Raw genomic sequence first — 251,587 nt, 5'->3', positions numbered from 1 at the left:
CTCCCCATAGCCTCAAGTCCATTCTCTAGTAGGTCTGTGTCTTTATTCCTGTTTTACCCCTAGGTTCTTCATGACATTTTTTTTCTTAAATTCCATATATATGTGTTGGCATATGGTATTTGTCTCTCTCTTTCTGACTTACTTCACTCTGTATGACAAACTCTAGGTCTATCCACCTCATTACAAATAGCTCAATTTCGTTTCTTTTTATGGCTGAGTAATATTCCATTGTATATATGTGCCACATCTTCTTTATCCATTCATCCGATGATGGACACTTAGGTTGTTTCCATCTCTGGGCTATTATAAATAGAGCTGCAATGAACATTGTGGCACATGACTCTTTTTGAATTATGGTTTTCTCAGGGTATATGCCCAGTAGTGGGATTGCTGTGTCATATGGTAGTTCTATTTGCAGTCATTTAAGGAACCTCCATACTGTTCTCCACAGTGGCTGTATCAATTTACAATCCCACCAACAGTGCAAGAGTGTTCCCTTTTCTCCACACCCTCTCCAGCATTTATTGTTTCTAGATTTTTTGATGATGGCCATTCTGACTGGTGTGAGAAGATATCTCATTGTAGTTTTGATTTGCATTTCTCTAATGATTAGTGATGTTGAGCATTCTTTCATGTGTTTGTTGGCAGTCTGTATATCTTCTTTGGAGAAATGTCTATTTAGGTCTTCTGCCCATTTTTGGATTGGGTTGTTTGTTTTTTTGTTATTAAGCTGCATGCGCTGCTTATAAATTTTGGAGATTAATCCTTTGTCAGTTGCTTCATTTGCAAATATTTTCTCTCATTCTGTGGGTTGTCTTTTGGTCTTGTTTATGGTTTCCTTTGCTGTGCAAAATTTTTGAAGTTTCATTAGGTCCCATTTGTTTATTTTTGTTTTTATTTCCATTTCTCTAGGAGGTGGGTCAAAAAGGATCTTGCTGTGATTTATGTCATAGAGTGTCCTACCTATGATTTCCTCTAAGAGTTTGACAGTGTCTGGCCTTACATTTAGGTCTTTAATCCATTTTGAGCTTATTTTTGTGTATGGTGTTAGGGAGTGATCTAATCTCATACTTTTACATGTACCTGTCCAGTTTTCCCAGCACCACTTATTGAAGAGGCTGCCCTTTCTCCACTGTACATTCCTGCCTCCTTTATCAAAGATAAGGTGACCATATGTGCGTGGGTTTATCTCTGGGCTTCTTAACCTGTTCCATTGATCTATCTTTCTGTTTTTGTGCCAGTACCATACTGTCTTGATTACTGTAGCTTTGTAGTATAGTCTGAAGTAAGGGAGCCTGATTCCTCCAGTTCTGTTTTTCATTCTCAAGATTGCTTTGGCCTTTTGGGATCTTTTGTGCTTCCATACAAATTGTGAAATTTTTTGTTCTAGTTCTGTGAAAAATGCCAGTGGTAGTTTGATAGGGATTGCATTGAATCTGTAGATTGCTTTGGGTAGTAGAGTCATTTTCACAATGTTGATTCTTCCAATACAAGAACATGGTATATCTCTCCATCTATTTGTATCACTTTTAATTTCTTTCATCAGTGTATTATAGTTTTCTGCATACAGGCCTTTTGTCTCCTTAGGTAGGTTTATTCCTAGATATTTTATTCTTTTTGTTGCAATGGTAAATGGGGGTGTTTTCTTGATTTCACTTTCAGATTTTTCATCATTAGTGTATAGGAACGCCAGAGATTTCTGTGCATTAATTTTGTATCCTTCTACTTTACCAAATTCATTGATTAGCTCTAGTAGTTTTCTGGTAGCATCTTTAGGACTCTCTATGTATTCTCATGTCATCTGCAAACAGTGACAGCTTTACTTCTTCTTTTCCGATTTGGATTCCTTTTATTTCCTTTTCTTCTCTGATTGCTGTGGCTAAAACTTCCAAAACTATGCTGAATAAGAGTGGTGAGAGTGGGCAACCTTGTCTTGTTCCTGATCTTAGTGGAAATGCTTTCAGTTTTTCACCATTGAGGACGATGTTGGCTGTGGGTTTGTCATATATGGCCTTTATTATGTTGAGGAAAGTTCCTCTATGCCTACTTTCTGCAGGGTTTTTATCATAAATGGGTGTTGAATTTTGTCAAAAGCTTTCTCTGCATCTATTGAGATGATCATATGGTTTTTCTCCTTCAATTTCTTAATATGGTGTATCGTGTTGATTGATTTGCGTATATTGAAGAATCCTTGCATTCCTGGAATAAACCCCACTTGATCATGGTGTATGATCCGTTTAATGTGCTGTTTGATTCTGTTTGCTAGTATTTTGTTGAGGATATTTGCATCTATGTTCTTCAGTGATATTGGCCTGTAGTTTTCTTTCTTTGTGACATCCTTGTCTGGTTTTGGTATCAGGGTGATGGTGGCCTTGTAGAATGAGTTTGGGAGTGTTCCTCCCTCTGCTATATTTTGGAAGAGTTTGAGAAGGATAGGTGTTAGCTCTTCTCGAAATGTTTGATAGAATTCACCTGTGAAGCCATCTGGTCCTGGGCTTTTGTTTGTTGGAAGACTTTTAATCACAGTTTCAATTTCAGTGCTTGTGATTGGTCTGTTCATATTTTCTATTTCTTCCTGATTCAGTCTTGGCAGCTTGTGCCTTTCTAAGAATTTGCCCATTTCTTCCAGGTTGTCCAATTTATTGGCATAGAGTTGCTTGTAGTAATCTCTCATGATCTTTTGTATTTCTGCAGTGTCAGTTGTTACTTCTCCTTTTTCATTTCTAATTCTATTGATCTGAGTCTTCTCCCTTTTTTTCTGGATGAGTCTGGCTAATGGTTTATCAATTTTGTTTATCTTCTCAAAGAACCACTTTTAGTTTTATTGATCTTTGCTATCGTTTCCTTCATTTCTTTTTCATTTATTTCTGATCTGATTTTTATGATTTCTTTCCTTCTGCTAACTTTGGGGGTTTTTTGTTCTTCTTTCTCTAATTGCTTTAGGTGCAAGGTTAGGTTGTTTATTTGAGATGTTTCCTGTTTCTTAAGGTAGGATTGCATTGCTATAAACTTCCCTCTTAGAACTGCTTTTGCTGCATTCCATAGATTTTGGGTCATTGTGTCTCCATTGTCATTTGTTTCTAGGTATTTTTTTATTTCCTCTTTGATTTCTTCACTGATCACTTCGTTATTAAGTAGTGTATTGTTTAGCCTCCATGTGTTTGTATTTTTTACAGATTTTTTCCTGTAACTGATATCTAGTCTCATAGCATTGTGGTCGGAAAAGACACTTGACACAATTTCAATTTTCTTAAATTTACCAAGGCTTGATTTGTGACCCAAGATATGATCTATCCTGGAGAATGTTCCATGAGCACTAGAGAAAAATGTGTATTCTGTTGTTTTTGGATGGAATGTCCTATAAATATCAATTAAGTCCATCTTCTTTAATGTATCATTTAAAGCTTGTGTTTCCTTATTTATTTTTATTTTGGATGATCTGTCCATTGGTGACAGTGGGGTGTTAAAGTCCCCTACTATGAATGTGTTACTGTCAATTTCCCCTTTTATGGCTGTTAGTATTTGCCTTATGTATTGAGGTGCTCCTATGTTGGGTGTATAAATATTTACAATTGTTATATCTTCTTGGATTGATCCCTTGATCATTATATAGTGTCCTTCTTTGTCTCTTCTAATAGTCTTTATTTTAAAGTCTATTTTGTCTGATATGAGAATTGCTACTCCAGCTTTCTTTTGGTTTCCATTTGCATGAAATATCTTTTTCCATCCCCTTACTTTCAGTCTGTATGTGTCTCTAGGTCTGAAGTGGGTCTCTTGTAGACAGCAAATATATGGGTCTTGTTTTTGTATCCATTCAGCCAATCTGTGTCTTTTGGTGGCAATATTTAGCCCATCTACATTTAAGGTAATTATAGATATGTATGTTCCTATTCCCAATTTCTTAATTGTTTTGGGTTCATTATTGTAGGTCTTTTCCTTCTCTTGTGTTTCTTACCTTGAGAAGTTCCTTTAGCAGTTGTTTTAGAGCTAGTTTGGTGGTGCTGAAGTCTCTCAGCTTTTGCTTGTCTGTAAAGGTTTTAATTTCTCCATCAAATCTGAATGAGATCCTTGCTGGGTAGAGTAATCTTGGTTGCAGGTTTTTCTCCTTCATCACTTTCAATATGTCCTGCCAGTCCCTTCTGGCTTGCAGAGTTTCTGCTGAAAGATCAGCTGTTAACCTTATGGGGATTCTCTTGTGTGTTATTTGTTGTTTTTCCCTTGCTGCTTTTAATATGTTTTCTTTGTATTTAATTTTTGACAGTTTGATTAATATGTGTCTTGGCGTATTTCTCCTTGGATTTATCCTGTATGGGACTCTCTGTGCTTCCTGGACTTGATTAACTATTTCCTTTCCCATATTAGGGAAGTTTTCAACTATAATCTCTTCAAATATTTTCTCAGTCCCTTTCTTTTTCTCTTCTTCTTCTGGAACCCCTATAATTCGAATGTTGGTGTGTTTAATGTTGTCCCAGAGGTCTCTGAGACTGTCCTCAGTTCTCTTCATTCTTTTTTCTTTATTCTGCTCTGCAGTAGTTATTTCCACTATTTTATCTTCCAGGTCACTTATCCGTTCTTCTGCCTCAGTTATTCTGCTCTTGATCCCATCTAGAGTATTTTTCATTTCATTTATTGTGTTGTTCATCATTGCTTGTTTCACCTTTAGTTCTTCTAGGTCCTTGTTAAATGTTTCTTGCATTTTGTCTATTCTATTTCCAAGATTTTGGATCAACCTTACTATCATTATTCTGAATTCTTTTTCAGGTAGACTGCCTATTTCCTCTTCATTTGTTAGGTCTGGTGGGTTTTTATCTTGCTCCTTCATCTGCTGTGTGTTTTTCTGTCTTCTCATTTTGCTTATCTTACTGTGTTTGTGGTCTCCTTTGTGCAGGCTGCAGGTTCGTAGTTCCCGTTGTTTTTGGTGTCTGTCCCCAGTGGCTAAGGTTGGTTCAGTGGGTTGTGTAGGCTTCCTGGTGGAGGGGACTAGTGCCTGTGTTCTGGTGGATGAGGCTGGATCTTGTCTTTCTGGTGGGCAGGTCCACGTCTGGTGGTGTGTTTTGGGGTGTCTGTGGCCTTATTATGATTTTAGGCAACTTCTCTGCTAACGGGTGGGGTTGTGTTCCTGTCTTGCTAGTTGTTTGGCATAGGATGTCCAGCACTGTAGTTTGCTGGTTGTTGAGTGAAGCTGGGTGCTGGTGTTGAGATGGAGATCTCTGGGAGATTTTCGTCGTTTGATATTATGTGGAGCTGGGAGGTCTCTTGTGGACCAGTGTCCTGAAGTTGACTCTCCCACCTCAGAGGCACAGCACTAACTCCTGGCTGCAGCACCAAGAGCCTTTCATCCACACAGTTCAGAAGAAAAGGGAGAAAAAGTAGAAAGAAAGAATTAGTAGAAGTAGAAAGAAAGAAAGGAGGGAGGGAGGAAGGAAGGAGGGAAGGAAGGAAAAAAAGAAAGAAAGAAGATAAAGTAAAATAAAATAAGATAAAATATAATAAAGTTATTAAAATAAAAAATAATTATTACGAGAAAAAAAAACGGACGGATAGAACCCTGGGACAAATGGTGGAAGCAAAGCTATACAGACAAAATCTCACACAGACGCATACACATACACACTCACAAAAAGAGGAAAAGGGGAAAAAATCATAAATCTTGCTCTCAAAGTCCACCTCCTCAAAATGGGATGATTCGTTGTCTATTCATGTATTCCACAGATGCAGGGTACATCAAATTGATTGTGGAGCTTTAATCCGCTGCTTCTGAGGCTGCTGGGAGAGATTTCCCTTTCTCTTCTTTGTTCTCACAGCTCCCAGGGGCTCAGCTTCGGATTTGGCCCCGCCTGTGCGTGTAGGTCGCTGGAGGGCGTCTGTTCTTCGCTCAGACAGGACGGGGTTAAAGGAGCCGCTGATTCGGGGGCTCTGGCTCACTCAGGCCGGGGGTAGGGAGGGGCACAGAGTGCAGGGCGAGCCTGCGGCGGCAGGGGCCAGTGTGACGTTGCACCAGCCTGAGGCGCGCCGTGCGTTCTTCCAGGGGAGTTGTCCCTGGATCCCGGAACCCTGGCAGTGGCGGGCTGCACAGGCTCCCCGGAAGGGGGGTGTGGATAGTGACCGGTGCTCGCACACAGGCTTCTTGGTGGCGGCAGCAGCAGCCTTAGCGTCTCATGCCTGTCTCTGGGGTCTGCGCTTTTAGACGCGGCTTGCGCCCATCTCTGGAGCTCATTTAAGCAGCGTTCTTAATCCCCTCTCCTCGCGCACCAGGAAACAAAGAGGGAAGAAAAAGTCTCTTGCCTCTTCAGCAGGTCCAGACATTTCCCTGGACTCCCTCCCGGCCAGCCGTGGCGCACTAACCCCCTCAGGCTGTGTTCACGCTGCCAACCCCAGTCCTCTCCCTGCGCTCCGACCGAAGCCCAAGCCTCAACTCCCAGCCCCGCCCCCCCTCCCCCCCCCCCCCCCGGCGGGTGAGCAGACAAGCCTCTCGGGCTGGTGAGTGCTGGTCGGCCCCGATCCTCTGTGCGGGAATCTCTCCGCTTTGCCCCCCCGCACCCCTGTTGCTGTGCTCTCCTCCGCGGCTCCGAAGCTTTCCCCCTCCGCCACCTGCAGTCTCCGCCCGCGAAGGGGCTTCTAGTGTGTGGAAACCTTTCCTCCTTCACAGCTCCCTCCCACTGGTGTAGGTCTCGTCCCTATCCTTTTGTCTGTGTTTTTTCTTTTTTCTTTTGCCCTACCCAGTTACGTGGGGGGTTTCTTGCCTTTTGGGAGGTCTGAGGTCTTCTGCCAGCGTTCAGTAGGTGTTCTGTAGGAGTTGTTCCACGTGTAGATGTATTTCTGGTGTATCTGTGGGGAGGAACGTGATCTCCACGTCTTACTCTTCCGCCATCTTCCCGGAAGTCGGGTTGTGAATATTAAATAATACAGTTCATGTTAAGTGCCTAGCATTATATTTGGTGCATAGTAAATGCCCAAAAAAGTTTAGGATTTTTGTAATCACTTTTATATGGAGGTATGATGGTTTGTCTTACTTGGCTAGGCTATGCTATTTATTCAGTCAAACATTAATGTAAGTATTGCTGCAGTGGTATTTTATAGATGTGGTTAACATCTACAATCAGTTGGCTTTAAGTAAAGGAGATGATCTTGATAATGTGAATAGCCCTCATCTAATAAGTTGAAGAACTTAATAGCAAAAACTGAGATTTCTTGGAGAAGAAATTGTCTCAAGTATGTAGCATAAAATCATGCTTGAGTTTTTAGTCTTCCAGTCTGCCCTGCCAGATTTCACATTAGCCAATCCCCACAATCACATGAGCCAATTCCTTAAAATAAAGGAATTGTGTGTGTGTGTGTATTCTATTGGTTCTGTTTCTCTGGAGGACACTGACTGATACATGGGTTATACTATGGGCACAGATCAACACAAGAGGCTTAGAAAATCCAGTTGAGAGAGTGGAAAGAAGGAGAGAGGGCAAGAGAGGTTACAAGAAAAATAGTATCCTCTAAACAGCTCCATAAACCCAATTAGAATTTCCACAGGAAGTGGGAGTCCCTCAACTAGTGTGCAACCCAAAGTGGCTGCACAAAGCTGGGCCTGGTCCCCCCAGAGGAACTGCTACTCGCTCTTACTGAGGATCTTCTTCCACTCTGAGTTGCTTGCTCAACCACACCCCTTCCTCTGTGGTCCTGTGGGATTCACTGGGAGGAGCGGTCAGAGGTGCTTCTTTCCTCCTGGCTCAGGGACTGAGGACTGAAAGATGCTGTACCACAGTCATTGCAGGAACACTGGCCCTCTCAGCCTCCTATTCCTTAGTGGCTCTGGAGAAAGTCAGATGGGAACAAAAATCTCCTCCAACCCCTAAGGATTCCAAGGATGGACTCTCTCCTGCTGTGTGTCACTTACTGTTATATGTTTCCAAAAATACTACAGATATAACATAGTGATTGGAATCAGAGTTGGAAATTCCTCTCTTAGAGTCCCAAAGGGCACCCAGCTATTAATTAGAACTCAGATAAAATAACTGCTGCTTCTGGGCAATGAAGCAGTTAATTAAGCAGAATTTGTTTAGATAATACTCATATTAAAGATTCAGATTTTTAAAATTCAACTTGTCAAATGACTCAAGAACCACTCACTTTATACTCTGCTTAAAATTACTTAAAAATCAAGGCATTACTATGCTTTGAAGACCATCTGAATAAAGGGAAACCTAAGAGGCACAGTACCAGTGTGGACTGTCTCAGTGAGAAGCTTTTCTTTGTATTACAAACATCAAATGCTTAGCTGATCAAACATGGCCAATTATACACACTCTTTTGTCTCGCTTAAGTTTCTTGCACCATGGGTAACTTTCTAACTTATCATTAGCATCTTCTACCTCCATCTATTCTCCCTACTTCCATTGTTTCACCTTTCTGAAATTCCAGCTTTATCAGATCATGATTAATAATGAGCTTCCTCTGATTTAAACCTGGGTACATAAAACAGTAATATCTATATTTTCTAATTAAAATTCTATAAGACTTTCTTCCCTTGTAAAAAGTGTTTCCAAAGATAGATCAAGATCATTACAATATCAGTGGATGTTTATTGGAAATTATGTCATTGTTTGGACAAACTAATTTTGAAAAAGTTTGAGCTGAGTTAGGAACTAATTACGTCCCATCAGGTGTTCATATGTTTCCCAGGTCCTACTCAAGGGTAGGGAAAAAGGGTCTGTGGACAAGATTAAGCATGGAAAGATGTGATCCTTAGGATACTCAAGAATTTTCTAAGCCAAAAAGCACAAAAGAAAGTGATAAGGAAGGAGAAATTAATCAACGTGAAAACTGTTGATAAAATCTTGGGTGACTAACCTGAGGAATCAAATTGAAGGGCCAGAATGGGTAGACAGTGAAACTGATGTCCATGAAACTGAAAGACCAGAATGAAGAGGCAAGTATTGAGTAGATATTGATAAAATTTTGTATTGGTAGAAATATGTTTCATCCTATTTTCCATGAAAGAAATAATTTGAGGAAGAATGAAGCTGTAAAATCATAGAGAAAATGCTGTTCATTTGACCAAAATCTGAGTTTTGATTTCATTTGTATCTCTGTCTACTCTGTGTCTACATCCAGGTGGCTCAGTGTGTTTGAGGTAAAAGCACAACCATACTGACTGCTCTCATTTTAAATTTGTGACTATGCACATCAAGTGGGCCATTGATGATGCCTGGCAATCATATTATATTTCTCTAGTGAATTTATTTTTTCACTCTCCTAGACAACTATTTCATACTTTCCTATTAGCTACATCTTCCACTTCTTCTTCTCCTTCTTCTTCCCCTTCTTCTTCTTCTCCTCCTCCTCTTTCTTCTTCTTCTCTTTCCCCTTCCCCTTCTTCTTCTTCTTCTTCTCCTTCCCGTTTTAATGGATGCTTCACAAATTTGCATATAATCCTTGCACAGGGGCTATGCTAATCCTCTCTGTATTGTTCCAATTTTAGTATATGTGCTGCCAAAGCAAGCATTCTCTTAGCTTAGAGAAGATGACTTCTCCTCTTGTTTCACTGAGAAATAAGCACAATCAGAAAAGAATGTCCATAAATTCCCAGCATCTCTACCCAACTAAACACTTTTGTGTACAGATACCCTGCCTTTTCTCTTGTAACAATGGATGAACTGCCCATGATTCCATCTGAGGCTAACTCTTCCACGCCAGCACCTTACTCTGTGTTATTGTTTCAGTAATTCTCTCCTTTCTCTCCTGCACCCTCAATTTCCCCTTTCTGATAGATCTTTCCCATTAGCATCCAAACAAGATGTTATTTATCTCACTTTAAAAGCAAACAAAAAACACTTTCTTACAACTACTCCTCCATTCTTCACCTTTCCTTTACAGCAAAGGTCTTTCAAAGGTTTGTCTGTTTCTCTGATTCCATTTTCTTTCCTCTTATTTTTTTCTTGGTCCCACTCCAGTCAGGCTTTTGCCTACACTGTTCCATGGAAACATCTCATGGTCACCAATCATTTCCATTTTGCTAAATCAAATGGTCATTTCTCTTTACCCATCAATAGCAATTGACTAAGTATTCTTTAAATACTTTTTTCTCTTGGCTTCCCAGAGACTATACACTCTCCTTGTTTCCCTTCCACTTCACTGGCTGCTCTATCCCAGTCTCTTTGGTTAGTTCCTCTTCTCTTCAACCTTTCTAATTGTGCCCTAGGTAAGACTCAGTCTTTGAACCTCTTCTTTTTTCCATCTATACTCACTCAGTTCAATCTTATGGCTTTCCACGTATCGTATCAGTAACTATGATCCCATTTTTATAAATTAACCAACTATAGGTATTCATTTACTCAGAAATGAGACAGAAAGGAAAGAGACCAAAAAAGTCAAGGATGATTATCATTCGATGATGAGATTACAAGTGATTTTAATCTCTGTAATCACATTTTATACAATTAACATGTTTCTGTAATCAGATTTTAAAAAAAGAAGGAGGGATGCAGAAAGATTTACCCCAAAAAACTTTCAAACATTCTTTTCCCAACCTAAGCATCAGAACGCTTTGGAAATAATGAGAGGCATGCAGATTTGAAGCAATTCTTTAAGAGTGGGAGAAAAGAAGCCTTGGTCAGCAAAAACTATGCCAACTTGCTTGCATTGTCCAGGACGGGACCTGTTTATATTTCCCAAGCTCTGAATGACTGAGAGTCACAGTCATTTTCCTGGGGAAGGACAATGGGAAAGTCTGAAGGCTTGAGGATCCCAGTCCTTGAGTACTTAGGCTCCAGAATTTTCTCTGATGTAGAAAAAAAAATTCACTGAATATTTTGTTCCCTACAAATAGAATTTTAATAGTATTACTTCTTGTTTACTAAATCAGAGTTTTCCTCTTTAAAATTGTTTTGGTATGTAATATTTCCTCAAAAAAAGGATATCTGTGTGTAATGAAACTCAGCAACAAAACAGATGGCCTTGAACAACCCAGAAATTTACCTGGTCCCTATACATCACCAATACCTTTGCATGTACCTGGGCCACTCCTTTCCTATCCTATTCCCCTACCTCTCTCCCCAGAAGAAAATACCACTAACCTGATGTCGTTGCCATTTTCATATCTATTTTAATAGTTTTTTTGGGTATGTATACTTTCTTAAACAATGTATTATTTAGTTCTTTTTAGAACTTCCTAAAAATAGTATCATATCTTATGAGGCTTTCTGCAAGGTGCTTTTGCAACTTAATATTATGTTTCTAAAGTTCATCTACACTGTTGTGTGGAGCTGTAGTTCATTCATTTTCACTGTTACATAATATCCCATTGTGTTAATATTCCATACACATTCACCTGTCAATGGATATTTGGTTTGTTTTTAATTTTTTCTATTACTAGCAATGCTGCTATGAACTTTCTTGAAACTAATATACATGTGTAAGCGTTTTTCTAGGCCAATAGCTTTCAGGCGTTTTTCACTGCAACCCAAGCAATAAGTATATTTTACTTTGCAGTTCAGTACACCTATATGGCACAGATGATTAGGGGTTCATACATTTCCATAGTGTAGAGTTATTGCTGGAAAACAGAAGTTATTTAGAAGTGTATTTTCAAATATTGAGATCTCTAGGGATTAAAATTGATTTATCTGGGCTTCCCTGGTGGTGCAGTGGTTGAGAGTCCGCCTGCCGATGCAGGGGACATGAGTTTGTGCCCCGGTCTGGGATGATCCCACATGCTGCGGAGCGGCTGGGCCCGTGAGCCATGCCGCTGAGCCTGCGCGTTCGGAGCCTGTGCTCCGCAACGGCAGAGGCCACAACAGTGAGAGGCCCGCGTACCACAAAAAAAAAAAAAAAAAAAAAAAAAAAAATTGATTTATCTATCTTCTTATCTTTAAGATAGAAAGGTAAATAGATAAAGTTTTTGCTGGTGACTTCTAATTTAGTTGCATTTTGGTCAGAGAAAATATTCCATATGATACCAGTTGCTTGAAATTTGTTGAGACTTGCTTTATTGTCTGAAAAGTGGTCAATGTTTAGAAATGTTCCATGTCAATTTTTAGAAATGTTCAGTGTGTGCTTGAGACAGATGAGTATTCTCAAATTATTGGAGACAGGTTTCTATTTTTCCATAATAAGTCAAGGTTAATTACTTTTTAAAAAATTTTAATTTATTTTTTTTGGTGGCGCCTTGAGGCATGTGGGATCTTAGTTCCCCGACCAGGGATGGAACCTGCGCCCCCTGCAGTGCAAGTGCGGAGTCTGAACCACTGCACTGCCAAGGTTAAGATTTTTTAAGACTGTTTAAAACAATGTTTACAGATGAAATGATTTGCTGCAAGAATTTGCTTTAGGGGCTTTTCTGGTAGTCCAGTGGTTAAGAATCCACCTTCCAATGCAGGGGACGCGAGTTCCATCCCTGGTTGGGGAACTAAGATCCCACATGCCATGGGGCAACTAAGCCTGTGCCACAACTACTGAGCATGTGGGCCACAACTAGAGAGCCCACATGCTGCAACTAAGACCCGATGTAGCCTAAAATAAATATTTTAATTGCACACAATACAAAGTTAAAAAAAGTTTGTTTTAAAATACTCCAGTTCCTCTTACTCCCTCAGAAAAAAATTGCAGAGATATCTTAAACAAGATCCCCAAAATGGGGAATTCCCTGGTGATCCAGTGGTTAGGACCCAGCGCTTTCACTGCGGTGGCCCCTGCAAGCCGCGCAGTGCGGGCAAAAAAAAAAAAAAATTGCCCAAATGGTTTAGTACTTAGAGGTTCATTACATCATACCAAGGTTCCACAAAGCGTGGTCTTCCAGCCAGTAGCATCAACACTACCTGGAAACCTGCTATAAATTGGTCTCACCCTTTACCTACCGAATTAGAAACTGGGGATGGAACACAGCAATCTGTCTCCAGGTGCTTCTGATGCACACTAAAGTTTGAGATTTTACCACAGCTGCCTTTAGTTGATATTTGCCTGACTTCTTTTTCTAGTTGAAATTCTATTAAGATAATTGTCCATTTATACACAGTTGTAAGAAATAATACACGGAAAGTTCTTGTATAGTTTGCCCAGTTTCTCCTACATTTTGCAAAACTATGGTATATCATCACCAGGTTACAGATACTGATGATTTGTCTTTTTTCTATCTCTTTAAACCTTTCTATATTCTTATGTTTTAGGTATGTCTCTTGTAAATAGTTGGGTTTCATTTATTCTTTAATCCAATCTACTTTAACAGGCTAGTTCATTCCATTTACATTTATTAAATTACTAACATTTCTACTTGTTTCCACTTTCTATTTATTCTTTTTTCCTGTTTTTTTCTTCATGAGCCTTTGTTTTTTCATATTAAGGTTTAAAAATTATTGTTATCTAGTATGTTATCATATTCTATTTTCTCCCTTCTACTAACTTGGAAATTGCATATTCTATTTTTGTTCTTTTAGTGGTCACCCTTGAAGCATTCGTAACAATATCCCAAGTTAATTCTTCCCTCCGAAACAATATAAGGACCTTTGAACTCTTTAACTTTGGTCATCCACCTTACCAACCTAAATGCTATTTTTTCCAGTTTTTGTTTTACCCTTTTCTTTAATCTTTCAAATTAGCAATATTTATTGTTATACAGATATTTGTTTAGATTTGACTACCTGCTTACCTATATCTTTGCTCAGTAGTTCATCTCCCACCTTTTAGCTAGGATTATTTTCCTTCTTTCTTTTCCTACTCCTGGTCTGAGACCAGCAACATTGGCATCACCTGGGCAATTATGAGAAATGCAGACTCTTAGGCTCCTCCTCAAGATCTACTGAATCAGTATCTGCATTTAATACAATCCCTGGGTGATTTGTATACATGTTAAAGTTTGAGAAGCATTGTCCCAAAGAATTCCCTTTCAAAATTCTGTTAGTGCAAGTCTCTTATGGTAAACATTCTCAGTTCCTATTTATCCAAAAAGATCTTCATTTCACCATTCTTCTTGAATGGGAGCACAATTCTTCATTAACAATTATTTTCTCTTAGCATTTTTAATGACCTCATTTCTCTGTCTTCTAAATTATTTGCTTTTAAACTTGCTGTTTATCTAATTACCATTCATTTCTCTCTGGCCGCTACTGAGATATTTTCTTTGACACTATTCTGTTTCACTACAATGTTTTCAGCTTTGGATAGATTAGGAGTTTTCCTTGTGGTATAGATTTGGGAATATCTAAGATAAAAATCTAGAGTGAACAGTTATATTAAAAAAAAAATAAGTGGATAGAGCTCATGGAGTAACAGGTGATAGTTTTACAAATGATTGATAATTTCTTGGCTACATATAGATGGTAATAAATCAGACCTGATTGTCATTCAGGCAAAATACACAATAGAAGTGAATTACATTGTGTTTTTCTTATTGCTGAATTAGATATTATTTGAGACTCACAGAGCTACAGTTTTGCCTTTTTTATACTTAAGTATACTTAATTATTACAAAAACTTTATGGATCATAACTAAACGGGAGTTAAGCCCTTTAAAAGAAAATATGATGGAGAAAATAGAATTCTGTGCCATTGTTTCAGGTCTACCTCAAGAGATTAAAGTCTTAAAATTTGAACTCAGCTATAAAAAAAAGAAATATTGCCATTTGCAGCAACATGGATGGACCTAGAGAATACCGTACTAAGTGAAGTAAGTCAGACAGAGAAATATAAATGTTATATGACATCACATATGTGGAATCTAAAAAATAATACAAATGAATTTATATATGAAACAGAAACAGACTCACAGACATAGAAAACAAACTTATGTTTACCAAAGGGGAAAGGCAGGGGGAGAGGGATAAATTAGGAATATGGCATTAACAAATACAAACTACTATACATAAAATAGATAAGCAACAGTAAATAAGGATTTATTGTGTAGCACAGGGAACTATAGCCAACATCTTGTAATAACCTATAATGTAAAACAATCTGAAAAAAATATATGTATATATAATTGAATCACTTTGCTGTATGCCTGAAACTAACACAATATTGCAAATCAACTATATTTCAATAAAAGAAAAAAATATTAAATGCTGAAATGAGCACAAGTTAGGATCCAAGACTAGTAAATTGTATGTTGCCCATAACTTATACTTAATTACAAACAAAGATAAAATATTCTTTTTCATCCTCCCCAGTTTTTACAGAATGAGTAGTGTTGGGGCAGGGAAACCACTTTCAGCTTTCCGGGAAACAATAAATAAGTAAGGTTCACAAATTGAATAGATTTTAGTTCTAATTTTTATTATTATCTTTAAAATTTAAAAAAAAATTATTTTTGGCCTCACAGCTTGTGGGATCTTAGTTCCCTGACCAGGGATTGAACCCTAGCCCTGGGCAGTGAAAGCGTGGAGTCCTAACCACTGGATCACTGGGGAATTCCCAGTTCTAATTTTTTTTTTTTTGTTTTTTTTGCGGTACGCGGGCCTCTCACTGCTGTGGCCTCTCCTGCCGCGGAGCACAGGCTCCGGATGCACAGGCCCAGCGGCCGTGGCTCACGGGCCCAGCTGCCTCGCGGCATGTGGGATCTTCCCGGGCCAGGGCACAAACCTGCGTCCCTTGCATCTGCAGGCGGACTCCCAACCACTGCGCCACCAGGGAAGCCCTCTAATTATGTTTATATTGGTCTAATTTAAATGAGGTACTTACAGCTTTTATTTGTGAATACAATATTTATTATAGTTATTTCATGTGTGTTTAATTGCTCATTTTCAATATGTGTTCCAAAATATCTAGGGTTTTGTCTATTTTGTTCATTATTGTATTCCTAGTACTTAACCTTGCCTGGCATGAAACAGGTGTTGAATAAACATTTGCTGATTGAATGAATGAGTGAACATAGTGATGCCATACAACAATTCTCCAAGTATTACATGTCACCATCTAAAAGATAAAATGAAGCTGGTGTGGAGCAGAGCCTGCCATGGAAGGAAACGTAAGTGGAAAATAAATCTCTGTTGGTGTAAGTTGCCAAAATTTGGGGGACTTTTGTTACTCAAGATTTGGAGGTTTTTGTTACTGCATAACTCAGCAAAAGCCTGATGATACAGCATATACAATAATATGCACATATAGAATACAGCCCAATAGATGAGATTCCAAAGAAAGTGAGCTCAATAAGCATTGACTAAATACATCTACACCCTCTTCAGTTACCTAACAGAACAGCACTTTTGTTCACTAAGATCTGCCTCAAATATCACTTACTTTGTGGAAACTTTTCAGACTACCTCAGTATTAGTCAGGACTCTTGACTGCACATGACAAAAACCCGACTCTAACTTATTCTCCACCACCACTCACGCTGCTCATCCTTCAGTCTTCCCTGTCTTGTAAATGGCAACTCCATCCTTCTGTTGCCCGGCCCCCAAATCTTGGAGTCATCTTTGATTTCTCTCTCTTTTTTCCCATAGCCAATCTGAAGACAAATCATGTTGACTGAAAATACATCCACGTTGATCACTCCTCACCCTCTTGCACTTCCTACTCTGGTCCAAGCACTCACTTTTCTCAATAGCTTCTGACTCGTCTCCCCGTTTCTACCTTTCCCTAGAGTCAATTCACTGCACAGCAGCCAGCTGATGATTTTAAACGTAAAAAATGGATCAGATCACGTCACTCTGCATATCCATCCCACTTAGAGTAAAAGCCAAAGTCCTAAAGATGTCAGGGTCCCCTATGTATTCTGGTTCCATTTTCTCTCTGATTTCATATCCTAGCATCTTCTATATTGCTCTTCCCATTCTAACTACACCAAAGCCTCCTTGCTGTTCCTTGGATATACCAGGCACATTCCTGCCTCAGAGCCTTTGTACTTGCTTTTCTCTCTGCCTGAAATGCTCTTTGCCAGACCTCTTGCTCTCTTACCACCTTATTTGTGAGGTCTTCCCTGACTATTCTATTTAAAATTGTAATAACCCTCCCCCACACCCCTTCGCTTCTGTTTGTTTTCTCCATATACTTACACCATCTCATATACTATATATTTTGGGGGGTGGTTATTTATGTGTTCAATTTATTATTTCAACTAAGTCAAATCAAGATTCTCTTTCTCGGGCTTCCCTGGTGGTGCAGTGGTTAAGAATCCACCCGCCAATGCAGGGGACACAGGTTCGAGCCCTGGTCCGGGAAGATCCCACATGCCGCGGAGCAACTAAGCCCGTGCTCCACAACTACTGAGCCTGCGCTCTAGAGCCTGCAAGCCACAACTACTGAGCCCACGTGCCATAACTACTGAAGCCTGCGTGCCTAGAGCCTGTGCTCCGCAACCACAGAAGCCACTGCAATGAGAAGCCCGAGCACTGCAACAAAGAGCAGCCCTCGCTCACCACAACAAGAGGAAGCCCACGCACAGCAAAGAAGACCCAATGCAGCTAAATTAATTAATTAATTAAATTAAATCAAAAAAGAAAGAAAGGAAGTATGTGTACATTATTTTTTAAAAAATAAAGAAACTCTGTACCCATTTTGCACTAACTCTCCATGTCCCCCTCCCCTGGACACTAGTAACCTCTATTCTACTTTCTGTCTCTGTGAGTACCTAGATATCTCATACAAGTGAAATCAAACAATATTTGTTCTTTTTGTATCTGGCTTATTTCACTTAGCATAATATTTTCAAGCTTTATCCATCTTGTATGTATCAGAACTTCATTGCCTTTTACAGCTGAATAATATTCCATTGTATGGATATACCATATTTTGTTTATCCATTCATTTGTTGATAGACACTTGGGTTGTTTCCCTTTTTGGCTATTGTAGATAATGCTGCTATGAACATTGGTGTATATGTTTGAATTCTTGTTTTGAATTCCTTTAAATAGCTTGATGTAGAATTGCAGGGTCATATGGTGATTCCATTTAACTTTCTGAGGAACTGCCAATTGTTTTCCACAGTGGCTGCATCAGTTTACATTTCCATCAGCAATGTATAAGGGTTCCAATTTCTCCAATGTCCTCAGCAACATTTGTAATTTTCTGTTTTTTTCTTGATAGCCATCATAGTGAGTGTGAAGTGGTATTTCATTGTGGTTTTCATTTGCGTTTTCCTAATGACTAATAATATTATACATCATTTTGTGTGCTATTGTATATCTTTTTTGGGGAAATGTCTGATCAAGTTCTTTTCCCATTTTTTTATTGGCTTATTTGTGTTTTGTTTTTAAATTGTAGCAGTTCTTTATATAGTTTAGATATTATTCTTGATCAAATATATGGTTTGAAAATATTTTCTCTCATTCCATGAGTTATTTTTTAACTCTTTTGTTAGTGTCCTTTGATGCAGACACATTTTTAAAAATACATTTATTTATTTATTTATTTTTGGCTGCGTTGGGTCTTCGTTGCTGTGCGTGGGCTTTTCTCTAGTTGCAGTGAGCAGGGGCTACTCTTCCTTGTGGTGCATGTGCTTCTCATTGAGGTGGCTTCTCTTGTTGAAGAGCATGGGCTCTAGGTGCACGGGCCTCAGCAGTTGTGGCTCACGGTCTCCAGAGCGCAGGCTCAGCCGTTGTGGCACATGGGCCCAGCTGCTCTGCGGCATGTGGAATCCTCCCGAACCAGGGCTTGAACCCGTGTCCCCTGCAGTGGCAGACAGACTCCTAACCACTGTGCCAGTAGGGAAGTCCAGACACATTTTTAATTTTGATGAAATCCAATTTATGTATTTTTTCTTTTGTTGCCTGTGTTTTTGGTGTCATATTTAAGAAATCCAATGTCATAAACATTTTCCCGTTTTTAAAAATTATTTATTTATTTATTTATTTTGGCTGATCTGGGTCTTAGTTGCGGCATGCATGTGAGATCTAGTTCCCCCACCAGGGATCGAATGTGGGCCCCCTGCAATGGGAGCGCAGTCTTACCCACTGGACTACCGGGGAAATCCTATATTTGTTCTTAATAGAGCTGCTCACACATAGTAGCTGGCTTCCCCCAAAGCATGCAATCTAACAGAAAAGGGGAAAACTACAGTGTCCTAATGACTTAGTCTCAGAGGTTATACTCTATCATTTTTGCCATATTTTATAGATCACACAGTCCAGCCCTTACTCAGTGTGGAAGGGACTATACAAGGACATGAAGAACAGGCAGCAAGGATCACTGGGGGTCAAATTAGAGGACGGCTACCATGTGTATCTATCCCCAGTACCTAGAACAGTGCCTAGAATAATAACCTGGTAAAATAAGTAGTATATTATATATAAGCAGTATACTATATATAAGCAGAAAATACTTGATGATGAATGAGTCACTTGGAGGTTCTTGGTGAGGTCACAGCATTAAAGAAAAATCAGAGTGACAATCATCGACAGAAAGACATTGTAACTCACTATAAAAGATACCCCACATCCAAAGACAAAGAAGAAGCCACAATGAGACGGTAGGAGGGGTGCAATCACAATAAAATCAAATCCCATAACTGCTGCGTGGGTGACTCACAAACTGGAGAACACTTGTACCACAGAAGTCTACCCACTGGAGTGAAGGTTCTGAGCCCCACGTCAGGCTTCCAAACCTGGGAGTCCAGCAATGGGAGGAGGAATTCCTAGAGAATCAGACTTTGAAGGCTAGCGGGATTTGATTGCAGGACTTCGACAGGACTGGGGGAAACAGAGACTCCACTCTTGGAGGGCACAAACAAAGTAGTATGCTCATCGGGACCCAGAGGAAGGAGCAGTGACCCCACAGAGACTGAACCAGACTGAACTAGACTGAACCTGCTAGTGTTGGAGGGTCTCCTGCAGAGGCGGGGCTGGCTGTGTCTCACCGTGAGGACAAGGACACTGGCAGCAGAAGTTCTGGGAAGTACTCCTTGGCATGAGCCCTCCCAGAGTCGTCCATTAGCCCCACCAAAGAGCCCAGGTAGGCTCCAGTGTTGGGTCGCCTCAGGCCAAACAACCAACAGGGCGGAGACCCAGCCCCACTCATCAGCAGACAAGCAGATTAAAGTTTTACTGAGCTATGCCCACCAGAGCAACAGCCAGCTCTACCCACCACAAGTCCCTCCCATCAGGAAACTTCTACAAGCCTCTTAGATAGCCTCATCCACCAGAGGGCAGACAGCAGAAGCAAGAAGAACTACACTCCTGCAGCCTGTGGAACAAAAACCACATTCACAGAAAGATAGACAAGATGAAAAGGCAGAGGGCTATGTACCAGATGAAGGTACAAGATAAAACCCCAGAAAAACAACTAAATGAAGGGAGAGAGGCAACCTTCCAGAAAAAGAATTCAGAATAATGATAGTGAAGATGATCCAGGACCTCAGAAAAAGGATGGAGGCAAAGATTGAGAAGATGCAAGAAATGTTCAACAAAGATCTAGAAGAATTAAAGAACAAACAAACAGAGATGAACAATACAATAACTTAAATGAAAAATATACTAGAAGGAATCAATAGCAGAATAACTGAGGCAGAAGAATGGATAAGTGACCTGGAAGACGGAATAGTGGAATTCACTGCTGCGGAAAAGAATAAAGACCAAAGAATGAAAAAAAATGAAGACAGCCTAAGAGACTTCTGGGACAGCATTAAATGCAACAACATTCACATTATAGGGGTCCCAGAGGGAGAAGAGAGAGAGAAAGGACCCGAGAAAATATTTGAAGAGATTATAGCCGAAAACTTCCCTAACATGGGAAAGGAAATAGCCACCCAAGTCCAGGAAGCACAGAGAGTCCCATACAGGATAAACCCAAGGAGAAACACACTGAGACACATAGTAATCAAATTGGCAAAAATTAAAGACAAAGAAAAATTATTCAAAGCAGCAAGGAAAAAATGACAACATACAAGGGAACTCCCATAAGGTTAACAGCTGATTTCTCAGCAGAAACTCTACAAGCCAGAAGGGAGTGGCATGATATATTTAAAGTGATGAAAGGGACGAACCTACAACCATGACTGCTCTACCCAGCAGGGATCTGATTCAGATTCCATGGAGAAATCAAAAACTTTGCAGACAAGCAAAAGCTAAGACAATTCAGCACCACCAAACCAGCTCTACAACAAATGCTAAAGGAACTTCTCTAAGTGGGACACACAAGAAAAGAAAAGGACCTACAAAAACAAACCCAAAGGGACTTCCCTGGTGGTGCAGTGGTTAAGAATCTGCCTGCCAACACAGGGGACACGGGTTTGATCCCTTGTCCGGGAAGATCCCACATGCTGTGGAGCAACTAAGCCCATGCTCCACAACTACTGAGCCTGTGCTCTAGAGCCCACGAGCCACAACTACTGAGCCCGCATGCTACAACTACAGAAGCCTGCTCACTTAGAGCCCATGCTCCACAACAAGAAAAGCTACCACAACCAGAAGCCCATGCACAGCAATGAAGAGTAGTCCCTGCTCCCCGAAACTAGAGAAACTACGTGCGCAGCAAAAAAGACCCAACACAGCAAAAATAAATAAATTTACTAAAAAACAAAAAAAAGAACAATTAAGAAAATGATAATAGGAACATACATATCAATAATTACCTTAAACATGAATGGATTAAATGCTCCAACCAAAAGACACAGGCTTGCTGAATGGATACAAAAATAAGACCCATCTATATGCTGTCTACAAGAGACCCACTTCAGGCCTAGGGACACATACAGACTGAAAGTGAGGGGATGGAAAAACATATTCCATGCAAATGGAAATCAAAAGAAAGCTGGAGTAGTAATACTCATATCAGATAAAATAGACTTTAAAATAAAGAATGTTACAAGAGACAAAGAAGGACACTACATAATGATCAAGGGATCAATCCAAGAAGAAGATATAACAATTATAAATATATATGCACCCAACATAGGAGCACCTCAATACATAAGGCAACTGCTAACAGCTATAAAAGACGAAATTGACAGTAACACAATAATAGTGGGGGACTTTAACACCTCACTTACACCAATGGACAGGTAATCCAAACAGAAAATTAATAAGGAAACACAAGCTTTAGATGACACAATAGACCAGATAGATTTAGTTGATATTTACAGGACATTCCATCCAAAAAATAGCAGATTACACTTTCTTCTCAAGTGCGCATGGAACATTCTCCAGGATAGATCACATCTTGGGTCACAAATCAAGCCTCAGTAAATTTAGAAAAATTGAAATCAAATTAAGCATCTTTTCTGACCACAATGCTATGAGATTAGAAATCAATTACAGGAAAAAAACTGTAAAAAACACAAACACATAGAGGCTAAACAATACATTACTAAATAACAAAGAGATCACTGAAGAAATCAAAGAGGAAATCAAAAAATACCTAGAGACAATTGACAATGAAAACACGATGATCCAAAACCTATGGGATGCAGCACAAGGAGTTCTAAGAGGGAAGTTTATAGCTATACAAGCCTACATCAAGAAACAAGAAAAATCTCAAATAAACAATCTAACCTTACACCTAAAGGAACTAGAGAAAGAAGAGCAAACAAAACCTAAAGTTAGCAGAAGGAAAGAAATCATAAAAATCAGATCAGAAATAAATGAAATAGAAACAAAGAAAACAATAGCAAAGATCAATAAAACTAAAACCTGGTTCTTTGAGAAGATAAACAAAATTAATAAACCATTAGCCAGACTCATCAAGAAAAAGAGGGAAAGGACTCAAATCAATAAAGTTAGAAATGAAAAAGGAGAAGTTACAACAGACACTGCAGAAATACAAAGCATCCTTAAGAGACTACTATAAGCAACTCTATGCCAATAAAATGGACAACCTGGAAGAAATGGACAAATTCTTAGAAAAGTATAACCTTCCAAGACTGAACCAGGAAGAAATAGAAAATATGAACAGACCAATCACAAGTAATGAAATTGAAACTGTGATTAAAAATCTTCCAACAAATATAAGTCCAGGACCAGATGGCTTCACAGGTGAATTCTATCAAACATTTAGGAAGAGCTAACACCCATCCTTCTCAAACTCTGTCAAAAAAATTGCAGAGGAAGGAACACTCCCAAACTCATTCTATGAGGCCACCATCACCCTGATACCAAAACCAGACAAAGATACTACAAAAAAAGAAAATTACAGACCAATATCACTGATGAATATAGATGCAAAAATCCTCAACAAAATACTAGCAAACAGAAACCAACAACACATTAAAAGGATCATACACCATGATCAGGTGGGATTTATCCCAGGGATGCAAGAGTTCTTCAATATATGCAAATCAATCAGTGTGATACACCGTATTAACTAATTGAAGAACAAAAACCATATGACCATCTCAATAGATGCAGAAAAAGCTTTTGACAAAATTCAACACCCATTTATGATAAAAACTCTCCAGAAAGTGGGCATAGAGTGAAACTACCTCAACATAATAAAGGCCATATATGACAAACCCACAGCAAACATCATTCTCAATGGTGAAAAACTGAAAACATTTCCTCTAAGATTAGGAACAAGACAAGGATGCCCACTCTCACCACTATTATTCAAAATAGTTTTGGAAGTCCTAGCCATGGCAATCAGAGAAGAAAAAGAAATAAAAGGAATACAAATTGGAAAAGGAGAAGTAATACTGTCACTGTTTGCAGATGACATGATACTATACATAGAGAATCCTAAAGATGTCACCAGAAAACTACTAGAGCTAATCAATGAATTTGGTAAAGTAGCAGGATACAAAATTAATGCACAGAAATCTCTTACATTCCTATACACTAATGATGAAAAATCTGAAAGAGAAATTAAGGAAATACTCCCATTTACCACTGCAAGAAAAAGAATAATATACCTAGGAATAAACCTACCTAGGGAGACAAAAGACCTGTATGCAGAAAACTATAAGATACTGATGAAAGAAATTAAGGATGATACCAACAGATGGAGAGATATACCATGTTCTTGGATTGGAAGAATCAATATTGTGAAAATGACTATACTACCAAAAGCAATCTACAGATTCTATTGAATCCCTATCAAATTACTAATGGCATTTTTTACAGAACTAGAACAAAAAATCTTAAAATTTGTATGGAGACACAAAAGACCCTGAATAGCCAAAGCGGTCTTGTGGGAAAAACACAGAGCTGGAGGAATCAGACTCCCTGACTTCAGACTATACTACAAAGCTACAGGAATCAAGACAATATGGCACAAAAACAGAAATATAGATCAATGGAACAGGATAGAAAGCCCAGAGATAAACCCATGCACTTATGGTCAACTAGTCTATGACAAAGGAGGCAAGGATATACAATGGAGAAAAGATAGTCTCTTCTATAAGTGGCGCTGGGAAAACTGGACAGCTACATGTAAAAGAATGAAATTAGAACACGCCCTAACACCATACACAATAATAAACTCAAAATGGATTCGAGACCTAAATGTAAGACCAGACACTATAAAACCCTTAGAGGAAAACATAGGAAGAACACTCTTTGACATAAATCACAGCAAGATCTTTTTTGATCCACTTCCTAGAGTAATGGAAATAAAAACAAAAATAAACAAATGGGACCTAATGAAACTTAAAAGCTTTTGCACAGTAAAGGAAACCATAAACAAGACGAAAAGGCAACCCTCAAAATGGGAGAAAATATTTGCAAACGAATCAATGGACAAAGGATTAATCTCCAAAATATGTAAACAGCTCATGCAACTCAATATTAAAAAAACAAACAACCCAATCCAAAAATGGGCAGAAGACCTGAATAGACATTTCTCCAAAGAAGACATACAGATGGCCAAGAAGCATACGAAAAGCTGCTCAATATCACTAATTATTAGAGAAATGCAAATCAAAACTACAATGAGGTATCACCTCACACCAGTTAGAATGGGCATCATCAGAAAATCTACAAACAACAAATACTGGAGAGGGTGTAGAGAAAAGGGAATCCTCTTGCACTGTTGGTGGGAATGTAAATTGATACAGCCACTATGGAGAACAGTATGGAGGGTCCTTAAAAAACTAAAAATAGAACTACCATATGACCCAGCAATCCCACTACTGGGCATATACCCTGAGAAAACCATAATTCAAAAAGAGTCATGTACCACAATGTTCATTGCAGCACTATTTACAATAGCCAGGTCATGGAAGCAACATAAATGCCCATCGACAGATGAATGGATAAAGAAGATGTGGTACATATATACAATGGAATATTACTCAGCCATAAAAAGAAACGAAATTGGGTCATTTGTGGAGACATGGATGGATCTAGAGACTGTCATACAGAGTGAAGTAAGTCAGAAAGAGAAAAACAAATATCGTATATTGACGCATATATGTGGAACCTAGGAAAATAATACAGATGAACCGGTTTGCAGGGCAGAAATTGAGACACAGATGCAGAGAACAAACCTATGGACACCAAGGGGGGAAAGCGGTGGGGGGGTGGTGTTGTGATGAATTGGGAGATTAGGATTGACATGTATACACTGACGTGTATAAAATGGATGACTAATAAGAACCTGCTGTATAAAAAAGTAAATAAAATAAAATTCAAAAAGAAAACCCAAAACAGGCCAGGCATTAAAGCAAAAAAGATTTAGAAGGGGGAAAAAAAGAAAAAGAAAAATCAGAGCAATAGAGGCTTAGGAAAGGCAGGATTGACTGGAGCCAGGGATTGTATATCTTCAGGATGCTCTCCATTTCATTTTTAGTTTTCTGAGAATAGCCAGGATCTCTGGGTTCAAATCCCTAGAGCTTCATAATGAGAGGGCAAAGGGACTTTACTTTTGCAGCTCTGGTTTGAAAAATTCTAGGTGAGGACTCTCCCAGTCTTACCTCCTTGACCCAGTTGCTATGGTCAGAGGGTTAAGGTAATGTGATTGGTTTAGCTTGTGTCAGGTGCCTATAATTGTTCATAGAAGATGGAAGGGGATGTGGACAAATAAAAATTGTACAACTCCCTGGCCAGGTTAGGTAACCCCCATACCGTATGTTCCCGCCATACTATATGTCCATATAATAGAACATATCAGTATTGTCCATTTATTTGTTCACATGTCTATCTTCTACTTCAGACCATACATTCTTAAACTAAAGTCTGAACACAGGTACTACATTTTGTAACTCCAGATGACACAGGTTTTGTAGTGAAGACAGAGTTATGCTTGTATTTTTGCTTTTCATTTTTCTGTCACTGTGACTTTGGACCAGCCAGAGCTTCCTCAACTTTTAAATGGGTCTAATGATGGCTGCCTCATTTAGAAGCACATTATATTATTGCTGACATGTTGTAGGAGCTGAGAATGTTAGTTATTATCCTTCCTGTTAGGGAAGTGCCTGACACAATTGTATGTCCTTAATACCTTTATGAATGAATGATTGAATGAATAAATAAATGAAGCATTCTTAGTGATTTGCTTGGGTTCACTTGTAAATGAGGACAATAATAGGGTTATGGTGAAGATTAAGTGAGATGATAGATAAAAAGTGCTTCCATAGCCCAGTTCACGGAGAATGGAGTATCTGCATTTAGATTTCTCTCACAAAGTGCATCACTTGCCTTTGTATTTCATAGAAACTCTCAATTAATAGTCCTGAATAACACAAATGCAATACCCATTAATAGAACACAAAAGCCTGCAGTATTCCAAAACCTCAGTTAAAGAGTTAAAAAAAAACCCAAAAGGGTAAGTTCTACCAAGTTAGTAATTTTGTCTAATGTCAAATTCAAGTGCTGAAACCACCTAATATATAGAAGCTTCTAACTAATGCCTCAGACTGGGCACCCCCAAACACAGTAACAATTAGTATACAATTGTCATTCTGAGACCAATCAATTCATTGAAGGAAGGAAAGTGAAAGAAAGAAAAGGGAGGGATGGAGGAATAAAAGAAGGAAAGGTGGAAGAAAAACAAAATCAATTAGCACTCATGCCCAGAAAGCTTTGTTTATTGCATTCCTAGTCCTCCACATTCTCAGCTTCCCCTAAGGATACTACCTAGCAAATGTACAGGGTGGAACTGAAAGGGTGTTAAGTGGGTGGATCCCCGTGGCAATGTCTTGTAAACACTCCCTATGAGTCAGCTATAAATTCAATTCAAATCCCCAGTCTCCCTGTCTTTGCTTATCATGGTTACCACCAAAATGACTTCTGCCTTTAGAAACCCTAGTAGGAAACAGGTAAATGTCTAACAATGTTCGATTTTACATTAAAACTTATAAAAATGTAGTTACTGTGCAGAAGATATTTTGTTACCGAGTTAGGGTTAATATACCTTCCTTAATCTTCAAATCACAGGAACAGCTGTGAACATTTCAGTTTTATTTTGAGAATGTTATCTCATTGTATTGCGGCCATTTGAGTGAGGAACAAAAATTTATGAAGGGTTAGGTTTAATTCCACACCTGTAAGAAAGATTATTTTAGTAAGTGCCTTTTGTAATTCAATACCATTTCTCTCCTTGCTGTAATTGGCAGCTGGTTATCTTTTTTGAATGTGCTTTCTCAGAGGAGACAATGTGTCTGTGTGGGTTTCAAATTTCTCACGTGGAGAAAAAGATTAGCTGAGGAAAATGCTGGTTACCAGCATTTGGTCCTAATGTTGATGGCTGTATGGCCTTTCAGTAATGACTTCAGCAGTGGTTGTTTCCCAGTCCTGTTTAGGAGCACAGGACATAATAAAAACTAAATTAATTTTACCATAAAGTAACACCTTCCTAATGTAGTTTCCCAATTTCCTTTTGGGTACAGGTGGGGACAGAGTACTAATTAAATTAGCTAAAGTTTGTACTTTACTGTTATTAGACAATTTTCACATGAAATAACACATCTATTGTTGGCAACTCTTATCCTTATTTGTCTGATGAAGAAACTGAAGCTTACAGAGGTCAAAGGCCAAACAATTAGCAGGTGGTAGAGTCAGGAGTTTTCTACTTAAGAGTCTCTTTAAAATCTATTTAAAATTTTTTGCATGTTGGTGCTTTGTGGCTTTGGATAATAGCAATTACCATTCGTTGAATGCTTATTTTGTGCCTTGCATATATTATTTCATTTAATTCAACAGTTACATAGATACTTTTATTATATCCAGTTTATAGACAAGAAGATTGGAGCTCAGTGAGGTTAAACACACTTTTGGCAAGCACACTTGAAATTTTAGGTCACAATCTAGTCACATGCATTAATTTGGAGGTTACTAGTTCCCAGATAATTGGATAGATTAGAATTGCTACTATACTTGCACTAAATTTTGTCTTGTGGTAAAACAGATATTTCAGACAGTCAAGAAAAGAATAGACTTCTCCTCTGGTGGGTGAGGTGGAAATTAGCACTCTACTGATGTCCCATTTTGGTGGCACAATTTCAAAAGCTGTTGTTGGGTCGATAATGTGAATGTCTGATATCACACGTAGAAATGATGTCCAACCTCTAGAGCCCGAGAGCAGGTTCTTTACCACAACTGTGGCAGATATTGTCCCTACCTGCGCACAAACGCCAAGAGATGGTAATAGAGTTGTGTTCCTCTTAACAAACAATGTTCTTTCCTAAGATAATGTGTCTTGCAAACAACAGAATGCAGTGGAGGTGAAGTGGTGACGTTAAAGCCATTCTTATAAACTCGGTATAAGGAGAGGCCACAGTTTTTGCACTTGAGTGGCTTTTGGATTTGTGCTGTGGAAAGCATTGAGCCGAGTGAAATAAGCTTTCACTATTTCGTTGTGAGCCTTCAGTTTTCAAGGCAAAAAAAATCTGAATATTAGCTGGAGGTCACAATGGAGTGTTGTTTCTCCTTTTCCTAGAATAGTTCTGCCAAGAGAACTTTCTGATGGATGGACATGGTCTAGGTGTGCTGCCCTAGTAACAAGCAGCCACATGTGGCTATTATTAAGCACTTGAAAGGTGTGAGCGCGACTGAGAAACTGAAATTTTAATTTAAGTTTAAATGTAAATAGTCACATGTGACCAGTGGCTGATGTATTGGACAGTGCAATCCTAGAATGTAACTGAGATGCCCTGGTTCTCTCTGGAAGCTCCAGATGCCAGCTGCTCAAAGTGAGAGTGGGCAGTGAGTTTGACTCCACTGGTGAGTTCCTTTTCTGTACTCTGGGTAGTTTTTGCCTCTCAGGGGAATGCCTCCCTTGCCTTTCCTTTCTGTGAGCAATGAGGCTCACATGGCTGACTTATAAAACACTTCTGGCAGTTGAGAGCACTGTGTTCTGATACTTAACCCTTGCCTGGTTTAGAGGGGATTAGAGCTCGGACCCTCCTTCTGTTCCCCTCCTGGACAGTGAAACAAATCAATGATAAGAGTGTGTGGTATTAGAACATAGGGAATCTTGAATTGCTAACTGAATTTGCCTCATACTCAACTGTCTCTGAGGAGGGTGCCCCTGCCCACTGCCCCCATACTTCCTCTATCTTCTACTCTAGTTTCAGGGTGTGAACAGCCGAGGGCAGAAAGCTGGAGCAGAGGCAGTGTTGGTGTGGAATTCACACAGTGGGATTTCACTTACGCGAGTGCTCAAGCACTTGGGAGAAGTTAGAATTAGCTATTTCTCTAGTTAGAATTAGCTTTAATGTTAATTTTATTATTTATTTATACAAATTTTATTTATTAAAAATAAAAATATTGATTTTAATTTTTCAGTAAAATAAATGTGCAAGCTCTTTCATCAAATAAATTGGAAAGTCAGAGCTAATGGTAGAAGCTTCTCTCCTCAGGCCCATGACCTCATTAGAGATAGTACATCTCAGGCACTTAGCACAATGGTACTGATTATTTAGAATATTTTTTGTATATATGTACAATTTGTACGAATTAAAAATGTGTAATTTGTACCAATAAAATTAACACCAAGCTTGTTCTTTATCATTCATTCAAAATACATTGAACAGCTACTATGCAAAGTGCTGGGGCAACTGAATAGTCTAAGACAAAATATGATTTCAGTTATTGCAAAGCTCTTTATCTAGTGGGTAAGTAATATAAACCACTTCTGACATTAGACGGACTGATTTCAAAGGCCTGCCCCACCATTTTCCATTTGTATAAATGGGGGTAAGTTACATGGTATTTACTAAGTGTCAATTTTCTCATATGCAAGGGGGTTATAATGATATCTGCCTCATGAGGATAGAATGAGGCTTAAAAGAAATTATGTATGTATAGCCCTTAGCCAATACTCACACAGAGAGTGCTCAACCGTGTGTTAGCTTATTTGTTTTAAAATGAAGTATAATTGACTCAGGATATTATATTAGTTTCAGGTGTACAGCATAGCGATTTGATATTTTTATACGTTATGAAATGATCACCACAATAAGTCTAGTTACAGTCTGTCACCAAAGTTATCACAACATTATTGACTATATTCTCTACATTACATTCCCATGACTTATCTATTTTATAACTGGACATTTTTACCTCTTAATCCCCTTAACCTATTTTACCCAATCCTCCACCCCCTTGGTGACCACCAGTTTGTTCTCTGTATCTTTGAGTCTGTTTCTATTTTGTTATTTGTTTGTTTTGTTTTTCAGAGTCCACATGTAAGAGAAAACATATGATATTTGTTTTTCTCTGCCTGACTTATTTTACTTAGCATACATACCCTCTAGGTACTTCCATGTTGTTGCAAATGGCAAGATTTCATTCTTTTTTATGCCTAATATTCCATTGTGTATATATACACCATATCTTTATCCGTTCACCTTCTGATGAACTCTTAGGTTGCTTCCGTATCTTGGCTATTATAAATAATCCTGCAGTGAACTTTGGGGTACACATATCTTTTTTACCTTTTTTTTTTTTGGCCGTGCCGCAAGGCTTGCAGGATCTTAGTTCCCCGACCAGGGATCGAACCCATGCTCCCTGCAGTGGAAGCACGGAGTCCTAACCACTGGACCGCCAGGGAATTCCCTGCACATATCTTTTAAAATTAGTGTTTTCATTTTCTTCAGATAAATACCCAGAAGTGAAATTGCTAGGTTGTATGTAGTTCTATTTTCAATTTTTTGAGGAATCTCCATACGATTTTCCATATGGCTGCACCAATTTACATTCCCACCAATAGTGTGCTACTGATTTGAGTACTTGAACTCTCTAATCAATAGAAATTGATAAGAGGCCAGACAAGAAATTCAGGCAAGTTACTGGGGCTCCTGGTGCAGCATGAGGGAGCAAAAACAAGTAACAGGTGCTCTTACTCACTCCTAGGGGTCAGGGGGCAAGCTGGTTCCCTTGGGCAGGAGGCATAACTTAGGTGGTCTGTCCACCCACTTGGTGGTGCTATGTGCAGGGGTCCTGCATAGTACCCTGCTTCTGCTCCTGGCATCTCAGAAACAGCAGTTCGTTTGTGGCCTTTTTGTATTGTGTCCTAACTGCCCCAACTGCACATGTGCACAGTTATTTTTAGTCCCTTATAGTTTCTTTGTATTCTGTTGCTCAAGGAAACATTTGTGCAGGTGCAAGCACTTTAGTAAAGGGTCCCAGGTCCCAGCCTAGCTCAAGTGCGGGAGGGTTTTATGACCCAGAAATTTCTCTCATACACCTTCCCAGCCAATTTCTGGCCAGAGGCAACCAGTTACAATTTTTTTTTCGTAGAATTTCAAATAAATAGAATCATAGAGTATGCACTCTTTCGTGTCATTTATTTATTTTCAAGTAGGTAATACATTCACATGGCTTTAAGTTAAGAAGATATACAAAAGGGCAGGCAGTCTCCTTCCCAGCCCTGACTCCCAATCATTCAATCTTCCTCCCTTGAAGCAAAAATTATTATTAGATTCATGTGGGCCCATCCCATAGCTATCATTATTAATTCAGGGCTTTACACAGGTACTTTGAGAACTCAGTTTTAAAGGTTACCCAAAGGATCTTCTGACAGCCCAGCTAAAACAATATAAAATCAGTTTAAAAATAACTGGAGTTCTTTTTAGACTCTGATTCCGAATGTCAGATTGTGACATTTTACCTATCTATGACTTAGGTAACCTTCAAGCCATATCTAGTTCAAGTTCTGGCATCCTATAATTCTCATTTATTGATGAAACAAAAAAATATTGAACAAATATGGAAATACAACCATGAACCAAAGAAAACCAAGCTCCAGGCCTTATTGATCTAATTAGTCCAGTGGGGGAGGGGAAACAAAAATTCACCAAAATAATCATATAATTACAGTCTCAGTGTCATGTGATAGGAATGGACCAAGATAGGGAAGTGTGAAGATGCTTCTCAGAGGTAGAGACTAGAGGTATGGTTAGAAGGATGAGGATTGGAAGAGCCTTCCAGGCACAAAGGAAAGCATATGCAGGTCTGTGGAGGGAGAAAACTGAGGAATTGGAAGAGGCCAGTCTGGCTGGAACAGAGAAAGGATGGAATGTGGTCTGAGCAGTGAGAAGAGGTGGAGAGGTGGGCAGGCCACCAGACCATGCAGGTTAGTTAAGAGGTTTTGTCTAAGGAAGTGGGAGGCCATTGAAGTGGTACATGCTGGGAAGATAAAAGATCACACAGCCATTTGTGTGGAGAAGAGATTAGAGAGGGGCTAGAGGACATGAGGGTAAACCAATTAGAGACTAAATTTGTAGCCCTCCCAGGCCCCTGGCCCTCCCAGACAAAGGGAGTTTGGACTAGGGTGGTGATGCAGGAGATGGTAGAGGACAGATTCAAGGAAATTTTGGGACGTAAAATCTATAGAATTTGCTGATAGATGGAATATAGGAAGGAAAGGTAGATTAACAAAATGTCTCTTAGCTTCCTATACAAGATGGATTCGGTTGCAATGAAACTGATAGTTGAAATTACTTTAAATAATGGCATAATCTGAAGTTATGCAAAATTTTGCCTCAGATGCAATTTCAAGTTTTTAGCTGGGTGGAGAGCATGGCTCTACTTCCTATTTTCTGGTATTTCTTAATCTTGTTTTTTAAAAAAATAGAGGATTTTTCTTTTTCTGAAATACTTATTACAGTGGAACCCCTTCTGGAGATTATAAATTTAAATTAGGTAATAACCAGGACTATCTAATTTCTAGGCAATTTTTTTTGTGCTAATTACTATCATTTTGTCACTTCTAAATGTATAATGAAAGTAATTTACATTGCCTTTGTTATTATTATTGTTATTTTTTGCCTGTTTTTCCTGGGATTAGACCGGAATTAGTAGGTTGTTTCTGTTCTTAAGTACTTTCCTTCTAAGAATTTCTTCGTTGATATTGGATGACTGCCCGGCTGGACCTCACATATTTGTGCCCATGTCCCTGCCGGACTCCGCATAAATCCAATGTGTCGAGACGACTGATGGTAGAGTGATTTGCAATCACAAGTGCCATTTACACGTTAATTATTGTTTTTGGGAGTGACCAGGTCACCTCTCGAGGAAGCACGGACGGCCTTTCGAAGGTTGCGCGTCTGCATCCCGTGGCCGCGACCTGGCGACATGCGCATAAGCAGTGCAGCAATGCGAGGCCCGCAGCCTTAAGCGCGGGGTCGCTTCGGGGCGGGGGTAGTGTCTGGTGCAGCTCTTACAGGCAAGGGGCGGTTCCAGAGACTGGGGAAGTCAGCAATTTGTGGGTCCGACCGCTGGAACTTTGAAAGAGAGGCGGAGGAACAAGCGGGAGTTCCCCGCCCCCGTTCCCCACGGTCCAATCCCTTAGGCTTGTTTTCTCAGCCGGCCCGCCCGTCCCCTAACCTGCTCGAACCCATTAAGCGCTAGGGCGGCCCGGTCTCTTTAAGGCCCTGCCGCGCCTGCGCCTTGAGCCTTCCTGACGCGGCCGGGCCGGACCCGGGAGGAGCCGGCGGCGAGCACAGTAGGGGTTGGGTGGTAGTTGAAACCGCGGCGGTGCGGGGGGAGTGGGTCAGCGTCTGAGGCGGCCCCGAGCTCCTGAGTGAGCGCGGCGCTCAAGAGGGGGCGCGGACGGCGGACGGCGGAGCCGGGAGAGAGGCCGAGGCGCTGAGACGCGGCGGCGCGGCTGCCGGCTGGATGGGAAGTTAATGTTTACGGCGGAGTCCACCCAGCGTTTCCAAGGTGAGGGGCGCCGCGCCAGGCCGGGCGGGCCGCGAGCCCGGGTTCCGCGGGGCGCACAGCCGGGCCGAGGCGCGGCGAGTGGGGGCCGCCAACCAAACTTGCGGCGCGAGCGGGGCGGGCGCGCCCAGACCCCCGGGGCCTAAGTTCCCTGTGGTCGCTGCGACCCTCCTGCCGTGGGCGCTGGGGAAGAAACTCTTCCGCGGGACTTCCAGTGGAGTCCCGGGGAGGTGGAGGGACTAGGCAGCTTCGGGAGCGCTTCCTCGTAAATTCTGTGGGGGAATACTGACTCTTCACCCCCGCCCTCGAGGCCAGGAGTCTGTTCCTTCTGGGTGACCTGATGGGGCGAGACCGTCCGCGCCTCTTGCAAAGTTGGCGTCTTTATTTGGCCTCTGGGATTCTGCGCAAAGCCGTGTCTCCAGGCAGGTGATGGGCGAGCCAGGTGTGCTAGATGACGCCCAAGGATGCACTTGGGGAGCGTTTGTAGCCATCACTGAATCACCTTATGACTAGCGGGGCAAGCCTCAAATTAACCACAGCATTTCCGGTAGGTTGGATTGTGGTGTTGGTGTTTGCTTTAGAGTTGCTGTGATTTCTTTGTGGCTTCATTTTTGTCTTTTGGGCTACACAAATCAACTCAGCTGGCATTCTCTCACCGAAGAGTTAACCAAAACTTTTGGAATGGTTTCTTCACTTTCCTATCTGTTGTTGTTAGAGGTGATTTCAAAAAGTAGCATTTTCTTGCAAAGATTTCTTTGGGTTACAGTGTAGAATAACAGACTCCTTTTATTGCTGAAAGATATCCGGTGCTTCGTGAAGATCAAGAAAAGTTATCTGTTCATAGTTTTTACCTTTGTTCTGGGTTGAAATGTGTTAGCAGCTTTTTTTGTTTTGTTTTTGAAAAAAGTTTTATTAATAAACTTTCGGCTGTTTACCAGAAGCTCCTTTTCTATTCTAAAATGCTAGTGTTAATGTCTCTGAGAAATTTGTGTCAAAGAAATCTTAGAAAACTTATTGTAGTATAATATATTTTAAAAAGTGCACAATCTTGAGTATGCAGGTAAAGAATTTTTACTAAGTATACTATCACAGATCAAGAAACAGAACATTGCTAGGTTGAGGTTTATGTCTAGGAGTGGAACTCTTGGTTTATGAGGTATGTAAATGATAAAACTTTAGCATTAGATACAGTTGAACATTTTCCCAGTGTTCTACCAATTATCAGGGAATGGTATTCCATTTACCTCATATCCTTGCTAATGCTTGTCAGTTTTAAAAATTTTTGCTATTTTGGTAAAAGTGTAGTAATATATGTGTGGTCTTATTTACATTTTTCTGATGATTGTGGTTGGGTATCTTTTGTTGGCCATTTATATGTCGTCTTTTGTGAAGTGCCTGTTAAGTCTCACTATTATTTTTTTTAATTGGTCTGTAATTCTTTATTCCGGATATGAGTTCTGTGTGTGTGTGTGTGTGTGTGTGTGTGTGTATACACATCTGTCTTCCATGAGTCCTTTCTGGACTTAATCTTTTTCCACTCTGTATGTTGCCTTTTCACTCTTTTAATGGCCTTTTTTTGATGAATGGAAATTGTTATTTTTTTCTTTTTTTTTTGCGGTACGTGGGCCTCTCACTGTTGTGGCCTCTCCCGTTGCGGAGCACAGGCTCCAGACGCGCAGGCTCAGCGGCCATGGCTCACGGGCCCAGCCGCTCCGCGGCACGTGGGATCTTCCCCGACCGGGGCACGAACCCATGGCCCTGCATCGGCAGGCGGACTCTCAACCACTGCGCCACCAGGGAAGCCCGGAAATTGTTAATTGTAATGAAATATACTTAATCCTTCCCTTTATGATTACTGCTTTTTGTGCCCTTATTTAAGAAATCTTTGCCTAGCCTAAGAATATGGAGATATTTCCCCATGTTACTGTACAGAAGTTTTATTTTGTTTTACTTTTCGTATTTAAGATGTACAATTTACAGTAAATTCCAGATGGATTGTAGGGGTCCAGCTTCACTTTATACCATATGGGTATCTATTTGACCCAGCACCATTTACTGAATATACCATCGTTGCCCTTCTGCACTGTGTGACACTTTTTCATAAATCAGGTGACTGTATAAGTGTGGATCTGTTTCTGGACAGTATTCTGTTTCATTGGTCTATTTGTTATCCTTGCACCAATATCACTATCAACTGATGTAACTTTATAATAAGCTCTGATATCTGTTGTTCGTATATATATATATATATATTTTTTTGGCTATGCTGGGTGTTAGTTTCCTCACGCGGGCTCCTCGCTGTGGGCTTCTCTCTAGGTGCGGCGCGTGGGTTTAGTTGCCCTGTGGCCATGTGGGATCTTAGTTCCCCCATCAGGGATCGAACCCGCATCCCCTGCATCGGAAGGTGGATTCTTAACCACTGGACCACCAGGGAAGTCCCGATGGTTGTTCCTATTTTGTTCTTTAAGATTGTCTGGGCAGTTCTTGGTTCTTAGAGTTTCCACATAAATTTCAGAATCTTGTCCATTGCTACAAATTTTGGAAATAGAGAATTGACATCTTAACAATATTGAGTTTTCCAGTTTATGAACATGGTATATTTCTCCACTTATTTATGTCTTTTAAAATTTCTCTAATATTTTGTAGTTTTCTGTATAAAAGTCTTCCACATCTTTTTTTAAAATTATTTATTTTTGGCTGTGTTGGGTCTTCATTGCTGCACATGGGCTTTCACTAGTTGCTGTGAGCAGGGGCTACTCTACGTTGCGGTGTGCAGTCTTCTCATTGAGGTGGCTTCTCTTGTTGCGGAGCACAGGCTCTAGGCGTGCGGGCTCAGTAGTTGTGGCTCATGGGCTCTAGAGCGCAGGCTCAGTAGTTGTGCGCACGGGCTTAGTTGCTCCGCAGCATGAGTGATCTTCCCGGACCAGGGCTCGAACCCGTGTCCCCTGCGTTGGCAGGTGGATTCTTAAGCACTGTGCCACCAGGGAAGTCCCACATCTTTTCTTATTTATTCTTAGGTATTTGTTTTTTTAAATATTATTGTAAGTGATATTTTAAAACATTTGTGGCCAGTATATAGAAATACAGCTGATTTTGGGGGGTGGGGAGAGTGGCTCTGGGATTATTTTAAAACAAATCCCAGACGTCATTTCATCAATAAATCCTAAATCTTTAATGTCCCTTCAAGACCTAGTCCAAATTACACCTTGTATGCTCTAGTTTTCCAAGGTTTTAAAATCTCTTGTATGTTATCTCCAGTGTCTGGGACCAATTAAAGACTTATAGAGTGTTTAACATGGAGTGTAACTGTGTTAGGCTCTGGGGATATGAAGCTGATTAAGATGCTGCCCCTGCCTTTAAGAAGTTGAGAGTCTAAGAGGAGTTGTAGAAATTCAGAAGACCTTTATCCTCCACTAGGAGAAGTGCTGTGATGAAAATTGGTTTGGCTGCATGCAAAAGGGGCATTTAAATCCAAGTGTGGGGCACGTACTGTGCCTGGCTCCCAGTGTTCTGAGAGCTGCACGGAGGAATTGGGCTGTGGGTGAGGGCTGCTATTACCGCGCATACTTCTGCATTATTCCTTGGCTTTCAGCCGTGAGCCTCGCTCCACTCTTCTTGAGTCTGGAGTCTCTCCAAGTCGCTGTTTCCAGAGAATAAATTTATGAGAGGATGTGAATAGTGGAGGAGGGAAACTGGAGGTCCATGTACAGACTTTACCAGACTTTAAACCACTGACCTGCTCTTCAGCCCCATACTTCTTCCCCACTGACGATATCCCTCGAGACTCTCAAGGGCTGAGCCTTCTGGGGCTCTGTGAGCGAGGCACATCAGCCCGTTGACCATATTCCCTTGTGCAGGCCTGTAGGTTTAGTTTCCCATCCTCTACTCAGTTACTTATTCCTCAGTTACTTACGGCATCTATGAAACAAGAAAAAGTCTCTTTTCTTGTTTCATAGATGCCATATCTCTCTTACCTACCTGAGATTGTTAAAGGCAGTTTCTTTAAGCTTTCTTTTTCCTTGCATAGCTTGTTTCCTCCAAGTTACTTTTTTTCTGTTTGGTATAGTCTCAGCAGTAGAGGCCCTCTTCAGAGGTCTGATAATCCTCCTTGGTTGTTTGCTTGTGACTGAGGGACCAAATACGTCAGGTAGCAGTACTTTTTAAAAATTTAAGTGTGATTGCACACAGTAAAATATATAGATTTTAAGTGTATAGTTTGATGATTTTGCTGTGTGTACACCTGTGTAATGAACACAAGGTACAGAGCATTGTGAAACCCCTAGAAAATTCCTTCATATCCCTTCTATCTTCCCCACTCCTTGCCCAGAGGCAACCACTATTCTGATTTCTGTCTGCATAGATTAGCACCAGTATTTTCTAAAGTTGCCCAGGTGATTCCAGTGTGTGGTCAGGATTGAAATCATTGGTTTGGGTGGGCTGTTTGAGGCTCTCTCCAGTGTCTGTCTTTCCATTTGGCCTGGTCAGATTTCCCAGAGAGTATCCCAGTTTTCTGCTTGGAGGCCAGAGGTCTAGTTGCCGGTGGTCTGGGAACTCAGGAAAAGAGGGCTGGGTAATGAGCCATAGAGCATTTAATATGAAGGGACATACAATTTGCCTCTTTATGTTAGGATACCTTCATCCTCCACCATGTGTGATTTACTCTTTTTAGAGAATAAATCTCTAACCTGCTGCCTCATTGAGCTTGGGTCACTCAGCAACTCGGGAGAGGCATGGGCTCTAGGTTTCTAACTGTTCAAACAGCTTTCACCTGATCCTTTCTTTCTTTAGTCTCCCTTCCCCCTCTGTGTTCTGGCAGTTCCTGAACCCTTTGAGGATTCTGTAGCGCAAAGTGGGTTTGTTCTTCGTTGTCAGCACTGCTGTCTTATAATTTGTCTTTGACCAAATCAGTTATCACTCATCCATCTTTCCAGCTTCCAAAATTTTGTTGCTGTTGTTTCTTCCATTCTCTCAATGCTTATGGTTTGTGTCCTAAAAACAGAACAAAACAACAGCAACATTTTCTTTATCTTGTTTTAGTAGGGTTTCGTGAGAGAGCAAAATTAGATGTGTGGGTTCAGTCTGCAGTCTTAACGTGCAAGTCCCTCATCTGCTTTCCATTCATCATACAAAAATGTGCTGCCATCTGCCCACCACTGTTTTCTCCTCCCTGTGGGGTTGTAGCTGTTAAAATTTCTTTACTGTTATCTACATAGAATGTTAGGAGGGAGAGCACTTAAATGTTGGATCAAACTGTAATTTCTCTAGAAACCTCTAAATTCTTTTGAGAAGTTTACATTGTCCCAGAATCTTATAATCTCAGGATTGGAAATGATTTTAAAGATAAGCCAGCTTAGTGAGCTATTTGATACTTTCTGTAGTGGGAAACTTGCTATAAAGAGAGAAATGACTGGAGAAACAGAGTGGGCTGTGGATCTCTGCAGTGGGTCTGGAAATCAATATGTGCGTTAAACATTTAATATTGAAAGAACAAATAATAGATCTTGCATATTTGTAACATACAGGAATTATCAAAAAGTCGTGGTGGTTTTGTTATTTTAATCAATAATTCTTAAATCCAGCTACTGTCATGGGTGGGAGGTAATACTTAGAATTTTTTTTGTTTTTTGTTTTTAGCTGAGTTCTCTGAATACTTATTACAACGGGTCATCAGCAGTAATAGGGGTACGGGAGAGAGATAGGAGATGCATTTGCCCCTCAGGTAGATCTTGGGGGTCTGCCAGCCTGTGGGGGTTTCCTTCAGGCCCGCCTTCCACCAGATGCGCTTCAGGTCTCTCTTGAACTTGATTTGCTGCCGTTTCAGGCGTCCTTCCTTGACTTTCCGCAGTAGGTACTGGGTCCTCTTGACCAGCTTGCGGTACTTGCGATGATTCATCTTGTACTGGCAGATCTTGAGTGTGTTTTTGCACTGCATCTGGGGTGCATCCCAGACCTCCTTACCCCACTGCTCGACCCATTCCCCCACCTGGCTGGGTGGACACTCAGAGTTGGGCTGGAGACACAGTCCCTGGGACCCCAGCATCCAGTCTGGGCAGGAGGTAGCCAGCTCTCAAGGTCAGCCAGCTCTCCAGGTCAGCCAGCTCTCCAGGGGGCTGATGGATATATTCCTGCACAGCAGCATCTCCTCAAGCTCCAGATGGACCCGTCTGCCAGGGAGGGAGGCAGCACCACTTGGGCCTGTTGGTTGCGTGCTGTAGCGAGGCCTGCAGGCATGCCTGCCCAGCACCCCTGAGACAGGCCAGGACCCACTGCAGCCTACCCGGGAACAGCCCTGAGCAGCTGGGAAGTGAGGCGCACCAGGAACAAGGTCTGTGTGTGGCGGCGGCCCCAGGTGCTCAGTGGAGCCTCCGTGAGCCTCAGCTTCACCCCGAGGTGCCCACTGCGTGGGTGGTGTGGACTCTCAAGTCCCAGGTCCCCAGCCCAGCCGGCAGCAGCCGCCTCCGCTGTCCCTGGAGCCCGCGGCCTCATGCTGACCCTACCCAGACACTGCTGGGAGACTGACCATTCTGCTGCCCAGTATTTTTTGTTTTGAGAAAAAGATTATATTCCAGAAAAAATTGAAAAGTATTGCTAAAGTTGTAGAAATCTTATAGTTAACGTAAACTGGTAAATTAATTAGAACCACCCATTAAAGCCTCTCTGTTAAGCTCCTCTGATAACTTTGTTATGCTTTGCACTCCTTTTTTCTTTAAAACACTAAGTATGTTTCCAAATGCTCTTTGAGATAAGAGTTTTTTATCATAAAGTTCATGATGAAATGAAAATATTATTCTCAATATAATTTGTTTTTTCTTAGGCTAAATTTATAAAATTTTATGTGTTTAACTTTATATTGTGTCCATCCTTTTCTGTGTTACAGTATCCTTTTACATTTGAGATTTATGCTAGATAGTGGTGGGTTTTTTTGTTATTTTCTGTAATGCCCTTATTTAGCCCTTTGTTTCTCTTCAAATTAATTTTGGACAAGTTACATAAAATATAAAAGTCTGCTTATCACTGCACACAGTTTTATATGTTTGCATATAAAATTCAAGCTATCAATTAAAGATAACATTGGCAATTATTACTATCTGTTTTGGCGGTATGATAGTCCTTCCTCATTGGAAACATGTAGGTTAATTAATGTGTGTTTTGTGGCTAGAAGCTGTTGACTGTGGCCTCATATGTTTGCTCAGAAAGGGTCATCCAATTTCTCATAATTGTAAGTTGCCTGGCGTGTTTATTTGTTGCCATTCCCAGATGTTTATTACTGTCTCTGTACTTCATGAGAGCATTCCCTGCCTGTGCTGTTGGCAGTTTATTGTTTAAGTGGCCAGACAATGTGGGTTTAGTGCTTGTTAATTGTTCTTTGTACTAATCCAACTGCTCACAATTGTACTTTGAAAAATGTTCCCTAAAGCTGGTTAAACTGGCTATTATCTGGGTCTTCATTGTTGGTTTTGCTATTCATTGTCTTTTGGGTTCATGATTAGGGCTCTCTCCTTAAGGAACTACTAGCTCCTGTGTTCTTGGAAGGAACATTGATAGAGAGAGGAGCAGAATGGTTTTATTATGGATCATTGCTCTTTTTGTTTTTCATAAGAAAGTGTAAGCACTGATAGGGAAGTGAAGATGGGGATTTTGTCTTACCTTTGAATTGGTATTCAAATGATTAGTTGCTGTATTTGGCTTGATACAGATCTTTTGCTATGTTAAAAATGAATCCGGCATTCTCATAAATTATGCTAGTAAGTTTGTTAGAACAATGTTAACAGATACTGGATAGGAACTTCCCTGGTGGTCCAGAGGTTAAGACTCTATGCTCCCAGTGCAGGGGCCTGGGTTTGATCCCTGGTCAGGAAACTAGATCCCACATGCCACAACTAAAGATCCCGCACATGGCAATGAAGATCCTGCGTGCTGCAGCTAAGACCCGACGCAGCCAAATAAATAAATAAATATTAGAAAAAAAGATACTGGATAAAAGTTTCACTTGAATGAACCACTGTATAATATGATATTTGAATGAGGTACATAAGAGAAAGAAGAAAAATTTAATATCTTCAAGTATACCAGAATCAGGATAGTTTAGAAGACTGAGCCAGAATTTGCTGGTGAGGAGGTAGACCTTGAAGTAAATTGAGAACGAATCTTAGGGAATAATCTCATGAAAAGTGTAATGCCTTTAAACATTTAATTTAAAATACATGTAAGAGAGGAGCACAAAGACTCAACTTGGCTGCGTTTTTGAAAATGTGGAGAAGCTTCTTTTCTGCTGCTGGATGAACAAGGTTATAAATGTTGTCAAGCATTTAACACACGAGATCAGAAAACTGAGTCAGTAAATGATCTAGAAATTTAATGAAGTTATGAACATTGTCAGTAAGTCAGTAAGAACCACCAAAGGTAACACATATATAGCATCTCCTATGTGTCAAGCATAATGATAGGTACTGGGAAGACAACGGTGATCAATACTACATAGACAAAAATCTTTGCTTTCACAAAATTTATAAACCAGGGGAACACACAGTTGGTATAGTCTTGTTTCTTTACTTTTTTTTTTTCTGGCCATGCTGTGCAGCTTGTGGGATCTAAGTTCCCTGACCAGGGATTGAACCTGGCTCCGGCAGTGAAAGCACTGAGTCCTAACCACTGGACCACCAGGGACTACTGCAGACCAGGGTAGTTAAGTGATTAATTTGTCTTAAATCTTGAGGTTTTTTTTTTTTTTTGTTTAAATTGAAGTATAATTGATTTTCAATGTGTCAGTTTCAGGTGTACAGCGAAGTGATTCAGTTATGCTGAATCTATTCTTTTTCTTTATAGGTTATTACAAGATATTGAATATAGTCCCCTGTGCTCTACAGTAGGTCTTTATTGTTTATCTGTTTTATATACAGTAGTGTGTATCTGTTAATCCCAAACTCCTATTTATCACTCCCCCCACTTCCCTCTATGTCTGTAAGTCTGTTTCTGTTTTGTAAATAAGTTCATTTGTATCATTTTTTTGATTCCACATGTAAGTGATATTATATGATATTTGTCTTTCCTTGTCTGATTTTACTTCACTTATTATGATTATCTCTAGGTCCATCCATGTTGCTGCAAGTTATTTTATTCTTTTTTATGGCTAATATTCCTTTGTATGTGTGTATACCACATCTTTATCCATCCATTTGTTGATGGACATTTAGTTTGCTTCCATATCTTGGTTATTGTAAATAGTGCTGCTGTGAACATTGGGGTGCATGTATCTTTTCAAATTAGAGTTTTCGTCTTGTCTGAATATATGCCCAGAAGTGGGATTGCTGGATCATATGGTAATTTTTTTTTAAATTAAATTTTTATTTATTCATTTGGTTGTGCCGGGTCTTAGTTGCAGCTCGCTGGCTCCTTAGTTGTGGCTTGCCAGCTCCTTAGTTGTGGCATGCAAACTCTTATTTGTGGCATACATATGGGATTTAGTTCCCTGACCAGGGATGGAACCTGGGCCCTCTGCATAGGGAGCATGGAGTCTTAACCACTGTGCCACCACGGAAGTCCCTCATATGATAATTCTATTTCAGTTTTTTAAGGAACCTCCATACTGTTCTCCATAGTGGCTGTACCAATTTACATTCCCACCAACAGTATAGGAGTGTTCTCTTTTCTCCACACCCTCTCCAGCATGTTATTTGTAGACTTTTTGGTGATGGCCATTCTGACAGGTGTGAGGCTTTTTAAATAATTAGTATGGAAAAATGCTGAGTGAAGTAAGAGTTTTAAATTTTAATATTTGCTTTAAAAAATTTTGAGGTAAAGATTACGTATAGTGAAATGAACTTAACTCTACAATTGAATGAATTTTGTCGAATGTGTACTCCTGTGTTAATCTCTCCCTCCCCAGTAATCCCACATGGTTCCTTTAGTCAGTTCCTGTTCTGCTGTCTTTTACCACAGATTCGTTTTTCATGTTCTTGAACTTCACCTAATAGAATAGAATTAGTGTGTATTCTTTTCTGGCTGGCTTCTTTTGTTCAACATAATGTTTTGAAATTCATCCATGTTAATGCTCCTTTCAGTAGTTCTTTTTAACTGGTGTATAGTAATAACATTGTATGACAATAACAGTTTGTTTATCCCTTTTCCCATTAGGCTATTATGAAAGCTGTTATGAACACATAGCTATTAGTCTTCTTATAGACATACATTTTTGTTTCTCTTGGATAAATAACTAGTGGTGGACTTACTGGTTCATAGAGCGGATGTATGTTTAACTTTAGAAGACATTGCCAAACAGTTTTCCCAAGGGAATATATCATGTTACATTGCAACCAGCAGTCTGTGAAAGGTCTGCTTGAGTGACAAATCAGAATTGAGTTTCAGAAAGACTGTGCTGGTACAGTGGGGTATGAGACTTGAGATAGGGAACACACACAGTTAAGTAATACAATTGAAAATTGATGTATTCTTGTTCTAAGGAATTGATAGGGAGGGAGAGACTTACAGATTCTGGAGCCTGTGGTATGTGGGGTGAGGATAGGGCAGGGGTCAGGTGATCCCCATGCATCTGCCATAGGCTGTTGGATATTGGTGTGTCAGTCATTAACAGAGAGAATACAGTGGAGGAGTAGATTTTAGAGGGAAGAGGGAGAAGTAAATCTGTTATGTTTGTAAGTAGTAATAAAAGGAAGTAGATTAAATAACTGTGTATAGTGAGGAGAAGGCCCAGGATGGAATTGGAATTTTGGGGAACATTGACATATAAGAAATGAGCTGATGACGAGAAGTCTGCAAAGGAGCAGAAGGAGTGAGTAGCCACCACAGAAGGGAAACCAGGGAAGTGATTTAACAAACTGAAAGAACAGAACTTCGAAAAAGGAGGGAGGGGCTTGAATGTTGTTAATGTGAGTAAAAAATAAGTGTAGCCTTTCTGGAGGTTAACTTTTTTTTATTATTTGACCCAATAGTTGCACTTTGTGGAATAACTTCTAGAGAAACAGACAAATGTGGAAAGGTATCACACACACATACACAGAGTATTATATAGTTTTCTATTGCTGCTGTAACAAATTAGTACAAACTTAGTGGCTTAAAACAAAAATATAGTCTCTTACAGTTATGCAGGCCAGAAGTCTCAAATGTTTCACTGGGCTAAAGTCAAGGTATTGACCCAGCTGGTTCCTGGGGTAGAATCTATTTCCTTGCCTTTTCCAGTTGCATTCCTTGTATTCCTTGCATTGCATTCCTTGATCCCTTCCTCCATTTTCAAAGTCAACTACATAGCATCTTCCGATGGGCCCAAACCAGATAGTTCAGGATAATCTCCTCATCACAAAATCCTTCCCTTAATCACCTCTGCCAAGTCCCTTTTACAATTTAAGGTAACATTCACAGGTTCTGTGTTTTATGATGTGCTCTTTAGGAGGCCGTTAATTAGTCTACCACATAATACTAACAAGGACAGAAGATCAAAGTACATTGAATTAAATTCTCAAAAATGTATAGTATGATCTGATTTTTTTTGGCTGCACCAGGCAGGGCATGCGGGATCTTAATTCCCTGACCGGGGATTGAACCTGTGCCCCCTGCTGTGGAAGCATGGAGTCTTAACTGCTGGACCACCAGGAAAGTCCCCAAGTATGATCTAATTTTTGTGAACTTAAATACATATACTTGTATATTACCATATGTATAGAAATCTTAATATATACTGTACAGCTAACAGTGGCTGTCTTTGAGAGTGGGATTACAGAGTACTCAAACTTTTCCATTTTTTTCTGTGGTATTTCAATTCTTAACATGTATTTGCTAATCAGAAAAATAAAAAATAAATAACAGGAAAAGTACTGTATGGGTCACATGTTACAGAGAGGTCTGTAAGTAAGATAAGGACTATGAAGCATTTACTGGATTTAGCACAAAGAGGCTGTTGGTGAGTGACCTTGGTAAGTGTGGTTTTAGTAAAATGGTATGGTAGAAGCCACATTGCAGTGAAAAAGTGGGAGGTGAAGAAGGGAAGAATGAAAGCTAAAGCTATCTGTCCAGTTGCTTAGCTATGGGGGAGGGACGATACTGTGAGACAGGGGGTACTTAGTGGGATGTAAGGTCCAGCGAGAGCGCTAAATATGGCAGAGCAGCCTGTTTAAAAGTTGAGAGCAGAAACTGGGAAGAAGAGAGAGACCACCTGAGTTCCAGGATAATTCACAGAGCGTGAGGCCTGTCTTCTGACTTCAGACCCACTTACCTGTGGCAGGTGAGACTAGAGAGGTGTGGATATGGGCAGTAGTTAAGTTTATAACATTTTCGTTTTCTTTAATATTATCAGATTAAAAAAAAAAAACACAAACTCTTGTAGTCCTAAATGCTTCTTTGGCATTTTGTTAAAGTCCAAAGTTATTGTGTACCTGTGTTAATTTAGTCTTGCTAATGTACTCTCATTTTGTTGGTTTCTGATTATTGCTGTAGCCTCATAGTATATGAGTATATGAGGTTCAGGGAATGAGACCTTAGTTTTCTAGTGCAACGTTTTGCGGACTCCTCCCCCCCCTGTTATTATTGAAACTAATCATTGTATAAAAATCTGCTTATATGAGTTTATCAATTTTCTCTTGACTCTACAGTGTCACAACAGGAAAACATTAGAGGTACCATTCACTCCAACCTTTTATTAAGTTCCTGACAAGGAAACAAGGTTTAAAAAATTTAAATAACTTGTGAAGGCCTTACGCACCCTGTCAAAAGAACATGGTACTTTACCTTGCTGAGATGCTGAGGACCTTTCAAAAAATTATTATTTCATTGATACTATATTTCTGCCAGGATTTCCTGAGTTTTCATGTGTCCTTCTATCCAATTCCAATTAACATACATTTTCCACCTCTTAATTTCATCACTCTTCTTTCACCAGTATCAGTGTAATTAAATTAATTAAAATGACAATTTAAAATACAGTTTTTAAGGCCTTGCCATGATCTGTGCATTATTTACCTATTTGGAGAATTATGTTGAAGATTCCTATTGACATTTTAGGATTTTTCAGAACTGTGGCAGTTCATTTTGTTTGTTTGTTTGTTTTTGTTTTTGTTTTTGCAGTACGCGGGCCTCTCACTGTTGTGGCCTCTCCCGTTGCGGAGCACAGGCTCCGGACACGCAAGCTCAGCAGCCATGGCTCACGGGCCCAGCCGCTCCGCGGCATGTGGGATCTTCCCAGACCGGGGCACGAACCTGTGTCCCCTGTATCGGCAGGCGGGACTCTCAACCACTGCGCCACCAGGGAAGCCTGGCAGTTCATTTTTATTTCACACTGGGTATGGGTTGATGGTGCTTAACACACTTCTTGACACAGTGCTTGATGTATTATGTGTATTAAATAAAAAATTTGCATAATATGTGATATATTTTAAGAGGTACTTGTTCAGAATTTGTGCTTTTTTTGGACTAGATTAAGACCTAAGGAAACAGGTATTTTAGTACTCTTGCTGCTGCCAGGAAAAAAATTGTGTAGATATGCCTTTTTTTTTTTAAAAAATAATTTTGTCTTTGTAACAGTGGAAGGTTGACGTCAGGGGACAGGCTTATTAGCTCCTTATTCATGAACTTGAACACCTTGGCTATAGCAATTTTAGGTGCAGCTCAAATTATCAAATTTTTTAATAAATTTATTTATTTACTTATTTTTGGCTGTGTTGGGTCTTCGTTGCTGCATGGGGGCTTTCTTTAGTTGCGGCGAGCGGGGGCTACTCTTCTTTGTGGTGCGTGGGTTTCTCATTGCAGTGGCTTCTCCTGTGGTGGAGCACGGGCTATAGGCGTGTGGGCTTCAGTAGTTGTGGCTCTTGGGCTCAAGAGCTCAGGCTCAGTAGTTGTGGCGCACGGGCTTAGTTGCTCCACGGCATGTAGGATCTTCCTGGACCAGGGATCGAACTCGTGTCCCCTGCATTGGCAGTTAGATTCTTAACCACTGCGTCACCAGGGAAGTCCTTCATTTTCAAATATGATTTTCATCTCATTATTTTAGTTAATTGAATTGCTTAAGTAGGTAATCAGATTGGTTTCTGTCAGAATCCTTAGAGTCATGACATGTTCTGACGTTCTGTGTTTTTACTTTTGTGTTCTTCTGTTTTAGCTCACCTTCCTATCAATGATTTATACTTGTCAGGATGTTTTTGTTTTAGGGCTTAATGTTTAGTATCCTGGTTCCATCGTTTATTAGCTAATGGATTCTTGGGCAAGTTGTTTAACCTCTATAAACTTCAGTAAAATCTGTCTCAGGATTATTGTGAGGATTAAATAAGGTAATGAATGTAAGTGTTGTCGAAGTGCCTGGTACATAGGAAAACTTACAGTAGATGATGGTGGTAGCAGCAGCAATAGTATATCACTGTGTACAAAGTTTTCCTTTTCTTTCTTTTTTTTTTTAAAATTAAAGTGTAGTTTATTTACAATGTTGTGTTAGTTGCAAGTTTTCCTTTTCTGAAATTTTGTTCTAGAATTTTGTTCTAGGAAGGATCAGAGAGAGATGAATATATGCTGTATGCCTACAGAAAATAAATTAACTCAGAGAAATTTGTTGTATAGACATCTAAAGGAAGAAGACTTGTCAGCAGTGTTACCCTTATTTCCTGTTTTTTTCCCTTTCAGTGTAATTCCTGTTTGCTGTTTTTTCTGTTCCTGTTGAAGCCAGTGCTCTGTATCTTTCTCTTCTTCCATCTGACAACTGTTAACTTAAAAAGTGAAAGACAGGGCTTCCCTGGTGGCGCAGTGGTTGAGAGTGGTTGAGTGGCAGGCGGCACGGGTTCATGCCCCGGTCCAGGAGGATCCCACATGCCGCGGAGTGGCTAGGCCTGTGAACCATGGCCGCTGAGCCTGCGCGTCCAGAGCCTGTGCTCCGCAACGGGAGAGGCCACAACAGTGAGAGGCCTGTGTAACGGAAAAAAAAAAAAAAAAAAAAAAGTGAAAGACATAATTTGCAGTTCTTCTTTGAGGATATTTATAGACTGTATTTTAAAATCTGTACTCCATATTTATTGATAATACTCAAAACATGCAAGACACTGCTATTTATATAATAATGTTGTTTATTCCCATGTTTGCAGAGTTGGAATAACACTTCCTTATAACCTGCTTAAAAGATTGAAGATAGATATTACATTTGCCCCAAGCTTAAATCCTACTGGGACAACGTTGAGTATAAATAATTTTTTTTTTTTTTTTTGCTTTCTACATATTTATTCAGTTGTATACCAAGATTTTTATGGGTTCAAAATTTCCAACACCTTGAAGAATGTTGAAGTAATGGTGTGTACAGATAATTATTTTTTATATTTATATTGGCATAGACCATTTTGAAATTTGATCATATATTTTAGATATACTTCTAAGTTTGATACGTTTGCTATTTATTTTGGAAGCAAATAAGAAAAGATCTCTCTGGACCCATTTGGCATTACAAACACTTAGGCAAATAGCCACTAAAAAAGTATGATGCTGTAAGTTGGTGAGTTTTCTGGGCTTGTAATCTTGTGTAATCAGTCAGAGTTTTAGTTTAAATAATGGTACCAGAGATACAATTTCCTGTCACTCATCTACTGGCCAATTTCCCCATAAATTTATGGGTTCATATAAAATTCCTGTGAAACTTGAGATGCTCCTAATAATCTGTTTCAGACTAAGTATAAACAGTTAAAAAAAACATGATGTAGTTGTAAGAACTCAGATACCTATAGAATTATCCATCTGTTTTTTTCAGCCAACTTTTGTTGTTGAGTTTCTAGAATACACTGGGTTCTGTGCTAGGCATTAAGGAGGGCAAAGTAATACCTTCTCTTTGGTCAGAACAAAAAGAAGATGCTGTTTGAGGCTATAACTCTGCTCCCTTCTCAGTATTGCTCCTAACCTGCAATCCTGACCTTAGTAATGATTTGTTAATATGTTACTTAAGCATTGTTGCTTTCTCCCTTTTATTTCCTTCTTGTATATTTTTCAGATTAGAACATATGAAGTCTGTCATGATGAAGGACTCCAAAATTTGGAAAAATCAGAAGTATAAATAATTTAAAAAACCATAAAGTTGGGACTTCCCCGGCAGTCCGGTGGTTAAGACTCTGTGCTTCCACTGCAGGGGGCATGGGTTTGATCCCTGGTGGGGGAACCAAGATCCCACATGCTGCGTGGAAAACCCATGAAGTTAATGTCTTATATTCTGTTCTATTGTGGTAATTGCTGTTGGCAGCTTCTGTTGCTGTTTTTTTTTATAGTCCTTTTCTGGCTTTCCAGCCAGAGCAAACTATTAAAAGTCTATTTGGCATTTGTATGCCGGTGTTCATAGCAGCATTATTCACAGCCAAAAGTTGGAAACAACCCAAAATGTCCATCAACAGATGAATGGATAAACATCAGATGAGTAGAGTTCTTCCTTCCTTCTTTTTTTCCTTTCTGTCTTCCAGCCTTAAATATACCAAGTTTTTCATGGGCTCAGAGTTTCTAGCACCTTGAAGAATGTGAGAAGTATATGTATATAATAGAATCTTATTTAGCCTTAAAAAGGAGTGAAGTTCTGATACATGGTGCAGTGTGGATGAACATTGAAAACATTATGCTGAATGAAATAAGCCATGACACAAAAAGACAAATATTGTATGTATGATTCTACTTATAAATCTAGAATAGGTAAGTTCATAAAAATCAGAAAGTAGTTTAGAGGTTACCTGAGGCTGTGGAGAAAGGAATGGATACAAAGTTTCTGTTTGGGGTGATGAAAATGTTTTGGAAATAGACAGTGGTGATGGTTGTACATCACTGTGAATGTAATTAATTCCAACGAATTGTACACTTAAAAATTGTTACAATGGCATGTTTTTATGTTCTATATATTTTACCCCAATTAGGAAACAGGCTGTTTGGAACCTGCAAGAGGCTTGTGGCTAGTTCACAGTTTTACTTCTAAGTGAGGCTGAGGTCTTGCTCATTCATGCTTCCCTTGTTCATGCTCCATTGTTTATGAAAAAAAAAGACCAGCACTGATTGAGTGGTGTTTCTGGATGATTCATTTTTCTTCATGATTTTCTTTTTTCTTTCCTTTTTTCCATAAATATGGATCACTTATAAGGAAAATATCCATAAATAAGACTTATTTTAAGAACAAAATCAGGGGACTTCCCTGGTGGCACAGTGGTTAAGGATCCTCCTGCCAGTGCAGGGGACACAGATTCGATCCGTTGTCTGGGAAGATCCCACATGGTGTGGAGCAGCTAAGCCCGTGCGCCACAACTACTGAGCCTGCGCTCCAGAGCCCGTGAACCACAACTACTGAAGCCTGCGCGCCTAGAGCCTGTGCTCCGCCACAAGAGAAGCCACTGCAATGAGAAGCACGTGCACTGCTACGAAGAGTAGCCCTTGCTTGCCACAACTAGAGAAAGCCTGCATGCAGCAGCGAAGACCCAATGCAGCCAATAAATGAATGAATGAATGAATGAATAAATAAAAACAAAATCAAGTCAGAAAATACTTATCTTCTTTGGCTCACTATATAGTATTCTTTTCTTTCTCTTATCCTTTATCTCTTCTTGATCATCTTTCACTTTTTTTGCATGTATGTATCATTCCTTAATTTTACAGTTTTTAATATAACCAAATTGGAGATAATTGGAAAAAGAAGGGATTCTTCCCATCCCCAAATTCACTACTATAACACTGAGTTTCTTGGTTTTTAATTTTAATGTATTTTTTCTATTCTCTTCTTGCTTATATCTTTGTTCTAATAAGAATTTATATATAATTTGAGTTTTTTTCATTTTTTGCTGCATTAGCCTTCTGCATGTGGTCTGCCTTATTATCTTCCTAACCATCTTTTTAAAACAAAGTTACAACTTCCAGTTTCTAGTCCAACATGGAAGTTGCCACTTCCTGTTAACAACAGGTAAAAAAGCTGAACAAACTGAAAAACAACAGTTCTTAGATTCAGCAGGGAGGTGAGGTCACAGGACAAAGCACCGCCCCCTGAATTGGAAAGACAGTCGGCAGATACAGAGAATTACAACTTAGTGGAGAGAAACCTGTGAGTTGAAACCGCTGTGGGAACCAGTGGTAGGGAAGGGAAACCTGAACTACTGATGAATTGCTGCAGGCTCAGTGTGGACAAGTCAGAAATAAAAACTCCAGGGGGACCCAGTCATTGGGTGCCCGCACACTTCTGTGAATTTTGCCTCCAGGAACTTGGCCACGTTCTCATAATGAATATCAGAGAAAAATCCCCTCTTGCGTCCAGCTGCGGGAAGGAAAAGGAAGTATTTTGAAATACTCCAGAGTATTCTGTTCTTAACAAGGTCTGCCCTTAGGAGAAACTACTTAACCAGAGCCTCACCTGCTGGGGTTTGATCAGAGCCTAACTGACCTGGGGGAAATAAGCAATTCTGGCCTAGTATAGGCATTTTGTGCCACAGAAGGGGAGTGGAGTGATGGGAGAGGCCGATGACTGAGAAGCACATGTAAAGTTCAGAGTTTAGAGATACAGGCTCACTGAAAGACTAAGATCTAATCATAGGACTATAAAATGCTTCCCTGCCCTCCACACCTTACTACCACATTATTAAAGGCCTATTTACAGTAGTTCCTTTACACAGTACATCATAACTATCAAAAAAAAATTACAAGACATACTCAAAGACAAAAAACAGTTTGAAGAGAGAGTGCAAGCATCAGAACCAGACAGAGATATGGTAGGGACGTTGGAATTATCGGACAAAAGAAGAATTTTATTTATTTATTTTTTGCGGTATGCGGGCCTCTCACTGTTGTGGCCTCTTCCCTTGCGGAGCACAGGCTCCGGACACGCAAGCTCAGTGGCCATGGCTCACGGGCCCAGCCGCTCCGCGGCATGTGGGATCTTCCTGGACCGGGGCACGACCCCATGTCCCTTGCATCGGCAGGCAGACTCTCAACCACTGTGCCACCAGGGAAGCCCCAAAAGAAGAATTTAAAGCAATTATGATTAAGATGCTAAGGGCTCTAATGGATAAAATAGGTAGCTGACAAGAACAGATGGGCAATGTTAGCAGAGGGTGGAAATTCTAAGAAAGAACCAAAAAGAAATGCTAGAGATCAAAAACGTTGTAACAGAAATGAAGAATGACTTTGGCTGGGCTTATTAGTAGACTGGATATGCCTCAGGAAAGAATCTCTGAGCTTAAGAATAGCTAGATAGAAACCACCAAAACTGAAAGGCAAAGAGGAAAAAAGACTGAAAAAACAGAACAGAATATCCAAAAACTGTGGGACAACTACAAAAGGTGTAATACATGAGTAATGGGAATTCCCGAAGGAGAAGAAAGAAAAGAACAGAAGAAATAGTTGAAATATTAATGACTGAGAATTGCCCCAAATTAATGTCAGATACCAAATCATAGATCCAGGAAGCTCAGAGAGAACCAAGCAGAGTAAGTGCCCAAAAGACTGCACCTAAGCACACCATTTTCAAACTACAGAAAATCAAAGATTAAAAAAAAAATCCTGAAAGAAGCCAGAGGGGAAAAACACCTTACCTATAGAGAAGCAATTATAAGAGTTACACCCAACTTCTCAGAAGCCATGTGAGCAAGCAGAGAGTAGAGTGAAATACTTAAAGTGCTGAGAAGAGGAAAAAACACCAGCCTAGAAATCTGTGCCTTGCAGTATTATCCTTCAAAAGTGAGGGAGAAATAAAGACTTTCTCAGTCAAACAAAAATTAAGAGAATTTGTTGCCAGTAGACCTGCCTTGCAAGAAAAGTTAAAATAAATTCTTTAGAGAGAAGGGTTGTAATATAGGTCAGAAACTCATACCTTACTTCCTTACATAAAGTAAGGAAGAGTAAGGAAATGGGAAAAAGGAATAAGTGATGGTAAAATAAGAACTTTAGTGTTTTTGTTCTCATTGATCTAATAGATAAGTTTGTTCAAGATAGTAATGTCAACTGTGATTTCATTATGTATACTTATGTATATATGTGTGCTATGCATAAGTTCAATGAATAACACCAGTGAAACAAGGGCACAGGGGGGAGGATATATGATTATTTTGTTACTATAAGGTACTTACACTACCCATGAAGTGGTGTAGTGTTATTTGAAAGTGGAATTGGATTACCTGTAATTGTATATTGCAGACTCTAAGGCAACCACTAGGAAAAGTGTAAAAAAAAGAAAAAGTATAACCAATATATAAGAAAGGAGAGAAAATAGAATCATGTAAAATCTCTTAAAACCATGGAAGGCAGAAAAAGAGTGGAAGACAAAAATAGGAACAAAGAACAAGGAAGGGCAACAAATAGGTAACAGTAACAAATTTGGTAGATGTTAGTCCAACTATGTCAGTAGTCACTTTGAACATCAGTGGTCTAAATGCACAAATTAAAAGACAAAGACTGGTAGAGTGGATCAAAAAACAAGATTCAACTATGTTGTCTACAGGAAATCCCCTTAAAATATAAAGACACATATAGATAGGGGATTAAGAGGTACAGACTACTATGTGTACAGTAAATAAGCTACAGGCATATATTATACAGCACAGTGGATGACTACAGCCAATATTTTATAATAACTAAGTGGAGTATAACCTTTAAAAATTGTGAATCACTGTTGTATACCTGGAACTCATATAATATTGTAAATCAACTATACCTCAATTAAAAAAACATAGATTAAAAGGAAATGGATGGAGTGGGCTTCCCTGGTGGCACAGTGGTTAAGAATCTGCCTGCCAATGCACGGGACACAGGTTCGAGCCCTGGTCCGGGAAGATCCCACATGCTGTGGAGCAACTAAGTCTGTGCACCACAACTACTGAGCCTGCACTCTAGAACCCGTGAGCCACAGCTACTGAAGCCTGCGCACCTAGAGCCCGTGCTCCGCAACAAGAGAAGCCACCGCAATGAGAAGCCCGTGCACCACAACGAAGAGTAGTCCCCACTCACTGCAACTAGAGAAAGCCCGCGCCTGGCAACGAAGACCCAACGCCAAAAAAAAAAAAAAAAAAAAAAGTAAATGGATGGAGAAATATATAAAAGGTACAACATTGCTAACACTAATTAAAGCAGGAATAGCTATATTAATTTCAAACAGCAGATTTCAGACCAAGGAATATTTTCAGGGATAAAGAGCGAGGGGAATTACATAATGATAGAGGGATCAGTTCATTAAGAAGACATACCAATCCTTAATATGTATGCACCTAAAACAGGGTATCAGACTATGTGAGGCAGAAACTGATAGAATGCAGGGAGAAGTAGATGAATCCATTATCACAGCTGGAGACTTTAATACCCCTCTATCAGAAATGGACACATTCAGCAGACGGTGAGGACACAATTGAACTCAATAGCACCATCAAATCAACTAACTAGAATGGACATCTTATACTACTTCATCCAACAACAGAGTGCATAGTCTACTGAAGGTCACATGGAACATTCATCAAGACAGACTACATTCTACATTCTAGATCATAAAACCAATTTTTTTCTTTATTGTTTTTTTGGCTGCGTCGGGTCTTTGTTGCTGCGTGTGGGCTTCCTCTAGTTGTGGCAAGCGGGGGCTACTCTTTGTTGTGGTGCGTGAGCTTCTTAATGCGGTGGCTTCTCCTGTTGCTGAGCACGGGCTCTAGGTGTGCGGGCTTCAGTAGTTGCAGCATGCAGGCTCAGTAGTTGCAGCACGTGGGCCCTAGAGTGCAGGTTTCAGTAGTTGTGGTGCGTGGGCTCAGTAGCGGTGCGCAGGCTCTAGGGTGCATGGGCTTCAGTAGTTGTGGTGTGCAGGCTTAGTAGTTGTGGCTCACAGGCTCTAGAGTGCAGGCTCAGTAGTTGTGGCGCACGGGCTTAGTTGCTCTGTGGCATGTGGGATCTTCCTGGACCAGGGTTCGAACCCGTGTCCCCTACATTGGCAGGCGAATTCTTAACCACTGTGTCGCCAGGGAAGTCCCCAATTTCTTAAAAGACATGATCTGCCCAAACTCACACAAGAATAGACAATTTCTTTTTTATTATTATTTATCATTTTTTACTTTTTTGGCCGTGCCACGCGGCATGCGGGATCTTAGTTTAGTTCTCTGACCAGGGATTGAACCCGTGCCCCTTGCAGTGGAAGCATGGAGTCTTAACCACTGGACTGCCATGGAAGTCCCAAGAATAGACAATTTCTATTAAAGAAATTGAATCGATAATTAATAACTTTCCAGAACAGAAAGCACTAGGCCCAGACAGGTTCACTGGTGAATTCTACCAAACTCAGTATTTTAAGAAGGTCAGCTCTTCCCAACTTGATCTGTAGATTCAGTGCAATCCCAATCAAAATCCCAGCAAATTATCTTGTTGATATTGACAGACTGATTCTAAAATTTATAGGGAGAGGCAAAAGATCCAGAATAGTCAACACTGCTGAAGGAGAAGAAGAAAGCTGGAAGACTAACACTACTCAACTTCAAGATATACTATAAAGCTACAGTAATCAAGACAGTATGGTGGAGGGGGGAGGGATAAATTGGGAGATTGGGATTGACATATACACTCTACTATATATAAAATAGATAACTAATAAGGACCTACCGTATAGCACAGGGAACTCTACTCAGTACTCTGTAGTGACCTTATATGGGTAAAGAATCTAAAAAAGAGTGGATATATGTATGTGTATAACTGATTCACTTTGCTCTACAGCAGAAACTGACACATATTATAAATCAACTATACTCCAATAAAAATTTTAAAAATTTGTTTTTTCTAAAGGGAGAAAGGAAGGAGGTGATGAGGTCATACAGACAAACTCTAAATGATGACTGGGGGGAGAAAAAAAAGACAGTATGATGGATAAACAACAAGGTCCTACTGTATAGCCCAGGAAACTATATTCAATATCCTGTGATAAACCATAATGGAAAAGAATATGAAAAAGAGTGTATATCTGTATGTATGATTGAATCATTTTGCTGTATAGGAGAAATTAACACAACATTGTAAATCATTTATACTTCAATTAAAAAAAAGTATGATATTGATTAAAGAATAGATATATAGCTCAATGGAATGAAATAGAGAGCCCAGAAGTAGTCACACATAAATATAGTCAATAGTCAACGATTTTTGACAAGGGAACAAAGGCAATACAATGGGAAAAGATAGTCATTTCAACAAAAGGTGTTGGAGCACCTAGGCATCCACATGCAAAAAATAAATAAACAAATAAAAAAGACTTAGGTACAGACCTTACATCCTTCACAAAAATTAATTCGAAACGGATCACAGACTTAAATGTAAAAGGCAAAACTATAAAACTCCTAGAGGATAATATGGTAGAAAATAGGTCACCCAAGTAGGTGACCTTGGGTTTGGTGACTTTTTAGATGCAACACCAAAGGCACAATCCATGAAAAAAAGAATTCATACCTGAATTTCATTAAAATTAAAAATTTCTGCTTGTGAAAGACACTGTAAAGAGAATGAAAAGGCAAGACACAGACTGGGAGAAAATATTTTCTAAAGACATATCCGATAGTGAAACCACACTCCTACTCAGATGGGACTCAAACCTAGCCAAAACTCAAATTGGAACTTGAACCCATGGGCTGGCACTCGAACCCACTGTCTTTTAATTAAAACTGCTCACCTGGTGTCAGGACTTTCTGAAGCTCAGGTTCTTTTGTCTCTATGCAGAGAGAATTTGGCGAGAGGCAAAGTGATAGTAGAGTGAGTTTATTAGCACAGGACGCTTTTGCAAGCAAGGGAGTGCAGTCTGGAGAACAAAGAGGCCTACGTTTTTATAGTCAAAGAAAAAGTGGGGAGGGGAGAAGACCACCTTCTTCCTTATTCTTGGGTAAGGAATTACATCAAGGCTTATATCATTAGTTCCTCCTTTGACCCTATATGGTCTAACCAACACAGTCATGGCGCTATTTAAATCATATGTATATTAGCAGAAGGGTAGTAACATATACTAAAATATGGTAATTCATCTCAGGTTTCATTATAATGTCCCCTTTCACCTATATTCTTGTCCTGGCTACATGCAGAGATGCTACTCTTCAAGGACCATTAACTCTGACTTCATGTAACGAGATTTAGACCCCTTATCTATTGTGTTTTGTTTTAACCATCAGGATTTGTGGCTTGAATGTGCCTGGTCTTCTTTCAAGGTAGTGTAGATTGTTGCTAGGTTACTGGATTCTTGAGTGGTCATTAGCTTACATGAGTCTCCCAAAACTCCCTTAAAATTCCCTGTCTTTAATCCCCTAGTGGGATTTTTATTTTTAAAAATTTATTTATTTATTTATTTTTGGATGCACTGGGTCTTCGTTGTTGGCTCTTCGTTGCTGTGCGCAGGCTTTCTCTAGTTGCGGCGAGTGGGGGCTACTCTTCGTTGAGGTGCGTGGGCTTCTCATTGCGGTGGCTTCTCTTGTTCTGGAGCACAGGCTCTAGATGTGCAGGCTTCATTAGTTGTGGCACGTGGGCTCTAGAGCACAGGCTCAGCAGTTGTGGCCCACGGGCTTAGTTGCTCTGTGGCATGTGGGATCTTCCCCGACCAGGGCTCGAACCCGTGTACCCTGCACTGGCAGGCAGATTCTCAACCACTGCGCCACCAGGGAAGCCCCGCCTAGCAGGATTTTTAAATGAGCTATTTAATTATCCTACTTTATCCCTATCACTAATGGACTGTTACCCCAAATATTCAGAGGATTCTTAAAACTCAACAATAAGAATACAACACGATTAAAAAAAGGACCAAAGACCTTATCAGACACCTCACCATATGTACAGATGGCAAAAAGCATATGAAAAAAAAAACACATATGAAAAGATGCTCCACATCATATGTCATCTGGGAAATGCAAATTAAAACAGCTATAAAATATTACCATATTCCTATTGGACTAGCCAAAAATCTAGAACACTGACAACATCAAATGCTGTCAAGGATATGGAGCAACAGGAACTCTCATTCATTAATTGTGGGAATGCAAAATGGTACAGCCACTTTGGAATACAGTTTGTCCAGTTTTTACAAAACTTAAACATTCTCTTACCACACAATCCAGAAGTTATGCTCCTTAGTGTTTACCCAAAGGATTTGAAAAGTTGAAAAATGTCCACACAAAACCTGCACGCAGATGTTTATAGCACCTTTATTCATAATTGCTAAAACTTGCAAAGAACCAAGATACCCTTAGTAGGTGAATGGATAAGTAAACTGTGGTACATCCAGACAATGGAATATTATTCAGCATTAAAAAGAAATGAGCTATCAAGCCATGCAAAGACATGGAGGAAACTTAAATACCTATTACTGAGTAAAAGAAGCCAGTCTGAAAAGGCTACACACAGTAGGAGTCCAACTATATGACATTCTAGAAAAGGCAAAACTATGGAGACAGTAAAAGGATCAGAGGTTGCCAGGCATTGGGAGGAGGGATGAGATGAAGAGGCAGAGCACAGAGGACTTTTAGGGCAGTGCAACCACTCTGTATAATACAGTTGGACTTCTTTATCCTTGGATTTCTCATTCATGGATTTGGCCAACTACAGATCAAAAATATTCGAAAAAAATTCCAGGAAGTTCCAAAAAGCAAAACTCGAATTTGCCTCAGCTCAGCAACTGTTTACATAGAATTTACATTGTATTAGGTATTATAAATAATGTAAAGATGGTAAAGTATACGGGAGGATATGTGTAGGTTATATCCAAATAGTATGCCATTTTATATAAGGGAATTGAGCATCCACGGATTTTGGTTTCCATGCGGGGTTCCTGGAACCAATTCACTGTGGATACCGAACGTTATCTTTATGCATTTGTCCAAACCCATAGAGTGTACAACACCAAGAGTGTACCCTAATGTAAATGATGAGAATGACAAGAATGGGAATAATGGAGTGGGAGGAATACAGATCAGCTAGGATCTTCTGTCTGTGTGACCAAAGCCATTCAAAAATACCTTTGAACTCTTTACTTCTCCCCAAAGCTGCAGAATTAGTTGCCCCTCTTACTTGTTTCTGTGTTATCTTATATATACTTTTCTGTGGCCTTTGTCACATTGTGTTATAGTTGTTTCCATGTTTGTCTCCTCACACTCCATGGATGGTGCTACTTGAGGACAGGGCAAGACAGGACCCATATGTCATATTCCTCTCCCCCTCAGTGCCTAGCCCTATACCTATGCTTAGTAAATATTTGTTGAGTGAAATTGATAGGGTTTTTGTGGAGGTAAAGAAGTTAGAAGGAATATTAAATTCCTGAAGCTGAGATAGCCAGGTTTTTGAGTCATTGTTAACTTGTATAGAACACCCTGTTTCTTCTGAAGAGTAGTCACAGTAAGCTTCTGAACTACTGTTACTTTGGCTGTAGGAGTTTGGCACTGATTTTGAAGTCTTGGCATTTGTCTTCTATTTTGTTATTGTTCTCTGGGGCTTGGGTTAGGAGAAAATGTTTTCTGTAGAAGATTTTGATTTCAGACTCCTTCTGGGCGTATTAACTGAAGGTAAATTTTTTCTTTTCATTTTTCAAAATATGAAAGAATTATAAAAGACCCAAAGGGGCCTTTCAGTTGAGGATTTTGCTGATGGTGTCACAGGAGGCAGTTCTTAGCTACATCCTAATGGAGTATTTTTATTTATAGATTTTGGAGACACAGTATATTACCACAGAGGGTAATATACCTAATTTTAGGACATCTGGGTTTGAGTTTCACTTTTAGTATTTATTTGTAAGTGTGAGCCTCTCTGAACTTATCTTCTTATTTGGAAAAATTCTTGATTTCATTTTCATGAACTCTAGCACCCCCTGCCAAATAACAACAAAATGCCAATTTCTCTGGTTTCAGTAAATGGTACAATCAATTGCTCAAGTCAGGATAGAATGTACTCTTGATTCTTCTTTCGCCCTCATTCTCTCTATCCACTTCATCAGGAAGTCATTTTGTTTCCACCTCCACAAAATTATTTTGCATACATCTATTTTCTTTGTCTCTGCTATCCCATAATAACTTAAATCTTAATTCTTACCTAGATTTCTGTAACAGTTTCCTGCCTAGTCTCCCTACTTCTGCTCTTGCTTCTCTATAATTTGTTTACATAGGAGAATACTTTTTTTTTTTTTTTCCGTCCATGCTGTGTGGCATGAGGGATCTTAGTTCCCTGACCAGGGATAGAACCTGTGCCCCCTGCATTGGGTGCGTGGAGTGTTAACCACTTGACCGCCAGGGAAGTCCCAGGAGAGTACTTTTTTATAAAATAGAAAAGACCATATTATTCTTCACATGTTTAAAATCTTAAGTGACTCTCAGTCATACTCCAGATAGAGTCCAAATTCCTTTCTTATAAGATCCTTACCGACTGGGCCCTGGTTGACTTTTCTAATTTCATCTTTCTGCACTTCCCGTTAAACTACTATGCATTAGCCATAATGATCTCCTCTTAGTTCTAACCTGTGCTATTCAGTATGGAGGCCACTAGCCATGTGTAACTGTTGAGCACTTGAACTGTGACTAGTCTGAATTGAGATGTGCTATATAAAGTACACACTGAATTTCAGACTTAGTATTAAAGAAAGAATGTAAAATATTTCATTAAATGTTCATTTTCTGTTGAAATAATGTTTTAGATATATTTGGGTTAAATAAAAGATATAATTTCACTTGCTTTTACTTTTTAAAGTGTAGCTACTAGAAAATTTTAAATAACTAATGTGGCTTGCATTTGGCTCACCTTATATTTCTGTTGATATTTCTGTTGATAGATATCCCTTATCTAACCCACTGAGTTTTTAAATTACTCAGGGCCTTTGTACATGTCGTTGCTTTCTTTGCCTAGCCCGCTGTGTAGCTGGCTGCTTCTTGCTCATCTAGAAGATCTTAACTTAAATATTGCCTCCTAAGAAAGGCAGTCTTTAAATGCCCTATCAAATTAAGTTCTAGTTTGTTGCTCTCATGCCATATATCCTTCCCTGCATTTGTTTGTTCACTATTTGTCTGACTTCTTAACTAGTTCCATCAGGGTAAAGAACATGTCTCTTTTGTTTATGACTACATATTCATGTATATTCATCAACCAGTAAAGTGCTTTTTCAGAGTAGGTTCTAAATAATTACTTGTCAAAGGAGTAATACTGGAATACCTTCTTCTCAGATCTGTTGTAAGATCAAATATGTGAAAATATCTTGTAAAGGGCTGTACCAGTGTTATATGTAGAGAAGCGGAAGAAATTGGTCCTTAAATGTGCCGAGATTATCAGAATACAACTCAGTATTCTAGTCAGTATACAGGTATCACTTTTGCTAACTTAAGAATAAAATTCTTTAAGAAATTACTTCCAAAGGAAGAATTCTTGTCAAAAAGAAAATTTAATTTGATTTTGTTCTTCAGTAATTTCACAGCTATGTATTTGTATTTAAGAAAATAAAGGTTAACTAACGTAGTTTGTAACATATTGATTATAAGCCCATGAATAGCAGCAGAGATCTGGAGAAGAATGATAATTCTTACTTTTTAAACTCTTAGAGATGGGGAAAGGAAACGAGCAAGATTTAAGTATAATTTCAATATAGGTATTAGTTTAAACCTCTGTAAAAGCTTAGGATATAGGTGGGGAGGCCATCACGAGCCTTTTAAATAGCAGTAATAGCAGTGGTAGCAGCAGCAGCAGAGGCAGTAGAGGTAGCACTAATGTAGTAATAGTGGCAAAACTTCGAGTGCCTACTATGCGAGGTAGCCTTCTAAGTCTATAAAAACATAACGAAAACCATAGGAGATATGCTTATTAACCCAGTTTTTCAGATGAGGGTTTGAGGCATCAAGTGGTGAAACAAATTGCCCAAGGTCACACAGCAACACCTGGGTACAGAGTTTGTATTTGATCTAGCATAGAGTAAAAAGAGAAGTGGCCAAAGATGGATTTGTAGAGGACAACATCGGATAAAGCATAAAAAGGATCCAGGAAAAAAGATACCTGAGAAGTAGAAGGAAAAACCCAAGGACATGCCGTCATAAAAGCTATGGGAAGAGAGAGAAGAAAAAAGAAAGATTATTAGTATGAAAATAGCTGCATTTATTGAGTGCTAGGTATATGCCAAGTGCTTTGTTTACATTTTATTTATTACTATTATCCCTATTTATAGATAAGAAGCTGAGGCTTATGTCAGTATTAAGTAGAGGAGCTGGTGTTGAACTCAGGCCTTTAACTTCAAAACCCAGGTGCCCAATCTCTAAGCCGTCCTGCTTTGCAACAATATGAGGGTTTGTAAAAAGTAGTGATTAAATTGGGAGGAAAGGTAAAATTAGAAAGCCAGCCCAAGAAGTACAATAACTGAATAATAAGAGTTTAAGAAAGATATTGTCAAAGAAACAAATTAGGAAAACTTCCCAGAACGAAGGATATGAATTTCTAAATTAAAAGGGCCCATCTGGGACTTCCCTGGTGGTCCAGTGGTAAAGAATCCGCCTTGCAATGCAGGGGACGCGGGTTCGATCCCTGCTCAGGGAACTAAGATTCTACATGCTGCAGGGCAACTAAGCCTGCGTGCCACAACTACTGAGCTTGCACGCCTCAATAGAGCCCACAAGCCGCAAACTACAGAGCCCACATGCTCTGGAGCCTGTGCGTCACAACTAGAGAAGAGAAAACCCTCACACCACAACTAGAGAGAAGCCCACGCACCACAATGAAGATCCCGCATGCCTCAACAAAGATCCCGCGTGCCGCAACTAAGACCCGACGCAGACAAAAATAAATAAATAGATTAAAAAAATAAATCTTTAAAAAAAAATTGAAAGGACCCATCATAGTGCTAAGCACAATGGATGGAAAAAAGATTTGTGTCAAGGCATTTCATTGCAAACTTTTACAACTAAGGAGCCAAAGAAGAGTTGGAGAAGTTCCCAGAGATGAAGGGAAAATGGGTTATTAATAAAATTAGAGTGATTACAGACTCTTCAATAAGAATAGTGAAAGGTAAAAGGCAACTGAGGGCAATATCTTCAAAAATCTCGAAAAATTATTTCTAATGTAGTTTGCAGTGCAGCCAGATTTTGAAGTGTGAGAGTAGAATATATTTTTTTCATGTATGCAGTGTCTCAAATTTACCTCTCGCTCAATCCCTCTCAGGAAGCTTTTGAAGGCGTTAACCCACCAAAATGAGAGTATATACCAAGAAAAAGGAAGACAGGATTTAGGAAACAGATTATCCAAGCCAAGTGCAAGGTGGATCACACTGAAGGGAAGTCCCTGGAGGACAATTGTATACCAGGTGTGAGAGCGAACAGTCCAGAATGGAGCAGGTCAGGTTTCAGAATGGACATGTTCAAAAATTGATAACACGTGATAAATGTGTTGTGGAGGCTTATAAAATTGGATGAATTGGGGAACAAATTAGGCATGAATTAATAATATGTACATATGAAGCTAAATAAAATTAAAGCATTTGTTAACTCAAGGGAATGTAAAAAGTTGGGCTAAGAAAGTAAAACTAATCACAGCACACTTCATAGAATAGCTGTGACTTAAGTTACATAGTCATGGTAATGTATACACAGAATCTTGATCCAACCGAAAGTATGTTTTAATTATATAGGGATGGTGAGATGTAAGGAGTGTATGTGTGTTATGGTGGGCAAGGAATGGATGGTATGGGTGATGTGGAAGAGAACTAAAATGTCCTTTTTTCATAGAGGTCAATAGATAAATTATTTAAAAGTTTCTTTTTGGTCATAGGCCTCATATAACTGGTAAAAAATTTTAAGTAAGGGGAAAAAACAGTGATGAAGTAGACATTAGCTGAAGGAAGACCCGGTATTCTTATTACTGCATCTGTGGATTACGTGAACCTTAAAGCTATTTGCAAAATTTTGTCTATATGAGCATGAAGTTCTCAAAGGGATTTGTGACCCTAAAATGTCCAAACTTATGCCTTAGTAAGAGAGGTGTAGGGGATGATACGGTGATGGTGTTATTTTTCAGCATGCTCATAAGATGTGGTTGTTTTGGTGTTGATTCTGTTTTTGAGCCGGGGCTACTCTTCGTTGCGGTGCTGTGAACTTATTTCCATCTGGGTCGACTTTGGTGGCTTGACTGAGCATTTTTTTAAAAAAATTATTTTTATTTATTTGCTTGTGGCTGCATTGGGTCTTCATTGCTGAGTGTGGGCTTTCTCTACTTGCGGCGAGCAGGGGCTACTCATCGTTGCGGTGCGCGGGCTTCTTGTTGTGGTGGCTTCTCTTGTTGCAGAGCACGGGCTCTAGGCACGTGGGCTTCAGTAGTTGTGGCACGTGGGCTCAGTAGTTGTGGCTTGCGGGCTCTAGAGCGCAGGCTCAGTAGCTGTGGTGCCCGGGCTTAGTTGCTCCGCGGCATGTGACATCTTCCCGGACCAGGGCTCAAACCCGTGTTCCCTGCATTGGCAGGCTGATTCTTAACCACTGTGCCACCAGGGAAGTCCCCTTGATTGAGCATTTTAAGTAAAGAGACTTCAAGAGCAGTTATGTGAACCTGAATTGGTATGGGTATTTGGAAATTTGAGGCTGTGGGCCCAGTTTTAGCAGGAGGTATATGGCATATGATAAGTTTGGATATGCATTTTAATGATAATTTGAGTGATTAGCAAACTACTTTATTTCTTAATGCTTTCATGTGCTCTAAATAGGGAGGGAGTTTTCCCCTAGTAGCTGTCTGATGTCAGCATGATTTAGCTAATTAAAATGAATAGTCATTATATGTACTAGTTATTACTCTCCCATTTATTATATATATATAACTTACTCTTTACTGCACAGACATTTCTTGAATATCTTCTTTATGATAGACACAGTCTTTGGTACTAGGGATATAGAGATATTCAAGACACAGTCTCTATTTTGGGGGAAGTCAAGTAGCAGATGAAACTGAGAAAAACCTTACTGAGAACTTATGACTGCTCAGGCTTCATTGTTCACATTATAGAATGGTTGCCTTTTAAAAAGTTGGAAATGATCGGGCTTCCCTGGTGGCGCGGTGGTTAAGAATATGCCTGCCAGTGCAGGAGACACGAGTTTGATCTGGCCCAGGAGGATCCCACATGCCACAGAGCAACTAAGCCCGTGCACCACACCTACTGAGCCTGCGCTCTAGAGCCTGTGAGCCACAACTACTGAGCTCACCTGCCACAACCACTGAAGCCTGTGTGCCTAGAGCCCGTGCTCTGCAACAAGAGAAGCCACGACAATGAGAAGCCTGCGCAATGCAACGAAAAGTAGCCCCTGCTTGCTGCAACTAGAGAAAGCCCGCACATAGCAACGAAGACCCAACACAGCCAAAAATAAAAACAAATAAATAAATAAATTTATTTTAAGAAAATGTTAGAAATGATATGGTGTATTGGCAGATAGAAGGGGTACCTTGTTCTGAAGTAAGAGACAAAGATGTTTTGAGGTGAGTAGAGAAGTAAATGAGGAACATAATATTAGACCACTTCTGCTTCATCAAGGTGAGGCCATTTGCTTGGGAATGTCTAAAGAACCAGATGGTGAGGCAAGCTGGGGAAAGACATGAAGATAGGAAGATAGGAGATTTGATTAGAGGTGAGGAAGGTTGTCAAGCATTGTCTGCATCATAATCTGGTCTTTTTTATTTTATGGAGAAATTTGTCTGACCTAAATTTTGTTGTTGTATATACAATATAATACTAATTTTTATTGAAAATACATCAAGTATGGAATAAAATATATCCAGTATTAATAGTACTGACCTGAATTTTTTTTTTGTGGCTGTGCTGCATGGCTTGTGGGATCTTAGTTCCCGAACCAGGGATTGAACCTGGGCCCTTGGCAGTGAGCACACAGAGTCCTAACCACTGGAATTCCAGCACCAGGGAATTCCCTGACCTGAATTTTTAAAACAACTTTCTTCATATGTAATTCACATACTATACAATTCACCCATTTAAAGTGTACAATTCAATGGCTTTTAGTGTATTCACAGGTATGTGCAACCATTGTCATAGTCAATTTTGAAACATTTTCATCACCTCAAAAAGAAACCTTGTGCCCTTTAGCTATCACTCCCTGTCCCTGCATCCTCCTCAGCACTGTGCAATCATTAATCAACTTTCTGTCTATAGGTAATGCCTAGACATCTCATATAAATGGAGTCATTATATGTGGTATTTTGTGACTGGCTTCTTTTACTTAGCATAATGTTTTCAACATTAATTTATGTTATAGACTGTATTAGTACTTCATTCCTTTTTTAGCTGCGACCTATTTTTTTTTAATTAATTAATTTATTTTAGTTTTGGCTGTGTTGGGTCTTCGTTTCTGTGCGAGGGCTTTCTCTAGTTGTGGCGAGCGGGGGCCACTCTTCATCGCAGTGTGCGGGCCTCTCACTGCCTGCGACCTATTTTTTTAAATGTAAATTTAATTGAAATTGCTTATGCCTGGACTTCCTGGTGGTCTAGTGGCTAAGACTCTGTGCTCCCAATGTAGGGGTCTGGGTATGATCCCTGGTCAGGGAACTCGATTCTGCATGCTGCAGCCAAGAGTTCACATGGCGCAAGTAAAAAGATCCCGCATGCCGCAACAAAGATCGCGCACACGCCAATGAAGATCCTGTGCGCTGCAACTGAGACCCGGTGCAGCTAACTGAATGAATGAATGAATAAATAAATAAATCTGCTGATGCCATTGAACTAAGCTCTTTTGGATTTTTTTTTTTTTTGTGGTACGCGGGCCTCTCACTGTTGTGGCCTCTCCCGTTGCGGAGCACAGGCTCCGGACGCACAGGCTCAGCGGCCATGGCTCACGGGCCCAGCCGCTCTGCGGCATGTGGGATCTTCCTGAACTGGGGCACGAACCCGTGTCCCCTGCATTGGCAGGCGGACTCTCAACCACTGCGCCACCAGGGAAGCCCTCTTTTGGATATTTTTACTGAAAGATTTCTCTTCTATTTTAGTCACTTGTTTTAGTTAAAATATAAATATTTACAATTAAATCTTCAAACTAATTATATCCTATATTACTCAAAAAAACAAGATTCCTATTTCAAGAGAATAGCCTACTTGTTAAACAGAAGGCTTCCTTGAATATCTTATTTGTTGGCATTGCTTTAACATACTAATCAAAATGCCATTTTAATAGCAGTGAAAAAGTAATGACATGATTTCAGTGCATTTGACTATGAGGTGCAAATCAATGATACATTTTTCTAACTTAATTAAATGCTGTTCTCTCAGGCCTTTGGAGCATTAATATAATTTTCTGGTTCTACTATTTACTTATATTTTCCTAGTATACTGTCCTTGTACCTACTCACAGCATACTACAGCCATGTAAAAAGATGATTTTTCTCAATTATGTGCGTCCTCCATTCTCTCAAAAACAAAAACAAGTGCAGTAAGAAGTCTTTAATAATATACTATACTGCAACTTCCTGGCTTTATTTTAAGCATTATTAAATATTTTAATTTTATTTTGTGAGTTATAGCTGTGTAACAAGCCCCCATAAAATTAGTGGCTTAGAAACAGTCATCTTAGTATGTCTGTAGATTCTTTGGGTCAGGAATTTGGACAGAGCCTTATGGAGAGGGCTTGTCTCTGCTTCATAATGCTTGTGAAGCTGAGAAGCTGGGACGACCCTTCATCTAGGGCCTTGAATTATTTGATCATGTATCCACACTCATGTCTGGTGGTTGATGATGGGACCTCGGCGGGGCTGTTAGCCAGAATAACTACATATGGTCTTTGTGTGGGCTAGTTTAGGCTTCTCAACAGCATGGTGTCTGGGTTCCAAGACTGAGCCTCAGTAATGACTTCGTTAAATAAATAAATTTTAAAAAACATCTTTATTGGAATATAATTGATTTACAATAGTGTGTTAGTTTCTGCTTTATAACAAAGTGAATCAGCTGTACCTATACATATATCCCCATATCTCCTCCCTCTTGCATCTCCCTCCAACTCCCCCTATCCCACCCCTCTAGGTGGTCACAAAGCACTGAGCTGATCTCCCTGTGCTATGTGGCTGCTTCCCACTAGCTATCTATTTTACATTTGGTAGTGTATGTATGTCCATGCCACTCTCTCACTTCATCCCAGCTTACCCTTGCCCCTTTCCGTGGCCTCAAGTCCATTCTCTACATCTGTGTCTTTATTCCTGTCCTGCTCCTAGGTTCTTCAGAGCCTTTTTTTTTTTTTTTTTTTTTAGATTCCATATATATGTGTTAGCATACAGTGTTTGTTTTTCTCTTTCTGACTTACTTCACTCTGTATGACAGTCTTCCATGTCCTGGCTATTGTAAATAGAGCTGCAATGAACATTGTGGTACATGACTCTTTTTGAATTATGGTTTTCTTAGGGTATACGCCCAGTAGTGAGATTGCTGGGTCGTATGGTAGTTCTGTTTTTAGTTTTTAAGGAACCTCCATACTTTTCTCCATAGTGGCTGTATCAATTTACATTCCCACCAGCAGTGCAAGAGGGTTCCCTTTTCTCCACACCCTCTCCAGCATTTATTGTTTGTAGATTTTTTGATGATGGCCATTCTGACTGGTGTGAGTTGATACCTCATTGTGGGTTTGATTTGCATTTCTCTAATGATTAGTGATGTTGAGCATCCTTTCATGTGTTTGTTGGCAATCTGTATATCTTCTTGGGAGAAATGTCTATTTAAGTCTTCTGCCCATTTTTGGTTTGGGTTGTTTGTTTTTTTGTTATTCAGCTGCATGAGCTGCTTGTAAAGTTTGGAGATTAATCCTTTGTCAGTTGCTTCATTTGCAAATATTTTCTCCCATTCTGAACGTTTTCTTTTTGTCTTGTTTATGGTTTCCTTTGCTGTGCAAAAGCTTTTAAGTTTCATTAAGTTCCATTGGTTTATTTTTGTTTTTATTTCCATTTCTCTAGGAGGGGGGTCAAAGAGGATCTTGCTGTGACTTATGTCATAGAGGGTTCTACCTATGTTTTTCTCTAAGAGTTTTATAGTGTTTGGCCTTACATTTAGGTCTTTAATCTATTTTGAGTTTATTTTTGTGTATGGTGTTAGGGAGTGTTCTAATTTCATTCCTTTACGTGTAGCTGTCCAGTTTTCCCAGCACCACTTATTGAAGAGGCTGTCTTTTCTCCATTGTATATTTTTGCCTCCTTTATCAAAAATAAGGTGACCATATGTGCGTGGATTTATCTCTGCACTTTCTATTCTGTTCCATTGATCTGTATTTCTGTTTTTGTGCCAGTACCATACTGTCTTGATTACTTGATTACTTGATTACCGTAGCTTTGTAGTATAGTCTGAAGTCCAGGAGCCTGATTCCTCCAGCTCCATTTTTCTTTCTCAAGATTGCTTTGGCTGCTCAGTGTCTTTTATGTTTCCATACAAATTACGAATTTTTTTTGTTCTAGTTCTGTGAAAAATGCTGGTGGTAGTTTGATAGGGATTGCATTGAATCTGTAGATTGCTTTGGGTAGTATAGTTATTTTCACAGTGTTGATTCTTCCAATCCAAGAACATGGTATATCTCTCTATCTGTTTGTATCATCTTTAATATCTTTCATCAGTGTATTTATAGTTTTCTGCGTACAGGTCTTTTGTCTCCTTAAGTAGGTTTATTCCTAGATATTTTATTCTTTTTGTTGCAGTGGTAAATGGGAATGTTTCCTTAATTTCTCTTTTAGATTTTTCATCATTAGTGTATAGGAATGTCAGAGATTTCTGTGCATTAATTTTGTATCCTGTTATTTTACCAAATTAATTCATTAGCTCTAGTAGTTTTCTGGTAGCATCTTTAGGATTCTCTATGTATAGTATCATGTCATCTGCAAACCGTGACAGCTTTACTTCTTCTTTTCCAATTTGGATTCCTTTTATTTCTTTTTCTTCTCTGATTGCTGTGGCTAAAACTTCCAACACCATGTTGAATAATAGTGGTGAAAGTGGACAACCTTGTCTTGTTCCTGATCTTAGAGGAAACACTTTCAGTTTTTCACCATTGAGAACGATGTTGGCTGTGGGTTTGTCATCTATGGCCTTTATTATGTTGAGGTAAGTTCCTTCTAGCCTACTTTCTTTAGGGTTTTTATCATAAATAGGTGTTGAATTTTGTCAAAAGCTTTTTCTGCATCTGTTGAGATGATCATATGTTTTTTCTCCTTCAGTTTGTTAATAAGGTTTATCACATTGATTGATTTGCATATATTGAGGAATCCTTGCATTCCTGGGATAAACCCCACTTGATCATGGTGTATGATCCGTTTAATGTGCTGTTGGATTCTGTTTGCTAGTATTTTGTTGAGGAATTTTGCATCTATGTTCATCAGTGATATTGACCTGTAGTTTTCTTTCTTTGTGACGTCGTTGTCTGGTTTTGGTATCAGAGTGAGGGTGGCCTCGTAGAATGAGTTTGGAAGTGTTCCTCCCTCTGCTGTAGTTTGGAAGAGTTTGAGAAGGATAGATGTTAGCTCTTCTCTCAATGTTTGATAGAATGTGGCTGTGAAGCCTTCTGGTCCTGGGCTTTTGTTTTTTGGAAGAATTTTAATCACAGTCTCAATTTAAGTGCTTGTGATTGGTCTGTTTATATTTTCTGTTTCTTCCTGGTTCAGTCTCAGAAGGTTGTGCTTTTCTAAGAATTTGTCCATTTCTTCCAGGTTGTCCATTTTATTGGCGTATAGTTGTTTGTAGTAATCTCTTATGATCCTTTGTATTTTTGCAGTGTCAGCTGTTACTTCTCCTTTTTCATTTCTAATTCTATTGATTTGAGTCCTCTCCCTTTTTTTCTTGATGCATCTGGCTAATGGTTTATCAATTTTGTTTATCTTCTCAAAGAACCAGCTTTCAGTTTTATTGATCTTTGCTGTTGTTTCCTTAATTTCTTCTTCATTTATTTCTGATCTGATCTTTATGATTTCTTTCCTTCTGCCAACTTTGGGGTTTTTTTGTTCTTCTTTCTCTAATTGCTTTAGGTGTAAGGTTAGGTTGCTTATTTGGGATGTTTCTTGTTTCTTGAGGTAGGATTGTATTGCTATAAATTTCCCTCTTAGAACTGCTTTTGCTGCATCCCATAGGTTTTGGGTCACTGTGTTTTCATTGTCATTTGTCTCTAGGTATTTTTTGATTTCCTCTTTGATTTCCTCAGTGATCTTTTGGTTATTTAGTAGTGTATTGTGTAGTCTCCATGTGTTTGTATTTTTTTACAAATTTTTTCCTGTAATTGATATCTAGTCTCAAAGTGTTGTGGTCGGAAAAGATACTTGATAAGATTTTAATTTTCTTAAATTTACCAAGGCTTGATTTGTGACCCAAGGTATGATCTGTCCTGGAGAATGTTCCATGAGCACTTGAGAAGAAGGTATATTCTGTTGTTTGGGGATGGAATGTCCTATAAATATCAGTTAAGTCCATCTTGTTTAATATATCATTTAAAGCTTGTGCTTTCCTTATTTATTTTCATTTTGGATGATCTGTCCATTGGTGACAGTGGGGTGTTAAAGTCCCCTGCTATGATTGTGTTACTGTCAATTTCCCCTTTTATGGCTGTTAGCATTTGCCTCATGTATTGAGGTGCTCCTATGTTGGGTGCATAAATATTTACAATTGTTATATCTTCTTCTTGGATTGATCCCTTGATCATTATGTAGTGTCCTTCTTTGTCTCTTGTAATAGTCTTTATTTTAAAGTTTGTTTTGTCTGATATGAGGATTGGTATTCCAGCTTTCTTTTGATTTCCATTTGCATGGAATATGTTTTTCCATCCCCTCACTTTCAGTCTGTATGTGTCCCTAGGTCTGAAGTGGGTCTCTTGTAGACAGCATATATACAGGTCTTGTTTTTGTATCCATTTAGCCAGTCTGTGTCTTTTGGTTGGAGCATTTTATCCATTTATATTTAAGGTAGTTATTGATATGTATGTTCCTATTACCATTTTCTTAATTGTTTTGGGTTCGTTATTGTAGGTCTTTTCCTTCTCTTGTGTTTCCTGCCTAGAGAAGTTCCTTTAGCATTTGTTGTAAAGCTGGTTTGGTGGTGCTGAATTCTCTTAGCTTTTTGCTTGTCTGTAAAGGTTTCGACTTCTCCATGGAATCTGAATGAGATCCTTGCTGGGTAGAGTAATCTTGCTTGTAGGTTTTTCCCTTTCATCACTTTAAATATGCCCTGCCACTCTCTTCTGGCTTGCAGAGCTTCTGCTGAAAGATCAGCTGTTAAGCTTATGGGGATTCCCTTGTGTATTATTTGTTATTTTACCCTTGCTGCTTTTAATATTTTTCTTTGTATTTAAGTTTTGATAGTTTGATTAGTATGTGTCTTGGTGTGTTTCTCCTTGGATTTATCCTGTATGGGACTCTCTGTGCTTCCTGGACTTGATTGACTATTTCCTTTCCCATATTAGGGAAGTTTTCAACTATAATCTCTTCAAATATTTTCTCAGTCCCTTTCTTTTTCTCTTCTTCTTCTGGGACCCCTATAATTTGAATGTTGGTGCGTTGAACGTTGTCCCAGAGGTCTCTGAGATTGTCCTCAATTCTTTTCATTCTTTTTTCTTTATTCTGCTCTGCGGTAGTTATTTCCACTATCTTATCTTCCAGGTCACTTATCCGTTCTTCTGCCTCAGGTATCTGCTATTGATTTGTTCTGGAGAATTCTTAATTTCATTTATTGTGTTGTTCATCATTGTTTGTTTGCTGTTTAGTTCTTCTGGGTCCTTGTTAAACGTTTCTTGTATTCTCTCCATTCTGTTTCCAAGATTTTGTATCATCTTTACTATCATTACTCTGAATTCTTTTTCAGGTAGACTGCCTGTTTCCTCTTCATTTGTTAGGTCTGGTCGGTTTTTACCTTGCTCCTTCATCTGCTGTGTATTTCTCTGTCTTCTCATTTTGCTTAACTTACTGTGTTTGGGGTCTCCTTTTCGCAGCCTTCAGGTTTGTAGTTCCCGTTGTTTCTGGTGTCTGCTTCCAATGGATAAGGTTGGTTCAGTGGGTTGTGTAGGCTTCCTGTGGGGGGTCTGGTGCCTGTGCCCTGGTGGATGAGGCTGGATCTTGTCTTTCTGGTGGGCAGGACCGTGTCTGTGACCTTATTATGATTTTAGGCAGCCTTTCTGCTAATGGGTGAGGTTGTGTTCCTGTTTTGCTAGTTGTTTGGCATGGGGTCTCCAGCACTGGAGCTTGCTGCTCATTGAGTGGAGCTGGGTCTTAGTGTTGAGATGGAGATCTCGGGGAGATCTTTTGCCATTTGATATTACATGGGGCCAGGAGGTCTCTGGTGGACCAGTGTCCTGAACTCGGCTTGGCTCTCCCACCTCAGGGGCTCAGGCCTGACACCCCAGCCAGAGCACCAAGACCCTGTCAGCCACACGGCTCAGAAGAAGAGTGAGAAAAAGAAGGAAAGAAGAAATAAGTAAATAATATAACATAAGTTATTAAAATGGAAAAAATTGTTAAAATAAAAAAATTAAAAAGTAATTAAAAAAAGAGAGAAAGAAGAGAACCATACCAAAAAACAAATCCACCAATGATAACAAGCGCTAAAATCTATACTAAAAAAACAGAAACAAAAAATGATAGTCAGAACCCTAGGACAAATGGCAAAAGCAAAGCTATACAGACAAAGCCACAGAAAGAAGCATACACATAACACACTCACAAAAAGTGAAAAAGGAAAAAAATATATATATATTTAAAAAAAGGCAGAGAGCAACCAAATCAGTAAACAAATATACCAGTGATAATAAGCTCTAAATACTAAACTAAAATAAACATAAAACCAGAAACAAATTATATTCAGAAAGGAAACTGCAAGCCTACAGTTGCTCCCAAAGTCCACTGTCTTAATTTTGGATGATTCATTGTCTATTCAGGTATTCCACAGATGCAGGGTACATCGAGTTGACTGTGGACATTTAATCCACTGCTCTTGAGGTTGCTGGGAGAAATTTCCCTTTCTCTTCTTTGTTTGCTCAGCTCCTGTGGTTCAGCTTTGGATTTGGCCCCGCCTCTGCGTGTAGGTTGCCTGGTGGCATCTGTTCCCCGCCCAGATAGGACGGGGTTAAAGGAGCAGCTGATTAGGGGGCTCTGGCTCACTCAGGCCCCGGGCGAGGTCAGCGGCAGAGGGCAGCATGACGTAGCAACAGCCTGAGGCACACCGTGGATTCTCCTGGGGAAGTTGTCCCTGGATCATGGGACCCTGGCAGTGGCAGGCTGCACCCGCTCCCAGGAGGGGAGGTGTGGATAGTGACCTGTGCTTGCACACAGGCTTCCTGGTGGCTGCAGCAGACCAAGAAGCAGACGGTCTCATGCCCGTCTCTGGTGTCCACGCTGATATCCATGGCTCGCGCCCGTCTCTGGAGCTTGTTTTGGCAGTGCTCTGGATTCCCTCTCCTTGCGCACCCCGAAACGATGGTCTCTTGCCTCTTAGGCAGGTCCAGAGTTTTTCCCGGACTCCCTCCTGGCTAGCTGTGGTGCGCTAACCTCATTCAGGCTGTCTTCACGCAGCCAACCCCAGTTCTCTCCCTGGGATCTGGCCTCTGAAGCCTGAGCCTCAGCTCCCAGCCCCCACCTGCCCTGGCGGGTGAGCAGACAAGCCTCTCAGGCTGGTGAGTGCTGGTCCGCAGCGATCCTCTGTGCAGGAGTCTCTCCACTTTGTCCTTTGCACCCCTCTTGCTGTGCTCTCCTCCGTGGCTCTGAAGCTTCCCCCTTGCCCACCCCCTGTCTCTGCCAGTGAAGGGGCTTCCTAGTGTGTGGAAACTTTTTCTTTTTCACAGCTCCCTCCCCGAGGTGCAGGTCCCATCCCTAATCTTTTGTCCCTGTTTTTCCTTTTTTCTTTTGCCCTACCCAGGTAGGTGGGGAGTTTCTTGACTTTTGGGAAGTCTGAGGTCTTCTGCCAGCATTCAGTAGGTGTTCTATAGGAGTTGTTCCACATGTAGCTGTAGTTTTGATGTATTGTGGGGAGGAAGGTGATCTCCATGTCTTACTCCTCCGCCATCTTGAAGGCGTCCCCCAACTCAACTATTTAACAAAAAATTTTTGTTTTATTTTTTGGCTGTGCTGTGTGGCATGTAGGATCTCAGTTCACAGACCAGGGATCGAACCCGTGCCCCCTGCATCGGACACATGGAGTCTTATCCTCTGGCCCGCCAGGGAAGTCCCTATTTGTAGACTTTTTGATGATGTAATGTCATCGTGGTTTTGATTTGCATGTCTCTAATAATTAGCAATGTTGAGCATCTTTTCATGTGCCTGTTAGCCATCTGTATGACTTCTTTGGAGAAATGTCTAATCAGATCTTCTGCTCATTTTTTGATTGGGTTGGGTTTTTTGTTTTTTCAACTTTGAGTTGTATGAAGCTATTTGTGTATTTTGGATATTAACCTCTTGTCGTTCACATCATTTGCAAATACTTTCTCCCATTCTATAGGTGTTCTTTTTGTTTGGTCAGTGGTTTCCTTTGCTGTGCAAAAGCTTCTAAGTTTAATCAAGTTACATTTGTTTATTTTTGCTTTTATTTCTTTTGCCTTAGGAGAGTGCCACAAGAAAATACTGCTACGATTTATGTCAAAGAATGTTTCTTCTAGGAGTTTTATGGTTTCAGGTCTTATATTTGAGTTTATTTTTGTGTATGGTATGAAGGAATGTTCTAACCTCATTGTTTGACATGTGGCTGTCCAGTTTTCCCGGATCACTGTTGAACAAACTGTCTTTTCTCCATAGTATATTCTTGCCTCCTTTGTCATAGTTTAATTGACCGTAGGTGCATGGGTTTATTTCTGGGCTCTCTATTCTATTCCATTGGTCTATGTGTCTGTTTTTGTGCCAGTACCGTTCTGTTTTGATTACTGTACACATAGCTTTGTTCTTAAGTCATCAAGGATTCATGAAAAGTAGAGAGTAGTCTCTTTGACCTATTATACTCTTTTTGGTGACAATATGAATATATATGAAATATTCTTTTTATTTTGTAAGGAACTAAGAGGCAGCACATCTAAATAGTTAATAATGTAACAATATAAGGACAATATGACACGTATACCATAGGGTTGGAGGTTAAATTAGGTGATATCATCAAGTATCTGAGTATAAGCACTCAGTAAATATTAACTGGTATTACTTTACTAATGAATATCAAAATATTCAGTAAAGTCGTTCTCAGTATCTTCAGGGGATTGATTCCAGGACCCCTGTGGACCAAAATTCTGGGATACTCATTGGCGCAGTATTTGCATAAAACCTATGCACATCTCTGAATACTTTCAATCATATATAGATTATTTATAATACTTAATAAAATGTAAATCCTGTGTACATAGTTGCTAGTGAGGGGCAAATTCAAGTTTTGCTGTTTGAAACTTTCTGGAATTTTTTTTCCCCTCAATATTTTCTATCCATGGTTTGTTGAATTGGTGGATGTGGGACCACCGTTTACAGAGGACTGACTATATAGAGGAAATGTACCATAGAAATGAAGGGAAAGGTGAGAACACGAAGTTACAAATGCCTTAAAGAATGAATACTGTTTGGAAACAGCATTTCTCAGAATATGTTTTGCAGATAATGGTGAAAAAAGGATTTACGGGCAGTTATGTTTGGAAAGTACATTCCTCTACCTTCTATAGTTATGTCTCTGAGAAGTTCTATAATAAAAAAAAAAATTCACCTAATCTATAGGACTTCAGCTTTTAGCAGTACGGTTCACTACATAGCTTAGAAAAACTCTTCCTCTATAAAGCATCTAGAAATGCAAACATCTTTTTAAACGCAAAATTGTATTTCCAGGAAGGTAAGGGAAATAACCCAGGCAAAAACAGCCAGAAACTGGAAACCAGATGGCCTTCAAACCCACCCATGTATTGTATGAATTATTTATTTACTTTTTTGTATAATCTATAGAAAGCTGGAGTAGCTATATTAATTTCAGACAAAGCAGACTTGAGAAGGAAAATGTTCAGACATTATGTATTGATAAAGGGGTCAAGTCTCCTAACAGACATGGTTTATTAGGCAAAAACTGATAGAACTTCAAGGAGAAATAGATACATTCACTGTTATGGTTGGAGACTTCAGCACCTGTCTTTCAGTAATTTATAGATACAGCAGAGGCAGAAAATCAGTAAGGATATAGCTGAACGGTACCATCAGTCAAGTGTATTTAATGATGTTTATCTGACAACCACTGAATATACATTCTTTTCAGGCTCACATGTAACAGTTTTCAAGATGCACTATATTCTGGGTCATAAAACATACCTGAACATGTGCTCTTAGACCACAATGGAATTAAGTTAGAAATAACAGAAAGCTAGTTGGAAAATCTGAAAATATTTGGAGATTAAACAACACACTTTTAAATAACACATGGATCAAAAAAAAAGTCCAAAGAAAAATTTAAAATATTTTGAAATAAAGGAAAATGGAAAGCAGCAAAAGCAGTGCTTAGAGATTAGTTTAGAGCATGGAATGTATATGTTAGAAAAGAAGAAAGATATAAAATGAGTTTCTAATCTTCCAGCTCAGAGCACCAGAGAAAAAGAGCAATATAAGCCTTAAGCAAGTGGAAGAAAGAAATAAAAATTAGAGCATAAATAAATAAAACCAAAAACAGGAAGACAATAACAGAAAATCAACAAAACTAAAAGCTGGTTCTTTGAAAAGATTGATAAAATTGATAGACCTCTAGCCAGTCTAACAAAGACCAAAGGAGAGAAAGACACAGATTACTAATATAAGGAATGAAAGATGTAAATTTCTTTTTTTCATTTAATTATGATAAAATACACTGTTGACCCTTGAATAACACAGGAATTAAGGGCACCGACCCTCCCACAGTTGAAAATCCATGTATGACTTTACAGCTGGAACTCTGTATTCATGGTTCTGCATCGTCGGATTCAAACAACCGCAGATCTTGTAGTACTGTAGTACATATTTATTGCAAAAAATCTGTGTATAAGTGGACCCATGCAGTTCAAATCCATGTTGTTCAAGAACCAACTGTACATAACAAAAAATTTACCATTTTAAGCATTTTTTAAAAAATAAATTTATTTTATTTATTTATTTTTGGCTGCGTTGGGTCTTTGTTGCTGCACGCAGGCTTTCTCTCGTTGTGGCAAGCAGGGGCTACTCTTCGTTGTGGTGCGTGGGCTTCTCTTGTGGAGCACCAGCTCTAAGCGCGCGGACTTCAGTATAGTGGCACGCGGGGTCAGTAGTTGTGGCTCACAGGCTCTAGAGCGCAGGCTCAGTAGTTATGGTGCATGGGCTTAGTTGCTCTGCAGCATGTGGGATGTCCCTGGACCAGGGTTCAAACCTGTGACCCCTGCATTGGAAGGCGGATTCTTAACCACTGCGCCACCAGGGAAGTTCCACATTTTAAGCATTTTTAAGTGTACAGTTCAGTGGCATTAAGTACATTCACATTGTTGTACGACTGTCATCACTCCATCTGCAGAGTACCCATTAAACTCCCCACTCCCCACTTCCCTGGCAGCCAATCTACTTTCTGCCTCTATGAATTTGACTACTCTTGGTACCTCATATAAGTGGAATCATAGAATATTTGTCATTTTGTGACTGGCTTATTTCACTTAAAATAATGCCTTAAGGGTTCATTCATGTAGCATATGTCAGAATTTTCTTCCTTTTTAAGGCCAAATAATACTCCATTACACTTAACAATGTGTATATAATACTTTTTTTTTTTGGATTTGATTTATTTATTTATTTTTGGCTGCGTTGGGTCTTCATTACTGCATGCGGGCTTTCTTAAGTTGCTGCGAGCTGGGGCTACTCTTCCTGGTGGTGTGCGGGCTTCAGTAGTTGTGGCACGTGGGCTCAGTAGTTGTGGCTCATGGGCTCTAGAGTGCAGGCTCAGTAGTGGCGCATGGGCTTAGTTGCTCCGTGGCATGTGGGATCTTCCTGGTCCAGGGCTCGAACCCGTGTCACCTGCATTGGCAGGCGGATTCTTAACCACTGTGCCACCAGGGAAGTCCCTATAGTACATTTAAAAAATCCATTTATTCATTGATGAGCACTTGAGTTGCTTCTGCCATTTGGATGTTGTGAATAATGCTGCTACGAACTTGGATATACAAATATCCCTGCTTTTAATCCTTTTGTGTACATACCCAGAAGTGGAATTGCTGGGTTATATGGTAATCCTATGTTCAGTTTTTTGAGAAACCATCATATTTGTTTCCACAGCAGCTGCACCTTCTTACCACTTTACATTCCTATCAGCAATGCCAATACTTGTTATTTTACGTTTTTATTTTTTTAATTTTAATTTTTATAGTAGCTGTCCTATTTTTTTCAAATTCCTTTTCCATTTAGGTTAATACAGAGTATTGAGCAGAGTTCCCTGTGCTGTACAGTAAGTCCTTGTTGGTTATCTATTTTAAATATAGCAGTGTGTACATGAATAGATACATGTATATGTAATCATGTGTAAGTGAATCACTCTGCTGTACAACTGAAACTAACACGACATTGTTAATCAGCTATACTCCAGTATAAAATAAAAAAACAGCTATCCTAATGTGTGTGAAGTGGTATCTTATTGTGGCTTTGGTTTGCATTCCCTAATTAGTGATGTTGAGCATCTTTTCATATGCCTGTTATGCTTATTGGCCATTTGTATATCTTTGGAGAAATGTCCTTTGCCCATTTTTTATGGGATTGTTTGAGTTGTTGATTTTAGGAGTTCCTTATCTATTCTGAATATATGTGAATATATACATATATATGTGTATATATAGATATACATATCTATATATACACATATACATATATGTATATATTTGGCATGGCCAAAAAAAAAAAAGAGTTAATACTAGTTGTTGTGAAAAGTCCTAAAAAAATATGCTAAATTGTTGAATCAGCCTTGATTTTTTTTTTTTTTTTCTTTTTTTTTTTGGCCACACCACACGGCATGTGAGATCTTAGTTCTCCGACCAGGGATCGAACCCATGCCCCCTGAATTGGCAGCGCGGAGTCTTAACCTCTGGACCGCCAGGGAAGTCCCAGCCTTGATACTATAAAACAAAGTAACTGCAAAAAATGATAGAAAAAAAAAAAGAGTCTAGTTATCTGAATTGTATCAATTTTTTCTTTGTTTCATAAAATCAACTGAAGTTAGTGTGTTTGAAGGCATTTTTGGAAAGTAAGGTTTGTTACACAGTAAAATCCTGACCAACTTACTGGAACCTCCAGCCTTCAGGAATCAGACTGAATCAAGATGTCTCAAGAATAAAGGTCATAGTGATAGAAATGGGATTATTTTGCAGCTCCTAATTCTCTAAAATGGTCCTCAACCTTCTGTAATCTGGTTTCTGCTTCCTTCACTGTGGAATGGATTAATTGAGGTCATTAGTGACTACATCTCTTGCCAACTTTTGGTCTAATACACTCTTGTTTTTTTTCTTTTTTTTAACCATTGAATTGTACACTTTATTTTGTTGTTGTTGTTTTAACATTTATTTATTTATTTTGGGTGGCACCGGGTCTTAGTTGAGGCATTGCAGGATCTTCGTTGCAGCATGCGGGCTCGTAGTTGCAGCACACATGTTTCTTAGTTGCAGCACGCTGACTCTTAATTGTGGCATGCTACCTCTCAGTTGGGGTATGCATGCGGGTTCTAGTTCCCCGACCAGGGATCAAACCCGGGTCCCCTGCACTGGGAGTGTGGTGTCTTACCCACTGGACCACTGGGGAAATCACGGGTCTTATTCACTCTTGACAGTGGTTAAGAGCAGAGAATCTCAAACCAGACTGTCTACGTTCCACTCTTAATAGCTTTCTAATATAAAAGTTGTGTTACCTCTCTGGGTCATCATTTAAAAAGTGTCATCACTTTTACAATGGGGAAAGTAGTGATACCTGCTTTAGAGTATTTTAGATTTTGGATCTAAAATTGGAATCTTTAAAAACAGTCCTTTTGGGGAGTTAAGAGCATCTTTGTAAGTTCTAATAAAATATAAAGTGATAAAGGAACCATGATTGTTTCTCATGGGAGATCCTAATCAAATATTATAGCAATATCTAAGGCTTTTACTAAACTTATTTAATTTATTTTATTAGTATTTTATTTTTTAAGAGCAGTTTTTGGTTCACAGCAAAATTGAGTGGAAAGCACAGAGATTTCCCATCTACCCCTTACCCCTACACATGCAGACCCATCCCCCATTATCAGCATTCACTACCAGGGTGGTACCTGTGTTACAATTGATGAGACTATGTTGACACATCATAATCATCCAGTCCATAGTTTATATTATAGTTCACGCTTGATGGTTTACATTCTGTGGGCTTGGACAAATGTATAATGACATGTATCTACCATTTTTGTATCATTCAGAGCATTTTCACTACCCTAAAAATCCTCTGTGTTCTGCTTGTTTGTCCCTTCCCTCGCCCAAATCCTGATCTTTTTACTGTCTCCATAATTTTGCCTTTTCCAGAATGTCATATAGTTGGAATTATACATTATGTAGATTTTTCAGATTGACTAAGCTCTTTTAAAATTGAGATATAATTCACATACCATAAAATTCACTCGTTTCAAGTGTACAGTTCAGTGGCATTTAGTATATTCACAGGTTTGTATAACTGTCACTGCAGTCCAATCCCAGAGCATTTTCATCACTCTAGGAAGAAACTCTGTACCCATTAGCAATCATTCCCCATCCCCCCTCCTACAGTCCCTCCAAGCCACCCAACTACTTTCTGTCTCTGGATTTGCCTATTCTGGACATTTTATGTAAATGGAATCATACGATGTATGGCCTTTTGTGTCAGATTACTAAGCATTTTTAATGATGGTTTTAATCTTTCCAAAGTATGTTCATGTTTAAAAATAAATGCATAACACCTCTATGAGGTAGACAGGAACTTTGTGACAACCTTTGTGACATAATTGCATTGTCAGATTTATTGTGTCCTCGTGACCTCAGTTTACCATAGGATGAGGGAAAGAGGTTTAGAGGTGGCAGGTTAGAGATTTGGAAAAGTAGAGTTAAAGGAAAAATAGGACATGATGATACATGAAAAATAACTCATCTTGTGGGATTTCTAGAACCATGAGAATTAAACTTTATTAAAGTGCAACTGCAATTAAATACTTCAGTTATATTTAAGAATTTTAAATTGTAAAGATGGGTTGTTGAGCCTTCAGTAGTTATAGACTGAATCTCATTTCATCAAGGTTGAAAGGATGTCAGGATTGTGCTCCGGGTTATTCCAAATTTTTTAAATGGAAGCCTGTTGCTACAGTGTGCAGAAAGGGTATGATAAATTTATTTTTAAAAACAAATTAAAGCGAATAATAGGTGTCTTTTGCTTTGCTACAGTTAGCTTGAGTAGAGAACTTTTATATAATGGAAACGTAAAGCATTAATTCTTTCTTTAAAAATTTTTTTCCGTATTTATTTCCATATACTTCAATTTTAAGATTGAAGTATAGTTGATTCATAGTGTTTCCGGTGTATAAATCAAAGTGATCCTTTGATTCTTTTTTTTTTTCCAGATTCTTTTCCCTTATAGATTATTACAAGATCCTGAATATCGTTCCCTGTGCTATATATACAGTAGGTCCTTGTTGTAAGCATTAATTTTTGGAAGTTGTGAGTATATTTGAAATTTGTCGTCAGTGTTAGTAAAGGGTAACATTTTTCTGTAAATTTTATGTGTTAGGTTTTCTGTTTTACAATATAGTGTGCTTGTGGGATGCAAATTAGTGCCATCTTCACAATTGAATTTGTAGTTGTAACTGAGTAGAGAAAATCAGTAGGATAACAAACTACAACAGGCTGTCTTGTTGTCTGCCATGGCTCTTACCATTTCCTGGTGCAAAGGAAGTTCTGGCTAAATTATTTGGTTACTATCTGGCCTTTTGCCTTAATGAACTGTGCTGCTGGTCTATTCATTGGCGAGGACTTTTTTTTTTGGCCTGGAAGCCTAAATGATCGTCCCCATACTTCTTTTCCTTGGTTCCCCTACTTCATCCTGCTTGTCTTTCTTGGGGGTTCTTCCCTCAACAGTAAGAGCTCCCTGATCCCTTCTATAACGCCATTCCAAGGGAAGTAAGTTCTAAAATGAAAAAGTTACTGAAAATGAAAAGAAAATGAGAGGTATCTTTAAGTTAATGAAACTCTTGCCCCTATTCACTTGTAATCAAATCTTTGTCTCAGAAGTTCCAGCCTCACATTGAGTGGCATAACTATGACCTTAGAATCCCTTTTCCCTACATTGAATTTTTCTGCTGCTGGGTGAGGTGGAGGAAGTGGGGACATGTATGTGTTGATGAAGTGAGAAGGAAAGACTTGGACAACCCATGAGGGGAGAGTAGTATCTGCTAAGATAGTCTAGGTGGCATTTTTATTTATGTATATAAGTTGGTGTTTAATTTTTGTGTGTATAAGTTGCTGTATGTAACCAAGGTTAGCTGAGAATATGTCTATCTAGAAAACAACTTTATAGTGCTTTAGTCATTTTCTGTTGCATAAAATTTAAGATCTTCTCAAAGCACGTAAAAGCACTTCATAGTTTTTGTCTAAGAACTTCACAATCAAGAAGCTCTTTTTCTTTTTCTGACTTATCTTCACTCTGGGGCGAAGTGAGAGTAGCATCGACATATATACACTACCAAATATAAAATAGCTAGCTAGTGGGAAACAGCCACATAGCACAGGGAGATCAGCTTGGTGCTTTGTGACGACCTAGAGGGGTGGGATAGGGAGGCTCAAGAGGGAGGGGATATGGGGTATATGTATGCATATGGCTGATTCACTTTGTTGTACAACAGAAACTAACACAGTATTGTGAAGCAGCTGTACTCCTATAAAGATCTGTTAAAAAAAAAAAAAAAAGAAGCTCTTTTTGTGATAGTTTCAAAAAAGTATAATCCCTTAAAAAAACTACTGTACCTTATTTTGTAAACTCAAATTAAGAATGTTTAGTTTTATATGTATATTCAAATATGGTTATTGTTCACATTGTTTTTCATTACTGAAGTGATAATGTCTGTTTGAATATTATGTATATTTTGTGTTTCAAATGAATTCGCTGTAGGCATTTCTGCTTAGGACTTTGGCATGATTTATGAAGAATATATAGACGTTTGTATAGTTCATTGAATCTTAGAGATGGGAGGGATTTGAAAGGCTTTTTTAGTCCTGGTTGCCCATCTAAAACAGAAACTCATCTTCAACCAACTCTTGACTTTTGACTCTTATATTATTAATTTTTTTTAACATTTTTTTTCATATTCTTTTCCATTATGGTTTATCTCAGGATATTAAATATAGTTCCCTGTGCTATACAGTAAGACCTTGTTGTTTATCCATTCTATATATACCAGTTTGCATCTGCTAATCCCAAACTCCCACTCCACTTCACCCCTCCCCTAACCCTGTCCCTCTTGGCAACCACCAGTCTATTCTCTGTGTTCTTGAGTCTGTTTCATAGATATGTTCATTTGTGTCATATTTTAGATTCCACATATAAGTGATATCATATGGTATTTGTTATTCTCTTTCTGACTTCACTTAATATGATAATCTGTAGCTGCATCCATGTTGCTGCAAATGGCATTATTTCATTCTTTTTATGGCTGAGTAGTATTCCATTGTATATATGTACCACATCTTCTTTATCCATTCATCTGTCAGGGGACATTTAGGTTTCCATGTTGACTCTTATAATGAATTTTTTAAAAAAATTTTTATTGGAGTATGGTTGCTTTACAATGTTGTGTTATGGATTCTTAATTGTAGCCATTGGTAGGAAATGTCTACTGTTTCTAGGCATCCCATTCTACTTCTGACTAGTTCTAACTATTTGAAAATTGTACCTGAAACTCTCTTACTCTGTGAAATCAATCATTTATCATAATTTTGTTCTTCTAGCGCTAAATCCTCTTTAATAAAAATACTAAATAAAAATAAAATAAAAATAAAAATAATAGTGGTTTGAAGATACATCATGAGTCTCATTTCATCTTATTTATACTAAGCCCAGTTTTTGTTGAATTGTTGGTCATATAGGATTTCCCTGTCCTCATCACCTAATGGACATGTTTTAGTTCCTCGGCTTTCAAATGTTTTTGACTGTAACCCAAATAAAGAATATATTTCATATCCCAACTCAACATACATGTAGTATGTAGTTTTAATACATATATGCAACTGAGACAGAAATTTTATAAGACAACATACCTTTACATTGACACTTTCTGCTCTTTTTCATTTTTTAAGAACGGTGCTGTTACCTATTAAATTGATTTTATCACTCCCTGATGGATTTTAGCCTGTAGTTTGGAAAACATTGTTCTAATTTGTTCATGTCGCAGAACTGAAATAAGGAGTTTCCAAAAGCTGTATGTTAGGACAATCATTGCTAAAACAGGTTTTACCTTTATTAACTCAAAGAAAATATTCTGATGGTGGTTATAAAGTAAAACTAAACAGGATTATCAACTTCTTGGTAATGCATACAATACAATTGACGTATGCAACTAATATTTTTATCTTTAGGTGGCGACAGACAAGGTTGCAGAAAAGTTGAGTTCTACTCTCTCATGGGTGAAGAACACAGTGTCACATACAGTCAGTCAGATGGCCAGTCAGGTGGCAAGTCCATCTGCTTCATTACACACTACATCCTCGTCTACCACACTGTCAACGCCAGCCCTTTCACCATCTTCCCCATCACAGTTGAGTCCAGACGACTTAGAACTCCTGGCTAAACTGGAGGAACAAAATAGGTAAGTGAGGTTGCTTGGGTTTTCTTTCTTTTAATTATCATACAAAGTCAACCATTCATATATGTATATATGCCATAATCAAAATTTTAAATATTTGTTCAAATTAAGAATGTTTAGGGGAGTTCCCTGGTGGCCTAGTGGTTAGGATTCTGGGCTTTCACTGCTGTGGCCCGGGTTCTAGTCCTGGTCAGGGAATGAGGTGCCGCAAGCTGTGTGGCGTGGCCAAAGAAAAAAGAATGTTTAGTTTTTGGCTCCTTGTTTATCAAAGCTACTTAACAAAAGTATTCAAGTCTTTTTTGGAGGAGTTGGTCTTAAAACTAAAGTTGGACTAAAATTTTCTTCTGCCTTGGATAGCTGTAGAGATTTGTTTTCTTAATATAGCAAATTATCTAAATTTTTCCTGAATTTTAGAAAAGGTTTTTAAGGCAAATAAAACTACCATTTTTGTTTTTTAAACTCTCTAAATAGTCCCCTTTGGTTAAGCTGTAGAATTATTTAATTTAGGATGGATATCTGATTTGTGATTTAGAGTGGGAAATCTCTTCATAAATTTATTCATGGAAGGCAAAGTATTCTTTTCTTTTAATGGTGTGATATAGAATACTTGTTTACTCTGTTATTAATGTGTACTGTGGACCCTGGGTACCCCTTCACTAATATTACTATCAGAAGTTCTCTAGGGCATCAGCTATTAAAGAGTTATTGGAAGAGCGTCCTTTTACGTTCAGTCAAGATATATACCACCACTGGCTTTAAGGGTAATAAGAGAGATAATTTCTAACAGCTCTTTTGATATACAATGTACATAATAAAGTACACATACTTAAGGTATACAATTTGATAAGTTTTGACATATGTATATATCTGTGAAATTATCAACCAAATCAAGAAAATGAACATATCTGTTATCTGCCTTTCTATCCCCAGATAGCCGTTGATTTGCCTTTTGTCACTGTAGATTAGTTTGCATTTTCTACAGTTTTATAGAAATAGAATCATACAGTATGTACTCTTTTTTAATGGGTTATTTCACTAGCATAATATTTATGTTGTAGCACATATGAATACTTCATTCCTTTTTTTTGCTTAGTAGTATTCCATTGTATGGACATATCACAGTTTACCTACTCACCTGTTGTGAAATGCTATAAACATTTGTGTACAAACCTTTGTATAGATTTATGCTCTCATTTCTCCTGGGTAGATACCTAGGAATGGAATGGCTGGTTTATATGGTAGGTGTACATTTAATTGTCGAACTGTTTTCCAAAGGGCCTATAGTTTTCCACATTCTCATCATCAGTGTATGAACATTTCAGTTCTTCTACATCCTTACCAATGCTTGGTACAGTCTTTTAATTTTAGCCATTCTAATAGGTATTTGTATCTTGTGGTTTTAATTTTCATTTCCCTAATGGTGTTGAGCATCTTTTTATGTGCTTATTTGGCATTGATATGTCATCTTTGATTAAATGTCTGTGAAATTTTTGCCCATTTAAAAAAATTAGGTTGTTTGCTTTCTTATTATTGTGTTTTAAGAGTTCTTTATATATTTCAGGTGCAAGTCCTTTATCCATATATATGTTTTTCAAATTTTTTTTGCAGTCTGTGGCTTATGCTCTTAGCATTATCTTTTGAAGAGCAAAAGTTTTAAATTGTAATTAAGTCCAATTTGAAGTTGTTCTTTTATGGACTTTGCTTTTGATGGCTCAAGGTCACACAGGTAGACTCCTGTGTTAGAGAAGGTTTATATTTTTAAGTTTCAGATTTACTGTCGTACATTTGAGTTAATTTATTTGTATGAAACAGAGCATAGATCAAAGTTCAGTTTTTGAATATGCATGTTTAATTGTTTTTGTATTTGTTGAAAAGACTGTCCTTTCTCCACTTAATTACTTTTGCACTTTTGTCAAAAGTCAGTTGTCTGTATATGTTATGTGCTTATTTCTGGATTCTTTTTCTGTTCCACTGATCTATTTGTCTACTTTAATGTTAGTATGACACTGTCTTGATTATTGTAGCTTTCTAATAGGTCTTGAAATCAGATAGTGTTAATCCTCCATCTTTGTTCTTTTGACGATTTTTGCTGTTTATCATACCCTTGTGAATTTTACATGAAGTAATTTGTACAAAAATGCTTGCTGAGATTTTAATCAGAATGCTGTTGAATTCCTAACAGTATTGCCTTCCACCCATGAACACAATATATTTCTCATTTACTTATTACTTGTGCATGCTATTGTTTTTGTAAATTTAATTTTTGATTGTTCATTGCTACCATATAGAAATACAATCATTTTTCTTTTGTCATTCGTGTATCCTGCTGCCTTGATAAATTCACTTGTTCTGGTAGGTTTTGTTGTTTCTTTAGATTCCATTAGATTTTCTACATAGATGAGCATGTGGTCTGTGAATAAAAGCATGTTTGTGTCTTCCTTTACAATATGGATGCCTTTTATATCTTTTTCTTGCCTTATTGCAATTGACTAGTACCTCCAGTACAAATTTGAGTGTAAGCGATGAACAGATAGCCTTGTTTTCCTGATCTTAAGGGGAAAGCATTAAATATGAAGTTAATTGTAGGTTTCTGTAGATGACTTTTATCAAATTGAAGAAGTTCCTTTTTATTTCTCATTTGCTGAGAGTTTATAAGAAACAGAAGTTGGATTTTGTCATATGCTTTTCCTGAATCTTTTGAAATGATTACATCGTTTTCCTCTTTTAGTTTAATGTGGCAAATTACATTGATTTTTAAATGCTAAACCAACTTTGCATTCCTAGGATAAACCCCACTTAGTCATTATATACTGTCTTTATAAAGTATTGTTTACTGTCTTTATAAAATATTGTTGGATATGATGTGTTAAAATTTTGTGTGGAATTTTTGCATCTATTTTCAGGAGGGAAATTGGTCTGTAGTTGTCTTCCGACATCTTTGACCTTTATCTGTAATGTCTTGTGTCCTTGTAATGTCTTTGTGATCTTTCCTCTTTTCTAATATACGTGTTTAGTGCTGTACGTTTCTCCTAAAGCTCTGCTTTAGCAACATCCCTTTAAATTTTATGGTCCTGAGTGTGGTCTGTTTTGATAAATATTTTATGTGCACTTGAGAAGATTGTGTATTTAGCTGTTGTTTGGTGGCGTAGTCTATAAATGTTAATTGATTCAAATTGATTGATAGTGTTGTTCAAGTCTACTGTATCTTTGCTGGTTTTATGTTTACTTGTTGTATCAGATATTGATGTCAGATGTTGAGAGAAGAGTATTGAAACCTCCAACTATAATTGTGGATTTATTTCTGTTTAAATTTTATCAGTCTTTGTTTCATGTAACTTGAAGTTTTATTATTGTGTATATAAACGTTCAGAATTGTTATGTCCTGTTGTGAAATGCACTCATTATCCCTAGTAATATTGTTTGCTTAGAAATCTACTTTATCTCATCTAGTCACTGTAGCTTTCTTTTGAATAATGTTAAAATTTTATATATTTTTCCATTCTTTTATTCTATTTTTTTCTTTATCTTTAAAGTTTGTCAGCATATAGTGGCTCTTGCTTTTTAAAATACAATCTGACAATCTTTGCCTTTTAATTACAGTAATTAGATCACTTTTTAAAAAAATTATGACAAAATTTTATTTCTTGCTCACGTTAACGTTCATCCGAAACTGCAGGCTGAGTACATTTTTGCTGCACACTTCATTTCTGGAACAGTGACCAGCCCCTATGCAGGATAAACCAGACTCATGGCAAATAGTGGAAATATATCTTAAAACATCTGCTAGAGAGTGATACACATAACTTCAACTCACATTTTATTGGCCAAAGCAGATCACATACTCACACTCCTTATAGAGTGAAGTGAGGATTAGAATCTTCTTGCTGGATCTTAGAAAATACATGCTTATTATTATTTCAGCACCTTTTCCAGTATTTTTATTGTATTGTTATTGTGCTCTTAATTATTCACATACCATAAAATCCATCCCTTTAAAGTGTACAATTTAGTGGTATTTTTAGTACACTCACAGAGTTGTGCAAACATTACCACTATCCAATTTCAGAACGTTTTTATGACTCCCAAAAGAATCTTTGTACCCATTAGTCTCCCCTTTCCTCCCTCCTTCCAGCTGCTGGTAACCACTAATCTACTTTCTGTCTCCATGGATTTGCCTATTCTGGACATTTCATTGGTAGTCTTTTGTGACTAGCTTCTTTTACTTAACATAGTATTTTCTAGGTTTTGAGGAAAATAGATCATTTACATTTAATGTAATTCTTGATATGGTTATGTTTATATTTGTCATCTTGTTTTACTGTTCTTTATCTTTTAATTTTTCGGCCTTTTGACTGAATGAAATGTTCTTTATGATTCTGTTTTATCTTTTGTTGATTTATTGGCTATAATTGTTTTTTTTATTTTTATTTTTTTAACATCTTTATTGGGGTATAATTGCTTTACAATGGTGTGTTAGTTTCTGCTTTATAACAAAGTGAATCAGTTATACATATACATATGTTCCCATATCTCTTCCCTCTTGCGGTTGCTTTATGGTTCATAGTATATATCCTTAACTAACTTAGCACGGTATGCCTTCAAGAGATCTCATACCATTTCACACGTAGTGTAAGAACTTAGAATAGTACATTTCCATTTCTCCTCTCCAATCCTTTGTGCTAGTTTTATCATGCATTTTGCTTTTGTATATGTTATAAACCCCATACTACATTATTATTTTTGCTTCAGTAGTCAATTATCTTTTAAATGAGATTGAAATAATAAGAAAAAATCTTATATTTGCCTACATAGCTTCCATTTCTGGTGCTCTTTGGTTCTTTTTTTTTTTTTGTGGTACGCGGGCCTCTCACTGCTGTGGCCTCTCCCGTTGCGGAGCACAGGCTCCGGACGTGCAGGCTCAGTGGCCATGGCTCCCAGGCCCAGCCACTCCGCGGCATGTGGGATCTTCCCGGACCGGGGCACGAACCCGCGTCCCCTGCATCGGCAGGCGGACTCTCAACCACTGCACCACCAGGGAAGCCCTCTTTGGTTCTTTTTTAGCTCCAGATTTCCAACTGATAGAATTTTCCTTCTGTCTGGAGGACTTGCTTTTATATTTCATGTAGTGTGGGTTACTCCTGTATGTCTGAGTCTTCATTTTGCCTTTGATTTTTAAAAATATTTTTTCTGAGTATAGGACTCTAGGTTGACAGGGCTTTTTGTTTGTTTGTTTTTTGTTTGTTTTCCTTCAGTACTGTAATGTGTCATTGACTTCACTCTTGTATTGTTTACATCAGGAAATCTGATGCAATCCTTATCTTTGTTCCCGTGTATATAATGTGCCATTTTTCCTCTCTGTCTCCTTTTAGAGTTTTTCTTTATCCCCGGTTTTGTTAATTAATTAATTAATGTATTTATTTTTGGCTGCGTTGGGTCTTCATTGCTGCGCACAGGCTTTCTCTAGTTGTGGTGAGCGGGGGCTACTCTTTGTTGCGGTGCATGGGCTTCTCACTGCGGTGGCTTCTCTTGTTGTGGAGCATGGGCTCTAGGCTCCTGGGCTTCAGTAGTTGCGGCATGCAGTCTCAGTAGTTGTGGGTTGCAGGCTCTAGAGCGCAGGCTCAGTAGTTGTGGCACACGGGCTTAGTTGCTCTGCGGCATGTGGCATCTTCCTGGACCAGGACTCGAACCCGTGTCCCCTGCATTGGCAGGTAGACTCTTAATCACTGAGCCACACGGGGAAGTCCTTTATCCCTCGTTTTAAGCAGTGATTCTGAGGTGCCTTATTGTAGTTTTCTGCATGTTTCTTACTTTGGGGTTTTGTTGAACTTCTTGTAGACTTAATAATTTTCCTCAAATTTGGAAACTTTTCAACCATTTTATTTTTCAAAATTTTTTTGTGTGTGTGGTACGTGGGCCTCTCACTGTTGTGGCCTCTCCCATTGTGGAGCACAGGCTCCAGACGTGCAGGTTCAGCAGCCATGGCTCACGGGCCTAGCCGCTCCGCTGCATGTGGGATCTTCCCGGACCGGGGCATGAACCCGTGTCCCCTGCATCGGCAGGCGGACTCTCAACCACTGCGCCACCAGGGAAGCCCCTTCAAATTTTTTTTGTTCCTTTCTCTCCTCCTCCTCAGTGACTCTAATTACACAAATATTAGGCCACTCGAAGTTGTTGCACAGCTCACTGATATCGTGTTCACTTTCTGGAAAATTTTTATCGCTTTGTATTCAAGTTCTCTATATTGTGATCTGCCATGTCTAATTTGCCATTAATCCTATCCAGTGTGTTTTTCCATCTCTCACATTGTTCATCTCTAGAAGGTGGAGCTGAGTGTTGTTTGTATGTCTTTACTTAAGTTTTGAATATACAGAAGTATAGTCTTAATAACTTTTAATGGCCTTGTCTGGTAGTTCTAACATTTCTATCAATACCAGTTTGCTTTTGATTAATTGCTTTTTCTTCTCATTGGTTATATTTTTCTGCTTCTTTGCATGCCTGATAATATTTGATTGGATGTCTCACATTGTGAATTTTACCTCACTTGGTTTGGCTTTTTTCCTATAAATATTCTTGAGCTTTGTTCAAGAATGCAGTTAAGTTACTTGGAAAGAATTTGCTCTGGAGTAGTGCACAGCCTAGGGCTATTATTCCCTCCTACTGAGGCACGACCCTTTTGTGTACTTCACCCAATATGCCTTGAAACAGGTTTTCCAGTCTGGCCGGTGGGGACAGATACCATTCCTGGCCCTGTGTGAATGGTGGCCGCTGTTAAATCTAATCTTTTCTGGTGTTTTTTTTCCCTCTAGCTTTGGGTAGTTTCCTTACATACATGTGCTGATCAGTTCCCAGCTGAATACTTAATGGGTATCCTCTGTCAATCTCTTAAGGTCTTGTTTGTGTACTTCTTACCTCTCTGATACTCTTTTCCTTGGACTCTAGCCACTTTGGTCTCCTCATGCTCTCAGCTCTGTCTACTCAATTGAGAAAGTTCACTAGGATCTGTTGAATTTTTCCTACGCATGCCAGAATCTGGAAACTCTCTCATGGGAGGTAAGATGGCAGTCATAGGTCTTACCTCACTTATCTCCTGAGTTTCAGAAATTGCTGTCCATTGTTGCCTGTTGGCCAAAGTCTTACATATTCTGAATATTAACTCTGCTCAGCTTTAAAAAAATTTATTGCTGAGGTAGTTGTTGAAATTTTTGCTTTCAAATGACCTGTCCTCAGGTTCGGTCCCTTTCTGTTGATATGGAGACAGAAAATAGAGACGTGAAAGAAATTACCTGGAAATAGAATTTACAAGCTAGAGACTTTGAACCTGGCCCAAATGAACAACTAGAAGAAGACCTAATGTTAGCCCATTCAAACCTGGCAATAGAAATTGTCCCCTTCTGATTATTGTTTCCTAGAAAGTGCTTTTAAAGGGTTTTCTTTGGCTCTCAGCATTTGATGGGTAAGATAGAAAGCTTGGTGTGCCACATGATGATAACTTTATGTGGGTTTTATGTGTGTATTGGTATTAACTTTGTGCCCCTTTGCTTATTACATTTGAAAGATTTAGAGCAAAGTCTTTTGGTTGAGGTTTTAGGAGGAGGTAGTTTTCTAGCATAATACGTAGATTGGCAAAGTTTCTTGGATAAGATGAATTTGGAAGAGGCTCATGAAAGAGCAAAGTGGAGTGTTGGGTTGTGTGAAGGCAGTTATGAGCAAATAGATGCTCACAGAAAACAAAGTGGCGGGGACTCTCAAAAGGAGGTGTATGGTGTGGAAAACTTAGTGGAATATAAAACCAGGGCAGGACTGGCAAAGTAAAACACTTACAGATGGTGCTAAAGGATGTAAAGAATTTATAAGTTTTGAATTGGTTCTTACATGGAAAAGTAGTTCGCACAAAAGATAACTTTGGCTCTGAGTTTGTAAGTGACCAAAGTTGAACTTATGGTTATGATCAATAATTACTGTATAACTAAAATATAGAAAACACCATATAAAAATTGTTGCAAGTGATGTGTGTATAGATGAACTTTTTCTCACGTAATTCACAATTTATTCCAGAATACTAGATGTGCTTGGCATATATCTTAACAATTAAATAATAATTGTTAGAATTGTTTAAAGATGTCTAGAAAAAAAATTTTGACAAGTAAGACTTCGAAGAAGTTAAAGAAGCAGAAAGTTTTCACCCTTTGTTCTTGTGTGGAATTACTCAAAACTTTGTACTTTTTTGAGTTCACATTTTGAGTCTCTCACTCTTTTTAAAAAAATCATTAAAACCCAGAATCCATGGGAAGGATTTATGTGTAGAGAATGGGTAAATGTAGCAATATTTTGTTTTGCCTTAGGAGAACAGTCCTGGTGGAAAAACACATCTTTCTGACTTTAATAAAGAATAAAATGACAAACACTAAGATCTAGCTCACCTTCCCCTGTTCTGCTCTAATACCCCAGCAATGTATTAAGTCCAAGAAAAAATTGCAAGAATAATAAGCTAAATTTTCTCCGACCACTTCTGTGGTTTGTAATGTAGATATGCAAGTTATGTATCTAAAGTAAAAACTGAGACACAACTGTTACTTCTAACAGGTGAAATGCTTTTATTTAGGATGTTTTCTTCTCTTTTGCAAATGTAGATGAATCTCTTGTGTTGTTTAACCATCTTTGATTAAGAAAGTATAAAATACTTTGGCAGTATTTTAGAAAATTAAAATTGAAGAAACATGAAAATACCAAATTCTATAAAGAAACTGTTTTTCCTTCCCATAGTTTTGCTGCAGTTATCACTTTTTAAAAATCAGTGCATCTGGCAACCCCAGGAAGATGTGAAGAAATGGTTCAATACAATGTCAAAGATCTGTTTGATGAAAGTTAATTATTGATAGCCTTGAAGTTGAAATGGGACAGCTATTTTTTTTTCTGTGTTAAGTGTGTTTTTCATTTTAAAAATACAAAGGCTTTGGCTGAGATGAATTTAAGAAGGTAAGGTTCAAGTGTAATAGCAATGCATTTTAATTAAGGAGGGGAATAGTGCTAATTTAAATTTTAAACGGGCCATTATTTGTGTGGTTTAAAAGTTTGGCATTGCAACCATGTTTGTTTCCTTTTGCGTTCTGTTATTTAGAATCAGATTTTACTTTTTAGCAGATTTTGGGGAGTGAAATATGAGGATGAGGAAATGGTTCTTCTAAACTAAAGTAAATGTATTTTATTTATTTTTTAAAATATGGTAAGCAGGAATCTTTGAAACCTTAATTTATATATCTTTGTATCCTACCAATATCTAAGTCTACACTGTCGAATATGGAAGCCTTTAGCCATATGTGACAGTTGAGCTCCTGAAATGTTGCTGGTCTAAATTGTGGTGGGCTGTAAGAGTAAAATATACTCTAGATTTTGAAGAGCTGATTTTGGGGGGAAAAAATCTCATTAATTAAAAAATTTTGATTACATACTAAAAATATGTAATATTTTGACTATATTTGATGAAATAAATTATTAAAATTAATTGCAACTATTTCTTTATACTTTAAACTTGGCTATTAGAATATTTTAAATTATGTAGGGGCTTGCGATATATTTCTATTGGACAGTGCTGATCTAGGTGATCTAACTTTTATGTTTATAATTTTAGCACCACAGCATTACCTCAGTTTTCCTAAGGATACTCTCTATAACACAGCCATGAACATTTAAGGAAGTAGTAAAAAGCTTCTGAACAAAACATGTATTTTCAAGTCTTTGCGTTAAAAATTCATGTATTTTTAATCATAGGAGAAGCCTTTAGATCTTCACTCGAACTCTTTATTCTTTTTCTTTTCATAGGATTGTTTTAAATTTTTAATCGGTTATCTGATTTCCTGAGGAATTTGATGATATGATTAATTAAAAGAATTTATTGTACTATTTCTGTTGCAACTAGCTTAGCTTCAGTCTGCAGTGTCTATGCTTTCTGTCTGGAGTGTCTGCATAAAGCAATCAGTAAACCATCAGTTTCTTTTTTTAAATTTTTTTTTAACATCTTTATTGGATTATAATTGCTTTACAATGGTGTGTTAGTTTCTGCTTTATAACAAAGTGAATCAGCTATATATACATATATCCCCATATCTCCTCCCTCTTGCATCTCCTTCCCAGTTTCCCTATCCCACCCTTCTAGGTGGTCACAAAGCACTGAGCTGATCTCCCTGTGCTATGGGGCTGCTTCCCACTAGCTATCTATTTTACATTTGGTAGTATATATAAGTCCATGCCACTCTCTCACTTGGTCACAGCTTACCCTTCCCCTCCCCGTGGCCTCAAGTCCATTCTCTACATCTGTGTCTTTATTCCTGTCCTGCCCCTAGGCTCTTCAGAACCTTTTTTTTTTTTTTTTTTAGATTCCATATATATGTGTTAGCATACGGTATTTATTTTTCTCGTTCTGACTTACTTCACTCTGTATGACAGTCTCTAGGTCCATCCACCTCACTAAAAATAACTCAATTTCATTTCGCTTTATGGCTGAGTAATATTCCATTGTATATATGTGCCACATCTTCTTTATCCATTCATCTGTCGATGGACACTTAGGTGGCTTCCATATCCTGACTATTATAAATAGAGCTGCAGTGAACATTGTGGTACATGTTTCTTTTTGAATTATGGTTTTCTCAGGGTATATGCCCAGTAGTGGGATTGCTGGGTCATATGGTAATTCTATTTTTAGTTTTTTAGGGAACCTCCATACTGTTCTCTAATCCATGAATTTGGTAAAGTAGCAGAATACAAAATTAATGCACAGAAATCTCTTGCATTCCTATACACTAATGATGAAAAATCTGAAAGAGAAATTAAGGAAACACTCCCATTTCCCATTGCAACAAAAAGAATAAAATACCTAGGAATAAACCTACGTAAGGAGACAAAAGACCTGTATGCAGAAAACTATGAGACACTGATGAAAGAAATGAAAGATGACACAAACAGATGGATAGATATACCATGTTCTTGGATTGGAAGAATCAACATTGTGAAAGTGACTATACTACCCAAGGCAATCTACAGATACAGAGCAATCCCTACCAAACTACCAATGGCATTTTTCACAGAACTAGAACAAAAAATTTCACAATTTGTATGGAAACACAAAATATCCTGAACAGCCAGAGCAATCTTGAGAAAGAAAAACAGAGCTGGAGGAATCGGGATCCCAGACTTCAGACTATACCACAAAGCTGCAGTAATTAAGACGGTATGGTACTGGCATAAAAACAGAAAGATAGATCAGTGGAACAGGATAGAAAGCCCAGAGATAAACCCATGCACATATGGTCACCTTATTTTTGGTAAAGGAGGCAAGAATATACAATGGAGAAAAGACAGCCTCTTCAATAAGTGGTGCTGGGAAAACTGGACAGCTACATGTAAAAGAATGAAATTAGAACACTCCCTAACACCATACACAAAAATAAACTCAAAATGGATTAAAGACCTAAATGTAAGGCCAGACACTATCAAACTCTTAGAGGAAAACAGAGGCAGAACACTCTATGACATAAATCACAGCAAGATCCTTTTTGAACCACCTCGTAGAGAAATGGAAATAAAAACAAAAATAAACACATGGGACCTAATGAAACTTCAAAACTTTTGCACAGCAAAGGAAACCATAAACAAGAAAAAAGACAACCCTCAGCATGGGAGAAAATATTTGCAAATGAAGCAACTGACAAAGGATTAATCTCTAAAATTTACAAGCCTCTCATGCAGCTCAATATCAAAAAAACAAACAATGCAAACCAAAAATGGGTAGAAGACCTAAATAGACATCTCCAAAGAACACATACAGATTGCCAACCATCAGTTTCTGATCAGAATATTTGAGAGGGGGCTGCAAGACTCATGCATTCACCTTCTCTGAGATCTCATCTTAGGAAACAAAAGCAAAAGAAAACCCCTATGCTTTCAGAACTGGAGAGATTCTTGTCGTCTAGGCACCTCCCTCCTGAGTTGTCTCTGAATTGTTTCCTGTGCTAATTCCTTGTCTTTTCTCTTAATTGTCCCTTCTTGCTTCTCTTGTTCTGAGACTTGTATACGTGCTTGATGATGTTGCTGTGAAAGGGTGTGACTCCTGTGAGTCAGAAGTGTATTTTGTTGCTATTGATTTGCCTTTCTTTTAGCCAGCAAGCTGCTGTCTTTCTCCATGCACTTTCATATCCTGTTTGTTTGGTGTAACATTACAAGAGTGTTTGACCCTATGTTTGAAAGGTTGCTCCCTCTGCAATAAAGTGCCAGTGTATTTAGCTTTCCACGTGTTTTTCTTGTATAGCAGTTTTCTTCCTTAGCTTTCTTAGATCTTTCCTTAGTTCTTTATAAATTAACTTAGCAGTTTACACATTCCCAAATGGCATGTTGACCTGTCATTTTTGTATCCTGCTCTCTTATTTCTGGTATCCATAGGAAAGCATTATACTGAGTACAGCAGGATATTCAAAAAGTTTGTCAAATAATTGCCCAGTTTCCATTTGTAGACTTTTCAACTTCTGGGCTTCTTATCTACGTGGGTAAGTCCCACAAGTACTTCATATTCCAAATAACCCAAAAGAGAACCCATTCTTTATCTTCTCCTCCTTTGTATTTTTCATAGTATTGTAGTAAGTAGAGGGTTTTTTTTCTTTCATGTTTGTCAAATATGTCCTGCTATACATAAGGTACTTTTTTTTTTTCATGTACCCATCATTGAAGTGCACAGAGTACCATTTTTCTCAGATAGGTGACCCCTTGGTGAGGTGAAGGTTCACTTCTCAGTAGCAGGAATATGGTGAAGGTAATCTCTCTAAAATAAGACCCAAAGACCCTGATTACTCTCTTTGTTGGCATATTCCCTTGTTCTCACTTTAGTCCCTAGTCCTGTCTATTAGGGTACTGGAAATGCTTTCTCTCTGCCAAGTATTCTAAGCTTCTGCAAGCAAACAATCCTAGACTTTTTCCATCCTTGATACTATTTGAAGTCCAACTGATAATTGGCTTTAGCACCTCCACCTCAGATAATGTGGAGCTGTAGCCATTTTGAATGCTGCCCTTAGAGCTGGAGGTACAGAAATTTGGAATTGCTTAGCTAGGAGACTGAGGACTATGTATTTATTCCCCAGTCAGTAGAGATTCAACTCTGATGTCTTAGTCTGGCAGCATTCTAGGAGGATGAATAAATTTGGGCCTCTGAATTATTGTATAGCAGCAGGCCACACATACCTATGGGGAATGCCTTTGATTATAGTGTACAATATTCCTACCAGGCCAATATTCTTTTCCTTAATTTGATAAATTTCTCCTTGTATTAGTCATAAGGAAATTATGTTGGGGTGGGAAGGTAGTTTCCTTTTTTTTTTTTTTTTTTTTTTTTAAATTACGGTAAATCCATGCAAGGCAGTGAACCCATGTGCTCTGGGAAGAGGAAGATAACTGAATAAGTTTTGAATAGACTTCTCACTAGCCCATGGATCATGAGTCATGTTGTTGTATTACCACTTTCTCAGTTGCCAGGCTAAAGTCTTTGGAAACTGTTGGCATTTTCAGGCATTGTGCCTCTACTGCCATGTCAAGAGTATTTTAATTGAATTTAAACTAGGTGGCAACCTGTCTAGCAGTCTTCCTGAGGTGGTTTTTTTTTTTTAATCACTGCTTTTAGGAAAAAGAAATAAAAATATCTGATTTTAATTACACATTCTGTAAGGTCTACATATTCTTAATTAGTATGTAAATTCTTCTACATACCATGACTAAGTAGCTACTGGGGAGAGACTTGATAGTATCAATTCAAATGTTACTTCTTTTGGAAAATGTTAGCGGTCTCTCAGAAGGATTTCATTATATCCATAGCACTGGAAAAAAATTATAAAATTTTTCCTTAGAAAATTCTAAATTTTGATAGAGTGACCAACAAATTTGAAAAAAGAGAAAGGAAGTCGTGTTCATATTTCCCTTTCTTTATGAAATAGATACACTTAATATATCAAAAACAGTTACTGTTTTTTGTGATAGTAATAGTCATGGTTTTTAAAACAATTCTGAAGGGCTTCTAGTAATAAAAAGCAGTAGTTTCTCACCTAATTCTCACTACCCCTAATGTCATTAACCAGAGACAGTATTTTTAATACATTTTTATAAAGTTGATGTATAATTTGCAACAGAGAAATGCACAGTTCTTAAGTGTACAGTTAGAGCTTTGATAGATGTATACACCTGTGTATAACCCACAGGCCATTAACACGGAGACAATTTCTGTCATCTTAGAATATTCATTTGTGCCCTTTTTAGCAACCCCACCACCTGAAACTTTTCATCTGATTTTTATTGCCATGGATATATTTCATTTGTTCTTTTTTCGATATAACAGCATTTGGGGGCTATAATTCATATACTGCAATTCACACATATGAAGTGTACAATTGAGTGTTTTTTCATGTATTCACAGAGTTGTACAACCAATCACCACAATCAATTTTAGAACATTTTCATCACCCCTCAAAGAAACTTTGTATCCATTAGCAGCCACTGCCCATTCCTTCTTGTTCCCCTTACTCCCACTCCAGTCCTCAGCAGCATCTAATCTACTTTCTGAATTCTAGCTATTTCCTATAAATTGAATCATACAATATGTTTCCTTTTGTGACTGGTTCTTTCACTTAGCATAGTGTTTTCAAGGTTCATCCATGTTGTAACATGTATCACTACTTCATTTATTTTCAAGACTGAATGATATTACACCTTATGGATATACCAGTGTTTTTATTCATTCAGCACTTGATGGACATTTGGATTGTTTCCACTTTTTGGCTATTATGGATAATGCTGCCATGAACATTCGTTGTATAAGTTTTGTGTGGACATAGATTTTCATTTCTCTTGAATATATACCTAAGAGTAGAATGGCTGATTCGTATGGTAATTCTTTGTTTAACCATTTAAGGAATTGCCAGACTATTTCCCGAAGTGGTTTTAACCACTTTATATTCCCATCAGTAGTGTCTGAGGGTTCCTGTGTCTCCATATCTTCACCAACACTTATTATTTGTCTTCTTGATTATAGCCATACTAGTGGTTGTGAAGTGGTGTGTTGTTATGGTTTTGATTGGCATATCCCTAATCATTAGTGATGTTGAGCATCTTTTTATGTGTTTATTGGCCATTTCTATATCTTTGGAGAATTGTCTTTTCTTATTCTGCGCCCGTTTTTATTTATTTTTTATTTTTTTAAATGATTGCTTTATTTTTAAAAAATTAATTAATTTTTGCCTGCCTTGGGTCTTCGTTGCCATGCACAGGCTTTCTCTAGTTGTGGCAAGCAGCGGCTACTCTTTGTTGCGGAGCATGGGCTCTAGGTTCACGGGCTTCTGTAGTTGTGGCACACAGGCTCAGTAGTTGTGGCTTGCAGGCTCTAGAGTGCAGGCTCAGTAGTTGCGGTGCACAGGCTTAGTTGCTCCGCAGCATGTGGGATCTTCCAGGGATTGAACTCGTGGCCCCTGCACTGGCAGGTGGATTCTCAACCACAGTGCCACCAGGGAAGTCCCTGTGCCCATTTTTAAATTGGTTTGTTTGTCTTTTTCTTATTGAGTTGTAAGAGTTATCTGTGTAGTCTAGATAGAAGACTCATGGGTTACAAATATTTTTCCCATTCTGTGGGTTTTCTTTCCACTTTCTTTTATTTTTTATTATTTTTATGTATTTAGTTTTTGAATTTTTAATTTATTTTTATTTATTTATTATTTTTGGCTGTGTTGGGTCCTCGTTGCTGCGCGCGGGCTTTCTCTTGTTGCGGCGAGCGGGGGCTACTCTTTGTTGCGGTGCCTGGGCTTCTCATTGCGGTGGCTTCTCTAGTTGCAGTGCATGGGCTCTAGGCACGCGGGCTTCAGTAGATGCAGCGCGTGGGCTCAGCAATTGTGGCTTATGGGCTCTAGCACAGGCTCAGCAGTTGTGGCGCACGGGCTTAGTCGCTCCACAGCCTGTGGGATCCTCTCGGTCCAGGGCTTAAACCTGTGTCCCCTGCATTGGCAGGCGGATTCTTAACCACTGCACCACCAGGGAAGTCCCTCTTTTCACTTCCTTGATGGCATCCAGTGAGGTACAAAACATTTAAAATTTTGATGAGTCCAATTTATACATATTCTTTATTGTTACTTGTTCTTTTGGTGTCATGTTTAGGAAGGCTTTTCTTCTACAATCTGTGAAGGCTTGTTCTTGAACTTCTTATAAGTAGAATCATATAGCATGTACTTGTTTGCATCAGGCTTCTTTCACCTAATGTTTATAAGATTCATGTATGTATCAAAGTTTGTTTCTTTTTATTGCTGAATAGTGTTGCAGTGAATATATATGCAGTGAATGAATATATCACAATTTGATTATTTTTCTGGATATTGGGGTTGTTTCTGGGCTTTGGCTAGAAATAAAGCTCTTCTGAACTTTCAATTGCAAGTCTTTTTGTGGATGTAGGTTTTCATTTCTCTTGCTGTGTCATATAAAAATGTGTTTAACTTTGTAAAGAATTGCCAAACAGTTCTTCAAAGTGGTTGAACTCTTACATACTTCTGACATGGTTATATGAAAGTCACAACTGCTCCCATCTTTAGCAACACTTGGTATGGCCAGTCTTTAGAATTGTAGCCATTCTAATGTGTACATAGTGTGGTTTTAACCTGGGTTTCCCTGGTGACTAAGGATGTTGAATGTTTTTCAGTTGCTTATTGACTACTTGACTATTTTGTTTTGGAAAGTGTCAGTTTAAGTCTCTTACTCATTTTTTAAAAAATGTGTTGTTTGCCTTCTTAATTATCAATTTTAAGTGTTCTTCATGTACTCTGGATACCAGTCCTTTTTGTCAGATGCATATGTTAAGGATTTTTTTTTTCAGTTTGTGACGTACCTTTTCATTGTCTTAAAACAGAGCTTTTTGAAGTCCAATTTAGTATTTTTTTAATCAGATTTTTCCTTTAATGTTAGTGTTTCCTTGTGTCCCATTAACAAATTTTGCCTATTCCAAGGTTGTGAAGACTTTTTCCTGTTTTCTTCTAGGAGTTATATAGTTTTAGGTTTTATATTCAGGCCTATTGTCCATTTTGAGTCATTTTTTTTTAATATGTGAATTAAGGCAGAGACAATATAATGTAATGTCTTTACTTGGAATATTTCATTTGTAAATGTTTTTCACAGTTTTGTATATTTGTTTATGTTACTTATTTCATTGTCCTCTGAAGGTGAACTGCTTAACCCTTTTCTCTAATCTGCCCATGAATTCACTTGGCTTTCCTGCTTATACTTAAAGTTACAACGTGGGGATCTCTGAGACCCTTCTGACTCTTAAAAGAAAAAATAAAAGAAAACTTCTATTTGGGTACTTTTTCATCTATACTTTCATTATATCTCAAATTTATGTTTAGCTTAGGAAATACCATTATTTTCTTTTTAACTGCATGTCTCTTTGTTAATGGTAGTGGTGCAATTTAATTATTTGGCATATAGCAAGCATTCAGTGAATAAGTGAAATGAAGAACTTAGGTTCAGGTTATTTCTGTAAAGTTTGTTTCTGTATTCCATTTATAATTCTTAAGGTTTAGAGTCATACATAAAATTACTTAAATACATACACTAATTTTTTCATAAGATATATTATGGACTTACTAAAATAACATGGGAAAAATAGTATTTAAAGCAAAACATCATTAATTAGTTTTTTCTTTTTTTATATAAATTTATTTTATTTATTTATTTTTGGCTGCATTGGGTCTTCGTTGCTGCACGCCGGCTTTCTCTAGTTGCGGCAAGCGGGGGCTACTCTTCCTTGCGGTGGGCGGGTTTCTCATTGTGGTGGCTTCTCTTGTTGCAGAGCATGGGCTCTAGGCGCGCGGGCTTCAGTAGTCGTGGCTCGCGGGCTGTAGAGCGCAGGCTCAGTAGTTGTGGAGCACGGACTTAATTTCTCTGCGGCATGCGGGATCTTCCTGGACCAGGGCTCAAACCCATGTCCCCTGCATTGGCAGGCGGATTCTTAACCAGTGTGCTGCCAGGGAAAAGTCCTAATTAGTTTTTTCTGATAAAGAATATTTATAGCAAAGAGTTGACCCTGAATTTGGCTGTTTTGTAAGTTTTTCTGTTCTTAGAAATATTTGGGACATTTTATTTAATTTATTGTTGCCGTAAAAAATGTATTAAATTATCCCATGAATAAGGATAGAATGAGTACAGTTTATATTACTGTGTTATTGAATATGACTATCTGGTATTTGACGGTATTTTTTAATATGGGGATTTTGATTTTATTTCGATTCAGTCAGTGTTCAGTATGCTTTGTATTGAGCTAAATACAAAGATGATATAAAGGGATGTAAAGTTAAGCAAGATATAAATATGGCTCACAAAGGGTGTTTTTATAATCTGCTTGGTATAATTTGACTCATATGTTTCTTTTCTTAATTATTTTTTATATGTCATAAATTAGTATTGGGAGCATTTCTTGTCTAAGCAGATGATTTTCTGAAGGAGTTACTGGAAGTAAATAGTAGCCATGTTAAATACCTAAATAGATGTTTTAATAATCTATTGAATGACATGTAATTTACATCTTTATAATGATAGAGCCACATTTTTCCAGCCTTTTTTTTTTAATAGCCTGTGTACATGTGAAAGAAATAATGGATTTGATGTTGTAATGAGTCATGGAATGGATCTCTGAAATTATATTAACCCATCATTCTACAGATAAGGAAGAGGCCTTAAACAGGGCCTTAAGAGTAAAGACGTTTCAGTTTAAAAGTGCAAGTCCAATGATAAATGACAGCTGTTAGTTGGCCTGAGTTTTTGGGAGATAGTAGGGATTATGGAGAGTTAGTGGATTAAAGTCCTTTCTCATTTAAAGGGAGAAGCTCCTATTCTGCTACATCCTGTTGTTTCTGTTTAGGAATGTGGGCCTAGTCCCTATCTTTTTATTTTTCAAGAGAGTCCAGAATTGTAAATAAATATAAATATATGTGTATATAAACAGATAAATGAAATCTTCTAATTTTAGTTTTAGTAATTATTCAGTTTTTTACTCAAACATTGCATGGGCCAAACAAAACACTTTTTGTTTGGGCAGGTTAGTTATGCATCGGTAAAAGCAAAATGAAAAAAGACTAGGGATTTGATTAATTTGTGTGTCTGCCTTACTTTTTTAGCCCTAGACACTTTGTAAACATGATAGGGTTAGTTCTTTCATAGAATTGGTTATACCTCTTCCAAGTAGTTTTTTTTTCCTGAAGCCCTCCCAATCACTTTTCTCACCAGAAGATTTCTTTTAATTTTTAGTGGTGGGAAGGGAAATTATGAGGGGACTAATAGTAAAATATTTAACATAATTTACTATTTCAAATTTTGAAATTGTATGCTTAGTAGAAAAAATACAGCAGTTAATTTTATAGATGCTGACCAAATATTATTGAAATTATATATATTTTAAAACCATGGCTAAATTGCAGTAGTGAAGCTCTTAAGTATCATCATGTCATCTAGTGTCACAGTGAGATGTTGAGCAATTTTTAATTATGTTTTAGATTGTTAGAAACAGATAGTAAATCTTTAAGATCTGTAAATGGATCAAGAAGAAACAGTGGCTCCTCCCTTGTATCAAGTTCATCAGCCTCCAGCAACCTCAGTCACCTTGAAGAAGACTCTTGGATTCTTTGGGGAAGAATTGTTAATGAATGGGAAGATGTGCGCAAAAAGAAGGAAAAGCAAGTTAAGGTATTCATATTCTTTGCTTAAGTCCTTCCTCTTATCCGAAAGGGCATGAGGCATCAATTAATAGAGGATTAAAAAAAATCAGATTCAATACTTCCCAAGTGCTATGATGAAGAGGTCTGCTTTATATATTTGTGCCCATAGAAGTTTTGGTTTGTAGCTATCAATTGTTATAGAGGTCTCCTAATTGTAGAAATATATAGCTGAAAATTATTTTAGATATTAAATTCTCTTATTTTATAGATTCAGAAATGGAAGTTGTGACATCCTATATCCTTCAGTTACCAGTATTTTACTTTTTTTATTTTAAAACATAAAACAGCCCTTTGAAAGATGATGGTTACAGTGCCATCACTCACAGCTCTGCAGATTATCAGGTCCTTAATACCTTTAGAGGCCATACTCTGAGTGAAATGACAAGAATTTATCTGTGGCATTGTTGTCCCTCTGATCAGAACAGAATACACCCGTATCTTAGCCAAATCGTAGCCTTGGTTAAAAAGTTCCCTAGTCTTATTTTTATAAAAGTAGCTTTGTGAATTATAAATTTGAGAAAGTCATCTATTCTACTCCAACCTCCAATAAGTCTTCTTTGGCTTTCAAGGTAGGAAGCCTAAATAAGTCACTTAAACATTTTTATTTTTATTTTTATTTGTAGGAACTTGTTCGTAAAGGGATACCCCATCATTTTAGAGCAATAGTTTGGCAACTTTTGTGCAGTGCACAAAGTATGCCAATTAAGGATCAGTATTCAGAACTCCTGAAAATGACCTCACCTTGTGAAAAATTGATCCGAAGGGACATTGCTAGAACTTATCCTGAACACAATTTTTTTAAGGAAAAAGATAGTCTTGGACAGGAGGTTTTGTTTAATGTAATGAAGGTAAGTTCTATTTATTCATTTTTTGAGATGAAATGAATTCTCAGGAGGTTGAAATTAAACATTTCTCATAATGAAGTATGAACTCTCACCCCAGTAATCAGTTGCTTTGGCAGTAAATTTGACTTTAGCATAATTTTGGCTTTAATTCTGATGCTAGATTATTGTCTAGTTTGGAGAACTCATAGAAAATTCCTCACATTGCTTGGTATCAGTTGACTGAAATCAAATAACCTATAAATCACTATACATACCATAGAGAATATCTTCCATGAGAATGAATAATTCACCTTCTGTGAGTCACAATCTGGGAGCAAATTTTTCGCTTGCTGTGGCCAGCATTGCTAAGAGCTCTTAGCCCTTAAAAGTGTGTGCCATTGTAATTTTTTCTCCAATGTTGCCTTTTCCCTTTGCATAATTCCTTTTCCTTCTAGCTACCTCCGTGAAATGTTGATTTCTTGTTAAATCATTTCAATTTTGTCAGTGCTTCACCTTCATCCTACTCTAGTTTTGATCTTTGTCAGATATATAGTTTTAATGATTTTTAAGCTTTGTCACTTTCCTGAGTACAGATTCCTTTATTTTCTTGTCCTTAGGAGTTGTCAGTTCCTAATTGGGAAATCATCAAAATAAAATTTTATGTGGTAAATCATTTGCTTTTAAAATACTTACAGGATAGGATAACATCTACAATAAAGCAAGCAAGAGCTTCTCTAAAAAAATGGTCTTTAATCCACCTTCTTACTGTCTTTAGGCTTTTAGAGAAGGAAGGTATGATAAATCATGTGAAAGTATTTTGAACAACATTTTTTACTTTTTAGGCATATTCTTTAGTGGATCGTGAGGTTGGTTACTGTCAAGGAAGTGCTTTTATAGTTGGATTGTTGCTTATGCAGGTAAGTTAGTATAAGTATTAAATGTCCAATTAAGTTCTTTATTAAAGTTGGAGAACTTAAATATCATCCTCGTTTTAGTAAGTAGATATTGGGTATTTCCCCCTAAACATAGTCTAAATAGGAACATTTAGTTTGCATTTTAAAATATTAAAAGTATTGAAAATAACATACAGTAGATATCCTGCCACTAAATCAAATTTCACCTTATCTACATTTGGACCATAATATTCTCTAAAGCCTGTATCTACTTTTAAATCTTAACTTATATGTCAATATTTAATGACGAATAATCTTTTCTCAGCCAAGGAGGACTGATTAAAGTGTTGGTATGAAAATCTTATTTATGGAACTTCCCTGGCAGGTTCTATCGCTGGTTGGGGAACTAAGATCGCACATGCTGCGCGGCGCAGCCACAAAAAAAAAAAAAGAAAGAAAGAAAGAAAAGAAAAGAAAAGAAAATCTTATTTATCATGTACAACGTCTTTGGAAATTTATACAGTAATTCTATTTGTCACAGAGCTGAGGGCTTGTTATGCCTGTTTTACTATAGGCTCTATAATAGAGGTACTCAGTCACTTTTACTGCCCTGGGGATATAACATGTATTTCCATTGGCAGTGACTTATTTTGGGTGGGGTGTTTTCAGAAGTCAAGGACAGGGACAATCAGTCATAACTTTGAAGGGAAATAGCATGTTGTGTTACCTCTCCAGCCTTATTGAAATTAAAAAAAAAAGTCTATCATACTCTATATTTAGTCTCAGACTAAAATATGATCTGAAAAGAAACCTTGGAGATAACTTCATTTGATCATGTGGGCTTGTTTTTGCAACTCAGTTCTGCACTGAGTTCAGAACTCAGTGATTCTTATTAACTCAGTGTCATAGAGAAAGTATGTAGAAACACATTGCTGTAAGACTCAAGTGTGCAGATTTCTTTATCATAAAAGGAATGACTATAAAACAACTGGGTGATTGTTCTTCATATTTATATTTTACTTGGTGTCACACTTTTTCATTTTGTGACTATCATTTCAATCTTTTTGAGAGGGACCCAGTGATAGTATTTTTTCTACCTCCTTTTGGTCTTTTATTCAATCATTTCAACTTATTTTTTAAAATATCACCATTTTTAAAACCTTCTCCCAATTTCTATATCAGTGCTATTGTGGAGGAGAGAGGGAATGAATTATTTGATATGTTCAGAGGAGAAGAAGTTCTTACAAGGCAAAAAAGGGAGAGAAATTGACTCATTCTCACTGTGACTGGAGTTGAGGGGTGGAGGGAGAAGTGGAAAGCGGAAGGTAGTTGTGGGAGATGAGTTTGGAGAAGTAGTAAGGGGCCACATCATGTAGGACCTTGTAAGCATTTTGACTTTTACTGAGGATATGGGGAGGCACTAAGTGTTTTGAGCAGTGGAGTGATGTGATCTGATTCATACTTTAAAAGTATCACTCTGGGATTTGAACCTCAGGTGATGTGGCCCTAGAGCCTGCACTAGTAACTACCTGCCAGGATCATTGGAGGAAAGGAGTCAAAGATCTGCTAGGCCAGGGAATTAATCCTCATGAAAATGAATGGAGTTTGGGGTTGGGGGTTGATCCAGAGGTTTGTAGATGCTGCAAAAAAGAGGAGTAAAGGGTAATATCTGCTGGTATATGTTTCAGAGAGAAGGATCAGTTAATGCAATGGCAGTGAGGCATTGAGGTCCGAGGAGGGACATAAACCTCTCTACCCCAGGCCTCTTCCAGTGCTCTGGGAGAGAAAACAGCCACCTCAGGAGAGAGCCAGGTTTCTGTGTTGAAGTATTCTTCGGGGGGAATCAGGTTTCACTTAGAGAAGACAGTGAAAGAACATTTGGTAAACAGATTGAGGGTATAGGTAGGATATTTTGTTGATGGCGTATTATCAGGTTCAGAAAGTACTGTGGAAAAGGTTTCGGGAATATTGGAAATGGTGTTAAATTATGGGAGCAATAGAACCAAGCACATGGGATGAGAGTTCTGGGAGGTATGGTTTCTTGCAGTAACTGATATAAAAATCAGTGGGGCTATAAACCTTGACAGGATTAATAAGGATGGTCTCCAAGGCAAAACTGTGGCTATGTGTGTTGGGAGGAAGGAAGGAAGTGTGGGTTTTGCCAAGAATAACTCTTGGCTCCTGTCCATGGCTGTGTCAAGGCCAGGAAAAGTGTATTGTTAATAAAAGTAGTCTTCAGTAAGAAGAGTGCCTAGAGACCCTTTGAGGTTTCGTCTTTTGAAACACACTGGTATAATGTGAGTGAATGAACATTAGAAAATTTTATTTTAAGAAAAGCCACACAGGGGAATTCCCTGGCCGTCCAGTGGTTAGGACTCCACGCTTCCACTGCAGGGGGCATGCGTTCCATCCCTGGTTGGGGAACTAAGATCCCTGCATGCCATGTGGCAGGCCAAAAAAAAAAAACCACAAAATAATTTGTATAAGTGTTATGTGCCTACATATTCTTATTACAGAGCTTTTACGTTCATTATCTTAGTTGATATGATTATCTAGTGAGTTACACATAAAATGTGAAATTGGAACCTTTAAAACTCTAATTACAGGTTTTTTTAAAACTTATTTTACAAGTTCTTTTAACATTTACGCCATATTGTTTCTGCTTGGAACCCTTGAAAGGCTTCCTATCTCACTTAAGGTAAAAGTCCACATCCTTACAGTGGCTTCTAAAATCCTATGTAATTTGCTTCCCTTTATTTCTCCTCCATAACCATACTTTCATTTGTAACATTACTACTAATTTAGTAGTCCCCTATTCGTTGTTCCTTGAGCATGCCAATTGTGATTCCATTTCAAGACCTTTGTATTATTCTCCCAGGACTGTTCTTTCTTCAGTTTTTCCCTTACCTCAGTATTTTGCTCAAATGTTACCTTATCAAGAGACTTTCCCTGACCTATCTATATATAAATAGCAGTGTAGCTCCCCGGGATTCCCTCTTGCTCTACTTTGTTTTATTTCCATAGCTCTTCTCACCATCTGACGTATATATTAATTGATTTATTCCATGTATTATCTGTCTCCCCCAACTAGAAGGTTCAGTCTGCTTGAGGGTAGATACTGTTTATTTTGTTCACTGGTATATACTCAGAGAGAGAAGTATCTGGCTTTAAATGAATATTTGTTGGTTGAATTCATGAGTAAGGCAAGTGAGGCAGCTGGTCTCAGAGGCTGTAAGATTTGTCTAACTTCTCATTGTCGGTGATAGAATGGGAAATTAGAGGCTTCTGATTTCTAGTCCATTGCTCTTAATATTGTACCACATGGCACTCAGGATTGACATATATACACTACCATGTGTAAAATAGCTAGTGGGTACATGCTATAATGCACAGGAAGCTAAGATCGGTGCTCTGTGACAACCCAGATGGGTGGGGTGATGGGGGGGGTGGGTGGGAGGGAGGTCCAAGAGGGAGGGGATATATATATACATATAGCCGATTCACTTCATTGTACAGCAGAAACTAACACAACATTGTAAAGCAATTATGCTCCAGTAGAAGAAAAAGTTAATGACAATAAAAACCAAAATAACAACATTGTTTATAGTTGGATGGGTACTTAGTTTAAATGTGTTTAGCTTATTTGTATATCACAGAACATTAACCTATGTTGCTTTTTTCCTCCTAATGCAGATGCCAGAAGAAGAAGCTTTCTGTGTATTTGTTAAATTAATGCAAGATTATAGACTTCGTGAACTTTTTAAACCAAGTATGGCAGAATTAGGCCTTTGTATGTACCAGTTTGAATGCATGATACAGGTAAAAGTGTGGTGTTAACCAAAAACATATTGCCTTTATATTTTTTGTCATCTTGGTTTGAGTGACAACTAAGCAATTTTAATGTTAAAAGCATTAAAGCAATAGAAAAAGAAACAGTGTTTTAATCACATCATCATTTGTTGTTCAGTTAATCCACAGTTTAGACCTACTTCTCAGTTAGGCGCTGTCTGCAGGTAGATCACAGTCTGGAACTTGACTAGTTTTTATATTCAGACCTTAAGCATTTGTGCCAAATATAGTATATCATAACCTAGATGCATGAATTTCTTTATTATGCCATATTGTATCCTATTATTTTACATAGACTTTGCTCTCTTACAGAAGCCCATGACATTTGGACACTGATATCAATTCATTTCCTTTGAGACTATCTCTTTTATCTCTTTCAGTCCTCTCCCCTGCCTTTCCCTTTTCATCACTTTTTTTGCTGGCCTGTAATCTTTTAAAAAATATATTGTTTCTATCCTTTTGTGTTACTAGTTTAAGAGTCAGAGTCTTAGTGACTATGTGAGGGTGAAGAGGAGGAAGAGAGGAATCAAAACCAAGTAAAAAATACCTTTGAAGTATTTCATCTTTCTGGATTTAATTTTATATTTATATATATAAATAAATTTACTATTTTGTCCTGTAATGTAATGGTAGAAATATTCTTCATTTACTTAAATTTCAATTAGGTAAGCAGAATTTAAGAATATAGGTTAATCATTCAGCTGGCATAAGAGCCATTTTCACAAGTCTACTTTTCCCTGGCAGCCTTACCCACAGCAATTTTAAAATTCTCTTATCTTTTCTGTGTGTGATGAGATGAAGGGGATATACAAAATGTTTTTACATTTTAAAGTAAAAGACAAAGTAGGTCTTGGTGATTCTTAATTTTTTTTTCTTTTTGAACTAATAAGCTTATTTTTATCACCCTTAAACTCCCTTGGTTTATTTTCAGTTAATGTATCATTTATGTTTTGAATTACTAGAGTGTTGAAGTATCTGTATTTTGGGTGAGAAGGTAGGAAGCTTAGGATAGGTGACCAATGGTAGATAGCACCTGAAAGTATTTCAAGATAACATTTCTTTCCCTTAAAAAAATTTTTTGGGGCTTCCCTGGTGGCGCAGTGGTTGAGAGTCCACCTGCCGATGCAGGGGACACAGGTTCATGCCCCGGTCCGGGAAGATCCCACATGCTGCAGAGCAGCTGGGCCCGTGAGCCATGGCCGCTGGGCCTGCGCGTCTGGAGCCTGTGCTCTGCAGTGGGAGAGGCCCGCATACCGCAAATAAAAGAAAAAAAGAAAAGAAAAAATTTTTTTGGAAATATTATAGTTTATAGAAAAGTATAGAAAATATCAGATACCCATGTACCCACAAATAAGATTAAAGAAATATAAAATTTTTACTTATTTATTGTAATTTTTCTTTTTATTAATAAATCATTAAAAAGTTCCAACTTTTTTTTTTTTTTTTTTGCGGTATGCGGGCCTCTCACTGTTGTGGCCTCTCCCGTTGCGGAGCACAGGCTCCGGACGCGCAGGCTCAGCGGCCATGGCTCACGGGCTCACGGGCCCAGCCACTCCGCGGCATGTGGGATCTTTCCGGACCGGGGCATGAACCCGTGACCCCTGCATCGGCAGGCAGACTCTCAACCACTGCGCCACCAGGGAAGCCCCCAGTTCCAACTTTTTAAGTTCCAACTCCACATCCTTTTTCCCTTCTTTCTTTTCCAGACAATAACTACTATCCAGAATGTGTCAGTTTCTGCCTCTTAACTCTTCCGTATGAAGCCTAAATTTTATGTTTGTGTTTGCTATCAGCTACTTTAGTATGTATACAATGGTCTGGCTTAAAATACTCAGTTTTACCATGTTTTAACTAAGAAATTCTTTTCATCTCTTTAGGAGCATCTTCCAGAGCTCTTTGTGCATTTTCAGTCTCAGAGTTTTCATACCTCAATGTATGCATCATCTTGGTTTCTGACTATCTTCCTTACGACTTTTCCACTACCAATTGCAACAAGGATATTTGATATCTTTATGTCTGAGGTGAGTTAATGCGCAGACTGAGCAAAGGAATCATTGGGTTAATGAGAGCTGGGCAATGAGGCCAATGATAAAGGAGACCCATGTGTTCCATGCTAAACTGCTTACCTGGATAATCTCATCTAATCCTTTAACAACCCTATCAGTACTATTCATCTCCCCATTTGATAGACGACAGATGAGAGATTAGGAAGCCAATATTTGGAGAAAGATTAAGTAGCTCGTCTATGGACACATAAGTGGTATAGTAACCAGGATTCAGATGTAGGCATTCAAAATCTGGAGCCTACACTCTTAATCAGACCTCTGTTTCACCTCCTTTTTGATTTAGTGAGAATTAGTGAGGGGTAAAATCTACCTTACAGTCAATATTGTTGCAATGCATCTGTTACCCAAAGAGGAAGAAGTAATGAGTATAATTGTTTCTCCTATCCCATGAACACCTTGCAGGCAGTCCTTCTAATTGTCAGTGATATGTAGTAGTGATCCTTTGTCTTGTATATTTTGAGTGAGAAGGTAGGAAGGTAAGGATAGGTGATCAGTGATGGAGAGCACCTAAGAATATTATAAATTGTTATTAATTACATCTTGGGAAGATCAGTTTGTATAATGTAGCTAAGTTAGGTTAGTCTGGAGCCAGCAAGCTGTGATTCATATACTAATCTCTTCTGGTTTGTATGCCAAATCTGTCCTTCCACTTATTTCTGTAAATAAAGTTTCTTGGAACATAGCCGTGACCATTTGTTGATGTGATGTCTGTGTCTGCTTTTGAGCTGCAATGGCAGGGTTGATTATTTGTGACAGCAACCATAGGTAGGGCTCATAAAGCCTAAAACATTTGTTCTCCAACTCTGCAGAAAATGTGTGCGCACCTCTGTTTAGATACCTAAATGTTTACCTTAGTATTCTTTTGAATGATTAGTTTTTGTTTTGAAAGAATAAGACAAATTTGACTTTATAATTTGATTCCTCAGGGTTTAGAAATAGTGTTTCGGGTAGGATTAGCGCTTCTTCAAATGAATCAGGCAGAACTGATGCAACTCGACATGGAAGGGATGTTACAGGTAAGCCAGGCCATGATTTCTTGAATGTCTCTAGATTTTACTATTAATTAATTGATAATAAACGGTACTAAGTCATTCTTATGTTTTTCTTCTATTGTATTTTAGCACTTTCAGAAGGTCATTCCACATCAGTTTGATGGTGGTCCAGACAAATTAATCCAGGCAGCTTACCAAGTCAAGTATAACTCAAAAAAAATGAAAAAGTAAGTATTTTATATTTTGTTTTTTTAGTTATGGGGGTTTGTTGATGCATTTAGGAAATTAAATGGAAGAAGCAAAACATTCTAGTGGTGAGTGCAGATTTCCTCCTCATTTTATAGAGCTGTAATGTTTTATTTGGTGGTATTGGTTTCAATATAACCTAAATTTAATATTGGAATTTCATAGTGCTCTAGTGGTGCATGGGATTATTGTGTATTACTTTTAAAACTCCCCTTCCCATTCCACATTGATTAGAATTAGGAACCTGGTAAGTGTATATATGTGAGTGTGCTGTTATTTTAGAAACCACTTTTATGGTGTGGTCTAAGTCACTGACATTCTTTTCCTCTTAGTTGATCCCAGTTTATCACTTAAGTTCAAGATTAGCATAACCAGCAAGATAGGCATGAAGTATGCATTAAGTTAGAATTTTGTTTACTGTGTATTACTTTCTAGTGAAACTTTTCTTGGAATATATTTCATAAAAGTTCAAGATATGCAGTGTTGGCCTGTAAAGGTTAATTTTTGAAATACGGTAAAGGTGTTAATTAAGAACAACAGCTCTTACTCTTCTAGGTTCCAGTAATTAAATAAATCTTAGCCTGAGGTCATTGTTAGCATTCCTGACACTTGTTCTCAGTATCTCTGCTGCTGCAAGGTGAAATTACATTAACATGTACAACTATTCCCATGGAGATTCCTACTCCAGAAAGTATATTAGAATATGAGTAAGAATTATGTTATTAAAATTAGTTGGCTCTAATATGAAAAAAGACAATTTATCATATTCAAATATTATTGTTAATAAATTACCTCTGAAATTTCTAATAATCAATCACATCACACCATCATTTTGAGACATTACTGACTGAAAAGCTGTTCTGTTCTATAATTGATAAAATCTTAGGCACCATCTCAATTTCTGCCTGTTGACCTTAATTTAAAAATACTTTATTGGGACTTCCCTGGTGGCACAGTGGTTAAGAATCCGTCTGCCAATGCCGGGGACACAGGTTCGATCCCTGGTCTGGGAAGATCCCACATGCCATGGGGAGCAACTAAGCCTGTGCGCCACAACTACTGATCCTGTGCTCTAGAGCCCACAAGCCACAACTACTGAGCCCGTGTGCCACAACTACTGAAGCCTGCATGCCTAGAGCCTGTGCTCCGCAACAAGAGAAGCCAACGCAATGGAAAGCCCACGCACTGCCACGAAGAGTAGCCCCTGCTCGCCGCAGCTAGAGAAAGCCCATGTGCAGCAAAGAAGACCCAGTGCAGCCAAAAATAAATCAATAAATGAATAAATAAATTTATTAGAAAAAAACTTTATTGCTAAAAATTGCTAATCATCATTTGAGCCTTCATCAAGTTGTAATCTTTTTTACAATAGTAACATCAAAGATCACTGATTATAGATCACCGTAACAAATATGCTTCTGTTTTCTTTCCCTTCCTTTTTTTTTATTTTGTTGGTACTTCCCTTCCTTTTCTGTTGCAGTATCTACTTCTTACTGCATTGACTACTTCTTAGTGGTTAGTAGTCTGTTTATGCATATTCTGGAGAATAATACTTTATCAGTATTAAAAGATGAGTGTCATCCATTTCTACTAAGTATCACTCGCAGAATGTAATGAACTTACACTTGGACCTGGCTCTGAAGAAGGTTCAAATTTCCTGTGGGTAGGATGGTGGCAGAACAGAATTAAATAGCCTATTACAGTCTGGTAGATGTCAATATAACATGTTATTAATATAACATGTAAGAGATGCCTAAACTATGTGTCTTTAAACTGCATACACAGTCTAGTCTGTTGGGGCCCAGGAAAATGTTCAGAGCATGGTAACTAGATTTTCATTCTTTCCTAACTTTTATCTGCCCTGATAATATTCCTATGGTAGAGGTACTTTTACTGAGTTCAAGCTTGTAGTACTCGCCACACGACAGGCCAATAAATCGAGAGACATGGTGTTGGGGCAAGGAATAGTGACTTTATTTGCAAAGCCGGAAGACCAGGAAGATGGTGGACTGGTGTCCCAGTGAACCATTTTACCCGAGTTAGGATTTAGGTCTCTTTAATACTAAAAGGGCAGAGTGTGTAGCTGGTTGTTGCAGACTTCTTGGTGCCAGAATCCTTTGTTCTTCCAGCTGTCCACCTGAGTCTAGCCACAATGCTCCTATCAACCCTCAACAAAACAAATGTTCTGTTCTGCAACTTTTTATCTCTGTATGAATGGAAAAGTGTTATATTGATACTTTTAAAGATCAAGCCTGGGAGGCAGAGCCTTGAGAATGGGCTCTCATGTATATTTTAGGCTATAGGCGACATCCTTTTACAAAGGTGCAGAGCCAGCATAACTAAAAACAGAGCTCAAAGGTTAGAGCTAAAGGAATAGATCCAATATGGAGTCAGGTTTGTTCTTCTTTGTTACAGTATCTTTGTTCTCCTTTCTAGCTCCCCTTTTACAATCTGCCTTCTACCACTTTATAAAAGTAAGGCAAACCTGTCACTCCAATTCTTACTGTGGTACATTACTTTGGGATATAAAAATCTCTGGAGTACCAAACAAAAGGGACAATTTCAGAATGCCTTGCTACAGAAGGAGTGTGCCCTTAGAGAACAAAGCAAGAAAAATCAAATGGGGCAGCTTCTTATTTCATCCAGCTGACAAATGCTTGGCAAGGCTGCCTTATCTTGCTTATAGTTAGAATTGAAAAATAGAATGGTGGTTATGGGGTTATGTATTCATATATACTTATTTGAGTTGAAAAAGAACATGAACTTTGGTGATAGAGAAAGTAAATGTAATTTGACTCATTGGTTTAGTAACAGTGACTGCCTTTGCTGCTTAGGTTATAGAGTAGACATCCATAAATCGAATAAGTCTCATTTAAAGTTTTAGTGAAAAAATTTAAGCATATATAAATCACATCCTTTGCAACTATATGCACTTAGGTAACAAAAATTTTTTAGACTTCTTTGAAGTATATAAGGGGCAACATTCTTTTAGCAGGTACATGAGAAAAAAAAGTTGAAGACCACTGACATGGCTGGATAGGAGGATGGCAGAAGATGAAGATTCAGGTTGTTTTCTTTTTTTTTTTTTAACAGAAGATGTTGGGGGTAGGTGTTTATTAATTAATTAATTAATTTTTGCTGTGTTGGGTCTTCGTTTCTGTGCGAGGGCTTTCTCTAGTTGTGGCAAGGGGGGGCCACTCTTCATTGCGGTGCACGGGCCTCTCACTATCGCGGCCTTGCTTGTTGCGGAGCACAGGCTCCAGACGCGCAGGCTCAGTAGTTGTGGCTCATGGGCCCAGTTGCTCCACGGCATGTGGGATCCTCCCAGACCAGGGCTCGAACCCGTGTCCCCTGCATTAGCAGGCAGATTCTCAACCACTGCACCACCAGGGGAGCCCTCAGGTTGTTTTCTGAAGGAGAGGGCACCAGAGTATAGTTTTAAAAAACTTATGTTTCCAGTTGCTGGGGTTAAATGATGACTACAGAGAGGGAGTTCCTCCTTTGTGGAACTTACAGAAGTGCAGAAGACTGACTTTGAGATATAAAAACCTCTGGAGTTCCAAACAAAAGGTACAATTTCAGAATGACTTGCCCCAGAAGGAGTGTACCCTGAGAGAGCAAAGCAAGAAAAATCAAATGGAGCAGCTTCTGAACAAATATACAGTATCATGTCCATCAGTGTCAGTGCCATGAAGGAAAAGTAAAGGAGGATGAAGGACATGGAAGTGATGGGGTGCTTTTTTTAGATAGAGAACTCAGGATAGGGCACACAGACTGATAAAGCACCATTTGAGCAGACAGCTGAAGGAAGTGAGAGAGGGAGCCATGTGATTATCTGAGCAAGTATATTTCATGCTGAGAGAGCAGTAAATGTAATGAATGAAATAAGAATGCTTGATGTATTTAAGAACAGTAAAAAGCCAGTGTGACTGTACTGTAGGCAAATGGGAGTGTAATAGGCAGTGATGTTTGAAACGTGGTGGGAACCTAGGGGTATTTAAAGCTGTGCTGTCCTGTATGGTAGCCACTACCTGTATGTGGCTATTTAAATAGAATTAAAGATTCATTAAATCAGTTGTATTAGCCATGTTTCAACTGCTCACTAATCACTCACATGTGGTTTAGAGGTTTCTTTAAGATATGAATGTTGCAAGCAAGCAGTCTTAGCCTTTGGCTTCTTTTGTTGTAATTTTTTATTTTGGTATACTTTTAAACTTTTCAAAAAAGTTACAAATATACTACAAGGAACTCCCTTATGCCACTTATCCAAATTCACCAATTGTTTACATTTTGCCCCATTTGTTTTATTCCCCCCCCCCCACATGCATATATATAAATAAAATAATATGTGTGTGTGTGTGTAAGTAAAATCCATACCCATTATTTTTGGGAGGACACATTTTAGAGTAAGTTGAGATATTGTGCCCTTTTTCCTTAAATACTTGAATATGTACTTCCTAAGAACAGAGCTTTTTTTTTTTTTTTTAAACCGAAGTCAGCAGTTAATCAAAATCAGGAAATTATCATAGATACAATAGTATTCTAATCCATAAAAGAAGTTCAAATTTTATCATTTGTCCCAATAATATTCCTTACAACAATCTCCTCCTCCCATCCCCAACTTCTACCCACTCCCCACCCTTAATCCCTTACCCCCTGGGTCCTGTATCCACTCCAGACCCTACAGGATCATGTATTGCAATTTGTTTATTTATTTATTTATTTAAAGATTTAATTTTATTTATTTTTGGCTGTGTTGGGTCTTCACTGCTGCATGCGGGCTTTCTCTAGTTGCAGCAAGTGGGGGCTACTCTTCGTTGTGGTGCGCAGACTTCTTGTGGTGGCTTCTCGTGTTGTGGAGCACGGGCTCTAGGCTTGCTGGCTTCAGTAGTTGCAGCACGCTGGCTCAGTAGTTGTGGTGCATGGGCTTAGTTGCTCCACGGCATGTGGGATCTTCCCAGACCAGGGCTTGAACCCATGTCCCCTGCATTGGCAGGTGGATTCTTAACCACTGTGCCACCAGGAAAGTCCCGTGTATTGCATTAGGTCTTCCATGTTTGTATTGTAAATAGTGTCATTTCAGTCTCCTTTAATCTGAAATGCTCTCTCAATGCTTTGTGTTTCTCGACCTTGATATATTTGAAGAGTACAGGCTAGTTATTTTGTAGAAGATCCCACAATGTCGGTTTATCTAACATTTCCTCATTATTAGATTCAGGTTGCGCATTTTTGGCAGGTATACCAATAATATTGTATCTTCTCATCAGTCTTGGCTTGTCTCAATATTGATGATGTTACCTTTTTTAAAAAACAATTATTTATTTATTTTTAAATTTTTATTGAAATATAGTTGATTTACAATGTTGTGTTAGTTTCAGGTGTACAGCAAAGTGATTCAGACATATATATATATATATATATACACACACACATATATATGTATATATATATTCTTTTTTTACATTCTCTTCCATTATAGGTTATTACAAGATATTGAGTATAGTTCCCTGTGCTATACAGTAGGTCCATGTTGGTTATCTATTTTATGTATAGTAATGTGTATATTTTAATCCCAAACTCCTAATTTATCCTCCCCGCTTTGGTAACCATAAGTTTGTTTTCTATGTCTGTGAGTCTATTTCTGTTTTATAAATAAGTTCATTTGTATCATTTTTTTATATTGCACATATAAGCAATATCATATGCTATTTGCCTTTCTCTGGCTTACTTCAATTCACTTAGTATGATAATCTTTAGGTCCATCCATGTTGCTGCAAATGGCATTATTCCATTCTTTTTTAAGGCTGAGTAATAGTCCATAGTGTGTATATACTACATCTTCTTTATCCATTTAGCTGTTAATGGACACTTAGGTTTCTTCCATGTCTTGTATTGTAAATAGTGCTGCTATGAACATTGGGGTGCATGTATCTTTTCAGCTTATGTTTTTCTCCAGATATATGCCCAGGAGTGGGATTGCAGGATCATATGGTAGCTCTACTTTTACTTTTTTAAGGAAGATGGTGTTAGCTTTGATCTCTTGGTTAATAAGGTGATGTCTGCCAGATTTTACTACTATAAAGTTATTATTTTGTCTTTTATGAGTAAGTAATTTGTGTCAAGTTACTTTGAGGTTATATAATATCCTGTTCCTTACCAAACTTTCCCTCCCCATATTTGGCTCTGTTTATGATTGTCTCACTCCCTCATTCCTTCCTTATTAATTGGCATTCTAGTATAAGGAAGAGGTTTCCCTTCTTTCTCTTTTTATCTCTTTGCTTGCTTGCTTGCTTATTTAGTTATATCTGTGTGAATCCACTGAGTCTTATTATTATTATTTTTTTAATTAAGAACTACTAGGTGGTTTTCAGACTGGTTTTTGAGAAGCCCTGATTTTTTAAAATTAATTAATTAATTTGTTTGTTTTTATTTTTTGGCTGTGTTGGGTCTTTGTTGCTGCGCATGGGCTTTCTCTAGTTGAGGGAAATGGGGGCTACTCTTCGTTGTGGTGCGCAGGCTTCTCATTGTGGTGGCTTCTCTTGTTGTGGAGCACGGGCTCTAGGTGCACGGGCTTCAGTAGTTGTCGCACGTTGGCTCAGTAGTTGTGGCTCACGGGCTCTAGAGCGCGGGCTCAGTAGTTGTGGCGCATGGGCTTAGTTGCTCCACAGCATGTGGGATCTTCCCGGACCAGGGCTCGAACCCGTGTCCCCTGCATTGACAGGCCGATTCTTAACCACTGTGCCACCAGGGAAGTCCCCCAAAAATACCACTCTGGTAATAGTGTTTAGAAAAGATTGAGTTAAGAAACTGGCAAGTAGCAAGAACAATTAAAAGATTCCTCTAGTAATTTATAAGCCATAACAAAGGCCTAAAAATACTACCAGTGAAGGGAGAGGGAGGTAGCTTTGCAGCTACTTGGAAGTAGGTTTGCAGAAACCTGATCATACCTCAGCCAGGTGATCAAGGTCAACATCAACAGTGGTATCCTGTTGATAGTTTATACCTTTGATGAAAATGGGACTTACCTCTGTGGTCTTCCTCCCCCAAAACCCATATTACCAATATAATCATGAGCAAAGCATGAGACAAATCCCAGTTGAGGGACATTCTGCAGAACACCTGATGACCAGTACTCCTCAAACTGTCAGGGTCATCAAAAACTTGGAAAGTCTGAGAGACTGTCCTAACCATGGGACTTTAAGAAGACGTGACAGCTAAATGTAGTGTGGTATCCTGGATGGGATCCTAGAGTAGAAAAAGGACATGAGCCAAAAATTTCAGAAACCTGAATAAAGTATGGACTTTAGTTGTTAATAATATATTAATATTGGTTCATTAATTGTCATAAATGTACTATACTAATGTAAGGTTTAAACCTAGGAGAAACTGGGGATGGGGTTTATAGAAACTCTATACTCTTCTAATTATTTTGTAAATCTAAAACAGTTCTAAAAAATAAAGTTTGTTTAAAAAAATTATCAATGCAGATGAAAAAGTAATATTGAATTTTAGAGCAGTGTTAAGGTGGTTGAATTGAACATGCTTGGTGACTGAATTGGGAATCAAGGATTAAATGATAACTCATAGTGTTTTGTTTTAGGTTTGTGAATGAGTAATGATGACATTTATCACAATACATTACAAAATATCTGCTTCACAGTAGTCATTTGTGAAGGCTATAAAGTTATTTCAACAGTGCAGCCATTGCTCAAAATGTTTCGCACTTTTTTAGAATCAAAAATTTTTTGGATATCCTGTATTCTTTTAGACATACCAAAGTAAGAGACATAGCAGTGTAGCAGTTAAGGGTGTGACCTTACGCAAGTTTCTCCTTCTTTCTACGCCTCAAAATTGGCATATTACATAGTCACTGTGGACAGAAGATTGTGAAAAGATGGCAGAGTAGGAAGCACCAGGAATCTGTCTGCCACCTAGACAGTAGTTGCACTGGCAGAATCTGTCTGATGTTAACTGTTTTGGAACTCTGAAGTCTATTGAAGACTTGTAACTGCTAGGGGTAGGCATGGTAAATTGCAGTTAATTTGATCAGTTCAGCTCTTAGCGCATTACCCATTCTCTACCCCTTAGCCACTGACAGGCAGCTGTGCTTGTATTCCTGGAACAGCCTGCATGCAGCTTATGGGAGTCAGGGTGGGCAAAAAAGACCATGTCCTCCACATATTAGGGATCTGTGCTCTGATTCCTGATCACTGTTTTTGATCGGACAGGTGCAAAGAAGTTGTTGTTGCACATCTCCCCATTGATGTCGCACCTCTCTCCACTGTTGTTGCACCTCTTCCTCTGGCTGAAGAGACTGCCCAGAGATTTAAAGAGCTCGTGCCCTTTTCTCCCCTTCAATTTTTTCTTTTTCCGCTTTTGGGAGCCAGACACAAAAGACTAGGACGTTCAAAAACAACTGCATATATGGAGAAAATTAAAACGTGACTGTGTATGCCCAAGGGAGAGGCTCAGAAAAGACCTGTGGATACCGTAAGTTTACAGCTCAGGTTGGTCATCAACAGAGAGACAGCCTATAACAATCAAAAAGACAAAAACAATAACAAAAAAACCCCCAGCAAATCCTGGGGAGGGGGAGAATCTGATTTTCAGAGTTATCACATTACTAGATTCAAATGTCTAGTTTTCAACAACAAAAAAATCAAGGCATGTGAAGAAACAGGAAAATATGACCCATTCAAAGGAAAAAAATAAACTGTATCTGAAGGAAACTTCATGGCATATTTGGTAGATAGAAACTTTAAAAGATGCTCAAAGAAATAAAGGAAGCTGTGGGAAAAGTAAAGAAGATGTATGAACAAAATGGAAATATCAGTAAAGGGATAGAAAGTCTAAAAAGAAACCAGAAAGAAATTCTGGATCTGAAAAGTACAATAACTGAAATGAAAAGTTCACTAGAGTGATTGAAAGGCAGATTTGAGCAGGTAGAAGAATAAGTGAACCTGAAGATAGGATACTGGAAATAACTGAGTTCGAGGAATAGCAACAACAAAAAAGACCTAAGAAAAGTGAACAGAGCCTAAGGGATCTGTGGGATACCATCAAGTGGACCAACATACATATTGTGGGAATCTGAGAAGGTGGGGTGGCGGGATAGAATGTTTGAAGAAATAATGGCTGAAAACTTAACACATTTGTTGAAAGACATGAATATAAACATTTAAGAAGCTCATTAACTCCAAGTAAAGTGATGTAAGAAAGACCCCACACCAAGACACATTATAATCAGGCTTGCAAAAGGCAAAGAGAGAGCAAATCTTGAAGGCAGCAAAAGAGAAGTCAATCATTATGTACAAGGGATTCTCAATAAGATTATAAACATACTTCTCATCAGACACTTTGGAGGCCAGAAGACAAGTGGGCCTTTATATCCAAAGTGCTAAAAGGAAAAACAGTCAGGAATCCTGTATCTGGCAAAACTGTCTTTCAAAAGTGAGGGGAAAATCGAGACATTCCCAGGTAAATGAAGGCTAAGCTCGTTATCACTAGATCTGCCCTTCAGGAAATACTCATTCCTGCAGGGTGAAATGAAAGGACACTCACGAAACAGTAACTCAGAGTCATCTCACAAAATGAACTTCTTAATTAAGGCAAACACATGGGCAATTATGAAAGCTATTATTATCATAACAGTGGATTGTAACTCCACTTTTTGTTTTCTACATGATTTAATAAATTAATACATTTTTAAAAAAGCAATTATTAGTCTAAAAGTTACTAGTATTGTAATTTTTGTTTGTAGCTCCAAATCTTGTTTTCTACATTATTTAGGAGACTAATAGATTTAAAAGAATCATTAGTTTGTGTTTTGGGGCACACAATGTATAAATACATGTTTTTGTGACCAGTAACCAAAAGAGGTGGGAAAGAAGCTATAAAAGAGCAGAGTTCTTGTATATTATTGAAGTTAAGCTGCTATAAATTCAAATTAGAGTATTATAACTTTAGAATGTTAATATATTCTCCGTGGAACCACAAAGAAAATAACAATGGAATATACACAATAGGAAATTAGAAAGGAATTTAAGCATTTCACTACAAAAAAACCAACTAAACACTAAAGACAACAATAATGCAGGAAATGAGGGACAAAAAAAGCTACAAGGCATATAGCAAACAAACAGCAAAATGACAGTAAGTCCTTCCTTATCAGTACTTACTTTAAAAGTAAATGAATTAATGGGCTTCCCTGGTGGCGCAGTGGTTGAGAGTCCGCCTGCCGATGCAGGGGACACGGGTTCGTGCCCTGGTCTGGGAAGATCCCACATGCTGCGGAGCGGCTGGGCCCATGAGCCATGGCCGCTGAGCCTGCGCATCCAGAGCCTGTGCTCCTCAACGGGAGAGGCCACAGCAGTGAGAGGCCCGCGTACTGCAAAAAAAAAAAAAAAAAAGTAAATGAATTAAACTCTCCAAAAGACATAGATTGGCAGAATGGGGAAAAACCACATGATCCAACTACATGTTATCTACAGGTGACTCATTTTAGATACAAAGATGCAAATAGATTGAAAGCAAAAGGTTGGGAAAAGATATTCCATGCAAATAGTAAACAAAAGAGAGCAGAGGTAGCTATAGTAATATCAGACAAAACAGACTTTAAATTTTAAAAGTTTCCAAGAGACAAAGACAGGTAATATATATTAATGAAAGGTTCAATATAGCAATAGGTGTTACAATTATAAATATTTATACACCAATGACAGACTATCAAAGTATATGAAGCAAAAATGGACAGATGAAGTGAGAAATGGACAGTTCTACAGTAGTAGTTGGAGACTTCAATATCCCACTCTCAGTAATGGATAGAACAACCAGAGAATATAAGTAAGGAAATAGAGGACTCAACACAATAAACCAACTATATCTAATAGAGATACACAGAACACTTTACCTAATAACAACAACACTATTAAGTCTCAGTAGATTTTAAGAGATGTACAAAATGTCTTCTCCAGCTATAACAAGTTGAAGTTAGATATCAATAACAGAAATAAAACCGGAAACAGCAATTTTTTGGAAATTAAACAACACACTCTTAAACAACCAGTGGATCAGTGAAAAAGTTTTATTTTTCAGTAGCATCAAAATAAATACTTAGGAATTAACCAAGGAGGCAAAAGACTTGTACAATGAAAACATCAAAACATTACTGCAAGAAATTAAATATATAAACAAATGGAAACACATCCCATATTCAAGGATTGGAAGACTTAATCTTGTTAAGATGTCAGTACTACCCCAAATGATCTACAGATTCAGTGCAGTCCTTATCAAAATACTGATGACATTTTTTTTTGCAGATAGAAAACCCCATTCTAAAATTCATATGGAACCTTAAAGGACCCCAGATAGCCAAAATAATCTTGAACAAGAACAACAAAGCTGGAGGACTCACACATCCTGATTTCTAAACTTACTGCAAAGCTACAGTAATCAAAACAGGTTGGCACTGGAATAAAGACAGAAATAAGCCCTTACATACATGATCAAATGATTTTTGTCAAGGATGCTGAGACCATTCAATATGGAAAGGACTGTCTTTCAACAAATGGTGCAGAGAAAACCGGATATCCACATGTGAAAATATGAAGTTGGACCCTCACCTAACACCATATGCAAAATTTAAGTCAAAATGGATCAAAGATCTAAGGACTAAAACTAAAACTCTTAGATGAAAACATAGGGCAAAAGCTTCATGACATTGGATTTGGCAATGATATCTTGCATATGACACCAACGGCACAGACAACAAAAGAAAAAATAGACAAACTAAAGTTCATGAAAAATTTAAAATTTGGTTATTAAGAGGTAAAAACTTTCAGTTACAAAATGAGTCCTCAGTGTGAAATGTACAGTGTGGAGAGTATGGTCAGTAGTTATGTAATAGCTTTGTTAGGTGATCCTTTTGAAGTGTATAGAAATGTCAAATCACTATGTTGTGTACCAGGAACTAACATAGTGTTGTAGGTCAGTTATATTTCAGAAACAAATAAGCTCATAGAAAAAGAGATCAGATTTGTTGTTACTAGAGGTGGGGACCAAGAGAGGGGGAATTGATAAAGGCAGTCAAAAGGCACAAACTTCCAGTTTTTAGATAAGTAAGTACTGGGGATGTAATGTATAACATGATAAAGATAGGTAACACTGCTGTACATTATATATGAAAGTTGTTAAGAGAGTAAATTCTGAGTTCTCATCACAAGGAAAAAAAATTTTTTTTCTATTTTAAGCCCTAGAGCAGAACAACTTCAATTTAAAAATGTAACAGGTTGGGGCTTCCCTGGTGGCGCAGTGGTTAAGAATCCGCCTGCCAATGCAGGGGACAAGGGTTCAAGCCCTGGTCCGGGAAGTTCCCACATGTCACAGAGCAACAAAGCCCATGCGACACAACTACTGACCCTGCACTCTAGAGCCTACGAGCCACAACTACAGAAGCCCACGTGCCTAGAGCCTGTGCTCCGCAACAAGAAAAGCCAACACAATGAGAAGCCTGTGCACTGCAACGAAGAGTAGCCCCCGCTTGCCGTAACTAGAGAAAGCATGCAGGCAGCAAAGAAGACCCAATGCAGCCAAAAATAAAGTAAATAAATAAATGATTTTTTAAATCTATATGCGGTAATGGATGTTCACTAAACTTATTGTAGTAGTAATTCATGATGTATATAAGTCAAATTATTATGCTGTACACCTTAAACTTATACGATGCTGTATGTCAGTTATATCTCAATAAAACTGGAAGAAAACATAAAAATAAAAAATTCAGAAAAGTTCTATCCATTAGAGGCTCATAAAATTTAAAAATAAAATATTACTGTACTTTGAGAAAATTTTTGTGTATTCTAAGACATTCAACAGAAAAAGGCAACCCGCAGAATGGGAGAAAATGTTTGCAAATCACATATCTGATAAAAGATTAATATCTAGAATATATAGCGAACTCTTAAAACTCAGCAGCCAAAAACAAAACAACTGGATTAAAAAATGGACAATGAATTTGAATAGACATTTCTCCAAAGAGATGTAAATGGTCAGTTAGCACATAAAGAGACGCTCAATGTATGGTATAATATGGGTGAACTATGGGGACATTATGCTAAGTGAAATAAGCCAGTCACAATAGGACAAATACTGTATGATTCCACTTATATGAGATACTTAGTGTTGTCAGACTCACATAGACAGAATGTAAAATGGTTGTAGCCAGGGCCTGGTGAGAGGGGGAAATGGGATGTTATTGTTTCATAGGTACAGAGTTTCAGTTTTATAAGATGAAAAAAGCTGTGGACGTGATGGTGGTGATGGCTGCACAACATTATAAATGTATTTAATACCACTGACTTGTACATTTAAAAATAGTTAAGATGGTAAAGTTTGTTATGTGTATTTTACCACAATAAAAAAAATGTTCTGTGAGATAAATGAAATTATACACAGTACATAATAGATTCTTGTCCTTTGAGGGAGAACTTGATTTTTAAAAGAAGCTATAAGTTATGTGGGACCTGGTTATTATTTGGAGGGTTTAACTTGTTATTAACATTTTTGATTGAGAGTAAGGTATAAAAATAATTTGGTAGGACTAATTTTTGGATGGCTGATAATTTTTTTTTTTTTAAACATCTTTATTGGAGCATAATTGCTTTACAATGGTATGTTAGTTTCAGCTTCACAACAAAATGAATCAGTTATATATATACATATGTTCCCATATCTCTTCCCGCTTGCGTCACCCTCCCTCCCACCCTCCCTATCCCACCCCTCCAGGCGGTCACACAGCACCGAGCTGATCTCCCTGTGCTATGCGGCTGCTTCCCACTAGCTATCTACCTTACGTTTGGTAGTGTATACATGTCCATGCCTCTTTATTGCTTTGTCACCGTTTACCCTTCCCCCTCCCCATAGCCTCAAGTCCATTCTCTAGTAAGTCTGTGTCTTTATTCCTGTTTCACCCCTAGGTTTTTCATGACATTTTTTTTTTCTTAAATTCCATATATATGTGTTAGCATACGGTATTTGTCTCTCTCTTTCTGACTTACTTCACTCTGTATGACAGACTCTAGGTCTATCCACCTCATTACAAATAGCTCAATTTCATCTCTTTTTATGGCTGAGTAATACTCCATTGTATATATGTGCCACATCTTCTTTATCCATTCATCCGATGATGGACACTTAGGTTGTTTCCATCTCTGGGCTATTGTAAATAGAGGTGCAATGAACATTTTGGTACATGACTCTTTTTGAATTATGGTTTTCTCAGGGTATATGCCCAGTAGTGGGATTGCTGGGTCATATGGTAGTTCTGTTTGTAGCTTTTTAAGGAACCTCCATACTGTTCTCCACAGTGGCTGTATCAATTTACATTCCCACCAACAGTGTAAGAGGGTTCCCTTTTCTCCACACCCTCTCCAGCATTTATTGTTTCTAGATTTTTTGATGATGGCCATTCTGACTGGTGTGAGATGATATCTCATTGTAGTTTTGATTTGCATTTCTCTAATGATTAGTGATGTTGAGCATTCTTTCATGTGTTTGTTGGCACTCTGTATATCTTCTTTGGAGAAATGTCTATTTAGGTCTTCTGCCCATTTTTGGATTGGGTTGTTTGTTCTTTTGTTATTAAGCTGCATGAGCTGCTTATAAATTTTGGAGATTAATCCTTTGTCAGTTGCTTCATTTGCAAATATTTTCTCCCATTCTGAGGGTTGTCTTTTGGTCTTCTTTATGGTTTCCTTTGCTGCGCAAAAGCTTTTAAGTTTCATTAGGTCCCATTTGTTTACTTTTGTTTTTATTTCCCTTTCTCTAGGAGGTGGGTCAAAAAGGATCTTGCTGTGATTTATGTCATAGAGTGTTCTGCCTATGTTTTCCTCTAAGAGTTTGATAGTTTCTGGCCTTACATTTAGGTCTTTAATCCATTTTGAGCTTATTTTTGTGTATGGTGTTAGGGAGTGATCTAATCTCATACTTTTACATGTAGCTGTCCAGTTTTCCCAGCACCACTTATTGAATAGGCTGTCCTTTCTCCACTGTACATTTCTGCCTCCTTTGTCAAAGATAAGGTGACCATATGTGCGTGGGTTTATCTCTGGGCTTTCTATCCTGTTCCATTGATCTATATTTCTGTTTTTGTGCCAGTACCATACTGTCTTGATTACTGTAGCTTTGAGGTATAGTCTGAAGTCAGGAAGCCTGATTCCTCCAGCTCCATTTTTCGTTCTCAAAATTGCTTTGGCTATTCGGGGTCTTTTGTGTTTCCATACAAATTGTGAGATTTTTTGTTCTAGTTCTGTGAAAAATGCCAGTGGTAGTTTGATAGGGATTGCATTGAATCTGTAGATTGCTTTGGGTAGTAGAGTCATTTTCACAATGTTGATTCTTCCAATCCAAGAACATGGTATATCTCTCCATCTATTTGTATCATTTTTAATTTCTTTCATCAGTGTCTTATAATTTTCTGCATACAGGTCTTTTGTCTCCTTAGGTAGGTTTATTCCTAGGTATTTTATTCTTTTTGTTGCAATGGTAAATGGGGGTGTTTTCTTGATTTCACTTTCAGATTTTTCATCCTTAGTGTATAGGAATGCCAGAGATTTCTGTGCATTAATTTTGTATCCTGCTACTTTACCAAATTCATTGATTAGCTCTAGTAGTTTTCTGGTAGCATCTTTAGGGTTCTGTATGTATAGTATCATGTCATCTGCAAACAGTGACAGCTTTACTTCTTCTTTTCCGATTTGGATTCCTTTTATTTCCTTTTCTTCTCTGATTGCTGTGGCTAAAACTTCCAAAACTATGTTGAATAAGAGTGGTGAGAGTGGGCAACCTTGTCTTGTTCCTGATCTTAGTGGAAATGCTTTCAGTTTTTCACCATTGAGGACGATGTTGGCTGTGGGTTTGTCATATATGGCCTTTATTATGTTGAGGAAAGTTCCCTCTATGCCTACTTTCTGCAGGGTTTTTATCATAAATGGGTGTTGAATTTTGTCAAAAGCTTTCTCTGCATCTATTGAGATGATCATATGGTTTTTCTCCTTCAATTTGTTAATATGGTGTATCGTGTTGATTGATTTGCATATATTGAAGAATCCTTGCATTCCTGGAATAAACCCCACTTGATCATGGTGTATGATCCGTTTAATGTGCTGTTGGATTCTGTTTGCTAGTATTTTGTTGAGGATCTTTGCATCTATGTTCATCAGTGATATTGGCCTGTAGTTTTCTTTCTTTGTGACATCCTTGTCTGGTTTTGGTATCAGGGTGATGGTGGCCTCGTAGAATGAGTTGGGGAGTGTTCCTCCCTCTGCTATATTTTGGAAGAGTCTGAGAAGGATAGGTGATAGCTCTTCTCTAAATGTTTGATAGAATTCGCCTGTGAAGCCATCTGGTCCTGGGCTTTTGCTTGTTGGAAGATTTTTAATCACAGTTTCAATTTCAGTGCTTGTGATTGGTCTGTTCATATTTTCTATTTCTTCCTGATTCAGTCTTGGCAGGTTGTGCCTTTCTAAGAATTTGTCCATTTCTTCCAGGTTGTCCATTTTATTGGCATAGAGTTGCTTGTAGTAATCTCTCATGATCTTTTGTATTTCTGCAGTGTCAGTCGTTACTTCTCCTTTTTCATTTCTAATTCTATTGATTTGAGTCTTCTCCCTTTTTTTCTTGAAGAGTCTGGCTAATGGTTTATCAATTTTGTTTATCCTTTCAAAGAACCAGCTTTTAGTTTTATTGATCTTTGCTATCGTTTCCTTCATTTCTTTTTCATATATTTCTGATCTGATTTTTATGATTTCTTTCCTCCTGCTAACTTTGGGGTTTTTTTGTTCTTCTTTCTCTAATTGCTTTAGGTGCAAGGTTAGGTTGTTTATTCGAGATGTTTCCTGTTTCTTAAGGTAAGATTGTATTGCTATAAACTTCCCTCTTAGAACTGCTTTTGCTGCATTCCATAGATTTTGAGTCGTCGTGTCTCCATTGTCATTTGTTTCTAGGTATTTTTTGATTTCCCCTTTGATTTCTTCAGTGATCACTTCGTTATTAAGTAGTGTATTGTTTAGCCTCCATGTGTTTGTATTTTTTACAGATCTTCTCCTGTGATTGATATCGAGTCTCATAGCGTTGTGGTCGGAAAAGATACTTGATACAATTTCAATTTTCTTAAATTTACCAAGGCTTGATTTGTGACCCAAGATATGATCTATCCTGGAGAATGTTCCATGAGCACTTGAGAAAAATGTGTATTCTGTTGTTTTTGGATGGAATGTCCTATAAATATCAATTAACTCCATCTCATTTAATGTATCATTTAAAGCTTGTGTTTCCTTATTTATTTTCATTTTGGATGATCTGTCCATTGGTGAAAGTGGGGTGTTAAAGTCCCCTACTATGAATGTGTTACTGTCGATTTCCCCTTTTATGGTTGTCAGTATTTGCCTTATGTATTGAGGTGCACCTATGTTGGGTGCATAAATATTTACAATTGTTATATCTTCCTCTTGGATCGATCCCTTGATCATTATGTAGTGTCCTTCTTTGTCTCTTCTAATAGTCTTTGTTTTAAAGTCTATTTTGTCTGATATGAGAATTGCTACTCCAGCTTTCTTTTGGTTTCCATTTGCATGAAATACCTTCTTCCATCCCCTTACTTTCAGTCTGTATGTGTCTCTAGGTCTGAAGTGGGTCTCTTGTAGACAGCAAATATATGGGTCTTGTTTTTGTATCCATTCAGCCAATCTGTGTCTTTTGGTGGGAGCATTTAGTCCATTTACATTTAAGGTAATTATTGATATGTGTGTTCCCATTCCCATTTTCTTAATTGTTTTGGGTTTGTTATTGTAGGTCTTTTCCTTCTTTTGTGTTTCTTGCCTAGAGAAGTTCCTTTAGCAGTTGTTGTAGAGCTGGTTTGGTGGTGCTGAACTCTCTCAGCTTTTGCTTGTCTCTAAAGGTTTTAGTTTCTCCATCAAATCTGAATGAGATCCTTGCTGGGTAGAGTAATCTTGGTTGCAGGTTTTTCTCCTTCAACACTTTCAATATGTCCTGCCACTCCCTTCTGGCTTGCAGAGTTTCTGCTGAAAGATCAGCTGTTAACCTTATGGGGATTCCCTTGTGTGTTATTTGTTGTTTTTCCCTTGCTGCTTTTAATATGTTTTCTTTGTATTTAATTTTTGACAGTTTGATTAATATGTGTCTTGGCGTATTTCTCCTTGGATTTATCCTGTATGGGACTCTCTGTGCTTCCTGGACTTGATTAACTATTTCCTTTCCCATATTAGGGAAGTTTTCAACTATAATCTCTTCAAATATTTTCTCAGTCCCTTTCTTTTTCTCTTCTTCTTCTGGAACCCCTATAATTCGAATGTTGGTACGTTTAATGTTGTCCCAGAGGTCTCTGAGACTGTCCTCAGTTCTTTTCATTCTTTTTTCTTTATTCTGCTCTGCAGTAGTTATTTCCACTATTTTATCTTCCAGGTCACTTATCCGTTCTTCTGCCTCAGTTATTCTGCTATTGATCCCATCTAGAGTACTTTTAATTTCATTTATTGTGTTGTTCATCGTTGCTTGTTTCATCTTTAGTTCTTCTAGGTCCTTGTTAACTGATTCTTGCATTTTGTCCATTCTATTGTCCATTCTATCTCCAAGATTTCGGATCAACCTTACTATCATTATTCTGAATTCTTTTTCAGGTAGACTGCCTATTTCCTCTTCATTTGTTAGGTCTGATGGGTTTTTATCTTGCTCCTTCATCTGCGGTGTGTTTTTCTGTCTTTTCATTTTGCTTATCTTACTGTGTTTGGGGTCTCCTTTTTTGCAGGCTGAAGGTTCGTAGTTCCTGTTGTTTTTTGTGTCTGTCCCCAGTGGCTAAGGTTGGTTCAGTGGGTTGTGTAGGCTTCCTGGTGGAGGGTACTAGTGCCTGTGTTCTGGTGGATGAGGCTAGATCTTGTCTTTCTGGTGGGCAGGTCCACGTCTGGTGGTGTGTTTTGGGGTGTCTGTAGACTTATTATGATTTTGGGCCGCCTCTCTGCTAATGGGTGGGGTTGTGTTCCTGTCTTGCTAGTTGTTTGGCATAGGATGTCCAGCACTGTAGCTTGCTGGTCGTTGAGTGAAGCTGGGTGCTGGCGTTGAGATGGAGATCTCTCGGAAATTTTTGCTGTTTGATATTATGTGCAGCTGGGAGGTCTCTTGTGGATCAGTGTCCTGAAGTTGGCTCTCCCACCTCAGAGGCACAGCACTGACTCCTGGCTGCAGCACCAAGAGCCTTTCATCCACAGGGCTCCTTAATTTGGGATGATTGGTTGTCTATTCAGGTATTCCACAGATGCAGGGTACATCAAGTTGATTGTGGAGCTTTAATCCGCTGCTTCTGAGGCTGCTGGGAGAGATTTCCCTTTCTCTTCTTTGTTCTCACAGCTCCCAGGGGCTGAGCTTTGGATTTAGCCCCGCCTGTGCGTGTAGGTCGCCGGAGGGCGTCTGTTCTTTGCTCAGACAGGACGGGGTTAAAGGAGCCGCTGATTCGGAGGCTCTGGCTCACTCAGGCCCGGGGGGTAGGGAGGGGCACGGAGTGTGGGGCGGGCCTGCGGCGGCAGAGGCCGGCGAGACGTTGCAGCCTGAGGCGCGCCTGTGCGTTCTTCCGGGGGAGTTGTCCCTGGATCCCGGGACCCTGGCAGTGGCGGGCTGCACAGGCTCCCCGGAAGGGCGTGTGGCTAGTGACCTGTGTTCGCACACAGGCCTCCTGGTGGCGGCAGCGGAGGCCCTAGCGTCTCATGTCTGTCTCTGGGCTCCGCACTTTTAGCCGCGGCTCGCGCCCGTCCCTGGAGGTCTCTCAAGCAGCGTTCTTAATCCCCTCTCCTCGTGCACCAGGAAACAAAGAGGGACGTAAAAGTCTCTTGCCTCTTCGGCAGTTCCAGACTTCTCCCCGGACTCTCTCCCGGCCAGCCGCGGTGCACTAACGCCCTGCAGGCTGTGTTCACGCCGCCAACCTCAGTCCTCTCCCTGCGCTCCGACAAAAGCCGGAGCCTCAGCTCCCAGTCCCGCCCGCCCCGGCGGGCGAGCAGACAAGCCTCTCGGCTGGCGAGTTCCGGTCGGCCCGATCCTCTGCGCTGGAATCTGTCCGTTTTGCCCTCCGCACCCCTGTTGCTGTGCTCTCCTCCGCGGCTCCCAAGCTCCCCCACTCCGCCTCCCGAAGCCTCCACTCGCGAAGGGGCTTCCTAGTGTGTGGACACTTTTCCTCCTTCACAGCTCTCTCCCGCTGGTGCAGGACCCGTCCCTATCCTTTTGTCTCTGTTTAGTTTTTTCTTTTGCCCTACCCAGGTACGTGGGGGGTTTCTTGCCTTTTGGGAGGTCTGAGGTCTTCTGCCAGCGTTCAGTAGATGCTCTGTAGTAGTTGTTCCACGCGTAGATGTATTTCTGGTGTATCTGTGGGGAGGAACGTGATCTCCGCGTCTTACTCTTCCGCCATCTTCCCGGAAGTCTGACGGCTGATAATTTTTTAAGGTAATTTTGTGTTTATAGTAGAGTTGCAAAAATAGTACCTTGCATTTGTTTGTCATTTCTTAGTCTCCTACAGTCCGTGACAGTTCTTCAGTCTTTTCTTGTTTTTTCTGACCTTGACACTTCTGATGCGAGCTGGTCAGATATTTTTTAGAATGTCCTTCAATTGGGGTTTGATGATTTCTCTTGATTAGATTGAGGATATGCATTATTGGGAAGGATACCACAGAGGTGAGGTGCCGCCTTTCTCAGTACTTTTTATTTAACAGGGGGTGTGTCATGTCGGTATGCGTTACCGGTGATGTTAACCTTCATCATTTGGCTCAGATGCTGTCTGCTAAGATCCTGTACTATAAATTTACTATTTTTTCCTTTGTAATTAGTAAATATTTGGGGAGAGATACTGTGAGACTGTGCTTAAACTTTTACCCACTAATTTTAGCATTCATTCATTTTTCTTGCCTACGGCAGTTATTTATTGTGGAATTCTAATGGTGATTTTTATATTTGCCTCATTCTTTCTACATTTATTAACTGGAATTTTTTTGTTAGGAAGAGTTGTTCCTTTTCTCCCCTTACAAATTTCTAGTCAAGTTTAGTTAAGATCCAGTTGAACTTTATCAGTGTATTTTAATTTGAGAGGGAAGGGTTTGTGCTTGTTCTGTAAGTTAAGGGCTGAATAGAATCTCTAAACTCAGTTCTCTGGTGCTTTATAGCAGTTTACTTTCTAAAGTTTACTTTTGTGTGGTTCTTATATTTGTTATTTTTGAAGTAATTTTTTTTTCCTGATAGCCTGTATAACTATTGAGATGGTTTTTCTGATTTCAAGTATCTCAAGTCATAAGTTGGGGGAACATAGCAAAATTGTATTTTGTGTTAATATATGGTTTTAAATTTTATAATTTCCGTAACTAGTTTGGAATGAAAGCATACCTTTAACTTTTTTTTTTTCTTTCTCAGGCTTGAAAAGGAATATACTACAATAAAAACTAAAGAAATGGAAGAACAAGTTGAAATTAAAGTAAGCATCTTAGGACTTTTAAAAGTACTGAACATAAATTCATTAAAGTCAGTTATTTGGCAGTAGATGTTATGTTGATATATTTGTTACCTGTTATAAATTTAACAATGATGTTTGTATTTATTTATTGATAAATTTACCATCCCACTAGATTATAGTTAAAAACAGACATTTCAAAAACTGATCTGAAGTGGTTTTTGTTCTAATGTGAAAGAAAGCAGCTTCCTTTTTCTGGATTTATTGGTGGGTCATCAGGAGAAAATACTTCTTTGGGGAAGATAATTATCATTTCATTTAAGCATGTTTTAAAAAGTTATAGAGAATATAATCTGTAACATGCTGAGACTAACAGCAGTATAGTATAAAGGAGACCTAATAGAGTAGATCATTGCATTAGAACTAATTATGGCTGCCTTAAAGATGCAGAAAGCTTTGACTAATTAAATTTTCTCATCGCTAACCAAAGATTATTTTTGAATTACTGTTCAGAGAAACAGGTAGATTTTCAATTTGAAGGACATGTAAATTCCCACGTGTACCTTAAAATTCTTGTTTGTATCTCTGTAGGCCAGAAATTGTTGAGGATCTTTGGCATTGTGTGAGCTGGGTGTTAAGGAAAATTGAATTGGCATTTATGCTGATATTTCAGGATGGGGCTAATGAGTAGAAGCATGAGTTAGTGAAGGAACTCAGTGACTGGCTGATCCAATTCCTTACCTTTTATTTTCCCCCCAGCTGCCTGAAAAAAAAAAAAAAAGAAAAGAAAAAAAGAAACAAAAAAACAAATTTATTGAATGACTCCACTTTTGTATATTTGGATGTGTCTGATTTTTTACTTCAACCTGGCAAGACATTTGATGACCATCTTATTTACAATTCCCTACCTGTGTATTATTTTGCCTTGCTATAAAATAACACTTCGTTACTCACACCCCGCATGCCTTTTTACTAGGAATGGGTTCTGTTAAATTACTACTCTTTCTTACCATAATCCTGCTCAGAAGCCACCTGGGAGACAGTCTCTTCCCTCATCAAATCTGTCTCCCTTTTATACATGTTTTATTTCCGTTTCTGTCACCTACTCACTATCTGTTGGAAATAGATACTTATACATTTTCTTCAGAGAGAGAGAGGAGGAGAGAAGGAAAAGATCCCTGTGGATGTTTTTCCCTCTTTTTTTTTTGTTCTGTCACCCACCTGCTGCTCTACCATTTGCTTTTCTTTTAGGTTCCATGAGTAAGGGTAATATTGAATCATACTCTCCACTTCAACCTACTGAAAGTAAAAAGTGCATCATCCTGATGAGTGGGGAGAGAGTATGGGTTATTGCATACCACAAATATTTGGAACTGCAAATCAAGAATCTGAGGATGGGGAAGCCATCCTGTTCGTTTCCTCATGCTTGTAGTTGCAAAAAATAAAAAAATAAAAATAACAGTTCTATGAACAATCCTTGCTCTTGAAGAAGATTTTTTAAATTAAGTCACATGAATGTAGGAATAGCAAAGGCCTTTTCAAAAAGATCTAGCAGACATTAGCCTATATTTGCAGTTTTTTTCAAATTTTGATTTTTGGGGAAAATTATAGTTCATATACCTCACAAAATACTTTTGAGTATGTCTTAGGCAAAAACAGATGGCACAAAGTTGTTTATAGAGAAGAATCTGGGGGGGAAAAAGTTTAAAAAGTTAGTGGAATGCATTGGGTAAATAAATACGCTGATCTCAGAGATAGTTCCTTTTATAAAATCTTGTTTCCACATAGTTCTTTTTTTACTCTTGTACCATTTTCATTCCTTTCTTCATTCCTCCTGCCCTCTGAAGGGCAAAGCCAAAACAATTTTTGTGTAACTCTACTTTTTTAACTTCATGTTTGCATATGTCTGATTTTTAAGTTGGACCTGGCAATTCATCTCATTCCCAACCAGAAGACCACCTTATTTACAATTAATTAGCCATGTATCATGGAGCCTCTCTCTTCTTTGGGAAATGTCACTTCCTTATTCAATTCCCTTCCCCTCCCCCAAGGGCCCTTTTACAAGGGAATGAATTCTGTTAAACTAGTACTTTCTTGCCTTGGTTCTCCTCAAAAGCCTTCAGGGAGATAATCTTACGCACTTCTTTACACAAGTAGTATGATCATAATTATGTGATGTTTTGATATAGAAGTAAAAATCAGCCTTTGATGCTGTGACATGTGTTTAAGGTTTGACCTTCGGGTCAGTGACCTTTACGCTAGGAATTATACCTGTCAGCTCCCTGATCAAGACAGTGACTTTCAACTATTTTCCATTCCTTCTCTGAAAGTGTTACAGGAAGATTTTGATAATAACGATTTCATACGGTAGATCTTACATTTTACCGTGCGAAATTTTTTGTTAATAGAAACACCTTTGTCAGTATCTTCTTCCAATTCTTGATGTTCCACCTGAGGGGGAGGAGGTAAGAAATATTAAGATTCTAGCTTATATTGGGATAAACCACAGATCTTTAAAAAAGGAAGAGCCTTTATCCCCTACTCTATTTAAGATAGACGTATGAATTTATGTTTAAATTTATGTTTTGGGGTATAGAGATTTAAGCCCTGTGAAGAGGAGTTAGAAATTCTGACTGGTTTTTAGTCAGAATTTGGATATTTTTTCTTATTTCAAAAATTATGGAATATTCCAGATACGCTGAAAACTAGAGCGTAATATAAAAACATCTGTGTTTTCACTGCCTAACATAAAAAAACATGACAGGGCTTCCCTGGTGGCGCGGTGGTTGGGGGTCCACCTGCCGATGCAGGGGACACGGGTTTGTGCCCCGGTCTGGGAAGATCCCACATGCTGCGGAGCGGCTGGGCCCGTGAGCCATGGCCGCTGAGCCTGCGCGTCCTGAGCCTGTGCTCTGCAACGGGAGAGGCCACAACAGTGACAGGCCCGCATACCGCAAAAAAAAAAAAAAAAAAAAAAAAAAACGACAAATATTATCTAAGTCATCCAGGAATTATATTGAACAATCAATATAAAGTACTAGTACTGACACATTTATTCAACACTTAATATACGAAGGATAATTTACGTACATTATCTCCTTTTATTCTTCCAGTAACCTTATGAAAGCGTTGTTTATCTTTCTATGAAGAAACTAAGGTTCAGAAAGCTCAAATAATAAGCTAGTGGTCATACTGACAGAAAGTGGTAGAAGTCAAGAGTTTGAACTCTGATTTGGGTTAGTCTTAGACCCATACATGTTCTTCAGTGTATACACACTACTACTTTGCAAGAGAGACTTTAATGTATTGTGATGTAGGAAGGGTTTGGATGCCCATTTTTTGTGCCATTACAAACTTTTCATTAAAAAATGAATAGCTACTTAATAAAATCCAATGGGGATGTAATAGCTTAATTTATTTAAGAAGTCATTCATTTAACAGATATTTACAGTGACTGCTACATGCCCAAACACTGTTCTAGGCACTTGATATGTGTTTATGAAACAGACCAATTCCTGCCCTTGTGGAACTATATACTCTAGTATGGAAATCAGACAATAAGTAAAATGTACAGTGTTTTAGATGGTGATAAGTGTTAAACAGAGGAAAAAAATATCTTAGGGAAGGGAAAATTAAAAAAACAGTGTTCGGATTAAAAGTTTAGAGAAGTTGACCAGGTTACCTTTGAATAAAGACCTGAAGGAAGTGAGGGAGCTAGATATATAAGGAGAGCAGGGTCTGGTCAGGAGCATGCTGATGAGGAGTAGTGATGGGACAACATGAAGATGAGGGAAGTGAAAGGAGGTAAGGTGTTGCACATTGCAGATAATGTAGGGAGTTGCTGAACATGTGAAGACTTTAGCTTTTACTCTGGTGAGCCACTGGGGTTTTCAGTAGAGAAGGACAAGATCTGACTTAAGTTTTCAGTGCATCTTCTGGCTGCTGTGTTGAGAGTATATTGCAGGGGGTAAGAGCAGAAGCAGGGATATTAAGTAGAAAGCTGGTGAAGTAATGCAGGCAAGGGGTGGTGATGGCTTGGACTGAAGTGTTAAGAAATTATTAGATTCTGAATAGGTTTTAAAGGTATAGCTGATTGTGGAGGTGTCAGAGGGACAGAAATCAAGGACTTTGGCCTGAGCAGTTAGAAGAATACAGTTCCCAGTACCTGCAATGGGAAAGTCTACAGGAGGAATACCAAGAGCCCCAGTTTTGGTTATATTAAGTATGAGATGCCCAGGAGCTGTTCAAGTAGCTCCTCGAAATACAGTAAGTCCCCTGTGTACGAACGAGTTCTGTTCAAAGAGCGCATTTGTAAGTTCAGTTTGTTTGTAAAGTCCAACAGAGTTAGCCTAGGTACCCAACTAACACAGTCGGCTATATAGTACTGTACTGTAATAGGTTTATAATGCTTTTCACACAAATGTTACATAAAGAAACAAGCAAAAAAATAAACATTTTTAATCTTATAGTACTGTACCTTGAAAAGTACAGTAGTACAGTACCACAGCTGGCATACAGGGGCTGGCTTTGAGTGAACAGGCAAGAAGAATTACTGACTGGAGGAGGGAGAGGAGGTGGAAGATGGTAGAGCTGAAGGATTGTCAGCAATAAGAGACGGAGGGCAAGCTGCAGTTTTAAGAACGCATGTTCAAATCTTTGAAAGTTCACAACTTGAAGGTTCGTATGTAGGGGACTTTATTTAAAGTTGGAGTTAAGAGAGGACAAGCTGGAAATAAAAATTTGACAGTTATTGACATGATCGTATTAAAAGCCATGAGAGTAGATGAGATTACCTGGGGAATGGATGTAGATAAAACAGAAGAGTACAAGAATTAAGCCTGAGAGTAAGCCAACATTTAAAAGTTAGGAAGACCAAGAGCCAATCAGCAAAGTAGGAGAACACCAGGGAAATATAATGTTCTAGAAGCCAAGAGAATAGAGTGTTTCAGAAAGAGAGGCATTTACTGTGTCAAATGCTAAAGAAAAGGGACTTCCCTGGTGGCACAGTGGTTAAGAATCCGCCTGCCAATGCAGGGGCTACGGGTTCAAGCCCTGGTCTGGGAAGATCCCATATGCCATGGAGCAGCTAAGCCCGTGCACCACAACTACTGAGCCTGCTCTCTAGAGCCAGTGAGCCACAACTACGGAAACCTGCGTGCCCCAACTACTGAAGCCCACGCACCTAGAGCCCATGCTCCACAACAAGACAAGCCACCACAATGAGAAGCCTGTGCACCGCAACGAAGAGTATCCCCGGCTCAAAAAAAGAATCAATACCAAAACAACCACATCTTATGAGCACACTGCAACTAGAGAGAGCCCGTGTGCAGCAACGAAGACCCAATGCAGCCAAAAATAAATAAATAAATAAATATATTTTTAAAAAAGAACAAGAGAGAATGTAAAATATATGGGCAAAAATGTAGGTAAGATGTTGGTTGTGGGATGTTGTGAAGTTCTGTTGTGATTGCTTCAATTTTTTCAGTGAAATCAGAAACAAGATTATCATCTGAGAGTGACAGTAGGGTGGAGGGTTGCTGGTTTGAAAACAGAGGAGAAAGTATGAAATAGTGATCTAAGAAGGTGGGAGAAGGAATGGACTAAGGAAACACATTATTCTAGGATGCATTAAGAGTCCAACTGAATTTAGTGATTGTTAATTGAAATAAACTTTACCGTTTTATTTTTCTTTGGTCATATTTACTGGCTGAGGTGCAGACTCAAGAGTTGTCAGTGTGTTGACCCAGACTAGTGGTTTCCCAGGCTAGTATGCTCACTACTAAAGAAGAGAAGGGAAAGGGGGATAAAAGCAAGGGAAAGTCTGCAATGATTGGAAATTAAACTTTGTTTGGGAAGAGAGGATATCAGGCAGTGAGGGACAGTGAAAAGTTGGTAGGATCCATGGATTATCCCAACAAGAAGGAGGATTATTGAGTTTGGGTTACTTCATAAAATGAGTAAGCTGGAAAGAATAGAGTGGTTTGTTTGAAACTGAGATTCCCCTATTTTGGCATATTTAGGTGGTTTTTCGTTTTTCATCATTAAAAAATAATGCTTATGTTAACATCTTTGTATATAAAGTTTTGTGGTACCTTCTATTTCTGTAGTCAGTTGTAAAAAGTAGAATTACTGAATTATAGGATATTAGTATTTTTACGACATTCAATATGCACTAAGTAAATTTCCTAAAGAATATTTCCAGGATATGTTCTTGGCAGCGTTTCCATTTCACTAATACCTTGCGTATATTAGATATTTCATTCTTGTTCTCACCCTTAGTCTCATTTTCTTTTCTAATTTGGTAGGTCAAAAAAGTCTCTCTTTTTAAGTGTATGTATCTGTTGCTCTTTCTCTTTGTGGCTTTCACTTTAAAGTTTAGAAAACACCTTTTTAATTAATTCTAGGAAATGTGATTAAAAGTAAGGATACTCAAAAATTAATGAGAGGGCATCCCTGGTGGCGCAGTGGTTGAGAGTCCGCCTGCCAATGCAGGGGACACGGGTTTGTGCCCCGATCCGGGAAGATCCCACATGCAGCGGAGCGGCTAGGCCCGTGAGCCATGGCCGCTGAGCCTGCGCGTCCGGAGCCTGTGCTCTGCAATGGGAAAGGCCACAACAGTGAGAGGCCCATGTACCGCAAAAAAAAAAAAAAAAAAAAAATTAATGAGAAATCAGTCAAGTGATAGATTTTAGTCATTAACTTTCCTATATAGCAGCAATAAACATTTCAAAAGTATCTTGGAAAAAAGAAATTCAATTTGAAATAAAGATAAAAGCATATTTGGGACTTACCTGGTGACACAGTGGTTAAGAATCTGCCTGCCAATGCAGGGGACGTGGGTTCAAGCCCTGGTCCAGGAAAATCCCACATGCCACAGAGCAACGAAGCCCATGCACCACAACTACTGAGCCTGCTCTCTAGAGCCTGCGAGCCACAACTACTGAGCCTGCGTTCTAGAGCCTGCGAGCCACAACTACTGAGCCCGCGTGCCGAGACCCCATGCTCCACAACAAGAGAAGCCACCCCAATGAGAAGCCCGTGCACCGCAGTGAAGAGTAGCCCCTACTCACCACAACTAGAGAGAAAAGCCCTCGTGCAGCAATGAAGACCCAATTCAGCCAAAATTTAATTAGTTAATTAAACTAATTTTTAAAAAAGCATATTTAAGAATAGCCTAAAGGAAAAATAGTTTAAAACCTAACGAACACCGAAAAAACTTTGCAAAGGGTGTTTTTAAAGGATGAGTAAAGGGGAGAGACAAAAATAACTACGTGTTGTATAAAAACAATCTAAAGAATAATTATTTTAAAAAATAGACGAAAGTAATAAAATTATATTCATGCCCTAACTTTAAAAATATTATAGCAATGATTATCATTAACCAAGTATTTGGTATATATTAGGCAGTATGCTATCTCGTTGAATTCTTGCAGCATCATTGTAGGTTTTATTAGTGTAATTTTCTAGTTGAGGAAATGGAGATTCTAGGGCACTGAATGATATCCACAGGTGTTAATTGTACAGTGAGGATTTGAACCTAAACCTACCTCATTTCAAAACCCAGTCTCTAAACTACTAGTCTACTAGTAAAAGTTTGCGGAGGATAAAAAACACAATATAAGAAGGGGGAAAATTACCTATAACAGACGTTAAAATAGATTACAAAGCTCTAATTACCAAAATACTATGAAGGTAACCCTGAAACAGTCTTTAATAACTGTAAAGTCTATTATATTTTTCAACTCATAATGAAGTGGGTATCACACAAATAAGGAATTGATTATTTATTTAAAAAGTGGTATTAAGGGCTTCCCTGGTGGCGCAGTGGTTGGGAGTCCGCCTGCCGATGCAGGGGACGCGGGTTCGTGCCCCGGTCCGGGGGGATCCCACGTGCCGCGGAGCGGCTGGGCCCGTGAGCCATGGCCGCGGGGCCTGCGCGTCCGGAGCCTGTGTTCCGCAGCGGGGGAGGCCACAACAGAGAGAGGCCCACGTACTGCAAAAAAAAAAAATTAAAAAAAAAAAAAAAAAAGTGGTATTAAGACATTTGTGTAGGTGTTTGGGGGGAAAATGAATTCAGGTTTTTATAGCAAAATTTCAGAAGATTTAAAGGGGGTGGGGAGGGAAATCCAAGTGAATGTTTTTAGTTTTAAATTTTAAGCATTATTTCTATTGAAATATTAACTTTATTCACTCAATTGTCTGGTTGAACTTAACTTCCTAAGTCTTTTAGAAAACAAAATGCTACTTTTTTTTTCATGAAATATGTTGAGAAGATTTTGAGAATCACATTTATTTCTTTGGCTTTCCAGACTTTAAGAGCATTTAATAATTGCTTATTTGTGTAGACCATTATGCTATACATAATGTGAGTAGCAAAAAAATGAGAAATATTTTCTTTTTCTCAAACTATTTTGTAGATTGAGATCACACATAAAGTAATATCTATTTCAATTCATCCAAATATATTCTAGTGAATAGAGCAAAAATATTTAATTTGCAAACTGTCTTTGTAATAAATAAGATTTATTTGTTCCAATTTGTGGTCCACTTAATAAGACAACAATAATTCATAGTCTTTTATTTGCTTTGTTCTGAGATTTTATATGTCATATAAACTATATTTTAGTCTTTACTGGCAAAATAATAGGTTGAATTAATAGAAGAATTTTCTGAGGAAGACATTTTTAGCAGGAATTTAGAGGAAGGCAGGGTTGGAAGAAGTCTGGATTGCACTCTAGAGCAAATTGGTACAAAAAGGTCAGAGGGAGTTTGAAATTATAATGATGGCAAAATGAAGGGATAACTTATATTGGTGAACTATACAAAAAGGAGATGATTTTTTAACGTAGAGTGTTTTGTTTTTTTCATATTATTTTCCATTATGTTGTCACAGGAAAGAACTGTAGTTCCCTGTGCTATACAGTAGGACCTTGTTGTTTATCCATCCTATATATAGTAGTTTGCATCTGCTAATCCCAAACTGCCAATTCATCCTTCCCCAACCCCACTTTCCCCCTTGGCAACTACAAGTTTGTTCTCTATGTCTGTGAGTCTGTTTCTGTTTCGTAGATATGTTCATTTGTGTCATATTTTAGATTCCACATATAAGTAATATCATGGTATTTGTCTTTCTCTTTCTAACTTACTTTGCTTAGTATGATAATCTCTAGGTCCATCTGTGTTGCTGCAGATGGCATTATTTCATTCTCTTTTTATGACTGAGTAGTATTCCATATTGTGTGTGTGTGTGTGTGTGTGTGTGTGTGTATCACATCTTCTTTATCCATTCATCTATCGATGGGCATCTAGGTTGTTTCCATGTCTTGGCTATTGTAAATAGTGCTGCTATGAACAAAGGCGTGTGTGTATCTTTTCAAATCATAGTTTTGTCTTGATATATGCCCAGGAGTGGGATTGCTAGATCATATGGCAGCTCAATTTTTAGTTTTTTTGAGAACCGCCATACTGTTTTACATAGTGGCTGCACCAGTTTATAATGTAGGGTGTTTTAGATTTAATACTTAATAGCAGTAATTTGACAGGGTTTTGGGAGTTGGGCATTGAGCAATTAGATGAAGTGTTTTTTTTTTTTAATCTGGTTTTACTCTTTTAACTACAAGAAAATGCTAGTAATTTTCTTAAATTGAAAACAACTCATGATAAATAATTCATTCAATGAAAATAACTCATTCTTCGTATTTTCAGAATGGAACTTTGCAACTTGGCATATATAACACATAAATGGAGGCTGATCTAGTTCTAAACTGACAATTTGATATTTATCCTACGAACATGCATTTTTCAGGTTTCTTGTTTATTTGATAGACATTTGAATATTATTTGTGTAGTCTTTGTAGGAGATAAATGAGTTAGAATCTTTTCTATCTAATAGGGATATTAAGACATATAAGAAAATACTGGGAATTCCCTGGCAGTCCAGTGGTTAGGACTCTGCGCTTTCACTGCCGAGGGCTTGGGTTCAATCCCTGGTCGGGGAACTAAGATCCTGCAAGTGGTGAGGCGCAGCCAGGAAAAAAAGAAAAAGAAAATACTGATTATGAGTCATTATGCTAGGTACAGAAAAGGAAGGGGTTATTTTGTATATATTCTAGCTTATATTTAAAATTCAGTCACAGCTGGAATGATGAATGTGGTCGTTTCCTTTGCCATGCATTTCTTACTCTGAGCCTTTAAGAATTTCACAGATGATAATGTAGCCATTTCTTGGACTCTTTCCTACTTATAAAAGGTGGTACATTTTATTGACTGTCATTTTTCCTTCTCAGGAATGTTTGCAAGCAAACCTTTGTTTGTTTTCTTTTTCTGCAGAGGTTACGCACAGAAAATAGACTATTAAAACAGCACATTGAAACATTAGAAAAAGTAAGTAAATTGCTACTTATGTAAACTTCAGTTGAATGCACAATAATTTTTCTATTTTAAATAAAAGCTCAAGAAATCTGGCACATGTCTCTGAAGTTGTGGTATTGACTGCTTAGCTTGCATAGCTTACTACTTAACTAAATAACTTGTCAATAAAAATTGATCATTACTAGTCCTTGAACTCTTAAGGTTAAAGTTTCAAACTGAGATTATTAGAGTAACGTAGTGATGTCATTTGTTTTTGTTACATAATCTCTGAAAAGTATGTTCTTTAGGGGTAACCTAATTGAGGATCTATTCTGCGTAGTATTTTAAAGATGAATTTCAAATGTTGCCCTGTCGAGCCATATATTAAATGTGGCAGTGATTTCTTTAAGGCCTAGGATTGCTTTAAGTTTAGTCAAAATGACTGACTGATTTCTTATGTAAAAATTCACCATGATGTTTGTTGATTTTCAACACAGGAATTGTGACTAAACTTTTGGTTCTTAGAATTATTTTGATACCGCTTGTTACCTCTTCCTCTGTTTCATATAAAATAACTGGGTAAATGTGTCAATCTTGCATTATTTTTCTTATTGTGCTTTTGATGTAGTGTCTTTCGTAGTCTTGTTCCTGATGCTATAAGAATGTATTAAGTAATAGAAGTATAGCCTAAGAGTTTTGGTTTATTAAAGGAGAAACATCTGAATTCACAAACTGTTTTGGGTTTTTTTTTTTGTTTCTTTTTACCAAAAATGAAAGTTAGTAGTTTAAAAAATAGTCCTCATGATATTGCCAAGTATCTTAAAATCTTCCCTGAAAGTCTACAGGTCAATATTTAGGAATTAAATGAATGAAGATATAGATTATTTGCATGTTTATCTTTTGTTTGAAAGTATTGATGGTTTCATATTAAATAGCATGGCAGAAGGACAGGATCTTTGTTACATGTATATTTTTGTTATATAATAATTGCAGGTACATTATATTAAGGATATATTTCTTTCATCTTATTAGAGTTTGAAGATAATTCTGCTTTTTTGGTGACTGCAAAAAGGTTGAGCTTAATTGTTTTTAAGTCATTTTGATTTTATCGATATATATTTTTTCCACTAAACACTCAGTTTATAGTAAAATGTACATCTTCCTAGGTGGTCTTTTATCTTTGGAGTAAGACATTTTCACAGAGAAAGCATTTTTATTTCATTGAACCTTAAAAATAATAAAGGTGCTGTCTGAAAGAGTTAAGTTTGGATTTTGCTTCTAGAAAATTAAGTACCTTTTTACTGGCTTAGATGGCCTAGGTGTGTTCTTTAGCACTTAGAATTCTGTAAATACTTAGATAGCAATTAAAGTCTGTAACTGAAATGTTTACTTACTCAGTAATTGCTAGAGTTTATTATGGTTGAGCTCATTAATTTCATTTGTCATATTTTCCTTGCTTTGCTTCTTTGGAAGTTGCTGTTGCACAAATTGCTGTCACACTTCATAAGTGATATTGCTTACTCAAATTCCTTCTCCTTTTCATATAAATGATTTGACAATATGGCTGACGCTAAAAATACTTAAAGTATGCTTTAAAAAGAAGATATTAGCTTGTCCCAAATAATGAAAACTCTCTTGGAATGATCTCTTCTAGAAGCACATGATTTTCTGCAGTTTATCCTTATTTTGATATATACTTTTTTAAGAATAGAAACACATGCAATAAAAAATAGTTTTAAAATCTAAATGTCCATCTTAATTACAGTGAAACGTAGGTGGAATTTGGGTATGCGTTGTTTCTTCTTATTCCTAATTTTATCACCTTTATTTTGTTTCTTTCTCTTATATTTCTATCTGAATTTTTCCTTTTGTAGGAAAGTGCTTCCTTGGCAGATAGATTGATACAGGTATAGTTTTTTTTTTTTAAGCATTTTCTCTAACATCTAAGGAAAGTCCTAAACCTAGAAATTCATATTTTAATGCATGCAATTTTACATGCATTTATCTAGAAATAATTTTTGGGGTGGTATCTATGGGTGTAAACTTAATTTTTGATAATAGTGTGTTATCTTTATTAAAATAAACCCATCTTTTGCACGTTTTAGAGCTAACCTTATTTTAAAGTTTATTCCAAAATGGCAATCAGTGGATTCTGCGAAATTAACCACTATTCATTGAAAACATTAGTCCTGCATGTACAATAATATTGCATGAATTGAATTTTTATTGACTGAAAGAAGAATTGTTCTTAAGATTATCAGATGAATTTTTCATTTGGTTTCCCAAAATTTGCTGGAGCAATAATGAGCTGCTGGCTAATAATTACTCAGGCTGTTCTGTTCTCTGAGGTGATCTTTTTTTTTTTTTTTAACATGTCAAAGTAAGTAACTAAACCTCACAAAGGCAGTCTTTCTTGAATCTATCCTAAATTGCTTTACACACAAAAAAATTATGTCCTAAGGGACAAGTGACAAGAGCCCAGGAGGCTGAGGAAAACTACCTCATAAAACGGGAGTTGGCCAACATCAAACAGCAGAGTGATGAGGCCAGTGCTAAACTGGAGCAAGCTGAAAATACCATCAGGAAGCTCCAGCACCAACAGCAATGGGTAAGGAGTCTGGTAGTGGTTTTTCTCACCTTTCTCATCCCCTTCCTTTAAACTTTTTTTTTAAAGCACAACTTGTGTGCTCTTGTTTTAAACAATTTTGTTTTCTACTTTAATTGAATTCTTAATCAATTTTAAGTTCTGTAATATTTACAGGTCTTATTGTGGCCTAAAGACTCCTTGTTCTAACATTTTTTTTTCTGTCTACACAGTTTTGTTAGAATTAGGTAATGTTTTCTTTCCTTACATTATATTTTAAGTCACAGCAAATAAGTGATGTATGTCAGACCTGCTTTTTAGGTTTTAGAAATCTGTTTATTTACAAAAGATATTTTTCCATGGGTAATTATTAAATCTTCTGATAGTTTTTGTTAATTGTGTACACGAGATACTACCCAACATGTAGAAAATATGTAACTATCTCATTTAAGTCTTTGATAATATGGTGATTTATATTTTGTGAAATACTATAGTCTTCTTACATCAAGACATTAAATTAGGTTCAGTTATATGCTTACATTTTTTTCAAGAAGAGAGAAGTTGTGAAAATGAAAAAAATGGACTTTTAAAATATTATGTTAACTAAGAGTACTAAACAGCTTCTGATTGTACAGCTATCCTCAGGTATCTTTTGTAACTTAGATATTATTTTCCATTGGCAAATTCAGACAAGTGTGATATTAATAAAGAATATGAGAGTTAAAAAGAAAGCCAGCTGTTTATCTTTGAAAAGATATTATTTCTTGTTTCAGTTTTCTGTTTTCAAGTAGGAGTTGGATTGTAACAGGTGGAAAAAGTTGTGGTAAACCTAGAATTCTATATAGGTCTGAAAGGCAAATAGAATGACTTCAAGGTTGGATGTTATTTTTATTCAGAAAAACTAAGAAACATTATCATCTGAGTATGAAAAGCAGAAAACTAAAAGCAAAAAGAAATTGGTATTTGAAAAAAAAAATAACATAAAATTTTTCCTATTAATGTTAATTGAATATGGTTACAAAAAATGAATAGCAGAGTGGTAAGAGAATACATTCATCCCTTGTTATCTGTGGGGGACTGGTTCCAGGACCCCTGAGGATACCAAAATTCTTGTATACTCAAGTCCCTTTTGTAAAATGGCATAGTATTTGCATTTAATCTGCATATATCCTCCCACATACTTTTTTTAAAATTTTTTGCACTTAGTAAATATGTTTTTATAATGAAAATTCTTGAAGTATAGCTTTGAACATATATACAAGAGTAGCACAATGTGAAACAAATTGAGATTGTGTATTTTTTCCCTTTAAATCTTGGAATTGCTATTTTGGTATATGAATATTTCATTATAAACATTTATATTGTATGTTAAATATTTAAAAATTCATATTCACACACATTGTTGCTGTAGTCTCTACTACATTAGTGCTTCATGCTGCCTCCCATATACTTTAAGTCATCTATAGGTTACTTATAATATCTAATACTGTGTAAATGCTAGGTAAATAGTTGTCTGTGTATGGCAAATTCGAATTTTGCTTTTTGGAACTTTCTGGATTTTATTTTTCCTGAATATTTTCAATCCACGGTTGGTGGAATCTGCAAATGCAGAAGCTGTGGCTGTGGAGGGCTGACTGTACTAAAGAGATGGGTTTCGTTTTGCCTTTGTATGAAATGTCAATAATATCAAAGCATAAAAATAGGAAAAGCAGAATTGGAGGGTCATGTTGAGAATTAAGCTGAACTGAGTTATCAGTGTAATGTGATTTTGTTATTGGAAAAGATAAGTATTATATTTACATTTAGTATAAGCTACAGTCTTTAATACATTGGAGTCATAAATTATTAGTTTCTTTGCATAGTTTTTCATATAGTAAGACCTGTGTATAGATGTGTATCAAAGATAAAAAATGTTGGTTTATAATGAAAAAGCTAAGTGGGCAAGCAAAAACAGCCAGAATGAACTGAAGCTTTTGAAAATAGTTAAGTGTAACAAAAAGAATCTTTGTACTCTAATTCAAAGGACAAGATAGACCCATATTGTGGGGCTATGATACAACAGGTAGAAATCAAATCTCTACTTCGATTTTGCTTCCATTTTTTTTTTTCCTCACTAAGCAGACATTCTCCTAAACTGAAATAAACTGTAAAGCAGACATATAAAGCAGTAATGCACAAAAATAGGTGAAGTAACAGAATTTTCGTTAAATTTCTAGTTTCAAAGTAAAGTGATATTAGATATTAAAGTAACTTGCAAGATGATCATAGGAATATTACTATTTTTTTTTTTTTGCGGTATGCGGGCCTCTCACTGCTGAGGCCTCTCCCGTTGCTGAGCACAGGCTCCGGACGCGCAGGCTCAGCGGCCGTGGCTCACGGGCCCAGCTGCTCCGCGGCATGTGGGATCTTCGCAGACCGGGGCACGAACCCGTGTCCCCTGCATCGGCAGACGGACTCTCAACCACTGCACCACCAGGGAAGCCCAGGAATATTATTTTTTAAAAAGGATTTTAGAAAATAAGAGATGCTAAAGGCTTTGAGGTTGGCAACTGCAGTTAGGTAATAGTGGTTAGATACCTCAGAAGAGGATCAGTGACCTTGCTGATGCTTCATTAAAAATTCCTGGAACATCTGGTTTGTGAACAATTAGATAACTTTTACTTGCTAAAAGCTAATTTACTATGCATAAGTCATAACAAACTAACTTTGTTTCTATAACAAACAAAAATTTTTTATAAGTTGTTGGTAGCGTCTCTCATGATATTCTTGACAAGGTAGAGAAATACAGATGAAAATAGTAAACTTAAGTGGCTTTATAGGTGACTAACTATATCAAAATGGCTGTTCATGTTGAAGTAAAGAGGTGTCAGAGGTCTTTGTCTCCTACATGAAGTATTTCAGGAATGTAGGTAATATTTTTTATATATATAAATTTGTTTATTTTATTTATTTTATTTTTTTTTGGTTGCATTGGGTCTTCATTGCTGCGCGTGGGCTTTCTCTAGTTGTGGTGAGCAGGGGCTACTCTTCCTTGTGGTGTGCGGGCTTCTCATTGCAGTGTCTTCTCTTGTTGCGGAGCACGGGCTCTAGGCGCACGGGCTTCAGTAGTTGTAACACGCGGGCTCAGTAGTTGTGGCTCGTGGGCTGTAGAGCACAGGCTCAGTAGTTGTGGTTCATGGGCTTAGTTGCTCCATGGCATGTGGGATCTTCCCGGACCAGGGCTCGAACCCTTGTCTCCTGCATTGGCAGATGGATTCTTAACCACTCCGCCACCAGGGAAGCCCCTAGGAATGTAGGTAATATGTTAATGGTGAGTCAAGATTTTAAAATATTTAAACAGTCTATTCAGAATAAGAAACTAAATAAAAGATTATTTCATAGAAGTAAATCTATAGCCTTGCCTCTAAGTTTAAAACTTAAAGATATATCTTAGTGATGCTTTATGTAGCAAAATTGAGAAATTGACAGCGGATCAGGAATTACCAATAATATAATGAGACTCCCTGCATTCCTTATCCCAAGTATAGTCTTCTAGAAGTATAATAATCCAGTTCAGTTCTAAGTAGCTTGTAGAAAATTTGTAGTGTTGTATCTGGTTTGAATACCAAAACTCATATGAAATGTTTACAGACTGTGTTATGGCAAGTATAGGAAGATGTGGAATCCCTGGATATTTTTAGACTCTACTAAAGAAGATTTTTATAAGAACATCACAGTTATGGTCATTTTAAAGTATTTGAGAGGTGAGGTGATCTTATGGAAAAGTGGTTAGTCTCTTTTGATATTGCTTCAGAGGGCAGAATGTGTTTAAGATCCAAAGATACAAAATCTTACCAATCGGAATTTTGACAAATGGAGTAGTTTCTTCACAAAGTAGTGAGCATACTACTGCTAGAAAGTTACCATCTATTGCTAATTGTCTTGATTACAGCCTTCCAATATAACAACATGAAGTCTTCAGAATTCTCTAAGGGTTTCAAGTCTATTCCAGCAGGAGGTATTGAATTACCAGTATAATCAACCACCACCACCACCCTCTACTGCCAGTAGTGTCATTTTATATGCTATAAATAGCTTTGGATTTCATATACAGAACTGAATTCTAATCCTGTTTTGCTAACATTGTGACCTTGGATACTCAAGGATTGGGTTTCTTTTTTTCTGTAAAATGATTACATAAGGCTAGATCACCTCAAGTCTTTCTTTTTGATTTTTTTTTTTTTTTTTTTTGCGGTACACAGGCGTCTCACTGTTGCGGCCTCTCCCGTTGCGGAGCACAGGCTCCGGACACGCAGGCTCAGCGGCCGTGGCTCACGGGCCCAGCCGCTCCGCGGCATGTGGGATCCTCCTGGACCAGGCACGAACCCGTGTCCCCTGCATTGGCAGGCGGACTCTCAACCACTGCGCCACCAGGAAAGCCCCTCTTTTTGATATTTTAAATGAACTTTATTAAGGTATAAATTACATGTAATAGAATTCATCAAATTAAAATGTATGGTTTGATATGTTTTGATATTAGTTGTATAACCATCACTATCACAATCAAAATGTAGAGTATTTCCATCACCCCCCACGATTTCTCTCATGTCCCTTTGCAGTTCACCTCTCTATCCCAGCAGCCTCTCTGCTTTCTGTCACTGTAGTTTTGCCTTTTCTAGAATTTCATATAAATGGAATTGTAAGGTATAAGGCTTTTGTGTCTGGCTTCATTCACTTAACATATTCACTCAATTTTTTTCTTCTTGGCAATTTTTTTTCTGTACTGTGGTAAAATAGACACAACATAAAATTTACCATTTAAGTTCACAGTTCAGTGACACTAAGTACATTTATAATATTTTGCAACAATAACCACTATATTTCTAGAACTTTGTCATCATCTCAAACAGAAGCTTTGTACCCATTTTAAAAAATAACTCTCCTTCCCCCCCTCCACCTTTTTGCCCCTGGTAACCTCCATTCTACTTTGTGTCTCTATGAATTTTCCTCTTCCAGGTAACTCATATAAGAATCATACAATATTTGTCCTTTTGTGTCTGACTTATTTCGCTTAGCATAATGCTTTCAAGGCTCATCCTTGTTGTAGCATTGCATTAATATCAGAATTTCCTTAGTTTTTATTGTGGCTGAATAATATTCCATTGTATGTATATATTTTGTTTATCCACTCATCTGTTTATGGTCATTTGGGTTGTTTCTACCTTTTGGCTGTCATGAATAATACTGCTGTGATCATTAACATACACATATCTGTTCGAGTCCCTTCTTTTGAGTATATACCTGGAAGCAGAGTTGCTGGATCAAATGGTAATTTCATGTTTAACTTTTTGGAGACTCAGCAGACTATTTTCCACAGCTGCTGCACCATTTTACATTCACACCAGTGTACAGCGTTCCAATTAATTTCTCCACATCCTCAACAACTCTTGTTCTTTTCTTTTCTTTTTTCTTTACTGTGATTTTATTAAAAACCATCCTAGTAGCTAGTAGTAGGTGTGAAGTGGTATAAAGAAATTTAAGTAAATGGAAAGATCTCATGTTCATGTATTGGAAGACTTCATATTGTTAAGATGTCAACACTACCTAATATGATGTATAGATTTAATTCTATCAACCCTGTCAGTCTTTTACAGAAATGGGAAAGCTGATCCTGAAATTCATATGGGGTTACAGGGAGCCCTAAATAGTGTAAACAATCTTGAAAAAGAACAGAGTTGGAGGACTCACATTTCCCAATTTGAAAACTGACTACAAAGATAGAATAATCAAAACAGTGTGGTACTGGCAACAGGATAGACATATAGATCAATGAAATAGAAATTGAGAGTTCAGAAATAAACCCATACATGTATGGCCACCTGATTTTCAGCAAGGGTACCAAGACCATTTGATAAGGAAGAATATTCTCTTCAACAAATGGTTCTTGAAAAACAGGACATCACCATGTGAAAAAATGAGCTTTGACTCCTACCACACACCACATAAAAAAATTACTCAAAATGGATCAGTGATCTTTATGGTTTTAAAACACGTAAGGATAAATTTTCATGAGCTTAGATTTTTGGCAGTGGATTCTTAGATATGGATTCTTTGACACCAAAAGGATGAGCAACAGCAACAACAACAACCGAGAAACAGATAAATTGGACTTCAAAATCAAACCTTTTGGGCATCAAAGGACATTATCCAGAAAATGAAAGGGCAACCTGCAGAGTTGAAAATATTTGAAACTGACATATTTAAGTGTTTAGCATCCAGAATATGTAAAGAACTCTTTCAACAAAAAGGCAAACAACTCAATTTAAAAATGAGCAGAGAATTGCAGTATTACTTACCATAACCAAGACATGGAAACAGCCTAAGTGTCCACCAGTGGATGAATGGTTAAAGAAAATGATACACACACACATAGTGCACATGCTGGAATATTATTCAGCCAATAAAAAGAATGAAATCTTGCCATTTGCAACAACATGGGTGGACCTTGAGGGCATTATGCTGGGCAAAATGAAATAAGTCAGATAGAGAAGGCACATATCACATGACCCACTTATATGTGAACCTAAAAACAAACAACAAACCCCACCGAGCTCATAGATACAGAGAACGGATTGGTGGTTGCAAAAGATGGGAGGGTGAGTGAATTGTGGTTAAGGGGGTCAAGAGGTAGAAATTTCCAGTTATAGATAAGTCATGGGGATGTAATGTACAGCATGGTTACTATAGTTAACAATAGGCAACTGTATTTCCTGTTTGAAAGTTGCTAAAGAGTAGATACTGCAAGTTCTCATCTCGAGAAAAAAGATTGTAACTACCTATGATGATGGATATTAACTAGACATTGTGGTGATCATTTCACGATATATGCAAATACTGAATCATTGTTGTTTGTTTTGTTGTTTGTATACCTAAAAACTAATATAACGTTATATGTCAATTGTACTTCAATAAAACTTTTTTTTTAAGTAAGCAGAAGACTCGAATAGACCTTTCTCCAAAGAAATATACAAATATCAACAAACGTATGAAAAGATGCTCAACATCATTAGGCTTTAGGGAAATGCAGATCAAAACCACTATGAGGTTTCCACACTCACTAGGATATCTGTAATAAGTAAAAACGAAAAGGAATGTTGGCAAGGAGGTGGAGAAATTGGAACCCTTGTATATTGCTGGTAGAAATATAAAATGGTCAGCTACTGTGGAAAACACTCTGGTGGTTCCTCAAATGTTTAAACATAGGATTATCATATGACCCACAATTCAATTCCTAGATATATGCCCAAAAGAATGGAAAACTGATGTTCAGACAAGTATGTGTACACATGTTTGTGGCAACATCATTCACAAAAGAGTGGACATAGCCCAAAAGTTCATCAGCAGAAGAATAGATAGGCAAATTGTGGTATATACATACAATGAAATATTCAGCCATAAGAAGGAATGAAGTACTGATGCATGCTATGAATAATATGGATGAATGTCCAAAACATTGAGCTAGGTGAAAGAAGCCAGGCACAAAAGATCACATATTGTATGATTCCATTTGTATGAAATATCCAGAATAGATAAATCCATAGAAACAGAACAGAGGTTGGTGGTTGCCAGAAGGTTGAATGGGAAAAGGGTGAGAAACTGCTTAAGAGGTTTTACTGTGGACTGATGGAAGTGTTTTAGAGCTAGATAAAAATTTGTGGTTGTACAACATTCAGAATATCCTAAATGCCACTGAATTGTTCATTTAAAAGTGTTATTTGAATTTTGCCTAATTGTCTAAAGAAGAAGGCTACAGAACTGAAGGGTATATGGCTCAAGGAAATGACGCATTTAGTTTGAGTAATTGTGGTAGAAGGTGGAAATAAGGGAGAACATATAACATCCCAGTGCTGAAACCCATTGGTTGAGGTCAGGGTAGGACCAGAAGCAAGTGAGCTAGCTTGTATGAAGAGGCTGAGAGGACTGGAAGAGCCCTCAGGGCTGGAGTTGGGCATGTCTTAATCAGCATTGTGGTTGCATTGATACTAAAAGGAGAATGCAATGTGGAGTAGCGCAGAGCAGGTCAAGGTTGGCAACTACAGAAGTGACTTACAGTAGGTTGTCAGATGAATACCCTATAGGAACTGTAGCCCAAGGCAAGGGAGTTTAAGACATAAAAGAGACAAGAATTTGGATTATCAGGAGTTGAGTGGGCTAATGAGAGAGCAGCTTGGGCAAGTGTTGAACATGGAGGCTATTATCCATAGCTGTGATTTACGTGATTTGGGAAGATGTGGTGTTAGGATAGGCCATCTCTGTTAATGTGCCAGAGTAGAGCAGACATATTTTTATATTTTATTTATTTTTTTTATGTCCTTCTACTTAGGAATAAGGTTGTTCCCAGAATCTCAGTGAATCTGAGATGGTCTCACTTAAAAGGGCTGGAAGTGACAGAGGCCAAGTAGGCTATTATATGAATATTGGGAATGTGGATAGTATGATAGCTAATGAGGGTGACACTCCTACAGTGAAAAGGATCAAGGTGGTCTTCAATATACTAAATTACAACTAGAAAAAAATGTAAAAAGATAAATAAGAAATACCATGCAAACACTAAGCAAAAGAAAGCTGGAGTGACTGTATTAATATCAGATAAAGTAGACTTCAGACTTCTTGGAATAAAGAGGTACATTACATGTTGGTAATATGGTCAGTTCCATAAGAAGACATAACAATCTTAGGATTGTTATGTATTTAGGAATATATGTCTCCTAATATGTGTATGCTCCTAATGATAGGGGAGCATGAAGCTGAACTGATAGAACTGAAAAGTGATGTGGACAAATCCACAGGTACAGTTGGAGTCTTTAATACCCCAGTCTCAGTAATTGGTGAAACAAGTAGGTGGAAAATCATTATGGAATGGATATCAAAGACCAACCAGCTTGGCCTGGTTGGCATTTATGGAACACTTCACCTAATAACAGAATACATGTTATTTTTAAGGACACATGGAACATTTACAAAGATATTTCTGGAGATAAAGATATTCTGGACCATAAAATAAATTTTGACAAATTTAAAGTAACTGAAATCATAAGAAGTATCTTCTTTGACTCTAACAGCATTCAGTTAGAAATTAATAACAGATATCTGGGAAATCCCTAAAATATTTGGAAACTAAACAACACATTTTTACCCCTGTGTCAAAGAGAACATCTCAAGGGAAATTAGAATGTGTTTTGAATTAAATGAAAATGAGGACACAACATTATCAAAATTTGTGAGATCTGCCTAAAGCAGTGCTTAGAGGAAATACTATAGCATTGAATGCTTATATTAGGAAAGGAAATAAGTCTCAAACCAACAATTTAAGCTTCTACTTCAAGAAACTAGACATGTAAGAGGAAATTCAACCTAAAGCAAGAAGGAACAAGTAATAGAGTAGAAATTAATGAAATTGAAAACAGTATAAAACAAAAATAGAGAAAATCTGTGAAATCAAATGCTCGTTCTTATAAATCATCAATAAAGTTGATAAAACTCTGTCTAGACTGACTAAAGATAGAAAAACAAAAGCCAGTTTAGGGGTGACATTGACTTTTTACAGATGTAACCAAGTTGTCTTGTCTCATATCCTGGATTTGTCTGATTCCTTTCTCATGGGGTCATATTTCCTGTAAACTAGATTCAGTTAAACATTTTTAACATTTAGATTATAGATGATGCTGTGCTTTAAATCAGGAATCACATAATGTAAGTTCCCACTATTAGTGATGATTCTGAGTTTGATCACCATGCTAAGTTTGGTTACCGCACAGCCTTTCCCTTGTAAAGGTATGGTTTCTTCTTTGCCACGATTAAGTAATACGTTGGGAAATACTTCTGTACCAAATAAATATCTTGCCCTCTATTCACCTTTTACCTATGGTTTTAGCATTCTCTGATTGGATTTCCAAAATTGAGATTTTCATATTTTCTCATTTTTTTCTGCACTGTTAGCTAATGTTCCTCTGTAAAAGAGACTTTTCTCTTTTTCCCCTTCAATCTCTCTCTCTTACTCACTATGAATACTTTTCTATCACTCCAGACTCATGGGCTTTTGTTTGTTTTGATGTTTCATATCATATTTAATGATTTTAATGCTATTGGTACAATGATATATATTAAACTTCTGAGCAGCAGTTTTTAAAAGGTAAATTTTATTTTTAATAAATTTTGAGTATTGATATGCTTTAAAAAGCATTTGTGCAGTACTCAATCATTGAGTAATTGTCTTTAACACATCATTGCATTTTATGCTGGCTCTTGATACTTTGAACCTGATATTGCTGGTTTTCAAAAACGATCGTGTTAATTATTTTTTTAAATTGAGGTATAGTTGATTTACAATATTAGTTTCGGGTGTACAACATATATATTCAGAGATTACACTCCTTTAAAGTTATTACAAAGTAATGGCTATATTTCCCTGTGCTATACAATATGTTGTGTTAATTTATTATTTAGTATTTATGCTAAATAAAATTTAATATTTACTTATATTTAGTAATTTTAAATTAAATAATAAATATTAAACTAAGCACAAGATAAACCAAGCATTGAGATTAAATTATCCCTTTAAGTATTTGTTATACATGTTGCATGCCAGTTTTTCTAGGAAACCCATAGAAGTAGAAATGATCCAATGATATTTCATACAGTTGCATGTCTGACTTTGTCCTTTTTGAGTGTGATGGGGCACAGATGTGTTTATATTGGATGATTTTTCCTGATGAGACCAACTGTCTGAGTCTTGCTTGATCTATTTATAAACTTTTTGCCCTATACATGACTGCTTATCATTCAGGTGTCCTGAATAAGTAATTGTTGTCCAGCAGTTTGTTGGCTAGGATCAGGGTATACAAGAAGGACTGTAACACTTAAAGCTGCTGAGCGCTGAAATGACTGCCTTTTGAGGTTGTTGGGACCTTTGTACCAGGAAGTACTTAACAGGAGGCTAGGCAAGATTTCTTTCGATCTTCCTTCCTCTTCCTATAATTCTAGAAGAAAATATGAAATAATTATGTGATACTTTTAAGAACCAAGGATTTGATATGAGGAATAAAAACTAATCTTACTTAGATTAAACACATGAATAAACATTAATAAACTAAAAACTATCCATTAGTGCAAGCTGTGAAATCGTCTAGATAATTTATTTTAGAAAGTGTGTTTGTTAAGCAGCATTTAGAATTGCCCCACACCTGATTTACCTAGTGGGTTTGTTTTTCTTTATGAATATGGAAATTAATGTTTAATATATCTTCCTGCATTATAAACACTTTTAAACTCTACTTTGGTGACATTTCAAGAAAAAGCCATTTAATTTGTAATTATTGGTAAGTTTATGTACATCTTCCTAAAAATCCAAACTAGACTGATGACTTAACACATTAAGCTTCGTAAACTCTCAGTATGCCTAGAAATCTGAACAGAAGCTTTCTTCCAAACTAATTTTGGCCTTAGTCTAAGATTAACTGTTTTATATTCATATGTAATCATCTCTTTTCAGCTTAAATAATAAGTGAACATTCATTTTAGTGGAAATAATTGTTTTCTTAACATTTTCTTCATCAAACTATCTTGGAGTTTGTGTATATAAATCATCAGAGATAATCTTCCACTTTTTAAAGGATGTGTGTAATTTTTCAGATGCTGGGAATAAATAATTTTAAAATGATATACCAAGTAAAAAATAAACTTATTTATTTTTGGCTGCGTTGGGTCTTCGTTGCTGAGCACGGGCTTTCTGTAGTTGCAGAGAGCGGGAGCTACACTTCGTTGAGGTGTGTGGGCTTCTCAATGCGGTGGCTTCTCATTGCAGAGCACAGGCTCTAGGCATGCAGGCTTCAGTAGTTATGGCATGCAGGCTCAGTAGTAGTGGCTCTCAGGCTCAGTAGTTGTGGCGCACGGGCTTAGTTGCTCCGCGGCATCTGGGATCTTCCTGGACCAGGGCTGGAACCTGTGTCCCCTGCATTGGCAGGTGGATTCCTAACCACTGTGCCACCAGGAAAGCCCCCAATTTCTCAAAAAAGTTTAGTGTGACAAATCTTTAAATAGTACATCCATATTGCTTGGATTTTTAAAAAAAGACTCATTGGAACATGTGGTAGAGGGGATTACAAACATCTTTTTTGGGATCATATGCTGGGTGGGAGAGCAACTTTTTATTTAAGTTTTTTTCTCCTTTAATATTGTCTTGCATAGAACCATTCTGGACTCTTTGATAGTACAGGCATTTTCTCAGATGCTTTGGATGTAACAATGGAAATGTACCATATCCCCACACTATTACAAATTTTGTTTCGTTTTGAAACAGATTTCTTTTTTTTTTTTTTTGCGGTACTCGGGCCTCTCACTGTTGTGGCCTCTCCCGTTGCGGAGCACAGGCTCCGGATGCGCAGGCTCAGCGGCCATGGCTCACGGACCCAGCCGCTCCACGGCATGTGGAATCTTCCCGGACCGGGGCACGAACCCGTGTCCCCTGCATCGGCAGGCGGACTCCTCACCCACTGCGCTACCAGGGAAGCCCCCAAATAGATTCTTATAGGTTATTTTTGCAGCATTGAATTTCCACTCTCATTGTTTAATATGTGGTTTATGATAGGGGGGGTTTGTTGTTGTTTTTTAAACCACGAGTTGACTAGCTAATTGATTCAGCAAATAAGGTTTCTCACTTACTATGAAAAGTACGGTTTAATTCTGGCAATGTAGTGGTAAATCACACTATCCTTGGCATTGATTGTATAGTATTTATAGAGATAGATATTGTGAAAATTATTTAATTAGAGTGGCAATTAGTACGACGAGAGAAGAATACAGCAATGCAGTCACATCTTCAGGCTCCACTTCTAATTCTAGTTCTCTTGCTGTTTTCACCACATCTGCAGTTACTTCTCGCACTGACTTGAACCTCTCCACATCATCCATGAGGGTTGGAATCAGCTTCTTCCAAGCTCCTGTTAATATTGGTATTTTGACCTTTTCCCATGAATCATGAATGTTCTTTTTGTTTTGTTTTGTTTTTTTGGGTTTTTTTGGCGGTATGCGGGCCTCTCACTGCTGTGGCTTCTCCCGTTGCGGAGCACAGGCTCTGGATGCGCAGGCTCAGTGGCCATGGCTCACAGGCCCAGCCGCTCCGCAGCATGTGGGATCTTCCCGAACCGGGGCACAAACCCGTGTCCCCTGCATCAGCAGGCGGACTCTCAACCACTGCACCACCAGGGAAGCCCTCATGAATGTTCTTAATGGCATCTAGAATGGTGAATCCTTTCCAGAAGGTTTTCAATTTACTTTTCCCAGATCCATCTAAGGGATTGCTATTTATGGCAGCTATTGCCTTACGAAATGTATTTCTTAAATTTTTTGAAGACTTGAAAGTTGGAATTATTCCTTGATCCATGGGCTGCAAAATGGATATTGTGTTAGCAGGCATGAAAACAGTATTAATCTCATTTTACATCTCCGTCAGAGCTTTTGGGTGACCAGGTACATTGTCAGTGAGCAGTAATATTTTGAAAGGAATCTTTTTCTGAGCATTAGGTCTCAACAGTGGGCATAAAATAGTCAATAAACCATGTTGTAAACAAATGTGCTATCGTCAAGTCTTTGTTACCATTTAGAGAGCATAAGCAGAGTAGTTTTAGCCTGATTCTTAATGGCCCTAATATTTTCAGAATGGTAAGTGAGCATTGGCTTCAGCTTCAAGCTTCCAGCTTCATTAGCCCCTAACAAGAAAATCAGCCTGTTCTTTGAAGCTTTGAAGCCAGGCATTGACTTCTCTTCTAACTGTGAAAGTTTTAGATGGCATCTTCTTCCAATAGAAGGCTGTTTCATCTACATCAAAAATCTATTGTTTAATGAGCTGCCTTCATTAATGACTTTAGCTAGGTCTTCTGGATAACTTGCTGCAGCTTCTATGTTAGAACTTACTGCTTCACCTTGCACATTTATGTTATGGAAAAGGCCTCTTTCCTTAAACCTCATGAACCAATCTGTTTTAGCTTCAAACTTTTCTTCTGCAGCTTCCTCACTTCTCTCAGCCTTCATAGAACTGAAGAAAGTTAGGGCCTTGGTCTGGATAAGGCTTTGGCTTAAGGGAGTGTTGTGACTGGTTTGATCTTTAATCCAGACCACTAAAACTTTTTCCATTATCAGCAATAAGGCTGTTCTGCTTTCTTATCATTTGTGTGTTCAGTGGAATAGCACTTTTAATTTTCTTTAAGAGGGACTTCCCTGGTGGTCCAAAATCCGCCTTCCAATGCAGGGGACGCGGATTCGATCCCTGGTTGGGGAACTAAGATCCCACATGCTGCAGGGCAACTAAGCCCACGCTCCAGAACTACTGAGTCCGCGCACCTCAAGTAGAGAGCCCACATGCGGCAAACTACAGGGCCCACGTGCTCTGAAGCCCGTGTGCCACAACTAAAGAGAGAAAACCCACACGCCACAACTAGAGAGAAGCCCACATGCTGCAATGAAGAGCCGGCGCACCGCAACAAAAAGATCCCGCATGCCGCAACAGAGATCCCGCGTGCCGCAATGAAGGCCCAACGCAGCCAAAAATAAATAAATATTTTTTAAAAGTTAGGATCATTGTCAAAAAAAAAAAAAACATTAAAAATAAATTTCCTTTAAGAATTTTTCCTTGGGCGTCCCTGGTGGCGCAGTGGTTGAGAGTCCGCCTGCCAATGCAGGGGACACGGGTTCGTGCCCTGGTCCGGGAAGATCCCACATGCCGCGGAGCAGCTGGGCCCGTGAGCCGTGGCCGCTGAGCCTGCGCGTCCGGAGCCTGTGCTCCGCAATGGGAGAGGCCACAACAGTGAGAGGCCCGCGTACCGCAAAAAAAAAAAGAAAATTTTTTTAAAGAAAAAAAACCACGAATTTTTCCTTTACATTCACAACTTGGCTGTTTGGTACAAGAGCCCTAGTTTTTGGCTTATCTTGGCTTTCGACATGCCTTCCTCACTAAATTTAATCATTTCTACCTTGCGATTCAAAGTGAGAGACATGCAACTCTTCTTTCTCTTGAACACTTGGAGGCTGTTGTGGTTTTATCAAATGGCCTGATTTCAGTAGTGTTGTATCTCAGGGAATAGGGAGGCCCAAGGAAAAGGATGGGGGGAATGGCCAGTCTGTGGAGCTGTCAGAACACAAACAACATTAGTAACACCGAAAGTCACTGGTCACAGATCATCCTAACAAATATAATAATAATGAAAAAGTTTGAAATATTGTGAGAATTACCAAAATGTGACACTGACTTGAAGTGAGCAAATTGTTGGAAAAATGGCACTGATAAACTTGCTTGAAGTAGGGCTGCTACAAACCTTCAATTTGTAAAAATTGTATCTGCAAAGTGCAATAAAGCGAGGAGCAATAAAACGAGGTATGCCTCTATTAAATAATACCCACTGTAAGCACTATTAACAGATGGTGATATATAAGGCTATTGCGGTGGTTCAAAGAAAGAGATGAGAGCATAAATAAAAACAATGACTGTGAAGATGGAAAGCAGACAAATTCAAGAGATGTGCAAGTTACTAAGACTTTGTGATTGATTTGGTATGGGTTGAGTATAAGAGGGGAAGTTTTGACTTGGTCAGTTGTTAGATGGTGGGATCCTTAGCATATAGTAGTAAATACATGAGGAGGAAAAGATGGGGAGTCCAGTTTTGACATGTTGAATGTGAGGTGAGTATGAGGCTAAAGAGATGAACAAAACCAGTAGGAAGTTGTGAATATGAATCTGTAGCTTAGTAGAAAGATCAGAGCTGAGAATATGGACTTGAGAGTCATCGCTTTCTATGTATCTGTATATCTGTCAATATCTGTCTATATATTTATTGTCCCTAGAGTTCCATTATTGTGTGTTCTTTCTTCCTCCCTCTTCCTGTCCCTCTTTCCCTCCTTTTTTTTTTTTTTTTTTTTTACTATTTACATATACAAAGTATCTGATAGTGTCTTTATACAGACTGTATTAGTGGATGAAATCACATAGGAGGAATCTACAAAATAAGAAAGTTAACAGGAAGATTGAGAAAAAACACACAATATTGGAACCCTGGGGCCTACTGATTGATACACACAGACATATACACACACAGATACATGTAGACATACATACCTATAATTAAGTAGTTCAGCTGACAGAGGAGACAGAGAAAATATGAGGTAGAACCGTGAAACAGTAATACCTCAGAATCTGAGGGAGGAGAAATTTTTGAGTTGTCAGTTGTTTTAAATTCCATAGACTATCTGGTGAAGGTAAGAACTGAATAAAAGGGCTTTCCATTGAGTTTTTATATTGTTATTGGGTATTAATATTGTTAGCGATTAGAGCAGTTTCATCAAGGGATGAAGACTAAAGCTAGTTTGCAGTGGGTTGAGGAACAAATGGGAAATATGAGAAGAGAAATAGCATGTACACTATAGAATGTATCCCATTAACAATAGAGGATGATTAGAAGTTTTGTAAATTTTATTGATAAAAATTTGTTCCCAATATTAGTACAGTTTTTTGTTTACTTGGTTGGATCAGTTGGATTATACCAGATCAATGGTTTCATTCTCATTTTGGCTATTTGGGTTTGATGTATTCCTGGGGCTCTCCTGATAGAGTCTTGCAAAATAAGTGTGAAGTAACATAGAGCTTTAGATTAAAAGCAAAAAATTCTAGTATTACTCATAAAGTAACTATGACTAATTAAACAAAAATCATAGCACCTGCATTTTGGATGTGGTCATTCCAAAATTGCCATTCTCCTATTTGGTAAGGTAAGTATTTGCTAAGCTGTTACACCTATTGCAGATGTACTTCTTGTATTGATATATTGTTTTAATAGTATCAGAAAATTACTAGGAGAAACAACATGTAGTACACTGAATTTAAAAATTCTCATTTGCCTAATAAGTGAATGGTGCATTTTTAAAAATATCTTTTTGGGTAACTGGGGCAAGGGAGTACCATATGTTTTAATTAAGTATTTAATAGTTTTTAAATAGAGTTTTAATTTGATGTCTGTTTTGTTCCTAATGTCTTGAATAGTAAAAGGAACCATTCTTTACTTGTGCTAGTTCAGTGGGAGATTATTCCCTATGACTCTATGTTGGAATTTTGAGTTGTCGCTATTTTTTTACTACGTGAGTTAAATGTGAAGTGATAGTTTATTTTAGGAAGTCTTTTATAATGGTGAATTCAATATCTTTTTGCTTTTTTGAACAGCTTTGTGTAGAAACTAGTTTAAAAAAAGGGATTTCTAAAGTAGCTGTATTGGTATAAAGTAGGAAAGGAAATGGAAAGGTTTCATGCTTCCATGGCTAATTTCTTTATGCAGCATCTTCTTTTTCTTTGCTTCCAGCAGTCATTTTCATGAGTATATTTAAATAGGTCTACATTTCTAACAGCAAATACATTTTTATTCTTTCGGGATTTAGGATGGTTCACGTTATTGTGGATGCTTTGTTTTTATTTCTATTAGGTTAAAATAGAATTTTCAGTAAATACGTACTTGCCTTCTGTAGTCTGTAATGGTGCTGTCTAATAGTAATATAATGTGAGCCAGATATGCATTTTAAAATGCCATGTTAAAAGGAGTAATTAATAATTAATGAAATTAATAAATAATAAAAATTTTATTTGATTAAATTAATATTTTGTTTAACTTGACATTTGAAATATTATTTCAACATATAATCAGTGTACAAATTACTGAGATATTTTTCCTTTTTATTTCACACTAAACCTTCAAAATCCAGTTTGTATTTTACACTGAAAACTTTTCTTAATTTGGACTTACCACATTTCAAGTGCTCTGTAACCATATATGGCTGGTGGTTACACTGTTGTACAGTTCAGGTCTATAGAGCTGGAACAAATTCTTAGTATCTGGATGGATGGACAGATAAAAAAAGATATTTATCTCCTATAAATTGGATTCAGTTAGTGTAATAACTGATTATGAACACCCAATAATATGATCATCTTTATAGATATCAAACCTGGAATTTTTTGTTCATTGGAAAGTTAATTGGAGGAGATAAGCTGGAAATATTAGGTGGATGGAACTTTTACAGTCTGGTTGCCCTCAATAGTTGTATTGTGTAATTGCACTTATTTTTATTATATATACATGTTCATACTTATGAAAAATTTCAGTGTATGTCTATAACTTGTAGCATAAATGCAGTTCCAACTACAATGAAGATTTTGTGCTACAGCTAGAGAAGGAATTGGTCCAAGCCCGACTGAGTGAAGCTGAGTCTCAGTGTGCACTAAAGGAAATGCAGGATAAAGTTCTGGATATAGAAAAGGTAAGAACAACATAAATGCTTTCATTCCCGAATTAGAATGGGACATGTGATAGATACTTGTTAAGTACTTACTGAGTAGTGAAATTGGACTTGGTGTTTTTGCACATTAAAAATCTTACATATTATAAGAGAGGAAAGGAAAAAAATACATGATTCCCATTTATTCTTTGTTGTTGCCATACTACTCAAAGTGCCATATTTAGGGTAAAAATGGAGATTAGAGCCCTTTTAGAGGAAAACAACCAGGATAATTTTGATATGAATAATGTTTAAATGTCAGAGAAGAGAAACTTAGGGGATAGAAATTAACCATTGTCAAGATGAATAGTACTTACAGCATTTAGACTATCACCCGAATGCAGCTGGTACAGTATCTCCCAGACTTCTCGTTTCTGAAATTCTGGGGGAAGTGGGACAATTTGAACTGTAACAGTCTACAAGGTAGTAATATTGCCTCTTGGCCATTGGCCCAGTACTAACCCTTTTTGTTTTGTTTTTTAGTATATAAAATATGCTGAAAGTATTTGTCTTAAGCACATTTCAATTAATGTAATTAAACAGAAGGCAACAACTTCTAGAAGAATTAGATTTAGCTATGAAAAACTTGCCATATATTTGTTAATTTATGGAATACTTTTTGGGTCAATCCAGACCATAGTGTATTTCTTAATTTAAAGCCTGTGCTAAACACAAGTAAAAAGAACTAAAAACATAATCACATTGGTAGTTTTTTTTAAAAATGAAAATTACCATTTTTATCCCTATAGTATATAAATACATCATGTTGCTTTTATCCAAATAAAAGGTAAATTTCAAAAAAAAAAATCCACTGTGAAATTTACATTCTGACTAAGCACAAAAGTACACAAATATTAGGTCTAATCAGAAATTTCAGCTGGCAAGTGAACATTTTTACTTTGAAATATGTAGATCTGAGATATAGGAGTGAATATTTTGATTGAAACACATTGCAAATATACCTTGTTTTCATGTAAAAATAATTTTTTTAAAGAGAAAAAAGAAATTAACCATCATCTTCAAATATTATAATACCTTCATCTGCAAGAGGTGTAGAAATAGACCAATACATAAACATTTCAGCGAAAATTTCATCTGAGTGTAACTGTTACAGCTTTCCAAGCTGCAAAAAAACCACCTCCGAATATATAGGAAGATCTTAGCTGGAGGTGTACTTACAGAAGCTAACTTACCTTTTTTCAAAGTTATTAAAGAACAGATTAGTAGTGGAAATAGAAATGATTTTAGGTTTCTTACAACCCTCCGACTTGAGAGTCTCCGTTCCAGATCACAAACTCTGAATCTCTGTTCTCATTTATAAAATCATAGATGATTTGGGCTCTGTGTTGCGTTTGTTTCTTTGGCCCTTGGGTAGTATCTAGCCATTGAGTCAAAAACTCATAAATAATGGACATGAAAGATACCCTCAAATTGTTCTTAACTGTTAGAATAGGGTATAAGTACAATCAGTAGTGGAATAATTTTGCTAGAAATCTACTTGCTATTTTTATATGATTTTTGGAAAACTTATTCTCCTGTTTGCTGAGAAAAAAGCCGGCAAGAATGCTGTAAAAATTGCCTAATTAAGAGTATTCTGGGCTCCATGATTTAGGTAAGAATCTGGATCTTTTAGTTTTGAATATTTGGTAGAAAGAAATGTCCTTGGGTCCAATTTAAAAATAAATTTTTAAGTAGCTTTGTTGGTATTCATGTTATAGAGTAGAAAGGAAATTGGAAGGTTTCATGCTTCCTATGGTTAATTTCTTCATGCAAGATACTTTTTTTAATGCATATACAGTAAATTTCTGGTTTTCAATTGAGAAAATATTTCAAGTCCATCATAAAAATGTGTAGTTGGCAAGAATAACTTTATTCCATCATCTCTGTGGGCTAAAATCTTCATGAAATATTTCAGATAGAAAATTTCATAGACTCAGGACTTGATATTTCGACAGTACTTCAGTTTACCTAAGGAGCTTTTACTAGAGCCTAATTTAGGATTCTTTGGTCATTCCCCAGAGCAGTTTAATATGGCAACCCTATATCCTATGGTGGGTCTTTCAGCATGGTAGGAGATTAAATCTTGTACCCTTGAAGCAAATATTTAGGTCACCTTGGTGCTTATTTCTTGAATATTGATATAAATAGTGCCTAAGGTACAGATGTTTTACACTCCCTTTTCAAAATGATATGCTGAGAAAATATAACAAAACAGATTTTGGACTATTCTCTTCCATAAATCTTTAAAACATAAATGATGTTCGTGCTTTGTAGTCCTAATCAGAGGTTAGTATGTTCACTGCCATATTGAAAAACATTTTTAATCCTGTTGCTCCATAATTAGTATTTTATTAAACAAAACAGAGTTAGACTTTCTGTGTCCTCAACATTAAGTACAGTTACCCTTATACCTTTCTGGTGGGAATATAAAACATGCAACTGCTTTGGAAAAGTTTGACAATTTCTTAAAAGTTAAATGTAGAATTACCATCTGATCCAGCATCTCTGTTCTTTCATATATACTCAGGAGAGTTAAAAACATATATCCGCACAAAAACTTTTACATAAATGTTCATAGCAGTGTTATTCATGTAACCCCAAAGTGGAAAAACCCACATTTCCATCAACTGATGAACGTGTAAATAAAATGTGGTATATCTGTACCATGGAATATTATTTGGCAATAAAAAAAAATGAAACTTGAAAACATGCTAAGTGAAAGAAGCTAGTCATAAAAGGCCATGTATTTTATGATTCCATTTATATGAAATATTCAGAATAGGCAAATTCATAGAGACATAGATTAGTGGTTGCCAGGGGCTGGGGGTAGGGGAAACGTAGAGTGACTGCTAATGGTATAGGGTTTCTTTTGGGGGTGATTAAAATGTTCTGAAATTAGTTCGTGATGTTGATTGCACAACCCTGTGAATACTCTTAAAACCACTGACTAGGGACTTCCCTGGTGGTGCAGTGGTTAAGAATCCACCTGCCAATGCAGGGGACATGGGTTTGAGCCCTGATCCGGGAGGATCCCACATGCCGCAGAGCAACTAAGCCCGTGCACCACAATTACTGAGCCTGCGCGCCGCAACTACTGAAACCTGCATGCCTAGAGCCCATGCTCCGCAACAAGAGAAGCCACTGCAATGAGAAGCCTGCGCACCGCAACGAAGAGTAGCCCCCACTTGCTGCAACTAGAGAAATCCCATGTGCAGCAATGAAGATCCAGCACAGCCAAAAATAAAATAATTAATTAAAAAAACAAAACAAAACCCACTGACTAGTGTTCATTAAAAGGGTAAGTTTTATGGTTTGTGAATTATATCTCAATAAAATTAAATACAATTACATATGGGAGAAAACAGCTCATTATTTTGTTGTATTTTATTGTTATATATGCTGTATTTTATTCTTAAAATTAAAAAAAAAATCCCCAATTAAATTTTCTCTTGCTTTAGAGAAACAACTCGTTTCCTGATGAGAATAACATTGCAAGGCTTCAGGAGGAACTCATTGCTGTGAAACTGAGAGAGGCAGAAGCTATTACGGGTTTAAAAGAACTTAGACAACAAGTCAAAGATTTAGAGGAACACTGGCAGGTATATCAAAATATTTTGTGTGCTTTAAAAAAGAAAGGTAAAACCTGAATATCCATTTTGTGTGAATTTGAAGTAGTTAATGACCAACACTAGGATCTGAGTTTAAAGTGAGAAAGACCCTGTTTAATATACAAAACTGAGAGCATTTATAAATTGAAAGTACCTTTAGGCTTTTTCTCCCTTTCTGATTCTTATAAGTAAATAAAAGATAAAATAGAGATCAAGTCATTTTTATTGTGTTGTTACACCATTGTGATTTGTGTAACTTTTTCTAAAGAACTAAAAGAAAATACTTCTTTATATAGTACTTATTTCTTCTCCTGTTGATATTAAATTCATTGGTCAGTATGAAACATCAGAAGGGTGACACCAATATAAATTTGTTTATGAATTTGTAACTTCTTTTGAAAATGGTTTTCCCACAAAATAAAACAGACATTCAGTTAGTTATATGCCCACAAATTTATTCACCCACAAATTTATTCACATATGAGGGAAACTATTGATAAGTAGCAAAAAAACAAAACAAAACAGAATCTATAAGAGAGAAGGGAGAGAGGGAAGAAAAAATAAACTACACATCATTTCAGAATAGTGATCTTGGTATGAATTTGGGATGGGGGATGCATCTAGCAAAGACTGAAGTCAGTCCTTTAAGTTGCCATGGCTTTTTTTTTTTTTTTTAAGAAGTATCAGGTGGCATTAGAAATTAGAAACAAATGAAACAAAACTGTCCTTCACCACAGATATTTTGAGAACACTGCTCTCAACTTCTAATATTGTTTCCTTAATTCGTGAAAGGCCCAATTTTCCCCTTTTCTTGGGATTTCATTACAAAATAATGTAAAAATCTCTCAGAAAAAAATTAGGGTGAAAAATGTATTCTTTACAATAATTAATCCACAGTATAAAAAAAATTGAACTATATCTGAGTTTATATCACACATCTGCCACTTACTGGCTGTGTGACCTTTCTGAAGTTACTTACTCACAATTTCCATTTTCTCACCTCTATATTTAAAATAATAGTGTTTAACTTTTAAGATTTTCTGGGGATTAAATAAAATGATTCATATAAAGTGCCTCATACAGTACTGGGCCTGAAATAAGTGCTTCGTTAAGTTGGCTCTTACTGTAATACTGGGAATATTTGTTGCGATATAATTTTTTTGTATCTCAGCGCCACTTAGCTCGTACTACTGGGAGATGGAAAGACCCACCTAAGAAAAATGCTGTGAATGAGTTACAAGATGAACTGATGACCATTCGACTTAGAGAAGCTGAAACACAGGCAGAAATAAGAGAAATAAAACAAAGGATGATGGAAATGGAAACACAGGTATAATGGAAAAGCCTAAGAGCTTTAAAAAATACTGTTAGCCCATTAAAAGTTTATGCACAAATTGTATCATCCTTAGAACAGAGCCAAAAGGTGGACATATGAAACTGTCTAGACTGCAGTTTTCTAGCCCAGATAAAAAGGGCTAAAAGTGTATTCCTTGACAGCAGAGATTTAATATCTTCTTTGACTCTTTCAACAAAGTTTAAACAAGTCATAAAACTCTATATGACTTTGTTTCATTGTTGTACAACCTGAAAGGGAATACTCATGTTGAGCAAAATTTCTTAACCTCAACAATATTAACAGTCAGGACCAGTTAATTCTTTATTGTGAGACTGGCCTGTGCATTGTAGTATGTTTAGCAGCATCCCTGGCCTCTCTACCTACTACCATATCCCTCTACCCTCTACTCAGCACCACGCCCCTGCCACATTGTGATGGCCGAAAGCATCTCCACACATTGCCAAATGTCCCCTGGGGGGCAAAATTGCCCCTGGTTGAAAACCACTGATGTAGAATATAATGTGAATGATGCTTCCTAAAGTGTAATGTGGTGACTCTGAGCAGTCAATTCCGAAATTACACTTCTTTCTTCTCAAGTCCCATTTTCTCTAATAAATCTTATCTCAAATATGCTTGACTTAAGATCTGCAAAGTCCTTTTTATGTAACCCATTTACGTTATAAAAGTACCTTTGGTACATTTGGTTTTTATGTGGTACATCTGTGTGGACTATATTCTTTATTCTCTGTAATGTTATTCAGTTTTCAAAATACTTATTCAGTCAGTAGGGGGCATAGTTAACTCATATATCATTCTGTATACTTACTGCAAAATGATTATCCCAAACAGACTCATATATAGAGAGAACAAACTGATGTTCATCAGAGGGGTGAAGGATTGGGGTTGGTAGAAATAGGTAAAGGGGATTAAAAGGTACAAACTTCCAATTATAAAATAGTTGTCATGGGCATATAGTATACAGCATAGGGAATATTGTCAATAATATTGCAATAACTTTGGACAGTGATGTTATCAGACTTACTGTGGTGATCAATTTGCAATGTATATAAATGCCATACCATATGGCATTTATATGTCACTACGTTGTATACCTGTAAATAATATGTCAAGTATGCCTTAATAAAAAAATTAAAAATACATAGAAGATATTAAAAAAATGATTATCCCAACTTAAACATGGAAATGATTATCCCAACTTGAACATGGTAATGTGGATATGTAAATCCTTTAGATTAAATGTATCTTGTTTTACATTGTTCAAAGTTATTTTCTTGTATTGTTCATTGTAATTAAAAATAACAGTAAGATTATGAAAAGTAGAAATCCAGCTTTGTGATGGTAAGTTTTATTTTTATAATCAGATTTTATCCCAGTATAGATATTAAAGATGCAAACACAACTTTTAAGCCAGTGTTCAGGATTTATTTCAGAGTGACTGTAGGTGAATGGATCAAACTCAGCAAATGTGATTTTGGGAACTTGTGACTACAAAGCAGTATGCAGCCATCAAAGATCTTACACTTAAAAAAAAAAAAAAATCTTACACTTGAGAAATCAGGCAAGCACAAACTGTATTTAATATAATTCACTATGTGAGATAATCAAGGTTAACTAAATTTACTGTGGTAATCATTTCGCAATGTATGTAAGTCAAGTTATTATGCTGTACACCTTAGACTTATACATGCTATATGTTAATTATATCTCAGTAAAACTGGAAGCAATATATAATTCAGAAATTTGTAAGTAGAGAGTTAGATAGAAATTGCTATGGAGACTAGGACAGGACAGTTAATTGCAACTTGGTGGTTTGGAGAAAGGCTTCCTAAGGAATTTGTATTTTGCACTGTGCCTGACTAATGATCGTGGCTCCTAAATGTCAGTGCATGTACTGGTGACGATCCATGAAGTTTTCTCATTGCAAAGTGAGGAAAATAAAAACAGATAGTGTCGTATGATGTTAATGCTGTATTAGTCATCTAAAGAATATTACATCAAACACCTATGTATCCAGCATCCAGATTAAGAGATAGGTCCTTGTTGATACATGTAGCTCCAGTTCTTTCATTTTAATGACTTTTAGAAAAGTCCACCTGATAAGTATACCTTGGTTTATGGAGCCACTTTCCTTTTCGTACCGATTTTTGCTATTACAAACAGGGCTGCTATGAGCATTCTTGCATGTTTTCTTGTGTATATCTCTAAGAGTTTCTTTAGTACAGGGGTTCTTATCTTTTTTGTGTGCCATGAACCCCTTTGGCAGTCTGAAACCTATGGACCCCATCTCAAAATGTTTTTTAATGCATAAACTACATAGGATTTCAAAGAAAACCAGTTATATTGAGGTACAGTTATCAAAATGCTGAAGAACAAGTTTGTAGTATGGAATGCAGACAGACATACACAACATATTCCCATTGCAGGAATCAGGTTTTTCATAATTTAGATTTTTTTGTACCTAAATTAAATTGTGCTATAATTTTCCTTTTGGGGGAACCTTTTATCTGGTTTTGGCACCAAGGTAAGCTGGGGGAATGAGTTGGGTTGTATTTAACTTTTTCTGTTCTCAGAAGTTTTATGTAAGATTGAAATTACCCATTACTTGAATATTTGCTGGAATTCATTCCTCTTTTTTTTGGGCCATGCGGTACGTGGGATCTTAGTTTCTCGACCAGGGATTGAACCTGTGCCCCCTGCAGTGGAAGCACGAGATCACTGGACCACCAGGGAAGTCCCTGGAATTCATTCCTTTAAACAGTCTTGTTTTTTGTTTTGTTTTGTGGGTGTAATAATTATTGATCCTAGTTGTTGAAGGGTTATAGATCTTTTCAGGTTTTCTGTTTCTTCTTGAGTCTGGTGCTATAAGATGTGCTAAAGTTCTTCAAGACTTTTTAAGAAAAGAAAGAAGGCACAAATAAACACTATTAGGAATGAGAAAAAGGGACATAAATATAGATCCAGTGAAAATATTTTTTAAAAACATACTCTGAACAAGTTTAAGTGATACATTTGAAATTTGAGTATTTAGATGAAATGGGCAGTTTCCTAGGGAAATATAATTTGACTTGATGTGATTTTTGCTTTGGTTTTTTCTTGAGCTTCTGGGACCTGTGAATTTGTGACTGCCATGAAATTTGGAAATTTCTGGGTCATTATTTCATCACATATTTCTTCTCCCACACTCTCTTCTTCAGGGATTCCATTTACACTTATGTTAGGTTGTTTGATGTTGTCCAGCAACTCTTGGATGCTCTACTCTTTTCCCTCCCATTATTTTTTCTCTTTGTATTTCAGTTTCTATTGACTGACATATTTCTCTTGATTTATCACTAAGTTCACTGATTCTTTCCTCCAGTTTGTGAGTTGTCTGATGAGCTGTTTAAGGTATTCTTTACACCTGTTAACTGTGTTTTTTACTTCTAGTATTTGTTTAATTCTTGTAGTTTTCATTTCTTTGCTGATATTACCTATCTGATGTTGCATATTTTTCACCTTTCCCATAGAGCCCTTATTTTAAATTCCCTGTCAGATAATTTCAATATCTGTGTCATATATGAGGCTGGTTCTGTTGATTGCTTTGTCTCTTGGAAGTGTTTTGTTTTTTACCTTTTCCTATGCTGTGTAATTTTTTGTTGAAAACTAGATGTGTATCTTGTGTAGAGCAGTAGACTAAGGTAAATAGTTTCTTGCCTGGAAATGGGTACATCTTTCCTTCTACTAGGTCTTTAATGTGGGGGATTTGAGTTAATATAGTCAGGAGTTGGGCTGGTTTGAGGTTTGTTGTTTCTGTGGTTACCCTCATTGCACCACGGGCTTCAAATTCCTCTAGCAATATCTTATTTTTAGATCAGAGGTTGGTTTGCCAAAGGGTTTTCTTAATATCTTTAGGTCTTCCCTTCGTACAGTACTTCAGGGGGTCAGTCCCCAGCAGTATTTCACTGTTACTTGTTACAGGAAATTGGAGGGTCAGAGAACACTTCTGCCCTATTGTTCTGATAAAGCCTCAGTCTTAGGCTGCATCATGTCCCTGGATCTGGGGTGTTTGGTCTCATTAGTGCTCCTGTCCTACCCCCAAGCTATAGTCCTGCCCCTTCCCCAGATGCACTGATATTCCCCATGCCCCAGAGACAACAATATTTGTTGTCCTGCTCCAAGCAGATTAAACCTTTTGTTCTGTAGAGGAGATAAGCAAGAATTAGTGCCCCTGACATAACAGCTGTTTCCCCCCTCCCTGCGGTCTGTACCATGGAGATCTCTTTCTCAGGACTCCCACCAATCTTTTTCGTGTGTACCTATTGGGGTCCATGAGGGAAAAGTGTATAAGAGTTTATGCACTCTATTCTCCCCACGGGCTCCACGCTCTCTAGCCAGCCCACACTTGAGCTCCACCAATTCAATGTGTATTCTAGCTGAATTATTCTTAACAGCTTCTAGCAGCATCTGCCCTGTCTCTTAGATTTTGAGGTAGTTGGTTGTCCTGTGACCTCACCTCTCTGGGTTCAACATTAGTCATGAACTTAGAGTTTGGCTGGCTTTTTTTTTTTTTAATTGAAGAGGTGGAAGCAATGTTCTTTCTGATTCTCTATATCCCCAATCAGAAATCAAGTCTTTTTTTTTTTAATTTTATTTATTTATTTATGGCTGTGTTGGGTCTTCATTTCTGTGCGAGGGCTCTCTCTAGTTGCGGCGAGCGGGGGCCACTCTTCATCGCGGTGCGCAGGCCTCTCACTGTTGCAGCCTCTCTTGTTGTGGAGCACAAGCTCCAGACGCGCAGGTTCAGTACTTGTGGTTCACGGGCCTAGTTGCTCCGCGGCATGTGGGATCTTCCCAGACCAGGGCTCGAACCCGTGTCCCCTGCATTGGCAGGCAGATTCTCAAACACTACGCCACCAGGGAACCCCAAAAAGTCTTTATTATGATGTATTTGAAATTATTTTATTTTGTATTCTGTTTCTTCTTTCTTTCTATGTGTTTTCTTCCTTTCTTGCTTTTTATTGGATTTAGTGTTTTCTTTCTCCTTCTATTAGTTTGACTTTTATAATTCCTTTTCTTTTCTATTAGTGTTTATTACCTAAAGGAAAGAAAAAAGGAAGAAAATGCTTGCCTGACTGAACAAAGTCTAAAGTTAGTAATTATCTCTGTCATTCTTCCAAACTATATAAGGGCCTTAGAATAACTCCATGTGTTCTTCTTACATCTTACGATTATTGTACATTTTTTTATATCTCCAAATTCCTAGGCATTATTATTGTCTTATGGAGTCAGTACTCCTGTGGATTTGTCTACCTGCATGCCAATTTTTTGCTCTCTTCTTACTTTTATCAAACAGTTTCTTTCCAGTTTTGATCATGAGTTGTAAACTCTCTCACTTTCTTAAAATAAATGTACTTTTCTCTCACTCTTGTATGTTGTTAGCTGAGTATACTTTTATAGGATGAATTTTTTTTAAGCACTACCAATTTTTCCTGTTGAGATGTCTGCTGGATATTTCACTTTCCGCCTTCACAGATACTCAGTTTTCCCCTTGATTTGCCTCTTCTTTTCTTTAGCATTTTTTAAGTTTTGTTATAATGTATTTTGATGAGGCTTTATTTATGTTGATATTTATCCTGTTTGGGACTAGTTGTGCTTCCTGAGCTGTAGATTCATGTGTAGTTGTTGTTGTTGTTGTTGTTGTAAAAGATTCCCAACTATTACCATCTTCTAAGGCCATTGTGTCTCACTTTTTTTTCTGCAACACCTGTTAGGTATATTTTATCCTGAAACACGTAATAGGTGTATTTTATACCCCCTTATTCTCTTTTCTGTGTCTCAACATAATTGAATTTTTAACATCAGTGTCTGTTAATTTTAAAAATTATATTTGGTTATTTTTCAAATTTGCTGAATGCTTTTCTGACAGTGACCTGTTCTTTGTTTATGTTTTTGCTTCCTCTTTTTATGTCTATGTCTAATAATTTTAAACATAAACTATTTTGTATAAAGCCCTTATGTGATTATTTTACTATCTAGAGTTCTTAAAAATCTATTCTTGCTATTTATTTATTTTTTTGTCTACCATTTCTCACTCATAGTCAATTCTTGGATTTTGTTTATGTGTGAGTGTTTTGTTTTGTAATTTTGGATCGTGGAATGGTATTCAGGGGTGTAGGGAGGAGTTTTGTCTGTGGGAATTCTTTGCAGCTTATGTTGAAGTTGTGTCCCTCTGTAGTATAGTTATTTGTCTTAATGGTAGGAGGTAAGACAGTAAAAAGAGGTTGTAGAACATTTTGAATACAGTACTAAGAAGTTCACTCTTAATTTTGTAGACAGACAGTGTTCATTGATTGAAAGTGAGAAAGAAGGGGATGACATAGAGGATGGTCTTAGGAAGGAGGCATTTCTTCTGTGAGTCAGGAAGATGAGTGGTGAAGATGAAGAAACCTGGAAGTGGTAGAAAGTTTTAGAGCTTAAATCTATTGGATGATCCAGATTTTAAAATTAAAACTGGAGGCAGGATCATCTTCATAGAGTGAGATAGAATAGGTTTAATAATAGTAACAACTGAGTATTTATTAAATGCCTTAAATTTCAGGCATTAGGTGAGAACTCCTTCCATAAACTTTTCTCACATAATTCTCAAAACACAGCCTTAAAAGACAAGCAGTAATATCTATGGTTCTATCAGTGTACTATAATTTGATGGCATTAGTTAACTTGACCAAGGTTGAAGAATGGTTAAATGAAGAGCCTAATTTTGCCTGTCTTTGCTTATGAAAATCCATACTGTTTCTTTCAGGCCTCTAATAGAATAATTTAGCTTTGAGAGAATTCAAGCTGGGTCAAGCCTGAATGTGAAAACTGCCTCGTGTCAGTAAATTCAAGATCTAAACAAGATCCTATTGTACAGCACAGGGAACTATATTCAATATGCTGTAATAAACCATAATAGAAAAGAATATGAAAAAGAATACATATGTAAAAAACTGAGTCACTTTGCTGTACACCAGAAACTAAAACTACATTGTAAATCAACTATATACTTCAATAAAAATAAATAAAAGATCTATTTTTTTATCATGTCCTATAGTTATAATACACTAAGCAGCTAGCATGTATTGAGTTCTTACTATATATTAAGCTCTGTTAACATGTATTATTATCTTGTTTAATTTCTAAAGATAACCAAATGAGAAATAGATAGTATTTTTATGTACATTTTTCAAATGAGGAAATAGAAACTAGATATTAACTAGTTTGCTTACTCACCAAATAGCAAGCCAGAATTCAAAACCAGTCCATCCTCCATAAAAACAGACTGTGCTGTATATATTTTAGGAATGTAGAAGTTCATGTGATATATTTTGTGACATCAAAAAGTTTACAGTCCAGTAAGTGGTGGTGATACCTTTTGATTAGTCTGTGTTTTCTTTTGGGAACTGGAAAAGGGAGTTAAATTCATCGTATCACATCTATTTTATACCATATTGCCTATTTCAGAAATTAATACTTACAAGTTCTATGTAAACATCCTTATAGTTTATAGATATTTATTGTATAAATGGTAAGTGGACCTCTAATGAGAATTTCTAATATGAACCTTATGCATCCTTTTGGATGATTTGATTCTTAAAGCAGTTTTATAATTTTTTTAATGTATTTAACTATTTGTTGAATAAAATAGGCCTATAACTAATAATAATATTAAGAATATTGTTGAGGCATAATATGCGTAGGTAGAAATTTATGTTTTTTCAGGCCTTTTATCTATACTCTGAGTTTTTATATTTTTAATTATTAGAACCAGATCAATAGTAATCATCTTCGAAGAGCAGAACAAGAGGTGATCAATCTACAGGAGAAGGTGCAGTATCTTTCTGCACAGAACAAAGGACTACTTACCCAATTAAGTGAAGCAAAGCGCAAACAAGCAGAGATTGAATGCAAGGTAAATATATCATTTAGCAAGTTTATGTTTTTGTCAATATAATAATACTTTTTTTGTTTTTGTCTCATCATTGAGTACATTATCATAAAACCAAAAAAAAGCTAGTCTTATTTCCTACTTTTCCTGAAGTTACTTTGGCAGTTGCTTTCAGGCCAGGTTAGCTCATCTTGCTCTGGGTGGATTTCAGTCAGGAAACTTCATTTTCAACCACTTGGTTAAATGCCAGTGCAGGAAATTAAGTTAACCAAGTGGTTGAAGATTGGTATCTCTTTTCACCCGTAACCCTTTAAAACCGAAGCTTTTAATGTCTCAACCAAAAAGATAGGTAATTTAAAAAGGTTGGGGCAACTCTGCTTTTATTGGTACCTTATTGGCAGGCTGTCAATATTGATATATGTTTTCTGGCTAGAGAGCAAAAGAGGTGTGCGTGTACCAGTGGGTTGGGAAAATTGTGTACATTTCACATTGCTATTTTAATCAGTTTTTAAATTTCTTGTGAAGTGTTTAGATTCGTAAAAGGTGGAAAAGTTTTTGAATGCAAGTACGTTTTTTCCTTAAATAAATTTACAATATAGTAATGGTGAGAGAGAAGAGGAGGTTGGGAAATGGGGTGGAAGGAGAGGGACTGTGTGTGTGTGTGTGTGTGTGTGTGTGTGTGTGTGTGTGTGAAGTAACTAAAGAGAAGACTGTGGTGTGAACATTAGAATGGATTACTGAGGACAAGTAATGGGATTTTAAAAATAAACTAGACATCCATCTTTCCATGGTGAGATAGTAGGAATGATGCCCTTTAAAGATTCCAGCCTTATTATTCTATGATAAGAAATAAGACTTTCAATGGCACATATAAAGCTGTAATTCCATCAACTTGTTCTGGTGTCATTAAAAACCAAGAGTGAAGCTTGAGTGGTTTATCAGTGTCACTGAAATCCAGAGATGAAATTACATCCTAATAAATATGCATGGCTCTTACAATTTACACTGACAGAAATCTGTAGGCAGTACTGAAGTTTGTACTGACATAAGAGTAGTCCCTCTTGAAGGATGTGACTAGGCTTTTATTTTTGGCCTTATCATGCAGCTTGTGGGATCTTAGTTCCTGGACCAGGGATTGAACCTGGGCCACAGCAGTGAAAGCGCCAAGTCCTAACCACTGGACTGCCAGGGAATTCCCTAGACTAATTTAAAAATAAAATGATGTGACATGAGGTTGCATCAATTTGATTTATCATACTAATATCTGTTTGAGTTTTTTGGTGCTATAGTGTCTGTGCTGACTTACTTTTAATAAAGAATTAAATTTAGCCTTTTTTATTATTGGTATAAGTTTTCCTTTAAACATGTTGTTAACACTGTTACTGGATTTAATATTGCTCCTCAAATGCCTTAGCACCTTTTAATCAAAGTACAGTATTCTTTGGAAATAAATATTTGGGGAGTTTGCTGATGAAAATAATTGTTTTCTTTGAATTTATCTAAGTAATGGGCTCAGATTCAGAATTTTCAGAACTGATATGAGATTTTATTTAGTTTTAACTTTTCATTAGTACCTTTGTAAAGTATGTTACAGATACTGACTCTGAGATCTCCCCCATGTTTAAGGTGTATATTGATTTATTCAGTCTTTTTAATGCCATTTGCAGATTTCAAGAATGATCAGTGTTAATTGTCACCCTAGCATCTAGTACATTCTGGTTAAGTGTACGTATTTTATTTGGTCATGTTGGAACAATTCAGCAACAAACCTAACTTTTTCAAGGGAACTAGTCCTTCAGTTATATAAATCTGATTCATTTTCATTTAGTTTTATATGATTATGGCTTATGATTTGCTGATAAGTAATTATTAAAGCTCATGTTATTTTCATTGATGTAAAATATGTCAGGATGCTGTTTTTAATATTAGTGTTATTTTCCCTCTATAACTGAATTTGAATGTTCCCACTTAAAGATGAAACAGTACAAGTCTAAGACCCCTAATACGAAAATCCAAAACACTGAAACTTAAACATTTTCATAGATTTCACACAAATCCATTGGGAAGCAAAACCAGATTTGAATTAATTTACAGCCATTTATAACTTTTATTTATCCCACTTGGTGTGGGTATTTATACTTCACTGCTTCATTGTGTTAAGCACTGAGTATACTCTTTCATTATGGGTGCTGCCTCAGATCCCACTGGAGAGTACTCATGTTTGGTTTATGCACCTTACTACTCTTAGAAAGTCTAAAACATCTGAAATTCCGTAACACACCTGGCCCTCAGGATTTCAGTAATAAGATTGTAGGATTCCTACATAAATCTAAATTTGAAGATTATAGAAAGATTTTCTATTCTCTATGCATATACAAACATAAAATTGTGTAATAATGTTAAGAGGAAAGCTGAGTGAAGTATTATACTATGATTATAATACTGTGCATATATGGAATAATCATAGGAAGAAAAAAAGAAGAAATAAACCTCTTGCCTATATTTCATATACATTTTATTTGCTTATTTATTTTTTAAATATTTATTTATTTGGCTGCATTGGGTCTTTGTTGCGGCACACGGGGTCTTTGTTGCCGCATGCGGGATCTTCGCTGTGGCATGTGGGCTCTTTGGTTGCAGCATGTGGGATCTAGTTCCCTGACCAGGGTTCGAACCTGGGCCCCCTGCATTGGGAGCACAGAGTCTTAGCCACTGGACCACCAGGGAAGTCCCTCATATAAATTTTAGTAGCTTAATACTTACACATTTTTTCATAATGCTTTGATATTTTTAAACTGAAATATAAATGAAAGCATTCCCCTTTTAGTCTCTTCCTGACCCTACCAGATACCCTTTTATTTTTTTCCCAGGTAACTGCTTTTATTATTTTCTGATAAGTTCTTTTAGAGTTTCTTTTAGGCAGATACTAACAATTTAAAATGTATACTTTTAGAAATATACACTTTTATACAATTAAAAGTGTATACTTCTTCTCCTCACTTTCTTATGTGAAAGTTAGCAAACAGTAATATATTCTACTTTTTGAGGTTTTTTTGGTGGTATGTTTTGTAGAGCTTTCAATATCAGTGCTTAAAGAATCTCCTCATTAGTTACTAAGGTACATTGTTTTCCATTGCATGCATATACTATAGTATACTTAACTAGGTCCTTATTGATGAGCACATGGGTTGTTCCCAGTGTTTTGCTACTACAAGCAGTGTATAGTGAATAACTTTGTACATACATAATTTCAGATGTATAGAAGTATATCTACACATTCCTGTAGGATAAATTGCTGTAAATTTGATTGTTTTGTCAATTGTACTTTCATAGATTTTGTCAAATTACCCCGCTTAGGGTTGTACCATTTTGTACTTTGACCTGCAGGGCATGATAGTACCAGTTTCTTCATCATGTTACTTGCAAATTGTGTAACCAAATCTTTTCATTTTAAATAGATATAATTTATATGTTCTAAGACAGTGATTTTCAAATAGGGATGGGAAGAGGTGAGATTATGAGACTTTAAAGAATGACAGCATCTATCAGTACTTAACATATTTGTCAAATATTTGGGTGTCTTCTATTTGTCGGTTTTTCTTGTAAGCATTGGGGATACTGTAATGGAGAAAGTGGGCATAATGTTTCGTGAGACAATAAGTAAAAAATAGGAAAGATCATTAGTAATGATGTACTATAGAGTGGGAGGTTAGGGGAAGTGGCAAGTAAGATTGAATGCCAGGAGATGGTAGCAGAACTGGGACCTGAAGAATAAGAAAGAAGCAGCCATATGAAGAGTTGGAGGAAGATCTTTGCATGAAAAGGGTCAGAGTTCAAGACCCAAAAGCAGGAAAGAACTTGGTTGCTGAGTCTCATGTATAATGCAGAGCTGAATGAGATAAAGTCAGGGAGGTAAGCTAGGACTCCACTTCTTACTGTGTAGATTTTTATAGGCCTTGGTAACAAGTTTGAGTTTTACTCTTAAATGCTGTGGGAGGCCACTAAAAGGTCTTAAGCAGGAAAGAAACATGATATATTTTTTGATTTGCTATATTTGCTTCAGTTTTTTTACTTTTAATTTTGAAGTAATTTTATGTTTACAGTGAAGTGGCAAAGATAGTACAGAGTTCCCATATACCCTTTAATCAGCCCCTCCTAATTTTAACATATTACATAACCATGATGCATTTATCAGTACTAAGAAATGCACATTGGTATAATGTTATTACTAAATTACAGACTTTATTTAGATTTCCCCATTGTGTCTCATTCTTCTTTGAGCTGCAACAGTTTCTCAGTGTCTTCTTATCTCTCATTACTTTGACTATTGAAGAATACTTGTGAGGTGTTTTGTAGAAATCTTTCAGTTTGGGATTGTCATATGTTTTCTCATGCTTTGACCAAGGTTATATATTTTAGGAAAGTATACAGAGATGAAGTGTCTTTCCCAGTGCATCATATCAGGGACATACTGTCTTGATATATCTTACATCTAGTGGTGTTGACTTTGGTCATTTGATTAAGTTGGTTATCTGCCAGCTTTCTCTACTACAAAGCTTTTTCCCCCTCATATTCTGTCCTTACAAACAAGTTACTGAGCCTAGACAATGGTCTGAGTGGGGGAAAGGTCATTGAGCCACAATTCCTGAAGGAAAGAGTATCAAAGGACTTGTGGGCATGTGTTAAGACCACCAGAGTAGGACAATAATTAATAAGTATTTGGAGGAACTATTTTGAGTTTATGCAAATATCCTTAAGGTTTCAGCAACTAATTCTATTTCATTTTATTTATTTATTTATGGCTGCGTTGGGTCTTTGTTGCTGCATGAGGGCTTTCTGTAGTTGTGGCGAGCAGGGGCTACTCTTCGTTGCGGTGCATGGGCTTCTCATTGCGGTGGCTTCTCTTGTTATGGAGCATGGGCTCTAGGCACGTGGGCTTCAGTAGTTGTGGCACACAGGCTCAGTAGTTGTGGCACACGGGGTTAGTTGCTCCACGGCATGTGGGATCTTCCCGGATCAGGGATCTAACCTGTGTCCCTGGCATTGGCAGGTGGATTCTTAACCACTGCGCCACCAGGGAAGTCCCTCAGCAACTAATTTTAGCATTTATTAGGGGATAATGCTTGTAGCGATTAATATAATATAATATAATTTTTTTTGTTGTTTTTAGCTTTTTAAATTTCTATTTTATTTTTGGCTGTGTTGGGTCTTCGTTTCTGTGCGAGGGCTTTCTCTAATTGCGGCGAGTGGGGGCCACTCTTCATCGCGGTGCGCGGGCCTCTCACTGTGCGGCCTCTCTTGTTGCAGAGCACAAGCTCCAGATGCGCAGACTCAGTAGTTGTGGCTCATGGGCTTAGTTGCTCCGCGGCATGTGGGATCTTCCCAGACCAGGGCCCGAACCCGTGTCCCTGCATTGGCAGGCAGATTCTCAACCACTGTGCCACCAGGGAAGCCCTGTAATTATTTTTTAAAAGAACACACGTGCCACTGTGTGTGGAGATGGATTTGAGGCGGGGTTGGAGAGGGATTTGATATGAGATCATCAGGTAATAGTATTGAATACAAGACAGAGTTGCTAGCCTGGGCTCAGGTGTTGGCAGTGGTACTAAAGCAGAGTAGATGAGTTCAGTATTTTTGTAGAGACTTGGTGATTGGATTGGAGAGGGGGAAGATTGGGAGAAAACTGATGCCCAAATTTTTGTTTTTTTACTTGATGGATATAATATTTTTATACAATGTTAAAATTTGTAGAGTATAAATGTATTAGTTATCTATTGCTATTTAACAAATTACCTCTAAAACTTAGTGGCTTAAAATAGCAGTAACCACTAATATCCCAGGGTTTCTGTGGATCAGAAATTCAGGAGCAGTTTAATCAAGTGGTTCTGATTGAGAGTCTCATGAGGCTACAGTCATCTAAAGGCTTCGCTAAAGCTAAAGGATGAGGTTTTTTAGGCGTCCCACTCACATGGTTGCAAGGTAGTGCTGGCTGTTGGAGAGAGATCACTGTCCTCAAGGGGCTTTCTCTTAGCAAAGGATATAGACAAACACACCATTACAATGCAGTATGAGTAGTGCTATGATTGAGGAGGTATATAGAATACTATAATGGGCATTTAGTGTTACGGTTATGGTTCAAGCAAAGCTAACTAAGGAATGATTAAGCTGAGACCTTAAGGATATGTAGGAAGTAGTCAAGGAAAGGCAGCAGAGTTCACTAGACAAAGGGAATAGCACATGTAAAGAGCAAAAGTGAAAAGGAACAATAGGTTTTTGCTTGAACTGAGGAAGTTCATTCTAGTTGGAGGGAAGTGTGTGGTGAGGAATACTGGTGAGATATAAAGCTAGAGCAGTAAATAGGGAGCCAAATCATATAGAATCTTGGACACCAGTAAAAGAACCTGTTATCGCAAGATCTGTGGAGTACCATTAAAGTGTTTAAAGTTAGAGGTGACAGAAAGAGATTTGAACTTTATTAAACATAGACACAGAGGTGTGCTGGAGCTGGCTAGTAAAGGCTTGCAAGAACCGATTGTTACAAGATGTTATGGAAAAACCTGAACGAACTTTTTGGCCACCCCAATAAATTTTCAGGAATTTTGTGGCACATTTGTTAAACAGCCATATTAAAAATTAAATTATTCAACATGATTAGACAAATTATGGTAGTAAATACTCAAATGTCATTTCCTAATTATTTTTACATTTTACTATTATCTGTGCTTTTAAGATTATACCTATTTGTATCTGTTTAGTGGAAATACCAATGTGTGCTACTCATGTTATATTCATTAATGTTCACTAATGTTATGTCGACTTGAAAGGAGCCATGATGGGAGTATTTACACCACATAAATTGGCAAACTACAAATCAGGGCTTGATTTATTGTTTTGTGGATTATCAAGACCAGAAGTTGGCAAACTATAGACCATATCCCAAATCTGTCTGGCTGCCTGTTTTTATAAATAAAGTTTTATTGGAATACAACCTTTCCCATTCATTTATATATTGTATATGGCCACTTTCACACTCCAGTGGCAGATAGAGTGGTTGTGATAGACTGTACGACCCACAAGTCTAAAATTATTTACTATCTGGCCCTTTAAGGAAAAGTTTTTGAATCCTGCTCTAGACTGTCAATGCAGATTAAAGCTTAAAAATGTGTTGTATCTTTAGTCTTTACATTATGAATAGCACAAAAATATTGAGGAAATCATCTTTCAGTGTTTGATTACTGTTATCAGAATGATAATAATTCTATTATCAGAATAGATAACTTGAACAAAAATTAACCAACGTTCATATCCATACTTCACTTTTTCCTCATTTTCAGTGGTAGATGACCTATGGATACAATAGTTTGGCAAAAATTAGTGAAAGCATTCTCTGAGAGTATATTGACTACATAGAGTTTATAATAGCATTATATATATCTTATTAACTGTGTGTTGTATATTATACATCTTCTATTTCAGTCTGTATTAAAATATATAATAAATGTACATACAACCACATGTGTACACACGCACACGTACACACACTTGCTTGAGAGCTAGCTGGTCGTTAAGCACTTTCCATCACAGCACTGGGTACAGAGACTACACTTTCTGGCCATGTACAAAATGGCAAAATATTTAAAGCAGTATTTGCTTGTAGTGATGTACCAGTATCATATCTAAGATTAAAATATATATTTTTTTTGAGTGAACTATTTCTTTATTGTTACACAGTAGGGTCATTTACAACTTTTTACCATTGTAAATGGTGTTTTGATGTACTATAATTGTGTACACTTGTCTGAATATATATATTTTTTAAATTTATTTATTTGGCTGCATTGGGTCTTTGTTGCTGCGTGCAGGCTTTCTTTAGTTGCGGCGAGCGGGGGCTACTCTTTGTTGCGGTGCACGGGCTTCTCATTGAGGTGGCTTCTCTGGTTGCGGAGCACGGGCTCTAGGCGCGCGGGCTTCAGTAGTTGTGGTATGGGGGCTCAGTGGTTGTGGTGCGTGGGCTCTGGAGTGCAGGCTCAGTACTTGTGGTGCACGAGCTTAGTTGCTCCGCAGCAAAAAAAAATATATATATATATATATATATATATATATATATATATATATATATATATATTTTGTGGTATGCGGGCCTCTCACTGTTGTGGCCTCTCCCGTTGCGGAGCACAGTCTCTGGACGCGCAGGCTCAGCGGCCATGGCTCACGGGCCTAGCCACTCCGCGGCATGTGGGATCTTCCTGGACCGGGGCATAAACCTGCGTCCCCTGCATCGGCAGGCGGACTCTCAACCACTGTGCCACCAGGGAAGCCCTATTTTTTTAATTTAAAAGTTTATTATATTTTTACTAAATTTAGTATTTTTAAATTTTTGATATTATATTACTGTCAGGTGCTAAATTTCTCCTATAGTCACCATGATGCACATTTTTGATACTAAATGATTGCTAAATTTCTACTGAAGTTAATGAAGGAACAAAATATTTTTGTATACCCCATTTTCCTCTGTCTTTCTTCATATTTTGTTACTTCTAGATCATTATTATTTAGCATGGATATTGTAGAATACAATTTTAGAGCTTTTCGTTTGTGAAATTTTGAAGTGGTAGAATTGATATTATGCTTTTCCTAGGAAGATTAAAATTATGATATAATCTAATTTCTGTTACTCTCCTTTGTAGTGTAATGTAAATACTCATTAAAGTTCATTGCCTCAGAAAAAATGTAGTATAATGTAAATACTCATTAACTTTCATGGCCTCAGAAAAAATGTAATTTAAAAAATATTATCTAGCTATCATACTCTTAGTGTTTATATTCCCTGTTAATCTGTTGTCCTAGTTACGTGTTTGAAAGTTCTCAGTAATTGTTCTTGGTTAAAAAGTTAACAGCTTTCACAGTCACCAGTTTTAATTAAGTTAACTTTTAGTTGAAAAGTTTGAGTAGGGCTTCCCTGTTGGCGCAGTGGTTGAGAGTCCGCCTGCCGATGCAGGGGGACACAGGTTCGTGCCCTGGTCCGGGAAGATCCCACATGCCGTGGAGCGGCTGGGCCCGTGAGCCATGGCCGCTGAGCCTGCACATCCGGAGCCTGTGCTCCACAGCGGGAGAGGCCACTACAGTGAGATGGAATGTTATTCTATACATTTATTCTTCATTTTATACCAAGTTCAGGATATAATGGCATTTTTTCTCTCATTTAATCATGGGTTTTTTTGTCACTTTCTAAATTTGAGGCATGTTACAAGTGTTTATGTTTTATTAATGGTTTGGTTTATTATATGGTTTATTTTTGGTTTGTTTTGTTTACCACCCTAGAACAAGGAAGAAGTGATGGCTGTGAGACTCCGGGAAGCAGATAGCATAGCTGCTGTGGCTGAACTACAGCAGCACATTGCTGAGCTTGAAATCCAGGTAACACATGAAAATAATAAAGTACATGTAAAAATAATGCAGTTATTTCCCCTTCCCTCTGCACCTGCATCGTGACTTATGTCTTCATCCTAATGACTATGCTTCTATTTTCAACACTTATTCATTTCCAAGTCCATTTTTTTCTATTGTGGTAAAAATACACGTATTGCTGTAAAATTTACAATTTTAATGTATACAGTCTGTGACATTAAGTGCATTCTCATTGTTGTGCAGCCAATTTCCAGAACTCTTTACCTTGCAAAACTGAAACTTTGTACCCATTAAACAACTCCCCATTCCCCTCTTCCCTCAACCCCTGGAAACCACCATTGTCCTTTCTGTCTCTGAATTTGACTACTCTAAGTATCTTATATAAGGATTGATAAAATCATAGGATATTTGTCTTTCTGTGACTGGCTTATTTCACTTAGCATAACGTCATCAAGGTTCATTTATGTTGTAATATGTGTCAGAATTTCCTTCATTTTTAAGGCTGAATAATATTCTGTTGTGTGTGCATACTACATTTTGTTTATCCATTCATTCATTGATGAAAACTTAGATTGCTTCTACCTTTTGGCTGTTGTGAATAATGCTGCTATGAATGTGAGTGTACAGATAGCTGTTTGAATCCTTGTTTTCATTCATACCCAGAAGTGGAATTGCTGAATCAGGTGGTAATTCTATGTTTAATTTTCTGAGGAATTGTTATACTGTTTTCCACAGCAGCTGCACCATTTTACATTCCCACCAGCAATGCACAGGGACTAGTTTTTCCACAGCCTCACCAATACTTGTTAATTTTCTGTTGTTTTTTTTTTAACACCCATCCTAATGTGTTTGAAGTGGTATCTCATTGTGGTTTTGATTTGCGTTTCTCTGATGATTAACAATGTTGACCATCTTTTCATTGTGCTTATTTGCCATTATGTCTTCTTTAGAGAAATGGCAGTTCAAGTCCTTCGCCCAGTTTTTAAATGCGTTGTTGTTGAGTTGTGGAAGTTTTTTATATATTCTCAATGTCAATCCCATATCAGATATAAACAGATATTTTTGCAGATATTTCTTCTCATTTTGTGGGCTGCAGAATTTTCCTAGCACCACCCTCTTTGACTCTCTTCTTCTTTCTTGTTGAACTTTGTTTTCAGTCTTTTTTTCCTCAGTTCTGAGTGTTTGTATTCCTCTGAGCATCCAAGTTTTTTGGCTTTTTAAAAACTACTCAGTGTACAACAATGAATTCTAATCTATCTCCATCCTAGCATGTTTCCCCTAATCAATAATCTTACACCTTTAAAAAAATTATGAAGACAATAAACAGAAAAGTTCATAAAACAAAGCTACATTATAATATGTATAAAAACAGTATCCATGTAACCACTACTTGGTCAAGATACAGAATATTGCCTATATTCCAGAAGTCTACCCAATCACACCCTTTTCCCTTATCCCGAATTTTATAGCAGTCACTCCTCTGCTTTTCCTTTTAGTGGTGTCATCTTTGTATGCATCTCTCATCCACACAGTTTAGTTTTCCCTATTTCTGAATTTCGTATAGAGTCATGCTGAATATTTTCATTTGTCTGTCTTCTTTCTTTGTTCAGCACTGTTTTAATGAGTCATGATTTTTATTGTTGCAACATGTTCCATTTCATGAATATGTCACAGCATACATATCCACTCTGATATTAGTGGTCATTTGTAAATTTCCAAATTGGGACTGTTATACACAATGCTGAGATCGTAAGCAATCTTGTACACTATACTGACTACGTGTGCACACGTTTCTGTAGCATGATGCCAGGGTGTGGAATGGCTGGGTCATAAAGCATGCAGATCTTCAGTTTTATTTTCCAAAGTGTTTGTACCACTTTAACTGCCAACCACAGCCTACGAAAGTCCTGTTGTTCCACATCCTCCCCAACACTTGGTGGTGTCAGATGCTTTAATTTGTGCCAGTCTGGTGGGTATGCAATGGTATTTCATCATGGTTTTAATTTGTATTTGCTGGATTACTAATGAGGTTGGCAGTTTGGATTTCATCTTTTATAAAGTGTCTATTAAAGTCTTTTGTGTATGTCTTTTCTTTAGGATTATCTTTTTCTTATGTACGCGTAGTTCTTTCCAAGTTGATGTTATGTTTTACAGATAGCTACTCCCACTTTGTAACTTGTCATTTGTCGTTGTTGTTTTTAATTTATTGTGTCTTTTGATCAGTAGACCAGTATGTTTACTGGACAGTAGAGAACTCCTCCTGGAACTTGTACAGGACCTTCAAATTCAACACGTTTAAAATCAAATGTGTTCCTATTCCAGCCAAAATGTTTTTATTCTTTTGTATCTCAAGGCTTGTTCAGTGGTATCATCTCGTCTTGAATTATTCAGCTCAGTAGGAACTTCACTTATGCTTTTCTTAACGTTATGCCATATTTATCAAGGCTACGTATGCAAACTTTCAACTTTACTTGAGAGTACCAAATTATTTTTACAAAGTGCTTCTGCTAGTTAACATGCCTACCAGCGTTTCACCTGCTCACATACTCATATAGATTTGCCTTCAGATAATTCTTAATAATTCATACAGATTAAAGTACCATGTCCGACTCTTCAATTTCTTCAAAAGATAAAAGTCGTGAGTAAATCTAAAACTAAATCAAAGGTAATTTTACTCATTTCAGAAACTTTAAAAAAAATCTTTCATGGCCTTTCTATTCCCCCCGCCACTCCCTTCATTCATCTGCCTTCGTCCCCACCTGAACGTCACAACTTCCTGTCCAGCTTCTTTTTCTCCACCCTGAGCTCTTCCACAGAGCCACCAGAATTTTCTTTCTAAAACATAAAAACCTTATCTTTTCATTATTGTCCAGACTTGCATTTCTAGCCTCTTCTTTGACCATTAGCACCCCATCCTCTCTCCCCACCTCCTACACACACACACACACACACACACACACACACACACACACACACCTCTTTACAAAGTTTCTATATTCTTTTAAAATTCTGTATCATTCTACATGCTATTATGTCTTCAAAAAATTGCTGTGTTTTTCTGTATCCCCTAGTCCTCTGCTTTTTAGGTATTTCTGCTTACTGAGTTCTCCATGGCTAGTTTGCCGTTAAGACATTTGATAAATGTGTTTTCAATAAACATCTTAATGATTCAAACTTCATTCATTCATTTATTTATTATATGCAGGTTAAGATCCATAAATAGATCTTTTGTTAAAACCTGAAACTCCTTTTCAATTATAAGAGTAATACATTTTAGGTTATTTTTATTCATGGAAATATCTTAGATCATTTTCAAGTTCCACTAGGGGGAGAACTCAACTTAGTCAAATATTTTGTACTTCAGATCTCTTCAGACCAACTCTTCCAATTACTCCTGCTCTCTTGTGAATAAAACTTTTTCCCACAAACCAAATTCTTTCAAACCCTTCATTTAATAAATTACATAATTATGTAATTAGTTATTGATAAAATTAAAGCCTGCTTTTTTAAATGTAGTTATGAAAATTGTACTTTTGTGAATGTCTCATTTAGATGAGGAAATACTCATTTTTATACACACTATAGCATTCTGTAGTAGATATATTTATGAGGTTGAAGTTTATTAAATTTATTTTCAAAGATCCTTCAGTCAACTTGAAACTTTAAGGTCTGGTTTAAAGTTCATAATCACCACCCTCCCCATGTTAATCTGAGATAACTACATTTGTAATATACTTAATGTTCTTTATAATAATGCCTTTTCCACCGTCTTTGGAGGATCTGTTTTATATTAGTGTCTCAGAGTGAATTTAACCTTTTTTAAAGTGTAGCAGCTTTCAGGTTTTAGCCATTTTCCTGAACTCTTTGTAAAAGTTATTGCTGAGGTTTCCTCCTTCTCAAACAGAATTACACTTCTTAATGGATTTTAGTCACCATCTACTGTAATACTTATTTAGAGCAGATCATACCCCTATAATAGAATTAAGAGATTGAACTCCAAGGTGCCATGAAATATTAAAAAATATGATATCATATATATTATTTTAATATTTTTTGACAATTCAGTGTTATCATTATGAACTTCAAATACTGTATAATCTCACTTCATTCAGATCTCTATTGTTTTCTTACATAAAGCTCCTTTGGCCAAATTTCTATCTAAAATAATATTCATATCCTAATCACTGTACTCTTATGCTGCTTTATAGTTCTTCAAAACAGTTATTTCTTGCCATAAATTATACATGTTTGTTATTGTCCACATCCCCCCACAAGAATGGAAGCTCCGTAAGAGAGGAATTTTTGCCTGTTTTATTCAGTTGCTGTATTTCTCAGTGTTGGTATATAGTGCTTAGTATATAGCCATCATTCAAATATTTGTATTTGAAGAAATTAATATAATAATTTACTCATCTGTTGTTTTTACAATAAGTGATTTTTAATGTATGTAATTTCAGCATTCAATTTTTTTTTTTTTTTTTTGCGGTACGCGGGCCTCTCACTGCTGTGGCCTCTCCCGTTGCGGAGCACAGGCTCCGGACATGCAGGCTCAGCGACCATGGCTCACGGGCCCAGCCGCTCCGCGGCATGTGGGATCTTCCTGAACTGGGGCACGAACCCGTGTCCCCTGCATCGGCAGGCGGACTCTCAACCACTGAGCCACCAGGGAAGCCCCAAATTTTTTAAATTCAGAGATTATCACTGTATTCACACATGCATTAATTTGCATTTCTTTTATCATTAGGTCACTACTGGCTAGGAAGGATAAAATGAATTCAGACTCTGCCTAAGTGCATTTATCATTATACAGAAGGAATGATTGAGTCTGGTTCCCTTCTTTGCAATATCATTGAGTAGAATTTAAACCTCTGAAAATTTATGTACATTTATTGGTGTTAATGGCTTTAATTACCTGTGAGAGGATGCCAATTGTTGTCTTTTAAAGGAGAATTTTTTTTCTTCCTACCTGTACATATACTTTACAAGCTAATTGAATGGCTCAGGCTAAGTGGAATTTCTATAAGTAGCCTGCAAAAATAAATATGACATACCCTGATCAGAATAGAAAGAGTCAATAAATTTAATTATTATTGGGAACAAGAGGATTTTAGAATCCTAAATAACTCTGTGGTCACAACTTTTATCTTTCTGTTTTCTTATAATTGCTAGAGATTTTGTTGATTGGTTGAGAGTAGATTTTGAAGACAAACTACTTATTAGCTGTCTTGTCTGACAAGTTATTTAACCTGATTTTGAATTTACTCGTTCAAAACTAAGGGTCCTAAAGTTATCTGCTTTAGAGTTGGTATTAAATGAGAAAGCATGTGTCAAGTGTTCTTTCCTCCCTAACTAGTTTCCAGCAAATCAGTTTAGCAATGACCTTTTATAAAAGATCACACTCAGCATTGTAAGGGCTTCCAAAAATTACAACCAGAATGGAAAGTGCAGAAAGTCTTTTGAGTTCCCTTCAAGATAGTGTTTACCCACCTCAGATAATGAATTTATCCCTTTCCAAGAATTAGATATAGCTGCAAATTAAGAATTGTTTTGGCTGGGTTTTTTTTTGATTGAACTTGTTTCTGTCCAGTGTAGGCCCTGTTTAACTTACTCTTCATTTTTTATGTATTTACCATGTTTTACCATATTATCTGTAACTTTATTTCTTCCAGAATACTAATAATTAACGTATTAATAGCTAGCATCATTGAATACTTAAAACATGCCAGGCAGTACTATTAGCCATTTAAATATATTCACTTATTTAATCTTTACATATGACATTATTGTTAGTATCCTCATTTTATAGTGGAGGAAACTGAAGCATAAAGAAGATTTTTAAATGAGATTTTGTTGTATGTTTAAGAACCCACTCTAACTTAAATTCTTTCCAGGATTAAAATGAAATTTTTTTTCTTTAGTATTACAGGTACTGTCATGTTAGTTATATGGATTTTCTTGGTCGATCAACTGCCTCCTATAACTTTGTTACTACTGGTTCCCTTTTCCTCACTTAAATCTTTCAGTAGCTTCCCATGGCTTTCGGGACACAGTTCAAATTTTGGCTGTACTCACGAGCCCCTTCCTGCTCTGATTCTTGCCTCCCTTTCTAGCTTCATTTCCTGCTTTTTCCAGCGTATACCTGTGCTTGAGCCATAATAAACTAGTTAAGAACTCTTTAAATATGTCATAGAGATTCATTCTGTTTTTCTTCTCTCCTCCTTTGATCTTGCTTATCATTTCAAAGGTCAGATTAAGTTTGACATGCTGTGATCAGCCTTCCCTGATGATGCCAATCCAGCCAATTTTGTTGTGTCTCTGCTGTTTAACCCCCTCTGTTATAGATCTCTCTTATACCGTCTCACATTATTTTAATCATTCTCATTTAAAAGCCTAGATGTGAAGAACAGATTAAATTATTAATTTAAATGGGGTATCAGTTTCAATTCAACAGATACTTACGGGGTACCTACTATGTGCTAGTCACTACTCTACACACTTTATAAGAATTAGTGAACAAAACACACGAAAAGTCCCTTTCCTCATCAAGCTTAATGGTAGAGGAAGAAGTAGGATGAACAAAATAAATGAATCGTATAGTGTGTAATTTAGAAGATGATGAGTACAATGGAGAGAAAAATGTAGGAAAAGGAGAGGGTTGGGGTATTGAGCGTAGGGTACCATTGCTATTTTAAATAATGTGGTCAGGCAAGCTCGCTAGAAGGGGATATTTAAACAAAGATTCATGCAGATTTGTGGTAGAAATACCCTGATAAGGGAATAGTAAGGACAAAGGGCCTAAAGCCAGGGGCATCTCTGAGACCCTGAGTGGAGTAAGAGAGGAAGTTAGAGGAAGTATGAGAGGTAAATAGGGCAGATTACATAGGGCCTAAGAACTTTGGCCCTTCTCTGAGTAAGGTAGAAAGTCACGGGAGGGTTTTGAGCATAGGAGTCATCAGTTAGATGACATTTAAACCTATTAAAAGGATTCATTTGAACTTGATTCAGAAAAAAATGCTTGTTGGAATTCATAGTATTTAGATGGGAGGAAATGGTGGTTAAAAATTGTTTCCTCCTCCTCTTAGTGGAATTTTCCACCTTTATTCTATTGATCCAAATGTTATTTATTAGTTGAGGACTTTATTTTTACGTTAATGCTAAATCACACTTTCTCCATTTTCCAAGTGGTGGAACAAAACACAGAAAAGTTAATTTTTGCTTAGTTAATTGAGGAAAATAGATGAAAATTGAACCCAAGCCTTGTGATATTTAACCTGGAATTGAGTTTGTGTTTTGAGTTTTATAAAGATAAACATATTAATTTGTCATAACCATATTAAAAGGTTCTGTGGGCTGAGCACATCTATAAAGTTAATGCTGCTTTGTTATAAATAATGAAAAGTTTTAAGTTTAAAACAGTTTAGTTCTACGCAAATCCAACTTTGTGTTCTTTTCCTGGTACCCAGTAACATTTACCCATTTTCATTACTTTGCCCAACAGATAACCTCTAGGGATGCCTCAGATGGGCAATACCCCAACCGCTCTTGGCTTAAGAAACACCCACTCAAAATTCTGTTCTGACATAAAATGAGGGAGTTAGATTTAAATCAGTGTGCCCAGCTCAGTATGCAGTTTTGACAGAGATAGAGAGGAAGTGATAAAAATCTTTACCATTTAACAAAAAAAATTTTAATAATGTAAAATTACAATGACATTACTAAAGGATGGAGTTTAGCATGAAGCTTTGTGATCAGTTGGTGCTTTCTAATTTCCTGAGCTCATTTGTTAATAGTTTCACAGCAGGTGGTAGTTTATATGCCACCTCTTGACTAACAAACTTCTTTTTGGAGGACTTTTTTTCCCCCTTTAAGTACAGTGGTTTCTGTTTTGAGCAACTTGTTTAAACATTAAAATATTTTTCATTTTTCTTTAATGATTTTTCTCAAAATTTTAAGCATTTTTAAATTAGAAAAATAACTTCTATAATCTTATCTTGTCTTAATGCTGATTCTCAACAAAGGGAGTTAGGTATACAGAATATTTTACTCAGCTTGCTCTCTGGTCATTAGGTATTAAAAACTTTAAAAAAAAATTTTTTTTTTTTAACTGAAGTGCTCAGAGATGATTCTCTGATCTCCAGCTTTAGTATGCAGTTAAATATAAAGAGACTAAGTATCTAGAGGTTTTTAAATTTGCTATATCTAGGAATGAAGGATATCATTCACTTACTCAAGACCAGTTCATAATAGTATCTAAAGAATTAGTGAAGATAGTTTAGACCCTTAAAGTGCCATGCTACCAGTGATCATCTTGGTGTTATTAAAATTAGTTTAGAGAATTCCCTGGCGGTCCAGTGGTGAGGACTTGGCACTTTCACTGCTATGGCCCGGGTTCAGTCCCTTGTAGGGGAACTAAGATCCCTCAATCCATGTGGCGTGGCCAAAAACTTTTTAAAATAAAAATTAGTTTATGTACACCTAGCACACAGATCTTGGTTTCTAATACCATTCTCCAATAACAGAAACCAAGGTTCCTGAGAGAAATAGCTGATTCCAGGACTAGAACAGGAAATACACAAGATGAGCCTGGAGTATCTTGCAGTGTCAGAAAGTAAGGAAGTGTTCCAAAACAAAACAAAACGAAACCCTGCATTAACAGGAATATGTTAAAGGGACAGAGAGGAGCCAACTGAAAAAGCTCCCAGTGGCCAAAGGTGGAACAATATTTAAAATAGGAAAAAATAATTAACATAGTAGTGGATTATAATTCAAGGTATAAAATAAATATCCATGGATCCATACTGATATCAATAATGATTGAATAAATTAATAAATGAAGAGGAAGAGAGAAATCTCTATGCAGAAGAATTCCAAATAACTTTTGTAGATACTCTGCCTTCAGAAGGGAAGCATAAATTTCTATTCTTTTAAGTGTAGCCTGTGCACAGTGACTTCCTTCCAAGGGGTCCAGTATGGAAAGGGTAAGGGAAAAAAGTAACTTTTTTGGAGAAACCTGACAAACACTACCTCACCCAGATGATCAAATCAGCATCAACAGTTGTAAATCACACTGCTAGTAATATACTCTTGATAGGATGTGACAAAATGGCACTTTACCTTTGTGGTCTTCCAGTAGCCCATAATCACATTCTTACTATGAGAAGAATATCAGACAAATTTCAATAGTAGGGCATCTGGCAAAACACCTGACCAGTACTCCTGTAAGCTGTCAGGGTCATCAAAAACATAGAAAGTCTGAGAAACTGTCCCAGCCAAGAGGAACGTAAGGAGACATGACAACTAAATGTAATGTGGTATCCTGCATAGGATCCTAGAACAGAAAAAGAACATTGGGTTTAAAAAAAAAAAAAAAAAACCCTAAGAAAATCTGAATAAGCTTTGGACTTTAGTTAGTAACAATGTATCGATATTAGTTCATTAATTGTAACAACATGGAAGATATTATTAACAGGGGAAACAGTGCAAGGGAGTATATAGTACTCTTATCCTCTCAATTTTTCTGTAAATCTAAAACTGTTTGAGAAAACGTCTGTTATAAAAAATAGTTTATGGGAATTTCCTGGCGGCTCAGTGGCTAGGACTCCACACTTTCACTGCCAGGGGCCTGGGTTCAATCCCTGGTCGAGGAACTAAGATTCCACAAACTGTGTGGTGTGGCCAAAAAAAAAAACAACAAAATTTTTTTAAAAATTAAAAAATAGTTTATATAATTCCATGGTTTTTAGGAACCCCTGGAATTAGATAGAATTTTAAGTATTGGTCACAAAATTTGATCTGTTTTTAATTAAACTGATTTATAAGAAATATTTTCTAGCTTTTGGACCTTGTACAAATGCTGGTTTTTCACGTGTGTATTTAGCTGATCCTGTAAGAAATATCACTTTAACTATGTGTGGGATGTATTTCTCTTCTGAAATGGAATTAAATCAGTCTTAGTAGTGAGAAAAAATTTTGATTTATTTCCTCCCTTCCATACTTTTCAACTTACCTTATTATTTCTTTAAAGTATTTATATGTACTTTTTTCTAGTTACTAAAACATAAAGAATAGTCAAACCTTTTTGTCTGTGACTTGAAATTACAGGAAACTGTTTTAGAAACTTACCAATAGTACGTGATATGAGTATGATTTGGTTTTAGATGTTTCAAATGAGTCACCTTGAAGTCATGGAGAGGCTACCATTTACCACATTTACTATTCTGATTAATTTTTCTTAAGGCAAAGTACAAATCAGTAAAAACTTACTAAAGCTTAGTGATTGCTATTGATGTTTCAGTAAGGTTATATTGATTAATCGCGGTGATTGCTTATCGACTGTCACAGACTTACTCAAATCATTTTGTTTTCTGCTACTATCGTCATCTCACATGCAGTTATAATTTGGTTAATATAGCTTGCTTTAATTGAAAATATCAAATTAGAACTTAGAAATTGTGCTCCTGCTGCTGCAAGTTAATATGGTTGCCTCTGTGACCGTTGAACATAGTTTCATAATATAGCCTTGAAAAAAAGCATTATTTAACCTTTAAAATAGTCAAGATAATGCCTTTTAATGGTCTCTAAAATAGTTAAACTTTTACAAAGGAGAGAGAGAGCTTGTATATATCTTTCTGTAGCATAATCTCTCTTTTCGTTACATTTTCTCATCTGTGGGCGTAATTTAAAATATTTTTTTAATGTAAGCTTTACACTTGCATTTGAGACTAAGCAACCTGCATTGTGTCATGACCCTTCCAATACCACAAACCTTCTGTAATACTACTCCCAGCAAAAAACCCACATCCTATGTATAACCTTAGATTTATTTTGAAATCTCTATGAAGAGCGCACAGAGAGATTACTAATTGTTTCTGTTATTTCCTTTAAGGGTGTGATGTCTATTTGTAAACCATGTTTTAAGTTTTACTTTGTCAGGCTTAAAATGTTAAAATATATTAAGTACTGATTTCCTATTCTAAAGTTACTATATAAAAGTTTAATAACTAACGATAAGTTTCAGTTCAGAATTGGGTGGTATGTTAGACATCTGTAGGGTGTTCAAGAAAGGAGAAAGCAATGGTACTTGCAGTAGCCAATATTTCTAATACCACTGGCCAGCACAGTACTAGTAAACAATTGCAAATTTTAACAATAAGCAACTTTTTTTCCCATTTTATTCCTGTTCTTTTATTATTTCCTTTTGTCTGTTTTAGCTTTGGTGTGTGTTCTTTATGTAACTTCTTAAGATGGGTGCATAAATCTAACATTATTATTTAAAAACAAGGATAACTACTGATTATTAGGAGAATGGTTAAACCATAGTAGATCCATATTTGGAAAAGTCTGTATCTTTAAGAAAGAATAAAGAAAGATCTGCAAGACATAATAATGAGAAAAATTATAGAATGTAGTGATAATTCCATTTGTGTATGTTAAAAAGTATATGTGTGTATGTATTTGTTTAAGTAGATTGGAATGTCTGCTGTGATACCTATCAAAGTTCCCTCTGGGGAGCATAAAGGGCTTGATGCAAAAGAGAAAGGGAAACTTCAGTTTTTATACCATATGAATTTATATGATTACCATTATAATTTTTTAATGTACGTACATTAAAATAACTTGAGGTAACCATTGCTAGAATGGAAATAAGAATCATTGGAAAACAGCAATGTAGAAAACTTGGTCAACCTAGCAAAAATGCCACCCTCCTTCTCTGGCCTTAAAGTCTTTGAGCTGTCTGGTTCCTGCCTACTTCTCTGACTGCATCGTAAACCACACTCCCCTTCATGTCATGCTCTAGCAACACCAACTTTATTTTTGTTTCTAGAACCAAAGCTCATTCATTCCTACAGGCTTTTGCTCTTGCTCTTGCTCTTCCCTGCATTTGGAATGCTATGCTCCTTGATCTTCCCATGGCTCGTTCCTTTTCATCATTTATATCTCAACTTAAAAGTCACCAACTCGGGCTTCCCTGGTGGCGCAGTGGTTGAGAGTCCGCCTGCCGATGCAGGGGACACGGGTTCGTGCCCCGGTCTGGGAAAATCCCATGTGCCGCGGAGCGGTTGGGCCCGTGAGCCACGGCTGCTGAGCCTTGCGCGTCCGGAGCCTGTGCTCCGCAATGGGAGAGGCCACAACAGTGAGAGGCCCGCGTACCGCAAAAAAAAAAAAAAAAAAGTCACCAACTCATAGAGATTTTCCCTGACCACCTTTATAAAGTAGGACCCTAATGCCGTAACTCTCTATTTCATCATTGTGCTTCATATTATTTGTAGTTCTTATTAGTGTCTGAAATTACCTTCACTTTAAAAATCAACTCACACCCACATGTAATATATTAGAACCTGGTTTGTCTTACATACTGCTGTATGCCTTGTGCCTGGCATGTAACAGGCGATCAAAAAATAATTGTTGAATGAATCTTAGGCGGCAGCCATGTACATGAGAATTTAATATTATTATGCCATAAGAACAGGTAGGTTCAAAGTACCTTTTTTTTATTGAAGTATAGTTGATGTACAATATTACATAAATATCAGGTGTAAAGATTCATTTGTTTAAATGCTGCCCCAGAGGTGGACTGAAACTGATCCCATAATTTCCTACCTCAACTGTCTAACAAAATAGTAAATTTTTTTTTTAAAGGCAAATACTTTGGCACTAAAAGCAGCCTGAGAGGAAAAGGATCTTACCCTAATGCAATAAACTTTAAAAGTGACAGTTAAGGAAAGAAATAAACTATTTAAGAGCAGAGAGGCCTAGCAGGGCTTGGCTTCTAACCTCAATTATCTCCCTCTCTCCTATGTCACCACGCTGTATATATAGGTAAGTCAGCAAAACCCCCGGAAGATTCAGTCATATCCCAAATGTGGAGAGAAGGAAAATGAGTATGTCTGACTGAGAAGTTGTAGAAACTTCTAGAAGGAACAACCCAGTGAAGGAGATTAGAAAGTGAACATCTGAATCTTAATTAAAGTGAAGGCCCTGGGACAACACACTCTATTTGGGAAATGATCTGAATCCTAAAACCCAGGTTTTGGCATGTATGCCCCCAGTTAGGTAATACAAAATATCTAACAGAATCTCAGAAGAATAAAGAGTGCCCCTGTTTAGCCAGGTTCTTCTTTTCCCCATGCTGTCCCTCAGGCCTTAGAAATATGGGAACAAACTTGAGCTTGGAGGGCACAGAAAATAGATTTTAAATATGATGGAAAGAGAGTTAATAAGTAACTCATATCATTAGAGCATTTAGAATATCTAGACAGTCACCTAGCCATGAGCATGATGAGAAGAAATGGCACAACAACTTGGTTTCTATTATTATAGCAGAGAAAAGAGAAAGAAATACTATTCAGAAACATCCCAACCAAGAAGAAAGGTAATTCAAGGGTAAGAGGAATTACAATTACTTCATACTATAAAACAACTAAACGTGAATTTAGTAAAATTAAGAAATCAAAAGATAAGATAATTAAAAAGTGCACTGAGGTAAGAAGGAGGGGATTGTACCACTAAGGGAATAAATTGAAGCCCAATACACCATTGCAGAAACCACAAAAGAATAGCCTATTCAATGGACAATGCTGAAAATTGGAATATTGGCATAGAAGAAAAGCTTGAGATAATAATCACAATGAATATAGAGGTTAAGAATGAAAAACAAGTATATTAGCTAACGCTTATGGATGACAGACAGATAATCTAACACTAAGAATAATTGGTATCCCACAACAAATAGAAGGAAGATATATTCAAAAATAAGCAAGAAGACGTCCTTGAAATTAATGAAGACGCAAATTAAAAGAAAACCTTGTGTTCTAGGAAAATTTGACACAGAATGCTCCTTAAACACTTAGAGCAAATTACCTACAAAGTTGTATGGGAAGATTAAGACTTGTCCTCCAGATTTCTCACAGCATATTCAATGCCAGAAATCAGCAGAACAATGGCTATGCTGCACTCTCCAATATGATAGCCACTAGCCAGCCAATGTGGTCATAGCCTCATTTTGCACAGTAGCTCCTAGCTAACATATTAGACAGTGCAGATGGAGAACATTTCCATCACCACAGAAAGTTGTCTTAGTACTAGTCTACAACATTCTGAGTTTGGCTGACCCAAAAATGTTATAGCTAAACAATGTGTCATCCAGATATTTTGAAGAAATAGATTGTTATTTTCCAGTGTGAAAAGATTGCTAGGATACTATTCTCATAATCTTGAAAAAATTACTGGATAGTGAAATCCAGCTTAAAACAAGTCAAAATAAAGAACTATGAAATGTGGGCACTATTTGAAAAGATGGGTGGTAAATGTTGAATCTGTTTAAATACGGAACTAATACTAAACAAATATGGGAATAATGATTACAGGTGAGAGAGTTTTTTTTAAATAAACTTTGACAGTGTAAAAATAACAGCTAACAAAAATCTGGAAGTGGAGGGAGAGGGGATATGAAGGCAGGTATAAATGCACTCATATCCCAGCAAGATAGTCAATCAATACCACATACATTTAAAGCATGTAATAAAAATGCAGACTTCTAACATCTTAATGTTTTTTTGTTATCCCTTAAATGTAGAGGTTTTTTTTTAAAAAAAGGAAATTACCTCTCATATTGAAGAAACACTTGGCATTCACTGTACTTTCTTTTCCTATTAATTTTAGCTAATATTTAATGTTTAATTTTCATTTTTGTATTTTTACCACCGTCCAAGTTGCTTAAGGCAAACATATAATTTTACAGAAACAGTTATTTTTATTAAAAAAAAAATCTGGCTGCATGTATTCCAAGATGTTAACATTGATCAATTCTGAGGAGTATGAATAGAAATGATTGTTACTCTCTTTATGTTTTTTTTTCAATTAAAATATTTTTCCTGTTTTTTTCTACTGTATTAATCACAGCCAGGCCAGACCACCTCATTGAAATAGTTGAGAAAGGAAATTAATTTTATATATGAGTTACTAATTTGAAATTTATAAAGTATTATTGATATTATCTTTACATGGGCTGTCTTTGATTTATCTTTTTGTTTGTTTTGTTTTGTTTTTCCGCTGAGCTGCACAGCATGCAGGATCTTAGTTCCCCAACCCATACCCCCTGCAATGGAAGGCGAATTCTTAACCACTGGACCTCCAGGGAAGTCCCCCTATCAAGTTTTAATACTCTTAACAGTCTAATAAGTTGATAAAGATGCTTTTTGGCAAAATCAGCTCTGCATGGATTCTTTAAACAGGGCACAGAAAAACATGTTTTATCCATGAGGTGAATATATAAGAGCCATGTATATGGTCATCTGATGCTAAGGAAGGTAGATGAGAAATTTTGACAGCTAAGGACTGAACTCCCCAGCTTTGGCTTACTAACACTCTGTACAGAGGGTCCAGAAAAAGATAAATGAGTAACATAAGCAACACCAATTTTGGGAAAATAATTCTAGCACATATCCTGCTGTGATTTGTCTTACAATTAAGGCACTAGGAATGAAATCTGGTTTCTGTCCCTGGCTAGCCATGTGATCTTTGACAGGTAAGCCACTAGTCTGTCTAATCTTTTAGTGTTGTTGAGGCCGGGCTGTGCTTAGATCAAACCACCTGTGAGGACAATAATCAGGTAAAGCACCAGGCCAAAAGAGAGGGCTTATTATTAGTCTGTCAGTCTGGAGAAAATCTGGCTAAGAGAAGGAAGTGGTAGTAAGAATCCAGAGGATGGAAATAACAGGCCTAGGTCGTAATCATCATCAAGCTGGGAGAAGACAATCTAGAGAAATAAAAGTGATGGGCAGTAGAATGACAAAGCGATGAAATGATGTTTGCATAGATCTAGAAAGGCTTTTTGTAACTAATTCTTCGAAAGTCTTGGTTTCCCAAGACAGTACTCCCCAAAAGGGTTTGTCAGGTGTTTACTCAGCCTGGCATAACAGTGTTTATCCTTAGTAAATGGGATACATTACCATATATCCTTTCCTCATAAGGAACAAGTGAGACAGAAGCTGCTTTACAGTGCATAAGAATACCTATTTGGAATTTAAGTTTGTGGTATTAGAAACAAAAAAAACAAAACCAAGAAACAAAAATAGAGATAAATCTTTCACTGAGATGATAACCCCCATGACATGGAATATAAGGGTATTAAAATATGACAGTTCCACCTCTCCAGAAGGTGAATCACATTTTCTTCAGTTACACAGTTTTCCAGCTGTGAGCACTATCTCAGTGAGCAAGATAAAGCTTAATGAGTGGTTGTTTTATGCTTTCTTTTATGACAAGTCTTCTCTTTCTTAGAGATTTCTTTGTGATGAACACTATGCTTTTCCCAGAATTTAAAGTCATCTACCTACTTTATAGAATATTTTTACAAAGGGTTTTGTGTGTTTAAAGTGATGTTAAATATAGAGAGTTCTGGGCTTCCCTGGTGGCGCAGTGGTTGAGAGTCCGCCTGCCGATGCAGGGGACGCGGGTTCGTGCCCCGGTCCGGGAAGATCCCACATGCCGCGGAGCGGCTGGGCCCGTGAGCCATGGCCGCTGAGCCTGCGCGTCAGGAGCCTGTAAAAAAAAATAGAGTTCTTTGGACCTCTTAGGAGTGAAATGTTAAACACGTTAATCTATTAATAAGAGGCAAGAAATCATAACTGCTAATATTTATAATGTTTATCTTTTACCAAATACATATAAATAATAGAGTAAATATTTACAAGGGTAATATATAAAATGCTGTATTCCTATAAATATGCTGAGTCTTTGGCTTCAGATATTTAAATTTCTGTGCCCATGTCTTCTATATTTACTCCCTTGACCCAACCAACCATTAAATATACATTATATTAGTTTTACTCTGTTACCTGTTTGATTTGAAAAAAGGAATAAAAACAGTACTTGTTTTCATTCGAATGGGAAATTTTTCTATTTCAGCTTTGACTCTTAAAATATCAACAATATCATGGGGAAAAAAGGCAAAAGTACTACTTTAGATTAAAAAAGGCTAAAGAGATATAATAACCAAATGTAACCATGAACCTTGGTTCAATTGTGGATAATAAACATTTTGGGCCCTTTCAGGAAAGTCTGAATAGGAAGTACATGTTTAATGATGCTGTGAAATTACTATTAATTTAGGTGTTGTAAGGACATTTGGTTTCTTTTAGGAGATGCATGCTGAAATATATAGTAGTGAAATGTCATATCTGCAATTTACATTCAGATGTTTCAGAAAATACACAAATAGGAAAAACAAAAGCAAATGTGGCAAAATAGTAATTGGTGACTATAACTAAGGGGTATATGGGTATTGTACTATTATTTCAGCTCTTCTGTAGATTTGAAAATTTTAAAAATTAAAAAGCTAGAGAAAAATTTTGCAAGATGTTAATGATAGACTAGATGCTTTTATATTTGATATAGGGTGCTTTCTGCTACCTTCATCTACACATCTAGTATATTAAATGGGTGTTAACTGGTTAAATTCTTTTAAAAAAAAACAAAAACAAAACAAAAACCCTCTAAGCAAATTATCTGGTTGTGTAGAGCATTAAAAAGCCTATGGCTTGAAACACAGCTTTTTAAAATCTGCTATCTTCCTGTCTAAGGAAGTGTCCTTCCTGTGGCAGGATAGGGGTAAGTTATAACCAGCCTTAAAAACATAGATAAAGAAACAAATAAACAAGAATGGACTCTTAGGCATGCCTATTACAACTTCTCTTTTAAAATGAGGCTAATTCATGAATTTAAACAAACCAGGGCCCCTGCCTCCTCTTTTCTCACTGCCACAATATTTTTTAATGTTGTCCACTGCTAAACCACACTTTTCTCTCAAACACTTGTTCAAAGCAACTTAACAACATATTTATCTCAGTTTTGCTGCAACATAACACGTAAAAACATGCTGCTTAGAGCTATACGGTAAACATTTCATGTTTTCTCTTCAATCTTTTAGCTTGATATGCATTACCATACTTAATTGTTCAACCTTTTTAAATAGTATGTTGGAGTACAGTAGACGTAGGTGAAGGTATTTCTAATTAAAATGTCCACTTTCTGCTGTGACTTACACAAATACATAATTCACTTATTTCCTGCTGAGCACAGCATTTATGATTTTTCAATCAACAGATTGAAAATATTCAGGTAACAGAATATTTTACATATCCTGAGCACAGTCCATCTCTACCTCATCCTTTCTGTGATTAGAGCTCCCAAAGGTTGCAGGGACAAAAACAGGTGAAAGTATATGCCGAAGGTCGTTAATCAACCGTCTAGGTAGTTGAACACCAGAATCACTGCTCTAAGTAAAATATTCCTCTATACACATTTATATGTGTTATATTAAAGCACATAGCTTTGGGGCTATAACAGTCTGTTACCTGATTTAAAAAAGTTTAGAGAATTGGACTCCATATTTCCCTTATTTATTGCCATATCTCCTCATAATATTGGTACTTTAAGTTTTAAAAGAATTATTTTGTTGGTCCCCAAATCTTTGGTTTTTCTTCATTCTTTAGAACAGTTAGTTTTCAGTCATAGGGGTCATACATGTGGAATTTTCTCAGATCCTAAACATTTTATTTAGTTCCTCATCATGCATTACCAAACTTTAAATCATATTTTCTGTTTGAGAGCTACGTTAACCAAGACAGGGATTTGAGTTCAAAATTGAACCAACCTCTGCAGACAGGGAACTGACCAGCTGAAACTATCACAGAAATAATGTGAAGTGAAACTGATAGCAGAATTGAAAGAAATTAAAGAACCCTTGACAGTTTTCCTCTATTTTTGTTTTTAAATATATTCTCTCTGGAAATGTAGCGACTATTTGTAGATAAGTTTATCAGTCTTGGTCATTTACCACATTCACCATTGTGGTAGTTGTAAAAACATCTCTTTTATTATATGTAAATTTATACTAAGTAAATTCTGTAATGAGTGTCAACTCATAAAATATTCGAGATTTTTAAGAAATAGGGTAAAAATTAAGCATTTTATAATTGGCATATAAATAGAATTTTGAATTTGTGTTTAAAAAAAATAGTTAATTTTCAAAGATGGTTCAAACCAGTGCGTTTCAAGTGTAGTTTATGTCACGCTGGTTATGTCAGAAACACCACTTGTTTAGCTTTCAAAGTATACTGATTTTCAAGCTCCATTCCCAGACATTTAGAATTCAGTAGGTCAGAAATTGGTTCTCTTAATCTATATGTTTACAAAACTCCCAAAGTGATTTTTTTTTCCATAATCATCATTTGGAATCATTGTTTTAAGCATTTCATAGATTATGTTGTTTATATCATGGTGTTTATTTACTTAGCCATATTTTTTAAAATATTTATTAGGATGTTTTTATTGCAGGCAACCCAATTCTGGATTTGTTAATGGCATAAATAATATGGCTTAAATAATAAAGGGGATTTATTGGCTTACATGCCTGAAAAGTCCAGAAGTAGGGTGTGCTTCAGGAAAAGTTTGGTTTGAGCTCCATTTTGTTGTATTTAACCATGATTCTTAAGGCTCAGCCCTCCTTGTCATTTTTATCTTCAGGAGGTTTTCCTTATTGTGCTAAAATGGCTTACCGGTGAGCTTTATACCCACCTATCGTAATATCCAGAATAAGAAACTGTACCCCATACTTTCCAGCAAAACTTTTGAGTGTCACACTTTGAGAAACCCCTGAACCAATCACTGTGCAAAATAGATGTGATCATCTTGTTTGAGTTAAACCCCACCAATCAGGGCATACCTGTGGAATTAAGGATCAGGATAATTCCAATTCTGTCACCACTACATAATGAGGGAGAGAGAATGGATCTTGAGGTAACACCCATAAAATCTACTACAAAATATTATAGAGATGAACTATAATTTAGCCTGCTCCAAAATTATATTGTTTTAATGAAGTACTAATTGTATGATTTAATCATATTGCTTTTTAGTTTCTTAAGTTTTCAGTAAAATGTGAAGAAAGTAGTATCCATTCTAGAGCAAAACATGGATTTTTAAATGAAGAAACATTAAGTAACCTTTGGTAGATATGTGTCTTTTCACATATGAAAATGAAGAACAGTGTGGACCAAGTGCTTACTTTTTAGCAGGCTGGGGAGGGAGAGGAAATTAATTGCTTTTTATCGATGACTTCCTCCCCATATTTTATTATGAAAAATTTCAAACATACAGAAGTTGAAAGAATTGTATAGTGAACATCATAAACTCACCACCTCCATTCTAAAACTAATATTTTGATATATGTTTTAAATGTTGCTTTTAAATATTTTGATATATGTTTTAAATGTTGCTTACCCATCCACCATTCTAGCTCACTTATATTTTTGATGCATGTCAGAGTAAGTTAAAGTTGTCATACTTTACCCCAGTCACTTAAGCTTGCGTATTATTAACCAGAGTTATTAATGACCTTTTGACCAAGAGGCTCATATATAAAGCTCAGTGGCTTAAGGCCTTAATATGAATTAGATTATTTTAGACTTCATAATGGTAATTCCTAAAATAATCATTCAAAGATAGATCTAAGAGTGAAATATGCATTTAAAACTTTCATAAAGTTACTTTATGCTCTCTTGATATAGTTTCTTTTGCTGTGTGAAAAAAGATATATATTTAAGGTCTGTTCACTGAAATTACTGACAATTGCCAAAATTGTTTATATGTTGGATCTCTTTAAGTTTGTTACTTACCTTATTAGTTTTGCTTAGGAAACCAGTTAACTGGCAATATGTTTTTGTTATCAGTTGGACCAAAAGAAAACCTCAAGAAAATGCAGGTTCCTGGTAAATTTATTAGCGTAGCTGACATTTTCCCACCTGCTTATCAGAAAGAACCATGTGGACATTGCTTGAAAACAGAAAGCTATAAAAATACTTGCAAAAAAATCTTAAACATTAGAAAATTGAATGAACTGCCTCAGAAGTGAAATCAAATTGATATCCACTTATTAGAATATAATAGTTAATTGTATTTTGGGGTGTTAGAAATATACAGTTATTCAGTTTTAACATTTAAAAAGCATCCTTAAAAGGCTTTATATTAACATATTTAAATGAGACCCTATTTGTAGAACATAAAAATCACAGACTTTTAGATAAAAGGTCATTTTTATACATTTCAATGTATTAAATAGCATTTAGGGCATCTCTCAGTTTTTACTTCTATTTTTGAAATATCAGCTATATTCCCTTAAAGCAGACTATTGAATCAAAATGCCCCAAGCAGAGCTTTCCAGCTGTTGTGTCTGTCACACTGGTGTGCTACTAATGTGTGACAAGTGTGCCAGGATGGTGATTGTCTTCTCCTGGGGTCACTGCTAGAGCCTGGAGTTGCTTAATCACCCTTCCTCTTTCTTCAGTTTAGCCAGTGTGCCTTATAGGTTGTTTATTGGGGTATCTGTCTGTCTGTCCACAGAAACAGTGGGTTGTTTATTGGGGTATCTGTCTGTCTGTCCACAGAAAGAGTGGTTTGATGGGCATCAGAATCTTTTTGTTTGTAAAAATATTGCAAAAAAAAAAAAAAACCCAATAGTAACCTTTGTATTTAAATCTAAAAAGAACAACTACATGCAATTAGATTTGATCAAACATATAAAGTGTTTCTCTTTGAAATTATGCTTTTTTTCTGCAGTTAATAGAAATTCAAAGAACACCATTTTTTTAGTCATAAAATCTTAAGAGGGCTTCTTTGATTTTCACAAATATCTTTCAGGAGTCTTTTTTTTAAGCTAAAAGCATTCCATTTTTTATTGTAAAATTTCTTAGCTGCCGTTTTTCACTAAACACTACCTTTCCTCCAAAGAAATCAAAGTGCTATAACAAACTTTTTAGCCAAACCCTACAAAGACCCACCTTTGGAAGAAACAAATCTTTGGAGTCACTTGATCGCTTTAAAAAAAAATTTTTTTTAATTTATTTTATTTATTTATTTTTGGCTGCGTTGGGTCTTCGTTGCTGCGCATGGGCTATCTCTAGTTGTGACGAGCGGGGGCTACTCTTCGTTGTGGTGTGTGGGCTCCTCGCGGAGGCTTCTCTTGTTGCGCAACACAGGCTCTAGGTGCGTGGGCTTCATTAGTTGTGGCACGCGGGCTCAGTAGTTGTGCCTCACGGGCTCTAGAGCGCAGGCTCAGTAGTTGTGGCTCACAGGCTTAGTTGCTCCGCCACATGTGGGATCTTCCCGGATCAGGGAAGGAACCTGTGTGCCCTGCATTGGCAGCCGGATTCTTAACCACTGCACCACCAGGGAAGTCCCTTGATCGCTTTCTGTAAAACAGATTTAATGATTTCTATCTTGTCAAGCATTTTTTTCATGCAAGTTTTCCTGTAGGGAAGAAATGATATTATTGTTACTGGTCATTCTACAGCCATTCAGACCTAAAGCATTTCTGCGTTCTTGAGCTTCTTTCCTACAATATTAGAGCTTACCTTGGGCTTTGTCGTTTTATTTGCCCTGAAAATTTTATGTTATCCCACATGATGATATTGCTATGCAGTGTTCAAAATCCTCAAGACCTTTGCCTTTACTGGGGACCTGATTTAAAATCACCTTTCTCCAAGTCTGATTCCAAACCATAAACATTTAGCTTATTTCATTCAGAAGGATTTCTCCCTAGTAGTGGATTGCACTTTCCATTTAATCAACCATTTCAAGGGAATTAATATGACATGATAGTAAAATTAGACTAAAATTTAAAGCCATCAAAAAGGACAGCTGAACACATGTTAAAATGAGTAATTCTTATCAAATTACCCTGCTTTGGAAGTATATTTACTTACTAAATTTCTGCTGCCATTTCTCATGTCACACATGGGATTTAGAAAGTACTTTCTATAAGAATAACGGCTTCATTTATTTACATCAATGACTATTCTTCCTCCAAAAATTTTTTTCCTACATTATTCCTTCTCTCATGCACTCACTACTTAATCCCTTCTGCTTAACATCATCTTTGCCATCTTTGAGATATACAGCACTAAGGCGGAGGAAGTCTAGAGCCAAGGAAAATCTTAGAATGAGATGGTTATGAAACAGGCTGAATGTGGGTGGTGCGTTCATTAGTCTTTATTATAATACTCTTTTGTTCTTATTCTGTGCCTTTGAAATATTTCATTTAAAAAGTGGAGTGATTAAAAGTAAGATGCAGGTATAAGTACATGTAAGTGGTATTGGACAACTGTAAATTGATAATATGGGTCATTAGCTTAGGGCCATAAATGCAAGTTGCTATAGTTTTTTGTTTTTATTTTTGGCTGCATTGGGTCTTCGTTGCTGCGCGCAGGCTTTCTCTAGTTGTGGGCAGCGGGGCCTACTCTTCCTTGCGGTGGGCGGGCTTCTCTTGTTGCGGAGCATGGGCTCTAGGTGCGCAGGCTTCAGTAATTGCAGCACGCGGGCTCAGTAGTTGCGGCACGTGGGCCCTAGAGCGCAGGCGCAGTAGTTGTGGCGTCCTGGCTTAGTTGCTTCGTGGCATGTGGGATCTTCCCAGACCAGGGATCAAACCTATGTTCCCTGCATTGGCAGGCGGATTCTTAACCACTGCGCCATCAGGGAAGTCCCTGCTCTAGCATTTTATCTTTAATTCTTTTGATATTGCAATTACCGTTTAAATCAGCAGAGGCTGAAATAAATACATAAAGATTTTTGTAACAAATCCAAGAAAGCTAATTTGTGTGATCCTTTGCATAGATTTCCATATATTCTCTTCTGTTTCATTATTTCTCATGTTCATAGTGCTGTAAATTTAAGGTGAAAAATGTGTCAACTGTTGCTGTGACTCTTACGCAGACAGTTCACTCAGCCTTTCATTTAAGTTTCCTTATCTAGGAAATATGAATAAAAATAATACCTATTACACAGAATTGTTGTGATGATTACATATAAAGGGCTTAGAACAATTCCTAACTCATTGTAAGCCCCAGTCTTTCTCCACCACAGCTCCACAAGAGAATTAAGTCCTACAGAAAACTGAGTAACTATTTTCTCGATTCTTCTAAGGATGGTACATAGCTAGTACGATTTTAGATGCATAGGAGGTAAGTTAAATCATTACATACAATGATGCTTTAGGCATTAGGGCTTAATTCCTGTGGGGAACCTCAATTGTGAAGGTCTAATAAGTGCTCAAGATATGTTAGCTTTTATTTTTTTTTTGATTGCAAGGGACAAATCCATATTCGAACTGGTTTAAATAATAAAGAGACTTTATTGGTTCATGTACCTGAAAAAACAGGTAAGGAAGGCTTCAGAGATGGTTTGATTAGGATCCTGACTTGGTATCCCTGCTGTTCTATTGGTTCTGCTATCATTTATCTGGCCATCATACTAATACTTATAACTAAATCTTCAAAAAAATTTTTTTCTTAAATATGGGAGTGTGGGGCTTCCCTGGTGGCACAGTGGTTGAGGGTCTGCCTGCCGATGCAGGGGACACGGGCTCGTGCCCCGGTCCGGGAAGATCCCACATGCCGCGGAGCGGCTGGGCCCATGAGCCATGGCCGCTGAGCCTGCGCATCCGGAGGCTGTGCTCCGCAACGGGAGAGGCCACAGCAGTGAGAGGCCCGCGAACCCCGCCCCACAAAAAAAAAATATATGGGAATGTGGCTGAAAACCATAAGGTATCTCTTGTATATATTTAAGAAGCCCTGCATATTTGGAATATAGTAATTGTTAAGTTAGTTCTTTGCTTAGATGATTATATGTGATATTCATGTGTTTAATTGTATAAGAAAAGTTTTAAAGCCTGTAGAAACAGTAGTTTTTCTTTTACATCTATACAAACATTGGTTACATCAAACTGCTTTAGCAGGCCAAATTCCAGTAAAAGGTTTTTAAGGCAGGTTGCCAAAAGAAAAAAATAAAATAATAGGTATGTATAGGAATAACTTGATGAAAGGATTTGCAGAACACGCTAAGGGTACATAAGAATGAAATAAAGGTGGCAAAGATAGTTTAACACAGAAGAGCAATCCTGTTGGCATGGTGCCCTGACTCTGCAGAGGAGCTACCCATTCTGTTGCCGGAGCAGCTCTGTCTAGTTCTTCTTTCTGCCAAGGATGTTAGGGGAAGGTGTGTAGAAGAAAAGTAGAGGCTGGATTTGGCTGCAGTCAGAGGTCCAAACCGGATAATGTCCAAGGTCCCTTCTTACTGTGAGTGGGAAGAAACATTTTCCACATTGGAAAATGCTCTTCACTACAACCCATTACAAGGTAATTGTACAGAACCTAAGGCACCTTTTAAAACCTACTTTTAAAAAACCGATAAATATTTAGATACCACTAAGATAACTTTTACAGGAACTTCAGAGCTCTTTCAAATCAAAATGTATTATCTTTCTGCTCTATGTATACTGATATTGAATGATCTTCAAGTTGTATTCTTGAGAGATAATAGCAAGTGTAGAACAGCTTGTATAGTGTCAGTAGTATGAGTAAAAATATGTGGGTATACATGTGTGTTTGATTATATATGTAGAAAATACCATGGAAAGACTACACTAAAAAAACTGTCAGCAGTGGTTGTCTCCATGGAAGGAAACTGAGTGATGACTATTGAAAGTGAATTGGTACTTTTCTGGCATGAGTAGTTTCAGTAGATGTCTCTGCATCAGAGCTTCTTAACATTTTAAGCATCAACTTCCTAAACAAATAATCTGGAGATAACAAAAACAATCCTGTTTTCACTCTTTAATAAGTTCTTTACCTTCAAAGTACATTTGTTTTCAGGTGGTATAAGAAAAAGGCAGCTCCTCCCCTTCCTAGTCTACTTCCCTGGAAAATGATCCCAGCATGATTCTAGAACTAGTTCTTAGGATTGGAGCACCTTTTAATCACATTCCTGAACTAATTAAACAGAAGAGATTCAGAGCTGTCCTCCCCTTTTAAGAGTGGTTTGGAGAACCTGTTTTTTTTCCTTCTCTGTTCCCCAGCAAAAGCAGGTTCGTAGTGTAGCTGTAGGAGGCTTACAACCTTCTCAGCTAAGCATTGAATCTCTTACAGAACGGATAGAAAAACATTTGCCCTCAAAATAACTGGATAAATGGCTTCTGAATTCTAGGGTAATTTTTTTCACTAGTAGACCCATTTGATTATTGATTTCTAAGAGTCTCTCAAAAGGTACATTTTATAAATTGTATTAATATAATTAATAAGCACTATTTAGAAATATTCAATATAGTTTACTATTAATTATTGTACAGAAATAGTTTGAGAATAGATTTGTTCAGAATTTAGCCAATTAAAGGATATGCCCTTATGCTGTCCTGTATCTTCAAATGTTCGAGTATATGCTGTGAAAATTGTCTCTTGATTTTGCTTTGTTGTATTGTCACAAAACAGAAAGAAGAAGGAAAGCTTCAAGGACAGCTTAACAAGTCTGATTCTAACCAGTACATTAGGGAACTGAAAGATCAGATAGCAGAGCTGAATCATGAGGTAAGTGATAAATTTTGATCTTCACATATTTCTTTCTTCCTTCCTCTGTATTGACACAACACTTTATTATTGCTTATGACTGACTCTTTCATGGTAAATATTTTCTGTGAATCTTTGATTATGATTCATAATAATATTTTGGAAGATTATCTTCTTTTTAACATGAATTTTTCTGTTCCAATATTGAGGATTTATTTTCCTTAAACCGCTTTAATCATGATCTGAAACGATCAATTAATATTTGTATGGCAAATATTTCACTTTTTTATTGTGATCTGAAAAGGTAGTTTGTCTAGGCGTCAAAGTTACTTAAATTAAACGAAAATTTTCTTTTTACTTCTATAGTAGATTTGTGGTATTTACCGTTGTGGATAGAGGGAAGTTTTTTTTACTCTTCTTTTTCCCAAGCGGTATTACCGAGATTGCAAAAAAGGATACTTGCCTAATATCAGTTAACAGATTTCTTAGTATCTGAATACTTTTTAAACTGGCACTGCCTTGAATCTGTGAGATTCAGCTCATGAAATTTTCAGATAGTTTTACTAGATAGTATACTAGGTAATTTAAATTATTTAAAATAATGTGTTTTGATTAGAGAGACACTTTTTATTAATGTGGTTCTAGGTCAGTTTCCTTTTTTTTTTAATGATAAATATCTGGCTAAACATGAATGGAAAAGTGTGTTTCTTACCTTGAATTATTTGTACAATAATGTTTATTCACAGTGATGAGATTTGAATGGGTAACATAAACCTCATTTGTTAAGAAAGAAACTCATTTTCTTCACTAAATTAATTTAAACCTCAAAGGAAAAAGTTTGGATATTACCCTTTCCTGGTATTACACTCTTCAGTGAAAGTCTAAGTGTTTTGGGTAATACCTCCTGGAGGCAGTCAATCTAAGTAAAATCTGAATGAAAAAACAAAACATTAACAAAAATGATAAATCTTAGATGTGGTTTAATTTAATTTGTCCTGAAATTTGGGAGGTCATGCCTATAAATATTGATTTTCAGCTCTGATAACATTTGAGGGATTCAGGATCATGTATAATCTTTACCTATTCGTGTGCATTTTTTATAATCTGTTCTGATCTGATAGCCATGAATGAAAGAACAAGTTACAAGTAAGCATGTTCTAGAAACCCTTATTCTTTTGAGAACCTTAAGAATTATTCCTTATGTTCAAAGATTTTCCCAAAGGAAATTATGACTAAAAGCAATCTCCCATTTATAATTTTGACATCTAGTGATAAGGAATGTACCTTAACTAAAAATAATGATATTCTCGGGTATCCCTGGTGGCACAGTGGTTGAGAGTCCGCCTGCCGATGCAGGGGACACGGGTTTGTGCCCCGGTCCGGGAAGATCCCACATGCCGCGGAGCGGCTGGGCCTGTGAGCCATGGCCGCTGAGCCTGCGCTTCTGGAGCCTGTGTTCCACAATGGGAGAGGCCACAACAGTGAGAGGCCCGCATACCGCAAGAAATAAATAAATAAATAAATAAATAAATAAATAAATAAATAAATTCATTCATTCATTCATTCATTCTCCTCATCAGGAATGGCAGAAAATATAATAGTTCATGAGGTTTAACTTTAATGTAGGTAGGGTTTTTTTCTGTGGCTTGTGAAAGCAATCTTTTATATTATGCAAACATGAAAAGAAAATTACTTAACAGGTAGAAGTTTCTTCTGTTAAAATAGAGAGCTAGATTGTGCAAATTAAAAACTAGAACAGTTTTTGATAAGATGCTAATTAGGTGATTCAGAATAGGCCAGAGTCCTGGGCTTAACCAAGTCCCAGTTAGAAAGCATAGTAGAGAGGAGAATGAGTACAGCTGGGGACCACACAAGCACACAGAGGTGAGAGTGGGTATGGGGTTGGGAGTTTAGAGGAGGCCAGATTTGATTAAGAATTAATGCGACTAGGCTTCCCTGGTGGCTCAGTGGTTAAGAATCCACCGGCCAACACAGGGGACACGGGTTCGAGCCCTGGTCCGGGAAAAGCCCATATGCCACGGAGCAGCTAAGCCCGTGCGCCACAGCTGCTGAGCCTGCACTCTAGAGCCCATGAGCCACAACTACTGAGCTCACGTGCCACAACTACTGAAGCCCACGCTCCTAGAGCCCATGCTCCGCAACAAGAGAAGCCACCGCAGTGAGAAGCCTGCGCGCCGCAACAAAGAGTAGCCTCCGCTTACATGCCACAACTAGAGAAAGCCCGCATGCTGCAACGAAGACCCAACACAGCCAAAAATAAATAAATAAATTTATTTTTAAAAAAGAATTAATGCGACTGCGTTGTGGAAATAAGGTTAGACTGAATAGAGCCAGCTTATGGTGAATCTTCAAAGCTAGAAGAGATTAAGTTTACTATTATAGATAATGTGAAACCACTATAGGTCTCCAGTTGGAGACTTCTTTTCATTATGTTTTCTGAGCAGATTTTAATATATGCACCTGTTCAAAGTTTTATAACTAAAGAAAGGATAAGTGAAAACAAGTGAACATTTAAACTGAGATAAATGGTTGTAGTCAACTTACTATAAAAATTACTCTTTTTTGGACCAGGTTCTTGAGAAGTTTAAACAAGTTGTCACTTCTTTAGTGTTTTTTTCATTCTTGTGTATAGCACTTCACAGTGGTAAAAAAAAAAAAGATAACTGAAGTCAATCTAATTGCTCCAACTTAACTTTTGTCTGTATGCTAAAATTTGCCAGCATCTTTGGCTTTCAACATAAGAATTGACTTTTAAGTGTTAATGTTGTATTTGAGCATGTGACTGTTAATAGTCACTTTGTTAGCTGATCTTTGTACTTCTCTAAATATTGAAGGAAATAGTGAGACAAACTTTGTAGATTCATCTTCCTGAAGATACAGCAATGTTGTACATGTTATAACAGCTATGACCACTTAGCATAGTTAGCTGGATGAAATAGTAAAGAGGATTAAGCAGGTTATTTTTTATGAATGGCTGAATATATTGTTAATCTATAAAATAACAATAATAGATACTATTCATTGGTCTGTCGGCCAAGCATTGTGTCAGATACTTCATATTTATTACTACTAATCTTCATAATAATCCCATGTGATGGTGGTATCCTCAGTTGAATGGATGTGGAAACAGACTCACAGTGATTAAGTAACTTTTCCCAAGATGATGCAAATAATAAATGGTTGAGCCAGGATCTAATCCAGTTTGGCCTGTTCTTTTCTGTGCTGCTTACAGAGACATTAGATTAGAAAACATGTCATCGATGTTTAAAATCCTAAGAATGTCAATTAATGACAATATTTTAACTGTGTTGTCCTCCTTGACACATGAATCTGCATATATCCAGTAAGTAAATTCTGCAGTTGACCTAGCCACAAGGGCTCTCTCTGTTAACATTGCAAATAGAGATTTAGCTTCACTTTCTGCACCTTACTGTCATCCATCCATGTGATTTCTGTGACTCCCAACTCCTGTGATTCCTACCCTCACCACCTAATTTTGCTCCTAATATTACCTACCTACCATAGCAATCTTTTAATTTGAAGCCTTTTACCCTGCCAAGAGCTTCACAGAAGCCACTGTGGAAACTCTTGCTGCCCCAGACCTGGCAGGAGCTGTGGTTAAACCCTCCCCTTAAGCCTACATTCTGTCCTCGTGGGAGACATAGAAAAGACCCAAGGTCCCAATTTAAGTGCTTTCATTATCCCATCTTCCCACCTCCTGCCCTTTCACCCATCTATCATCACAGCACCTACTCTGTACAAGGCACTGGGTTTAGAACTGACGATAAAGAAGATTGAAACACAATCCATAGCCTCAAGGGGCTCACAGTCTAACAAAGGATATAGGCGTACAAATAAACAAATTGTAATACATAATGAAAAGTATAGCATTATAGTAGCTACCATTCATTCAACAGCTGCTCTGTGTCAGACACTGTACTAAGTATTATACTTCCTTTATTTCTTTTAATCTTCACAACAGTCCTCTGAAATAGGTAGCATCATTATTATTCATGCTTTACTTGTCATAAAACTGAGGTTCTGGGGTATTAAATAACTCCCCATGGTCATACACTAGTCAGTGATAGAGGTAGAATGTTAGACTATATGACTTTAAGCCCATCCATGCACTTAACTACCATATGCTATATAGCCTCCTTTGAAACATACAGGGATAAGATGGCAACAGCATCTGGGCTGGGTTTTGAAAAATGAAATTTTTTCAGGCAGATTGGACATCAGAAACATTTCAGTCGGAGCCATAAAACAAAAATGTAGATTCCAGAAATGAATAAGCCATCTACTTTTTCAATGCTGATCTGTCTTCTTGCAGCTGCCGACCACTACAGACAAAGAATATTTTCTAAATGCCAGGAAAGGGAGATAGAAGGAGGTAGAAAGTTAATCTCATTTAGAAGCCAAAGGAAATGTACTCAGAACTCATTTATGTATTGACATATTGAGAAGTATAATCATATGGTTCACCCAAATTATCAGTTGACTAAGCTCCTCTGGGTTCCTTGAAGCCTTGCTACCATTTACGGTATTGTTTCACGCGAAAATGCACGCTAAACAGCTGATTTGAAAATGTTTTTGGAATACAAATTTTATGTTTTCACTTGTTCTTGATGGTGATGTGTTCCAGTGGATGTTCTAGGAATAGGTAAATTTATTCCAGACTGAAGATAGTTCACTTATACTAAAAAATATTTCCGCATTATACAGCTTTGCTCAATTTTTATGTCTTAATAAAATAGTTTTAATGTGCTTTATATCCATAAAATCTCACAAAAGTAATTCTAGTTCTATTCACTCAGTAGCTTTTCAAGGTAAAGCAAATATTCCCCATTTTTATTAAGCTTTCTATGTGGTTGTTGCTAAACCAGGTATAGATCTTTTGGATAATTATTTTAATCTTCACAGTTATTCTGTGAAAATTATTATTCCCATATTATAGGCTCACCAAGGCTAAATAACTTGTCCGAAGTCACACCTATTCCTGCTACTAAGACCAAACAACAGTTTCTTCGTGGCTCTTTTCATAAAGACCTTCTAGTATGAGTCCATCAGCTATTATCCTTAACATTCTGTAATAGTGTGGGTTCATAATCATAAAAACTGAACAGTCTAAAGAACACAAACTGTTTTAAAACTTTTCTATAGAAGTAAAACTTACAGAAAAGTGCCCAGGTGACAAGTTTGTTGCTCAGTAAATTATCACAGTAATCACACCCATGTAACCACCATCCAGGTCCAAGAAATAGACCCCAGAGCTCCATTCATATTCTTTCACAACCTCTCCTTACTCCCTCCTCCTCAAAAATAACCACAATATCAGCTTCTAATACAGTAGATTTAAGTTTTTGAATTTTATATAAATGGCTTCTTATGGTATATATTCTTTGGTGTCTTCTTTTGCTCAAAGTTGTTTGTGCAGTTTAACCATGTTATTTTTAAATGTAGCTGTAGGTTATTCATTCTCATTGCTGTGTAACTTTTCTTTGTATAAATATACCACAATTTATCTATTCTGTTCGTGAATATTTGAATTACTTCCATTTTGGCCTTTTAAGAACATTGCTGTTACTTATACTCCCATGAGCGGTAAAGATAGTTTCTATTGTTCTGCATCCTCATCAGCATGTAGGATTGTCAGTCTTTATCTAATTTTAGTCACTGACTGTGAAGAGGATTCTCATTATGGTTTTAATGTGTATTTCCCTAATTACTAATAAGATTGGGTACCTTCCCCCCAGCATCCAGAACAATACTGGCATGTGGTAGTTACTCCATGAAAACGTTTTTAATGAAGAAATGATTGTGAAAGGCTTTGCTGATAACATAACATATAAGTTGTGATAGGAATGCTAAGAAGCTTCCTGATGTGCGAAAAACATTGGAAAGATCATGCCTGGCAGAAGAAACAACTAGCACAAAGACCCTAGACAAAAATGAAGTGGACTTTTTGAGAAACCATACTAATGTGGCTGGAGTGTAGCACAGGGCAGGAAAAAATGGTATGAGGTAAGATTAGAGAGGAAGACAGAGTCAAATCATATACAGTGTTTTGTAAGCCAGGAAAAATCATTTGAATTTTATTCTTGGTTGAGTGGGAATGGATTTAAGCAAAGAGTGATGTGATTTGATTTGCCCTGCCTGCTATGTGGTGAATTGATTGTAGGAAAGTAAGAATGGAAATAGGGAAGCTCATTAGAAGGCTGTTAAAATAGTCAAGGTAAGAGCAAAGGTGACTTAGAAGGATGGCAGAAGTGGAAATCTTAGCAACGTGGATGTATTAGAGATATGTTTTAGAGGCAGAGAATTTGCAGATGGATTGTATGAGGGACATGAGAGTGCAGTCAGTGACTCCAGAGATTTTTGGCTTCATAGTTGAGTGAATGGTTGGTGCCACTTACTGAGGTTAGGGAAGGGTAGATCCAAAGCTTTGTTTTGTTTATGTTAAGATTGAGATTCCTGTTAAACATTAAAATGAAAATAGCAGGTAGACAATGGGTATGTGAGTATGAGGTTCTAAAAAAGAGGTCAGGGCGAAAAATAGGTTTACTAGTCATTGGCATATAAATGGCATTCGTAGATAAAGAGAAGGAGGTCCAGGAGCAAGTTTGTGGGCTCCTGACCTTTAAGGTCAAGAGAGCCAGCAAAGGAGGCTAAAACCACCAGTGGGATAGGAGGGGAACTGGGAAGTGTGAAGATATTGGAACTCCCCAAAAGGAGACTTTCAAGAAAGAAGCATTTCAGCATAGTTGTTTTAATTAGATTTTTAAACTTCCCTGATCCATCTGAAGAGTGAATTTATGTAAAGAGGTTTCGTCATCATTTTTTACCATTTATCAGAAAACGGTGGATGATTTATGAAAGAACTTGAGAAGGATCGATCTATGGTCTGTCACTGAACGATTACTAACACCTCCTTCTTGAAGAAATTAGAGAACTGTTAGCTATTTCAGGACAAAAAAAAAAAAAAAGAACTATTACAGGATGCTCTAAACAACGTACAATCGGGGTAAGTGGAACCAACTTTCTCTCGAAGGATAGACATTGTGCTGGTTTCCAAAAGATCTTCTGTCTTCCTGTCTCCTTTGTTGGGGAGGCAGGTTTTTTAAGTTAAGTTGTCGTATGTCACTAGAATCTTCTTTTTTTTCTTCTAGCCAAGTATGAAATTAGGAGTTTGAGTAAATAAAAAGAAATCTAAACAAAGCCCTTACTGCAGTTTGGCTTAGGAAATATTTATACATGTAATATTTAAGTTTTTAAATTCTGATAACTCTGTTTATGTATACCTGAGCTATGGATTTAATTAAATATCTACCAAAATGTATTTTTAATGTCCTAAACATTCTTAATATGTATACTCATTTTGTTATCAAACTAGAATTTTTGAAATAAGGATCTTTAAGAGTCAAATGACAGGTGACCCTTTGGTACTGTTTGAGTCTTTTTTTCTTCCCTGTATTTTTCAGTTTAAAAATAGTTAATAAAACCACTTGAACTTGAATTAAAAAAAAAAAGAAGAAGAAGAAGCTTTTTAAAGACTCAATAAACATTGATTTTCATCTAGGCATTAAAACCAGAATAAAGGTAGAAAAGAACTTAGTCATTTGGCTCTCTAGGTATTGACAGCTATTTTTTCCTCTTTTTGTCCAACTGAATGATTTTGGTTTTGTTTTCTTAACTGGATGCTTATTCTATGCTACTGTTTCTACCAGTGTTTGTTTCCTTTTAAATCTTGCAAAGCTCTGAGTATATTACCTAGTTTACAGAGTGGTAACCTAGAATAGAATTTACATTCTTACAAACAGCTTTGATAACAACAATCTGTATCTGGAGGCAGAAATAAGAATCAAAAATAGTGTTTTCTGTTTGTACGGTTGGCTGTTGATAATTGAATTATCTTTTCTAGAAATACAACTACTTTTTAATTTATTTATTTTTGGCTGCACTGGGTCTTTGTTGCTGCGTGTGGGCTTTCTCTAGTTGTGGCAAGCAGGGGCTACTGTTCACTGCAGTGCGCGGGCTTCTCATTGTGGTCGCTTCTCTTGTTAAGGAGCATGGGCTCTAGGCACGTGGGCTTCAGTAGTTGTGGCACATGGGCTCAGTAGTTGTGGCTCGTGGGCTCTAGAACGCAGGCTCAGTACTTGTGTCACACAGGCTTAGTTGCTCCACGGCATGTGGGATCTTCCCGGACCAGGGCTTGAACCTGTGTCCCCTGCATTGGCAGGCGGATTCTTAACCACTGTGCCACCAGGGAAGCCCTGATAATTGAAGTTTAATTTTAAGGTTATTGTTTAAGAAATTTTTCAAAATGTGGAATTTTAAGCCTTCATGTATGTTTTTACAGTGAAAAGTGCTAGGTTTCTCAGTGTAGAAGCTTCTTAATAAAAGAAATTATTTCCTTCAACTTGTTCTTTCTCTAGTTAGAACAATGTGAAGTACCATGCAGGAGCTCACACAAGCCTCAGTGCAAGTAAATTCTTTTTCTCTGCTGCCCCAAAAAAAGGTCCTATGTAGTAGATAATGAAAGATTATAATTGTACTCCTATGAAAATTGGTTTAAGGCCCTTGAATGAAACGTTTAGCACTGGTTTTTAATCTTACAACCTCCATTTACTGATAAAAAAAATTGATTCTTAATGACTTCTTTAAATGAGTGTTATTACTCCTGTTTCTCTTATATGTTCCATTTTATCTTCGGTAAGCAGCTTATCTTATTTGAAGTCATAAGATTAAAAAAATTATTGTACAATATTTTATGTCTGGAATAATATCACTATGTAAAAGACTTAAAGCTGAGATTTCAGATTTACGTTTTTTTTAAACCAGGCATGTTCTTAAAGTTTATCTAGTTTTTCACTTGGTAAATGAGGAAGCTGAGGGCCCAAGACTTAAAGGGACTTACCCAAAGTTGCACAGCTCTTTGGTGGCAGAGACGGAACTACTGCCCAGGAGCTCTGGCCTCTGATTTACTACATCCCACTTCCCTACCAGTCCTGCCGACCAATTTAGCTGTCTCATGGTAGATAGAGTAGGAGTTTCATAGATGTTTAATTGAATTAAAATTAACTACCTCTCTCAGATGAGAACCCAGTGTCTAGATAGTAGAAATCTACTCTCACTTAGTATTCTTTACTTTTCCTTCAGCTTCAGGATCTGAACTTTTATTTGATCTGAGACTGGGGACTTGACCCTTCAGATTCTGCTTCAGTTTCCAGTGGTTACCACTAAAATCTTAAATTTTAAATATTAGATGATTTTCTGAAAACAGAGGCAACTGAGATTTTTTAGCCAAATCTGACATTTCTAGAAACCAGGTAAAAATAGTCAACCCAATTTTATATATACATATTATTTAAGAAATACAAGCTTACTCAAGGATGTAAGTTAGCTTAGCTATTCAATACATTCTGTTTCAAGAGTCTGTTATTTAGAGAAAGACAAATATATGATATCACTTATATGTGGAATCTTAAAAAATGATACAAATGAACTTACTTACAAAACAGAAATAGACTCACAGACATAGAAAACAAACTTACGGTTACCAAAGGGGAAAGGGGGAGAGAAATTAGGAGTTTGGAATTAACATATACACATTACTATATATACACTAGGTAACAACAGGGATCTACTGTATAGCACAGGGAGCTATACTCAATATCTTGTAATAACCTATAATGGAAAATAATCTGAAAATCATATATATATGATTTTCAGAGATACATATATAGAAAAAAATATATATATATATGAGTTTGATATTTAACTGGTGACCAAACTTCCAGCAATTGTTTCTAGATTAATTTTTCTTTTAATCTCCAGGGATATATGTCTTTCCATTCATTCTTTGCCTCCAAAAAGAAATACCACATTCATATAAAGAAATCTGTAATAATCTCACACAGGATACCTTACTTTTATTCAAGACTTTTAGACCATTTTCTAGTTTTATGTTACATTCATAAAAAGAGTGTTTTCTACCTAATTACATGCATCTGTGTATCCTGTTCCTACTGTAGGTAAAAAGAGATTTTTTAATTTGTCAATGAAAAATGTGTTTCTAATGATGGTAATTTCATTAAGGAATTGGAGTTGAATCATGAGAATATGAAAAAAAAGGTCTGGTAGGAGAGAGTGAGATAATGAAATCACTTAGGAAAGAAAAATTAAAAATATAAAACAATTTGCTGTACACCTAAAACTAACACAACATTGTAAATCAACTATATTCCAATATAAATTAAAGAAAAAAAGAAAACAAGGCAGGAAAAGAAATTAGAACATAGAAAAGATGAGATACCAAGGAAAGAAGACTCTTAGGAATATTGACTGAAGTAGGACATGCCTCTAGAAGGGTTTGTAATGAGATTTCTAGGATAAACTCTGGGTGAGCAGCCAATTTAGAGAATACAGAAGCAATCTAGAACTAGGGTTTTAGATCTGAATTAAGGACCAAGTACTCAGAATTAAGGACCAAGTAAATATCCTCAAGAGATAATATCACATTGGCCAAGGAACAGAACCCGTTAGAAGTGTAAAGTCAGACTTGGATATTAAGCTGTGTCAGGTGGAATTTTTTCTGATATTGTGCCAGACACTATAGGAAGTACAGTGTAGTCCTTCTCTCAAGGAATTTACAGTCTGATGGGAAGAAGCAGAACAGTTAATTTGATAAAGACTATGTGGTTGTACTGATAATACTTGATAGTTCAGAAATGGGAGCAAACACAGCACTTAATTTCATTTATTTTAATTAGTGGCTGTTATACTGTCCTTGATGCTCCAGGGCAAGCTAAGCTGTGCATTCCTTGATGGCAAAAGTTGTCTTATTCAGCCTTATATTTCTTAGAGTCTTTCAAAAGTCCTGACGCAGTACCATAAACTGATGGATTCAGTTAGTTCTCATGGTGTTCAGATTGTCCTGAATTTGACCAGTGGGAGCTCTTTTAAGGCTAGCTTCAGTATCTTTTTTTTTCTTTACAAACCCATTAGTCTTTGAGCATTTTTGCATTTTCTGGCACTAATAGTACTTTACATCAAATGAGTATAGCTGGATTTTCAAATGTAAGGTAGTGAAACAGTGTTTATTAGTATAGTCGGCCCTCACCATCCGCGGGTTCCATATCCGTGGATCCCGCCAACCTCAGATTGAAAATATTCGAAAAAGAAATATTCCAGAAAGTTTCAAAAAGCAAAACCTGAATTTGTCACACATGCAACTATTTACATAGTATTTACATTGTATTTACAACTATTTACATAGCATTTACATTGTATTAGGTATTATAACTAATTTAGAGATTACTTAAATTATACAGGAGGATGTGCACAGGTTATATGCAAATACTACACCATTTTCTATGAGGGACTTGAGCATCTGTGGATTTTGGTATCCACAGGGTCCTGGAACCAATCTCCCTTGGACACTGAGGGACAACTGTACTGATCTGTAAATTGCTTAATAAATGGTCCCAACAATTACTCTTATGACTATTAGATTGGAAACATACCTCACAAGAAACCACTTCAAGGGAAACTGCATGTCAAATACCACTTGGGTTATGAGATATAAAGGTAGATGATAATAAGCATTTTTTTAAAGGAAATGGAGCTAACTATAAAGCCTAGAGTGACAGTTTTTATAGTTACTTACAGCAGTTCTTAAACAGATTTAATTCAACAGGGGTGGAAGAGACTTGCTTTCAGCCTTCCCACGAAGAGGCCATCTAATAGTATACTCTTAGATCTAAGACATGAGGAAAATAAGATATAAATGCCTAAAGCCATTTCAATCATATGTATGATGCCACTAAGGTTTTAGCATGACTACGGTATTCCTTGTTGACATTTAGAATGATACTAATAAGGTGTGCTTGAAGATTTCATTCAACCTGATATGGGGCAACCAAAATGAGCTATGATTTTTAAATCCAGTGAATTTACTCATATACTCAGGTTTCAAGACTTCAGTATTCAGTTTTTTAATTTCCTTCATTTATTTGAAAGCTGATTATCCCTACTCTTCACCTCTTACTTTCTCCTTCACTATCATGTCACTACTGCTAAACACATTCATAAAATAGAGAAGAGGGGAAAAATAAATATCCATGCAATTTATCAGGTTCTTAATAGCATTTCCGGATTTTGTTTGTTGTTCTTTGGGTTTTTTCATTTGATAAGTTTAGTTTTGTTTCTGAATTTTGTGTCTTTGCTCTCCGTCTTACTGCAGGTGGTTGAGAAACTGTCATCCTGGATTGTAGGCCTAGTTCTGCCACTGATTAACTGTGTGACCTTAGGATGCCAATTTACTTCATACATTCATTCAGTGAACATTTGGACATCTTTTAGCTCCCAGGCATGCCTCAGGCTTTCCCTCAGTTTCTACATCCCAAAACAGTTATACTAAATGATCTTTAAAGTCCTTTCCATCCCAGTCCTGTGCTAGGTGTAGAAAAGTCATAGTCCCAATTGTTAAGGAATTCAGACTGGTAGGGAGAGCCAGTCAGTATGGGCAGTGCTGTGGTAGAACCGTATGGTACCACGGCCCAGAAACGTGAGGAAGCATCTGGGCGTGGGGCTGCCTAAACTCTGTATTGAAGGAAGAATAGAAGATAACCAGGAAAAGGAAAGTAGAAGGATATTTCAGGTAGAGAAGCCATCATATGCAAAGGTTTGGAGGCAAGTAGAGAGCAAGTAAGGAAGGAACAGCTAAAAAAGTAGGAGGGAAATCAGTAAAGAGGGACACCTCTGAAACCAGAGAGAGCCTTCCCCTGATCAGTCTGTTTTTAGTGTGTGGTAGTGAAGAAATCATTTGTAGAGATTGATCTGATGGCTGAGGGTAAAGCTTTCTTAATCAAACAAGAGGAAATCCATAAAATACAATCTTCTTCCTTGATTATGTTATGAGTTATTTTCCTTTTAAGGCCTTGGTTCAAATGATGCATTTCAGAGCCAATTTGAATCTTTTCAATCTAATTTAGGTATTCTTGTGCTATTATTCACCAAGCTATCCAGTACTTCACACTTGTTTTTTAGTGCTGTATTCTTAAGTATTAGTCCAGTTTCTTCAACTACACTAAGATTTTGAAATATAGTCAGTCATTTTTAAAAACTTTTTTTTTTTTTTTTGCATCACGTAATTCAATTTTAAAATGCTAGTTTTTAAAAGAAACAGTAACAGGGCTTCCCTGGTGGCACAGTGGTTGAGAGTCAGCCTGCCAATGCAGGGGACACGGGTTTGTGCCCCGGTCCAGGAAGATCCCACGTGCCGCGGAGCGGCTGGGCCCATGAGCCATGGCCACTGAGCCTGCGCGCCCGGAGCCTGTGCTCTGCAACGGGAGAGGCCACAACAGTGAGAGGCCCGCGTACCGCAGAAAAAAAAAAAAAAGAAACAGTAACATAGTATTGACAGTTTTTCAAACTAGGCACAAACTAGCACATTTGAAAATGTGCTCCATAAATTTACTGTGTCGATTAAAGGAAAATCGATAAAAGATGAATAGCTAACTCTCTCTGATTTACAAAAACTAAAAATTTTACATTGTGGTTGGAAGTCTTTAGTGCAGTAAATCATGTGCTTTTCATGGACCATATCTCACAGATGCAGTTGGACGTGAGATAATCAGATTTTCACTCCCCACAAGCTGAACAGCTGAAAATGTCATACCAATAATACTTGTCAAAGACTCAGTGCTCCTTTCCTGCCTGTCTGATTTAAGTTGTTGTGGTCAGTGTGAGGAACCTGTGATAGGATAAGATAGCATTCGTGAGGTCATGTGGTTTGCAAGTACCCAATCTTAACTAAGCAGCCTGTGAGCACCTCCGAATGAGGAAGAAAGGGATACTAACCTTGTCTGTTTGAAAGCTTATTTTGTGTTCAGTGATAAAATAGTGTGGGTGTGTAGCCATATATGTGTATATATATATATATATATATATATAGTATATATTTAAAATTATTTTTCCATCAGGAGTTTTAGTTTCTGAAGAAAGTAAATAACTATAAATGCATTCATCTCCTTTAACTTCAGTCTAAAGGAGTAAACATTTTATTGCAAATATTTTCTGCCTGTTTAAAATGAAACTGTAGAAGGTAGCCATCATTTCTTTTTCTGTTGAGAAAAAACTAGATGTTAAATGTTAATATTGTTGGTGAATTTTTTTAATCAATTAAAATTTCTGCATTTCCTAAATAGAAAATTATTTCTTTTCAGTCTGGCAATATCTCCATTGAAAACATATCCACAAAATGGCTGTCTGATATATATGTAAATATATATATAGATGTAGATATTTAATACATTTATATATATATAACAGCTTTTTTGAGCTTTAATTCACATACAGTACAGTTCACCCATTTAAAATGTGCAATCCAGTAGTTTTTTATATATTCACAGTTGTGCAGTCATCACCACAATAAATTTCAGAACATTTTTATCACTCAAAAATTAATCACATTCCCATTAGCAGTCACTCCTCATTTCCCCCAAGTTCCCGTCCCCCAGCTCTAGGCAAACACTAATCTACCTTCTGTCCCTATTGATTTCCCTATTCTGGACATTTCATTTAATGGAATTATACAATATGTGGTCATCTGTGACTGGTTTCTGGTACTTAGCATAATGTTTTCAAAGTTCATCCATGTAAATAGTAGCATGTATCAGTACTTCATTCATTCCTTCTTATTGCCTAATAATATTCCTTCATATGGATATACCATAATTTATATCTGTGCATCAGTTGATGGACATTTGGGTTGTTCCCACTTTGGGGCTATTATAAATAATGCTGCTGCAAGCATTTATGTACAGGTTTCTTTGTGAGCATATTTTCATTTGTATTGAATGTATACTTAGTAATGAAATTGCTGGGTCATGTGGTAACTCTATGCTTAACCATTTGAGGAACTGCCATACTGTTTTCCAAAGAAGCTGTACCATTGTATATTCCCACTGGCTGTTTATGAGGGTTCTAGTTTCTTCACATCTTTGCCAATACTTGTTATTCTCTCTCTTTTTTTATAGCTATCCTAGTAAGTGTAAATGTCATATCATTTTGGTTTTGATTTGTATTCTCCTGATGGTTTATGACATTGAGCGTCTTTCCCTATGTTTATTGGCCATTTATATCTTCTTTAGAGAAATATCTACTCAGACCCTTTGCCCAGTTCAAACTGGGTAGTCTTTTTATAATTGAGTTGTAAGAATTCTTTATATATTCTAGACACTAATCCCTTATCAGATAAATGATTCAAAATTTGGCTGATTGGATGGACTGATAAAACCCATGATTTAGTTTTAGAGAAGAATAATTCCTCTTAAGAATTCAATCCAGATAGAAAAGAAATGCTTCGTTTTTATGAGGATGTTTTGCTAAAGGTTTGAATTTTTTTCAGTGCTCCAGCTAAAGGTTAAATCATATGAAATGTACGTGGTACTTTGATGTAGCTTTAAAAGTTCAGAGTGAAACAAGTGTGAAGTGATTTATTTCCTGTAATTGGTCATAAATTTACATAGAACCTCATATATTCCTAACCTCATCACCATTGACATTAGAGTACCTTCTAAATAATGTTAATGGTTTCAATTTTATCAAGATGTGTCAGCTGCCAGGAAGAGGGCAATGGCAGTTTCATTTTGTTTGCCCAAGTGTACTGGATAAATCTAAGTATGTGCTACAGAAAGATTAAGAGTTCTTTGTAAATGACTTTTATTTCTTCCCCCTCTCTCCTTCTCTGGTAACAAATGCACAGTATAAATTTCTTCAGTTCCAAACCTTACTTTTCTCCTTTTTCACTTATTAATGTGGGTATGTACTTTTTTTCTTTGCTTCTAATAATGTAGGTTTTAACTATTGCATTTTATACATTTAACATAGAATCTATATATTTTTAAAATTTTAAGTGTTTTATCAGTTTTTAAAAAATGATTTACATATATTAAAACCAAATACATTTTCAGCATTGTCTATTTTATATTATTTCAATAAAATTCTTGAATTTTTAAACTTAATCTGATTTTTAATTACTGTAGGTAATTACTGAATTTTGGCTGTTTATGTTTATCGCTAGTTTTTTGGGTGTTTTTGTTTTTAAACAAGCCTGTTTATTGAAAGGATCTGAAAATAGTAATAAGGCTTTCAACATTTAACAAATTTTCAAGATACTAACAATATAGAACATTAAGAATTGACTTCAAAAACCCAAAGTTTCCTAGGTCATTCCCTGTCACACTTAGGACTTGGTCTACACTAGCTCTGTTGTCTGAACGAGTGACCTGTGTTCTGAATGCCACTCTCTTCTGGACCTAAAGCTGGGAGTGTCACCCCCTCAGCCCGTGGGAGGCCGGGCGGGCTGCCCGCTGTGCCCGAGCTCGCGGGCAGAGGGTGGGAGCCGACCTCTGTCCCCAGCACCAGCTGAGCTACCCAGACGGGCACATTATCGCTAGTTTTAATCTTTGTTGTGTGTATAATTGAGAATAAATGTAGTGTATTATTTCCCATTGACATTTATTTTAAATTTTGAAAATAAGGAAAACTATTAAAATTATTCTGTAAGGAATCCAACAAAATCACTGATTAAACTTTGGGAAAAAAGAGTAAAGCCTTTATAACTTAGAAGCACAAATCTATGTTATTGGACTTTATGTACATCTGCCTATATATATATATATATATATATATATATATATATATATATATAAAATCACTTATAGAAATGTTACGTTTAGCTTTAAAAGCTATAGCTCTGTGTTTTACAAAGATTGATTATACAAACCCAAATGTACAAATAGGAGCTTTTATAATCTGATATGACTCAGTCTTGGAAACTTACTGCAACTGTTTTGCAGTTCACTTGGTATCACATGACTCACTTCAATGGTTTAAACCCTGTCTAGTAGCGATCAAAGTTCATTTGGTTAGGGGTTTTTTTGGTGTGTGGATGACTTTTTTCCACTTTGTTGTGGATTGATTGTCTTTCAAAATACTCAGTGCAGTCCTTCTTATTATTCTTCTGAATCTCAGAAAGTAGTAGTTGCCTGCACAATTCAACTTCCAAGCATACACACTGGGAAAAATTTTTAACTTGAAATAATACACATGGAAGCAGTTTTAACTGTAAAGCATCATATAAATATAAGTGTTCATTATTAATTCTGTTACCTCTACATGTTGAAAATGGAGGGAGAATAACCTGTTGTGTCTCTTTAAAATCAACTATAAAATCAACTAACATTTTTCAAGTTACCACTGTTCTATAATGTGCAGAAAGAAAGCAAACACGTAGAGAACATGTTGTGTCCTCTGTTTACATGGTCACTAGCCCAAATGATCAAGTTTTCTTAGGACAGATTTTCCTGTTATTTATTAAGAAGTTATATTTAAAAGCTGTATGTCTCTAAAACTATCACACTTCTCTGTTTTACGAAAGAAACTTCTATCTTAACCTTTAGTTGTTTAGCGAATGAAGTAGACTAAGGAAATATTACAGAAAATACTTCTATATCCTTAATGATTATGAAGTCCCTTGGGGCTTCAGAATATTCACCCCTGCAGGTTTTCCTTGCTTTAAAATTTTAATATAATTTTTTCTGTGAAACAACTGTAATAGTTTTTAATACTCTTTTTTAGTGTTTGTACTTTTACTGTCATACAGTTAGAAACTCTGCTGTTTCCTGTCAAAACCTACGTTCATCAGACTATGAACATGACAGTTTCCTGTTTTCTTATTACCTATAGTGCATTTTGTGCTTTATTCTTTATAAGTTGTATAATATCTTAGCTTATCACTTTCCTTTTCTAATTACTAAATGCTTTCTTAGGTCAGCATTGCTTAATACATGCAGAGAAATCCTTAAGTCCAAACTCTTTGTTGATAGTGAGAGGTTAAGATTTTGTTAACTTTTTAAGTTGTAATGAGTATATCAGAATGTCTTAAGTATTATTTAAATAAATTCTACATGTTTTTACTTTTTTTTTACTCTGTCTCTTAATGCATAACATGATGAAGCAATCCACATCAGGTAAGAAACAGTACATTATTTGGATTTTGTATATTAGCACTTTCATCTGTCTGCTTATTAGTATTCTCATTCAGCATTTAAAAGGACAGGATGAATAATCAGTACCCCAGGGTTTTTTCAAGAATCCTGCTGTCTTTTCAGTGTAGTTCTTCAACATTCTTAGGTGCCTACTCTGGTCAAGTCAGAATGCTAAGTTCTAGGATACAAAAATGATTAAGAAATAATCCCCATCATCAGGCGCTAACAAGAGGTAAAATATATGTACAGCAACCAACCATTCCATATTTTTCCAGACAGTACTGATTTTAAATATTTAATTCCAGTGTTAAATCATATCATTTGGAAAAAACATATCTATTAATATAAACTCAGGGACTTCCCTGGCGGCCCAGTGGTAAAGACTCCATGCTTCTACTAGAGGGGGTGCGGGTTGGATTCCTGGTCAGGGAACTAAGATCCGTCATGCCTGTGCAGCACGGCCAATAATAATAATAATAGTAATAATAATAAAAAGTCAAATATACATGTGTGTGTGAATCACTACAATATTAAGGTATGTGTGAATATATTTATGCCTGTTGATTTATTTAAAATGTTATAAAAGTTATAAAAATGGTTTGTAAAAATGCTAATATTTTAAAGTATTAATATCAAAATAATACTGGAAAACAAACAAAATACTTTCAAAAATAAAAGAAGCAATTTTGATTTTTTTGTTACAGGATTATTTGGGGGTTTTGTTCTGGTGAATGTAACTAATTTATTATCAAAATGGTCAAGCTACAGATAAATTTGGAAGCATATTTGAGGCTTTATTGATCACCTAGTCTTGGGATACAACTAAACAAATAATTGAAACTAAGAAACTTAATATGCATGGTGGATAATGTTTCTTTTTAGATTTATACCCCTCCTTGTTCCCTAAAGATTTTGAGGCAGTTTGTATGAATATATATAATACAAAAATAACCAAAAATTAGGTTAATTAAGCCAAATGAAATTGCTGATACTTGACTTTCACTTACAAAAATGGCAATATCATATGATTCAATCTAACAGTTAAAATAATTAGTTCTTGGACTTTTATTTAATAATAGACATTTTAATTTAAGTGTAAGATATATACAGAAAAATGCATAAATCCTAAGTGTCCAGCTTGATGAATTATCACAAAAATGAACATGCCCATTTAACCTTCCACCAAGGTCAAGAACTAGAACCTTGCCAGCATTTCAAAAGTCTCCTTGTCACTCTTCCACTCACTGCCTAGTTTTTAACCTTATACTAATGAAATCATACAGAATGGATTATTTTGTGTTTGGCTTCCTTTGCTCAGTACTGTGAGATTTATGTTATTCCATGTAGCAGTAATTGTTCACTCATTTTTGTCACTCTATTGTGTCAATTATATGACTATACCATAACTTATTTACTCATTCTACTGTTATTTCCATTTGGGGTTATTATGAATAAAATTGCTATGAACCCTGTTATAAATTTTTTTAGTGTATTATATTTATTTCTATTGTTCATATACTTAAGAATGGAATTGCTGGGTGACTTATTATTTATCGTTCAAACCAGGCCACTTTTGAGAATGAAAATAGTTTGTCCCAAGCAAACTGTAATCTGTGATTATTTTAGGTGTAGGGTATGTAGATAGATGGTCAACTTTAGTAAATACTGCCAAACCATTTTCAAAAGTGCTTTTACCGATTTACACTTCTACCACCAGTTTACTTCTACCACCAGTTTACATTCCATGTCTTCGCTAATGTGATTGGACAGCTGAAAATTCAATGTTGTATTTTCTAATAAGAACCTGGAATGAATTTAATCAGTGTGATCCGTTAAGGGACCATTAATTTGCTTTAACGACCAACCTGGCAGAAGGTAAGGCAAAAGTTTTCTTGCAAAAATTAAAGAGCTTATGTTACAGCACTTTGGAAAATGGCTTGGCAATTTACTAGAGCTTAACACAATGACCCAGCAATTATATTCAAGAGAAATGAGTGCTTATATTCACCAAAAAAACATATTTAAGAATGTTTCTAGCAGCCTTATATGCAGTAGGCTGGAGACAACCCAGAAAGCCTTTAACATTATAATGGATAGTTAAATTTTGATATGTTCACATAGTGGAATACAACATGGCACTGAAAAAGAGTGAACAACTGCTATACATGCCAACGTAGATGAATCTCACAAACATAATGTCGAGTAACAGGGGCCAGACACAAATGAGTACATACCACATGTTTCTTTATATTAAGTCTGAGAACAGGCAATACTATTTTATGGTGATAGATGTCAGAGTAGTGGCTACCTTTGAGGGAATGTAGGGTTATCACTCAGAGAAGAAGGGATACAAGGAAGCCTCCTGGGGTGTTGGAAGCATTCTGTATCTTGATCCAGATGGTAGTTACATGGGCATATACATAAGTAAAAGTTTATCAACCTGTACACTTAAAATTTGTGTGCTTTTTACTGTGTTTTATCTTTTTGAAGAACACGAGCCTAAACATTACCTTGAAACAAACATACTCTCAAAATTTTCTCAAGCAGTTTTGATATTATAGCATTGTGGTCATAGAAGAATACCACAGAACATCTCATTTTTTTTAATTGATAGATGTATTTTGGGGAACAGTCTTAGACTTACAGAAAAATTGATCAGAAAATGCAGAGGTACACCCCCTCAATGCCTTTCCACAGTTTTCCCTATGCACATCTTGTGTTAGTGTCATACATAAGCTGATATATGATATTTTATTAACCAAAGTCCTTATTTACTTTAGGATGCACTCTTTGTGTTGTACAATACGTTCTGTGGGTTTTTACAAAGGTATGATGACTTGTATCTACCATTACAGTATCATACAGAAGCGTTGCACTGCCAAACAATCTCTTGTGCTCTACCTATTTATTCTTCCTTCTCTCTCTTTGAACCTCTAGCAACCACTGGTCTACTTACTGTCTCCATCATTTTGCCTTTTCCAAAATGTTATATGGGTGGAATCATACAGTATTTAGCCTTTTCAGATTGACTTCTTTGACTTAGCAATTTGCACTGCCCAACACCCCTAGCAGCCTAATATTAAACTGTTTAACAGTTCTTCAGACCTCTCTCTTGCCTCCATACTTTTAGTACACGCTTCATCTCTTTAAAGGGACCTTTCCAATGTGTGTGACACCATGCGATACTTTCTAACCAGAAAGAATTACTGGTACAGACTCAGTCATTTGGAGAGAAACCAGGACCCTACTCAAAGATTTGGAAGGGGTCCACTCCTAAGAAAGGTACATTTCGTGTGTGTGTGTGTGTGTGTGTGTGTGTGTGTGTGTGTGTGTGTGTGTGTGTGTGTTAAAGCTCCTGAGTAGTTTCCCTAGAGGCCTCTCCTCTAGAGTGTAGACCAAAGACAGGCCTGGAAAATCTTATTTTTAACAAATTTCCAAGATGGTCTTATCAGGGAAGTTTGAAAAATAATGTTTTGGGGAGAGTTTGTTTTTCTGGCTCTAGTTATTTTAAACAGGTTTATTGAGATATAATTTACATATCATAAAGTTCTTCCATTTTAAGTGTAAAATTCAGTAGCTTTTAGTATACTTATAGAGTTGTGTGACCATAACCACAATCTAATTTTGGAATATTTCTATCACCCCAGAAAGAAACCTCATGTCCATTTTCAGCCATTCCCTTTGTCCTCCCCCAACTTCCCTAGTCGCAGGCAGCCACTAATCTACTTTCTGTCTCTGTGGACTTGCCTGTTCTGGACATTTCATATAAATGGAATCATGCAATATGTTGTCTTTTATATTTGGCTTCTTTGACTCAGCTTAATGTTTTTAAGGTTCATTCATATATCACTACTTCATTCCCTTTTATTGCCAAATAGCATTCAATTGTATGGAAATAGTGTCTTATTGTGATCATTTTATCTGCGTACATTTATTCAAATGATTGTCTTAGTTTTTTCGTTTTCTTGGTGTGGTCTCTTATGCATAACTCTCCTCTAATACAGTGTAAATCTCCTGTTATGTGTTAATCTTTTCTTTTCAAACAATTTACGTGTACTACTAATTTCACCTTCTTGAAGAAATCTTTCCTCTGGCCTGCTGTTCTTCTTCAAAGAGGTCTGACTGCCTGGAGGCCTGCATAGATGTCATCTTGGGAGCTTTTTTTATTATTGTAGGAATTCCTTTTGCCTCACTTTTGTATTAGACTTCCTTTTTCCTGGATCAAAAACAAAAGGATGTCTTTCTTGGTGTACTTCATTTTGGTGGAGCATATCACCTACCTTTCGGTGTGGGGCAGGGGGAGAAAAACGATGGAAGATAAACTATAAAAAGGATTTATCTGATTCCGGTTCAAGTCCTTTAAGCTTTTAACTCATATTTTAGTCTCACATTTAATTGATAGTTTGTATGGGTATAAAAAATTTTTTTAAGGTAATTACAACTTTTTAAAATATAGGTTAGAAATGTTTTTCTCAGAATTTTGGAGGCATTGCTGTAATTGTCTGATACCATTCTGATTCTTAATCTTTTATGTAAAACTTGTTGTTTTAGGCTGGATACTTTGTCTTTTCTTTGTTCCCAGTGTCCTGAAATTTTATTGTGATGTACTGTAGTATAGGTCTACTTTTATCCATTGTCCTGGGCACTTGACAGCTTATTCAATTTCAAAGCACATGTCTTTCAGGTCAGAGAAATTTATGTCTAAGACCCTTTTTTAGAATATCACTTTTTTTTTTTTACATGGATGCAGCATCAAGTTTTCTTCTCCACAGATAGCCTGTTAACTTCTAGTTTCTTTTTTTTGGTTTCTCTTAGATGCTTTCCTCAAATGTCTGATAATACTTTACTCTCTACGCAAACTTTAAGACTAAAGAACTTAAGGACTTCCCTGGTGGCGCAGTGGTTAAGGATCTGCCTGCCAATGCAGGGTACACAGGTTCGAGCCCTGGCCCGGGAAGATTCCACGTGCCGCGGAGCAACTAAGCCCATGTGCCACGACTACTGAGCCTGTGCTCTAGAGCCCATGGGCCAAAACTACTGAGCCCGCGTGCCTGGAGCCCATGCTCCGCAACAAGAGAAGCCACTGAAATGAGAAGTCTGCGCACCACAACAAAGAGTAGCCCCCACTCACCACAGCTAGAGAAAGCCAGCGCGCAGCAACGAAGACCCAACGCAGCCAAAAATAAAAAAAATAAAAAAGACTAAAGAACTTAAAAATCTGACAGGAAGTTCTGAATGCCTGGGTAGGATTCATTGACTATGACCGTCATTGTAGGATGATCCTGCTGAGATTCTTCTTTGGGGAATCCAGAGATTCCTGAATCCCTTTACATACAATTTAGCGACTCCTGGTGCCTATTTTTCCTTGGTGAATCTCAAAAGTACTTCTAGGCACATTCATTGACTTTAAAACCTATGTCTAATTTCACCCAGAAAAATAATACATTTTTTTCTTTTCCACGATATGAGTGTATTTCACAATTGAAGTTTTTGTCATTGCTGTTCCCAGTGTCACGAAGATATTCCTATAGTCTTTAACCTAAAATTAGAAAGACAGTGGGCCTCAAAAGGGTATGCTCCATCTAGTATGTATGTATACTTTTCAAGACAAAAGGCAGTAGCTTTTGTCAGATTCTTTATCCTGTGATTGACCCAAAAAAGATGTCAAACAAAACCAAACAAAAAAAATTGCCTAAAGAGTGGTCCTTATCCTAGGATGTACATCAAAATTACTCAGCTTTTTTGAACATATACATTCGTAGACTCTACCCTTAGACCAGAAGAAAGTTTCAGGAAAAGAGGTTTCAACAGACCACTCCTTGTTTCAAACACCAGATAGTAGAATTGGCCCAGAACAGCTTGGTTGTACTACTGAAAGATTGTGTCCATTTGTGTATACCAGACACAAACAGGTAGATGTCCATAGTTCAGGAGCACTTTTGTCCTGCATAATTGATAGTTGCATTTCAGGTAAATCAACTCCTTTCTGAGTCAGCCCCATTTGGTTTGAACATAGGATCTGCCACAGTGATTCTCTGAATACATCAAAATCTCCTGAGATGCTTGTAAAAAATATAGTTTCTGGGGTTTTACTCTCCATATTTGGGATCCTTAAATCTGGGGAGCGATTCTACATTTTTAATAGGCATACTTGGTTATCCTAATGCTAATGATCAGTGGGCCATGTTTTGAGATATGCTAATCTAAGTTTGTTATTGGTAATATCCCTGAAAGTTTTTCTAGGGGGGTTGGGTTAAGAAGGTTACTTGTCTGCTTTTTGTTGTTGTTGTTTTCTTTCTTTTTTCTTTCTTTTTATTTGGCCACACCATGCGGCATGCGGGATCCTAGTTCCCCCGACCAGGGATCAAACCCATGCCCCCTGCGGTGGAAGCACAGCGTCTTAACCACTGGACCACCAGGGAAGTCTCTGTTGTTGTTTAAATATAATTAATTCCCAAGAGTCTAGTAATAAGGGTAAGCAGTACAGCTCTTAGATGCAGGCAACCAAGACAGCACTTCAGAGGGCCCAGCTCTGGTCCTCTCCCAGCCAAACCCCTTTTCACAGGATGCCCTCCCAGAGGACATCCGCACCTGAAGTCTAACCCCTCTGAGACCATACTCTACGTACTCAGTACCCTGGAATTCCTTGCCCAGATGTCTACCTTCAGGGCCTACCACAGGCCTCTTCCCTTTCAGAACCAGTATGCACACTCCTAGGTCCAGGGGATAACTAGGATATAGCTTCAGTTTTACCGTCCCTTACCTTCACAGTTTTCTTCTTTCCACCAAAAAATTTCTCGATGTCTTCGCTGTTCTACATTAGCAGTTCTCAAAGAAGCAATAATTGCATCTCCTTTGACATTGAATAAATGACCCTTCAATCTGTAGTCCACTTTCTATAATATTTGAGGTCGATTATTACATTTGTTATGAGGGTACAGTGTTTTAATTGCAATAAATTTTGGTAGAGCAAAGAAAAGCATAGCTTTCCAAACAATTGGGAAGTTGTGGTTCCTCCGCCATACTCCTCCTTTATAGCCAGGAAGAAGGAAGACACGTGCTCTATATTATTTCTTCAAAAAGGGTTTGGGGACAAGAAAAAGGAAGACATCAACTGACTTAATTTTGCACTTGGAGCTATAAATCATGTGTTGCAATATGGTGATAGGATGTTGCATCAGAGTGTGGCAGTTGTAGTAATGCAGTGTGTATCACAACCACGGAGAGGTCTTTGTGGTGCTCTGTGCCCTTTCCCTAAAGATTCAACTCCAAGTTTATATCCAAGTTTATATCCCTTCTGCTATGCCAAAGAGGAAGGTTTTACTTAAATTACATTGTACCTCACTATGATGTTCTCTTAGCCTAGGGCACAGGAATTTCTTAATGGCTGAAGGTTTACCTGAGGCAGACATCATTGTGTTGAGTCCCAGCATCCCTCTTGTTTCCCATTGTCACATACCAACAGGGAAGTACTAGGGTTTCTTCACTTCTTCCTGGAAGTCTGTCAGGAAAGCTAGGAGGTGTTATGGCAAAGCTGTAATGTCTTTACTCTCAGAACCGTTAGTTTTGAAAGTGTATGTAATATTTCCTGAATATTTCACATTGTCTTTATCTCAAGATTCGAAAGATAGTGACCAGGAATTTGTCCTGGAGAAACAAAATTGCAGGTTGATAGTAATGATAAGGACAAGAGACATGGAGTATATTTTTAGCAAATTCTTGATAATAAAGGTAGATTTTGATAGTTAATGGTTTTTATTGTTTTGGATTTTTTTTAACTCTTCTACTTTGTCGTAGGAGAAAATTCATGGTGTATGAGATAAACAGGTGATAATATCAAAATTAAATTTTATATTTAAAACATAAGCCCTTGAGGAGAAGCTGATGTCTTAATTATATGATAGTGGATGTGGTAGTATCTATGGTGGTGGGTTTGGGAATTTGTGGGAATTTAGGCAAAGAAGTGGCAGATGATGAAAAGAAATCACCCTTAATACTGATAAAACTGGTTTGGGAGAATGTGGTTTTGATGTGTGCAACAATGGGTTTTTCAATACTGAACTCTAGAATTTGTCAGACTTGCCCCCCCCCCCCCCCGAGTAATAGGTGGCATTTGATCTGCATAGCCCTTCCCACACAAGGGTATGGCCCTATAAAATTCCAGGGATAGAGAAACAGAACCTGGTTCCCAAAGATGGAAAGAGAGGGAAAAGAGCTGAGCAATATGTGCCATTCCTCTTCCCTACCCCTGGTGAAAGAAGTCACTCCTTCTCTCTGGGAGGAATAGGGGAGAGAAGGCAAAAATGTTATACATCACTGGCCTTCCCTCTACACAGAAGGACATATCAATAGTGGGAAGAAGCATTTCTGCCCTAATTGAGTGATAGTGGTATGGTGGTGTTTAGGATATTATAACAGGATGGAGACTCCTAGCAAATTTTATTGATTTGTAAACCATTATCATCATTCACAAAATTATGGAGACATGCTCTAAGACAGTGTGTGTGATAGTTCAGAGTATTGTCTTTATTAAGTCCATATCTTCTACAGATGTACATTGAAATATTTGCAGGTGAACTGGTAGGATGGCTGGGATTTACCTCAAAACAATCCAGGAACAAGAGAGGCATATTGTAACAAGATTGTCCATGATGTGTTAGATGTTGAAATTAAGTGATGGGCACATGGAGTTCATGTTATCTCTAGTATAACAAAGGTTCCATTTGAATCTAAACTTGGGTATTAGCTATGTGTCCTCAGCAAGCTACACTACCTGAGTCTCTATTTCCTAATGTCTAAAATGAAGGTAATAAAATCAACCACACAGGACTGTTGTGGTGATTCAATTAAAATAAGTTATCTGCTCATTGCGTAACACGTGAGAGTCACTAAAAAATTGGTAGTTACTATTTATATCCATAAATGGAAAAAGATCAGGGTATCTTCTTACTTAAACATGAAATGTTTGCTTTCTTGGAGTGTGTATATTTCCCCAAGTTGAGTATATTAACTTGGATTTTGTTTCAACAGCTCAGGTGCCTAAAAGGCCAGAGGGGCTTCTCCGGCCAACCCCCTTTTGATGGAATCCACATCGTCAGCCATTTAATAGGAGATGATGAATCATTCCATTCCTCTGATGAAGAGTTCATAGGTAATTCCTTACAGGAAAGTGGCATTGGTTTTCCTTTGCACAGAAAATCTGGCCTGATGTCTTTGGACCCTACTGTGGCAGATGGTAGTGAAAGCGAAGCAGAAGACAGTGCGCTGAAGACCAGAGAGAGCAGTGAAGTGGTTCAAAAGGAGCGGCCCCTGAGAAGCGAGTCGTACTCAACCACTGTCTGACCATCACTGTGACCTAGACTGTGGATTTTTTTAAGGGATCAGTTATCATGACTAAGGGTTTTTGGAACATATCTGTTTCATATGTATATATATATAAATATATATATTTTACAATCTTAACTGCCTTTTTATCTTTGCCAAATCTTCACCACTGACTTACCATTGCTATAAAGTAGAGTGGAATATGGTTAATGGGAAAAATAAGGTTCTAGCAGTATTACTAAATATTAATGTTTCTTGTTTAGAAAATGCAATTATATCTATATGTGGGAACGATTTTGAAGTTCAGAACTGTGGAAAATTGAATTTTCTTCAGACAAAACTGTTCTTGTGCAATACTTTATGCTCAGTGAACAAATTGTATATTTATGTTTATCAGTTTGTTTTCAGGGTGGCTGTCTACACACATTTGACCGAGACATACATCTGATTTATCTTGGTTTTTTTGTGTTTGGGGAATTTTTTTTTCAACCAAAATTACTGCTTTATTAGTGGGTCATTGAAAATTCCCAAACGCAAAGCCTTTTTTTCACATAATTTTATAAACACAAATTAATGGTTATCTGTCTTGAGAATTCTAAATTTTGTTTTAATTTCAGATTTTTATGTGCACCTGATGCTTCTGTATGTTGCCTACCAGTCAGAGTAGTAAGTTAACTACAAATATACTGGGTTTTTGTACATATTTATAAATCTGCACCATGCAACATTGAACATTTTATGTGGAGAATGTATCTGTTGCAAGATGACTGCCTTCAGCATTATAAAAGGACCTCTGTAAATAATAGGTTAAAAGAAAATTGAAAATAAAACCAAACACTAATATTTTAATAGCTTTAGAATTTTGCTTAGCATTCAACAGTAGCAGATTCATAACTGATGCTTGTTCAAAGACACTATTGATGAAATCTTTTACTTCATGTGTATGTAACTAATAAATTTTTCATGATTAGAGAGGTAATAGCACACATTACTTAGTGCTAATATTCTACTTAATATAATTTAATCAATGGACTGAGGTCCACAATACACAGCAATTGTATCTGCAAATAATCTACAAACATTATCTTCAGATTCTCTAGTTACTAATCTATAGATAAAGCAAGCCATAAGAATCCTTTCCTACCAATTCTTTATTATCTAGACTTTTTTTCCCCAGAAAACTGAATGCCTGTCATTGATAAATTACAGGAAACACCCAAACTACACTTGTACTATGGAAAGACTACAAAAATGTGTTGACTGGATGCTTTCTACTCTCATTTTCATCAGCAGCCTACGGAAAAAAAATAAATAACCTTCAAGAATAAGAGGAAGGTAGAATTCGGTAAATATGGAGGTACAGTTTTGCACGATATGTTGCATGCAGAGAAAAAAAAATTACATGACACAATGGAACAGAAGAGACAAAAATAGTTTTCTGTCTAAACCAAGGAGTTAAGCCTTACGGTGCATCGTAGGCAAGAGTTTCCCAGCAAACCCTTTATAGCCGTTTTGCTTGAGAAACAAGATTGAAAACATGCCTATTGTCTCCATAGCTCCAGGCTAAATTCTAGTGGTTAAGTAATTTACCTGTGGTCACAAGTTAGTAAGTAATCAGAGCCAAGATTTTAATCCAAGTCGCTCGGACACCAAAGCATTTGAAAAGGCTCAGCTAATGAATTTCTCAATTCCCTGCTTTTCTGACAGTTAATGTGATTTAAATAAGTTTGATTTAAATTGTTTCCTGAATATATTATGTAGATATATATCTATATGTATAGATATGCAAGTATCAACACTCATAAGCTTTACGCAGCTCATGAACATAGATACTACTCCTAGAATTGTCTGACTGGTGCCTTTGGGATTCTCTTTTGGGGTTCATTGCTGTCAGTCTAGAGGCTGTTGATGCCCAAGTGAAATGAGATGATTCATGGCCACATGATTGCTTTGACCCCCCACATCAAGAAATCCGAATGATCCAGCCCATGAGCCAGTTCCAGCCAACATCCTGTTTTCACATGACCCACAAGCTAAGAATGATTTTTACATTTTTAAAGAGTTGAGGAAAAAATCAAAATAATAATATTTTGTGTCACATGAAAATCATATGACCTTCAAATTTCAGGGTCTAAGTTTTATTGGCGCATACCCATGCTTATTCATTTGCATGTTGTCTGTGGCTGCTTTTGTGCCACAGTAGCAAAGTTGAGTAGCTTAAAATATCTATTATCTGTCCCTTTAGAGAAAGTTTGCAGACCTTAATTTAGATACTCTAAAATGTAGGTTTACCTCTTCAGTTTGTCTCAAGTAGAAGACTGAACCATTTGCTTTTGCTGTTGAGCTAATGGTTTGGAAACCTAAAATTTCCTGTTGGATTCTATACTTATAACTATTCAACATGGAGAGTGTGCCAGCTATTTTAGATTGCAAAGTCTTCGAAGCCATAGACAAATTTGGAAGGGTATCTGTGCCTTTGGAAATGGAGAAAGAAAGGAAGGAATACCAGAATCCTAGCACTGTTCTTGAAAGCATGCATCATTGATTGACCTTTAGGTTTATGCTTTATGCTTCACTGAGTCAGTGTTATAATTTGACTTTAAAAGTAAGAACATCTTTCTAGAACCATGTTTCAATTCTAAACTTTGAAAGATATTCTTAAAGAATTTCCTAAGTACTGTTTCTGGTTAGGAATTAGTTGTTAAAAGAATCATGGTAAGTAAACCTTACTCTGTTGAGACTCTTGTAATTTGGATAATGAAAAACTAGAAATGACAATCTTCTCATTCAAGATCTTTGATTCAAATACTCCTTAGAAGGGTTTAAAATCTTCCTGGCCTTTAGGATGTAATAGGATAACTTACTCCCTTGGGATAGTTACTTTCTGGTGTCATTGCCATCCTGGGTTGAAATGCTGAGAGAGACTACAGGTCACCTGAATAAAATGGAAATTGCATTGAGGTGATGAAACAGAGACCTTAAAGATCAAGAAAATATTTCAACAGCCTTTTAAAAAATTAGTGGTAAATTTTTTCTTCCTGGAAAAATAAGTCAAAGATGTAACTTTACACAATTTCTACCCTTTTTATTGATAGATATTAAGCATTCAATGTTTGATGACTAATTGAGACACCAAGTCCTAACTAACTGGTTGGCTATTTGGGGAAGGAAAAAACAACTTTTTCGTAGCTCTGGAATGTAATGCAGCTTGTTACTCTCCAGATAGTGCCTTTGATTGCAAACAAGGTCTAGACCTTTTAAAGTATTTTATTTCTGACATCATAAGAAATGATTTGGTTCCTCATTCTTCTTTATCTTTACATAGTGCACTATAATTTTCAGATTTAAAGTAAAATAAGTGTATGAATCGTGTGTTAGTAAAGCCCTTTTATGACCAGCTTGATTTTTGTGTGAGTACCAAGTGTCAACAGCTAACATTTCATGAAATCAGTGATTTACTTCGTGAAAACAATGAGCTTTAGCCTGAAAATTATTGCTGCTCTGTCATTAATGAAACAGTAAGTTTTTTAAATTAATTTTAATTTAATTCATTCTACTGAAATTAAATTTTCTGATTAAAAATGGAGTGAATGCTATTTATAATCCAACTTTTTACATCAATCCATTGATCTACCTACCCCTTCTTTTCACTCCAAAGAGAGGATAGAATAATACATTAGATATACTATAGAGATGCAAAATTATAATGTATTTCATTTTACTGTTGGAATTTCTTATTGTAACATTGTATGATAACCTGAAATGTTTACTTGTGCCTTTGCTTTAAACAATTAAAGTTTTCCATTTTATAAGAATTTCTGTTTCCTTAAACTATTCAACTTAAAAGGGGATAGGCATCAAAAAAAAAACTGTTTAAAAATGTGTGGCCTAACATCAGATATTCATGAGTAAGGCTTGTGCTCCGTGGGTACAGGGACCATATCCGCCTGTTCCACCTATGTGTAACTAGTGCCAAACAGAGAGCCTAGTATATATTTTTCGGTTTAATGAAAGGCCTAATACCTGGATTTGTTATTTCCTTCAGTAACATGGTAATTTTTTTAAAATAGTAATGGCAATATTTTCATCTCACATTGTGTTTTAGGTTATTAAGTTAACTAGCAACTAATTCAATAAATATATTTAAATATATAATTTGAATATACATAGGTAATTATAAAAAGAAAGGTATGCCTTCTGCATCATCACAATGTTAATAATCATTTAATTCAGAAGCAGTAGTTCATTGTATATACATATTATATATACAATTGTATAAAATGTAATTTATAATCCAGGGTTTCCTACCTTGGCACTATTGACAGTTGGGGCCAGGTTGTTGCAAGTGGCTGTCCTGTACATTGTAGGATGTTTATCATCATTCCTGAGCTCTACCCACCAAATGCCAGTAGCACTCTCTCTTTCAGTTAGTTGTGTCTCTAGCTGCCAAAAGTAGGGAGGACTGGAATGAAAATCACCCCTGGTTGAGAATCTCTGGTATATATTTAGAAGTGAGTCAAAAAACAAAAAGCCACTAGGGCTAAAACTAAAAATATATACATCTATTGAAGATGGATATCAAATTTGTTTCTAGTAGCTGGTGAGAAAAGTAAAACCTGAACCACAGTGAGGTGCCTCTTCACACTTATTAGAATGGCTATTAAGACACATACACACACACACACATACACACACTAACAAGTGTTGGTAAGGATATGGGAAAATTGGAACCCTTGTCCATAGCTGCAGGGAAAGTAAAATGGTGCAGCCATTGTGGAAAAGTTTTTGCAGTTCCTCAGAAAAGGTAACCATAGACTTACCATATGATCCAGCATTGCCACTTCTAGATATATACTCAAAAGAAAACAGGTACCCAAACAGATATTTGTGCAACAATGTTCATAATAGCATTATTCACAATAGCCAGAAGGTGGAAACAACAAATGACCATCAACAGATGAATGGGTAAATAAAATGTGGTATATACCTACAATGGAATATTATCCAAGTATAAAAAGAAGTGAAATTCTTTTTTATTTTTTGGCCGCGCCATGCGGCTTGTGGGACCTTAGTTCCCCCATCAGGGACTGAACCTGGGCCCCAGCAGTGAAAGCACTGAGTCCTAACCACTGGACTGCCAGGGAATTCCCCGGAATGAAATTCTGATACATGCTACAACATGGATGAACCTTGAAAAATGCTAAGTGAAATACACCAGACATATAGTGTGATTCCACTGATTTGAAGTACCTAGAATAGCAAATTTATAGACAGATATATCAACACAAGTATTTCTGTACTTCTGTACATGTTTAACACGTAGACATTAACCATGGGATAGTGGTGTAGGAGAAAGGGAAGTTATTGTTTAATGGATACAGAGCTTATGTTTGGGATGATGAAAAAGTTCTGGAAATGGATAGTGGTGATGGTTGCACAACACTGCATGGATTTAATGCCGCCAAATTGTACACTTAAAAATGGTTGAAATAGGGACTTTGGTGGGCCAGTGGTTAAGAATCCGCCTTCCAATGCAGGGGACGCAGGTTCAATCCCTGGTCAGGGAACTAAGATCCCACGTGCAGGGCAAGTAAGCCCTCGCACCGCAACTAGAGAGAGGCCGTGTGCTGCAACAAAGAGCCTGAGCGCTGCAATGAAAGATGCCGAGTGCCCCACCTAAGACCCGACAAAGCCAAATAAATAAATTTTCTTTAAATGGTTGAAACAGTTTTTAAAAAATAGGCATGTTGAGAACTTAGAGTCAGCTTACAAATTAAATATGTTCAAGTAAAGATATATAGAAGGAAAAAAACCTAATACCTGAAAACTTATAAAATTTGCAGTGTCCATGAAATAAAAAGGTTTTTTTAGGTGTAGAATTCTGGCACTAGACTGGGACTCGAGATTTGTGTTGTTGAAACCTGGACAAATCACAGAAATTTATGGTTTCCTTGCTGCTGCTGGTACACCAGACTCCTGGGGCCTTGCCCTTCCTGGAATGGGCTTCTGCCACATTCCCACAAGACTAGCTCCCTAACTACTCCTCTTCTCTACTCAAGTATCACCTGCACAGGAGGGCTTTCCTGGCCCTTTTAAAAAGCCCATTCCCAGCTTTATTTTTCTCCATTGCATTGATAACTGTCTATGCATTTTACATCATCATTTGTTTTTGTCTGCCCACACTGGAATGCAAGCTTTATGATTTTTGTCTCTCTCCCCAGTACTCAGGACAGTATCTTGGCTCACAATAAATGTTTGTTGAATGAGTGAATGAATAGTTGAATAAATCACTGTACCTCAGTTTATTCACTATTAAAATGGGATAAACAACATCTGTGAAATATGAATATCAGTGGAATCTCAGTGCAGCCAGCCTGACTCCAGAGTCCTCTAATTACTGAATACTGCTTTGGCGGAAGACACCCACCAGGCACTGTTGAGGAGGCAAAGATGAACCAGACCACCTCCTGTCCTCGCACATGGAATGAGAGATACAAAGGTACGGATACAGTGCCACCGGAATTCAGAGATCACATCCAGCTTGGTGGAAGGGCCTCCTTCGTACTGCTTCCTGCTCTCTGCCCATCCAAAAGCCCCACCCTGCACCAGGGCAGGGCCCGTGATCCCTGCAACAACTGTTCTGTAAGTCCCATTGTCTCCTACCCAATGACTTGCTCTTACCTAGGTGCTAATGTCTCCTGATCTGGGTGTATGACTTCATCTCTTCTGCACTCTAGATTTTACCAAGGGTGTCTAGAAATGAAGCATCATAAACCAGCATGTGGGATTTCAGGCCCAGAGAATCTTTTTGTATCCTGAGTTGCCTCTAACAAAGTAGCTACTACTGTGTCCACAGCACCCCCCGCTTTGTCACCCAGGGCTGGCCACTTTTTCAGAGACTGCAAGGGATCTTCTTCTGAGGCTGTCCTCGTTAACAGGAGAGAGCAGGGCAGGTGGAAAGAAACTGCTTGACTTTCAAGATGTTGTTTCTCTGATTTTTTTTTTAAAGGAAATGCATACTGTACACATGAGAGACTCCAAGGCTGAGAGATGCCGTGGCAGTTGAGATGCACCTGGGAGCGCCTAACTGTTCCCTGCCTCTGCCGCAGGGGGTGGGACAGGCAGCCACTGCGTACAGCCCTCCACAGCAGACAGACCAGGGCAGCCCATCAAGTCATAGCATCTCGTCTCCTCCCCTACCAAGGACTCTTCTTTCTCTCCAGGCAAAGGCTTTCCTTGTCTCTTGTATCATCTTTGTCATTCCCATCCAGGTCTGGAGTAGGGACCCCTCCTTGGTGTTTGCTGTACTTCAGTCTTCAAGGCACAACTCTGTGTGGACCTGCCTAACCCCAACCAGGCTGATTCTTCCCCGTGGGTAGAAGAGACGACAGCTATTCCCCACAGCCCTGCATTGTCCCTTCTATTTTGCATGTCTCGAAGTCCAGCTTCTACCCTCGTGCCCTTCA

At 37.3% G+C, this 251,587-nt stretch overlaps 1 protein-coding gene, 1 long non-coding RNA gene, 1 other non-coding gene and 1 pseudogene across 10 annotated transcripts; 2 read left to right on the top strand and 2 right to left on the bottom strand.

Moving 5' to 3' along the window:
• Positions 1 to 9,389: 9,389 nt before the first annotated feature.
• Positions 9,390 to 9,492, bottom strand: LOC137220285 (U6 spliceosomal RNA). Its single transcript, XR_010941595.1, has one exon. It is a non-coding gene; the product is annotated as a U6 spliceosomal RNA (small nuclear RNA).
• A 24,058-nt stretch (positions 9,493 to 33,550) lies between these two features.
• On the top strand, positions 33,551 to 247,936 carry EVI5 (ecotropic viral integration site 5). 8 transcript variants are annotated; one of them, XM_067726949.1, is made up of 21 exons: positions 33,557 to 33,950; positions 86,405 to 86,634; positions 106,188 to 106,377; positions 107,033 to 107,257; positions 108,076 to 108,150; positions 111,820 to 111,945; positions 113,853 to 113,996; positions 114,968 to 115,057; positions 115,163 to 115,260; positions 136,733 to 136,793; positions 147,099 to 147,152; positions 148,994 to 149,026; positions 149,581 to 149,727; positions 167,899 to 168,033; positions 171,510 to 171,650; positions 172,831 to 172,989; positions 180,797 to 180,943; positions 190,241 to 190,336; positions 216,646 to 216,741; positions 234,767 to 234,779; positions 243,828 to 244,022. In XM_067726949.1, the coding sequence occupies exons 2-21, from the start codon at positions 86,486 to 86,488 to the stop codon at positions 243,875 to 243,877; spliced, it is 2,229 nt and encodes a 742-aa protein (XP_067583050.1). In that variant the 5' UTR covers positions 33,557 to 33,950; positions 86,405 to 86,485; the 3' UTR covers positions 243,878 to 244,022. The 8 variants fall into 8 exon arrangements, with proteins under 8 accessions (XP_067583049.1, XP_067583051.1, XP_067583045.1 ...); XM_067726944.1 differs by lacking the exon at positions 234,767 to 234,779 and having other exon boundaries at positions 33,556 to 33,950; positions 167,941 to 168,033; positions 243,828 to 247,936; XM_067726942.1 differs by lacking the exon at positions 234,767 to 234,779 and having other exon boundaries at positions 33,563 to 33,950; positions 243,828 to 247,936.
• LOC137210942 (uncharacterized) lies at positions 34,072 to 50,238 on the top strand. Its single transcript, XR_010936813.1, has 2 exons — positions 34,072 to 34,498; positions 49,917 to 50,238. It is a non-coding gene; the product is annotated as an uncharacterized lncRNA (long non-coding RNA).
• LOC137212563 (small ribosomal subunit protein mS38 pseudogene) lies at positions 39,553 to 40,433 on the bottom strand (annotated as a pseudogene).
• Positions 247,937 to 251,587: the final 3,651 nt, after the last annotated feature.

Source organism: Pseudorca crassidens, chromosome 2 (genome assembly GCF_039906515.1).
Source record: "Pseudorca crassidens isolate mPseCra1 chromosome 2, mPseCra1.hap1, whole genome shotgun sequence".
NCBI classification, from domain to species: domain Eukaryota; kingdom Metazoa; phylum Chordata; class Mammalia; order Artiodactyla; family Delphinidae; genus Pseudorca; species Pseudorca crassidens.
Note: the sequence above shows the minus strand (reverse complement) of the source record. Positions and strands in the feature narration are given on the sequence as shown.

Excerpts from the sequence above, each read along its gene's own strand:
- EVI5 (XM_067726942.1), top strand. The coding sequence starts at position 86,486 with ATGGCCAGTCAGGTGGCAAGTCCATCTGCTTCATTACACACTACATCC. Across the intron at positions 115,058-115,162 it reads ACATGGAAGGGATGTTACAG|CACTTTCAGAAGGTCATTCC; the intron begins GTAAGCCAGGCC and ends ATTGTATTTTAG. Across the intron at positions 147,153-148,993 it reads ACATTGAAACATTAGAAAAA|GAAAGTGCTTCCTTGGCAGA; the intron begins GTAAGTAAATTG and ends TTCCTTTTGTAG.